General features: G+C 47.6%; 3 protein-coding genes and 1 non-coding gene across 9 annotated transcripts; 2 read left to right on the top strand and 2 right to left on the bottom strand.

The window, feature by feature from the left end:
• Positions 1-35,560: 35,560 nt before the first annotated feature.
• cript (cysteine-rich PDZ-binding protein) lies at positions 35,561-43,298 on the bottom strand. The gene is made up of 5 exons (XM_038813120.1): positions 43,202-43,298; positions 42,726-42,791; positions 42,581-42,635; positions 40,225-40,328; positions 35,561-36,979 (listed from the first exon to the last, which is right to left on the bottom strand). Exons 1-5 carry the CDS (start codon positions 43,215-43,217, stop codon positions 36,915-36,917), a joined length of 306 nt encoding a protein of 101 aa, XP_038669048.1. The 5' UTR covers positions 43,218-43,298; the 3' UTR covers positions 35,561-36,914.
• A 2,175-nt stretch (positions 43,299-45,473) lies between these two features.
• Positions 45,474-132,130, top strand: pigf (phosphatidylinositol glycan anchor biosynthesis, class F). 4 transcript variants are annotated; one of them, XM_038813158.1, is made up of 8 exons: positions 45,481-45,972; positions 46,066-46,157; positions 54,522-54,638; positions 79,826-79,941; positions 117,451-117,466; positions 120,479-120,486; positions 124,682-124,691; positions 131,707-132,130. In XM_038813158.1, the coding sequence occupies exons 1-8, from the start codon at positions 45,745-45,747 to the stop codon at positions 131,834-131,836; spliced, it is 717 nt and encodes a 238-aa protein (XP_038669086.1). In that variant the 5' UTR covers positions 45,481-45,744; the 3' UTR covers positions 131,837-132,130. The 4 variants fall into 4 exon arrangements, with proteins under 4 accessions (XP_038669075.1, XP_038669066.1, XP_038669086.1 ...); XM_038813138.1 differs by lacking the exons at positions 117,451-117,466; positions 120,479-120,486; positions 124,682-124,691 and adding an exon at positions 80,038-80,140 and having other exon boundaries at positions 45,480-45,972; positions 79,826-79,934; positions 131,723-132,130; XM_038813130.1 differs by lacking the exons at positions 117,451-117,466; positions 120,479-120,486; positions 124,682-124,691 and having other exon boundaries at positions 45,490-45,972; positions 79,826-79,934; positions 131,723-132,130.
• Positions 100,254-100,418, top strand: LOC119978431. Its single transcript, XR_005463451.1, has one exon. It is a non-coding gene; the product is annotated as a U1 spliceosomal RNA (small nuclear RNA).
• rhoq (ras homolog family member Q) lies at positions 131,160-153,439 on the bottom strand. Of its 3 annotated transcripts, none has more exons than XM_038813171.1 (5): positions 152,789-153,437; positions 152,446-152,504; positions 146,187-146,351; positions 133,596-133,712; positions 131,160-132,462 (listed from the first exon to the last, which is right to left on the bottom strand). In XM_038813171.1, the coding sequence occupies exons 1-5, from the start codon at positions 152,931-152,933 to the stop codon at positions 132,307-132,309; spliced, it is 642 nt and encodes a 213-aa protein (XP_038669099.1). In that variant the 5' UTR covers positions 152,934-153,437; the 3' UTR covers positions 131,160-132,306. The 3 variants fall into 3 exon arrangements, with proteins under 3 accessions (XP_038669099.1, XP_038669105.1, XP_038669115.1); XM_038813177.1 differs by having other exon boundaries at positions 133,617-133,712; positions 152,789-153,435; XM_038813187.1 differs by lacking the exon at positions 133,596-133,712 and having other exon boundaries at positions 152,789-153,439.
• Between the last annotated feature and the right edge of the window lie 134,919 nt (positions 153,440-288,358).

Genomic DNA, 288,358 nt, shown 5'->3' on the forward strand with positions numbered 1-288,358 from the left:
TGAAGTCTCAGATTCTAATTCAGAGTTGGAAGCCTTTTTTTGGATCATCCCACAAAACAGGGGAAATGCCCAATGGAAGTGGAAACTTCCCAAGCAATTTTGATTAAGTCCTGTGTCGGACTTTTAACTAAATAGTGGGGGGGGAGGGGGGGTCAGTTGTATGGACAGTTAGAAAATCAAAGTTAAAGGAGAAGGTAGAAGTGCAGGTTAATGATGAGAACTTTAAACTAGTTAAAGGGGCCAGGGGCTAGGAGAGGTCAGTAAAGTTTCCAGACAACTTAGTAGAACAGAGAGTATAGAAGGTGGCAGGAATCTAACCTCCGGCAGAACAAAAAAGGTGACAAGTATGAGAAGGGAAGTGGTCAATGCAGGACTGAGAGTGTTGTACCTAAATGCATGCAGCATACGGAACAAGGTAAATGAGCTTGTTGCGTACATTGAAATTGGCCTTAACGATGTTGTGAGTATCACGGAGACATGGCTGCAAGGGGACAGGGCTGGGATCTAAACACCTAATGGTATGTGTCGGCTGATGGGCAAAGGGGGTGGGGTTGCATTGTTAGTGAGGAATGAAGTTAAATCGATAGCAAGATGAGGCATGGTAGCACAGTGGTTAGCACTGTTGCTTCACAGCGCCAGGGTCCCAGGTTCGATTCCTGGCTTGGGTCACTGTCTGTGCAGAGTCTACACGTTTTCCCCGTTCCTGTGTGGGTTTCCTCCGGGTGCTCCGGTTTCCTCTCACGAGTCCCGAAAGATTTGCTGTCAGGAAATTTGGACATTCTGAATTCTCCCTCAGTGTACCCGAATAGGCGCAGCATGTGGCGACTAGGGGCTTTTCACAGTAACTTCACTGCAGTTTTAATGTAAGCCTACTTGTGATAATAAAGGTTATTATTATTATTAAGCTGGGAGGCTTTGGGAAGGAACTTTGGATCGCTCAATCAGAGATTTGGTTTGTACACCCAGCCAGGATATTCTCTTCCGCTGATATCACCTCTAAGATCAGGGAACAGAAGGCAAGAAACTGAAGGTCCAAAGCTTTCTCATACCAATCTGCACAATACACTGCAGTGCAAAATGCTTAGTTACCATGTCATTCTCGGTCATAAAATGTACCAGGAGAGTGAAATATTTGCAAGATCAATACAAAGAGAAAGTCGATTTGCACATCTGGATTGGAGTTTGTTCAGTCCCATCCTTTGTGCTGTTGGAATGGTAAAGTCCACAAGGTGTTACGTAACATGATCCAAACAAACTGATGCAGTTACCTCAACTTCACACATATTCTTAATTTTCACAAATATGTCTTTACATTTGTCAAAGCAAGCATTTTATAACTTCTGGAATTTGCCAGTTCACATTTGTAAAAGTCCTGAATTTTGAAAGGGTGAAAACAATTTTGTTAAAAACTTACTTTCCTAAGGGGCTACCAGCTTCCCCCAACGAATGAAGGAGCCTCAGATACCCTCTGATAAACAAGGTTTGTATTATTTTTCAGGTTCTCTGTGGCTCTTCAGCTGAAGTTATGAGGTACAAGTTTAAAAACCTCCACTGTACTCTTAAATAAAATGCAGCAACTAATGTATGTAATTAGCTGAAGAATGATGTTTTAATATGTATTATCAAACTGTCCTCTTTACATTATAGTAATGGCAAACCTCACCGGGTTGCCTTTTTAAATGTTCTTGTTTCTCCACCCCTCCAATTTAAAAAATATATAGGCCCGTACTTCATGCTCTTATCAAACTATTACCAAAATAGCATGTTTCTGCCTGGCCTTTATTGTATGAGATCTGACTGATGAAGAAGGGTTAGAAATTTTCAGTTGTAATTTCCAGCCTTAAAAGCCTGAGACCAGACTACCTAGAGATGTGCAATACACTTCCATGGACTACAGCTTGGGGCAGCAGGGTAGCATGGTGGTTAGCATAAATGCTTCACAGCTCCAGGGTCCCAGGTTCGATTCCCGGCTGGGTCACTGTCTGTGTGGAGTCTGCACGTCCTCCCCCTGTGTGCGTGGGTTTCCTCCGGGTGCTCCGGTTTCCTCCCACAGTCCAAAGATGTGCGGGTTAGGTGGATTGGCCATGCTAAATTGCCCGTAGTGTCCTAATAAAAATGTAAGGTTAAGGGGGGGGGGGGTTGTTGGGTTACGGGTATAGGGTGGATATGTGGGTTTGAGTAGGGTGATCATGGCTCGGCACAACATTGAGGGCCGAAGGGCCTGTTCTGTGCTGTACTGTTCTATGTTCTATGTTCTAATATGTTAAACGAGTTATATTTGGAACGCAATTGGTGCGATTCTCCCATCTGGGGACTAAGTCCCATGGTGGGGGCTGAAATGTGGAGTGTTTCCCGCTGCGGATACCAGAGGGAAAACACGCCATATATTCCGGTCTCAACCTAATTAATTATGCATCCGGGGATTTTGAGCTGTAGTCCATGGAAGTGTGTGCCAGCTGTCATGCAGTCTGTCATTATATCCGGGCACCATATTGAAAAGGCGCCCAACATCATTTACCCACTATTGAAGAAAGAAGATAGACCTTCTGAAAATGGAGATGGACCTGCAGGAACGTTTGAGGCTGGAAGATGGACCTCCTCCAGGACACCAAACCTGGAATTCTGCCCCTTGTCAAATTTATCGGTAACAGTAGGAAATCGGTCATAGTCTCCAACTGTCAAAAGGCAGGTTTAAGGTTGATATCGGAAGGTTCTTCCTACATACTAAGAGAACAACATGTGGAATGGAATTTGCGGTACATTTGTGTTATTCATCAAGTCCCCGCCTTCGCAACCTTGCCCCTCTCTTGAAGTGTTGTGATCCTCAGGTTAAATCACCACCAGTCAGCTCTCCCCCTCAAAGGAGTTGTTATCTGGGACTATGGCGACTTTACCTTACATTACATTTGCCAGTATATACACCAGAGTGCTCTGAAGAGAACAATTAAGCCACCTCTGTGAGTGAGGTGAGGCTGTCACTGGGGTGAAGTGACGTGATTTGTGTTATGGCCGTAGTACAGATGCACACAGAGCATCTAGTTCTTTGACTAGTAAGATTTTTATTAACAAGATGAACATGTGGAAATGTAACTAATGAACTATTATACAAATGGTAACGAGATAAATGAATTCAGTGAATTCTCCTGGAGCTACTTCTAGTGCGGCTACCCTCTTGGACGACTTACTACCAACTGCTGGATATCTCGAGTTACATGGTAGATCTCTATCGACAACAGCTGGTTGGAGGTCATATCAAAAACACTATACATATTAATAGATAACTATTTACAAAACTGTGCACAAGCATATCATCACAATCTGGAGGAGGAAGTTTACTTTATTTTATTTTTGAGTCGGTTTGACATTTAATACTTCATGTAACATTAGGCGGGCTCATCACATTTACTAAATCAAAACTGCTTTACACTGGTCACTAAACTTGTAGTAAATCTACTCCAGTGTATTTAGAGAGGTTCTAGATAGAATAAGTCTCAAACTAGGAGTGGAATCGTCCCAGAAATCGGCAAAGTCCGATATCGGACGGGGAAAGCAGTGGCTTTTTCTGTCGTATCGTGTGGCACTTCATTGAAAAAATGTAGAGGCACGGATTTCACACTGAGTCACCCAGCCTTGACCTCAGGCTTTCAGTAATCTGGGCTGAGATCACTGTGGGTACTTGGTGGAAATAGGTCCCACTCAAAACAGTCACCACTTTACGGAGCTCCCCCAAAGAACCAGGAAAAGTGAATAATTTCTGAGTCTAATGGTTTCACAAGGCTAACTTCAACCTGCTGTTTCTTCACTGTAAAAGCTCAGGAGGCCTGAGAAGGTACATTAAATCATGTTTAAAGACCCACATAAAGTCTGCAACGCGGCTTACCTTGCACCTCAAAGGTCCCAACCGAGACTACCGATCCCGCCAGTCGAAGTTCGGGCCAGCTTTTGTAAGGCAAAAGTGGACAGACCTCCGCCCATTAGCAAGGGAGCTTGTGTTCTATGTGTCCCGTGGGGAGATCAATTTAGGTCCCTGTGGGTCTCGTGAAGGTTGTTACAATCACGCTCACTGAACTTCTTGGAATTCCAGCAGAACCGCAGGACTGCGTATTGTCTAAGTGTTTCTTCTTGATAATTTTGTTTGGCTTAAAAATATATTTAATGGGGCGGCACGGTGGCACAGTGGTTAGCACTGCTGCCTCACGGTGCCGAGGCCTCAGGTGCGATCCCAGCTCTGGGTCACTGTCTGTGTGGAGTTTTCACATTCTCCCCATGTTTGCGTGGGTTTCGCCCCCACAACTCAACGATGTGCAAGGTAGTTGGATTGGCCAAGCTAAATTGCCCCTTAATTGGAAAAAATGAATTCAGTACTGTCAATCTTTTAAAAAGTATATTTAATGGTCATATCCATCCTCCCTAGTACTGTTATTGCTGCTTGAAGTTGAAATCTGCACTGTGCAATTTAACTGCAGAATGGCACCCTGGATTTTCTGTCATTATTATGTGTTTGTGACTAGATGAATGATGCCTGCTAATTCAATCCAGTCAGTTCATTAGCAACGAAGAAAAATTGGTGACAGCTTAATGCATTTCAAACAAATATTGACAATTACTATCCTCCATGACAACCTGTAATTTTCTCGCCAGTAACGCAATTAAACAACAGCTGGATCAATCTGTCATTCCACAGAAAATAAATGTCTTCGCGTCACGATTGAAGACATGTCTATTTATAAGCCGTGACAACATTTCTGGAGCGTGTTTGCACTATATTTGCCCACTATGAATCATTGTTCAAGCTATGGACATAACAAAGAAGGCAGGAAAAAGGGCCACACAGAAGGTAAAACAGGGAAATAAGAATAATGGTCCCAACTGTTTGTATTCCTTAAAATGGAACACCAGTAAAAACTGGGAAATAAGAGTACTGGTTCCAACTGTTTCTTCTGATTGGGCAGGTGGAGAAGAGGAAACCCAAACCACACAATCAAGAAAATTGGGGCATCCTTTGGAAAATAAAAGCTGCAATTTTATTCTGAATTAAATTTTTATTTAGACTAACACAAGTACTTGTAAGACCCAATGTTACAAATCCAATATCAGTCAGTTCTTACCTCACATGGTATTATCAATTTAAACATGAGTGAAAAGTGTAATGTCATATGAGCATCCATTTTCTTTTTTTTTATAAATTTAGATTAGCCAATTATTTTTCCAATTAAGGGGCAATTTAGTGTGACCAATCCACCTACTCTGCACATTTTTGGGTTGTGGGGGCGAAACCCACGCAGACACGGGGAGAATGTGCAAACTCCACACGGACAGTGAACCAGAGCCGGGATCGAACCTGGGACCTCAGCGCCGTGAGGCAGCTGTGCTAACCACTAGGCCACCGTGCTGCCCTGGCATCCATTTTCTTTGGAACAAGAAAAGACCATTTACTTTGTGACACAGGACGAGAAATACTATTAATTCAACAGTGATTAATCGGTTCATACATGACATTGAACCTATTTATCCATGATTGCTTCATCTCTGGATCATTGTTTTGAAAGTAACACTTTGTTTTCAGAAAGCGCGTGTTGCTGGCAAGGCTGTGTTTATTGTCCATCTCCTGTTACCATGGAAAGGTGGTGGTGGCTTTACTTCAGTCCGGCAGTCCTAGTGATGATGGCGCTCTCACAGTGATGTTAGGTAAGGAATACCAGGATTTTGACCCGTCAATGGTAATGGGAAGAGCGATATATGTCCAAGCCGAAGCGAATTAAAGGGCATCTTAGAAGTGACAGTGTTTCTACAAAATAGCTTCTCTTACCGGAAGGGTCAGGAAGATTGCAGTGAAAGGAGGTGCTCTAGAAACAGAAGTGGTGAGTTGCTGCAGTGCATCCTGTACGTTGTAGATACTGCATTGATGATGGGGTGAATCTTGATGGCAGGCATGCCAAATAAGTGACCTAAATGAGTGGATCCATCTAGACAAGTGGTAAAAATTCCATCACACTCCTGACATGGCGATTGTGGTTGATAGAGAGACTTGGAAGGTTTAGGTGAGCCATCCATTGCACCACGCCTCTGGTTTGTTATTGTAGATATATTGATATGGCTCTCCCAGTTAAGCTCACCCATAAAACGTTGATGGTACAGCAATGGCTGTGCCATTGAACTGCAACAGATGACTGACCTGTATCTTGTTGGAGATGGTCAGTAGCTGGCATTTAGGTGGCTTGAAGGCAACGTGTTAGCCTCAGCAGGGTTGTCATCCACATCCTGCTACAGCTTGGCAATAGTTGCTTCATTATTGGAGCTCACATGAGCAAAGATGAACAGCACCACTCCTGACACTAAGATCCACGCCTAGCATAAAGGGGTGTATTAGTGGTGCTGCCGAACTTTAGCAATTATTCTGAGCGGCTAACATAGCCATGATTAAGAAGTGGCTGGTGGGTGGGAGGGGGGTTCCGAATATGGCAGATAGCGGGGATTGAGAGGATGGGGGGCTTGTTTATAGAGAGGAGCTTTCCGAGCAAGAGGGCTCTGGAGGAGAAGTTTGCATTGGCGGGGGCAAACACATTTTTATATCTGCAGGCGCGAGACTTTCTGCATGGACAGGTACCAACCTCCCCACTCCTGCCGCTAAGGGGGATTCAGGACAGGGTAGGTTCTAGAGGATGGATAGGTGAGGGGGGCATTTATAAGGAGCTTATGGGATCAGCGGAGACGCAGACCGAGGAGCTGAAGCGAAAGTGGGAGGAGGAGCTGGGGGGAGAGATAGAGGAGTGCCTTTGAGCAGACGCGTTGAGTAGAGTCAACGTGACTGCAACTTGTGCCAGACTCAGCCTGATTCAATTCAAGATCGTTCACCGGGCTCACATGACCGTGGCCCAGATGAGCAGACTCTTTGGGGTGGAGGACAGGTGCGCAAAATGTGCGGGAGGACCAGCGAACCATGTCTATATGTTCTGGGCATGTCCAAAACTGAGGGGATTTTTGCAGGGGTTTGCTGACGTCATGTCAAGGTATTAAATACAAGGGTGGTATTGAGTCCAGAGGTGGTGATTTTCGGGGTGTTGCAGGATCCGGGAATCCAGGAGAAAGAGGCAGATGTTCTGGGCTTTGCTGCACTGGTAGCCCAGAGGCGGATATTACTAGCATGGAGGGACTCAAAGCCCCTGAAATCGGAGACCTGGCTATCGGACATGGCTGGCTTTCTCTGCCTGGAGAAAATTAAGTTCGCCATGAGAGGGTCACTGATAGGATTTGCCCGGAGGTGGCAATCGTTCATTGACTTCTTTGCAGATAATTAATCGTCAGCAGAAGGGGGGAGGGGGTTAGGTTAGCGTAGATTAGGGGGTTAATTAATGGTGGGACCTGTGGGGGGGGGAGGTGGTATTTGCACTATGTTTATATTTTTATGTACATTGTTTATATTGTTACTGTTACAATGCCAAAATAATACCTCAATAAAATGTTTTTAAAAAAGGGGGTATATTAGGGCTGTGGGATGTAGGGCAAGGTCACTGATGAAGCACTGATGGTTGCAGACACTTCCCTATGAAGATATCTTGATCTGCAATGAATAACATCTAACAACAACAAACATCCTGCTGTGTGACACATATGACTCAAATCACTGAAGAGTTTTCCTTTTCATCCGTTAATCTCAGTTTGGTTCAGTAATCAGTATTATTACTTGAAAGCTACCTGATGTCAGAGGCAGATACCCTCAGATCTCCTCAGCTTTTGCACTTCATGTGTGGATTAAGGCTGTGATTAGATTTTGAAATGAATAGTTTTGCCAGAATTTGATCTGAACATCAATGAGCGGGTAACAGGTTAATAGGTAAAGGTAAAGTCAGCATAGTCCCAGATGATCATAGGCTGCTTTCCCCTTTGATGGGGGAGAGCTAACTGGTGGTGATTCAATCTGAGGATCAACACAATTCAGGGAGGGGCAAGGTTGAGAAGACAAGCCTTAATGAATAACCTCAAATTGCTCAATGGCACGATCAATTTATGGAGAATTGGGTGGAGGTTAATAAGATGATAATTAACTAAGTTTGTTTATCTTGTTTATGTGTGGCAAGGGCGTACATGGACAAACGTGGCTGGAAAGGAATAGCTTAGCTAAGAGAAAGCTGAATCTCTGATTCATAGGTCTTCAGCACTACAACCATAATGGTGTCAGGTATTTCCTAGTGTGACATGGAGTGAACCAAATTAGCTGGACACTGACAAATGTGATGATGGGGACCTCATGAAGAGGAAAAGTAGGATCATCAACTTGGCACTTGGTTGTCAACGTGTCTCTTGTTGGTTTCAGAATGGTTAAAGATGAGGACATTAATCAACTTTCCTCTTCCTGTTAGTTACCTGATTATCTACCAACGTTCTTGATTGGATGGTACAGAACTACAGAATTTTCTTTTGTGCATCGTTTTTGGACTTGGTTTTGATTATAGCTGGGTGCTGTTAGCATTTTGCACAAAGGTCGCAGCTTCACTTCATTCTAAGTTATGGCTGGTGCTGCCCTTCCACAATCGACAAGAGACCAATGTTAGCCCTTTGGCTTGATTGTGATAAAGGAGTTAGGATATGCTGAGCCACAAGGTTACAAAGAACAAAGAAAAGTACAGCACAGGAACAGGCCATTCAGCCCCCCAAGCCTGTGCTGATCATGATGCCCTTATTTTTAAAAAACCTTCTGCCCTTATTCAGTCCCTATCCCTCTATTTCCTCCCTAGTCATGTACCCATCCAGATGTCTCTTAAATGTTCCTAATATGCCTGCTTCCACCACATCCTCTGGCAGCGTGTTCCAGGCACCCACCACTCTTTGTGTGGAAAATCTACTCTGCACATCTCCCTTAAACTTTCCCCCTCTCACCTTGAACCTGTGCCTCCTTCTAATGGACACTAACACCCTTGGAAAACTCCTCAGACTATCCACCCTGCCTATGCCTCTCATAATTGTGTAGACCTCTATCAGGTCTCCCCTCAGCCTCCGTCTTTCCAGTGAAAACAACCCCAGTTTATTCAATCTCTCCTCATGGCCAACACCCTCAAGACCAGGTAACATCTTGGTGAACCTTCTTTGTACTTTCTCCAAAGCTTCCACGTCCTTCTGATAATGTGGTGACCAGAACTGCACGCAATACTCCAAATGCGGCCTAACCAAGATTTTATACAGCTGCAACGTGATTTCCCAACTCCTGTGCTCAGTGCCCTGGCTGATGAAAGCAAGCATGCCACATGCCTTCCTAATGACCTTGGCCACCTGTGTTGCCAATTTTAGGGAACTGTGGGCCTGCACACCCAGATCCCTTTGTTTGTTAATGTTCCTAAGTATTTTGTCATTAGCAGTATAATTCATACCTAGATTTGATCCTCCAAAATGCATCACCTCACATTTGTCCGGATTTAACTCCATCTGCCATTTCTGTGCCCAAGTCTCCAATCTATCTATATCCTGTTGTATCCTCTGACAATCCCCGACACTATCAGCAACTCTGCCAACCATCGTGTCATCCGCAAACTTACTAATCAGACCACATGTATTTTCCTCCAGATCATTTATATATATGTATATGACAAACATAGAACATAGAACATCGAACGATACAGCGCAGTACAGGCCCTTCGGCCCTCGATGTTGCACCGACATGGAAAAAATCTAAAGGCCATCTAACCTACACTATGCCCTTATCATCCATATGCTTATCCAATAAATTTTTAAATGCCCTCAATGTTGGCGTGTTCACTACTGTTGCAGGTAGGGCATTCCACGGCCTCACCACTCTTTGCGTAAAAAACCCACCTCTGACCTCTGTCCTATATCTATTACCCCTCAATTTAAGGCTATGTCCCCTCGTGCTAGCCACCTCCATCCGCGGGAGAAGGCTCTCGCTGTCCACCCTATCTAACCCTCTGATCATTTTGTATGCCTCTATTAAGTCACCTCTTAACCTTCTTCTCTCTAACGAAAACAACCTCAAGTCCATCAGCCTTTCCTCATAAGATTTTCCCTCCATACCAGGCAACATCCTGGTAAATCTCCTCTGCACCCGTTCCAAAGCTTCCACGTCCTTCCTATAATGAGGCGACCAGAACTGTACGCAATACTCCAAATGCGGTCATACTAGAGTTTTGTACAACTGCAACATGACCTCATGGCTCCGGAACTCAATCCCTCTACCAATAAAGGCCAACACACCATAGGCCTTCTTCACCACCCTATCAACCTGGGTGGCAACTTTCAGGGATCTATGTACATGGACACCGAGATCCCTCTGCTCATCCACACTACCAAGAATTTTACCATTAGCCAAATATTCCGCATTTCTGTTATTCTTTCCAAAGTGAATCACCTCACACTTCTCCACATTAAACTCCATTTGCCACCTCTCAGCCCAGCTCTGCAGCTTATCTATGTCCCTCTGTAACCTGCAACATCCTTCCGCACTGTCTACAACTCCACCGACTTTAGTGTCGTCTGCAAATTTACTCACCCATCCTTCTGCGCCCTCCTCTAGGTCATTTATAAAAATGACAAACAGCAACGGCCCCAGAACAGATCCTTGTGGTACGCCACTCGTAACTGAACTCCATTCTGAACATTTCCCATCAACTACCACTCTCTGTCTTCTTTCAACTAGCCAATTTCTGATCCACATCTCTAAATCACCCTCAATCCCCAGCCTCCGTATTTTCTGCAATAGCCGACCGTGGGGAATCTTATCAAACGCTTTACTGAAATCCATATACACCACATCAACTGCTCTACCCTCGTCTACCTGTTCAGTCACCTTCTCAAAGAACTCGATAAGGTTTGTGAGGCATGACCTCCCCTTCACAAAACCATGCTGACTGTCCCTAATCATATTATTCCTATCTAGATGATTATAAATTGTATCTTTTATAATCCTCTCCAAGACAAACAACGGGGGGCAGCACGGTAGCATTGTGGATAGCACAATGGCTTCACAGCTCCAGGGTCCCAGGTTCGATTCCGGCTTGGGTCACTGTCTGTGCGGAGTCTGCACATCCTCCCTGTGTGTGCATGGGTTTCCTCCGGGTGCTCCGGTTTCCTCCCACAGCCCAAAGATGTGCAGGTTAGGTGGATTGGCCATGATAAATTGCCCTTAGTGTCCAAAATTGCCCTTAGTGTTGGGTGGGGTTACTGGGTTATTGGGATAGGGGAAGATGTTGACCTTGGGTAGGGTGCTCTTTCCAAGAGCTGGTGCAGACTTGATGGGCCGAATGACCTCCTTCTGCACTGTAAATTCTATGATTAACTATGATTAACGGAGGTCCCAGCACTGATCCCTGCGGAATACCACTAACAACATGAAATGAAAAATGAAAATCGCTTATTGTCACGAGTAGGCTTCAATGAAGTTACTGTGAAAAGCCCCTAGTCGCCACATTCCGGCGCCTGTCCGGGGAGGCTGGTACGGGAATCGAACCGTGCTGCTGGCCTGCTTGGTCTGCTTTAAAAGCCAGCGATTTAGCCTTGTGAGCTAAACCAGCCCCAACAGATCTCCAATCTGAAAAATACCCGGCAACAGCTACTCTCTGTCTTCTATAACCAAGCCAGTTCTGTATCCATCTAGCCAGCCCACCCCGAAGCCCATTTAATTTTAGTTTTTGTACCAGTCTGCCACGTGAGACCTTGTCAAACGCCTTACTAAACTTCATATAAACCACATCCACAGCCCAATTTTATTTGTCACCGCTTCAAAAACTCAAGTTGGTGAGACATGACTTTCCCCGTACAAACCATGCTGCCTGTCACTAACTAGTCTATTTTCCTCTACATATGCATATATCCTGTCCCTCAGTACTTTTTCCAAAAGCTTCCCTACCACTGATGTCATGCTCACTGGCCTATAATTTGTTGGATTATCCCTACTTCCTTTCGTAAACAAGGGAACAGCATTGGCTATTCTCCAGTCCTCTGGAACTTCACCTGTGGTCAAGGAGGATGTGAAGATATCTGTTAAAGCCCCAGCTATTTCTCACCTTGCCTCCCACAGTAACCTGGGATAGATCCCATCCGGTCCCGGGGACTACGGAAGCTAAAGAAATTTGGCATGTCTGCATAGACTCTCACAAACTTCTAAAGATGTGCAATAGAGAGCATCCTTTCCGGCTGCATCACAGCCTGGTATGGCAACTGCTCGGCCCAAGATCGCAAGAAGCTGCAGACTGTGGTGAACTCAGCCCAACGCATAACACAAGCTTGCCACCCCCACATTGATTCTGTATACACATCTCGCTGCCTTAGGAAGGAAGACAGCATTATCAGAGACCCCTCCCACCCAGGCATTGCCTTCTTCCAGACCCTCCCATCAGGCAGAAGGTACAGAAGTCTGAAGACCCGTGCATCCAGACATAGGAACAGCTTCTTCCCCACAGCTACTAGACTCCTCAACGACTCTCCCTCGGACTGATCTGTTCCCTGTAAGAACACTATTCACGATACCCTATGCTGCTCTTGCTCATGTATTTGCTTTGTTTGGCCCCTTGTTCCGCACTGTAACCAATCATTGTTTTGCCGATGTAACCATTTATCAAAGTACTCTGTTGATTATTCTTGTGTCTACTATGTACGTACTGTATACGTTCCTCGGCTGCAGCAAAATACTTTTCACTGTACTTCGGTACATGTAACAATAAATCAAATCAAATCAAATCAAACTTGTCTACCTTAATGAAATTTAGGATACTCAACACTTCCTTCTTTGACATATTGAGGTTCTCAAGAATGTTCACACACCTATCCCTGACCTCAACATCCATCATGACCTTCTCCCTGGTGAATACCGATACAAAATACTCATTAAGAATTTCACCCACTTCCTGTGGTTCCACGCATAACAGCCCTCCATTGTCCTTGAGTGGGCCTACTCTTTCTCTTGCAATCTCTTGCTCCTAATATATGCATAAAAAGCCTTGGCATTCTCCTTGACCATGTTTGCTAAAGACATTTCATGACCCATTTTAGCCCTCTGAATTCCACGTTTAAGTTCCTTCCTACTGTACTCCTCAAGGACTTCATCAGTTTTTAGATGCTTAGATCTATCCTATGCTTCCTTTTTCCTTTTGATTAAGTTTACAACTTCCCTTGTCATCCATGGATCCCGAATCCTGCCATTTCTATCCTTCATTTTTGCGGGGACATGCCTGTCACTAACTACTTCACGTATTATGGTGGAACACAACCTGTAAACTTGAAGTAATCAAAAACTGCTGCCCATTCACCCATCCACCCTTGTGGTCAGTGGCCTACACTGACTCCCGGTCAAGCAACACCTCAAATATAAATTTCTGATCCTTGCTTTCAAGTTTCCCCATGGCCTTGCTGCTCCCTACCTCTGTATTCACTTTGAGCTCCACAATCTCCTGAGATATCTGTGCTTATCTATTCCTGGCCACCAATTCTTCAGCATTCCTGATTTTATGTGCCCAACCATTGGTGACCGTGGCTTTCACTTTCTGGCCACTAAGACAGTTGGAATTCTCTGTCAAATCTCTACACCTCGCTATCTCTCTTTCCAACGTTAATATTTTTAATACTTAAAAACTGCCTCTTTGACCAAATTCTCTATTACCTTCAGTGGCTTGGTGTCAAACTTTGCTTTTTAATGCTCCTGTGAAGCACTCTGGGAATTTTACGATATTAAAGGCACTATAGAGGCAAAGGTTGTTGTTGTTAATGGCACACATTGATCAAAACTTTCTGTGAAAGTGGTGGCCTAATATGAAGCAGGTTTAATCTGGCCACTTGATCAGTGATGATATTAATAGGCCACTCTGGATGGTGGACATTGAAATCTCCCATCCAGAATACATCCTTTTATCAGTGTTTCCTCCAAGTGTTGTTGAATTCACTAGCTGTGGAGACAATGGTAGGCAGTGAACAGGAGACAGTTTGACCTGAAGCCATGAGAATTAATGAGGTCAGCGGTCAATGTTGCTGAGCGCAGGGGGCAGTACCATTTAACTGTGCTCATACCTCCATTGAGTCTGTTCTATAACTGCAGCAAAGTCAATGGTTGGTAACGGAGGTCTCTGGGCATTTGTTGATAAATGAGACCAAGGGATGGCACAGTGGCACAGTGGTTGTCACTGCTGCCTCACAGCTCCAGGTTCCTTGGTTCAATTCCTGCCTCGGGTGACCGTCTGTGTGGAGTTTTCACTTTCTCCCCGTGCTGCATGGGTTTCCTCCGGGTGCTCCGGTTTCCTCCCACGGTCCAAAGGTTGGGTGGATTGGCCATGCTAAATTGCCCCTTAGTGTCCAAAAGGTTAGGTCAGGTTACTGGGTTTACGGGGATAGGGCGGAGGCATGGGCTTAAATAGGGTGCTCTTTCCAGGGCCTGTGCAGACTCGATGGTCCGAATGGCCTCCTTCCGCACTGTAAATTCTGTGCAAGTCAGACTGTTGAATAGACAGCCATCAGTGAAAAGGACTTTGCAGGGGCAACTATGCTGTGTTTGCTTTAGCTCCACAATGACCCTGCCCCATCTTAGGTCCATCTGCCGCCAACTTTCATTCCATCCACTCATATAGGTGGAAATTAGATTCGAATGACAGAATCATATCATTTGATGAGTAGTTTAGGCCATGTTTAGTGCAGGAATATTGCACACAAGGAATGCCTTCTGGTTCCTGGCAGTTTCATTGCTATTGGTCCTGTGTTGGGCAATTGATTGTATTGACTTACATGCCAAGCTCCCCAGAGAAGCATTCAGAATCTCCAGCAACACTGAGGCTGCTCACAACCCTATCTTACGGGAAGCCTTACAGGTCTCCCGGAAACAGTCTCCATCCCATTCCAGTTGAGCATCCCCACAGATATCACCAAAGAATGTTTTTGTGATGAGCAGAAGTCTCACTATCCTGAAGGTGTTTCCCAAATTCTACTGAAGTCCAACATCTCTGCTTGTGTCTGCAGTGAATACCTCTTCCTGATATAACAGATTCCACAATACCATGTAATCATGAAACAGAAGGGGGCTCATTAGCTCAGTTGGCTAAATAGCTAATGTGTGGCTCAGAGTAATGTCAATAACGTAGGTTCCATTCCCATTTTGACTGAGGGAGACATAGGGAGCAGGATTCTCTGATCCTGAGGCTAAGTGTTGACGCCGTTGTAAACGCCATCACGTTTCTCGACTGCGTCAACATGCCCTCAGGAATGTAGCCACCTAAGATGGACACTGGGCTACAAAATGGAGAACTGCTAAGGCTGCAGGGAGAAAACAGTCTTAGCAAGGACAAGCAGTTTGCAGAAGGATAATTAGCATTCTGCACGTACAGAAACCAGTTTATGGCCAGGTGCAGAATCTCAGCTAAAGGTGTAAATGGCAACAACGCTTTACATAATAATGAGGTGATCCAGATCCAGGCCCACACAATAGAAACATTTAGGTATGAATGGATACTTTGAGTAGACGCCCAGACGAAACGGCACCATAAGTATCCATCACAAAGCACCATAGAGACCGCCCCACCCATCGAGAAGCGACCCTCAGATTGGGGGTTTGGAAAATATCGATTGGGAGAAGACCCAATCGATATACAGCAGGTAGAGACCGCCCCGAAGAGGCACGGACTTTGGGGGGACCTATAAAAGTAGACCCCGCACATGGTCCGGTCTGTTGTTTGGCTCCGGCTCCGCTGTTGTTTTGGCTCCGGCTCTCTGCTGTTTTCATCGCTTTGCTGATACATCGCATCCTGACTCCAGTTCCATCACCAACCGTTGAGCCACCAGCCATCGAACTGTAAGTGTCACCACGACGATCGCTACGTGATCCAGACTTGCTAGACCCTGACGACCTTTAATACCTGAGAGTTGCAGACCAAGAACGGGACGAAGGCCTCGCTCCCTGACCTTGCCTGTTCCTGTTTAGATAAGTATTTTAGTCGTTTAGTTTAGAAGTAACTTAGTCTCTTTAGCGTATGCATGTGTGTTTATTATATTTGTTATAATAAATATCAATCGTTTGAACTTACTAATCGGTGTACAGATTTATTACTTTGAACCTGACCTTGATATACTTGTGAGGTGTCTAGATACGGCACCTGGTGACTCCTGAGCTGAACTACATACACAGAGCTGTAGTAGTGTTAAGCACACGGCCTTTAAACGGAGGCGTGTTAATACACTCCAATAAAACACGTAAAACTCAAGTAAAACGTGCAACAGGAGCAGCGATTCTGACCCTTACAAGGGGCCAGCACGGCACTGGAGCGACCCATGCCACTCCAGCTGCCGATCCCGGCGTTGAAATGGCGTCGCGGGTCTGGGCATGTGCAGTGGGACCGGCCCCAATGTGCACATGCACAGTGGGACAGGCGCGATTGCGCGCATGGGCAGTGGCCTCCTTCTCAACGCCGGCCCCAACGCAACATAGCGTAGGGCTACAGGGGCTGGCGCGGAACAAAAGAGGCCCCCAGCCCAAGAGGCCGGCCCGCCAATCGGTAGGCCCCGATCATGGGCCAGGCCACAGCGGAGGCGCCCCCCTCCCCCTCCCCCCCCACAACCACCCCCCTGCCCCCCCCACCACTAGGCCGCCCCCAGATGGATGCACGCCAAGGTCCCGCCAGGTAAGACCACATGTGGACGGCGCCGGCGGGACTCGGAATTTTTACAGCCATCCCGGGCAGGGAATCGCGGGAGGGGAGGGGGGCTTAGAGCGGCCCCCGACGGGCGCGGCAGCGACCCTGCCAGCGCCAATTCTCCAGAATTGACGGACCGGCGTCGGGGTGACGTTACACGATTCGCGCCTGGCTGGCGATTCTCCGGCCCGGCCTGGGCTGAGAGAATCCCACCAGGATCTGCCTCCTTACCTTACCCTGGAGAGCAGAGGGAAATGGCAAACCACCACTGACAAATAAACTGCCGAGCAAAAATACCTCAGGTTGAAGCAGAAGTGTGAATGAATAAAGCACAAACTGGTCGTAGCAAGAACTGTGCTAAGATGAATACAGCAAATGGACAGACTGCCATCTTGTGGCAATTTGAACACTATTTTCTACAATAACTTTGGGACGCTTAGAGAAAAAATAATGTCGCTGAGGAGTTTTTACCTTGCCCAGTTAGTTGCGTTAGGTGATCCTGGTTAAAATTGTTTTTTTTTTTAATTAATTCACAGAATGTAGGCATCACATGCAAAAATCAGCATTTATTGCCCCTCTCTAACAACTGAATGGCTTGCTAAACTATTTTGAAGGGAACATAGAACATAGAACATTGCAGCACAGTACAGGCCCTTCGGCCCTTGATGTTGCGCCGACCTGTCAAACCACTCTAAAGCCCATCTACACTATTCCCTTATCGTAAAAGTCAACTGCTTTGTTTTAGGTTTGCAGTTTATGGTCACCTTTACAAATGCAAACTTTTTAATCATAGCATTATTTATTTAATTATTTGAATCAAAATTTCATCTGTCATGGTGGGATTTAATCTCCTGTCTCTGGCTCATTATTCTAGGCCTATCTGGATTTTCTCAGTCCAGCAACAGAACTCTACATTACCATATCCTCCTGGAGATGGTCTCATCCCCTACATAGGAAATGGGAAAAAGTGTGCCCGACGATCACTATCCAGTAATTTTCTGTTGTATACATTTGCAGGTATTGGTGGAGGGCAGGATCCGGCTTAAGGTGAATAACCTGACAACACTCAGTATCGGCTTCGCTCATTAAGTGAATAATTGGACCAGGTACATCAGACCCAAGGAAAGATGCTTGTGACTTTAGGAGAGGGGGCAGAAATGCTACCTAACAGCAAATTGTAATAAACAAAATAATAAATCCCTTAACGGAGGTTTATTGTATAAAATATGAATTGCATAATATTGAAAATTAGAATAGCACACCAACCAACAACTATTTTTGCTTTGCTACTTAGTCAGACTCAAATGCAATTCATTGAATGATCAACATAAGGATTGCCCACCAAAGTTTCACCATTTCATCTGGTAAAATTGCAAGTGTTTCTGATGAAATATTACTGTAATGATTGATGAACAGTGCCCATGCAACATTCAATATTTGGATTAATTTTATCTTCAATATGAGAAACAAAGGTGAATGGCAACACTAAGGTAGCACCAAAATTAAAGAGAGAAAGTGCAATCTATCGGGATGCAGTAATTAAGTGATACCAAGTTTTGGGTTTTAAAAGCCTGAAATTTGTTTGAGGCAGACGTGTGAGGTAAGGAACTCCCCTCGGAAGGTACTGGGAAAGAACAAATTAAAATGAAGATTATCCAATAAAACAAGATTGCAGGTTTATTAACACAAAGGTTCCTAAAAACACACGGCTCGACTTCGGAGCAGTGCTCGAGGGGTTACTGCTTTCAGTGAGAAGGGTTTCCCTGGTTGGCATTCAAAGGTATCGGTCACAAAATAACAATAATAATCTTTATTAGTGTCACAAGTAAGCTTACATTTACACTGCAATGAAGTTACTGGGAAAATCCCCGAGTCGCCACACTCCGGCGCCTGTTCAGGTACACTGAGGGAGACTTCAGAATGTCCAATTCACCCAAAAAACACATCTTTTGGGACTTGGGAAGAGAAACCAGAGCGCCTGGGGGAAACACACGCAGAGAACATGCAGACTCTGCACAGACAAGCCGGGAATCGAACCTGGGTCCCTGGTGCTGTGAAGCAACAATGCGAACCACTGTGCTACCGTGAAATGTCATTTGAAACTGCTTGCTGGAGATGTCCAGGGTGGTTGTCCGCAGCGACCCTGAAGAAAAACTTGACCATAATTGTGGAAGTAGATGGCAGGTGCCATGGTAATTGCTCCCCAGCAGATTTCTGGAAAGTACCTGCCCCAACTATGCATACCTCAAAAAATGTTATCCAAATCCATGACTTGTGTTCCATGACTGAACAGTGTGCTTTCACAAATATAAAAATGAAAGTTACATTTGAAACACTTGGACTGAAATCCTACCAGTGCTCCACAGATCCTGATGGTGGACTCTAGCTGTGAAATGCCTGTTCAGTTATTGACACATAAGGACATAAGGGATATTCTAGGAAGTACAGCAGTGCAATTATTTTGAGAAGACATGTAATATTATTTAATGTGAATGGAAATGCTATTCCTGTGGTTTAGTTCAATAAATCTTGGATGATTCCAACGCTAACCTGAAAGGAGGTGGAGGCCTAATAGTTGAAATATAGAGGAATCATGCCAGTGGAACTGCCATCCCTATAACGGAGGTCAGTTGCTGATGTCCTTTAAGTGAACTGCACTGCTCTACAACTACTTTCATGCTGCCGCAAAGTCAGTGGACGTAGCTGACTGGTGTATACTACAGTATGTGCAGCTAGACTTGGTAGAATAGCAGGTACGAACTGTTTGGTTCTAGTGCCAGCTGATCCCATAACAGCTTCAGGCATAAGTGGTCAACACTTGTGGAAGTGTCAATTTCTTGTTAAAACAGCTTGGGTTGCTCCAAATAATAGCTACTGTTTGACACCCACTTTCTTTTTTTTATATAAACGTTTTATTGAGGTATTTATAGTTTGACAACAACAAAATAAACAATGTACAGGAATTTATAAACATAGTGCAAAATCCGTCTTCATCCCTTACAGGTCCCACCTTTACTAACCCCCTACTCTAAACTAAGCTAACACCTCCCCCCCCCTGCCCGCCCCCTCCCCCTTCTGCTGACGGTTAATTTTCCCCAAAGAAGTCGACGAACGGCTGCCACCTCCGTGCGAACCTTAACATTGACCCGCTCAAGGCGAACTTGATTTTCTCCAAACAGAGAAAGCTAGCTATGTCAGTTAGCCTGGTCTCTGTCGTCGGGTGCTTTGAGTCCCTCCAAGCTAATAGTATCCGTCTCCGGGCTACCAGGGAAGCAAAGGCCAGAACGTCTGCCTCTTTCTCTCCCGGATTCCCGGATCTTCCGACACCCTGAAAATCGCCACCACTGGACTCAGCGCCAGCCTTGTTTTCAACACTTTGGACATGACATCCGCAAACCCCTGCCAGAATTCCCTAAGCTTCGGGCATGCCCAGAACATATGGACATGGTTCGCTGACCCTCCCGCACACTTTGCGCATCTATCTTCTACCCCAAAGAACCTGCTCATCTGGGCCACTGTCATGTGAGCCCAGTGAACGACTTCAAATTGTATCAGGCTGAGCCTGGCACATGTTGTGGACGTGTTAGAGATGAAAATATTCACACGAAGGCCTGAGGATGATTAAAGAAGCAGTTTACTATATCAGAATTCTGGGAGAAAGGCCTGAGGCTCTGCAGCCTTCTGGACAGCATTCTTTCTCATTTGATCTGAGACTCACACGGGTTAATATACAGATTCAAGGGTGGAATTAGTTGTATTCTCATTTACATACAATCAATCAACTATATTCGCATCACAATTCATTACATGCAGTCAATCAATTTGCTTAGCATCCCAGTTATCACATATATAATTAAAGTGGGTGTTGTCTTATCCGCCCCTAACTTCATACAGAAGTCATTCAAAACTAACACAAGGATATGTCCTGTCAATAGCTGGGGGCCTTGATCTATTATGGATACATTGCATTCCTTATTCTGTGAAGCTGTTATCAGCAGCTGTTGAGATACGCCCTGTAAGTACCCACGCTTGGTTCTCATGAGGTAGTTTATACAGTTTGTAACTTATTGTTCAGGAAAGTGGCTAATTCGGCCATTTGTGTCTTTAGTATTGCTTTAATAGCTAACAGCCATTTTGTGTCCTTTCTGATATTAACAAGCATTGTGTATACACTATCTATTTCTACAAATTGCCTCTTCTAAACAGGCATCTAAGCCAATGAATACCTTTTGTCTCATCTGAACTATTCAAAAGTAATATAGGAGCACAAATGTAGTTACAGAGCCACCTATAATTTATATCATAGTCCAGTATCGGAAAATGTCTCCCAACATGTCCTCCTTTTGGTCCTGGAAGAAGTTTACTGAATCCCAGCTGACCACAATGATTCGATATGAGGGCAGCAGGGTGCATTTAATGTGGCCTTTGGGGCATGCAACCTCCCAGATGTTCCGTACGTATACCGTGCATATGATTCAAAGATCACCCCTCCCATGAACCCATGTGTCACATTTAATGTCTTGATATCAATCATTCCTGCCTCCCTGACTAACTCTGCTGTCTGTCATTAAATTATGTTATTCATAGCAGTTTTCAAGTAAGCTCATCTAACGGTCCCACACTCTCTGCCACTAACTTTCCGTCTGAAGTAGTTCCTCTGTGTGTGTGTCTGTGTGCTTTTTCTTTCAAAACATGGATTTTTCGTTAATTGGTGGTAAAGCTTAACTGATTGATCGATCTTGAGTCTTCATTCCCTCAGAGTTTCTGCAAGATGTGGGAACATCTCTGGCTCTTTATAATCCTAACTCAAATGATCCTTGCTTGGCCTATAGTGGTGGGCCTCAGGGGTACAAAGGTTATAGCGATAGGAGGTTATGGTGGCGGAGACGCAGTATTTTCCTTTTCCTCTGTAAACTTAAAATGCATGAGGGCAGGTGTAATCTCTAGAGACAACCATGAGTTCTGATTACCCCACATTCATCCAACTCTCCCTGTCCCACCAATGAGGGCAACGTGAGGGAGATGCCATATATTATCCCTGCGTATAGCAGAGGTCTCGATGAGATAGTGCCTGAGGGAGGTGTTAGCCCACACAATTCCAATGTTCTCCAGTTGGTTGTGAGGGAATGGCCCTGAGTCCGGTGTGGTGATAGGGATCATCAGGACCGTCTCTACCGCTGTTATCTCGCCCATTTTGCAGTTGTGGATCACGGAGTATACTCTGGTACCTTGAGAGTACAGTTGTCCAGTGTCCCTTGTCATTTGGCTAGCTTAGCCAGTTGCAGGCACCTCCCCTCTTTAGATCAGATCAAGGTTGTGGCTTAGCTGCCCGTCAGAGCCATCCGTCTTTCTCCGTTTCTTGGTCGATGAGTTTGTTCATTTTTGTTGAATGTCTTAGTGTGTGTACCTAACACTGTTAACCTATTCAATTGTATATCCAGGCCCTCTTCTCCCAAGCTGGCTAGACCTTTCTCTGTTTTCTCTAATATTCTCTTCCTTATTCCTGTACGTTGTTCCACCTTTGCATTTAACCTTTGTATATCTAGTGACTTTACCATAGAGGTTTCTGTGTTAAGTCATGTCACTGCATCATTGATTATGCCTCTTCTAACCCTTTTTAGGTTGTCATGTCCTCAAAATCTAGCGGCACCTGTGTCATTGGCAGCCTGCTTCATAACAACCTTACTTAAAACACAATACATATTTATTTAATATTATAAACAATACCTGAACCCACGAGAAGCACAGACATAATTTGTATCCGCATCTGCTGTCCTTCCCCGAATGTAGCTGCAGCCATGCATTAAAATAAGTTCCATCATTGTTCCAGTCTCTGGCTGCTGGGATGCACACCCCGTCAATAAAATTATATAAAGCACCATAATTCATATAGCTACATTCATCCTGTGCCTGTTGTGAAATATGCTTGTATGCTTGTAATTGTTCTGAGATCGCAAGAGCCATCACGAGTCCCCACAGCTGCTGCTGTTGTTCCAGCCTTTTTTGAACGTTTAATCTAAAAATTTAAAGGAAAAGTGGAAAAGTGTCCTAGTTGGTGTTAGGTGTTGTCCGTATAAAGCTTTTCCTGTATGGCTGTCTCCCTCTTTCTAAGCTGCTGCGCAAGCATTCTGCTGGCCTTCTCACCATGCTCATAAATCACCCCCCTCACCTTCCTCAGCTGCTCCACCGCCTTCCCTGTAGTTAACAAGCCAAATTCCACCTGTAGCCTCCGTCGCTCCTTTAGACGCCCTGCCTCTGGGGTCTCTGCATACCTCCTGTCGACCTGCAATATCTCCTTTATCAGTCGGTCTGTCTCTACTCGGTCTGCCTTCTCCCTGTGGGCCCGTACCGATATCAGCTCCCCTCTAACCACCGCCTTCAATGGCTCCCAGACCACCACCGCCAAAACTTCACACGTGCGTTGACTTCCAGGTAGTTCTGAATACATTTCCTCAGCCGCCCACACACCTCTTCATCAGCTGAAAGTCCCACGTCCAGCCTCCAGTGCGGGCGCTGGTTACTCTCCTTGCTCACCTGTAGGTCAACCCAGTGCGGGGCATGATCTGAGATTGTGATCGCCGAATAACCAGTGCCCACTACCCCTGTCAGTAGAGCCCTGTTCAAAATTTAAAAACTCAATCCGGGAGTACACTTTATGCGAGTGAGTAGAAGAATTCCTTCACTCTCGGCTGCCCAAATCACCATGGGTCTAACCCCCTCATTTGCTCCATGAACCCCTTTAGCTCCTTCGCCATTGCTGGCACCCTGCCCGTCCTTGAGCTCGACCGGTCTAACCCAGGGTCGATAACTGTGTTAAAGTCCCCTCCCATGACTTCCGGTGTGCACCATGGAGTGAGTGGTCACACACACGGCAGCTCCTGCTAAGATCACAGAAAAGAGCTCTTTTTTAAGCAATATGGAGTGGAATTTTTATGAAAAAGTATAGGTGAAATGTTGGAGGAGTTTTTTCACCCAGGAATGATATGTTTCTTGGTTTCCAGTCCCGCAGAAACAGTGTAGGATTTGGCTGGGGCTGCAGCAGAGAGACAAAGCCTATTCAGCATGCAGGCAGGGGAAGGGCTGTGTTAGAGGCTTCAAGCTGACCTGAGGGCCCTTATGAAAGCTGGATTCTAGCAGCAAAGGGAACAACTGGAAAAGATCTCACCAAGGGCTCTTTTAAGGGCCCGCAACGGGTCTGATTTGATTTTTTCCCCAGGTGGGAACGCAGCCTCGGCGCTTGGCAGCCGGTGGATGGGCTGGACTAGAAGTGGAGCGACCAGAAAATGAACTTGGCAGCAGAAGAAGGTGCGAGGCAAAAAGGGCAAGATAGCGGCGGGCGGGGAACCAGCAGCGTGGCAGCAGTGGGCGAGGGAGCAGCAGGAGCTGCTGCTGCGCTCCTTCCAGGAACTAAAAGCTGAGATCCTGGAGCCGTTGAGGGCATCGCTGGACAGGCTCAGGGCGACTCAGATTCGGGAGCTGTAGCAAAAGGCTTCGGAGAACGAGGACAAACTCCTGGGCCTGGCAGTGAAGGTGGAGTCGCACGAGGCGCTTCACAAGAAATGGTTGGCAAGGATGGAGGAGATGGAGAATCGCTCCCACCGGAAGAATCTGCGGATTTTGGGCCTCCCGGAGGGGCTGGAAGGTTCGGATTTGGGGGCCTACGTGGTCCTGATGCTGAACTCGCTGATGGGCGCGGGGTCGTTCCGGGGATCCCTGGAGCTGGAGAGTGCCCATCGGGTGCTGCTGCGGAAGCCCGGGCCGAACGAGCCACCCAGGGCGGTGCTGGTCCGATTTCAACGCTTGGTCGACCGTGAGTGTGTGCTTCGTTGGGCGAAGAGGGAGAGGAGTAGTAAGTGGGAGAATACGGAAATCAGGATCTACCAGGACTGGAGTGCGGAGGTGGCGAAGAGAAGGGCTGGGTTTAACCGGGCGAAGGCAGTGCTCCACAAGAAGGGGGTCAGGTTTGGCCTGTTACAGCCGGCACGCCTGTGGGTCACTTATAAAGACCGCCAACGTGTTGACTTGTCACTTCCGGTTGCGGCTATGCAGAGCTAAGGCGCACGTTCGGCAGCTCCCGCTATTTAGGGACTTTTAGGCCGTTTCGATGGTCTCAAACGGCGCTGTTTTAATGCATCCCGGTGGGGGAAGGTGCCTGGAGGAACTTGCCCCACACTATATGGTGCTCACCCGGAGTGGGACGAAGAAAGAAGCTGCAGCCAGCAGCTCCCCAAAAAGAACGGGGGAAGGAAAACAAAATGGCGGCCGGCGCAACACCCGAGGACTGGTGGAAGTGGGCGCAGGAGCAGCAGGCCTCGCTCCTGCGTTGTTTTGCGGAGCTGAAGGCTGAGCTGCTGGACTCCATGAATGCAACTACGAACAAGCTGCTTGGGACGCAGGCGGCCCAGGAGGTGTCTATTCGGGAGTTGCAGCAGCAGGCCGTTGAAAGGGAGGAGGCCGTGGTCCTCGTGGGGAAAGTGGAGTTGCACGAGGCACTTCATAAAAAGTGGCAGGACCCCTTGGAGGAGCTGGACGTTCGCACGAGGCGAAAGAATCTGAGGATCCTGGGCCTGGCGGAGGGGCTGGAGGGGTCGGATCTCCTGGTGTATGTGACCACGATGCTGAGCTCGTTGATGGGAGCGGGGTCCTTCCATTTGCCCCTGGAGCTTGAGGGAGCCTACAGAGTGATGGCCAGGAGGCCCAAGGCAAATGAGCCCCCGAGGGCGTGCTGGTGCGGTTCCATCGATTCAGTGACCGGGAGTGTGTGCTGCGCTGGGCCAAGAAAGAGAGGAGCAGTAAATGGGAGAATTCGGTAGTGAGGATCTACCAGGACTGGAGTGCGGAGGTGGCTAAGCGGCAGGCCGGGTTCAACTGGACGAAGGCGGTGCTGCATGCCAAGCAGGTCAGATTTGGAATGTTGCAGCCTGCGTGCCTGTGGGTGACATACAAGGACCGGCACCATTACTTCGAGTCCCCGGAGGAGGCGTGGGCCTTTGTACAGGCGGAGAAGCTGGACTTGAACTAGGGCCTGGGAACATACTTTGGCCATCGTTGTTTCCGCTGTTGCTGTTTTGTTTCAACTTTTTCAACTTCGACATGTGTGTTATGTATGCTGGTTTTCTGTTTGCTCTGTTTACGGGTTGCTGCTGGAATGACTAGGAAGGAGCCGGTGGGGGCCGGTGGGGAAGAGGAGAGGCGTTATCGCCATGGGGAACGGGTCGGGCGGGGTGTGCTGGCCTGGGGCGAACATCTGATAAGCTATGTCTAGTCGGCGGGGGAGGGGGGCGGGTTGCCCTCTGATCCGGCTGATTACCTGGAACGTGAGGGGGCTGAACAGGCCGGTTAAGAGAACCAGGGTATTTTCCCATCTGAGGGGGTTGAAGGCGGACGTGGCTATGCTCCAGGAGACCCACCTGAAGGTGGCAGACCAGGTTCGTCTGAGGAAGGGGTGGGTGGGGCAGGTTTATCACTCAGGATTGGACGTGAAGAACCAGGGGGTGGCGATTCTGGTGGGGAAGAGGGTGGCGTTTGAGGCGGCTGAGGTGGTGTCGGACAAGGAGGGCAGATATATCATGGTGAGGGGTAGGCTGCAGGGAGAGAAGGTGGTGCTGGTGAACGTATATGCCCCGAATTGGGATGATGCTGGCTTCATGAGGCGATTGTTGGGCTGCATCCCAGACCTGGAGGCAGGGGGCCTGATCATGGGGGGAGATTTTAACACAGTGCTGGATCCCACACTGGACCGGTCCAGTTCAAGGACGGGTAGGAGACCGGCGGCGGCCAAAGTGCTGAGGGGATACATGGACCAGATGGGAGGGGTGGATCCCTGGAGGTTTGGGAGACCGAGAGCGCGGGAGTATTCCTTTTTCTCTCACGTCCATAGGGTTTATTCCCGGATAGACTTTTTTGTCCTGAGCAGGGGATTGATTCTGAGGGTGCAGGATGCCGAGTACTCGGCCATAGCGATTTCGGACCATGCCCCGCACTGGGTTGATCTAGAGATGGGAGAGGCGCAGGACCAGCGCCCGCTTTGGCGCCTGGATGTGGGGCTGCTGGCTGATGAGGAGGTGTGTAAGAGGGTTCGGAGAAGCATTGAGGGGTATCTGGCTACCAATGATACGGGGGAGGATACGGGGGGGGGGGGTGGGGATGGTCTGGGAGGCTCTGAAAGCAGTGATCCGGGGGGAGCTGATCTCCATCCGGGCCCACAGGGAAAGGAGGGAGAGGAAGGAGAGGGAGAGACTGGTGGGAGAGCTCCTGGATGTGGACAGGAGATATGCGGAGGAACCGGAGGAAGGGTTGCTGGGAGAACGGCGCAGTTTGCAGGCCAAATTTGACTTGTTGACCACCAGAAAGGCAGAGACACAGTGGAGGAGGGCGCAGGGCGCGGTATATGAGTATGGAGAGAAGGCGAGCAGGATGTTGGCGCATCAGCTCCGAAGGCGAGATGCGGCTAGGGAAATTGGTGGAGTGAAGGATGGGGGTGGAAATGTAGTGCAGAAGGAGACAGAAGTAAATGGGGTCTTTAGGGACTTTTATGAGGAACTGTACCGGTAGGAACCTCCGAGGGGGAGAGAGGGGATGGAGAGCTTCATGAACAGGCTATGTTTCCCAAGGGTTCAAGAGGGACTGGTAGAGGGGCTGGGGGTGCCGATAGAGCTGGAGGAGCTAGTCAGGGGGATTGGACAAATGCAGTCAGGTAAGGCCCCGGGGCCGGACGGGTTCCCGGCGGAATTTTACAAAAAGTATGCGGACCTGGTGGGTCCCCTGCTGGTGCGAAACTTCAATGAGGCATGGGAGGGGGGGGGGCTTTGCCCCCGACGATGTCGCGGGCACTGATCTCTTTGATCCTAAAGCGGGATAAGGACCCCTTGCAGTGTGGATCATACAGGCCTATCTCGCTCCTTAATGTAGACGCTAAGTTGCTGGCGAAGATCCTGGCTTCCAGGATAGAGGATTGTGTGCCAGAGGTGATTCACGAAGATCAGACAGGATTTGTCAAGGGGCGGCAGCTCAACACGAATGTGCGGAGACTGCTCAATGTTATCATGATGCTGGCAGTGGAGGGGGAGGCGGAGATAGTGGTGGCGCTGGACGGAGAGAAAGCGTTTGATAGAGTTGAGTGGGGTACCTGTGGGAGGTGCTGGAGAGGTTTGGATTTGGGGAGGGATTCATCAAATGGGTGAGGCTGCTCTACGCGGCTCTGATGGCGAGTGTAGTCACAAATGGAAGGAGATCGGAGTACTTTAGGCTCTATCGTGGGACCAGGCAGGGGTGTTCCCTGTCCCCCCTGCTCTTTGCACTGGCGATTGAACCGCTGGCCATGGCGTTGAGGGAGTCAGGGAGATGGAGGGGTCTGGTGCGGGGTGGGGAGGAGCACCGGGTATCGCTGTACGCGGACGACCTGCTGTTATATGTGGTGGACCCAGAGGGGGAATGCCGGGGGTGATGGAGCTGTTAGCGGAATTTGGGGGCTTTTCGGGCTATAAACTAAATTTAGGAAAGAGCGAGGTATTTGTAGTGCACCCGGGAGATCAAGAGGAGGGAATTGGGAGGCTCCCTTCAGGAGGGCAGTGAAGAGTTTCAGGTACCTGGGGGTGCAGGTGGCCAGGAGTTGGGGGACTCTCCATAAGCTTAACTTCACCAGACTAGTGGAGCAGATGGAGGAGGAATTTAAAAGGTGGGACATGGTGCCGCTGTCGTTGGCGGGCAGAGTGCAATCCGTCAAAATGACGGTTCTCCCGAGGTTCTTGTTCCTCTTCCAGTGCTTGCCCATCTTTATCCCTAGGGCCTTTTTTAAAAGGGTAACCAGCAGCATCATGGGATTTGTCTGGGCGCATGGCACCCCGAGGGTGAAGAGGGTCTTCTTGGAGCGGGGTAGAGATGGGGGGGGGCTGGCATTGCCCAATCTCTCGGGGTACTACTGGGCGGCCAACGTGTCGATGGTGCGCAAGTGGGTGATGGAGGGGGAGGGGGCAGCATGGAAACGGATGGAGAGAGCGTCCTGTGGGGATACAAGCCTGGGGGCCCTGGTAACGGCGCCGTGGCCGCTCCCTCCCATGAGGTATACCACGAGTCCGGTGGTGGCGGCTACCCTCAAGATTTGGGGGCAGTGGAGGCGACATAGGGGAGAAGTGGGGGGCTCGATGGAGGCTCCGTTAAGGGGGAACCATAGGTTCGTCCCGGGGAACATGGATGGGGGATTTCAGGGATGGTACAGAGCGGGCATTAGACAGCTGAGGGACCTGTTTATCGACGGGAGGTTTGCGAGCCTGGGGGAGTTGGAGGAGAAATTTGGGCTCCCCCAGGAAACATGTTTAGGTATCTGCAGGTAAAGGCATTTGCTAGACGGCAGGTGGAGGGATTCCCTGCGCTCCCCGCGAGGTGGGTGAGTGACAGGGTGCTTTCGGGGGTCTGGGTTGTGGAGGGGAAGATATTCGATATCTAAAAGCTTATGCAGGAGGTGGAAGAGGCGTCAGTAGAGGAGCTGAAAACTAAGTGGGAGGGGGAAACTGGGGGAACAGATCGACAACGGGACATGGGCTGATGCCCTGGAGAGGGTTAATTCTTCCTCCTCGTGTGCGCGGCTTAGCCTCATTCAATTCAAGGTGCTGCATAGGGCCCACATGACTGGGACGAGGATGAGTAGGTCCTTTGGGGGTGAAGATAGGTGTGTCAGGTGCTCGGGGAGTCCAGCGAACCATGCCCATATGTTCTGGGCATGCCCGGCACTGGAGGAGTTCTGGAAGGGGGTGGCGAGGACGGTGTCGAGGGTGGTGGGATCCAGGGTCAAGCCAGGATGGGGACTCGCGATCTTTGGGGTTGGGGTAGAGCCGGGAGTGCAGGAGGCGAAAGAGGCCGGTGTGCTGGCCTTTGCGTCCCTAGTAGCCCGGCGAAGGATTTTGCTACAATGGAAGGATGCGAGGCCCCCAAGCGTGGAGACCTGGATCAATGACATGGCGGGTTTTATTAAGCTAGAGAAGGTCAAATTCGCCCTGAGAGGATCGGTGCAAGGGTTCTTTAAGCGGTGGCAACCTTTCCTCGACTTTCTGGCTCAATGATAGGGTACTGGGACAGTAGCAGCAGCAACCCGGGGGGGTGGGGGGACGATGACTATGTTTGTTTATTTTATTTAAATTTGATTTATTTAATTTTAATTTATGGTTAAGTTCTCTTGTTGGGGTGGGGGGGGGGGGGGGGGGGGGGTGGGATACATGTGTTGTTACGGTTTGGGGGGAGTTGCGGGTGTTATGGGGCAGTTTGTTGCATATTATTACTTGTTGTTATATTTTTATACCTTCTGTAAAAAATTCCAATAAAAATTATTTAAAAAAAAAATAAAGACCGCCAACTTTATTTTGACTCCCCGGGGGAGGCCTGGACTTCTGTCCAGGCAGAGAAGCTGGACTTGAACGGAGGACTGGGGGCTGGGGAACATTTAACGCAGCCCGGAGGCTTTGTCCTTGATATCCTTTCGCTCTTTTGGTTCTATTGGACGATGTTTTTTTTTGCTGTCTTGCCTTTTCTTTTCTGCTTTTCGGGACTGTTATCTGTTTACTTGGGTGTTTTATCATATCATGTTGGGATTTTTATTATTTCACTGGTTACGGGTTTGGGTGGGGTTCGCGGCCCTGTTGGGTCATGTGCCTGTCTTCCCGCGTTTTGGGTCGGGGGCGGGGCTTGGGATAGGGGGCGCGGGCCTCTCTCCCGCGCTGGAGAAGCAGGGAGCGGGGTCGGCATTGGGGGAATGGTTGGGGGACACTGGGGAGGGTAATTGGGGTGGCGGGAGCAGCCAGGGTCAGCAGGAGTCGGCTGACTTACGGAAGTACAATGACCGGAGTTACGCAGCTAGGGGGGCCCTAGCTTGGGGGGGAGGGGGGTGGGGAGGGTTGGGCGGGGGGGGGGATACCGGGTTGCTGCTGGAATGGCCAAGAAGGAGCTGGAGCGGGTAGAGGGGGTTGGGATGGGGGTCTGTCGTTGTGGGGAACGGGCTGAGTGGGGGGCGCGGGCACATGGCGGACTACGGAAGGGTGATGGCTAGTCGACGGGGGAGGGGGGCAGGTGACCCTCCGATCCGGCTGATCACCTGGAATGTGAGGGGACTGAATGGGCCGGTCAAATGGTCCCGCGTGTTCGCGCACCTGAGGGGGCTGAAGGCGGACATGGCCATACTTCAGGAGACGCACCTGAAGGTGGAGGATCAGGTCAGATTGAGGAAGGGGTGGGTGGACCAAGTGTTTCATTCGGGGCTGGATGCAAAAAACCGGGGGGTGGCGATCCTGGTGGGGAAGAGGGTGTCGTTTGAGGCGTCGAGTGTGGTGGCAGACAGCGGCGGGAGGTAAGTGATGGTGAGCGGCAAGCTGCAAGGGAAGCGGGTGGTGCTGGTCAATGTATACGCCCCAAATTGGGATGATGCGGGTTTCATGCGGCGCATGTTGGGCCGGATTCCAGATTTGGAGGTGGGGGGCCTGATAATGGGGGGGGGATTTCAACACGGTGCTGGATCCGCCACTGGATCGATCCAGTTCCAGGACGGGTAGGAGGCCTGTGGCGGCTAAGGTGCTGAGGGGGTTTTTGGACCAGATGGGAGGGGTGGATCCTTGGAGGTTCGCGAGGCCGAGGGCCAGGGAATTTTCATACTTCTCCCATGTGCAGAAGGCCTACTCCCCAATCGACTTCTTTGTTTTGAGTAGGGCACTGATTGCGGGGGTAGTAGACGCTGAGTACTCAGCGATAGCCATTTCTGACCATGCCCCGCATTGGGTGGACCTCGAGCTGGGGGAGGAGAGGGACCAGCGCCCGTTGTGGCGCTTGGAGGTGGGGCTGCTGGCGGACGAGGATGTGAGGGGGCGGGTTCGAGGATGCATCGAGAGGTACCTAGAGGCCAACGATAATGGGGAGGTCCGAGTGGGGACGGTCTGGGAGGCGCTGAAGGCGGTGGTTCGGGGGGAGTTGATCTCCATTCGGGTCCACAGGGAGAGAGGGGAGCAGAGAGAAAGGGAGAGATTGGTGGGGGAGATGGTGAGGGTGGACAGGAGGTACGCGGAGGCCCCGGAGGAGGGATTGCTGAGGGAGCGGCGCAGCCTTCGTGCTGAATTAGACTTGTTGACCACCAGAAAGGCGGAGGCTCAATGGAGAAAGGCTCAGGGTGCGGTGTGCGAGTATGGGGAGAAGGCAAGTAGGACGCTGGCACACCAGCTCCGTAAGCGGGATGCGGCTTGGGAGATTGGTGGAGTTAAGGACCGGGGAGGAAATGTGGTGTGGAGGGGGGTAGACATTAATGGGGTCTTCAGGGACTTTTATGAGAGACTATATCGGTCCGAACCTCCGACGGAGAGGGGGGGGAATGGGGCGCTTTTTGGACCGGATGAGATTCCCGAGGGTGGAGGAGGGACGGGTGGAGGGTCTGGGGGCGCCAGTTGAGCTTGAGGAGCTGGTTAAAGGGATAGGGAGCATGCAGTCGGGGAAGGCGTGGGGACCGGATGGGTTCCCGGTTGAATTTTACAAGGCGTATGCAGACCTGCTGGGCCCCCTGTTGGTTAGGACCTTCAACGAGGCGAGGGAGGGGGGGGCTTTGCCTCTGACGATGTCTCGGGCACTGATCCCCTTGATCCTTAAGCGAGACAAGGATCCCCTGCAGTGTGGGTCATACAGGCCGATCTCACTCCTGAAAGTGGACGCCAAGTTGTTGGCAAAGATTTTAGCCATGAGGTTAGACGATTGTGTGCCACAGGTTATCCACGAGGATCAAACGGGGTTTGTGAAGGGGAGGCAGCTGAACACTAATATACGGAGACTCTTGAACGTTATTATGATGCCGGCGGTGGAAGGGAAGGCAGAGATAGTGGTGGCGCTAGATGCGGAGAAGGCCTTTGATAGGGTAGAGTGGGGGTACTTGTGGGAGGTGCTGGAAAGGTTCGGGTTTGGGGAGGGGTTCATCAGTTGGGTGAGGCTGTTGTATGAGGCCCCGATGGCGAGTGTGGCCACGAATAAGGAGGTCGGAGTATTTTCAACTATACCGAGGGACGAGGCATGGGTGTCCCCTGTCCCCCCTACTTTTAGCGCTGGCAATTGAACCCCTGGCTATGGCGCTGAGGGAGCCAGGGGATTGGAGGGGGCTGGTCCGGGGTGGGGAGGGGCACCGAGTGTCGCTCTATGCGGATGACCTATTGTTGTATGTGGCGGACCCGGTGGGGGGAAAGCCGGTGGTGATGGGGATTCTCCGGGAATTTAGGGATTTCTCAGGGTATAAGCTTAACTTTGGAAAAAGCGAGCTGTTTGTGGTACACCCGGGGGACCAGGAGGGGGGGATTGGGAGGCTCCCACTGAAAAGGGCGGAGAGGAGCTTCAGGTACTTGGGGGTTCAGGTGACCAGGAGCTGGGGGGCCTTGCATAAGCTAAACCTCACAAGGCTGGTGGAGCAAATGGAGGAGGAGTTTGAGAGGTGGGACATGCTGCCGCTGTCTTTGGCGGGTAGGGTGCAGTCACTCAAGATGGCGGTGCTCCCGAGGTTTCTGTTCCTGTTCCAGTGCCTCCCCATCCTTATCCCGAAGGCCTTTTTCAGGCAGGTTAACAGGAGCATTACGGGGTTCGTGTGGGCACACGGGACTCCAAGGGTGAGACGGGTGTTCTTGGAGCGGGGCAGTGATAGGGGGGGCTGGCGCTGCCCAACCTCTGTGGGTATTATTGGGCTGCCAACGCACGATGGTGCATAAGTGGGTAATGGACGGGGTGGGGGCGGCATGGAAGAGGCTGGAGATGGCATCCTGTGTGGGTACGAGCCTGGAAGCGCTGGCAACGGCGCCACTGCCGCTCCCTCCAACGAGGTATACCACGAGCCCGGTAGTGGCAGCTACCCTCAAGATTTGGGGGCAATGGAGGCGGCACAGGGGGGAGGTGGGGGCCTCGATGGGGTCCCCGATACGGGGGAACCACCGGATTGTTCCGGGGAGAATTGATGGCGGGTTCCTGAGTTGGCACAGAGCAGGTGTCAGGAGGCTGGGGGACCTGTTCATAGACGGGAAGTTTGTGAGCCTGGGTGAGCTGGAAGGGAAATTCAGCTCCCCCCGGGAACACCTTTCGGTACATGCAAGTAAAGGCGTTTGTCAGGCGGCAGGTGGCGGGGTTCCCCCTGCTGCCGCCGCGTGGGGTCCAGGACAGGATGCTCTCGGGGGTATGGGTTGGAGAGGGGAGGATCTCGGAAGTGCACCAGGTGATGCAGGAGGTAGACGAGGCCTCGGTGGAGGAGCTGAAAGCTAAATGGGAGGAGGAGCTGGGTGAGGAGATTGAGGAGGGGACATGGGCAGATGCCCTAGGAAGGGTGAACTCCTCCCCTTCGTGTGCGAGGCTTAGCCTCATACAGTTTAAGGTACTGCATAGGGCTCATATGACCGGGACAAGGATGAGCCGGATTTTTGGGACAGTGGACAGGTGTATTAGGTGCTCAGAGAGCCCAGCAAACCATGTCCACATGTTCTGGGCATGCCCAGCGCTGAGGGAATTTTGGAAGGGTGTGGCAAGGACGGTATCGAGGGTGGTAGGATCCAGGGTCAATCCAGGCTGGGGACTCGCAATATTTGGGGTTGCAGTGGAGCCGGGAGTGCAGGAGGCGAAAGAGGCTGGTGTTCTGGCCTTTGCGTCCCTTGTAGCCCGGCGGAGGATTCTTCTTCAGTGGAAGCATGGAGGCCTAGGTCAACGATATTGCAGGGTTTATTAAATTGGAGAGGGTGAAATTTGCCCTAAGGGGGTCAGTGCAGGGGTTTTTCAGATGGCAGAACGGTAAAAACAAAAGGTCAGTACAGAAGGCATTACAAATAACATCCGAAAAACAATAACCTTTTTTAACATGAGCACTGCAGCAAAGTTCAAAGACCTCAGTCCGCCACCAGTCCTTTCCTTCTAGTGAAGTCCATCACTTCCTCGGGCAACTCAAAATCAAAATGTTGTTCCTCATACGTGACCCAAAGACGGACCGGATACAGCAGTCCAAACGTAATCTTTTTCTGAAAAAGGGTCGACTTTATCTGATTGAACACCACTCCTCTCCTGGCTACATCCGCACTCAGATCCTGATAGATCCGCTGGATACTGTTCTCCCATTTACTACTCTGTGTCTGCCTGGCCCACCGTAAAATACGCTCCAAGTACCTGTGGAATCTCACCACCATTGCTCTCGGGGAGGGGGGGCTCCACCACTCGCAGCTTCCTCACGAGCGCTCTGTGAGCCCCGTGTACCTCCAAGGATCGGGAGAACGCCCCATCCCCCAGTAATTTCTCGAACATGCCCACTATGTATGCCCCAGTGCCCGCTCCTTCAGACTCCTCCAGGAGACCGACGATTCACAGGTTCTGCCAGTGGAATCTATTCTCTAAGTCCTTCACCTTCTCCAGGAGCCTTTTCTGCTGGTCTCTCAGCATCCCCACCTCCAACTCCACCACTGTTTGATGTTCCTCCTGCTCAGCCAGCACCTTTTCTACTTTCTGGATTGCCCGGTCTTGGGCGTCCAATCTAAGTTCCAGCCGCGCAATTGATTCTTTAAATCGGGTCCAAGCATTCCTATTTCTGCTTGGCGAAGCCCTCCTGAATAAACTGCATCAGCTGTTCCGTCGACTGAAGGGTCGACAAGCCTGGGCCCCGGTTGTCTGCCATGCTTTCTCCCGCTGCAGCTTCAGCCCAAGCCTTCGCTGTTCACCTATTTCTTCCTTTGCGAGCACTTCGGTCAGCCTCTCCATGCACTTCGGTAGGAATCCACTCCACAATTGCCTCCACCATCAATTTGCCGAATCAAGTCCGACAAAAAAAAAATCGGGGGAAAAGGTCCAAAGGTCCAACACGAGCGGGAGCCACCAAATGTTCGACCTACTCCTTCATAGATGCCACCGGAAGTTTGACACCCAGTTTCAATAACTGATTTAACATTGGACAAGGCTTCCACCTGAAGCAGAGAATATCCAGTTCTGGATGGCAAAGCCTTTATTAATATGAATTACACATCCTCAATTAAGCCCTTATGTGTTCTGTGCAACAACAAATCTGAAAACATGATGACCCATGTTACCAATCTCTGTCCAAACCTGCCCTTTTTCTTTGAAAAAAGCAGAATATTTCCCACAAATTCAAAATTTGATCCTTGAACAATTGAAACAAACATCCCTTCTTACTGGAGGCCATGAAGGAGGAGATCCATAAGAGGTCTTAAAGCTGTCAGCACAAAGTGTGATCTGAAAGAAAACAGCAATTTAGCAGCACAGAACTATGGTTGAGAATGTGCTGAGAGGCAGAAAGGACAGAAACTTGGGGAATTCCTGAGTTCAAAAACAAAAAGAGTTAATAGAATGAGGCAAGATAAAAGGAATGGGGTGGGGGAGAGAAAATAGGAATGAGCGTAATTCTCAGAAGCCAGGTGATGGCAACTTATTTAAAAGTGGATAGTGCAAGACACTAGGTTTTAAAGATGTTCAAAATAATGGCAGATGGTTAGTGTTTCCAAGCAGGGATGAAGAGGTACAGAACATAGGGAACATGGTCATCAGATCAACAGGGAACATGGTCATCAGAACAACCACCAAATGTTTAAACCACGCTGGTACCAGGACTTTAAAGGCAATAATTGAATTAACAACTGTTAATAGACGAGAGCTTCTTCAAATGAAAGAATAACTTTTATCTCACACAAAAAAAGTTGAAGATTACAAAATTACTTATGAATTCAGTAATTGAGTAAAATGTTAACTTCAATAAAAGAAAAAAAAACATGAATTACATAAGTCTTGATAAATATTCTCACTTCCCAATCCAGAGCAAAGTGAAGCTAAGATAGTAAATCAGCAAGGGACAGTTCGGTAAAGATGTTTCCCAAAGTTTAGTTTGTAAAGCCAGATAGATATAATAGTGACAATAAAAGCGGTCTACTTCAATGTTTCAGAGCGCTTGCTGCCACACGAATATTTTCGTTTACTGCAAATGGGCAATGGAAAGAACTAATGTGTCATCGTGTACTCTAGACTTCATTGCTGATCACATCTTGCCAGTTTCTGGCTTGGGTTATTTGTCACCTGTCAAGCCACACATTAGGTGACAGCACATCACTTTCAAAAAGCATTTTAAAATATACATGTTAATAGATGTTAACTTCGGAAATAAATTTATTTGCTTGTCTCCTTGACAGTTTTCTGCTTTAGAAATACGCAGGTCCATTATCTCATACAGGGTTGCAAGATGTAGTCATTAATGTGCTCATGCACATATCGGTCAGATGCTTCAATGACAAGCAATGAGCCCATAAGCATATCTTTGAAATGAAGTTATACAGATGTCTGCTTGTAGTTTTTAGTATCCAAGATTTTTTTGCCACACATTGCACAGATGCCTGTAACAAAAGAAAAATCTGTTTAATGTTCAAACATTTGGAATTCAGTTGACCAAGATCTTAAAAAACAAATCAAAACGTTAAATTCTGCAGATATCAAAAATCAATCAAGCAGAGCCTGTGGGAAGAAGAGACATTTTGGGATAGACCCTCGAGTACCAGAAAATTGTACAGATAAACAGGATTTATGTGAACAGAGGTTGAGGGTAGAAACAAAAATCCCACATACCGAAATGATAACATAGGAACAGGATTGGGCTATTTAGCTATTTAGCCATGGGGTTAATTAGACAATTAGATCGTAGCTGATCTGCATCTCCACTCCATTTACCTACCCTTCTCCATAACACTCAATGGCGTTAACCAACAAAAATTCAGCAATCTCAAGTAGATTTTATTTTCAAAGCAGCTGCTATCAGACTATCTGGGGAAATGCTTAGGAAATCAGAAGCACAAAAGGACTTGGGAGTTCTTGTTCACGATTCTCTTAAGGTTATCGTGCAGGTTCAGTTGGCAGTTAGGAACGCAAATGCAATATTAGCACTCATGTCGAGTGGGCTAGAATACAAGACCAGGGATGTACTTCTGAGGCTGTACAAGGCTCTGGTCAGACCCCATTTGGAATATTGTGAGCAGTTTTGGGCCTCATATCGAAGGAAAGATGTGCTGGCTTTGGAAAGGGTGCAAAGGAGGTTCACAAGAATGATCCCTGGAATGAAGAGCTTGTCTTATGAGGAACGGTTGAGGACTCTGGGTCTGTACCCGTTGGAGTTTAGAAGGATGAAGAGGGACCTTATTGAAACTTACAGGATACTGCGAGGCCTGGATAGAGTGGACATGGTGAGGATGTTTCCACTTGTAGGAAAAACTAGAACCAGAGGAGACAATCTCAGGCTAAAGGGACGATCCTTTAAAACAGAGATGAGGAGGAATATCTTCAGCCAGAAGGTGATGGATCTGTGGAACTCTTTGCCGCAGAAGGCTGTGGAAGCCAAATACTAAGTGTCTTTAAGACATAGATAGATAGGGTCTTGATTAATAAGGGGATCAGGGATTATGGGGAGAAGACAGGAGAATGGGGATGAGAAAAATATCAGCCATGATTGAATGGCGGAGCAGACTCGATGGGCCAAGTGGCCTAATTCTGCTTCTATGTCTTATGGTCCTGCCTAGTACCTCCTGGTGCCAATTACCTATTGGGATTTCAGTATTTTCTGTTTGTGTTTCAAATCTGCAACCTTTGTACTTTATATAGCCATTTAACAGACTGGTGTAAATGGAGAAAAAAAAACATGATTTCTGAATTTTCCTTTAAGTAGGAATGCAAAAAAATTAATTTGCTGAAAAACACACTAAAACGTCTGTTATCCGACATGGGAAAAGGAGGTGCTGGTTGGACCAACAGACCACAAGACATAGGAGATGGATGATCTGGTCTGATAATTCTCAACTCCACTTTCCCACCTTATCCCCAATACCGGACTCCCTTCCTATTAAAATTCTGTCTCAGACATATTTAATGACCCATCCTCTGCAGTAAAGAATTCCACAGACCCATTACGCTCAGAAGAAATTCCATCTGTCTTAAATGGTCCAACCATTACAATGAGATTATGCCCTCTGGTCTTATACTCTCCCACAAGGGGAAACAAGCCAAGACCCCCCCCCCCCCCCCCCCCTCCTCCCCACCTATATGTCTCAAAGTGGCCACCTCTCATTCTTCTAAACTATTAATGAGTATTGGCCCAACCTACCTTCCATACCCAGGATCCATCTCGTGGACCTTCTTTGACTGACGACAATGCCAATGTATTTTTTAAATCATTTGTTCATGGGATGTGGGCATCGCTGGCTAGGCCAGCATTTATTGCTCATCCCGGAAAGCATTTAAGAGTCAACCATATTGCTGTGGGTGTGGAGTCACATGTAGAACACACCAGGTAAGGACGACAGATTTCCTTCCCTAAAGGGCATTAGTGAAACAACTGGTTTTTACAACAATTGACAATGGTTTCATGGTCACCTTTAGACTTTTAATTCTAGATTTTTATTGAGTTCAAATTTCACCATCTGCCATGGCTGGATTCAAACCCGGGTCCCCGGAGCATGACTCTGGGTCTCTGGTTTACTAGTCGAGTGATAATACCACTGGGGCTGGTTTAGCTCAGTGGGCTAGACAGCTGGTTTGTTATGCAGAACAAGGCCATCAGCGCGGGTTCAATTTGCGTACCAGCTGAGAATTCTGAATTCTCCCTGTGTACCCGAACAGGCGCTGGAATGTGGTGACTAGGGGCTTTTCACAGTAACTTCATTGCAGTGTTAATGTAAGCCTACTTGTGACAATAAAGATAATTTATTTATGACACTGCCTATCCTTAATCTATCTTTCACTAGACAGGGGTCCAAATTCGCCGTATTCAAAGTGTGGTCTAACTGGTGCCTTGCATAGATTTAGCAAGAATTCCCTATTTTTATATTCCATTCCCCTTGAATTAATCGGTTAATCAAAAATGCAAGTTGAATTCTGTGTTTTCATCCAATCAGAAACCTTGTGATCTTGTCCAATCAGCGAGTGGCTGGGTGATCTCATGGTGATATGGATGTTGTGATCTCACGAGAGGTATTGCAGGTGTTGGCAGGCTTAAAAGTGGACATGTCCCCAGGTTTGAATGAGTTGTGTTGCAAGTTACAGTGGGAGGCAAGAGAGGAAATTCCAGGGGCTCTAACCCAAATGTTTAATTCCTCCCTGGCCACAGGGGAAATGCCCGAGGTTTGGAGGACAGCTAATACGGTTCCACTTTTCAAGAAGGGTGGTAGAGATAAACTAGGGATTTGCAGACCAGGAAGCTCAGAGCAACAGCGGGATCTCGAGGTGCTTGTCCACAGATCCCTGAAGGCAGCAGGACAGGTTAACAGGCTGGTAAGGAATATGGGGCACTAGCTGTTATCAGTCATGGCATAGTTAAGAGCAGGGAAGTTCTGTTGGAGTTGTACAAAACTTTGGTTTTGCACTGGAGAGGGTGCAGAGATTAACTGAAAGTCCCATTCAGATGGATTCCAATTCACATTTAGACTGACTCGGATTCATTTTCAGATTAATTCAGACCCGATTCCCATTCAGAAATTCCCAGATTGATTGAAAGGCCCATTCAGATTCAGATTAATTATGAACATTATTAACTTAGAGTTTAATTTTGAGTTTTCCTTTTAGGTGAAATCAATAAAACAAAATAACCAACACATACCTTTTTTGTATGCACATCCTTGACAATAGTTAGAACCAGATTGGTGAACCGCACTTTTACAGATACGACAAACTGAAAATCTGCTCTTTCCATAAGGATCAAACCTAGGGGAAAAAGTAATTCTTGTCAAATTATCATTGAACGATTTCTGAACTCAAGACTTTAGAAAAGGCAGGTTTCGGTATTTTATCTGATCAAGCTACAGTGATCCACTTTGAAGCGTTTCCTTAAGAGGCACTATACAAGTGCAAGTTGTCTCAAACTTCACACAAAACATACAAGTGTGCGACTAATGTAAGCCAGCCATATTTTTACACAAGTGTGCTACACAGTCAATTTCCCCAAATCATCATCTTGCATTTAAGCAGCACTTCAACATAGGCAAATGCCCCAAGATGTTTCAGAGAAGCATAATCCATCTAAATTTAACATTGAGCCACATAAGGAAACTTTAGGGTAGTTGACAGATAGTCAGAGAAGTAGGTTTTAAAGAATGTCTTAAAGGAGTAGAGATGTGGAGAGGGTTAATAATAATCTTTATTAGTGTCACAGGTAGGCTTACATTAACACTGCAATGAAGTTACTGCGAAAATCCCCTAGTTACTATGGTGCCTGTTTGGGTACACGGAGGGAGAATTAGGTCCAATTCATCTAACAAGCATGTATTTCGGGACATGTGGGAGGAAACCGACGCAGACATGGGGAGAACATGCAGACTCCGCACAGACAGTGACCCAACCGGTCCTTGGTGCTGTGAAGCAACAGTGCTAACCACTGTGCTACTGTGCCATTAGGGAAAGAATTCCAGAGCTTGGAGCCTTGGCAACTGAAAGCATAATCACCAATGGTGGAGCAATTCCCATACCAGCCTCCCCGAACAGGCGCCGGAATGTGGCAACTAGGGGCTTTTCACAGTAACTTGATTGAAGCCTACTCGTGACAATAAGCGATTTTCATTTCATTTCAATTGAAATCGGAGGAGATGTGCAGGAGATCCGAATTAATAGGAGCCCAGATATCGCACAGGGCTGTGAAGTTGGATGGATGGATTTGAAAATAACAATGTAAATCAAGTTATTGTTGTATGCCTGCTAGTGTAGGGAAGAGGGCCGCATTATTGGAGTTTTGCAGGGCTGGATTAAGAATACTGCAGTAAATGGTGTTGGGGCAGAGACAGACACTGCTAGAAGTATAAAGAGGCAAAGTATGGTCGAGTAGCCCGGGAAGGAGGAGATGAAATTGCTGGCAGGTGCACAAATTTGCAGCAGAGAAAATAGCTTTTTTTCCTATTAATGGTGAATTTAAAAGAGAAAAAATGCAGTTAATCTAGGACATTGAATAAGCAGGTTAGCAATGGATGCACAACGGCAAGAGGTAGTCAAGACAGATTGTGGTGATATAGAAATGGGCACCATTGGTGTACACGTTGAAAACTATGCCATATCTATGGATGTAGATTTTAAAATATGTTCACATAACTTTATTAATCACAGGAGGTAAACAAAATGATTTAGCATTGTAGACAAATTCTTCAGGTCCCTTTTCTTAGAGATGTAATTCATCACTAAATAATATACAAACTGACAAATTTAAAACCCTTTTAGCAAGGCAATTATATAATTATGATATTATGAAAATATGTTTCTTTAAAACATAATTCAAAACCAGTGTATCTTATTTAAACATAGTACCAATCTATAAAATAAGGGTTTCAGGTTCAATTCTTAGTTCAGGTTGTTCACAAGAACTGGTTAAATCAGCAATTGGATCACTGCTGTTAATTTACAGTTCAGCCTCCAAATATTTATCCTTTCTACTGAAAATAAATGTATTTCTACACAATGAGAATTGAGTTACTAGGTTGCTATGCACAACAGTAGTCAAAAACTCAAAATGCCCAACTGGGGCAGCACGTTAGCATAGTTGCTTCACAGCTCCATGGTACTAGGTTCAATTCCCGGCTTGGGTCACTGTGTGTGGAGTTTGCACTTTCTCCCCGTGTTTGCGTGAGTTTCCTCCGGGTGCTCTGGTTTCCTCCCACAGTCCAAAGATATGTGGGTTAGGTGGATTGGCCATGATAAATTGCTCTTAGTGTCCAAAACGGTTGGGTGGGGTAACCGGGTTACAGGGATAGGGTGGAGCTGTGTGCTTAAGTGGGGTGCCCTTTCCAAGGGCCGGTGTAGACTCGATGGGCCAAATGGCCGCCTTCTCCACTGTAAGTTCTATGATTTATGCATTAAAAATTACAACTTAAGCAGTATCACTGAAGTGCCGCAAGCACCTGCAAGAAACCAGTGTTCATCTTCAACCTTCAGAAGCAACATTATCTTTAAAAAAAATGTAGATTTATACCAACCTTGCTTTTTTGGAAGTCAACGCTTTGTTTTCATTGATCTTGCGGCCACCGCTTTCTGTATGAATAACATGGCAAATTAAATTAAAACAGCATGTGAATATTAAAAAGTACTTCAATCCATGCAGCAATTGAATAGGGTTAGTACCCATTGTATTCCTTGATCCATCTTTCCAAGTATCTGGAGTAATAACTCTTCCCAGCTTCTTTTCACCTGCATGAACAGATGCATACAATACCATCAATAATGGGGAAACATTCAGAATTTGATTTATATTTATTGACTGGGAAACGCAACTACAAAAGCCCCACCAGCACCCTGCACTTATTTGAATACAAAATTCATAGCTACTCCTTCGCCACTGTTTTGACAAGAGGGGGCACGGGCATCAACCTTTCACAGGAGAGGGGTTCAGAGGAACCGAGGGTGGGGTTTCTGTTGTGGTGGTGTGACAGCAGATTTGGAAAAGGAATACCTCAGGAAAGGGGCAACGTTAATGGTGGGGGACCAGGGAAGGACACCTGGGTGATCAGCAATTGGTGGGGATACAGTCGATGGGAGGACAGCACCGCCCTATAGCCATCCCCACCCCACACGCTCCGTCCCCCGGGCCAAGGACTCACATTTCTCACACACCATCGTCGCCACCTCTCCTATCCCTCACATCCGGCAACAAACTATCTCATTTCCGCTCCGGAAGCTGACCCCTCATTGGCTGAGAACACAAGCATTCAGAGGAAGTTGTCCCCCGGGTCTTAGTGCCGTACCGTTTATAGCTGCTATTACTGCTTTCATCAACCTGGCATAAATGCACATCCACCCACAGGATGATGAAAAACTCTTAGTCTTACATATTTTACAGGCCTGTCACTGCGGTGGAACATCATTGCAAACTTTCAAAAGTTCTTGAAGGGATTTTTCTGTTATGTTAGGAACACAAAGGTAGTTTTAAAGGATTTACATTTCTTTTGGTGCCTCTCAACTCAACATCCTTCATATTTGTCCCTGGAATTGTTACCAATTCGTCTACAAAAAATGTTACAGCAGGAAAGGCTACTGCTGACGATTATTAATAATATATGTTTTAAAGTCGTTCTGGTACTGGCTGCGTTAATCAAATGTTTAGCTAACAGTATTGATCCATCTTGATTCTCCCTTCCCCGGGCTACAGGACAGAGTCACCCCACATTCACCTTCATTACACAAGAACAGGAAAAACCTGCCCCCAAAGCAGCAGAAACACTAACCCTGACACTGGCTGACTGGCAACACCATCCACTTAATCAGAGCTAAAGCCACCGCCACCTGCTGGCTGATGAGGAGAGGGTGAAATAAGGGATAGTTTTAAGTGCCTTTAATGATTCAGTGCCTGGAAGGGTAAAACCTCTCGTTAGATTAATGCTGGACAAAGGTGTTTGTATGTGTGGGGGTTGAATTCAATTCCAACTGTGATTCTATTGTAAGTAGAGAGGGCTATGGTGTGAAAAGTAAATAAACCAGCAGTGGTTGCTTAGCAACTGGAGCCTTGTCAGGGAGAGAAGCTTGTAAGTTTTACTTTAGTTGAATTTGATTACAGCTGGAGATAGGTAGTGAGAGAGAAAGCAGCTCTCACAGCTCTGCTGTAAGTAGTTATTTTTAGGAGGCTATAAAAGGGAACACCTCTCTCAGCCTTGCTAGAAGGAAAACCATACTATAGAGTAATGGTAAAGAAAACAGATGCCGGAAACCTAAAGTCCAGCTAGTTAAGGAAACTCGAGAAATGAAGAGAAGTTTCTAAGAAGTCTGGCGTTAACGGAACAGAGGAAACTGGGAACCAGAACAGATTACTGTTCAGTAAAGTCACAGAGTTAAAACGGCATTGCAGCATGAAATGCCAGAAAGCTGTCTGCAGTAGTGTTAATGTTTGTCAGGAATTACTACAGTCTGGGAGACATTATTTTAAATAATTGTGGAAACTGATGGTTGGATCTCGGAATTTGTATAAAAGCCTTTAAGATAAGAAATCTGGAAGGAAAGATATAAAACCTGAAAGCGAAATCTTGATGGAAGCAACGGAGGAAAGCATAATTTAAAAGATTTGACTTTTGAAAGCAGAATTTGAAATTACTCACGTGGAACCTGGAGCTCAGTAAGACAAGGTGACTCAAGGTATAAGAATCGTCTGGGGGGATTTTGAGGGAGAATCTACATTCACTTGGGTTCAGAGAGGAGTGTGTCTTACCACAATCATCTTGTGTGCTTAAAGAGACTTTTTGTGTTAATGAGGCCATTGTAGTTTAAGACGTACTTTGTAATCCATGTTAACATCTAAAATCTGTGAGTAATTGTTAAGCTGTGGAGGAGTAAAGAAGTATTGTCATATAACCCAATTTTTCTTCTTAATAAATGTGTTCTATTTTCTTGTTGTTAAAGTTAATTAGTGCTCATGTGACTCTTTTTCTCCACATTTTATAAAAATAAGTAAAAGTTACAGTTTTTTGAGCCAGAGATCCATTCCCGTCTAGGTATAACATCAACTGGGAACGCAATGTAACAGTTGCATGTCTGGACATTCTGTAAAAACCAGTAGCAGTTTTTTTTTGAAAGAATGGAAATATTCTTTGGCACAGATATGTTAACTCCCCCAGGTTCACCGAGACGTATCCCCCCCCCCCCCCCCCAAGGTACACCTGACAGTATTTCCCCCGCCCCCAACACAATTGCTCCCAGATACACCTGCCCCATGGTGAGCAGATTCCCAGTTTAGTCGGGACAGTCAAACTGTTCTGACGATTTGCTGAAATGTCCCAGTTTCCAGCCTGTCCCTCTTTGCATGAAGCAGAGCAGAGATTCCACTCGGCATTCCCCTCCTCTCCTGGTCAGGCAGCAGCCTGGCTCTGATTGGCTGGATGGTGTTGCCAATCAGCCGGTGACGGGGTGAGTGTTTCCGCCGCTCTGCCGGTCTATCTGCTTCTTGTGTAGTGAAGGTGAGTGTGGATTGAGGCTGGCCTGGAACCCGGGAGGAAGGGAGAATCCAGATGGATCAACACTGTCAACTCAACATTTGATTAAAGCTGACAGCTTCAGAAACCGCTTTTCAAAAAAATAGTATTAATAATCGTTATCAGCAACCTTTCCTGCTGTAACATTTTTTGCAGACGAGTCGGTAACAAGTCCAGGGGCAAATATGAAGGATGTTGAGTTAAGAGGCATGTTCTCTGCGCATATTATTCTCATCCTGTCTATCGTGGCTTCTACCTTGGTCCCCCCTTTATTTTTAGAGGACTTTTCTGTAATGGGAACCCACCTGCTCTGGTTGTGTATTTGCTCTGGCACTGTTGCTGCTATTACCATCGTTTTGTATTCATTGCTGCCAACGAACACTACCTCTGGCAAAATGAACTCCAGTACCAAGGTAAGATCCTGATGGATATTTCATATATTTTGCACACTGTGCATTTTGAGCTGGTGTTACATAATCTGCATTTGCTGCATAACTTTTTTTTAGGTCACTAAGATCTTCAGATCCTGTTTGTTGTTCTTCACTTCCTGCCTAATATTTCATGGCATTATCGTTTTATATGGAGCACCACTATTAGTGTAAGTATACAATTAAGTGCAGTTCACTCAAGACTTTTATTCTAGCTTTAATAATAATAATCTTTATTAGTGTCACAAGCAGGCCTACATTAACACATCATGAAATTACTGTGAAAGTCATGGAGGAAACAGGTAGCTCCTTTTGTTCAAGGTGAGTGAATGGAAACTGGTGTAGGACCCCACATTGTATACACAAGAAGTTTATAAGCAGGCACCTTGGACAACTAAAAGTAACCTACTCAAAATTGTTACCAAGGACTTCTTTTCAAACACGAGTTCATGGCCAAAGGAATATACTTAGAGGGTATGTTAAACCTACCCATGCTTAGAAAATTGTCTGCAGTTCTAGATGCCACATGACAAAAATAATATTGAAGCGCAGGAGAAGGTGGAAATGATTACTTATACAAATAATACCAGAAATGAGAGATTATATCAATCGGGAAAGAAACTGAATTAGGCTTGGACTCTTTTCATGAGAAAAGAGAAGTCTCCCAATGCGGTCTTCTCTACATTGGAGAGAATAAATGCAGACTGGGTGACACCTCTGGTGTGTCCGTAAGCACAACCCAGGCCTTTCTGTCGCTTGCCATTTGAACTCACCATCCTGCTCTCCCGTCTACATGTCCATCCTTGGCCTGCTGCAATGTTCCAGTGAAGCCCAATGCAAACTGGAGGATCAGCACCTCATCTTCCGATTAGGCACGCTACAGCCTTCCGGACTTAACATTGAGTTCAACAACTTCAGACTGTGATCTCTCTTTATTTCTATCAATTTATTTTAATTTCTTCCATTGATCTGTTTTTCCCTCACCATTGTTCCCCCTCCATCCCCACACCATTTGGGCCATCTCTTCCTCGTTGCCTTTTGACACACTGTTCAACTTTGTTCTGCCAGTCACACATTCTAACCTCTTTTTGCGCCACTATCAGCACCCTTCTTAGCCTTAATCACCCCCATTTACATTCCTTTTGTCTTCTGTCCTCGACATCTTTGCCAATCTCCAACTATCGCTGGCCACCTATCCAGCCCCACTGCCCCAGCCCCCCCCAACTACAGTATAAATCTTTTTTTTAAATAAATTTAGAGTACCCAATTATTTTTTCCAATTAAGGGGCAATTTAGAGTGGCCAATCTACCTATCCTGCACATCTTTTGGGTTGTGGGGGTGAAACCCACGCAGACACGGGGAGAATGTGCAAACTCCTCACGGACAGTGACCCAGAGCCGGGATTCGAACCCGGGTCCTCAGCACCGTAGGCAGCAATGCTAACCACTGTGCCACCGTGCTGCCCTCCTACAGTATAAATCTGACCTCATTTCCAATTCTCTCTAGCTTTGACAAAGAGTCATCAAGACTTGAAACATTAGCTCCCTTCTCTCTCCACAGATGCTGTCAGATCTGCTGAGGTGGTCCAGTATTTTCTGTTTTTGTTTCAGATTCCTGCATCCGCAGTAATTTGCTTTTATCTTCGTGTTAGAATATGGAACTTGCTACCATGTGGATTAGTTGAAATGGATAGCTTGGATGCTTTTAAGGGAAAGCTAGACAAGAGTATGCAGGAGAACAAAATAGAAGGGTATGCTGATAGGTTTAGCTAAAGTAGGGCGGGCAAAGGTTTGTGTGACGTGTAAAGCAATGACATAGACCAGTGGGCTAAAAGACCTGTTTCTGTGCTGTAAATCCTATGTCAAAGGAAGAATATGTATCTCTTAGTTATATACTTAATAACTGTAGATGCAGGAGAAACCACGGGGGTGATTTTCGCAATGCGTTGCGCCCGGCGCCGATTCCATTGTGCTGGGTGCTTCGCGGGAGAGCCCCTAAATGGGCCTCATGCCGGGGGCTGAACTAATCGCAAGTCACAAGACTCGCTACGCCTGCCGTGATCTGGATCACGCCCTCGCTGGTCGTGATGCAGATAATATTTAAATGAGCTATGAGGCTTCATACTCCTGGCTTCCGGGCAGCTGCTGGACTGGCCAGGGAGGAGCTGAAGTATGCAGAGGGGGTCGAGTCGGGAGTTTGCCGCCGTGGGAAATGGGCCGAGTGGGAGGCGCGGGCACGTGGCGGACTGAGGAAGGGTAATGGCTAGTCGACGGGGGAGGGGGGCAGGTAGCCCCCTGATCCGGCTGATAACCTGGAATGTGAGGGGACTGAATGGGCCGGTCAAACGGGCCCGGGTGTTTGCGCACCTGAAGGGGCTGAAGGCGGATGTGGCCATTCTTCAGGAGACGCACCTGAAGGTGGCGGATTAGGTTAGATTGAGGAAGGGATGGGTAGGCCAAGTGTTTCATTCGGGGCTGGATGCAAAAAATCGGGGGGGGTGGCGATCCTGGTGGGGAAGAGGGTGTCGTTTGAGGCGTCGAATGTGGTGGCAGACAGCGGCGGGAGGTGAGTGATGGTGAGCGGCAAGCTGCAGGGGGAGCGGGTGGTGCTGGTCAATGTATATGCCCCGAATTGGGACGATGCGGGTTTCATGTGGTGCATGTTGGGCCGGATCCCAGATTTGGAGGCGGGGGGCCTGATAATGGGTAGGGGGGGGGGGGGATTTCAACATGGTGCTGGATCCGCCACTGGATCGATCCAGATCCAGGACGGGTCGGAGGCCAGCGGCGGCTAAAGTGTTGAGGGGGTTTATGGACCAGATGGGAGGGGTGGAGCCCTGGAGGTTTGCGAGGCCGAGGGCCAGGGAATTTTCATACTTCTCCCATGTGCATAAGGCCTATTCCCGGATTGATTTTTTCATTATGAGTAGGGCGCTGATTGCGAGGGTGGAAGATGCTGAGTATTCGGCGATAGCCATTTCTGACCATGCCCCGCACTGGGTGGACCTTGAGCTAGGGGAGGAGAGAGACCAGCGTCCACTTTGGTGCTTGGAGGTGGGGCTGCTGGCGGACGAGGAGGTGGGTGGGCGGGTTCGAGGATGTATCGAGAGGTACCTGGAGGCCAATGACAATGCAGAGGTTCGAGTGGGGACGGTCTGGGAGGCGCTGAAGGCGGTGGTTAGGGGGGAGTTGATCTCCATTCGAGCCCACAGGGAGAGGAGAGAGCAGAGAGAGGGAGAGACTGGTGGGGGAGATGGTGAGGGTGGACAGGAGATACGCGGAGGCTCTGGAGGAGGGATTGCTGAGGGAGCGGCGTAGTCTCCAGGCTGAGTTTGACTTGTTAACCACCAGAAAGGCGGATGCTCAGTGGAGGAAGGCACAGGGAGCGGTGTATGAATATGGAGGGAAGGCGAGCAGGATGCTGGCGCACCAGCTCCATAAGCGGGATGCGGCCAGGGAGATTGGTGGAGTTAAGGATAGGGGAGGAAATGTGGTGCATACAGGCCGATCTCAGTCTTAAATGTAGACGCCAGGCTGTTAGCAAAGATTTTAGCCACGTGGATAGAGGACTGTGTGCCGCAGGTTATCCACGAGGATCAAACGGGGTTCGTGAAAGGGAGGCAGCTGAATACTAACATACGGAGGCTCTTGAATGTTATATTGATGCCGGCGGTAGAAGGGGAGGCGGACATATTGGTGGCGTTGGATGCGGAGGAGGCCTTTGATAGGGTTGAGTGGGGGTACTTGTGGGAGGTGCTGGAAAGGTTCGGGTTTGGGGAGGGGTTTGTCATGTGGGTGAGGTTGTTATATGAGGCCCCGATGGCGAACGTGGCCACGAATAGGAGGAGGTCGGAGTATTTTCGGTTATACCGAGGGATGAGGCAGGGGTGTCCCTTGTCCCCCCTGCTTTTTGCGCTGGCAATTGAACCCCTGGCCATGCCGCTGAGGGAGTCGAGGAACTGGAGGGGGCTGGTGCGGGGTGGGGAGGAGCATCGAGTGTCTCTCTATGCGAATGACCTATTGTTGTATGTGGCGGATCCGGTGGGGGGAATGCCGGAGGTGATGAGGATTCTTCGGGAATTTGGGGATTTCTCGGAGTACAAGCTCAACTTGGGGAAGAGCGAGCTGTTAGTTGTACACCCGGGGGACCAGGAGGGAGGATTGGTAGGCTCCCACTAAAAAGGGCGGAGAGGAGCTTCAGGTACTTGAGGGTCTAGGTGGCCAGGAGCTGGGGGGCCTTGCATAAGCTTAACCTCACAAGGCTGGTGGAGCAAATGGAGGAGGAGTTTAAGAGATGGGACATGTTGCCGCTGTCTCTGGTGGGTAGGGTGCAATCAGTCAAGGTGACGGTGCTCCCGAGATTTCTGTTCCTGTTCCTGTTCCAGTGCCTCCCCATCCTTATCTCGAAGGCCTTTTTCAGGCGGGTTAACAGGAGCATTACGGGGTTTGTGTGGGCGCACGGGACCCCGAGGGTGAGAAGGGTGTTCTTGGAGCGGGGCAGGGATATGGGGGAGGGGGCTGACGCTGCCCAACCTCTGTGGGTACTATTGGGCTGCTAACGCAGCGATGGTGCGTAAGTGGGTAATGGATGTGGATGGGGCAGCATGGAAGAGGATGGAGATGGCGTCCTGTGTGGGCACGAGCCTGGAGGCGCTCGTAACGGCGCCGCTGCCGCCCCCTCCAACGAGGTATACCACGAGCCCGGTGGTGGCGGCTACCCTCAAAATTTGGGGGCAATGGAGACGGCACAGGGGGGAGGTGGGGGCCTCGATGGGGTCCCCGATACGGGGGAACCACCGGTTTGTCCCGGGGAGAATTGATGGCGGGTTCCTGAGTTGGCCAGGAGTTAGGAGGTTGAGGGACCTGTTTGTAGATGGGAAGTTTGCGAGCCTGGGTGAGCTGGAAGGGAAGTTCGGGCTCCCCCCGGGGAACACCTTTAGGTACATGCAGGTAAGGGCGTTTGTCAGGCGGCAGGTGGCGGAGTTCCCTCTGCTGCCGCCACATGGGGTCCAGGACAGGGTGCTCTCGGGGGTGTGGGTTGGAGAGGGGAGGATCTCGGCGACGTACCAAGTGATGCAGGAGGTAGACGAGGCCTCGGTGGAGGAGCTGAAGGGTAAATGGGAGGAGGAGCTAGGTGAGGAGATTGAGGAGGGGACGTGGGCAGACGTGGGCCCTAGGAAGGGTGAACTCCTCTTCTTCATGTGCGAAGCTTAGCCTCATACAGTTCAAGGTGCTGCATAGGGCTCACATGACCGGGACAAGGATGAGCCGGTTTTTTGGGAGCGAGGACAGGTGTATTAGGTGCTCAGGGAGCCCAGCAAACCATGCCCATATGTTCTGGGCATACCCAGCGCTGGGGGAATTTTGGAAGGGCGTAGCAAGGACGGTGTCGAGGGTGGTAGGATCCAGGGTCAAACCGGACTGGGGGCTCGCAATATTTGGGGTTGTAGAGGAGCCGGGAGTGCAGGAGGCGAAAGAGGCCAGCATTCTGGCCTTTGCGTCCCTAGTAACCCGGCGGAGGATTCTTCTTCAGTGGATGGATGCGAGGCCCCCAAGCGTGGAGGCCTGGATCAACGGTATGGCGGGGTTTATTAAATTGGAGAGGGTGAAATTTGCCCTGAAGGGGTCAGTGCAGGGGTTCTTCAGGAGGTGGCAACCATTCCTAGATTTCCTGGCAGAACGGTAGAAAAAGGCCGGCACCAGCAGCAACCCGGGGGGGGGGGGGGGGTCTCATTGTTCTGGGCTGAAGGGACGTGTATATTTGTTCTTTGCTAATGACGGGTGTTAATTTATTTCTTCTTGTTTGTATACACCGGGGGGGGGGGGGGGGGGGGGGGTTGTTCTTTCTGTTCTTAGTATTTTCTGTTGTTGATATTTTGTGAAAATTTGAATAAAAATTATTTTTAAAAAAAATAAATAAATGCCAGGAGTTGCTGGCAGGATCACTTACTGCCAAATTGGCATATTAGAGTGAGACTGCTCGTATTACTTTGATGTGCATTCCCGAGATCAACCTAAGGCATGTGATCTAACTCCCTCTCCTTGGAGACCTTGGGCGAGTAACGTTCAGTGCTGGTCCCCACAAACGAGGACCAGGTGGAACAGCACTCGTGGAGTCTCCCAGGGGATTTGAGGTCCCCAGTTGCTTGCCTCTGCGCAGGGTGGCACCCTATCACTGCTGGTGCCACCTTAGCACCCTGGCACTGCCAGCCTAACGCCCTGGCAGTGTCACCTGGGTACCGGCCTGGCACTGCAAAGGTGCCTATATGGCCCTGCCAGGGTGAGTGCAGGGGTGCCAAGGACCCCCTTATCAGTGAGTTGGGGCTTGGGGTGAGTTTGGGGATCATGTTGGGTGGTCAAGTGGCTAGCACTGGTAGCATAAGTGGCTAGCACTGTGGCTTCACAGTGCCAGGGTCCCAGGTTCGATTCCCCGTTGGGTCACTGTCTGTGCGGAGTCTGCACGTTCTCCCCGTGACTGCGTGGGTTTCGTCCGGGTGCTCCGGTTTCCTCCCACAGTCCAAAGACATGTAGGTTAGGTGGATTGGCCATGCTAAATTACCCTTAGTGACCAAAAACGTTGGGTTGGTTTATTGGGTTACGGGGATAAGAGTGGAAGTGAGGGCTTAAGTGGGTCGGTGCAGACCCGATGGGCCGAATGGCCTCCTTCTGCACTGTATGTTCTATGTAAGATGGCGTCCCGATCTTTCCCAGCGCTGAGGATTTCCGGCGAGCAGAGCTCCTAAGTGCGGCCTCAGCCGTACATTCCCCTCTGAGCCCCCCGAATGGCCGTTCAATAGCGTGGTGTTTTTCGGCGCTCTGAGAACTGGGAAACAGCCGGCTAATCGTGTGCGCTATGGGACTTTGTTTCCGCTCAGTAGATCGTGCCTGTGGTCTACCAAACGGCGAATCGTGCCCCCAGAAACAAATCTGCAGCTAATTTTAAGTAAGTTTGGGCCATTCCTCTAAGACGATCAAGTTATTCATGATGTATCATTATTTAACCTTATCTTGTTCCAATGTGTTTAAGAAATTGGACTGTACATTGTCAAAAAACAATTAGATTCCATCTGGTCTCAACCGTCTCTGACATCACACCACATTTTACCTGTAACGCCTTTTTGTAGATTTGTGCACCAAAATATATCCATCACCATTTTGAAATTTCGAACATCCAGTCAGGCTATCCCAAATAATCACCAACTGCCGTGTGAAGAGATTACACCTAACTGGTTATTCACCTGTGGTCTAAGCTTTAAGTGTATATCCCCTTGTTCCAGAACTGTGCTAATATTGAACATCACTCCTTGATCCAGTTTACCTATTCAGTTTAATATCTTAAATACATCAATAAGGCTACCCGTTTACTTCCTTTTTCTGACAGAAACATCATCAGTGCTGAGAACCACTTCTCAAAGCGTCCTATTTAACAAAAGTTTAATTGCCTTCATTTATAATGCTCCAAGGACTGAGTATAAATCTCCCAGGTCCCCACCTGTATTTCTTGCGGGTAGTTCCCATTATTTTTGTACTGCCAAGTTATTTCCCTTCCACATCTTCATAACTTGAATTTCTATTCATTTAACAACATTTAGACCCAAGGTCCCAATCAATCCTTATCCTTCTGCAAATGGTCCAATTGTTTCTTCTTGTATTCAACCCTTTTTCAATTGACTTTCTATTAGCAGACTTGCAGGCCTTTGCATGGCCACCCTTTCCACAAAATTATTTTTATGCATTTAAAGGTAACAAGGCCCCAGAGCCATATGAGACCACTCGAGTTCTTTTATGTTAATGCTCCCTCAAAAACTACCTTTTGCCACATCTGACTCAAGGCATTAGTTACTTACTTCTGTCCTATTTGGTGCTTTTCTATTGAAAAAAGATAATGTCGTGCTGTGTCAAAAGGTTTTGCTGAAATGTTATGTTCAATCATGGCATGGTAGCACAGTGGTTAGCACTGCTGCTCCCAACGGCAGGGACCTGGGTTCAATTCCGGCCTCGGGTGACTTGTCTGTGTGGAGTTTGCACGTTCTCCCCGTGTCTGCGTGGGTTTTCTCTGGGTGCTCTGGTTTCCTCCCACAAGTCCTGAAAGACGTTCTGTTATGTGAATTGGACGTTCTGAATTCTCCTTCAGTGTACCCAAACAGGCGACTCAAAAGATTTTCACAGTAACTTCATTGCAGTGTTAATGTAAGCCTACTTGTGACTCTAATAAAGATTATGATTATTGTAATTTTTGTGGTCCAGCAGAAAAGGCTGCTTCCATAAGCAAGTCCCCAATCACTATGTGGCCTCATGCCCAAAGTATCTGATAATGCTGCATGCCTGAAGTACTCCACTTTCAACCATGATAAGCTACAGCAGTTCTTCCCTGTTTTAGTGAGTGGATTCAATGGGAAAGATCCGGCCACAAACCTTAAATCACTGGTCTTAGGCAGACTTTGCTGGCCCCCATTTTGTGTCTGCAATGAATAATGTATCCACTTAACTATTTTATGAAGCGACCAATTGTAAATTAGTTCTGTGCTTTACAGGTCCTTCAGGGAGACATTTTTGTTTGCAGTTCTATTATCTACCTTCACAACACTCCGTTGTCTATGCATGCTGGGACCTAATGTACAGGCTTGGATACGTGTCTTCAGTAAAAATGGGTAAGCAACGAAGAGAGTGCGGACTTTGTGCTGGAGAGCCAAGCCAAACTGAAAATGCTATTTCTGATGGTAACCTAATCTGATTGTTCTTTTCTTTGCAATCCTTGCAATCTAATCTGAATAATGTAAATCTGTGTTGTGGTTGTGCTGTATCTTGGTTTTTGCACATTACTGTGATTTACACAGTAATAGTGGACAATTTTGCGATTCAGCTCAGTATTACTATTACAGCATTTCTGTAATCTTCCTTACCGATTGAAGGCAGGTTTTATTTATGTTTGGACCTTGGTAATGAGTGTTAACAGGCTCTCCAACCACAGGGATTATTGCAGTAGATTTATACTGATGTCCATTTCCAGAGTGCGCTGCTCACTCAGCCATGGTTGCAGATAGCGCCCTGAAGATGAGGCCTTAAGTAACTTTGTCCTCACCCTTCCCTTTAAGTCAATTTTCTGCCTCTCCTGCTATCCTGGCTGAGGTCAGCAAAGCAAATGGTATCTGAAAATCTGCTGGTCAGTGTGTCAGTGTGGCCCAGCTAATCGATTGAATGAGTTGTTCAAGTAGCCAGCAAATAACTTTTCTCGTGATGATGAATTATCTCTTTAAATTAATTCATTGTTTCAAATCAGTGTAACCACAGATTTGTGGAGCCTACAAACAGAAAGGTATACTGTATTTCATTGATGTACTGAATGTGCAATTCTCTCAGCCATTTAAATCTCTTTCCAGAGAAATACACCATTCTGCTCGGGGTGTGGAGTAAGGTTACCTGCGTAGTTTAAAAAATATATATTTTTATTAAGGCATTTATGTATCTACATAGATAGATGGATTAAACACACCCAAAACCAAAAGGAGAACAAACAGGAAATCTTATAATAGATAAATAACACCCCACTGCCCTCCTTGTTGTTCCCCTCCACCCACCCAGCCTTTCCCATTTTTAGCCCCTGTACCCTGTAACAACAGGATCCAATCCACAAACCCCTGCCCAAACCTGAACCGTTTGAGTACTTCCCACAGATATTCCCATTCTACCCAATCAAAGACCTCCGCGTCCATAGTGACCGCCACCTCTACATTTTGTCCCTCTGAGGGCATCATTATCACCTTCAGTAAGTTCGCAGACAGACGCCTCGCCTTTACAAACCCTGTCTGATCTTCCCCTGTCACTCCCAGCACACAGTCCTCAATCCGCAAGGCCAAGACCTTTACCAACAGCTTGGCATCCACATTTAACATCGATATCGGCCGGTAGGACCCACACTGCTCTGCGTCCTTGTTCTTCTTCAAAACTAAAGAAAACAAAGCCTGCGATAGCGTAGGGGTAAGCTCCCCCTTTCTCCCTCACCTTATTGTATACACTTACCAGCAGGGGCCCCAGAACCCCTTTATACAATTCTACTGGGAGCCCATCTGGGCCCGGGGCCTTCCCTGCCTGCATTGCCCCCATATCCTTCATCACCTCCGCTAGACCAATGGGTGCCCCTGGACCTTATACCAGATCCTCCTCCACCTTGGAGAACTCCAACCTGTCCAGATATCTCCACATTCCCTCTTCCCCGGCCGGGGTCTCCGATTCATACAACCTCTTACAGAATTCGTCAAAAACTCAGGTCCAACACCACCCTTCCCCTCCCATTCTTAACCTTTCCGATCTCCCTCGTCGCCTCCTGCTTCCTGAGTTGGTGAGCCAGCATCCTACTCACCTTTTCCCCATATTCATACACTGCCCCCCCTGGCCTTGCATGACTGCCCTACTGCCTTCCCGTTGACACCAACCCCAACTCCATCTGGAGTTTCTGCCGCTCCTTCAACAACCCAGCCTCTGGGGCCTCCGAGTACCTCCTATCCACCCGCAGAATCTCATCTGCCAACCGAACCATCTCTGTCCACTCTGTCGTATCACTCTGTACCCGGTTCGATATAAACTCCCCCTGACCTTTGCCTTTAGCGCCTCCCATAGCGTGGCAGCCTAAACCTCACCCGTGCCATTCAGCTCCATGTACCCCCCGAATAGCGGCCCTCACCCGCTCACACACCTCCTCTTCAGCTAGCAACCCCACGTTTAATCTCACCTGCGGGCGCGGGGCAACCCCCAGTCCACTTACAAGTCTATCAAAAGTGGCACATGGTCCGACACCACAATCCAATTGCCGAGTACCCTGAGTCAATCACCCCCGCCAGCAGGGTCCTATCCACCACAAACTAATTGATCCTCCAAGTACACCCTACACACATGGGAGAAGTACGAAAATTCCTTCGGCCTCGGCAAACCTCCGCAGGTCTACACCACCCCTCCCCCATGCACTCCATTAACCCTTTCAGCTCCATCGCCACCGCCAACACCCTCTCCGACCACGGACTTAACCTGACCAATCTCTGCTCCATTACCGTATTAAAGTGTCTCACTCCCCCAGCCCCAGCCTCAGCCCCGTTGGTGTTTACCCCCCTAAACAGAACGACAATCCCATCCGCCTCTAACATTCTATCCACTTGCTCACCCCCCACTGTGCTCCTGTCTACTAGCTCGCCCAGCTAGCCAGGCAGCCCCCGCCATAGCGACAAACTTCCACACCCCCCCCCCACCGTTCACACACTTCCATTGGGCCATCGACAGTAACAATAAGAAAAAGAGAAAAGGCTCACTCACACTCCACGCACCTCCAGCGTCCCACCAATGAACCCCACAAGAAAGAAATACGACCCCTGAGAGAAAACCATCACCCAAAACGAAACAAAACAATAAAGCAAAAAAGGCAGAGAAAACCAATATCTGCTCACACCTCTTCCAAAGTTCAATGGCCTCAACTCTCCTGCCAGTTCATTGTCCCTCAAAAACGCCATTGCCTCCTCTGGTGTTCCAAAATAATACTCGCAGCCGTTGTGGGTCACCCTGAGGCGGGCTAGGTACAGCATCCCGAACTTCAACCCCCTTCTTAAAGAGGGCATCCTTGACACGATTGAATTCAGCTCTCCTCTTGAGCAGTTCCACACCCAGGTCCTGGTATACCCAGAGCTCATTCCCCTCCCGAGTACATCTCCTAACGGGCAGCAGGGTAGCATGGTGGTTAGCATAAATGCTTCACAGCTCCAGGGTCCCAGGTTCGATTCCCGGCTGGATCACTGTCTGTGTGGAGTCTGCACATCCTCCCCCTGTGTGCGTGGGTTTCCTCCGGGTGCTCCGTTTCCTCCCACAGTCCAAAGATGTGCGGGTTAGGTGGATTGGCCATGCTAAATTGCCCGTAGTGTCCTAATAAAAGTAAGGTTAAGGGGGGGTTGTTGGGTTATGGGTATAGGGTGGATACGTGGGTTTGAGTAGGGTGATCATGGCTCGGCACAACATTGAGGGCCGAAGGGCCTGTTCTGTGCTGTACTGTTCTACTGTTCCTCGTCTGCCTGGCCCACCTCAAGATCTTCTCTTTATCCAGAAACTGGTGTAACCTCAGCACCGTCGGCCTCGCCGGCTCATTCACCTGCGGCTTCCTCATCAGCGCTCTATGCACCCGATCGACCTCCCCCATTAGCTGCTCCAGCATTTCAGCTACACAAGAGCCTTCAATGCCCTCTGGCATCCCAACAATTCTCAAATTTTGCCTTCGGGAGCGGTTCTCCAAATCTTCCTCTTTCTCCTTGAGCCGCTTCTGGGTTCCCCTCAACATCCCAATTTCGGCCGCCAATGAGGTAAGCTGCTCTTTGTGCTCCCCCCACTGCCTCCTCCACCTTCTGGAGCGCCTGGCTCTGGGTCTCCAGCCTCGGCTCCACCCAGTCGATCCCCGCTTTCAGCGAGTCTACCACCTTCTCCAGGTCCTCCTGAGCCTCCGTCCTCTGCTGACTGATCTTTTCTTTCAGAAAGGCCACCAACTGCTCCATTGACTATTGGGCTGATGGGGCCGACCCCATGCTCTCCGCCATCTTTCCCTGTGTCACACAAAGAGTTTCTTGCTCTTGCAGCTCCTTTCTTCAAAACCAACTTCTGGTTCACAAATCCATCCACCGACCTCACCAGTGGAGTATAACTTTCCTCCACCACCTCTCTGCCTTTTTCCTCCAAAACATTCGCCCGGCAACCGGGGAAAAGGACTGAAAAAAAATGCCTTGAGCGGGAGCTGCCAAATGTGAGACCACTCACTTCATGGCCGCCACCGGAAGCCTTCCTACCTGCGTAGTTCTTAACCATAAATTTGTCTCTTGCAACATTTGAAAAATCTTTACTGTTTACAGAGCCCTGAAGTGAAAATGTTAATGTTAATTGCACAAGTCGGGGCGGCACAGTAGCACAGTGGTTAGCACTGTTGCTTCACTGCGCCAGGGATCTGGGGTCGATTCCCGGCTTGGGTCACTATCTGTGCGGAGTCTGCACGTTATTCTTGTGGCTGCATGGGTTTCCTCCGGGTGCTCCGGTTTCCTCCCACAGCCCAAATATGTGCAGGTTAGGTGGATTGACCATGCTAAATTGCCCTTAGTGTCCAAAAAGATAGGGTGGGGTTACTGGGATAGGGTGGAGCTGTGGGCTTAAATAGGGTGCTCCTTCCAAGGGCCGGTGCAGTCTCTATTGGCCGAATGGCCTCCTTCTGCACTGTAAATTCTATGATTTTAAGTCAAAACACAGAAGCATTGATATTGGCTGATCGCGAGGTACATGGTTGCAACAGAGTGTTCAGGTACCGATGGTACCATAAGCCGCTATAACAAAGTTAAAATGAGTTTCAATGTCATAATCCCTAAATTGTCCCTTGTTCCTCCTAGATTATATCAAGCCATGTTTAGCGTGCGATTTAACCACCATGTTTCCCCCCCCAACCCTCTTCCTGGGCGTTCCGGTTAAATAGCGGGAAAGGCCAAAAATCGGTGCAAATCCGTTTGCCATCTAACCAGCCTGCACCCAATGGCGATCTCCGGAGCACACCCAAATATGGCGAGCATATCATGAACCCTCATTTGCTTTAACTTCCATCTCATTCATGAGATTGAACCTTTATGAAACCAGTTCATTCCAGAGCTTGAGCGGTGACTCGGACAGCATTTCCCAAGCTACAGCCCACAAGTGCATCCATGAGGCCCTGTATGTTTGGAGAGCAGACTAGCAACTTTGAGGTGGACTAGGCCCCCCCAAGATGCCCGGGCAGCAGGATTCTCTGCCATCGCTGGGATGCCCCAAGTCCAGGGGATAATGGATGGCACACATATTGCCCTGCATGCACCAGGGCATCAGGGAGTGCCCTTCATTAACAGGAAGGGGTTCCACTTACTGAATGTTGAACTTGTGTGCGACCATCATCTCCGGATCATGTATGTGTGTGCATGCTTCCCAGGAAGGGTGCAATACAGCTACATCTTGGCGCCTCAGAGGACCACTGTCAGGATGACGGATAGACTCTTGGGGATGACGGGTACCCACTGAGATCCTGGCTGATGACGACAGTGCTGAGGTTGGAGACCCAATATGTCGAGGTCCATGTTGGCATTGAGCGATGCATCAGACTGCTCAAAATGTGGTTCTGATGCCTGGACTGCTCTGGGTGGTACACACTGCAGTACACCCCCCAGAGGGTCTCCCATTTTGTGGTGGTCAGCTGTGCCCTCCACAGCCTGGCATAGCAGCGGGGTGACATGCTGGAGGAGGAGGCGGCGGCGGCCTTGTCTGAGAAGGAGGAGGACCAGGAGGAGATGGAGGACAAACCTGGGAGGAGCTGCAGGTGGTGCCGGAAGACGGAGGACAGATGGCAGCAAGTGTCCGGCACTGCCAGAGGACCAGGGAGGCCCTCATCCACCTGATTTTCATAGATTTCTCTCCCCCCCCCCCCCCGCCATTCCGACTGTCCGATTCCCACCCCTCCTACACCCACCCTGCCAGGGTCTGCGTAACATCACCCCAGGGTGATGGGCCTGTGTTGCCACTGTCAGCAGCAGGTCAATATACAAGACAGGAGAGGGATGGTGACTCACTTTGCAATTAACTCTGGTGTTCTTCAGTTTATGCCAAAGTCTGAATCCTGTCTTTCTGCCGACAGTGTGCTTGCCATCCTTTGAAAGGGGTCTGCATTGGGGGCGTTTGATTTTGGACCACTGTCCTGGAGGGGTGAGGGGAGTGGAGGACAATAGGAGGCAAGGATGTCCTTGACAGACATCCTCTGGGGGGGTCTGGAGCCAGAGGGCCCCGGCTGACTTACCGGTGTCACAGGCATCGCCATGCCACCCTGTTGTGCCCGCTGCCCTTGAGATGCACCGGTGTCAGGAGGGGAGAATTGAAAAGAACTGGAGACTGCAGTCTTGGTGGCAGGCCCCAACTGGCCTCCAGTGCTTCATCCTCACTGACGATGCCCGTAGGGCTCTGAGGGTCTCCATGGGACAGAGGGTCAGCTGGAGTGAGCTCCAGAGGCCTCTGGATCATCTGGCTCTGCCAGTCCTGACAGCTCCCCATTCCATGGTGTCGACACTCTCGAGTGATGCCCCTCAGTGACTGGGCCATGCTCTGCAATGCCTCGGCAATGTCCACCTGTGCCTGGGACGTGTCACTCAGCAACTGGGAGAGGACGTCAATGCCCTCAGCCATGGTCGTAATGAATGGGCTATGCCTCGTGCACCACCACGCAAGACACTGACCTCTTGCGCAAAGCTTACCACTGCAGCCGCCACCCGAGCAGTGTTGGCCTCGGTGCCATGCATTGTCGGCATCATTTTCTGTGCCCGTAGCCTTTGCCAACGTGATCTGGGATAACCTTGTCCAGAGGCCCAGCATCTATCCGGGACTTAGCTGAGTCCTGGGATCCAGCAGATCTCCAACTGCTGACTCCCTTGGATGTTCCTGCCTCCATCTGATGTGCATCAGTAACTGTGAGATGCCAGATTGTGCCCCAGAAGCCTGTCCACTAATGTCGCCGACCGAGGTGTGTGTCACTGTGCAGGTGGAAGGTGGGGGGTGATAGTTATGATGCCTCGATCATGGTCTCCTCAGTGTTCTCCTCTGAGGTAGGCTCTCGGGGGGGGGGGGGGGGGGGGGGGCGCACAGGGCTGTTCATGCCTGCTCTCTCCTCGGACAACCCCACGACCCTTACAGCCCGTTCCTCACAGCGGGTGAGGACTCTAATCTCAGGAACTTCACCCCCTCTTCCCCAACACCCCCCCCCCCCCCATCTTTGTACTTTCCTGCTTATTATGGACTATCTTATAGAACATAGAACAGCACAGAACAGGCCCTTCGGCCCTCGATGTTTTTGTGGGAACAAAGAGAAGGCACTCTCACCCACACGTTTGATGGGTCAAGGCACGGTTGATGGGTCAGGGCGGTCCATAGCAGGTGACATGTGTGGGCACCACAGCTGGACATGATGTTGTGCTGGTGGGTGCCAGGGGGCTCTGAGGAACAAGCATAAAGATCGTATGTGGGGAGGGTGCAAGGTGTCAGCCAGTGATTGGTGTGGGTGTTTGGGACTTTGTGAGGTAGCAGGCAGAACTGATGCCAGGAGAGGGGTGATAACTTACCCTTGCAACTCATTGAAGATTGTTTGTCTTCTTCCTACTTTGGACGCCGGGCCTCCTGGTCATACTGCCCAAACTGAAGTCCTCTGCCACTGCCTCTCAGGTGGCATTGGTGGTCCTGCTGTTGATCCTCCAATCTCCGCGGGGGAATAGGATGTCCCATCTCCCATCAATGGTGTTGAGAAGCCTAGCCAGGTCGGCATCCCCAAAGCGAGGAGCAGGTCTGCGCGCTGCAATGCTTCTGTGTTGACTGGGAGTAAGTGGTGAGGGAGTGTTAGCAGCGAGACGCTGAGGTGTGAGTCTGGTGAATAAGACAGCAAGACCGCCAGTAATGGCGAGAAGCTCATTAAATATGGGCCGCAATCTCGCCAACGTGACCGTCGAGAAGCACCCTCCCAATCGTGCCCTCGCTGCTGGGGAGGGGGGGGTGTTGTCAGTGATGGGGTTGGAGGGGGACATCACCTCGGCAATCTATGGGAGGATTTTGAAGGAGGATAAATCGGCTTTGGAGGGGATGGAGGCCAAGTGGGAGGAGAAGCTGGGGATGGCGCTAGAGGAGGGGTTGTGGTGTGAGGTGCTGCAGAGGGTAAATGCCTAAAGGTGGTGCACAGAGTGTACCTGACGAGGTCGAGGATGTGCTGGCTGTTTGAGGAGGTGTTCGATATTTGTGAGCTGTGTGGGAGGGGTTCAGCCAAACACTTACACATGTTCTGGCCCTGCCCAAAAATTGGACAAATTTTGGAGGTGGGACTTCCACACGATGTCAGCGATCTTGCATGTGGATTTAGAGCCCAGGCCCCTTGGGACTATATTCAGGGTGTCAGACTTTCCAGAGATGCAGATGGGAACAGGGGTGGATGTATTAGTTTTCATAAGCAGATTTAGTTTCTTGAGCACTAAGACTGACATTTTATTTGTAGCTATGCTTGGTAGGTCCAAGCCATGTTAATCCAGTGAACACCAATCCCAGTAAACACCATGCCAAAACATAAGTCAAAACCAAATGTATCTCCGAACATATTGAACATGTTTTACTTAGCTTGAATTATGGTTCTAGATTTGTATACAAATAAAATGCTGTGTTAAAGCAAGAAGGCTTGAGTAAAACTCCAGAAAGGCAGAGTATCTGATTTGAAATTGGGGGCCATTCAAAAGAGATCAACTCCTTTTAGAAACTGCCTCATCTTCTGCTGGCATCTAATGAGCACTTTAGATAAAACAGTCTTGCATTTCGTTCCTTGTTCACAGTCATTTGATCAGACGTTGCAAATAGAATAGATGAGTCATGGAGCCGGGGTGTCTTCACTGGGGCAAAAGATCCCGGATAAATTTCCTTCTATATGCTAGTTAATTGGCTTTGAAGGCGTTGCTGTCAACTGCTCATAACCAAAGGTGCAATATATTAAAATCGTTCCATGGTGAACGAGGAGTTAAAATTTTGAGGACTTTGACCTCTTAAGAACTTGAGGGAGAGTGGATCGGTAGTTAAAATATCGGAACTTGACATTGTGACTGCAACCTGGCTGCGCTGCATCCATTTCCGGGTTTAACCGAGCTGTGTATGAATTGGGGCTTTAATTAGTGCAGGCAGGTAAGTACTTATTGCTGCAATTTACGTCCTTCTGAGTTGTTAATGGAGTCTCTTTTACATTTAATTTTATTGGTGTTATATGTAACCTGTCCAGCACAGGTTTCTTGGGGCTTGGGGAACTGAGCATTGAAACTGGGGTGCTTTTGAGCAGCAGTTAAGCAAATATTTAATATTGCGATTATCCCCACTGAATAAAAGCTCACCTGGATGCCTGTATTCCCCCTGGTAAATGTTTGGCAAGAGTTTTTTTTTGTGCGGATACAACTTTTTAAAAAAAAAAAAGTTTTGGAAACTTTCAAACTGACAAGGTCACGGTGGGAAGCTCATTGAATGCATTTGACAGCACATCAGAAGAGACAAATAGTAACCATCCACAGCAACAGTAATGTGCTGTGGTGCGATCAACACATGTATAACGAAGTGCACGGGAATGGGGTGGAGATTGGAGGATGTACTACCCACACTCAGTTTACAGGCAGCCACTCAGCCTCCCTGACATCTTCCACAGGCTGAGAGGGTGGAGGTATCTTCGATAGTTGGAGCCGCGTTTGATGACCCTCATGAGCCCCAGGTCCCAAAGGGTCTTGGTAAAAGCATCACAGCAGTTAAGGTAGGATCTGAGCAGTCTGCTTCCACCTTCTGGAAGCAGGAAAGCTGTTGTTCCCTGTAGAAAGGTTGGAAAGCCTGAGTTAAAGAAGCTGCAACTCCCTAAGGCTGTGCACAGGGATGTTTAGACAATATGTTACGTTGCATTTTCTTTACTTAAAACAAGGGCCATGTTGTTGCGAACTTTGCAGCCAGTGGCGCAGTGATGCCATTTGATGCCAATCTTAGTTCTGGCACCAAATACAGGGGACAGAATTCTCCGACCCCCCGCAGGGTCCGGGAATCGTCTGGGGCCTTCGTAAATCCCGCCCCTGCCGTGGCTGGAATTCTCCGCCACCCGGGAATCGGCGGGGGTGGGAATCACGCCCCGCCGGTCGGCGTGCCCCCCGCGGCGATTCTCCGGCCCGCAATGGGCCGAAGTCCTGCCGCTGTCAGGCCTCTCCCGCCGACGTGGTTTAAACCACCTCTGTGCCGGCGGGAGCAGGTGGCGGGAGCGGGTCCTGGGGGGGGGGGGCAATCGGACCCCGGGGGGGGGGTGCCCCCACGGTGGCCTGGCCCGCGATTGGGGCCCACCGATCGGCGGGCGGGCCTGTGCTGTGGGGGCACTCATTTTCTTCCCCGCCGCCACGGCCTCCACCATGGCGGAGGCGGAAGAGACCCCCTCCACCGCGCATGCGCTAGTGGTGACATCAGCGGCCGCTGACGCTCTGCCGCATGTGCGGACTCACGCCGGCCGGCGAAGGCCTTTCGGCCAGCCCCGACACCAGTCGGCGTGGCGCCAAAGGCCGTTGGCGCCAGTCGGCAGAGCGGGAGCCACTCCGGTGCGGGCCTAGCCCCTAAAGGTGAGGAGAATTCCGCACCTTTGGGGAGGCCCGACGCCAGAGTGGTTGACGCCACTCCGCTACGCCGGGACCCCCCGCCCCGCCGGGTAGGGGAGAATACCGCCCAAGGTATCTCCAACAGGCGAAGCAGCCAGTCATGTTAAGGAATTCTCACAGACAGCAAACCAATTACTAACATTCATATTTCAGACAATTAAATCAAGATTGGGACACACACAAGGGATTAAGGCAGAAACTGAAATGTCAAACAAACCTTAACAAAATGGAATTTTTATTATGGAATGGAGAGATTTGACATTCCGCAAATGTAAAACTTGTTTTTCAGGACCAGAGGGGTTGCTCAATAGTAATTATGTCTTAGTGCATTTTCTATAGCATGTGTTTACAGTGCAGTATTTAGTGTGATTACTAAATGACTGCTCCTCAAAAAAATACTTTATTGACTTTAAAACACTGACATATCAAGTGGTCATGATCAGTGCAATATCAATGTTTAAAATCCAATAACATCTCTTTCAACAAAGTGCCACGTTAAGGGTTTTCACAGCAATAATAATAGCACAGAAAGATTAAGCTTATGTCAGTTCAATGATTTATAATGGACTTTGATCTATGAGGATTACAACAACATACCCTGTGAAGAATTGAGGGAGTGGAAATCACTGACCTCAGCTTCGAGATATCGGTGTTTAGCTGCACACATGCAGCGAGAGGTTTCATGGGTAACCATGACAAACACTGACAGTTTTACCGTGATTGATTAGCACCACTGCCAGAGTGCTGAGTACCCCACTTCTGCAGGCCACTCTCCACAATTTGTATTGTGATGCTGTGAAAAGTGCTGGGTTGGACTTGTTTGGACTTCACACTATTGGTCACCTTAAGGTGCAATAGAGAGGAGCCAAGGTTAAATCAGATTTCAAGTATTTGAACACGTTTCAAGCAGTGTATAACATGGCCTGAATGCAATGAGGTACAAGTAGTCACTTGGGAATTCAGTCTAAAGCAGGAAAAGAGTGCTGGATTTTTTTTTCCAGCCATTAGAAGCTGCTGGATTTGCAAGGATTTAATCAGATGACCAAGTAGGTAATTGTTTGGTGAGGTTTTACGATTTATTCCTCTAAATACAGGCAGTAATTAAATCAGGACTGAACGATAGAATATTATATTAAAATTTCTAGCTTAAACAGCTAAACTACTTGGTATAACTACAAACAGTTGAGTGATATTTCTAAACGTGAAACGTCATCAGTTAAGGTGAACACAATAAGAATGGCAGGGCAGATGAGGGGTTGCAGCTGTAGCAGGTGGGTATTGGTGAATACTAATATGATCCACGTCTGCTGCAAGTGTCTGCAGCTCAAGGAACTTTGGCTGGGAGTTGTTGAGCTGGAGTCTGAGCTTCAAACATTACAATGGTTTAGGCAGGGAGGAACATACATGGACACAGTATCACCCCTCAGGCTAGGTACTTTGGATTTAGCCTGTGGTCAGAGACTGGAAGGTGTGACTGGAGAGGGGGTGGGTGGGAGGTGGCGGCGGTGGGGCAGGTGAAGGAGGTTCACGTGAGGTGAGATTTGGAAAGATAATGGACAAGTCAATAGTACAGGGAACCAATACGTGTCAAAAAAAGGCAAAGTACTGTTGAATAGCACTGTGATTCCCAGCACTGCAGCTGCCAAGAAATGCACCCAAAACCAGACATAAACTTTTACCCGCTGGATCGCGCCCACAGAAATGTTAAGTGAGTGGGAAAAATTGGCACAAAGTATAATGTGGGAAAGTGTGAGGTTGTCCACTGTGGCACGAAGAATCAAAAAACAGAATATTACTTACATGGAGACAAACTTCAGAATACTGCAATACAGAGGGACCTGGGTGTCCTTGTACCATAAGTTAGCATGCCATTGCAACAAGTAATCAGAAAGGAAAATGCAATGTTGGCCTTTATTGCAAGGGGAATAGAGTATAAAAGTAGCAAAGTCTTGCTACAGCTAGACAGGGTATTGGTGAGACCGCACCGGAGTGCTGTTTCAGAGAGGGATTCATACCACACGGAGTAGACAAGCCATTCCTGGGGCCACAGGATTATGCAGAAGAAACTGATGAATGGTAGAGTTTATTTTATTAATTGCATTTTCATAATAAGCACCTCAAGAAGAGCTTTGAAATTCTTGGGGAATTTGCAACATCTTGAAGTAAATATGACCGTGATGATGGTGTACTGAGCCCTGGGCACCAATCACCATACACTATAAAATGGCTTCAGTTACCCGGTAATTGTCCAGTCTAACTGATCGTTTTGGTCGCGTGTTGCATTATAACTATACCTGCCGGGATGTAACAGTAACAATGGACAATGGCTAAAGGTGGCATGGGAGGTATGATTTAGGGGGACAGGGGATTGCCTCCAAAAGAAAACAGGGGACCCCAAAAGAGGTTTGTCCTTGCTGCCCACCCCCTCCCCCACTTGCCTGACACCAGCCACATGGTGCATTTTAAGACCCGAGCGGACTGCAAAATACCACCCATCATATCAATGATGAGAAGCGAAGCAATGAAAGTTACTACAATTTACAAGTGGATTTTCATCATGCACTGGAATGAAATAAAAGTATTGTCAGCTCTCTTGTGTAGAAACAACTTACCACTCGTGCTATCACTGCAAACATTACATGCCACTGCTTGAACAAAACACTGTATTAATGTCAGGTAGCGCATTTGCTTTATATGTATTTGCACACTTTGGGCTTGATCCAAAGGCCACACTGCACCCTAAAGCAGTTTGCCGAAGGGCAGAGTGACCGATGAAAGTCGGGAGACAACGCTCCCAGGATCTACCCGGCTCGCATGCGAGACATTGCGATATGAATCCTGCCCATTGTGGATGGGATCACTTTTTGGATAATCTTCACGTTAGAGGGATACAGCTAGCCCTCACTCTAATGTGCAAATTGCCGAGGTACCTGAGGCTTTGGGATTCAACCCCTCCGCCTCGGAGACCTTGGGCGAGCGCTGTTCAGCACTGGTCCCCACAAATGGGGACCATACGGAACGGCACCCATGGGATCGGAGGGCCCCAGCTGCATGTCTTTTGGGCAGGGTAGTGCCCTGGTGCTGCTGGTGCCACCTTGGCAGTGCCAGCCTAGCACCATGGCAATGTGGATGCCAGCCTGATACTGCCAAGATGCCCAGACGGCAGTGCCAGCTGGCATGGGCACTGCCTGAGTGCCAAGCTGGCATTCTTTGCATCCATGTGCGATCGGGCTGGGGTTGCCGGCGTGGATGTTTGGGGGGGGGGGGGGGGGGGGGGGGGGTGGATGGGGCTGGCGATCGCAGCTCTCGCTACAGTGGCGAGTTCCGGTGAGCTGAGCTCCTCAGTTTCCAAAACAATGCTACACATTCCCCGTTCAGGCCTCTTATTCAACACGACTCGCGTTGAATAGCCATGTGTTTCTCGGCTCTTCGAGCGCCGGGAAACATGCGGCCAAATGCACTCGCTTGGGGACTTTGTTCCCTTTTGGGAGAATTGTGCCCTTTGTGTAGAAGGCTTGAGCCTGAAAGGGGTTAAAATATTAAGCCCTGTTTGGTCAGGGCATGCAGGTAGATGGGTAAATTTAGAACGGTTATGCATAAGCAGTTTGCAGAGCTTTGTTTTAGAGGATTATGCCATAACAGTCTTAGTTTATACTATCTTAAGGGTGGGAATTCTTATGAATGGCTGAGTTAGATTTCTCTTCGAGGTCATTTTACTGACATTACCTGAATACAAGTGCAGGAATCTTTACAGGTTTACTGTTGTTCAATAGTTAATAGCATTTGAACCACCAGGGGGTGTACAGACACACAAACAATAATTTGAGAGGTTTATATATTCAACTATAATGTTTGGTTTGGGCTCCTGTAAATTACACAAAGTGGCTTCCAATTCAAGGCAAGTGCTAACAAACATGTGTTGTGCTAGTATGCAAAGGAATATACTTTTACTTCAAAAGTAACATCTCTTACACTCAGTGGGAGTAAATATATTGAAACACTTGCTCCTTAGATTAGAATTACTGTGCACTTGAGTGTCTGTTTGGCAAACCCCTGGGCAGTTGAATAGGAGTGATTGGAAAGGGACACGATGTGCTGGAATTCTTTTTCCATAAACCGTCCCACTGTAGGATCAGCTATCGGCCACTTTTTAAATAGGAAAGCCAGCCTTGAAATTTTTGTTGTAGCTGTACCTCTTGCCCTTTGTCTCATTGAAGAAATTCCTGCACGAATCCAGTAAGTTAAAGCTTTCTTTGCATTTCAGGGTCTACTAAGCAAACAAAGTGCTTGGCTGGAGTATAAAGGAATTGGAATTCTGTTTGCATGTGTGATCCTTCATCCGGTTTTTTTTTTCTTGCTTCCTTTGCTCAAGGCAACAACTGTCTAGTACTCCAAAGTAACTGAATCTTTACTTGGGAGTACAGCCAAGATGTGCAATTGAGCTGCCCCATTTACACTGCAGCCACACTGCAGGACAGCTGCCATGATAATGACATGCATATGTACGGAGGAAAAACTCCCAACTTCCTGGCGGGTAGAAATTATCGGTGCAAAGGGGAGGCCAGTACCATTTGTTAACAAAATATAAACCTTTCTAGCAAAAAAAATGTATCTGGCTGCATTTGAAATGTGAATTTTGGTGAGAGTTACAGTGAAGTGAAATTTGAATTTGCTAAATTCTGCTCCGGCAGTTTAAGATCCTTTTTAAATTGCATACAAGTAAATGGAGTGAAATTAGTCTTTGCAAGTAGCCCAAATTAGCGGCATTTTCACCACACCTTTCCACTGTGGTTCGCAGAACGATAGTGCAAACTCTTTTCTTGGAGATCCGTTTCCTACTCTGACTGTCACTTCTATTTAGTTTTAATTTCAAAATATTAGCAAAATCTTCCAAATATAAACTGCGCTGGTGAGAAATCTGCTAGTGCAGATCAGTTTCACTCCCTATTTCTCTTTGTACTTACGCAGAATTTTATCGAGGAAGGCGGACAAATTAAATCCGAGCAGATTTTCCAGTGCTGACCTTTGTGTTTGATGAATTGCAGGACGAGCATAGAGTATCATTTTTTTTTTTTAACAAACAATTTATTGAGGTAGTTTTTTGGCATTGTGAACAGTTAAACATCAACAGAAAGAGAGCAAAAAAAGACAAAAATGTGCAAACATCCACGTACATTCAATACTTCAATCGTAACATACTGCACAAGCCCGCTCCTCTCCCATCGGCACTACCCGCCAATTTATCCCTCCTACTCTAACCTCCCCCCCCCCCCCCCTTGCTGACGCTCACTCTCCCGCAAAGAAGTCAATAAATGGTTGCCACCTTCAGGCGAACCCCTGTACAGATCCCCTCAAGGCGAACCTAATCTTTTCCATACCCAGAAAATTCGACATGTCCGAAAGCCACAACTCGGTCTTCGGGGACGTTGAGTCCCTCCATGCCAATAGTATTCGTCGCCGGGCTATCAGGAAAGCGAAGGCCAAAACATCGGCCTCTTTCTCACCCTGGACTCCCGGGTCTTCCGAAACCCCAAAAATTGCCACCCCTGGACCCATCACCACCCTTGTTTTTAGCACCCGGACATGATCCCCACAAATCCCTCCCAGTATCCCCTCAGCATCGGGCATGTCCAAAACATGTGTACGTGGTTCGCTGGTCCTCCTGCGCACCTAGCGCATTTGTCCTCTACCCCAAAGAATTTGCTCATCCGAGCCACCGTCATGTGGGCCCGGTGAACGACCTTAAATTGAATCAGGCTGAGCCTGGCACATGTTGTGGTCGAATTTACCCTACTCAGAGCTTCTGCCCACTGCCCGTCCTCCATTTCCCCGCCTAGCTCCTCCTCCCATTTGAGTTTCAGTTCCTCCGTCTGGGACCCTTCCCCTTTCATGAGCACCTTAAAAATATCAGAGACTCTACCCTCCCCTCCTTCCCCCCCTAGAGACTATTCTGTCTTGGATCCCCATTGGCGGGAGGCGTGGGAAGGATGGGACCTGTCTACGGACAAAGTCCCGCAACTGTAGGTACCTGAAATAATTTCCCCTCACCAGACCAAATTTCTCCTCCAGGCTCCTCAAACTCACAAAGCTCCCTTCCAGGAACATATCGCCCACCCTCCCCACCCCCGCCCGCCGCCATGCTCGAAACCCTCCATCCATACTCCCGGGAAAAAAATGATGGCTGTCGCAGATTGGCGCCCAGACAGACGGCCCCATTTCCCCTACATGCCTCCTCCATTGGCCCCATATCCGCAGGGTCGCCGGGCTGGTGGAGTACCTGGCCGGCGGCAGCGGCAGAGGAGCCGTGACCAGGGCTGCCAAGCTGGAGCCCCTGCACGAAGCTGGAGCCCCGCCTCCACCCGCTCCCAGATAGACCCCGTACCCACCATCCACTTCCTTATCATAGCGATATTAGCCACCCAGTAATAGTTAATCAGACTCGGCAAAGCCAGCCCTCCCTCGCTGTCGCTCCTCTCAAGCATCGCCTTCTTCACCCGCGGGGATTCTCCCGTCCAGACAAAGCTCATGATCATCTTGTTAACCCTTTTGAAGAAGGACTGTGGGACAAAGATCAGGAGGCACTAAAAAATGAACAGGAATCTAGGGAGGATTGTCATCTTTACAGTCTGCACCCTCCCTGCCAGCGACAGCGGGAGTGCATCCCATCTCCGAAACTCTCCCTTCATTTGCTCCACCACCCTGGCCAAATTTAACTTGTGCAGCCTGCCCCAGTCTCGCGCCACCTGGATCCCCAAGTACCGGAAATTTTCCTCAACCAGCCTAAATGGTAGCCCTCTCAATCTGTTCTCCTGGCCCCTTGCCTGTACCACAAACATTTCACTCTTGGCCATATTTAGTTTGTATCCTGAGAACTGGCCGAACTTCCTCAATGTTTCCAGTATACTTCCCATCCCAGCCAGTGGGTCCGACACGTACAGGAGCAGGTGGTCCGCATAAAGAGAGACCCTATGTTCCACCCCGCCCCTAACCATCCCCTTCCATTCCTCTGCGGCTCTCAGCGTAATCGCCAGCGGCTCTATGACCAGCGCAAACAGCAGCGGGGAGAGCGGGCAGCCCTGTCTGGTCCCAAGGTACAGCCTAAAGTACTCCGACACTTCTCTGTTAGTCCTGACGCTGGCCTTTGGGGCCTGATATAACTTGATCCAGTTCACCAGTCCCTCCCTGAACCCAAACCGTCCGAGCACCTCCCATAGATAGCCCCACTCCACCCGGTCAAAGGCCTTCTCGGCATCCATCGCCACCACTACCTCCACCTCCCTGCCCGTCGGGGGCATCATTATCACATTAAGTAATCTTCTCAAGTTGGCCGACAGCTGCCTACCTTTCACGAACCCAGTTTGGTCATTCCCAGTCACCTCCAGTACGCAGTCCTCAATTCTAATCGCCAGTACCTTTGCCAGGAGCTTGGCATCTACATTAATCAGGGAGATTGGCCTGTAGGACCCACACGTCTCCGGGTCTTTACCCCGCTTCAATATCAGTGATATAGTGGCTTGCGACATAGTCGGCGACAGGGTCCCTCTGTCCCTTGCCTCATTGAAAACCCTTGCCAAGACCGGGCCCACTAACTTGGAGAACTTCCTATAAAACTCTACTGGGTATCCATCCGGCCCCGGGGCTTTCCCCGACTGCATGGCCTTTAGGCCCCCCAATACCTCCTCCACTCTAATCGGAGCCCCCAGCTCATCCACTCGCCCCCCCCCCCCCCCCCCCCCCCCCCCCACCTACTGTTGGGAATGTTAACCCTTCCAGAAACCTTTTCATCTCCTCCGGTTCTTCCAGAGGCTCCGAAGTGTACAGCTTGCTATAGAAGTCCCGGAATACCTTTATTCAATCCTGCCGGGTCCTCCACTCTGCACCCCTCCCCATCCATCACTCTACTTATTTCCCTGGCCGCCTCCCTCTTCCTGAGTTGCTGCGCTAACAGTCTGCTAGCCTTTTCCCCATGCTCGTACACCACGCCCCTCGCCTTCCTAAGCTGTTCCACGGCCCTACACGTGGATAGCGCCCCCAGTTCCGCCTTTAGTCTCTCCCTGAGTAAAACCTCCCCCGGGGACTCCGCGTGCTCTTCATCTATCCGACCCATTTCCCTAACCAATCTGTCCATCTCTGCCCTGTCCGCCTTGGCTCTGTGGGCCCCAATTGAGATCAACTCTCCCCGCACGACTGCCTTTAGCGCCTCCCACAGGGTCACCGCTGAGACCTCCCCCGTATCATTCACCTGCAAGTAATTTTGCATACACCTCCGTAGCCTCTCACAGATCTCCTCCTCTGACAGCAGTCCCACGTCTAGCCTCCATTGCGGGCGTTGGTGATTCGCCCCTCCGACCTGCAGGTCTACCCAGTGCGGGATAGTGATTGCCAAGTATTCCGTGTTCTTTACCTCCCCTGTACAGTCCCTGCTTAGAACAAAGAAGTCTATCCTAGAATATACTTTATGGATGTGCGAGTAAAACGAGTAGCCCCTTCTCGTCGGCTGTCTGGCTCCACAGGGGTCCACTGCCCCCATTTGCTCCATAAACCCTTTCAGCTCCCTTGCCATTGCTGGGGGTCTACCCGTTTTGGGACACGACCGATCCAGCGCCGGATCAAGGACCATGTTAAAGTCCCCCCCATTATTAGCCTACGAGAGTCCAGGTCCGGGATCTTCCCCAGCACTCATTTAATAAAATTCACGTCATCCCAGTTCGGGGCATATATATTCACCAGCACCACTCTTCTGCCCTCCATTCTTCCCCTTACCATCAGGTATCTGCCCCCCCTGTCTGCGGCTATGCCCTCCGCCTCAAATTGCACCCGCTTGTTGATCATGATTGCCACCCCCCTAGACTTCGAGTCTAAGTCCGAGTGGAAGACCTGGCTAATCCAGCCCTTCCTTAGCCTGGTCTGGTCAGACACTTTCAGATGTGTCTCCTGCAACATAATTACGTCCGCCCTCAGAGCCCGCAAGTGCGCGAAGACCCGCGCACTCTTAACCGGCCCATTCAGTCCCCTGACATTCCAGGTGATCAGCCTGGTTGGGGAGCACAACCCCCCCCCCCCCCCCCCCCCCCCCCCCCCCCCACCCCCACCCCCGCCCCCCCGGTCAGCCATAGCCTTTCTCGGGCCGACCCCCGGCCCGCACGTCGTGCCATTCCTGGCCCGCCTCTTGGCTGCCTCCACCCTCAACCTCCTTCCCACTGCCTACTTCAAATCCCTCTCACGTTAGCAGAACAACCCTGATGGAACCATCCATTCAGCGAACACGTGTAGTTGGATCTGAACAGAGGCTTTAATACACTTACAATAGAGCCAGCCTATTCGTCGTTGAATTTCAGGTGAAATGGCAGGCTGGCTCTAAGGCACTGATCTTTATACATCGGTCCCAGGGGGAGGAGTCGTGGGCTGAGCCAAGGGAGGAGCCCAGTACAAACTCTCGCGTACTCCCAGAGCAACTCCCCCGCGTGGTCGGATATTGCAACTGTACTTACAATGGGTAGATAACGAACATATATACATGAAGTGATATTGGCAACTATATATAGTGTGAATCACATTCACCACAAACCCCCGATAACCCCACCCCTGCCATCCACTGGCTGTATTCTCCCCCCCCCCCACCACCTGACTCCCTTGACTAGCCAATCTGCAAGCCCGGTCACTCATCACTCCGGCGCCCCCTGTCTCATTCCCATTGTTTCCCCATCCTCATCCCTACTCCCCGGCTCCCCATCCCCCTCTCCAACCCACTGGAGCAAACTCACTAGCACAGGAAGGCATGGACATCAACAAAACAAAAACCCCCCAACCCACGTCCTTAACCCCCCTTGCTGACCGGCCACCCTTAGTTACCATACCAGATCCAGTGCCCTCAGTGAGCCCCACAAAAAATTAAAATCCGCACGAAAAGGAAAAACAGAAAAATGAGGAAGAAAAGAAAAACAAAAGAAAAAACCAGTAACCAAAAACAAAGGGAAGAGTCCCAAATGTCCCACTTGGCACCTTTAACCCAGCAGACCATTGAACAGCGGTCCAGGCACATTCGGTGTCCCTTCAGACGATAGTTCTCGGGTCCTAATTCGTGCCCGTGGGACCTCTTTTCGGGACCAGCCTCTGTTCCGTCGCAAAGTCCATCGCTTCTTCAGGCTCGGAGAAGTAGTGGTGTTGACCCTGATGCGTGACCCAAATACGGGCCGGGAACAGCAGACTAAACTTCACGTGCTTCTTGAACAGCACCTCCTTGACTTGTTTAAAGGCTGCTCGCCGCCGATCCACCTCCTGGCTTAGGTCCTGGTAAATACAGAGAACACTGTTGTTCCACATGCTGCTCCTGGCGCTCTTCGCCCACCGCAGCACCCGCTCCTTGTCCACAACCCCCCCCCCCCCCCCCCCCCCCGGCCTCACCTGCACTCTGTATGCCCCCTCCAGCTCCGGCGGTCACGGAAAGGCTTCAGTCCCCATCAGCTGCATCAACAGGTCTGCCACAAACGCTGCGGCATCAGCTCCCTCAGCCCCCTCCGGGAGGCCGACGATCCTCAGATTGTTCCTGCGGCTCTATTCTCCAACTCCACCACGCTGTCCAGCAATCTTCTTTGCTGCTCCTTCAGCCTGTCAACGTCTAACGCCGCAATCGTCTGCGCATCCGCCTGCTCCTCCACCGTCTCTCCCAGCTCCTTAACTTTTACATCTTGAGCATCCAGCCTCTGATTCAGCTGATCCACTGCCTTCTGAAGTGGGTCCAAGTTGTCCCGCTTCAGCGACTCAAAACTGTTTTTCATCTCCTGGAGCATGTTATCCAGCACCTGCTGGATTGCTGAGTACGGGGTCCGTGTGTCTGCCATCTTAGGTTCCAGGTCAGCTTCCTCTGCTCCTTGCTTCTGTCCCTTTCTCTCTCTCTTCCTCTGCTTCCTGGCCTTCCGCAGTTCCATAGATTGCAGCCCGCTCTCCAACACTTTCGCGGCCGCCTTTTTGCCGCTCCGTGGTCCCGCTATCGCGGGGAATCAGCCCCTAAAGCCCCGCCGGAGTGAGAGCCCACCGAATGTGCGGCTCACTCGAACATCGCCGCCACCGGAAGTCGAGCATAGAGTATCATTAACAAAACTGAGAAGTAATTATTTTCATATATTGCCAATCAAGAAAAAATAGGTAAATTTAGTTGGAAAGTCGAGGCCCATAGCTTGAAAGCACATGAGACATACACTGACAGTAATGACATGATGGTGCTAAGCTTTTTTTTAAATTGAAGACTGTAGAATGAAAGAAAGGGACAACCTCTGTGCCTGCTGACCCCACTTACCTTCTTTGAAATCTGCCTCTTTCATTAGGTTTTTGGTCACTTGTGTTAATATCTCCTTATGTGACAAATATTTGTGACAGCGCTTATAAAAGTGCCTTGGGATATTTTGGCACATTAAAGGCATTACATAACCATAATTAGTTGTACAATTGTGAGTCACAGTGACCTGCAAGATGCTTATTTAATGTGGGGCATTGGTTTGATGTATTTAAAAATGTTTTTTTTGACTGAGTCCTGTCGTAGATGCAAGTGTATAAGTGAGAGAGAAATAAAGGTCATCATGACGCAGAACGTGAAGATGTATGGTATCATAAGGTTTCATGAACCGTAAGATATTGTGCAATCTTATAACCAATTAGTTTTGGCAATAGGCTGATGCCGTGTTAATGTATTGATTTTTCACACTGCTGTGCGTATTTGACTATGATACACTCAGGGTAATCCTGCTCCCGAAATAAAATCCACCACCATTTGGCTTCAAGTTGCAGCTGACTGAGAGATGACCTGCTTTCACATCTCGTCACATGACATGATATGGGCACTCTCCATTTGCTAGTTGTGTTTAATAACACGGGGATGGAACCACTACAACTATGCTTTCACAGTACTACTTAGTTTGTTTCCAAAAATAAACTTGTTACTGGAAGTTTAAAATGAAGACAGTAGTTGTTAAAATTCACAACTTGTTCGGAGAGTCCAGTGAGTGAAATTAATTTGTATTTGGTGTCCACATTAAAAGAACTGTCAAAAGGAATGCTTCAACTCTGAAGTAGTCTTGGGCATTTCACAGGGATCCCAGACTGTCTTTCTTTGTTGGTTTATGATAACTGACCGTAACCTTTTGAGCTCCAGGTCGGTGTACATGGGGGTGGACCCTGCAAGGCCCGACTGCCAACCCATTCCCCCCCCCCCCCTCACCAAAGTTGACCGGGCCCGACGTCTGACATCTCCTCCCAAACCCCCACCTCAGGGGAAATAGCTTACTTATCTGCAACTGAGCTGCTCTCAATGGTAGGCCCCAGGATGTGCTGCACTGCACAGATCTTGCCTAGTGACAATCTGACTCAATTGCCACTCCATCAGGAGTCACAGCCCAACGCTTGGTCAACATAGAGAACAGCCTGATTTTATATAGGACAGTTAACATTGTTATGGACATGAGGGGGTTAATTTAAACAGTACTAATTTCTCCATCGCCACCCGTCCATAAACTGGTGTTTTTGATTTGCTTCCCTATTTATAAGCGGTATTTCCCAACCCCTCAGTTTTTGAGTGATCCATTTTCTATTAATAATCCCACAGCAAACCCAAAGTCGATGAACTGAAAGGGTTAGTTTGTTAGAACATATTCAAAATGCGGGATGAGTGTCGCAACGTTGCCTCCTTTGCATTTGTATAGTAAGAGGAATAAAGAAAATAAAGATTCACAGCCCTGAAACCATAGATAAAATAAATATGATTTCACATGGGTTCAGAGTGCAGAATCAAAGTCCAATGAAGTATTTCTTCACAGAGGTCAACAGGCTCAAATCCGATACTGTATACTTCACTTTTCTGGTGGGGTTGACTTTTTACATGATGCGATAGACTAGCAGAGATGAATCAGTCTTGGAGGTAACGTTACAGAAGTTCCAGCAGAAAGTGTAGATGGGGCCAGGGGCTTAACCTCAGCAGAACTCCTTTTCTGTGTGGCTGCTTTTAGGATGGCAAACAGCAGATTGACATTGCCGTTTGAAAGGCAATATTACTGGTTCCACAAACTGGAGGTCCATGACACATGATTCCCACCCCTTCAGTGATATTGACAAAGGATGTGTATCCCTCATCTGGATCCCTAAGATAGTTAAATGTCTCAACCATTGAAAGGAAGGTTGCGTGGCCATTTGTCCTAGCAGACGAGTAGACCCCAGTTAGGCAGGCTTGGTTATGAAATACAGATGGCCTTTATATAGCTCTGTTTGAATTTGGCCTGTACCAGTCTACAAGGTAGGGGTCTTAGTGCCTCTTTAGGGGTACCGAGGCACAAGTTTCTTTGATATTGTAGACAGTCATGGATTAAACCATTCTTAAAAAGTCTTTGTCCATTTTAAAATATTTTAGTAATAGCTTTGAGGATATCTATTTATATAAAAATACATAGTGTGGAAAGTCTTTGTCCTCTCACAACATAATAAAACTTACCAAGGCTTTAAGTGTGGTCAAACAAAATTAGGAACTTTGGCATTGAGCCACATAAGGATGTATTTGGACAATTAATAAAAGTTTAGTCAGAGGTAGATTTTAAGAGTGTCTCAGAAGAGGGTAGAGAGTCAGAGAGGTTTAGGGAGGGAATTCCATTGAAAGCATGGCCTCCAATGATGGAATGAGTAAAATAGTTGGGTGCACAAGCAACCAGAATTAGAAAGGAGCAGCGATCTGGGAGGGTTGTAGGGCTCGAGGACGTAACATAAATGCGTGTAGGGGGCAGGGGCAAGGCCAGAGAGGTTTTTGAAAACGAGGATGAGAATTTTAAAATTGAGGCATAACCAGGAGCTAATGTAGGCCAGTAAGCAAAGGTGCCTTGTGTGAAATGCATGTTGAATCACAGGCAGACCTATGCAAAGTGCTGTCTAACGGGTCTCCAGCTCTTTCAAAATCTAGCTGCCGTGCACTAATCAGTGCAGCATTGCTGTGTTTTTGCGACTAGACTAACAACCGAGTGGTCATGAGTTCAGACTCCCCGTGGCAAGTTGTGAAAGCAAATTCAATAAAGGGAACTAACCACTCCAACCCATTATACATGTGAATCCAGTCATACATACGTGATTAACTTAGAAGTCACTTAGCAAGTCCCTCTGTCAAAAGAAAGTCCATCACCGGGACAATCAGTGTTGGACAATTAATGTAGCTACCCAAGTTGCATTGAGATGCCAGGTATGGGGGCATTCTAAGAAACGTCAGTATATCTGGCAAGGAACAACCATGTATTCTACATAATGTCATAACTCATACTTGCCCACATTGCAGTACAATTGCTCAGGAACAAATCTTCCCCAAGGGCAAGAATTAAAGATAGCTTGGGATGCTGCTGACTGGACAAAGGCCAATGGCTATCAGTTTCCCTTAGAAAGGGAGCTAACACAAAACTGTCACAGACAGGGTGAAACAACAGCATAACTCTATCGTACTCTCACTCCCTTTCACATGCTGCTTTTATTTCTCTCTTCCCCCTCTCCCTCCCTCCCCAAACTAGTTTAGCCTTGCATGCTCAACACCACATTTCTGCAGCCCAATCTTTCAACAGCATTACAGTCGGAATTGACCTTGTAACTAATCTACCCATTCCATTGTACAGGGCTATGTCTATCTGGGATACCAGTCTTCAGATCACCACAATGTGCAGTTTATTTGGAGCTTGGCTTGGTGCAATTCCTATTCCGTTGGACTGGGACAGGCCTTGGCAGGTATGCAGTTGTTCATACGAATCCTGAAAAATGTATGTTGTCCTGAAAGATCTACTGTTCCATGCGATGTATTGTTCTTTTATCAATATGTCATAATGGGAAGGGGAACGAGTTTGAAAAGAACCAGGAATTCACAAGTATCTGTATCAGAAATGGAAGGAAGAATGCCATTAACTGGACGTATGTTTCCAATTCTTAAAATAAAGGTAGGTAATGTTAAAATTCCACATGCTTGGAGCCAGTGTATTACATTATGATGTAAGGGCCTTTTGAGAATCGTATTTGAAAGTAGAAGTATTCATCTAGAAGGATGAGGAATGTTCTGGCATGTTTAATGCATGGATAAATTACACTGGACTAGGTAACGAACAAGATGCAAAGCCCTCAGATCACTGATACACAGGTTTGCAAATTGGGGTCCTTGACTCCCAAGAATTCCATGGAGTCATCATATTTCTGTATTTGACCGACCACATGCATGAGCGGCAGATGGCCTGTTACTTAACCACTTAGTAACTGGGTCAACATTTGTACAGTTCTTTGACCTATTTATAACAGCACCAAATTGTATCTGCTTAGTGCATTTTGTCATATTAGGATGTCCAAACGCACTTCACAGCAGCAATATTGAACATATTTTGACATTGAGCCATGTAAGGAGATATCAGAACAGTGGCCAGCTTGGACAAAGTGGTAGGTTTTGGGCAGCATGGCGGTGCAGTGGTTAGCACTGCTGCCTCACAGCGCTGAGGACCCAGGTTCCATCCCAGTCCCAGGTCACTGTCCGTGTGGAGTTTACACATTCTCTGTGTTTGCGTGGGTCGCACCCCCCACAACCCAAAGATGTGCATGGTAGGTAGGTGAATTGGCCACACTAAAATGCCCCTTAATTGGAAAAAAAAAGAATTGGGTACTTTAAATTTAAAAAAAACGTAGGTTTTAAAGAGTTTCTTACGGGAGGAAAGTGAGGTGAAGATGTTTAAGGAGGTAATTTCTGGGCCTAGGCAACTGAAAACATGGGTGCCAATGGTGGAGTGATATTTATTGTATTTGATTGTGGAATGAGAGTGTCACCCAACCCTAATTGCCTTTGAGAAGATGGTGATTGAGCCCCATTCCTGAAATGCTGTCAACCACCTGGTAAAGGTACTCAGTGCTGTTAGGGAGAGAGTTCCAGGATTTTGATCCAGCGGCAGTGAAGGAATGATGATAGAATTCCAAGTCCGGGTGATGTGTGGCTTGAAGGGCAACTTGGCAGGTGATGGTAGTCCCACGTATCTACTGCCTTTCTCCTTCTAGGTGGGAAGAGATAGCAGGTTTGGAAGGTGCAGTCGAAGGAGCTTGGATGAGTTGTTGCAGTGCACCTTGCATGTGGTACACACTGGTGTCCACTGTGTGTCAATGGTGCAGGTACTGAATGTTTTAAGGTGGTGGGTGGGGTGCCAATTGGGCTGGGTTATCCTGGATGATGTTGAGCTTCTTGAGTGTTGTTGGAGCTGCAGTCATCCAGGCAACTGGAGAGCATTCCGTTACACTCCTGACTTCTGCCTTTATAGGCTTTGGAGATGCAAAAGGTGGGTTACTTACCACAGAATTATCAGCCTCTGGCCTGGTCTTGAAACTCAACTGCCTTATCCAGCTGAGATTCTGGTCAGCGAATACTCCAAGAATATTTAATATGGGAGATTCAGTGATAATACCATCAAAGGAAAATGGTTAGATTCTCTCATGTTGGAGATGGTCGTTTCCTCGCATCATTTAGCCGTCCAAACCTGAATGTTGTCCAGCATGCGGTCACAAATTGTTTCCGTATCTGAAGAGTTCCACAGGTGCACAGTAGTGTTCACAATCATCAGCATCCCCACTTCTGGCCTTGTGATAGAGCAGAGGTTTGAGGATTGCACGGCTCGAGGAGGATGCCGAGATAGGGAGAGGCACGGAGGGTTTTGTAAGTTTCGTGAGGGCCATGAAGAATCCAGCACGAGTTTGTAGAGTCAAAATTACATATATACAACAGCAGCAGTACTCCACCACTGCTCTCTCCTCTCTAGCTGGTTCCACACTGGCCAGCTCTGTTTATGCAGGTGAATCTGCTAATGATTTCTCCACCCCCTTCATTGGGGGAAGCTCATACTCACTAAGGATTGTTGAATTGGCAATAGTCCCCAGCCAATAGTAATCAGGCAGGTTATAACAGTAAGTAAGAATGAGCATTCTTAAATCTAAGCATTGTCAGAAAGGGAGCTAGTGTAGGCCTGCAAGCCCACAGGGAGGATAGGTCAATAATACTTACAGCAAGTTAAGATATGGCAGCAGAGGTTTTGACAAACTCTACAAGAGCAGAAGAATTGGATGCAGGAATAAGCCATTCAGCCCCTCGAGCCTGATCCTCCATTCGATAAGATCATGGCTGATCTGTTTGTGGCTTTAACTCCACTTTCCTGTTCGCCCTCCATAACCCTTGACTCCCTTGTCAATTAAAAATGTATCCAACTCAGCCTTGAATATACCAAATGATCCATCCTCCATTGCTTTCTGGATAAGAAAATTCCAAAGACCTGTTGAGAGGGAAAAATATCTCCTTGTCTCAGTTTTAAGTAGAAGCCCCCCCTAATTTTAAACTGTGTTCTTGAGGCCCACCCTGCCTGCAGCATCTTCCAGTCTGGCTGAAGGTGACCCTAAGTGGCATGGCCATTGACTTCGGTGGATTCTGGTGGCCAATGGCGAACTGCATTCGGCAATGGAGGTGGGAGGACTATGTGTTGCTGCCCAACATGGGGAAACCTCCTCTCAGCATCCATACTGCCAAGTCCCATCAGGATTTTTTATATTGCGATAAGATCATCTCTGATTCTTCTAAAGATAGGCCCAACCTGTCCAACATTTCCTCATAAGATAGCCCCTTCATCTGAGGAATAAGTCAAGTGAACTTTCTCAGAACTGCCACTGTAATTGTATCCTTTCTTATGAACGAGTCCATATCTGCACTCAGTACTTCAGTTGTGCCTCATCTAAGGCCCTCTGCAGCTGCAGAAACACTTGCTACTTTTAGACTCAATTCCCCTTACAATAAATGCAACATTCCATTTGCTTTCTTAATCACTTGCTGCATCTGCATACCAACCTTTTGTGATTCAAGTACCAGGATACCCCAATCCCTCTGTACCACAGAATTATGCAGTCTATCTAATCAAATAATATGCTTTGTTATTTTTCCTGACAAAGTGGACAAGTAAAATAATAATAATCGCTTATTGTCACAAGTGGGCTTCAATGAAGTTACTGTGAAAAGCCCCTAGTCACCTCATTCCGGCGCCTGTTCGGGGAGGCCAGTTTCCTTAAATGTCTGACACTTTCGCTACTATTAGCCTATTTTTCAGTCACTTTAGCCAACACTGTGCTCGTACCTTTATAATTGCCTTTTTAAAAATTTTAAGTCATTCGCCTTCGATCCACGCTTCTCAGCATCAAACTGAATGTGAAATTCTAATAGAACATAGAACATAGAACAGTACAGCACAGAACAGGCCCTTCGGCCCTCGATGTTGTGCCGAGCAATGATCACCCTACCTAATCCACCTAACCCGCACATCTTTGGACTGTGGGAGGAAACCGGAGCACCCGGAGGAAACCCACGCACACACAGGGAGGACGTGCAGACTCCACACAGACAGTGACCCAGCCGGGAATCGAACCTGGGACCCTGGAGCTGTGAAGCATTGATGCTAACCACCATGCTACCGTGAGGCTATCATGCTATGATTGTTGTTGCCTGAAGGCTCCTTTACTCGGAGGCCATTAATTAATCCTGTCTCCCTGCACACTGCCAGCTCTAGAATAGCCTGCGGTCTGGTTGGCACTAGAATATACTGCTCTCACAAATTGTCCCGAATGCACTCTATGAATTTCTTTTCCAGGTTACCTTGGGCAATCTGATTTCACAGAATTGTTACAGCACAGAAGGAGGCCATTTGGCCCGTTGCCTGTACCAGCTGTACACATGAGCAATTCGCCTGGTACCATTCTTACACCTTCTCCTCGGAACCCTATAACTTATACCTTGTCGGAAGGCATTCCAAATCTCTTTTGAATGACTCGATTGAACTAGCCTGCAGCAACCCCTCAGGCAGCAAATTCCAGATCTTAACCACTTGCTCAGATTTTTCCTCATGGTTTGTTGTTTCGTCAATTACTTTAAATCTGTGTCTCCTCATTCTCAATCTCAACAATAGGGATGGTTTCTGTCCAGACCCCTCATGATTTTGAACGCCACGATCAAATCTGCTCTGCGTCTTCTCTTTTCCAAAGAGAAGTCACAATTTCTTTAATTTTCTTGAACCAGTACTAATCGTTGTCCCTTGATTGATTGATTGATTGATAACATGGAAAAGAAGCACATTGCGTTCTGGTTGAAAACGATAGCTTCTCACAGGATAATAAATTTTAAATGTTTGACTAATAAAACCTAATAGAAATCAAATGGTTTTCATTTTGACATGTTTATGATTCAGGTGAATTCAGGAGTCAGTATCCTGCCACCTACAAACAGAAATATGAATGTGGTGTGTTTGGGGTGAACAATAAATCTGTTTATCATCGATATTTACACTGGGGAAAAAAGGGACCAATTTTCCTGGATGCTTTCTGCCACAGGCTCTATGTGTCTGAAATGCACGATAGTTGTTCAGGTATCTGCACCTCTACATTTTCTACTCTGCACCATGTGAATGGACCAACCATACTTGGGGCATTGCCCAATCAATATGAAGATTGTAATCGCCCATGATTATTGCGGCACCTTTCTTGGATTATTTTTTCCTGTATACTGTGTCCCACAGCATAGCTATTATTAGGGAGCCTTCTTACCTTTGATATTTCTTTTTTTGCAGAAATTGATTGTATATCATCTGAACTAATGTCATCTTTTACTACTGTACTTGTGTCATCCTCAATTAACAGAGATTACCCGTTCCCTATCTTCCCATCTTTCCGAAATGTCAAATTTGAATACATCAGTTCCATCTTTGGTCACCTTACAACCATGACTCTGAAATGCTATAATATCTTGCTTATTTGTTTCTATTTTTGCTTTCAATAAATTTTTTTTGTTACGAATGTTGCACGCATTCAGATCCAGAGCCTTTAATCCTGTCTTTACCATCCTTGAAAACTCTGACCTTTCCCGCTCGTACACTGTTAAGTTTGTAGATTCTGTCCCTTTCTGTCACATTCTGGCTAACATTACCCATATCACTATCCTGCTCTGTTACCTTTTCCTTTCTCTTTATTGTACCACACCTCCCCTCACGTGATCCCTTGCCCTCTCTATTTAGCTTAAGCCCTCTACTGCCTGAGTTATATAACTATCCTGAACACTTCTCCCAGCATGGTTCCTGTGAAGACCGTTCCAATGGTGCAGGTGGCATTTTCCCCAGTGGTACCAATGTCTCATTAATCAAAACCCATTTTTCCCATGCCAATTTATGAGCCACACATTCATCGCTCTAATTTTGTTAATCTTTTTGTTCATATCTCAGGCAGTAACCTACCTTTGTGATTCTGCTTTTTAGTTTAGCCCCTGCTCATAATCCCTAATATTTCCTCATCCTATCTATTGTCAGTGGAATGTGCAAGATGGGGGGGGGGGCATGTCTGGAGAGCACTTGAATAGTTGAGCCCGGAGGTGGCAATGGCTTGGGAGAGGGTTTCAGCAGCAGACGAGCTAAGGCTGGAGTAGAGATGGGCGATGTTTACAGAGGTGGAAGTAGACAGGCTTGGTAATGAAGTGGATATGAGGTTTCGGGTCAAATGGACCACCAAGGGTGCAAATTGGCTGAGCCTCAGACTGTGCTAGGCAGAGGAATAGAGCCAACGGTTAGGGAATAGACTTGATGACTGGGATGGCAGACAATCACTAATGGGACTACCTAATATTTAATTGAAGGAAATCTCGATTCATTCAGTGTTGAAATGTCTGACAAGCAGCATGGTAAACCAAAGGCATTGGAGGAACCGAGAGAGCTGGTGGTGAGGTTAAAGCTGGGTTTAGTCAGCAAATATTGGAACCTGAAGTGTTTTCAAGTAATCTCAGTGATGACGACTTGTAGCTGAGAAGGATGAGCCAAGCTTAGATGTTTAGAGAACTCCAGAGGTAATAGTGTGGGAACAGGAAGAGAAAGCATTACAGGTGAGTCTCTGGCTCTGGCAACATCAACTTGTATTTAATAAAATATCCAAAGCAATTTGCAAGATTATTACAAAACAAATTTGATACTGAACTACATTAGGAGATACTAGGATAGATAATCGGAAGCTGGTTCGAAAAGGTGGATTATCAGGACCATCTCAAAGAAGGAAATAGAGGTTTAGGGAAAGGAATTCCAGAGTTTGGGGTCTTGGCAGCTGAAGATATGGCCACTAATGGCGTATCTATTAAAATTGGGGATTCTCAAGAGGCCAGAGTTTGAGAAGTACAGATAGCTCCAAGGGTTGTGGGACTGGAGGAGAGTACAGAGATAGAAGGGGTGAGGCAGTGGATCAATTTGAAAACCAAGATGAGTATGTTGAATTTGAGGAATTACTTAACAAAGAGCCAATGTAGGTCGGCGAGAGCGGGGGTGATGAATGAATGGGACCTTGTGCAAGTTAGAGCATAGGTGTCGGAGGTTTACATGACTGCAAGTTTACAGAGAGCAACATGTGGGAGGCTGGCCAGAAATGCATTGAAATAGCTGAGCCACGAGTTAACGAAGGCATAGATGAAGATTCCGGCAACAGATCAACTGAGGCAGCGGTAGAGATGGACATTGTTACAATGGTGACTGTCCCTTGCAGCTGTCTAGCAGAGGAGAGGAGTTGGGGGAAGGATGGTCTGGTCAGTCATTGTAAAAAGCTGCAGACAGGATGAGGAGGGATAGTTTACTCTGGCCAGATTCATCGATGTTGTGCTTGTGGCTTTGGGTACATCTATCAGCCCTGTGGAAGAGGCAGAAATTTGATTGTAGGGATTCACACTTGGAAAAAGGGAAAGAAGCATCATAGGATTGCTGCAGGAGAAAGTCATTTAGCATGCCATGTCTGTGCCTGCTCTCTCGAAGAGCAGGTCCCATCGTGCCACTCCCAAGCCTTTTCCTCATAGCCCTGCAAATCCTTCCTATTCCGATCCAATACTGTTCTGAAAGCCACAGTTGAATTTGCCTCTACCTTGTTCTCAGGCAATGCATCCCAAATCCTAAATACTTGATGTGTCTTTTTAAAAAGTGTTTCCTCATATTACCATTGCTTCTTTTTGCCATTTACCTTAAATCTGTCCTGCGGTTCTCAATCCTTCCATCAACGGGAAACATTTCTCCGTATCTACTCTGTCCAGAACCCTTATGATTTTAAATAATCTCATCAAATCTCCTCTCGACCGTATCTTCTCCAAGGAGAACAGCTCCAGCTTCTGCGATCTAGCTACATAACTGATGTACTCATTCTTGGAACCATTTTCATTAAACTGATCACTTTCTCTAATACCTTCACATCCTTGCTAAAGTGCGGTGGCTAGAACTGGGTGTAATACTCCATTTAAGACCAAACTAGTGTTTTATGTAGATCGGTGAGAATTTTTCCATTAGTTTTGTCAGAAAGTGAGTATTTTGCTTCAGATGAGGAATGTAACTATGAGAACCCCAGCATTGGTGTTCACTGCAGTTCGATATTGGGTAAAGTTGGGTAAAACTCCTTTTATCATCCCACAACTTTTCTGAACTTCATATACTTGTCACTCCCAAGCTCATTTTGCTGAAGGTGTAAGGATCCAAGAGAGAAAAACAGTTGCGTCTGACTTGAGTACAAGCCCATATGCTAAATCTTTCTTTTAGCTAAGTTATCAACTTTTGTACTTTCCCCACATCACCCCCTCCACGCCACTTGCTATATTTAAATATAATTAATTCCAGACAGTGCAACAAGATACGGTATTTTGCCAGGCGATCCATTAATTGCACTGACAGAATTGAGTTGAGACGTCAGCCAGTGATTAGGTTCTTCCAATTATCAGTGCTCCTTTTTGCTCCTCCTCCTCACAGAAATGAAGCGTGAACGTACCTTATTGCAGATCACTGAAGATTTGATAAAAGAAGGCAACTTCTTGTAGTTGTGGCCCCTGGGATGAAGGGGTTATCCTATGACAAGAGGCTAAATAAATTGCCCATTTATTCTCTGGAGTTTAAAAACATGAGAGGCGTTCTCAATGAATCCCTCAGATTTCTGAAGGAGCTTGTTGGGGTGGACCCTGAGGGATTGTTTCCACTAGTCAGGACGCTGAAACCACAAGAGCATGGGGCGCGATCCAACAGCCACGCTGCACCCTAAAAGCAACGCGCTGCAGTGCAACATGGTCAGTAAATGCCGAGAGACCCCGCCATGCCTTTTAAGAACTAACGCAATCTCACGAGACTTCGTGATGTGATCCCGCCCATTGTGGATGGGATCATCTTTAGGCAAATCTACATATTAGAGTGAGACAGTTAGTCTGTCACTAATGTGCAGTTCCCCGAGGTAAACAGTGTGTTGGGACCGATCTCCTTTGCGCTGGACACCTCGGGCGAGCGTCATTCAGTACTGGTCCCCAGAAATGAAATCAGATGGAACTGCACTTGTGGGGGTTTCCCAGGGGATTAGAGGCCCCTAGCTGCTTGCTGCCTGGGCAGGGTGGCTGCTGGTGCAAGCCTGGCACTGCCAAGGTGACACTCCCAGCTGGTGGGGGCACTGGCAGGGTGCCAGGCTGGCAGTGCCAAGTTGCCAAACTGGCATTTTCTGCACGGTGGTGATCAGGCCCTGGGGTCTCCTGTGCGTGTAAGGTGGGGTGCAAGGGAGGGGCAGAGGACCCCCTTACAGGTGAGTTGGACTTTTGGGGGAGGGGGGTTCGGGGGTCACGTCCGAGGGTCGAGAGATCGGGTCTCCATTTAAAAATGGAGTCCCATTCTCTCCCTGCACGGAGGGGTTTTACCGAGCGGGGCTCCTCAGTGAAGGAAACTGAACTAAGAGTAACCTTGGCCGCCTGTTCCCCGCTGAGGCCCCATACCTAACTTGAGTTGCGTTAGATAGCATTGTGTTTCTCGGCGCTGCAAGCACGGGGTAACCCGCGGCTAAACGCGCTCGCTATGGGGCATAGATCCTGTTTGGTTCGATCGCACCTCAGGTCTCGGAAAAAGGGGCTGACTGTTTAGGACTGGGATGAGGAGAAAGTACTTCACTCAAAGGGTTCTACATCTTTGGAATTCTTTGGGGGGGATTCTCCAAAATGGAGGCAGAGCGTCCGCGCCATCGTGAATGCTGTCACATTTCACGACGGTGCGAAACGGGCGCGGGCACTACCGATTCTGGCCCCGACAGGGGGCCAGCACAGCGCTGGAGTGAATCATGCCGCTCGAGCCGCCCTTCCCAGCGCCAGATGGGCGCCGCACCAATCCATACATGCGCAGTGGTGCCGTGCCAACCTGCGCATGTGCAGGGGACTTCCTCAACGCGCCGACCCCGACGCAACATGCCTGGGGGCTCGGGGGCCGGCCGCGTACCAAAATAGGGCCGGGGCTGGAGAGGCCGATCTGCCGAACGGTGGGCCCCAATCGTGGGCCAGACCTCATCGGCGGCCCCTCCCGGTGAAGGAGCCCCCCCCCCCCCCGATCCTGGGCAGAGTTCCCGCCGGCTGTCAGCAGGTATGGACGGCGCTGGTGGGACTCTGCCGTTTCCGCTCGGCTGCTCAGCCCATCAAGGCTGGAGACAGCGGCCTGTGACCGGTGCCGCGCCGGTGCAAATGGCGGCCATTCTCCGCTCCTCGGAGAATCGCATGCCGGCGTCGGAGCGGCGTGGCGCGGTTGTGGCGATTCTCTGGATCGGCACGGGGCTCGGCGAATCCCGCCCTTTATGTCAGGAGTGTTGTGGATGCTCCATCGTTGAATACTGTAAAGGCTTAGATAGCGAGAGTTTTGTGTGTCGGGGAAGTAAGGGATATGGGGAAATGCAGTTGAATCCTAAATCAGTCATGATCATATTGATTGAGGGCGAGGTCATGTCGGGCCCAGGGAGAGTTTGGTGCCATGGTGAGTATGTCGGAGTGAGTGTGAATCTGCCTTACACCCAATCTCTGGTTTCTCTCACATTCTCGCCACTTCAAACCAACACATACACACACACATATACACACACACATACACACACACACACACACTCTCACACTTTCCCATCACATACACTGATCCTCTTTCCCTCTGGTCATTTTTATTATGTAAGGGTCCTTCCTCTTGGTTCCCTTATTTCCTCTTTCTTTATTTTTGCCTTTGATCCATGGATGCTCAATGGACATGTATCTTTAAGTCAAACAGCAGAGAGAAGGAGGAATTACAGAAGTTAGAATATAGTATATGGTGCTGCTAGCTTTGAACAGCAAGGCCCAGATCTTTTGGCACCCGAGAGATGGGGTGGGACTCAGTTCGATTGATTGGCTGGCCAGAAGGTCACGTTCTGCCCGGTAACAGGTGGTGATTGGATCCTGTCTGAGTGGGATGATTTTCAGAGATCTAAAGAAAGCCAAGTTTGAATCTGGACACTCAGGGGGAAGGACTCTCTCTCTCTCTCTCTCTCTCTCCAGAAAGATTGTGAGTTGCTGTATTTCTGAAATTGCAGAGACCTGCACGAACCTACAGTGAAAACCATTACAGACTGTAAAGTAGAAATCCCGACCGGAAAGCCTGAGTTGAAGGGCAGTGTGCTGGAAACAACCATCTGAAACAACAACTCTTATCTTTTACTATTCTTTTGTTTTACTCCCCTCTGTGTTTGTCATTCGTGTGTGTGCAAAGGGTGGGTGCAAGTTAAAGTGAGGGATTAGAAATTAGATAATAGTGAACCAATTGTATTTTCTGCATATTTCATTCTAATTCTTGTTATAAATAAAAAGTAATTATTTAAATTTAGAAACCTGGTGACTGTAATTATTGGGCAGCCAAGGGATTGGATTTCATTGAATTTGGTCATTGTTACATGTCCAGAGGTACAGTGAAAAGTATTATTCTGCGTACAGTCCAGATAGATCATAATACATGGAAAAAAATACATCAGGCATACATAAATACAAATTGTAAATATATAGACAAGACATCGGGTGAAGCATATGGTGTGTAGTACCACTCAGTAGAGAAGATGTGTGAAGAGATCAGATCAGTCCATAAGAGGATCAGTTAGGAGTCTGGTAACAGCGGGGAAGAAGCTATTTTTGAACTTGTTAGTGCGTGTTCTCAGACTTTTGTATCTCCTGCCCGATGGAAGAAGTTGGAAGAGTAAATGAGACGGGTGGAAGAGGTATTTGATTATGCTGCCTGCTTTCCCAAGGCAGCGAGAGGTGTAGACAGAGTTAATGGATGGGAGGCGGGTTCGCATAATGGACTGGGCTTTGTTCATGGCTCTCTGTAGTTTCTTGCGGTCCTGGGCCGAGCGGTTGTCATACCAGGCTATGATGCAGCCTGATAGGATGCTATCTATGGTTCAGCTGTAAAAGCTGGCAAGAGTCAATGTGGACTGCCGAATTTCCTTAGTTTCCTGAGAAAGTATAGGTGCTGTTGTGCTTTCTTGGTCGTACCGTCGACATAGGTGGACAGGACAGCTTATTAGTGATGTCAACACCTAGGAATTTGAAACTGTCAACCATCTTCACCTCTGCATCATTGATGCAGACTGCAGACGGGTGTGTACGATACGTTGCTTCCTGAAGTCAACGACCAGCTCTTTAATTTTGCTGACATTGGGGGAGAGATTGTTGTCCTTCCACCACTCCACTAGGTTCTCTATCTCCATCCTCCCTCCCTCTGACTCATCATTGTTCGAGATCCGACCCACTGCAGTCGTGTCATCAGCAAAGTTGTAGTTGGAGGTGGAGCCACATTTTGCCAGACAGTCGTGTGTGTATAGAGAGCATAGCAGAAGGCTAAATATGCAGCCTTGCGGGACCCCAGTATTGAGAACTATCATGGAGGAGGTGTTGTTGTTTATCCTTGCTGATTGTGTCTATGGGTCAGAAGTTGAGGATCCAGTTGCAGTGGGAGGAGTCAAGTCTTAGGTTTTGGAGTTTTGGTATGAGCTTGACTGGGGTTATGGTATTAAGGGCAGAACTATAGTCAATGAATAGGAGTCTGATGTAGGGGTGCTTACTGGTTTTGTACAGGCCTAAGTAGCTGGCTTTTAAAGCAGACCATGGCAGGCCAGCAGCGCGGGTTCAATCCCTGTACCAGCCTCCCCGAACAGGCGGCAGAATGTGGCAACTAGGGGCTTTTCACAGTAACTTCATTTGTGACAATAAGAGATTTTCATTTCATTTCATTTTAATTTTTATCGAGATGCTTCAGGGATGAGTGCAGGGCCAGGGAGATGGTGACAGCTGTGAACTGGTTGTGGCGAATGCGAATTGCAGTGGATCTAGGCATTCTGGGAGTATGGAGTTGATGCGTCTCATGACAAACCTCTCGAAGCACCTCATAATAATGGGCCAAAGGCTTTGGGTATTTTTCTAAGAGTTATTGGTTAATTCAGTTGTGTTGTGATTCCAGGTGTTATGGGCCAGGGTTTAGAAAACTCCAAAGTATATCATGGAGTTCACCTGACCTACAACTGTTTATTTATTTTGGTTCCAATGAGCATAAGGGCCTGCCTCTCCGGTGTTATTCAACAGAGGCCTTAAGCACTTTTAATCAAAAACAAAGTTTATTCTACGAATTTAGTTAACATTTTTATAAACACACGCAGTAATCATTTTTGTCAACTACTAATATAAATACTCCACACAGCTACAGTACTCTATGTATGACCCTTAATAAATTTCCCCCTTTAGCTGTTACAATTTAATAACAAACCAGAAAACTCTTTTCAAAGGTGTGGCCCAGCACACAGCACTCAAGTCCAGGAATCCATCTTCGGATGTACACCGGCGGGTACATTTCTTGGAGCGTTAGAGGTAGACATTGCATATAACAGCCAGGGCACAAGAGTGAGTAAAAGGGCATGGGCCTTGTCATTTAAGACCCCTTCGTTGTTCTCAAGTAATGGATAAGATTTATGAGGTTCGCCAAGTCTAGCCACGTCGTATGTCAGGTCACCTAATATGGATACTCAATGACCCTTCTCCCCAGGGTTCTAAAATTTAAGGGGAGGAGGTGTGTTATTGAGTGTTATTATTATGTATCTTATTTAAATCCATTGCGATGTCAATAAGTGCTGTGATATCATTAGTTGCTGCTGTTACCTGTGTATAATCGTTTTTAATGGTTGTCGGTTCCAATTCTATTCTGTTACTGTCATTTCAATGTTTAGCTTTTTTGAGTCCATGAGTATTTAAAACTTCATTATTGTTATCTGTTAAAGAAGATTAACTTTATTTATTAACAATGCGTTTTGACTACCTTTTTGTGAACCGCAGGCAACAAATGCTGTCCTTGCCAAATCCTTGCCAGCGATGCCCATATCCTGTGAAAAGAATAAAAAAGTAACTGGACTTGTTTTCACATTCATCTTGTTCAATTCCCCTCAAGTTTTTTAAAAATAACAATAATAATAATCGCTTATTGTCACAAGTAGGCTTCATTGAAGTTACTGTGAAAAGCCCCTAGTCGCCACATTCCGGTGCCTGTTCAGGGAGGATGCATGACAAGTTGAATTATTTGTTTTTATAAAAAAATGTGAGAAAACCTGCCCATTCCAGCTTTGAATGCTACCAAAAACGTTACCTGGCCCAAGCTTTCTGTCTCTGGTGTCTCTTTGCCTCCTTCGTCATTTCTGGATCTACAATCTTTCAACCAGACCGCTTCTCTTCTGCATCCACCTGCGCTCTTCACCCATGTGTGAATGGTTCTGTGCTATCTCAGTATCAGCATTAACCTCTGATCCTAGCTTGAAACAGTGAGAAGTCTTTTCACACCAGGTTAAAGTCCAACAGGTTTGTTTCGAATCACTAGCTTTCGGAGGGCAACACCGTCATCATGTGAATGAAGTGGTCGGTTCCACAAATACATACAAAGGCAAATTCAATGAAGCAAGATGATACTTTGAATGCGAGTATTACCTGCAAAGACTTGCATTCAAAGTATCATCTTACATCATTGAATTTGTCCACAAATTCATATGATGGGTGCTGCAAGGGGACTTGCGGGGGGGGAAGGGATCTGAAGAGGGGGAACCTCCTGGAACCCCAAATAGGGGGGGGGGGTTCACTTGATGGGGGGTAGTGCCCATGTGTGTGGGGGTGACATTGGGGTGTGGGGGTGACATTGCCCATGGGTAAGGGGCATGGGGGACTCACAAGCTCACTTAGGCACCTTTTCAAAATGCCGGCCTGATCTCTTGAGTTCAGGTCCCCAGTGCGAAAAAAATTCTACATGTGGGCTAAACCGGTGAGAAACTCCCCAGGACCCAAAAAAGTGACTCGGTATCATTGACTAGCGGTGGGGAACACGCCGGCAAAGCTGGCGGGAGACTCCCTGAAAACCCCACGACAAATTAACTTCGAAATGTTTTGGGAGAATCGCGCCCTTTATCTTTATCTACTCTGGTCGGAATTCTCCTGTCATTGGAATTCGATTTTCCTGCTGGCAGCGCACTCCTTTAAATCAGATAGCCCCGTTACCATTTAATTCTAGTGAAACAGGCCCAATTTGTGCAATCTCTCCTCTTAACTTGACCCCTGTAATCCAGGTATCCTTTTTGTAAGCCTATGTTGCACTCCCTCCAAGGCCAATATATCCTTCCTGAGGTGAGGCCCAGAACAGCTCACCGTACTGTAAGTGGAGTCTAACCAGGGTTTTGTAAAGCTGCAGCATAACTTGGGTGACTTTATAGTCCAATCCTCCAGATATAAAGACTAGCATTCCAATAACCTCTTTCATTATTCTCCACATTTGTTCCTGACATTTTAAAAATTGATGCACCTGAACCCCCAAGTCTCTTTGTACATCCACTGTTCTTAACCTCCTCCCATTTAGAAAGTATCCTGCTCTATCCTTTTTTGGTTCAAAATGGATAACCTCACACTTGCTTACATTACATTTTGCCCATTCACCTAGTCTGTCATTATCTCCTTTCAATTTTATGCTGTCATCTAGACTGTCTACAATGCCGCCTAGCTTTGTATCATCAGCAAATTTGAATACAATATGCCATAATCCAAATCATTAATGATGGGGATGCAGAGGCGATTCACCAGGATGGTGCCTGGGGTGGAACATTTAAGTTATGAAGAGAGATTGGATGGCCTTGGGTTGTTTTCACTGGAGCAGAGGAGACTGAGGAGGCAACCTGATCGAGGTGCACAAGGTTATGAGGGGCAATGGCAGGGTAGATAGGGAGCAGCTGTTCCCCTAAGTTGAAGGGTCAGTTACATAGGTACACAAGTTCAAGGTCAGGGGCAAGAGATTTAGGAAGGATTTGAGGAACAAATATTTTACCCAGAGGGTGGTGACGGTCTGGAATGCACTGCCTGGGAGGATGGCAGAGGCGGGATGCCTCGCATCCTTTAAAAAGTACCTGGATGAGCACTTGGCACGTCATAACTTTCAAGGTTATGGGCCAATTGCTGGCAGGTCAGGTGTTTTCCATGCGTCGGTGCAGACTCGATGGGCTGAAGGGCTTCTTCTGTGCTCTATTATTCTATGATGAATAATGTGAATAATTGAGGCCCCAACACAGAAACCTATGGTACATCAGGAGTCACACCCTGCCAATTAGAGTACTTACCCATTATCGCCATTCTCTGTTGCCTGGCACTCAACCAAATTCCTAACCATGTCAATAATTTACCCTCAACTCCATGGGCTTCCACCTTCATTAACAGTCTCTTATGTGGGACTTTATCAGATGCCTTTTGGAAGTCTATATAAATAATATCCATTGACATTCCCCTGTCCCCACTGCCTTAGTCACCTCTTCAAAAAATTCAATGAGATTTGTCAGGCTTGATCTTCCCTTCACGAATCCACGCTGGCTCTCCCTGATCAACCAAAATTCTTTCAAGGTGTTCAGTTACCCGATACCTGATTATGGACTCCAGCAATTTCCCTATCACAGGCATTGGGCTAACAGTCTGTCCCCTTTCACCTTTCGTAAGAAGTGGAATGACATACAATTTTCCAATCCAGAGGGACTAAACCTGAATACAGGGAACTCGGAAAGATTATTGTGACGGCATTTACAATGTGCTCCCCTACTTCCTTTAACACCCTCGGATGGAAACTGTCAGGTCCTGTCACATTAATTTCCAAGTTACTGATGCTGTACTTGCGTTTATTATATTGTCATGTGAGTGTCCCTTTAAGAAAGATTTTTGTCTTATCAAATGGCACCAGTGATGTCATTGTGTGGGTGGAGCTCGGCTGTGGCTGTGTGAGTTTTACTTTCGCCTTCACATTTGACTGATGTGGACTCAGACAGGAGAAAAAAGTGTTTTGGCCTCTCTCTCTCTAGTTTCATTTTAAATATCTGTTCCAGTAAAAATCACCTTGGTGGTGGCTTTTAAGATGTAGTTTGCTTTCCAGAAGGGTTTAAACCTGCTGGTGAGACGGGGTCCGAATCTCAGGGAAAGCCAGTCTATTCAAGTGAGAATGCGGAGTGCTGGGCCATGCCCTTGAAAAGGAGTTTTGGTTTATGGGATTCTGTTTTTGAATTGGAGCAGTTAAGGGGGATTCATTAAGTATTATACATAGATTACTGTAGCAGTTGGGGGTCTTTATGTTTGTAATTAATTTTTAAAATTCTTGCTGTGTGTTCTTAGAATAAAGCTTATTTTGATTAAAGTGTCTAGGAAGATTGTTGAATCGCATCTCCAGTGAAGGCTCTTGTGCTCATTCTAGACAAATTCAACATAAAACTATAAGTCAGGTGAACTCCATAACTCACTTTGGAGATTTTAAACCCTAGCCCATACAAAATTGTGTGCTCGTCTGGGATAAAAGTCCATCTTTCATGATTGGGTTGGCTTAGTGAACTTAGACAGTGAGGGGTGAACTTACTTGTGTTTGCATTTCAGGTGTATTCAAGTTTAAATAGGGAGTGTGTTGTGGGCAATGGCTATTTCAGAGGCTCATAAGATTTTGGGGGTGGAGAAGGTCACGAGTAGTACCTTAAAAACTGAGACTAAAAAAGGCTTTTAGGTTTGGCAAAAACATTGCAGTTGACATTGCTTAACAACATACGAAAAGAAGAGGTAATTGTGGCGGTAGCTGAGCACTTAAAATTGCCTGAGACACAGTGTGAATCATTGGAAATGGCAAGAATTCAATTACAGATCAAACAGCTTGAACATGAATAAAAGTTAAAGCAGCTTGAACATGAAAAAGAATTAAAGCAGCTTGAATTCAAAATGAGGACAAAAGAAAGAATAGTACGAGGAGAACAAAAAGTGAGAGAAAGGGAGGTACAGATCAGGGGAAAAGAGAGAGAAGAAAAAGAGAGTGACTTTAATCTTCAGAAACTTGCCATGAGACGTGAATGTCAGTTAAAATAATTGGAGGTAAAGAGAAACGTACAGTCTGACGATAGTGAGAAAGAGCAAGAACGTCATAGTCGAATGCTTGGTGGGAATCTATTTAAATATGTCCAAGCATTGCCAAGGTTTGATGGAAAGGATGTTGAAGCCTTTTTAATTTCATTTGAGAAGGTGGTTAAACAAATGAAATGGCCACAGGACATGTGGGTATTACTGGTTCAAACAAAGTTAGTAGGTAGAACTAGTGAAGTGTTGGCATCACTATCAGAGGAGGTATCTGGGTGTATGAGGAGGTGAAAATATCCATCTTGGGTGCATATGAACTACCGCCTGAAGCCTACAGACAGGTTTAGAAATTTAAGGAAAGAACCTGGTCAAGCATACATAGAGTTTGAAAGGATCAGAGTAATTTTGATAGGTGGATAAAGGCTTTGAAAATAGACCAAATGTATGAAGCTCTTAGAGAAATTTTGGAGGAGTTTAAAAAGTCAATTCTTGATGTAGTGAGAACTCATGTGGAAAACCAGAGGGTTAAAACTGCAAGATTAGAGGGCAGCACGGTGGCACAGTGGTTAGCATTGCTGCCTCACGGCGCTGAGGTCCCAGGTTCGATCCCAGCTCTGGGTCACTGTCTGTGTGGAGTTTGCACATTCTCCCCGTGTTTGCATGGGTTTCGCCCCCACAACCCAAAACGATGTGCAGGGTAGGTGGATCGGCCACGCTAAATTGGCCCTTAATTGGAAACAAAACAACTGGGAGATGAGCAGCAGAAATGGCGGGTGATTATGAATTGGTTCATGAATCAAAGTTTGGTTTCTGACATCAGTTTCAGCCTGTGAAGGATTGAAACTGGGGAAAAGAGAAATACTCAAGTGGTAAAAGTAAAGGTGATCTGATGGGAGATAATATGGATAGTGTACCTCAGATTTAAAAAGAAATCCAGGAGGGTGGAAGAGAAATTAAAAGTTTCAGATGTCTTTACTGTAAGAAACAAGGCCATGTAAAGTCAGTGTTGGTGGTTGAAGAAAAGCACTGGGAAGGCTGATGTGGTAAAACAGGATAAGCCAGTGGGGTTTGTTAAAGTGGTACAAGAAGGCCCAATTGAAGCGAAGGAGGTGCGAAAGAATGTACAGCCTGATCAACAGGTGATTGATAAGAAGCTGCCAGGTCTCTTTAAAGAATTTACTCGTGTGGTTAAAGTTTACTCAAGTATATCAGGCGAAGTAGGTAAAGAAGTCTGAAATTTCTAATTTTTGAAAAAATTTGACTTTTTAAAAAATTCGGAGTACTCAATTCATTTTTTCCAATTAAGGGGCAATTTAGGGTGGCCAATACACCTACCCTGCACATCTTTGGGTTGTGGGGGTGAAACATGCAAACACGGTGAGAATGTGCAAACTCCACACGGACAGTGACCCAGAGCCGGGATCGAACCTCGGCATCATGAGGGAGCAGTGCTATCCACTGCGCCACTGTGCGGCCCAAGAAGTCAGAATTTTAAGAGATATGGGAGCTAGTCAATCTTTGATGGTAAGAGATGAGGAGTTATGTATTTTCGGAGGAATATTGCCATAAAAGGTGGTAAGATGTGGAATTCAGGTCGAGAAATCAAAAAATGAAGATAAAGTTGAAGTGCAATTATCAGAAATGATTTTTGATCAGATGGTTGGAAAAGAACAGGTGGAGGATGAGGCGGATATTTTTAGTTAGGAAAGTTGGCAGAGTAACAACAAAAAGATATAGAAATAAAACCGGTGTATCAGAAAGCATGCACGGAAGAGGAATCTGAGTGTATACCAGAATGTTATTACCGTAAAAATGATGTCTTCATGAGAAAATGGAGACCTTTATATCTGAAGGCAGATGAAAAGTGGGAAGAATTTCATCAAGTGGTATTGCCAGTAGGGTATAGAAAAGAGGTGCGCGAGTAGCACATGCGGTACCAGTAGGAGGTCATTTGAGAGTAAAGAAAACTCGAGCTAAAACACAAAAACATTTTTATTGGCCTGTACTACATAAAGATGCAGTTAAATTTTATCAATCATGTCACACATGTCAAATGATAGGAGAACCTCAAGCGATAATATAACCAGCGCCCGTAATACCTATTCCAGCATTTGAGGAACCTTTTACAAGGATTTTAAATGATTGCGTAGGACCGCTTCCTAAAACAAAAAGTGGGAATCAATATCACGGGAGCACAGTTGCTTCACAGCTCCAGGGGGCCAGGTTTGATTCTGGCTGGGGCCACTGTCTGTGCGGAGTCTATACGTTCTCCCCGTATCTGTGTGGGTTTCTTCCAGGTGCTCTGGTTTCCTCCCAAGTCCAAAGATGTGCAGGTTAGGTGGATTGGCCATGATAAATTGTCCTTAGTGTCCAAAAAGGTTAGGTGGGGTTACTGGGTTATGGGAATGGGGTGGAAGTGTGGGCTTAAGTGGGGTGCTCTTTCCAAGGGCCAGTATAGACTTGATGTGCCGATGGCCTCCTTCTGCACTGTAAATTCTATGATTCTATGAACTTTTGACTATTATGGATATGTCTACTAGGTTTCCAGAGGCCATTTCAGTACGTAATATTACAGCTAAAAAGATTGTTACTTAAATTTTTTATTATATATGGACTAACCACAGAAATACAATCTGATCAAGGTTCAAATTTTACCTCAAAGTTATTCAAGAAGGTTAAAGATAGCTCAGGAGTAAAACAATGTAAATCAACTGTGTACCATCCAGAATCGCAGGGAGCGTTAGAACGGTGGCATCAGACGTTAAAGACAATGGTGAAGGCTTATTGTCAAGATTATCCAGAGGATACTTACCTTGCAGGGGTGAAACCATGATGAGGAAGGTGGTTCGCCCAGGAAGAGGCTAGCCCATTGCACTTCGGGTGTGCTGACGCCTGCGATGTCCCCAAATGCGGGATACTTGACTGCAAAATTTGTGGTAGTGGGGGACTACTGTTCGCACTCTCCCCTGATTTAAAAAAAAAGATTATCCAGAGGATTGGGATAAAGACTCTTATCCTATCCCACGGTTGGAGGATTGCATTGAGAAGGTGGAACAATCAGCTTTTATCCCCAAACTGGATTTACTTAAATGTTACTGGAGGTACCTTTATCCATAAGGACGAAGGAGATTTCAGATTTTGTGACTCCAAATGGTATATACCAATTCAAAGTTATGCCATTTGGCATGAAAAATGCCTCAGCCACATTTCAACGATTAACTAACAAAAGTCATTTCAGGATTACCCAATTGTGCGGTGTACATAGACAATCTGGTGATTTTTAGTCAGACGTGGAAAGAATATTTGAAGCATCCGATGGAGTTATTAGATCTACTTCAGGAGGCGGGTTTGGTGGTAAACCTAGCCAAAAGTGAGTTTGGAAAAGCCCAAGTCATGTTCCTTGGCCATACAATTGGACATGGACAAATTGTCCCACGGGATGTGAAAACAAAAGTTATTGGGAGTTTCCAATACCCTCAACACAAAGGGAAATAATGAGATTTCTTGGCATGAGTGGTTTTTGCCGTAAATTTGTGCCGAAGTTTAGCAGTGTGGTTGCTCCACGGACGGACGTGTTGAAGAAGTGTAGCAAATTTCAATGGACGGCGGAGTGTCAACAGGCATCTAACGGCCTGAAGGCTGTGTGAACCACTACCCTGTGTTGGCCATCGCAAATTACACAAAACCATTCAAGGTGGCTGTTGATGTAAGTGATGTCGGCGGAGGTGCTGTGCTCCTACAAGAAGACGACGAAGGAATAGAGCAGCCTGTTAGGCATTTTTCAAAAAAATTAATGATCACCAGAGGAAGTATTCAACAATTGAAAAGGAGACTTTGAGCTTGGTGCTGGCTTCGCAACATTTTAACATTTTATGTTCCCAGCAATTCATCCGATCATAATTCTTTGTTTTGGGAGAAATTCAAGAATAAAAATGCCAGACTGTTTCGATGGAGTTTATTATTACAGCCATTTAATTTAAAACTTATACATGTGGCAGGACGAGAAAACGCAATAGCCGATGCTTTGTCATGAATGTAATGAAGAGAACCAGGTTCAATGGTGGAAGACGAAAAACTAAAATCGACTATTATTGTAAACGTTTGCCTGTTTTGGTGTTTTAAAATTTATGTATGTTTATTGCCAAGTGTTAAGAATGGACAAGTGAAAAATGAAACCATCTTTGAAGTTTTTTTTTCCTGGGGGGAGGCGTCATGTGAGTGTCTATTTAAGAAAGGTTTTTGTCTTATCACATGGCTTCAGTGATGTCATTGTGTGGGTGGAGCTGGGCTGTGGCTGTGTGAGAGTTTTACTTTCGCTTTCACATTTGACTGCTGTGAACTCAGACAGGAGAAAGAAGTGTTTTGGCCTCTCTCTCTAGTTTCATTTTAAATATCTGTTCCAGTAAAAATCACCTTGGTGGTGGCTTTTAAGATGTAGTTTGCTTTCCAGAAGGGTTTAAACCTGCTGGTGAGACAGGGTCCGAATCTCAGGGAAAGCCAATCTATTCAAGTGAGAATGCAGAGTGCTGGGCCATGCCCTTGAAAAGGAGTTTTGGTTTCTGGGATTTTGATTTTGAATTGGAACAGTTAAGAGTGAATTCATTAAGTGTTATACATAGATTACAGTTGCTGTGGTGGGTCTTTATGTTTGTAATTGATAAATTATTGCTGTGTGTTTATATAAAATAATAATTGCTGCCATGAGCGGCATGGTAGCACAGTGGTTAGTACCGTTGCTTCACAGCGCCAGGGTCCCAGATTCGATTCCCGGCTTGAGTCACTGTCTGTACAGAGTCTGCACGTTCTCCCCGTGTCTTTGTGGGTTTCCTCTTGGTGCTCCGGTTTCCTCCCACATGTCTCCAAAGACGTGCTGTTAGGTGAATTGGACATTCTGAATTCCCCCTCAGTGTACCCGAACGTGCGCCGGAATGTGGCAACTCGGGGATTTTCACAGTAACTTCGTTGCTGTGTTAATGTAAGCCTACTTGTGACACCAATAAAGATTATTATTATTATTAAATTTTAACTAAGTTCTTGGAATAAAGCTTATTTTGATTAAAGTGTCTGGGAAGACTGTTGAATTACACCTCAATTGAAGGCTCTTGTGCTCATCCTAGCCAAATTCAACAAATAGTTATAGGTCAGGTGAACTCCATAAAAGACTTTGGGGATTTTAAAAGCCTGGCCCATAACAATATTAAGTCCCTGTCTTCTGGGTGGAATGATGGCACAGTGGACAGCACTGCTGCCTACGGCGCTGAGCACTGGGATCGATCCCGGCTTTGGGTCACTGTCTGCGTGGAGTTTGCATGTTCTTTCTGTGTCTGCGTGGGTTTCACCCCACAACCCAGGTAGGGTGGATTGGCCACACTAAATTTCCTGTTAATTGGAAAAAAATAATTGGGTACTCTAAATTTATTTTTTTTAATGTCCCCGTCTTCTAGCGACTATTATTTTTTTCAGACTTCCGAGTTATCCTCCTTTTCAACTGTAAATACTGAGGCAAAGTAATTCTGCAACATGTCTGCCGTTCCCCCATAATCAACAACACTAAGATGGTGCGAGTGTTGACCATTTTGGGTGCAATAGCTGATCAAAAATGCTGTGTTGCAGATTTCATGCCACGCTGTTCTCTCTGATGATCTTGGCATTATCACATTGCTGTTTCGTGGTCGCTTGCTGTGTGCAAATTGACGGCTGCATTTCCCACATTGCGACAATGACTACTCTTCAGTCTCTGGAACACTTTGAGATGCCACGTGGTCTTAAAGTGCTCTGTAAATGCAAATATTTTTGTTCATGTTTATTAAATGTTAATATTTGTTTTCCAAGAATAACCAGATTGTTGTTCTGTAAAATACACTGGGTAGTGAAGCAGTTCCAATGAAAAGTCAGTTAAATTTGCGTACCGAGTTGCTTGGTTTGCAGCTGAGTGTTACAGATGATTTGCAGTATATGCTGTGGAGCACATAAAATTTGTCATTTGCTTTTTCCTGCCTTAAAGAATACTTGTCTCCAATTTTATACTCTTCGGAAAGGCAGTGACTCGTGTTTGGGCACACAAGTACTGGCAGCCATCTGTCTTACTCGAGTAGCTAGTCTTCATGTTAACACTGAGAAAGGCTACTTGATCATGGGCTTTACACAACAGAGTCTGATCCTGCCTTTGAATGCTATGGTTACACTTTGCAGCATGGGTTACTGGTTAGGCATCTGGAGGAGGGGTTCCAGGAGTCACTTAAAATCTCGACTGAAAATTAAAGAAACTGGCTGGGAAGGAGAAGTGGTAAAATGTCAGCACAAAAAGCTGAGCAGATGGTAACCGAACTTCAAGGGGGCCAAGAGTTAACAGTTTAAAACCACAAGAAATGCCACAGTGAACTAGCTAACAGAAGTACTTGGGCAATAAATCCAGACAAAAAAATGCTGTCAAGCAGTCTTGACCCGCAATGGACCAGATTCAAAGAATGCATCTGTAACGAATAATTAAACAACAGCCCCACCCCTAGCACAATCCTCTTAACAAACAAAATAGAGGAAGAACAATAAAGTCCTTAATGTTATTTGCATAGCAAATATAACCCACTCTGCAATAAAACCAAGAGATGCTGGAAATACTCAGCAGTATTCTGCCTGTAGAGACAGAATTAGAGGGCGCGATTCTCCAAAATGGAGACTTAAGTGTTCGCGCCGTCATGAACACCGTTGCGTTTCACGATGGCGCGAAACGGGCATGTGGACGACCAATTCTGTCCCGCTCCAGCCTCCCTTCCTGGCGCCAAATGGGCCGCGCCAACCCGCACATGCGCAGGGGACATCTTCAGCGCGCCGCCCCCTACGCAATGGCGTGGGGGTTCAGGGGCCAGCCGCGCAAAGTAGGCCCAGGGGTTGAGAGGCCAGCCTGCCAATTGGTGGGGCCACGATCGTGGGCCAGACCCCATCAGAGGCCGCCCCCCCAACCCTTCGCGCAGAGGTGCCACCGGCAGTGACCAGGTGTGAACGGCACCAGCGGGCATCTGCTTTTTCCGCTCGGTCCATTCGGCCCGGATAATCTACGGCCCCGCTGCGTACAGCGGCCGGCGATGCGTCAAACACACCGGCGCAAATGGTGCTGATTCTCCGCAGCTCGGAGAATCGCGCGCCGACGTTGGGGCGGCGTGGCTCGGTTGCGGCGATTCTCTGGCCCGGCGCGGGGCTCGGAGAATCGCTCCCAGAGGATGGGGTTTTCCAGTCCTGCTGCAATGAGCCATTCAAATTTCTCTTAACTTCGGCAGGGCTGGAAGATCCCACCTTGCGGGAGGGGCTTGAAAACCTCACCCGGAGTTACATTTCATCTTCGTGATCTTCCTTCAGAATTCAACCTGTACTTGTATTCACCTCTTCCCCAACTCATCAAATATTCAGAACCTAAATGCAATCACCTTTCTCACTGAACCAAAATTCCACCAAAGAAAGATGATGGAGCCCAAAGAGAAAATGCTGGAAAACCTTAGCAGGTCTGGCAGCATCTGTAGGGAGAGAATAGAGCTAGGACGGGATTCTCCGTCTCCCCACTGGTTCGGAGAATCGCTGGGGATCGGCGTGAATCCCACCCCCGCCGTACTCCGAATTCTCCGACCCCCCAAAAATCACCCCGGCGTGAATCGCACCGCCCGCTTCTGAGAATGGCGGAGACCGGCACGACTCAATGGGCGCCGGGGCCGCTCGAATGGGGTGAAGTCCCACCCGTTTAACAAGGGTCCCGCTGGCGTAAATCAAGGTTGGTCCGTACCGGCGAGACACAGCTACGTGGGCGGCCTCCGGGGTTCTCGGGAGGGGGGGGGGCAGCATGGGGCGATCTGGCCTCGGGGGGTGCCCCCGCGATCGAGGCCCACCAATCCGCGGGCGGGCCTGTGCTGTGGGGCACTCTCTTCCTCCACGTCAGCCTTGTACCGATCCGCGATGGCCAACGCGGAGATGAAACTCCCCATGCGCATGCACGGGACTGACGCCAGCAGACGCTGGCGCTCCCGCGCATGCATCAACTTGTGCCGGCCGGTGGAGACCCTTTGGCGCCAGTTGACGTGGCGCCAAGCCTCCTCCCGCCGGCTGGCACGGCGCAAACCACTCCGGCGCCATCCTGGACCCCGAAGGTGCGGAGTAATCCGCACCTTTGGGGCGGCTCGACGCCGGAGTGGTTCCCGCCAAGGTGTCTGCCGGTTTTTCCCACCCCGAGGATTTGCGCAGAACCCGTCCCTAACGTTTCGAGTCCAGATGACTCTTTGTCAAAGATGATAGAGCCATCCCTCTCCTTCGCACCCCATCCGCTGAGCATTAAACTCTTTAACAGGATCTAAGTGGAGTTGGATTCTTCCCCCATGGTGACTGATTACAATTGATCTCTCCCAGCACTGCAGCTTTCCTCACAGAGCAAAAGGAGTCCAAACATATTCTCACGTCAAAGTGGACTCTTTCGCCCTTTTCCCCCTTACCTCAGAGCGAGATGGGACCATTACTTGTCCAGGTGCGGCAAGACTGCAGCAGCCTCCAGACTTGGGCTGCGATATGTCAAAAACATGGATGCCTCACAAGTGCCAGGCAGTGACCATCTCCAGCAATAAAAAGCCTAACCATCTCCTCTGACATTCCATTATGTCGCTGACACCAAATGTCCCACCGCCCAACAGCTTTGGGATCACCAGTGACCAGAAAGTGAACTGGAAAAATCATAAGTCTGCCTAGAGGAAGACCAGGGTAGGGATGCTATGGAAAGTGGCTCATCTCTTGACTCCCCAGAGTCCTTCCACTTCACCTTTGTTCTTTTGAAGGCAGTGATGGCCCAATCTCTCCTCATACAGAATTCGCTTCTGGGCGAATACTAAAAGTACGTTAAGAGACGATTGGAATATTGACCGATAACTCTAGGGGTGCTAGAGTACAAAAGGATGTATGACCTCGTTTTGAGGGTTGTGTTCTGCTCCTTGGGAAGGATATATTGCCCTTGGAGAGGTGCAGCAGAAATTCACCACCATTATATTTGAACTAATAGGGTTAAATTATAACTACAAGTCAAATTTTCTGCTTGTATTCACTTGAACACAGAAGATTTAAGCGGTGATCAAATTAAGACATTTAAAATAATTAAGGGAATTGATAGGGGCAGATGGAGAGGAGCTATTCCCTCTGGTGTGAAAGTTCAGGAAAAGGCATAACTCAAAAAATGAAAGCTCAGCTGTTCGGGGGTGATGTCGGGAAGCACTTGAGAAAAAAGGTAGTGCACATCTGGAACTTTTTTGTTTTCCGTTTTCACCCCAGCAAAGAATATCTGTTCGAGACTCGATCAGTTGAAAATTTCAGAACTTTGAGATAAATTTTTTTTTAAGCTAAGGATATTGAGACTTATGCAACCAAGGCAGGTAGATGGAATTAAGATGCAGATTAGCCATGATCTATTAAAATGTCAAAGCAGGTGTGAGGTAGCAAATGGATTACTCCTGTTCCTTTATATAAAGATCAAATGTTCAATCAGTCATGCTCAGTGTTGGATCCATCTTAAAATCCTGAGGGTGCACTGAATAAAGCAAATTAATCTGTAATTTCAAGGCTTTTAGAACGACCGATGTGTTGCCATATCAAAGTCATTCCATTTGGTGAATCTTTTGTGGATTGGTTCTCTGAATATTTAGATTCGTCATTGCTGTTTTATTCTTGTGGATGCGAATCTCGATCTCATTTAGGTAGTGTTCCCTGCAGGTTTTTGCAGTTTCTGAACTGTGGTTGTAAAATTCTTATTGAGCTTTTGAGATTTCATGAGTAGATTTCAGTTATTGTAGCTTGTTCTCTGCTTCGGGTCTGGTCTGTTCCTGGCTTCTAATGTCTGTGAGGATCAAGTGCACATTTGGAATGTTTGTGTGTACTTCCTCTGTACATAAGGATTATGGATCTCACCGTTCAGTGTTGTGATTCCTGCTAACCATGGGCGGAATTCTCTGATCCTGAGGCTAAGTGTTGATGCTGTCATAAACGCCGGAGCGTTTTACGACGGCGTCATCTGGCCCCTAGGATCAGCGATTCTGCGCTGCACAGGGGGCCAGCACGACACTGGATAGCTTCCCTCTGCTCCAGCTGCCAATCCGGGCATCAGCACGGGCGCCACAGGTCTGCGCATGCGCACCATGGCCGGCGGCGAGTTCGGGCATGTGCGTGGGTTGCCTTCTCCGCACCGGAACCTGACGCAATATGCCGGAGAGCTACAGGGACCCAGTGCGGAGGAACATAGGCCCCCACCGGGAATAAGCCTGCCCGCTGATCGGTAGGCCCCAATCGCAGGCCACGCCACTGTGGAGGTTCCCCCCGGGGTCGGATCCCCCCCTCAGCAGGCTGCCTCCCGCAGCATGAACGCTGAGGTCCCGCCGGGTAGGACCACACGAGAACGACGTTGGAGGGACTCGGCCTAACTCAAGCGGGCATCCGGCCCATCGCGCAGGGAGAATTGTCGGGGGTGGGGGGGGGGGGGGGGGGGGCTGCTCCGGCTGGCACCGATTTTCCGGTCACCGGTGAATCGGTAAACCGGCGTTGGAGCGGCATCGGAGAATCCCGTCCCCTGTATGAAGGCATTTCTCTTGTGTTTTTAATTTTGACGGTCATGTGACCTTACTTCTGGAGGGTCTTTGTTTATTCTGTTGCACACTGATTGTTAAATGGGAGTAGAAAGCCTGACCATTTAATGATGGCAAGTCCACATGCGCAGCTTACAGAGGGCAGGTAATATAAGCAGGGCAGCAAGGAACAATGAACAGTTTTATAGTAAGTGATCAAACAGGACTGAATCATGCTGAAGATTCTTCCCTGCGTTAGAGAAACTACAAAACTGGTGATTATTTTTAGAAGATGCTAACATTTTCAGACCTTGACCTTAAAAGAAAAGTAGGTCTAAGAATGTACACCACAATTCCTCTAATTTTCTCATTGTAGAATAAGCTGGATGGCTTTGGGCTTGCCACGTGTAACCTCGCTTCCTCTGCCAGCAGCATTTTAAACAGTTTTTAAGTTATTAAACAAGGACACAGTATTTAATCAGTTTATGGCAAGTTGGAGCAGAGGATTTCTGGGGGACTGCAAGTTTTCCACTGGCACGATCCTTAGTGACAGCAGTGTTTAATCACCAGTGGGGTGAATATTGCTTCTGCCTAACAGAACTGGTGCAGGCGACCTATGTGATTGTTGGATGTGGAGGTGGCATGTCAAATGTTAGAATCCCGGATGGGAAGCCAAATATTTTTATTTTGTAAAACTGTTGAGAAAAAGCTACTGCACCACAGGCGTGATAACACTGACCATGTTAAAACAAACTACTTTAAACACAGAATTAACCACATTAGAAACAAATAAATAGCTTCACAGTTAATAGTTACAACAGACTATCTTGCTTCCCAAACCTAAATCCGCCTGTATATATTCCAATTAAGCAAACCATATATATATTGAATCCCACTCCTGAATAAAGTTAACAAACCAGGGTTTTTACTTGCTTATCTTGTCGGAGAGTCTTTGGAACGAGAACCCTATTTAGGACCAAACTGAAACCCTTCTGCTCAGCTTAGAGTCCTGGAAGCAACTGCCTTTTCCAGACAGACCTGGCCCCTCCCATTAGCTACACTCAAAGCACACAGCATTCTTTTGTCGCTTGTTACAAGATGTGTCTTGATTTGCTTAGCCAGGGTCAAACTGTTACAAAAGTACATTAACTAGCTATCTGAAAACAGGTTAAAAGCCTTTTAGTATCGATTAGCAAAACACTTCCCCTGCAAAAACCATGGATTATCTCACTTTTAATCATGGCTCTAGCAATCAAACTGTCTATATGCATTCTAACATAAGCTTTAATAACATTACTGCAAAAAAAAAAACAAAATACAAACCATGGCAATTTCCTACATTCATCACATTAGCGAGCAATGGGGGAAGGGAATGCTTTTTTTTCTTAATTTTAGAGGTGAGGAAGTCCAGTCCTTTTTTTGTCATGGCCTGGTCAGCAGGATGAGTTTAAAATGTACCTGGCACCATGTTCGCTCTCCTGACACTGTGGGTGAGTTACTTCAAAAATAATCTTGTCTGAGAACCTGTTGCTTCAGGCTGCTAGCTGTGCCACTGTGTCACATGATCTTTAATCCTGTTTCAGGAAAACCTCAAGTGTCTTGATGGCTCTGAATTCCTTTCTTCATAAATTGAATTGGGCATGTTTTTGTTACTAACCTCCAGTGACTTTGCCAGCTGTAACAATTCCAGTCTTTTAGTGTTTTTAAAAAATATTTTAAACTAATCTTAACATTCTTATGATGCAGATGAAGATTTGATCGTAATGCTGTTTTGTCCTTTTTAGATCACTTTCCCTGTGTACGTGCACTTTAATGTTTGGCCCCTGAGTGTTAAAGCTGCCCATTGCTGCTGGCCACTGTAAACGTTGATTGCAAAGAGGAGACCAAAATAGATTTTTATTTGTGGAACCAGATTCTTTGTCTCATCTTGTACATTTTGGCTTTTAGCTTTGCATGGTTTTGTTAATGGCATCTTCTTGTGATACAACCCTTGTCACAAGAACTCCTTAGGTTAGATCCTAAATGAAACGTCTTTCGATTTGCATTATCGAAGGAAAGAACTTGCATTTATGTAGTGCCTTTGGGACATCCTGAAAGGAGACACAGTGAATGAGGATGTTATGAAACGGAGATGCTGCTGTAATGAAGGCCGCTGCGGCAGCAAGCTCCCACACACAGCAATTAAATAAATAACCAAATAATTGTTTTAATTATGGTGGTTGAAGGATAAATGTTGGCCAGGATACTTGGGGGAAAATAATACTCCCTTGTTCTTCCTTCAAATAGGACTGTAGAATTTGTTTGATCCATCTCAAAAGGCAGAGGGGGCTTCGCATTAATGTCCCAATAAAAGGACAGCACCGCTGATAGCGCTGTGCTCTTTCACTGTCCACCTACAACATATTCTCAAGTGTCTAGAGTGGAGCTTGAATCCACAACTTGCTAACTGAAACTTTCTGATGCAGTCAAGGCCAACACAACAATGCTGTTAAATTACAAGAGGTCATTGATAATGCAAACACTTTTTGGTAAATGTGTTTTTCGGTATCCTGTAAATTACTGGTCATTTCACCTGTCTCTCCCCCCCCCCCCCCCCCCCGGCTGTCCTTTGCATCAACAATACTCTGCCCGTGCCATCCGGTCAGCTATTTTCTAATAACCTGGCTTGGTAAACACTGCTATTGTTTCATTTAATAGTAGCACAATTTTTCTTAGGAAGCAGTTTAGAAGCCATAATTGAACCATATGACAGATTGTGCTCCTTGATGGTAATACACAGTACTGTAATTGTCTGCCAAACCAAAACCACACTTTTAGTTTATTGGAGGGAAAGAAAGAGTGGGTTAGTGTACAATGGCATTTCCATTTTCTACACATACAGTGTCTGATTTAAGTGGCAGGGTACAAAACAAAACTTAATGGGGAATTTTAGATTAAGTAACTCCACTGTAGACATCTGCAATTATGCTTTAACGTTTTTTTAGTGAATGCTTTCAGTGTTTTCCTTCCCCCTCCCAAAAATGTGATGTGGCATATTTTCAAAGCTGCAGTGAAAAATGAGAAGAACAGCGAAACACTGTGCATCTGTCTGAAATTAAATGATGTAGCAGATGGATGGTTTCAAAGAGAGGTGTGGAAACCTATATTGTGGCATTAACGTGAGGGGGAGAATGGAAAGAAAAAGATTGTAATTTATGCATTAGCAAACTTTTTCTCATGAAATAATTTGCAAAATTGCAGAAGTCTGACTTCTGGGGCCGAAAGCTGCTCGCAGAGAAGCAGGAAGTTTAAATCTGACCAATTTGAGTATTGAGTATTTCTTAAATATGCACATTATACCAGAGAGGAACTGAGCAGCTATCCATCTTTGGTGTATATTTTTGTCAATTGGGTAACACTCTTTAAATATGCTGCACCAGATATTACTCATGGGACATTTGATATGGGTGAAAAGTTTCCATAAACTGATCGATGTTAAAATCACTTTATTCATTTGCTCCTTGTGTTATCTTGTCCTGCATTAGCAATACATTAGATTGATTTTTTTTTTAAAGTGACCCATTCTATTGAGCAAAAGAAACAAGTAAACCATATGGCCCTTCGAGCCTGCTCCACCATTCAATTCAATCGTGGCTGATCAGCAGCCTTAATTCCACTTTTCCGCCTGCTCGCCATATCCCTGGATTTCCCGAGAGACCAAAAATCTGTCCAACAAGCCTTAAATATATTCAAGGTGGAGTATCCACAACCCTTCGACATAGATAATTCCAAAGATTCAACAGACTATTGGGTGAGAAAATTCCTGTCCATCTCAGTCCTAAATCATCAACCCCATATCCTGGGACTGTGCTCCTGTGTTCTAGATATATGAGCTGGGTGTTACAAGCCTCTTGGTATCTACCCTGTCATGCCCTTTCAAAAACTCTCTCAACTCCAGAAAGTAAAGGCCCAATTTACTCTGCCTCGCCGCATCGGACAACTTTCTCATCCCAGTCTGAAAGATCGCATTTTCTAAACTAACAGAAAGAGTAAACTTCTTACAAGAAACTGGCTCGTATGGTTTTTAGTTGTGGTTCTAGTATTGAATTTTGATCCAGAAACGATCTCCTGCTAACCTGATCTTGTTTGTACCATTTGCAAGGTGCTTGTAAAATATCTAAATGCATCAAAATGGATCAGGATGCCAGCACCTGGATTTCAGGCAAGCTTTGGGATGTTGGGAGAGTTATTTTTTTAAAATAAATTTGGAGTACCCAATTCATTTTTTTCAATTAAGGGGCAGTTTAGTGTGGCCAATCCACCTACCCTGCACAGCTTTGGGTTGTGGGGGCGAAACCCATGCAAACACGGGGAGAATGTGCAAACTCCACACAGACAGTGACCCGGGGCCGGGATCGAACCTGTGCTCTCAGTGCCGTGAGGCTTGCAGTGCTACCCACTGTGCCACCGTGCTGCCCATTTGGGAGAGTTATTGGATATCTATTAGAAGCACAACATACCCAGTGAAGAATAGCATTATACCAGCACGGTTATTTTGGAGAGAAGCAGGTGCTAATTTTATCTTGGCCCCAGTTTCAGTTAAACTGATTGGTACTTTCACACTTCCTCATTGTAAGCAAGTCAACCAAGCATCAATTCTTAAAGTGCCTTCAGGTTTAGTTAAATGGTGCTTTAAAAATTGCTTTTCTAAATTCTTGCAACTTCAGTTTTTGTTTGTTTGGAAGAACATGGGTTTTCTTGATCCATCAGTGTATCCAACTGAGTGTATTTGGACACCAGAAACGTAAAGGCATAAAGGCCCCAAGACCAAGATCCCATTGTTATGTGTGTATAAAGCTAGTTAATTCTTACGGTGAGAAGATACCAATCCCTATGTGTTGCCAGTTAAGGTTCTAAAGGAAAATCTGAATAAAATTGACACATTACTCTGCCCTCCAAAAGATGATAAAATCCAGCAAGTTGAAGTGGGTCCCCATAAACATTATGATCTATTATGTACAACAATTACACGGTAAATTCACTCATGCTCTGTATACTACAGTGAGAAACACCAGAGCTGTTGTCAAATCAAATCCAAATTTTCTCCCCAATTTCCCTTTTCTTGCTAACTCTGTTACCATGTCATCATGATTGATGGCCTGTGAAGTAAATAATCACATATTGTGGGGGATATTTCCAGTGATAAATGTCATTGCTGCTGAGTTGCGTTCCCAGCTAATTAGCAATGGGAACATTATGTAAATGAATGTAAGACTGTTTGTTTATATTTGTGTACAATACATGGTGGGTGGGCAATGAAAGAAGAGAGATTTGGGTGTGATTAACCTCTTTCAGAAAGCATCCAGTCGTCCAGATGCTGTCGTCAACAAGATAAATCATGTATGCGCATGAGGGCAATTTAAGGAATCACAAATTGTTCTAGCCATGTTTTTCATTGGTATAACCTCACTTGAATAGTATATGTAGTGTTGGGTACTGTATTATCAAAAATAAATATTAATGTTTTGGAGAAATTTTGGAGTTTACAGTTCACACCTCGCTTCATGGGATGTTTGGCAGAGAAAAATTAAAAAGGGGTGTGATCCTGATCTTTGAAATGATACACAAACAATTCAAATAAAACAAAGCTATTCGATTTTGACAAAAAACTGGGTGGCGTACACAAAGCCTGCAAAACTACATAGAACGATACAGCGCAGTACAGGCCCTTCGGCCCTCAATGTTGCACCGACATGGAAAAAACTAAAGGCCATCTAACCTACACTATGCCCTTATCATCCATATGCTTATCCAATAAACTTTTAAATGCCCTCAATGTTGGCGAGTTCACTACTGTTGCAGGTAGGGCATTCCACGGCCTCACCACTCTTTGCGTAAAAAACCCACCTCTGACCTCTGTCCTATATCTATTACCCCTCAATTTAAGGCTATGTCCCCTCGTGCTAGCCACCTCCATCCGCGGGAGAAGGCTCTCGCTGTCCACCCTATCTAACCCTCTGATCATTTTGTATGCCTCTATTAGGTCACCTCTTAACCTTCTTCTCTCTAAGGAAAACAACCTCAAGTCCATCAGCCTTTCCTCATAAGATTTTCCCTCCATACCAGGCAACATCCTGGTAAATCTCCTCTGCACCCGTTCCAAAGCTTCCACGTCCTTCCTATAATGAGGCGACCAGAACTGTACGCAATACTCCAAATGCGGCCGTACTAGAGTTTTGTACAACTGCAACATGACCTCATGGCTCCGGAACTCAATCCCTCTACCAATAAAGGCCATCACACCATAGGCCTTCTTCACAACCCTATCAACCTGGGTGGCATGAAGAAAGTTAAATAAGTTCACACTGCTGCCTCACTGCACCGAGGACCCAGGTTCGATCCCGGCCCCGGGTCACTGTCCGTATGGAGTTTGCACATTCTCGCCATATGTGGATGGGTCTCATCCCCATAACCCAAAAAGTTGTGCAGGGTTGGTGAATTGGCCACGCTAAATTGCCCCTTGACTGGAGGAAAAAAAAATTGGGTATTCTAAATTTAAAATTCAAAAAATTAAATAAAGAAGTTAAATAATTGAACGTTTCCCCATCTTTTTCTCTCTCATCCACTGCCATCACCAGAAAGGAAATAAGTGGACAGGTGGATATTTGTCAAAATGAAATAGATTAAAAAATAACACTTGTGGGGTTAAAACAATTTTCAAAATTCTTATTACTCAGCAAAAGGTCACACAAAGGTTGGAGTGCATACGGGTATATTCCTGAAGAGAAGAAACTATTTTGGTTAAGTCCTGTGTTGAATTAAGAGCAGATTTGGCAAATATTTTCAATTTTGTTGAAGCGTTTTTGTTTTAAGGCAACACTTGGACAAGATGAAACCGAGGCCACAAAAATCAACAGGGGGGCTTATTTTGTTTTGAAAGTGAAGAAATATAAACATAACCTGCAACTTTTATGAGCAGAACAATAGATACAGATGCAGGGTACAGCTCCCCACAAATGTGCGTCAATCTATTCCCTAACACCTCTCTTAAACGGGAATAGATTTTCCCATTTCCGAAACTAGCTGTCTTCATAGCCATGCACCTATCAGGGGCTGAGTTGAGACGGTTCAAATAAATTTCACTTGGGATCTTCCTAATTCAGTGGCAGCCATATTCAATCTAACCAGTGCTTTTTCTAGCATGCTGATTTTTCTCCCCCCCCCCCCCCCCCCCCCCCTCCAGGTGCTGTCTTGCTGTTAAGTCTAGGTCCAGGAAATGCTGCCTTCCTGTACTGTATCCATATTGGTCCAAAATTACAAGAAGCTATTCAAGCATGACGTCTACCATAACCTAGCCTTGTCTGATCTTCACCCTTTTGTGCTTTCACTTTCCAGCAGGGTGACAGGATAGTGATCAGGAACAGGAACCATCTCTCTCTCTCTCTCCTTCCGATCTTGTGACTGAGACCTTTGACTCGAGACTGCATGAGTTGTTTTAGCCACTAGGCAAGCGAGGCACCTGAAGATAGAAATTGGACATAACTGTCACAAAGCCGGTGACAGTGGTGACCTGAGGGGAAAAAATTTTTACACAGTGAGTGGTTAGGATCTGCAATGCACTGCCTTTGGAGTGTGGCACGCAAAAGGGTTTTGGATAAGCACCTGAAGAGAGAAAAAAATCGAGGGCTTATGAGGAAAGAACATGATAAGGGTGGCACAATGGCACAGTGGTGAGCATTGCTGCCTCACAGCGCCAGGTTCAATACCGCCGTCGGATGACTGTGTGGAGTTTCACTTTCACCCTGTGTCTGTGTGGATTTCCTCCGGGTGCTCTGGTTTCCTCCCACAGTCCAGAAATGTGCGGGTTAGGTGGATTGGCCATGCTAAATTGCCCGTAGTGTCCAAAGGTTAGTTGGGGTTATGGGTTACAGGGATCGGGTGGGGGAGTGGGCCCAGTTAGGCTGCACTTTCAGAGGGTGGGTGGTGACTTGATGAACCGAATGGCCTCCTTCTGCACATAGGGATTCTATGAGAGCGTGACTAGCTGAGTTTGCTCCAGCGGAGAACTGACACAGGCATGATGGACTTACTGGCCTCCATCCTGCTGTAACCATCATTTCTAAACCTTAAATAATCCTGTTCATAACAGGTGCCGAAATAGTCAGTAAATTTAACCCTTTGAGCATAGTTGCTAATTTTGTTCTTTTGAATCATTGAAAGTCAGCTAGGCTAGGAAGGGATTAGTTTGACCCAGTAGCTCAGCGACACAACCACATCCCTCTGATTAACCTTCTGGTCCAGTCCTTCACACTGATTTTCTTGCCACTGCCAAGTTTTATATTGTTGGAACGCCTAACTCGGTTAAACAACTAAAGGGAAAACAGAAGGGTAAATTAAAGTAGTCAAGATTCTGTATTCTGATTTTATTTAAGTTAGAAACTTATTTAGTAACTTTTGAAAGGGTGAGGAATGGCAAAGTGACCAGGAATGTTTTCTATAACTTTTTAGTTTTGGAATTTACAGTGCCTATTTCAAAGTATCATTTGCAGTAAAACTTCTGCTATGTAAGTAGTATTACTGCAATAGGGGATTTTACAGGGCTGCTTTGAATTTAGTCGTTTTCTGCAACCCAAGAACCACAGGATTCCCTGCAGCTGTGGGTAGTCTAAGGCTTTGGCTTGATTTTTTAAAAAATATATGATCTAGCAATTTGACTGTGTCTCCTTTCTCCTCTGGTAATGAACAGGCCCAGGGTAAGTTACAACAAGGCTGACTTCCGGTGGCCAGTATGGAGTGAGTGGTCTCACATTTCGTGGCTCCTGCTTGAGGTAGAATTGATCCTTGGTACCTGATCACGAGGGTATTTGCTGGTACAAAGTACAGGAACTGACAGAGCTAAGGATGCTCCTTCGGATGTGCATGTCTCAGCCCTGTCAAACAAGGAGTGTAACTGTAAAAGGGCGGAAGTGAGACCGGGAGCTTTCGCAAAGTGCAATAGAAGGAAAGATGGCGGCGAGCTCTGTGGCGTCCTTGTCCACTCTGTGCTCCACGTAACAGTTGGTGGAGGCAGGAGGCCTAAGAAGATCTTGGGCTCTTGTAGAAACAGTGTTTGGGAGGGGGGGGGGGGGGGGGGGAGGTGAGGGAGTGTTGGCACTTTTCGGCAGGGTTGAATGCTGTATCATGTTCTGTATTTTGTGGGTTATTGGGGTTGTGAGCATAAATGGGAGACGGGAGGAGCAGGTACGAGGGATTTTGGGGGGAGGCAGTTGCCTCGAGTGGAGGTCACCATGCTAGCGGATAGTTAAAGAGAGTGAAGTGGGGGATAGACCTGTTTGGGGGGGGGGGGGGAGAGAGAGGGAGGGGGTAGTGTTATGGGGGATGGTTTTCGTTCTCTTTTTCTCTGTTAGGGATGGGGGGGGGGTGGGCATTGCTGACGTGGACGGAGTTGGTGTGGCGCATCTGCTTAAGGAGTGACGGCAGAGGACATGTGGGGAGGCCCTCGGGGATGCGGGATGTGGACCTGGAGGAGCTGGTTAAAGCAGAGATATGGCTGACCAGAGGGGAAGGGGGTGCAGGGATCCCCCAACCCGGTTGATTTCATGGAATGTTCGGAGATTAAACAGGCCGGTTAAGAGGTTATGCTTCTTCACGCATTCAAAGAATTTGAAGGCAGGCGTGGTTTTGCAAGAGACTCATTGGATCAGACGAGGAAGAGATTGGGGGGGGGGGGGGGGGGGGGGGGGGGAGAGAATGGTGTTTCATTCGGAGCTGGATTTGAAGACGAGGGAGGTGGCAGTGCTGGTTAATAAGAGGGTGTCCTTTATGGTGGGGAGCACAGTGGCGGACCCTGGGAGTAGATTTGTGATGGTGACCGGGAAGTTGGAGGGGGCCCATGGTGCTGGTGAACATTTATGCCCAAAATTAAAACAATGTGGAGTTTGAGGCGGGTCCTGAAGATCCCGGACATGGACACGCACCTGCTGATCATTGGGGGTGGGGGTTTAAGATGGTGTTGGAGTCGAGGCTGGATTGGTCATGCCCCAGATCTATGAGATGTTGGAAATGGTGAAGGAGTAGTTGGAATTTATGGGGCGAATGGGGGCGGCGGACTTGGCGGTTTGTGAGACCGGGGGCGAAGGAATTTTTGTTCTCAGGGGGTACTTGCGGATTGATTTTTTTGTCCTGGACAAGGCACTGTTGGCGGGGAAGGATGGTCTGACCACGCACCACACTGGGTGGATTTGCGGGTGGAGGCTCCCAAAGGCAGCAGTGGAGGTTATGTGGGGTTATTGGCCGATAAGGAGGTCTGTGAGAAGATAGGGGTAGCTATCCGGAACTATGTGGAGCATAAGACAGGGGAGTTCTCAGCGGTTACGTTGTGGGAGGCAGTGGTGAGAGGGAAGTGTATTTTGATTGGGGTACACGGGGTGAGAGTGGAACGGGCAGGGAGGCTCAAGCTGGCAGAAGCCATTTTGTTGGTGGACCAGAGATATTCAGTGGAGCCTGAGCACTGCTGAAGGAGAGGCAGAAGCCCCAAATGGAGTTTTAGCTAGTATTGATGGGGAAGGCGGTGGGACAACCACGTAGGGCCAGTGAGGCAGTGTGCGAATATGGGGAGAAGGCGAGCAGGATGCCCGCGCATCAGCTGAGGAGGCAGGCGGCGAGGAAGATTGGGCGGATAAGGGACGAGGATAAGGACGGAGCCAGAGGAGGTAAATGGGGTGTTTGAGACTTTTTGTCGGAAAGTGTGCCATTCAGAGCATCTGGCGGGGGATGGGAGCATGAGGCGGTTTCTGGATGGGCAAGAATTCCCAAGAGTGGATGAGGCGAGGATACATGAACTGGGTGTCCCAATTGGACTGGGGGAGGTGATGCATTGTGTGGGGGGCGATGCAGTCTGGTAAGGCCCCAGGCCAGAACGGGTTCCCAGCGGAGTTTTCTAAGAGGTTTGAGTTGGACCCGAGGCCCCTGTTAATGGAGATGTACAATGAGTCAGTGGGTAGGGGTGAGCTTCCTCCCATGCTGTGTCAGGCATCTATCTCGCTCATTTTAAAAAGGCAACGACCCGAAGCAGTGTGAGTCGTACCGCCTGATATCGTTGTTAAATGTGGATGGGAAGATATTGGCGAAGGTGCTGGTGGTGTGGACAGATAGGGAAGGGCCTCCTGGGATTCGTAATGGGGCAGCGGTTATCAGCCAATGTTCGGAGGCTATCAAATGTGACAGTGATGCCCTCAACAGCTGGGAGGTATAGGTGGTTGTGTCTATGGACACGGAGAAAGCATCTGACCTTGTGGAGTGGCCGTATATATTCGAGGTGCTGGGATGGTTCAGGTTTGGGCAGGGGTTCATCGACTGGGTGAGATTATTGTATAGGGCTCATAAGGCAAGTGTGCGGACCATTAGTGTCAATTTGGAGTATTTTGGGTTGCACCAGGGGATGAACCAGGGTGCCCTCTCTCCCCTTTGCTCTTTGCCCAAGTGATTGAACCATTGGCAATGGCACTTAGGGCTTCGAGGGGGTGACTGGGCATTCAGGGGATGGTGGAGCATCGAGTATCTTTATACGCTGGTGACCTCTTGTCATATGTTGCGAATCTGGTTGAAAGTTCCAACAGGATTATGGGTATCTTGGGGGTGCTCAGTCTCTTTTTGGGGTATAAAGAGACATTGGGAATAAAGAGACCTAAAGGGAAATCATGGTTGATCAATGCCCGGGGACAGGGAGGTAGTTTAAGGAGGTTGCTGCTTCAGTTGGTAAAGGTAAGCTTTCATTATCTTGGGATACAAGTGGCACAGAGCTGGGCCCTGCTGCAAACATTCAATCTGGCAAAGCTGGTGGGGGGAATGAAGGAGGACGATGGGAGGTGGGATGTGTTGCATTTGTTATTGGCTGGAAGGAACGAGATGGTAAAGATGACGGTGCTCCCGAAGTTTTTGTTCGGGTTTCAGAATCTCCCAATTTTCGTGCCCAAGTCTCTTTTTAGTAGGGTGAATAAGATGATACTGGGGTTCGTGTGGGCAGGTAAGGTTCCCCGGGCCAGGAGGGTGTTTCTGGAAAGGGAGTGGGGGGGGAGGGGTGGAATCTGCAGAATTATTTGTGGGCGGCATACATAGCTTTGTTTGGACATGGGCAATGGAGGAGGGGTCGGTATGGGGACAGATGGCGAAAGCTTTGTGTAAAGAGGCCAGTCTGATGGCGCTATCGTTGGCACCTCTTCCGTTCTAGCCGGCCAAGTACTCCACGAGCCGGATGGTGGTATCAGCGTTGAGGGTGTGGAATCAATGTCGCCATCACTGTAGGATGGAAGGCATGTCCCTGTTGGCACCAATTTGTGGCAACTGCAGGTTTATTCCGACGGTACTGGATGCGGGGTTCCGGGGGTGGGGGCAGTTGGGGGATAGACTATTTTCAGGACCCATTTGTGGATGGTAAGTTCAGAGGAGCTTGGGGAGGTGAACTCATTGCCCAGGGGAATGGGTTCCTGTAACTACAGGTGAGGGCCTGAGAAAGGAGCTGGGATTGTTCCCACAGCTGCTACCTCCAGTGCAACCGGACAAGCTGCTGTCCAAGGAGGTGAGGGGTGAGGGCTCTTATGACGGGGTCTAGGATGATAGGTGTGAGCAGTGTGCAGGGAGTCCGGTGACCATGTCCATATGTTTTGGGCATTTCAGAAGTTGGAGGGATTTTGGAAAGAGTTTGCAACGTAATGTCGAAGATTTTGGGAGTGGAAGTGGCGCCGACCCCATGCGTGGCGATATTTGGGGTGTCAGAGGATCCGGGAGTGCGGGTGAGGAGAGAGGCTTATGTCTCCCTGATAGCCCGGAGACGGATCTTGCTTTGCTGGTGGGAGCAGCTATTAGTGAGGCATGGGTGAGCGACTTGGCAGAGTTCCTTCAACTAGGAAAAATCAAGTTTTCCAAAAGAGGGGCGGAGGAGGGGTTCTCCACAAAGTGGGAGGCTGTTCATCGGCTTCTTTCAGGGACATTAACACATCGCGGTTGGGGGAATAGGTTAATGGTGCATGCTTTACAGTTGCTGTTGTTGTTTGCTCGTTTCTGTTCTGTATAAGTTTGAAAATACCTCCAATAAAATACTTTTCAAAATAAGAAGTTACAATACGGCCTACATAACCGCGAGGTTTGAGCATCTTGAATGTGAAAGTGGCAATGTGGCGGAAATCAGATCATTCTTCTCCGCCCGCCCCCTCAGTGTCCTACCCAATACTCTTGCGGCTAGTGGGAGGAGGAGGTGGGAGCCGGACTTTACTGCAGGGCTTTGAGGAGAATGCCCAGCGTCACCACCTTGGGCAACTAGAATGCGGCACATATGTGCCCTTGTCACTCGCCCATTCAGGAAGAATTTTTTTTTAACACTCTCTGAATTAAAATATTAGCAAGTTAGATGGCTGGTCAATATTTATAAAATATAACATGCACGGAAAAGGGTTTTGTCAGTGAAATGTCAGCCTCCAATATTTGGGAGAATTGGGTGGGAATTGATGAAAATTAACCGAATTGTTCAAATACCCGGGAGTTAACAAATTAGAAGTTGGGATAAGGATATTTTTTAATTCAAACTTGTGCAGTTAAAGACCATTAAAGTAGACACTATGGATGGAATTTTCCAAAACATGAGTTTTGTTTTCAGCAAGAAAAACAAGGCAAGCATCCGGAGGTGCGATCCAGAACACAATTTTCAGGCACTAAGTTGATCGCCACATATTTGAGACACAAAGCATCTCATTTAGGCCCCCCGGGGTTATCTGAGCACTTCAATGAAGGGGGAGCTGCATTTAAGCGGCCCCACAGCACTTGCTCTGATTCAAGCCAGGTGGATGGCAGCTGGGAAACCAGCACCTCAATTTAGGGAGGAGGCCCTCACTCATGCTGGATGCCATGGAGGAGAGGCAGGCTACAAAATGCCCTCAGGTTGGCAGGAGGCCCTCCAGCAAGGTGACAAATGCTGCCTGGGAGAAGGTGGCAGCACTGGTCAATGCCAGCAGCCTGACCAACAGGATGGGAGTGCAGTGCAGAATAAAGATGAACGACCTATTCCGATCAGTCTGGGTAAGTTCCTGTCTCCTCTCTCCACCCCACCCTTCCGTCACGTCTCCAAAATGTCAACTCCATCACACATGCCACCGTCACGCAGGACCTCCGAACCTGACCTCCCACCAGTATCCTCAAATCACACCCCAGCCTGAAGCGAGCATGAAGTAGAGGTACAAATATGCAGACAGATTATAGAAAAATTTAGGGGCAATAGGGTGGTTGTGATGGGAGATTTTAACTTCCCCAATATTGAATGGGACTCGTGTAGTGTTGGAGGCGTAGATGGAGCAGAGTTTGTAAGGAGCATCCAGGAGAGTTTTTTAGAGCAGTATGTAAATAATCCAACTCGGGAAGGGGCCATACTGGACCTGGTATTGGGGAATGATCCTGGCCAGGTGGTTGAAGTGATTACTTTGGGAATAGCGATCACAATTCCGTAAGTTTTAGAATACTGATGGACAAAGACAAGAGTGGTCCTAAAGGAAGAGTGCTAAATTGGGGAAAGGCCGAGTATAACACAATTCAGCAGGAGCTAGGGAATGTGGACTGGGAACAACTGTTTATGGGTAAATCCACATTTGAAATGTGGGAGTCTTTTTAAGGAAAGGTCCTTAGAGTGCAGGACAGACATGTCCCTGTGAAAATGAGGGATAGAAATGGCAAGATTAGGGAACCATGCATGACGGGTGGAATTGTGAGACTAGCTAAGATGAAAAAGGAAGCATACATAAGATCGAGGCGACTCAAAACTGATGAAGCTTTTGAGGAATATCGGGAAAGTAGGACGAATCTCAAACGCGCAATAAAGAGGGCTAAAAGGGGTCATGAAATATCTTTGGCTAACAGGGTTAAGGAAAATCCCAAAGCCTTTTATTCGTATATAAGGAGCAAGAGGGTAACTAGAGAAAGGATTTGGCCCACTCAAAGACAAAAGAGGGAATTTATGCGTGGAGTCGGAGGAAATGGTGAGATTCTTAATGAGTACTTTGCATCTGTATTCACCAAGGAGAGGGACATGATGGATGTTGAGGCCAGGGATGGATGTTTAAATACTCTAGGTCAAGTTGTCATAAGGAAGGGGAACGTTTTGGGTATTCTAAAAGGCATTAAGGTGGACAAGTCCCCAGGACCGGATGGGATCTATCCCAGGTTACTGAGGGAAGTGAGGGACGAAATAGCTGGGGCCTTAAAAGATACCTTTGCAGCATCCTTGAGCACGGGTGAGGTCCCAGAGGACTGGAGAATTGCTAATGTTGTCCCCTTGTTTAAGAAGGGTAGCAGGGATAATCCAGGGAATTATAGACCTGTGAGCTTGACGTCAGTGGCAGGCAAACTGTTGGAGAAGATACTGAGGGATAGGATCTATTCACATTTGGAGGAAAATAGACTTATCAGTGATAGGCAGCATGGTTTTGTGCAAGGAAGGTCATGTCCTACAAACCTAATAGAATTCTTTGAGGAAGTGACAAAGTTAATTGATGAGGGAAGGGCTGTAGATGTCATATACATGGACTTCAGTAAGGCGTTTGATAAAGTTTCCCATGGCAGGTTGATGGAAAAAGTGAAGTCGTATGGAGTTCAGGGTGTACTAGCGAGGAGGACTGTCAGAGAATACAGCAAAATATAGATAGATTGGAGAGTTGGGCAGAGAAATGGCAGATGGAGTTCAATCCAGGCAAATGTGAGGTGATGCATTTTGGAAATCTAATTCAAGACGGACTATATGGTCAGTGAAAGAGTCCTGGGGAAAATTGATGTACAGAGAGATCTGGGAGTTCAGGTCCATTGTATACTGAAGGTGGCAACGCAAGTTGATAGAGTGGTCAAGAAGGCATACAGCATGCTTGCCTTCATTGGATGGGGTATTGAGTACAAGAGTCAGCAGGTCATGTTACAGTTGTATAGGACTTTGGTTCGGCCACATTTGGAATACTGCGTGCAGTTCTGGTCGCCACATTACCAGACGGATGCTTTAGAGAGGATGCAGAGGAGGTTCACCAGGATGTTGCCTGGTATGGAGGGTGCTAGCTATGACGAAAGGTTGAGTAGATTAGGATTGTTTTTGTTGGAAAGACGGAAGTTGAGGGGGGACCTGATTGAGGTCTACAAAATCATGAGAGGTATGGACAGGGTCGATAGCAACAAGCTTTTTCCAAGATTAGGGGTGTCAATTACAAGGGGTCACGATTTCAAGGTGAGAGTGGGAAAGTTTAAGGGAGATGTGCGTGGAAAGTCTTTTACGCAGAGGGTGATGGGTGCCTGGAACGCTTTGCCAGCGGAGGTGGTAGAGGCGGGCACGATAGCATCATTTAAGATGCATCTAGACAGATATATGAACGGGTGGGGAACAGAGGGAAGTAGACCTTGGAAAATAGGTGACAGGTTTAGATAAAGGATCTGGATCGGCGCAGGCTGGGAGGGCCGAAGAGCCTGTTCCCGTGCTGTAATTTTCTTTGTTCTTTGTTCAGCCCGGCACTCCTCATCAGAAGCCATCGCTGATTAGGTGCAGTGCCCACACATGCCAGATGCCATCGTCCTCTGACCTGCCAGGCGTCCAACTCACATCATCCCCACTTGTGTTCCTGCAAGCGAGGTTTGCCAACAACCACCGTGAGCAAGAGAAAAGGGGCAGTGGGATGCCCAAGCTAATAATAATAATCACTCATTGTCACAAGTAGGCTTCAATGAAGTTACTGTGAAAACCCCCTAGTCACCACATTGTGGCGCCTGTTCGGGGAGGCCGGTACAGGAATTGAACCCGCGCTGCTGGCATTGTTCTGCATTACAAGTCAGCTATTTAGCCCACTGTGCTAAACCCACCCCTAAGGATCCTGACTGTACGAGGAGAGATCCATGGTGCTTGCAGAGTAGCAGGCCTGTGCTGAGAGCAGGGTGGACCTGTGAGAGAAAAATGAGGTGCCCTTGCACCTTCATCCAGATGACCAGTCCCAAGTGTGTTCTGTGTAGCCTAAACCCTTGACTAGGTCAAGTACTACAACCATGTCCCTTGCCTTGTAGGAATATCAACAGGAGAGCTTGGACCATGCTTTTTATAAATGACTTGGATGAGTAAGTGGAAGGGTGGGTTGGTAAGTTTGCCGATGACACAAAAGTTTGTGGAGTTGTCGATAGTGTCGACGGCTGTTACAGGTTACAACAGGACATTGACAGGATGCAGAGCTGGGCTGAGAAGTGGCAGATGGAGTTCAACCTAGATAAATGTGAACTGATTCATTTTGGAAGGTCAAATTTGAATGCTGAATACAGGTATAAAGGCAGGGGGTGGGATTCTCTGATCCTGAGACAAGTGTTGATGGCATCGGAAACGCCATCACGTTTCTCGACGGCGTCAACACGCCTCAGGATCAGCAATTCTGGTCCCTACAGGGGGCCAGCACGGCACTGGAGCAGTTCACGCCGCTCCAGCTGCTGATCCAGATGTTAACAGGGCGCCGCGCCAACCACGCTCTGCGGAGAAAGGCGTACCGGCGGCACGGTGTGATTCCCGCTGGTCACGGTGTTTCTCCGGCCCGGCCCCAGGCTGAGAGAATCGCGCCCAGGATTCTTGGAAGTGTGGAGGAGCAGAGGGATCTTGGGGGCCATGTACACAGATCCCTCAAAGTTGCCACTCAGGTTGATAGGGTTGTCAGAAGGCCTGTGGAGTGTTGGCTTTCATTTACAGGGGGATTGAGTTTAAGAGCTACGATGTTTTTCCTGCAGCTTTATAAAACCCTGGTTAGACCACACTTGGAATATTGTGTCCAGTTCTGGTCTCCTCATTATAGAAAGGAAATGGATGCTTTGGAGAGGTGCAGTGGGGATTTACCAGGATGCTGCCTGGACTGGAGGGCATGTCTTATGAAGAAAGGTTGAGGGAGCTAGGGCCTTTCTCACTGGAGCGAAGAAGGACGAGACATGACTTGATAGAGGTTTACCAGGTGATGAGAGGCATGGATAGAGTGGTTATCCAAAGACTTTTCCCCAGGGCGGAAATGGCTGTCATGAGGGGATATAATGTTAAAGGGATTGGAGGAAGTTATAGGGGAGATGTCAGAGGCAGGTTCTTTACACAGAGAGTGGTGGATGTGTGGAATGCACTGCCAGCAGAGGTGGCGGAGTCAGATTAATTAGGGACATTTAAGCGACTCTTGGACAGGCACATGGACAGCAGTAAATTGAAGGGATGTAGGTTAGGTTGAATTTGGATTAGGATAAATGATCAGCACAACATCGTGGGCCGAAGGGCCTGTGCTGTATTGTTCTATGTACCAGCTGTTTCCCATCGCCTGCCCTCAACACCACCTCGAAGGAGATCTCAGAGGAGGACGTGGAAGAAGTACTGTAGCTGTCACCCACACCAGCCACCATTACAGACACACACACCTTTGTTGTCAAACTTAGCAGGCAGGCTGCTGGATCACTATCTGGTGAGCACCACATACCTGATGCACTTCAGCTGGAGGCAGGAGTTTGCCACGGATTGGAACAGTTGGAGGTGTGCTGGATCCCAGGACTCAGCTGTGTTCCAGCTGGGTGCTATACTTCTGGACATGTTCATCCCTCGGCTGCTGGAGATGGCCCCTCACCTGCTGGAGATGCTAAGCCAGAGCCAGGAATACCAGGAGTGGTTGTCAGCGACAGTCCTGTGTCTACAAAGATGAATGGAGGATACTCTATCGAAGGAGATGTTGCCGGTGATGCGTGGCACCCAGGCCAACACTGCAACGGTGGCATGCACAGTGAGCTGGACAACTGGCAGGTCAGACGTTGATGACACCTTCCCGTACCAGCCTCCCCGAACAGGCACCGGAATGTGACGACTAGGGGCTTTTCACAGTAACTTCATTTGAAGCCTACTTGTGACAGTAAGCGATTTTCATTTCATTTTCATTTTCATGTGTGGGCACTGCATCGAAACAGGGATGGGTACTGTGTTCTGATGAGGAGTGCCAAGGGGGGGTATGACAATACTGGTGGGAGGTCAGGTGCTGGGGCCCTGCGAGGTGGCGGCATGTGTGATTAAGGTGTGACCAAGAGGTCCAAGCCATGGTAGGAGAACTCTGAAGCATGGCACAGTCCCTGAGGACAATGGCTGAGGGCTTCAACTACGTGGTGCTGACAATGGCAGGTTTCCTGGACTGACAACGCCAGATGATATTGTGGCCTCTGGCGCTCACTCTAGTTGTCCCTCCATCCCATGGAGTGACCCAAGGGCACACAAGTACCCGGAGGTAGGAGAATCAGCTGGAGCACATCATGGGGCCTTCTATCCTGGCTGGGAGTGACCAGCCAGTCTAAATCCAACCCCCCCCCCCCCCCCTTCCTGAGACCAGCGGAACTGAGGCACAGCAGGCAGAACAAGATGATGTGGCAACACCAGTACCACCCGGAAGTAGACCGGGCTCCTCTGGGACTCGACCCTTCAGAGGACACGCGCCAGGGCATCTCAGGAAACCGGGCATGGAAGGCAGAAGGCTGCTTCCACCTCTGATATGCATCATGCAAACATACCTAGAAGTAGTGGGAGGGTTCGCAAGTGTGAGGAATTGTAGAGGCACAGTGTGGGCACGGGTGAAGTTAGGCACTAATAGTTGGTGGACATTGTCACATTTTGATATATCACTAAATTAAATATTATTGTTATCACCACTTTAACACCTCAGAATCTTTAACCCACCTTCCACTGCCATAGCGTTTCCCTCCATTGGGACACAGCTGATCTCAGTGAGCCTCCATGTCCGCCTGACAGTTCAGCCCTCTCAGAGCGAACGCGTCTTTTGCAGTGATAGGACTCGGGCATGCTTCAGTGAACTCTAGACCCTCGCACTTAATCCCCCTCTAGAGCAAAGAGACAAAGGAATTTAGTGCAGAACCTCACTCAGACCTGAGCCGGCGAGTCCATGTGCTGGCAGGGGACAGACAATAGTCAGATATAAGCAATAGCAGAGGCCATCACAGATAATTCCTCACTGCGAGTCGTCATCACCCTCCTGCATTGACCGGGCAAACGGCACACAAGAACTCCCCAATCCCAGCACCCTGATGATCCATAACTTGGCCAACTTCATCTCTTGGTTGCAGAGGGCTCACGACGTCTTGGGGCGCGTGGGTCACACTGTCAAACAGCGAATTAGTCTTCCTCCTTGAAGTGGGAGGTAATAAGGGCATCATCGCCCCCCCCGCCCCCCCCATCATGCGCACCCATCCTTAGCAGGCTCTTCGTCGAAGCCCCCTTGTACGCCCGAGGACACAAGCTGCTCCTCAGCGTCATCCACAGGAAGCTCCTGACCGGGCTGCAAAGCCAGGTTTTGGAGGGCCCAGCAGACCAAGACAATGCGGGAGACCCTCTGGAGGCTGTATTGTAGGGCCACGCCGTACCTGTCAAGACAGCAGAACAGCATCTTCAACAGTCTGATGCACTGCTCAATGATAGCTTGGGTAGTGCTGCGAACCTCAATGTACCTGGTCTCCTCAGCACCTGTGGCCTCCGCCCTGGCATCATCAGCAACTACCTGAGGGGATGTACCTTGTCCCCAAGGAGCCATTCCTGTAACGTAGGTGTCCTTCAAAGATTCCAGGGATCTGCGACTGACTGAGGATATAGCTGTCATAGACGCTCCCTGGAAAACAGGCACACACGTGCTTGAAAGGCATCTGGTGATCGCAGAACAGCTGGACAGTTGATGTCACTGGGCATGGGGATCGACATAGGTGCAGTCTATCGCCCCCTGTACCTATAGCAGAGCAGCTATGTGCCCAAGCCCCGTAACCTTCTCATCCAGCCAGGCCTGCTCCAGGTCAAAGTGGATGTAGTCCAGAGCACGTGAATACAGTGAATCCGTCACCTCACAGTTGCATTTATGGGCAGTTGCTTGCGAAATCCGTACAGGTCCTCGTTGAGCCCTGGAAGGATCCCGTGGCAAAGACAATGAGGGCTGCCGTGACTTTGACAGCCACGGGTTGCGGGTGTCGTCCGCCTTCACTTGGTGCCAAGTCCGCAAGGACAAGGCACAGGTGCCTCACCGTATCCTTTGTAAGGCAGAGTCTTTGACGGCACATGTTGTCAGACAGCTCGAGGAAGGACACGTGTTCAGTAGACCCACGATGGTCTGCCACGCCTTCGTGCTCCCTGCACCTTGGGTGCGGCCTCCGGCCCCTGATCCTGCTCTGAGGCCCCTAGGTCATGTTCTGCAGGACCTTCCCTTGGAGCCATCGCATGTTGCAGCCTGTGCTCCTCTAATGCACTGGTTAGTAAGATAGCCAGCTCCACAGGCTCCATCCCAATATCGCTCGGAATCCTGCAAGGGATGACAGATAGAGTCAATCTGACCATCATTATCTCCCCTGGCCCGTTAGCCTTCCAGTCCCAGAGCTTCTCCAGCAGCAATCGCACACTCACAATTCAGGTGCCCTCCCATCTCCAAAACATGACTGGCTCTGGTCTATGCCCTCGCCCACTTAGACTTGCTTGTAGCCTTCCATCTGGATTTCCCCTCTCTGAAGCTCACTACGTTTGGGTTTCTTACAGGAGGGATATGTGCTTCCTCATCCTGACTCGCCAAGGTCAGCTGGACAGTTAAGTCTGGTTTGGGGGTGCTGATGGATCCTGACTGGCAGACTTTGGGCCCTGGCAGAAAAGCGACCCCATTGCCTCTTGATCCTATGCCATCAAGCTTTGAGCCCTGAACCCGGAGGATTCATCCCATTCCTTGACTTTGATGTATTTTGGGGAGTTGACATAACTAAGAGCTAACTCTTAATGGCCAATTATTATCACAAGCATGAGTCTCGGGAATGTCAGAGGGTTCAGTTGCTTTCTCCTTAGGGAGAGGCAGAGCTAATAGGCATCCTTCCTAGTCAGGCAGTATAATTCAGAGTGCTCATTGCTGCCGTGCCTCGACACTTAAACCCTTCATCCTCCTGGACAGCCAATCCATAAAGCAAAGCCCCCACCTTGCCCAGTAGGTACCATGTTGCTTTCGCGGAACCCCTTAGGCCTGGTTCCATGCCTCTCATCACATCCCACCCTATGTGCCCTTCAGCCACCCAGCCCCAGACTCCCATGCCACAGACTGCTGACTCGCCCAACACAAAATTCATACTCGCCCAACTTTGAAAGCATAATAACACAGCACTGAAAGCAGGCTCCAGGACCACCGACACCAACCACGAACCCCAACCCGCCCCACGAGTGGATAAGAACCGTATGCCCCCAACAGCTGCCCTCCTCTTTCTCTCTCACCCCACCTTTCACCTGATTCACCCCACGATTCACCTGAGGAAGGAGCAGTGCTCCGAAAGCTAGTGTTTGAAACAAACCTGTTGGACTTTAACCTGGTGTTGTAAGACTTCTTACTGTGCTCACCCCAATCCAACGCCGGCATCTCCACATCACCCCACCTTTTCACAGTGCTTCCTCCGGTGTGTGTGGAGACAGTGGCGCCCAACTCGTTCCTCCTCCTCGGAGGCCGTGGTGCCTTGTTCCCATTTTTAAAGAGCAATAGTAATTCACACCGGTGTGACGCCTCGCCTCGTGGGTGAGAAGATTCGATGAGGACTGAAAATACAACATTAAGCCGGCTACGTAGATGATAATGAATTCAAATTCTTGCTAATCTGGTTCGCACCTTTCCTGGGCATGAACCTGATCATGCGGTCGGGAAGGACCCGGGAAGATTGTATTCCACAATCTCACCAGCGCAAGTCCCAATTTTTTGGCCTCTCTCAATATTTAGCGGCCATGACTGGATTTGCGCTTGCAGCTAATGAGCCAGCCAAATCCCGCCCACTGAGCCAAAATTTCAGCAGCTTTGACTAAAAAAAAAAATCAGTCTTTCAAAATAAGAACTGTATACATCATCCTGAAACCAAACACTTGTGTATTTTTAAAAAATTATGTTTGAGATAAAGACCAATCAGTTGGAACAGGGTACAAACTAACTTTAACCTGCTGGATTTTACATAAGCTTGCTGATGCTCCACCTGCTTTACTGTAGCTGATAATGTTGTTAAATTCTATACTTTGCTCCCTGCAACACTTGCAAAATACCACAGACGTTCCTTCATGGCCTGAGCAGGGTAAAAGACTCTACGCCACGATACACTGAAATAATAAAATTTATTTTGGTATCAAACAACATTACAAAGTTGAATCCTCGGTATTCAGCTTCTGAACACTCAAAGGGGAGGCTGTGGGGGAAGGAATCAAACTTTATTTTAGATGTAACTTGCAACTCTGAGGAATTTCGCCGTGTTTCACATTTCTGTACAAGAGGATGTTTCCTATATATTTATTTTAACTTCAAGAAAGACCTTGATTAATACAAGTGTGGTATATAAGTTAGTGTTTAACATTCTTTAAATAACACTTGCCAAAGTAGGTGAAACCTACAGAAAACTTGTCATGTTTAAGAAACAGTGCATGTATAAATGGCTGTAATGGTGACAATGAAACTACAAAAGGTTATTTTAACTGTTCCCCATTTGCACAAAAGTACAGCAAGAAGGAACAAATCTGGCGAGGTGCTGTATAGATTTGACTTTTAAGCTTTTGATTAGAGCCAGGTTAGGCCAAACAAAAAAACTAATTTTGGTTGCTTTAAAATCTGTGCTTAAGAGGTTCTTCATGTGCAACCCATCATTATAGTTGTTACTTTTCACAGGTGTGGCCAATTTCCTGTACACTTGGAGCAACGCTTGGATTCACTATCAGTCTTGTCATCGGACCATTATGGATATATTGGCACAAGAAACATCTCACATACAAATGCAGATGATTTCAGCAGTTGTTGGGAATGCTGTCATATGTTTGGTTAAACCAACTCCATTCTGAACTGTGCAGAACCACATGTGGGTATTTGGCATTTCTCCAAGGCTATATTTTGCAGAATAAAAATGTTTACTGTTCGCGAACTGTTGTGTTCCAGAATAGAGGTTTTTTTTGCCGCATGCCTCAAATGATTTGCTTCCTAAATAAAAACGAGGAAAACAATTGTAGCTTTTGCAAGTGAAACAACCCCTGAGAATCTTAACATTGTACTTTCCAGGGAAATAAATTCCTCCATATGACACCAATTTGCTATTTCTTTTTCCAGTACAAAACTTGTGTGGTTGATGATGAATCTAGATTGCTTTCATCTTTAGCTGCAATGCACACTCATTATATGTAATACAAGCACTATTTTATAGTTGCTGGAGGGTTTTTTCACAGTGGACTGGATCAGCTTTTTTTCCTGTATCCTCACTCTCATGTGATCATACAGCAGTTTATACATCTTGATCCAAGTCTTTTTTTCAAAACATTTTTCTTTGGAGTTAGAATAGCTATTATGGCTTCATCAAAGACAGTCTTCAGTCCTTTCTGTGTTAAAGCTGAGCACTCCACATAGCAATATGCTCCAATCTGTCAAGATGGACAAAAGGGGCAGAGTTATGTTTTGTAAAATCTGTTACGATCGCAGAACAAAATGTGCAGAAATAAAGTCTAAAGTTACTTCATTTGTGAAATTAGAAAAGAAAATACCTAAATGTAAAACCTGGTTCTGTATAATTTAATCAAAACCACTGCATTTTCCCTATCTGCATTTTCGAAAGGTACTGATTTATTCTCCAGTAACTTTTCCCAAGAGGCTATTCTCGGTGAACGCAGAACATTAATTCTTGAACTGTGGATTATGAAGTTTGGCTAGATTGGCAAAGCAAGCAGCCAAAAACTTAACTCCGCAGAGAATTTGCAAGCCAGTTATTTTGATTTTGTGGCAAATACCCCAACAGCTAATCCTGGCTATAGCCAATGCTTTGTGCTAGTCGATAAGCCATTCAGTAAAAGGCTAACGCAGTCATGCCCTCCTTCAGTTGAGTTAGAATCTATATTGGTAAGAAAACCCCAAGAGGAAAGCAAACTGAGCCTAGGAAAGTGGGAGAAGATGAGGAAAAGCAAAAGTGTCAACCGTTCCCCCGTGACTTAAGCCCATAGCTATTGGGTCAAATGAGCACATAATGAAGATTAAAACTGGAAGTGATTCTTGCTTCACTCTGTAGCCAAGGCCAAACCTTGAATTTTCCCTGAAACTTGGTCCATTTGGTTCTGTTACAATTGTACTTGCTCCTTCAGTTACTTGGGCACCTGTTGCTCAGTGGTCTGGATGACTTATTTGCATTAATAAACAGCAGTTTTACATTTGTGAGGCAGACATGGTAGTATAAATAGCCACTGTAATGATAACTAAGCAATGAGGGGAGCTTTTTTCTCGGCCCCCACACCCTCATTAATAAGCCATCCGCCAGGCTTTGAACCTTCTTGTGGTTTTGATGAAAATTGGAGGGTTCATTTTAATCAAATAAAATTCAAATATTGCACAGAGATACAATTATGGTAAAGGCTCGTCCAACATCAAGAAGTAAAACTGCTCTGTATGGAGGGAAAAGCCAGGGCTCTAGACCCAGATAACAATTTGATCTTTCAGAACTGAGCAAGTTTAGGTGTGCTCCACTGATAAGCTTTTACAGTCCAGAAAGAAACGCGCTGTTTAATACCAGATAAGTTAAACACTGTACCCCCTTTGCCAACTTCTCCCCTTGCTCTGTAGTCACAGGCTTTTCCTTCAAGGTATTTAGTCTAGTTAAAGTTCTTGGGTCATCACGAAGGTCAATCTGAAAAACAATCCATACAGAATATGAATTTCGGACAAATTTGAAAGCTTTGCTCCCCCCCCCCCCCCCCCCGCCTCAGATATTTCAAATAACAGAGCTTTTTCCGAGAAACAATATTCTGAAGCTCTCTCTGAAGTGTGCTTGGTGCAATGGTTTCTAATGCTCGGCTTCAATCATGACCCTTGGATGTGAATCCAACATTATCAGAGTTGCATTAAAGTCAATTTTAGTAGCCAGAACACAGAATTAGAAGTACAGGATAATTCTTACTGGGAGCAGCCCATTTAGGTGGCACTGGCATTTTAGCTTAACAAGATTACAGGAGTTCATAGTTTTCATAGAATTTATAGTGCAAAAGGAGGCCATTCGGCCCATCGAGGCTGCACCATCTCCTGGAAAGAACACCCCACCCAAGCCCACACCTCTACCCTATCCCTGACACCCAGAAACCCCACCCAACCTTTCTGTATGCAAAGGGCAATTTAGCACGGCAAATCCACCTAACCTGCACATCTTTGGGCTGTGGGTGGAAACCAGAGCACCCGGAGGAAACCCACGCAGACACGGTGAGAACGTGCAGACTCCGCACAGACAGTGACCCAAGCCGGGAATCGAACCTGGGATCCTAGAGGTATGAAGCAACTGTGCTAATCACTGTGCTACCATGTAGACCAGAGTACCTATCTTCCTGAATTCTTCTCTTTCCCCATCTCACGATTGCGATGAGTTGAAAAAAAGAAAATGATATTGAATTTTAGCTTTGTAGTATTACAATTATTGGTATGCAGCATGATAAAAGTTATTCTATCAGGGGAAAACATTCAGTTCCTGGACACAAATATTTCCCCGTGTGCAACAAAACTAATGGGATGGCATTTGTTCAAAAGTACTATAATCCAGTATATTCATTTTATGGCACATTATCCCACAATGCATTTCTCTACAGTCTATTCAGACATGTTTAGATTAAAGGCTGAACTTTCCATTCCCGCCTCCAGTCAACGGACTTGCCTCTCCAAATTTTCCATTGCCTGTTGCAGGCGGGAATGGAAAATACTGACCATAGAATGGTTGCAGCACAGTAGCAGGCCGTTTGGCCTGTCATATCTGTTCTGGCCCCTTCCTGCTCCCCACAGCCCTTCAAATCTTTCCTTTCACGTACTGATCCAGTTACCTTTTGAAAGTCTCAATTGACCCTGCTCCCACCACACTAGCGCAGTGCACTTCAGATCCTAACCAATCGCTGCACGAATGTTTTTCCTCGTGTCACTGTTGTTTCTTTGAGCAATTACCTTAAATGTGTGCCTTCTGGTTCTCGCTCCTTCCACTGATTGGAACGGTTTTTCAATACCTCTATTAAATCGCCTCTCAACCTCCTGAGGACAACAGTCCTAACTTCTCCAATCTTTCTACAAAACTGAAGTTTCTCGTCCCTGTGACCATTCTCGTGAATCTTTTTTGCATCCTCTCTAATGCATTTACACCCTTCTTAAAGTGTACTGCCTAAAACGGGACAGATTACTATAGTTGAGGTCAAATCAGTGTTTCGTATAGATTTAACTTTCTTTTGTACTTACGCAGTTATTGATAAAACCCAGATGCTTTATTAAACAACTTCTCAACATACCCTGCCACCTTCAATAATTTATGCGCATATCTACCCTCTGATCCTGCATTCCCATTTGAATTGTACCCTTTATATTGTCTTTCTCCGTTCTTCCGACCAAAATAAATTACTTCACACTACTCTGCATTCAGTTTCATTTGTCAGTTGTCCACCCACTCCATGAACCTTTCGAAGTTATACATTTTCCTCCTCATGGTCCACAATACTTCCAAATTTTGTATCATCTGCAAATTTTTAAATTGTGCCCTGTACACCAAGGTCTAGGTCATAAATATATATCAGGAAGGGCATGGGGAACATCATTATAAACCTTTCACTATAAACCATTCAACACTGCTCTTTGTTTCCTGTCACTCAGTCAGTTTGTCTCCAAGTTGCTGCTGTCCTTTTATTCCATGAGCTCTAACTTTGCTCACAAGTCTGTTGTGTGGCACTTATTAAATGCCTTTTGGAAGTCCATGTATATCATGTCACCAGTATTGCCTTCCATCAATCTTCTCTCTTCCTCATCAAAAAACTCAAACAAGTTAGTTGAACACGATTTACCCTTAACAAATCCATGTTGGCTTTCCTTAATTAACCGGCATTTTGCCAAGTGGCTATTAATTTTGCCCTAAATAATCACTTCTAAAAGGTTCCCATCATCAAGGTTAAACTTATTGCCCTATAATTGTTCAGCCTATCTTTGCACCCTTTTAGTAACAAGGATGTAACATTTGAAATTCTCCAGTCCTTTGGTTCCACCCTGTGTTTAAGGTAGACTGAAAACTCCCAGCAATATCCCCTCTCACTTCCTTCAGAATCCTTGGGTGTATCTCATCAAGTTCTGCTGCCTTATCAAATACAGACAGCCTATCCAATATCACTTCCATGTCAATTTCAAACCCTTCCAGTGACTGAACTACCTCCTCTTTCACCATGGCCAGGGTAGCAGCATCCTCCTTAGAAAAGACAAATTGCAAAGTAATTTAATACCTCAGTCCCCTGCTTAAATCCCCTTATTGCTCCCTTATCAGCCCCATTCCTCCTCTTGCCACCGTTTTACTATTTGTATGCTGGCAGAAGACCTTTGTATCCACTTTTATGTTAATTGCTAGTCATTGCTCAGACTCTTTCTTCGCTTTTATTTGTTCTTTCAATTCACCTCTGAATCTTTCTATGAATAGAACTCTGGATCACGGTAGTGCTGCTTTCTGGTCTCTGTCTGAAAGTGGGTGTTATAAGCACAAGATTATCCAGACACTTTTTAGCCTCACAGGTCAGGGACCCCAGTTCAATTCCAATGTCAAGTGACTATGTGGAGTGTCCTCCGGTTTCCTCCCACTGTTCAAAGATGAGCAGGTTGAGTGGATTAGTCATGCTAAGTTGCCCCTTAGGATGGGGGTGGGGTTGCAGGAATGACAGGGGGGGGGGAGAGAGAAAGTGGGTCTAGGTAGGGTGGTCTTTCGAAGAGTCGGTGCAGACTCGATAGGCCGAATGGCCTCCTTCTGCACTGTAGGGGTTCCATGAGATTCTGTAAATGTCCACTCTGCATTTCAAGCATCATGGTTGAAGTGTTGCATTAGACAATCCAACAATTAAGAGTCAATTGAGTAACATCTGTTAATCATAATCATGAGCAAAAAAAGGACAGAAACAATTTCTGATAACGCAGTTGCATCATGTTGGTTTCATTCACACGAATGGAAGATGGTGGCACGGGTTAGCACTAATGCCTCGCAGTGCCAGGGTCCTGGGTTCAATTCCAGCCTTGGACGACTGTATGGAGTTTGTACTTTCTCCCCGTGACCACGTTGGTTCTCTGGTTTCCTCCCACAGACCAAAGATGTGCAGGTTAGGTAGGGTTATGGGAACAGGGCGGGGCAGTGGGCCGAGGTGGTGTGCTCTTTCAGAGGGTCGGTGCAGACTCAATGGGCTGAATGGCCTCCTTTTGCACTGTAGGAATTCTATGGTTTGGTTTTACAGTCACATTACTGGGATTCTGTAGACCCGCCCTACAATTATGGGATGTAGGCATGCATCGCTGGCTGGGCCTGCATTCATTGCCCTTCCCTAACCACCATCCATTTCAAAGGGCATTTGAGAGTCAACCGCATTGTTGTGTGGGCCAGACCAGGAAAGGATGGCAGATTTCCTTTCCTGAAGGACATTAATGAAGGATGTTACATTTGTTTCCCCTTCAGCATAACTCAGGGGAGTTTCATCTATTCTAAGTGGAGGCATGCTTGGCTGTGAGTCAAAAGATTGCGAGTACAGCATCCACTTTAGAAATTGGGAACCAGATTTCATACTCTGGTCCCTACAGCCACATCACTATCGCTGGTTTAGCACAGTGGGTTAAACAGCTGGCTTGTGATGCAGAACAAGACTAGCAACGCGGGTTCAATTGTCATGTGAGAGTACCTTTAAGAAATGGGTGCTTAAGAAATGTCCCTTTAAGAACTAGGTGCTTTATAAGTGATGTCAGTGTGGGTGGAGCTGGGCTGTCTGTCAGCTTTTTACTTTCATTTTAGGCTGTTTGCTGCAGGGTGTGTTTTAGTTTCGTTTTCGGTGTTGGAGCTGAAGCCAGACAAAGCAGGTGTACTGCTGTTCTCTCTGCCATCAAAAGACGCTCTTGATCATTTGGTGTATTCAGAATTATAAATGTTCTCAGTAGTGAATGTAAACCTAATGTGCTTCTGTTAAAAGGTGTTTCTTTTGTCTTTATGTTATTTGTGAAGTTATTAAGGATTACTTAGTGTTTTATTCTTTGCGAGTCGTATTTGAATGAATGGTTGCTAAGATGTTCACTATGTTTTAAAAAGGTTAACTTGAGTTCATAGAATAAACATTGTTTTGCTTTAAAAAATACTTTTCCATTTCTGCTGTACCACACCTGTAGAGTGGGCCGTGTGCTCCCCATACCACAATCTATTAAAAGTTGTGGGTCAGGTGAACTCCATGATACACTTTGGGGTTCTCTAAACGTTGGCTCATAACACAATTCCCGTACCGGCCTCTGCGAACAGGCGCCGGAATGTGGCGACTAGGGGCTTTTAACAGTAACTTCATTGAAGCTTACTTGTGACAATAAGCGATTATTATTAATGAACCTGGTGGGTTTTATACGACAATTGAGAAATGACTTTTAATTCCAGTTTTTTTTTTATTGAATTCAAATTTCACCATGTGCCATGGTGGGTGGGATTTGAACCCAGGTCTTGCTTGGAGTCTCTGGGTTACTAGTCCAGTGACAATAACACTACACCACTGCCTCCCCTGTTTGAGAAACAATAGCTCATTCAAATAGTTCCAAAATAGTTTTGAATGAAACAATAAATGCAAATTTGAGAGAGACGATGTAACCTGCTTTCCCAAATGACACAAGCATGTTCCTATTTATGATGCAAATTAGCTGATTGAAATAAACAATCTGATTCTTGTGGCGATAGTGATGTGGCTGTAGGGACCAGAGTATGAAATATGGTTCCCAATTTCTAAAGTGCATGCTGTACTCGCAATCCTTTGACTCACAACCAAGCATGCCTCCACTTAGAATAGATGAAACTCCCCTGAGTTATGCTGAAGGGGAAACAAATGAAATGCCACATGTAATCTATTAATGCAGTATTTGCCAAAACACAATCAGCACGAAGCATAGCAAAAATTAAAATTCACAATATGAACTCGGAAAAATTGCTTGGTATTTCCCTCCAAACTTCAGTAATAATGTCACAATCATTTATTGTCATGTGAAAATGGTCAAGGACAGAGGGCACGAAGACATCTGGTTCCCCCATGCAAAGACAGACTTCATTGGAAAAAAACCACATCAGACTGAAGATAAAAACATGAGTGCTCGACGCTCTGAAGATGCTAACAAGTGATTTCAAGGTTATAATCTAATCTCATGTTTCAGCAGCATTCTAAACCAAGCATGCAAATGACATGAACCCTTCGGTCAGATGTCTGCCTTGTGATCACTTCCAACTATCCATTACTCTACATTCTAATAGAGATTAAGATCATTTTTAAGAGGCTCAAGTGAGCTATTCAACATAATCTGAAAAATCAAGGGAATAGTTTTTAAACTCCTAAGTATTTTTAAAGTCCTCGTATTTTTGGAAACCGGACACGTGAACAATACCCAGAAAGTCTACAGCCCGTATCTGATGAAAGGAAGGCATTTATGAAACTGGATTAAAATGTTGAGGACTTTACTATATGTAGAGGAGGTTGGTTTGCAGATATAAGCAAAGCACACATGGTTCCAGAATGTTCATCTGGAGAAAGCAGATCTTAAAAAAATTTAAGTTGCTGATACGAAAAGTTCATATCAGAGTTTGGAACTGCCGTAAATGTTCTTGATTTTTCCCCCCAAAACCAAATAGGAGCATTAAAACAAGGCAATAGATAATGCCCAAACATTTAGTGACATGGAATATTAATGACCTCTCATTGACTGTATGGTAATTTCTCAGTTGAGTTTTCAGAACAGACATTCAGCGACTCAAATCAGAGTACATTAATCAGCAAAGCAGATCATAGTGAATGGACGCTACTGAAGCATGCAACAAATTTGCATCAGTAAAGAAAAATTAGAGCTCATTTGAATTTTAAAGTTATGTACCAGCAACGGAAAATTAACCTCTTTATGCATGAACACGTACAATACGCAATTACATTCCAATCTGAAACTGGTTACATTTTATTACATCCTTAAATATATTCCAGTCTTTTAAATAGCAGGATGTTTTCTAATTTGTTGATATTTGAACTTTTGAAGTATTGATTGACAGCTCCCACAGTCAGGCGACGCCAGCTAAGCAATTTTATTCCATTACCATGATCAAGGTTCACCATCTTGCTCTCCTGTCACCATGCTTTATGTTTCATCACATTATTGATCGGCTCATGTTACTGGTTCCCAGATATTTCTTGGGGTTCAATCCACATGGCAAGACGGAGGAGCTGGTGTTGTAAAATTTTCAACGGCAGGATAATAGAATTTAACATGAACTGCTATCAGAATTTTTAGATTTTAAAATGTAATGTGTGCATAAATCCACACATATATTTCCTTTAACTCACCCTCTAATCATGTAAATGTCACAGTGCGATTTTGCATGTTAAAATTCAGTGAACAAATATTTCTCCCAGTAAGATCATACATAGTGCACAGATTGTAACAGAACACCTATTCGTATCGCACCTATTACGATCCCAGATCAGATCCAGACCCAACAGTGGCTAGGATACTGGACTAAGGCCCTAGTATTTTAGTTTATCTTGTAAGACGTGCAGAAAGAACACTTCACTCAGGAGAGATTGCACAAAGAAAATGGGGATTTGGTATTTTTAAAACTAAAACTTTATATTAACGCAATATTGTTAACATCATACTCGAAAATAGCTTACAATTACCCATTAAACGGGGCAGCAGTGCTGCCTCATAGCTCCGAGGACACAGGTTCGATTCCGGCCCTGGGTCACTGTCCGTGTGAAGTTTGCACATTCTCCTTGTGTTTGCGTGGGTCTCACCCCCACAACCCAAAGATGTGCAGGGCAGGTGGATTGGCCATGCTAAATTGCCCCTTAATTGGAAAAAAAAGAATTGGGTACTCAAATTTATTTAAAAAACAATTACCCCAAAGATGTGCAGGGTAGATGGATTGGCCACGCTAAATTGCCCCTTAATTGGGAAAAAAAGAATTGGGTACTCAAATTTATTTTAAAAAACAATTACCCCTTGAACAATACTATGCAATACAGTAAATACAGTACCCTTAATTACTATTTCTATTCCCAATTAAACAACAAGAAAGGAAAAACATACAGCTCCCAATCTATCCTACAAATTACATGCTTTCCCGAACAGATTTGGCTCCTGTTAAAACCTCTGCAGACTCTGGCTGAATATGTACAAAAAAGCTGTTTCAACTGGCTTGTTTTAGCTTCTTCCTTGTCCTTATATAAGTCTGCATGGCTTTAAATACTATTGATCTTTTTTGTTTACTATCCAACGCTGAGAGCAAAAGACTTTACTTGTAGCCTAAAATCTTAGCCAGACCAAAACTCAAAAACTTTCTCAAAATGTCTGAATACCTTAGCTCCACCCAGCTCCTCAAGCTGAAAACAAATTAATTCCCGAGGCTGAAAACACATCAACTCCCCCGAGTCAAACAACCATACATTAACCCAAGCTTTTACGACGGTCAATTTCACCTCTGGCTCCTAAAAGCTTTCTGGTGTTGCAAGATTATTTTAAAAACATGACAACTGCAGTCAGACACACTCCAGCCCACGCTTTTAACCCTTAAACTTCCAAATGTTTATAATTCAATATATCTAAAATTCCACATTCTTCACTCACCTTATGAGGCCACAGAACTGATGCGGCTGTCATAGATAACAACCAATCAGTGCTACAACATGTTGGAAACATAAGATGACAATTTTCTTTAGAATGGAGGAGACTGCAGCTCACTCAAAAAGCTAGGAAGAATTTTAAAAGTATATATTGGGGTGCTTAACATTGAAAATTGCCTTAACCCTTAAGCATCCTTTGGAATTAAACATTTTAAGTCAGTTTTCCCATAAGAGCATGTATCTTATTCTTTTGGAAAATGATGAGAACAAGCAATAAACAAGAAACAATCATTAATTTGTTCTTGGGGGCACAGAAATGCTCTTTGAAAAGTGAATTCATGTGGATGTATAGGCAAAATGAGTTGCCTTTGAGTGTCCAAAGTCCAATTGGTCAAAATCTCAAATGTGTATGCACAAACTGTATTAAGAGGTAGTTAACTATAATGCATAGGTCTAATTGACTAGGTAACGGTTCCCAGTGTATTGTACTCTCAGAATCAGTTTAAACAATTATGGGTTTGTGCCGGGGGGAATGGATAGTGTACACAGGAGGCGAAGGGAAGTAGGGCTGGTCAAGGTGAGGAATCTGTATTTGGAGGAAGGGTTCGCCAGTCTGGAGGAGCTAAGGGAGAGGGTAGAGCTGCCGAGAGGGAGTGAGTTCATGTATCTGCAAGTTAGGGACTTTGCGCGAAAGGTCTGGAGGGGGTTCCCTCGGTTGCTGGGATACACCCTGCTGGAGCGACTGCTGCTTCGGATGTGGAAGGGGAGGGAAGAATTGGGGATATATACAAGTGGCTGGGGGAGCAGGGAGGTGAGCGGATGGTGAAGATCAAACAAAATGAGAAGCGGAGGTCAATTGGGGAGTATGGAGTGAGGCACTGCAAAGGGTAAATGGGACCTCTTGTGCAAGGATGAGTCTGATACAGTTTAAGGTGGTGCACAGGGTGCATATGACTCAGGTGAGAATGAGTGGGTTCTTTCAGAGGGTAGCAGATGAGTGTGAGAGGTGTGGGTGGGGACCAGCGAATCATGCGCACATGCTTTCGGGTTGCGAAAAGTTGGAAAGGTTCTGTGCGGGAGTGTTTGCGGACTTAGCCAAGTTTGTGGAGGAGGGAGTGGACCCGGACCCTTTGATTGTGATATTTGGGGTTTCAGAGAAGCCGGCGCTCATGGAGAGGAGGAAGGCTGATGTCGGGGCCGTCACCTCTCTGATTGCACAGCGACGAATTTTCCCGGAGTGGCAGTCAGCGCCACCATCAGGGGTAGCGGCATGGTTGGGTGAACTGTATGACTTCCTGCGGTTAGGGAAGATAAAGTATGAGTTAAGGGGCTCAGCGGGGGAGTTTGAGAAAAGGTGGGGGATGTTTGTGACCGTGTTTGAGGAGCTGTTCGTCGCAGCGGGATGTGGAGGGTGAAAAAGGGGAAAATTCTGTCCAGATTGTAAAGTTGATTGTTGGGAAGTATGTTTCCCGGGGCGTTTATTTGCTGCAACCTGCTTTGATACATGTTTATAATAAAATACATTTTTTTTTAAAGAATCAGTTTAAACATCAAAACACTACTTTATAGAAAGTTTTATTAATTAATGTATTCAACTCTTCCACTCCCACCCAATAATTTCTCACACATCCCCAAACAAGGGAAAAATCTCAAAAGTAAATGAATCAGAGAATTCTAAAGTGGAAGTAGGAGAGTTGGAATGATAAAACGTGTGAGGAAAAATGAAACAGGATTGTCTTTCTACAAAAAAAAATGTCTTAGGCCCTTCTATGAACATGTGTGATGGATTGAATTTTAATTGTCATTAGTAGATTAACACAGAAATTACCCAAGCAGAAAATGTATCAATGAAACTCCCACAGGCCTTCATTACTAAGACGTGTTAATGTTTATTTTTGATTTGGCCAAATTAGAGACAATATTTTGACATGAAAATATTCACTAGCACCTTCTATGTGAAAAAGATTCCTGTCACCGTGATAAATAGACATCTGTGTTTCTCAACTTGTGGATTGAATCTGCTATTTTCTGACTCAACACAAACACTTCACTTTCCTGTAAATAATTATCACCACCAAGTACTGCAGGTTGTAGTGTTGGGCTGGATTATATGCTAGCTGCACCCCACACAAATTTTGTAAGTAAGCACACAGCGGAGATCAATAGCCCTGTGTCACACAGGATCGGTGCCCAGTGCCGGACGCCCGGGAGGGAGAGGAAGCGTCGATGCTCCCAAAACCCTGGTAAGTCTGCGATCTTGCCAGAGCTGGTTTGGAAGGCCCCGACGTTTGGGGAAGAGAGGGAGGGGGGCGGTTGTGGGAGCATGTAGGGCAAGTCAAAAACGGATGGACAAAGGAGGCAAAATTGTGAGGGGATGAAAAGAGCTTCCGATTAGCACAGGCAGCCAAAAATGAGGCACTACTCCCTTCCATTCACCAGAGGCCTGCAGAGTTACACCTGCCAGGCTACACACTGGGCACAGGCCTCACCCGCCACCCATTAAATCAGATCAGCGGTGGGTGAGGCCCTTAATTGGACGTAATTGCCCATTTAAGGGACTAAATTCCCAGCTGTCACGTGGGCATGGCCCACTAATTTACAGGTCCACCCATCTGTTTTCCCCTAGCAGGTGGCTCATAAAATTCAGCCCATAATTTCTGAATAAAAATGCACTCCACTCTGGCACTTGAAAGTCTCGTTTATTTTGGCATTATGTGATTCACAACATTATTGACAAGTTGTAAAAGTTTGGGAAGGCCTCCAGGAAGGTGTTTTCTCCTTGTGCAACACACAGAGGATTTAAAGTTTAACCACAGTTTTCCATCACAGATACGCATTTGTGACTGACCCCAAGGGACAGGCTTGTGCAAGTGGAAAGGCATATCTACGTGGCCCATGAGGGTAATCCTTCTCCTCAGGCATCCAGGTGCAAGGCAGGATAGACTGCCAAGCTTGCTAGAGGAAGAGTGTGCAGTGAACAAAAGTAGTGGAACAAATGGACATGGTCCCATTCTACATATGGATCGTGGAGGTGGGGCACCAGCAACAACGTGCTGCCAGTGCCAGGAATTAAACAGCCAACGAAAACAAAAGAGGAGAAGAACGAGATACTATCCTGGGCTATGGGTCTACTATCTCAGGAAATCCTATCTCAACATGACCAAGACCCAGTACAGTCAAAGGACATGAGTCTCAAGAGAAATGATTGGAAATATTTGCCATGGGGAACAAGATCTGGTGTCACACTCAACCGATCCCCACACCCTGCTAGTTACACTGAAGGTTACTGTGGCCCTCAATTTCTACATAGCTAGTTCTTTCCAGGGATCTGCTGCAGACCTACATGGCACTTACCAATCAGCTGCCCATTGGTCCATCTCCACCATCACAGATTGCTTGGGTAGAGGATCTTATCAATTTTGCAACAAACGTGGCTTTGCAAATGGAGAGGGTCTTTGCTGACATAACTGACTTCCCACAAGTTCAGAGAGTGGTGGACTGCACGTATGCAGTTATAAGGTGACTAATTTAGCAGCAGAAAATCTTTGTGAACAGGAAATGTTTCCACTTAATCAACATCCAGGTGGTGTGACCACAACAAGGCCTTCCTGCACATATGTTCATGTTTTCAAGGCAACTGCCGTGATTCCTTCATCTTAAAGCATACACAGCTGCCTCAGCTGTTCCAGTACACACCATAGGACCATGGTTGGCTTCCGGGGGTGAAGGGTACCCCTTAAGGATGTGGCTACAGACTCCCATGAGTTAACTCCAGCAAATAAATATCTACACCTAAGATAGCGGCACTGTGCAAGATTCATCTATCAGTTTACGGATTTGTTATATTAATCAACATTGGGTCTTAGTCCCTTAATTTAAAGATAATCTGGAGCATTTATTAAGTGAATTACTAGTATTTTGCACTCAATTCTTCACCAAACTCTTGATTTTGGAAAAATAAAAATGATATGAAGATCACATCAAGTTTAGGTCTTTTTTTTACCTGCAGTAATAATGCTCAAGAGTTCCAGTGTACGAGCTGAACTTGACTTATTTCTACTCTTCCATCCTCTCCCCCAAAATCTCTTTGATCTGACAAAGTTGAATTTTATTTTCCAGGCTGTAGGCCAACTGTAACAAATGCTGTTTTGTGTTTAACTAATGCAAAGTTGCAGCAGGGCAACTCAACAAGGTAAGCTAGTAACGTGGGAAACACAAGCTAAAGTAACCGCCCTTCCAACTACATCTTAACAAACCTTATCCCCTCTTGTGCCAAGTGATTTCAAGTTATCCCAGTCAGCAAACCAGAAACATCTGTTTGGGAAGTCAGAGCTGTTAAGAAAAGGCAATACAATATTGGTGTAACAAACTCAGGGTCTAGGTTGTAAAGATAGAAAACAACCACTGATCTGAGTATAGCAATGTTTTCTATTATTTACTATTTTTAAACTGCAGACACATTGGCAGGACAATTCATTTAAGTTGAAAAATAGACGTACCTGTGTTCCAACTAATAGGAATGGAACATTTGGTGCATATTCTTTAAGTTCAGGCACCCACTCTTCCCTTACGTTCTGAAATGAGGCTGGATTCACAACCGAGAAGCAGATCAGGAAGACATCAGTCATCGGATAAGACAAAGGTCTCAGACGGTCATAATCTTCCTGAGGAAGCCAAGTAAATGTTAAAGAACATCTGAAATATAAACAGGGAGTGCTGGAAATATAGAGCATTTACATATACTTTTAAAACAAAACGTTGGGTTAATGTTTCAGGTACTGCTCCTTCCTAAGAAGGGTCAACATTCAATAGCCCATTCTTCCCCTTTATGATACGCACTGACCTGTGTGCTAAGTGTTTCTAACACTTTCCACTCTCATTATATTCTATCTTGTCTGAAAATAAGAGATTTGGGACATCTTGCAAGATAAGTAAGACAATTACAAACATTGTGAATTCATTCTTCTGGTCAGATCATTTTAGTCAGATCCAATTTTCATAGTGAGAAATGCAGATACGTACACAGAAACTGGTATGAAATATGTGAGTAAGATACCAGTCAAATACATAAAAGAATCGAATTTGCACTAGTACAGACTCACTTCTGTTTCAAAAGCTATCTTTTAGGCCTTACAATATATTAGTTGTTTCTTACACAGGTGAACAGGCACAAACTACCTATTTTGACTGAACAAAAGTTTTAGTGGCACTAGAGTTTGTTTCTGCGCTCTGACAGATGGACACAATACTGGATTGCTGTTTTTAACTGGGACTTTGAGTTGAGTTCCATCACTGAAAGAAAAATCCAACGGCAAGAAGACCCTTACAAAAAAATCATTTCATGCATTGACAATATTCGAAGAATCCAACCTGCTCCGCTGAATGAAGTTACATAACTCCAAGTAGAGAGGGGGGGAAAAATCAAGAGCAGATAGAAAGCCAATACAGATGCACACCCTGTGCCATCAGGGAAGCCAGTGAACTATCTCTAGTTTCATTTTCTGGAGCCAAGAATAGAATTTTTTGGAGTTGTACAAAACAGCCCCTCTTCCCCCACTAGAAATTGCTGGGGTTTTGTGTGTGCTGACTTCAAAACCTCATTTTTAGCATTATTATGCCTTTTTCGTATGGGATTGAGGCTGCTACAATTTAAGTTCACTAAACCATTTTTCACCTGGTGGTTACTGAATTATAACAAAATCAAACTGCCCTTGTGCTGCATAATATAGATCACTGAAGACAGTACAAATATTATGTAATTAGTTTAAAAAAATTAATTTGGCTGGACAAAACCAAAGACCATTGCGATATTTTCTACAGACCTTAAAGGTGTTTTCTCAGTCTGCCCAAACACAACTGTTTAGATATAAAGTGATATTAAAAATATGTACAATAAATACACCTTAACTATCTACAATTCTGTTTAACTGTTAATACACTGCACTAATGCTCTTTAAAATACTTTGTACACGGTCCATTCCCCTTGACAGCCTTAGATATAAAGCTGCAGTAATTCACTTGTATAATTTGCCATTTTCATTTTACGATTACTCAAGTTCTTCCACAAACTGATATTGTCAAAACTACCACTTAATCAAGCTTTGTTCCAGCCAATCAAGAGTTAGCTTAATATCAATTATTTGGACTGGAGAAATGATTGGGCTGAGGAATGGTTTATGTCAAGGGAAAAACCATGGATGTGACATGACAGTTTCTGTTCTTGCATCTAACCAGTGCTGAAGGGGAAAGGGAGGAGGGGGAGAAAGACAAATCAAGTATAAATTTTCCTTAAAGGGCATCTGTTCAATTCATTTACACTACACAATGGTATCCAAGAGCGGAAGCTGCTCGAGCAAAGTGAAGCCCAACTCATAACTTCAAAGTTTTGACAAGCAATTGAAACCATTACAACTGGAATGCACTAAAACATATTTAAATATGTAACATAGATGTCATGTAATTCAAAACATCCAGAACTGCAGTTAATGTTGGGTATTTGCATGGAATTGCTATCAAGGTTTCATACAAAGTTAGGAAAAGTAAAAAAGGTACAGTTAATTAGCATGAAGGCAACATTCAGGATTAAAAGCTTTCTGAGTACAAGCTGTGCAATTCAAAGAAAGATATTTAAAACCCCTCTCAGAGACTTAACTTGGGAACGTGCTGAGAAATAAAACTTTATATTTATTGGGATAAGGCTGCTCTGAAACATAATACAGAAACATTAAGACGTATACAAACATTGTTGAATGCAGTGATTATCAGTTCAATAATCTTTTTTTAGCTTTATGGGGGGAAAACTACGGCAAAATCTATGAATTTAAAATTGTTAGGTTACCAATTGTAAAGTAATTGACCATCTGTTGCTTTCATGCTCGTACTCTTAATCACGGCAGGGTGAGTCAATCAAAACCATCTGCCTGACACAAAAATAGATGGGGAGTATGTGGTTGCATTCCAACAAATATCAAAATGTCAATACATTGATAGCTAGGGGAAAACTTAAGTGATGCAGTGTTCTAAAAGTATTTTACGGAAGAAAATAAGGGTGAACAGGAAGGTCTTTACTTAAACATTTTACTTCTTGGGTTTGAGATCAATAATCTTATTTTTGAAGTTAGTAGGAACAGAAAGTACTCTCGACAGAGTAGAATATTCAATTACAGCTTCTTTGGGAATAGAAACAGGAAGGCACACAGTCATTTCAATTGTTGAGATAGTAACACCAGGGTATGGCTACTAATATATAAAATTATAAAGCACTGTGACAGCTCCCCCCCCCCCCCCCCCCCCCCTCACCCCACACACAACTATATTAGCCAGTCCTATACTATCTGAGACCATGCTTTCTGCAGATGTTAATAGGTCATAATCCAGTTTCAGCAGGAAATGTTCTTTTGAATGAATTCCGGCTGCAACATTTCCAATTTTCTCTATTAGAACTTAGAAAGTTTTTTTTTAAACATCCTGGGTACAATTTCCACTGGTTTACTTGAAATCACATTGGTACAATTAACTTGGATGGATTCAACCAGAGCAGTGCAAAAGATCAGAGAGTTTTAAACACGATTCACTTTCAAAACACTTAGGTTTGTGTGTGTCCCCCACCCTGGCCCCCATCCCAAGTTTTATGCTGATTCAAGATTCAGCTCACCAAATTTGTTGCTTAGGGAAGGCACTTCAAATTGGGCTCCCATTCTTAAGCAAATAGACACGTTTTATAAGTTTTCTGAAAACAACAATATTAATTTACTTAAAAACTCACTTATATACATAAAAACATTAGTTGATGCCAGATAGTTATTGTTTAAAAAAATTCACTGACAATTCTTTTTGAAATCAGCTTTTTGACAATTGGAGGACTGGACACTCTTATCAAAAATGTTCATTTTTTAATAATAAGCCCATTGCAGCTGTCACCTTGGTTCCCACCATCTCGGGTGACCAGATTTTCAAAAGTCAAAACCAGAGCTCCCTCACAACACAAACAAATTTCCCTTTACAGCTCCTCAGATGCAGCAACTTCTCAGTTTACTTAATTTCAAAGTCGATTCCCCTGGGGAAATCACGGTCCCACGGATGTAAACAACTTGAACGAGCACCTCCCGCCTTCCTGTCATCCACTTTCTGCCCAACTCACCCAGTGGTGCTTTCTACACATTCTCCAGAAGCGTAATGTCACATTGCAGGGCAAAGCGACAGACAAATTGTGCTGACTACAGGGCAAAGCAGCAGATTAAGGAGCCTATCCAAACCTAAGTAGAGCTATTCAATTCGCACATGTTCTACTCCTGGAGAGTAAATGGAAACGTTGAAACCATTTTGAGGAAATTGTCGGGACACTGGGAGCTGAATGAAAATCTGGGACTGCCCTGTCAAAATCAGGGCATCTGGTCACCCTATTACAGTCACATTTCTGGCTTGGCTGATCCAATATGATCAGATTGTTTTGATGATTTTCCCCCGTCCCTTAAAAATGTATTATTTTAAAACGCAGGTTGTTTCATTTATGTAAATGAGTTCAATAGAAAATGTGCCTATTTGCCTAAGAATGGGAGCCCAATTTGAAATATCTTCCCTAGCCAGCAAATTACCAAACAGTTTAAAATTCAGAAAAGTTAATCAATTAGATTAAAGGTGGACCCAGTAATTTCTTCTGTAATGATGTTGAGGGAAAAGAAAGTAATAAACAGGACTCTAACAAACAACCTTTAGCTTCTGAGCAGCACACAGCAACTAGCTGTCATAACTAACATTCGTCCACACATCAGCCATAGAGTAGCATTAGTAAAGATCACCTCACAAATTTAAGTGATACACCCTCAAATGAAGTTTGTAACTTTTTTCTAAAAAAAGGTTCCTCATTAATCAGGTACTGCTGATCACCCAAGTAAGTTCTTAACTAAGCATAACATGAAGTGCCTTCAATGTTGACCTTTCCAGCTAAGTAAAATGCAACATTTTAATCTGAACCATCCATGTTTATTCGAATTATCTAGAGTTGTGCCCATTAACAATGGATATAATCAGAAGTTTAAAAGCTACCGCTGATTTCTTGAGCAGTTTAACAACTGAACTTAGCATCGCTTTCTGAGAATTTAATTCCATATCTGTCTGATTGGAATGTTACGATAGCTGATTACCAGATAGCCATTTTTTTTCCCTGTAACACCTTTTATAAGGTAACGTTTATGCAGACTTCTCTGGATTCAAGATGGCTAAATTTTCTTTTGAGTACATTTTTAAAAGCACAAAATTATATTAGTAATTGGGTGATTTTAAAATTAAGTGCAAAAAATGGCAGGATTATCTATATGCAAACAAAATGGGAAAAATTAACAGTACAGTCAAAATGTGCCTGTTCTTCAGCTGAAATTGAACAAAACTAGGGAAAATATCACACATTTGGTTTAACAATATGTATTCTTTAATTATATAAATGTTCACATGGTCAACATTTGACTGAATATTTACATTCCCAGCAATCTATCAGTGTAGCTTTACTCACTTTTAACCCTAGTATGCAATTTTGCATAAATTCTCAAACACAACAGTTTAAATGTTTTCACATAAACTGTACTTTCCTACCCAATCCATTAATATAAATTCAATAGAGGACAAGTTTAACAATACCTATCCTGAAGACAATGTGGCTCACACAAAATAAAATAAATCAAGGTTTCTTTGCTCATATAAACAAGATGCATACAAACCATAAAACATATTTATCAAACCCCAATAGTTTTCTGATTTAGAATGTACTGTTTTCACCACTATCCAACTTTCTTGGCCCATCTTTGACAAACCAGCTTATGCTGCTCCATTTGAAAAGATAGTTACCGTGATTGTTGAAGGGTCTTTTCCCCTCACCTTACAGCTGAAAAAGTACTTGAGCTGCAAATTGCTGAAAGTGCAAATCATTCATGGGGCATTGGTGCATGAATGGAATCCATAGTCTATCTTCTTAACCAATGAAATTTAAGGATAGAGAAAGAAACTGAGCGAAGGATGGAGAATAGGGTAAATTAAATTTGAATTAGAAAGAGAAAGAGGGAGAGCTAGATTAGATTAGGAGCGATTAAAAAAAGACAAAGGAAAAGGGAAAGAAATAAATTAAACAACTAAAAAAAAAACTCTACAAACAATTTGCTAGCTGCAGGGGTGAGCCTCCACAGTTTCAACGATTTCCTTTCTAGGCCTTTAAATTAATTGCAGAAACATCCATCTTGTTCATAAGTGTTCTTATAAAGTAAAAGACCAACCATAACTTTCTGTGCTGAATTCAATTTATATTAATGCCACAAATCCATCAGTTTCTTGAGACTGTTGAGGAGGTGGATGATGACTTTCAGTTTTGCTTGGCAAACTGCGACTCTCAACCCACGGCCTATCTCTTCCTCCCCCCAAATTGCTAGGGGATAGGCGAATGGAGATTAAAAGGCACTGGAAACAGCAAGCACCATGGACTTGCCATTATTTTCCCAGCAACCTTTGGGTCACTGACCATAACATCACAGCTTACATAAAACCCATCCCCAGGGAATTCAGCTCGGAAGAAAGTAAAAAGGCATTTTCACCCAGAGTAAAGACACAAATCATGCCTCACATTCTGTGATGAGACAGCTATTACAGAGACTACTAAACTTCCCCACACTAAAACACATACCCTCCACCACAGCATGCATTAAAAAAAACTTAAAACATGTTCCCCTTTTCTTGAAAGATATTTACCAGAAAAAAACTTCAAAGTCAACTCACCTGTCCTGCAGTATCATAAAGTCCAAGGAGATACTGTTTACCTCCCACGGTGACAGTAACTGTCCAAACAAGAAAATAAATATATATTTTACTAGTCACATGGAAACGCTACAGTAACTGGCAGAATAATATAGCAAATGGTTTTAATTAATAGCGGATGGGACATGCAGCCAAAAGGCAGACGTCTAATTGAGAAAGACTCGAGCCAGACAGTGAAACTTCACGGAAACTTTCCCAAGAGTTCGCGTTCAGCTTTATGAGCTGGGATGAATTTGAAGACAACAAAAATAAAACTTCCCCAAATTAAAAACTATATACAAATAATATGTTTTTTTTTAATTACCCGCATAATGGTCGAACACAGTTGGCACATATTCCTCTGGAAAAGCATCGTTCGCGTAGCTCATCAGCAAACAAGTTTTGCCTACCGCTCCGTCTCCGATCACCACACACTTTAACATACTTCTCGGACCCGTTCCATTGGCCATGGTGCGGGCAGCTTCATTGCCTCGGAATCACCTTTCTGCCAGGATGTGCCAAAGGTGCCATTTTCCACATGTTCAACCCGTCCTGTGCTTCTCAAACAACTGCATTCCACCCTCCACCCCCCACCCAAACTAGCAAACAAAACAAAAAGATGCGGCTTTAAAAACAAATTTTTAAAAACAAGAAAACTGGCAACGACTTTCCCCTCCGACGAATCTGGATGTGTCAAGAGGACAAGCTCTCTGACAACATGCACAAATAGGGAGCTTATTTGCTGCCCGCGCTCAGTTCTGCTGAGTTTGACACATCTGGATTTCCTTCCACAATGCAGCAACCGATCTGAATGTCAGTATTTAAAACTCCATGGCCCGGTTACTTTTTTTTTTCCACCCCCTTTCCGTGCCCCTGGTTCCACTCTGTGTTGTCTTCTCTGCCCCTGCCTTGCCGTCCACTGGCCACACTCCAGCTGCATTGTACAGCAGCCGAACTTAGCCTGGGCAAGGAGGTGGGTGGGGACGCCGGCTGATGGACAGCGCGCTCCGCCACTCGGCAGCGAGAGTCGGCTGCCCCGAGCCAATGCGGAGAGCGCCAGGGCGAGTGCTTCCCATAGCACAAATCCAGAGCATCATTGTATCACTGCTGCAGATATCATGTGACAATAAAGTGACCTCATCTATTCCGAGCAGCGCTGAGATTTAAAACAGAGTAACAGCGACACTGGTAAAAAGCCAGAATACAATTTGCAAGCATAACCTTCCTTTTTTTTTAAGCCAGTCAGATATAACTGCTTTCACCATCATTGCCTACTCGATTGTTGCAAACTAACTGATCACAGATTCTTTTTCGGAGGGAGATGCCAGCGTTTTTTAAAAAACCTGTTTTCCAGTGGGTTTTTGTGTGTGTAGTTCAGCCTACATTACTCGTCATTCAGCTGGGAAACCTTTGCCACCCAAATGTCACCCCCAATTTGGAAGTCACGTGAAGACATGAGAGAAGTCTGGGGGAACCACCCTCCTTCCAATTTTCCCATTCGGGCCTCTGCTTTGTCATCGTTCAGCCCGGTTGAAGCACGTCGTCTGATTTTGGCGCTCACTCTTGCATCCCAGCTTAACTCAAGATCAAAGAGCAGGAAGCTTTCATCGGCTTGCACTTGGCCAGCAGGAGATAGCCCACCATCTACCGATATTCCTTAAATGAATTCAGAGGCAACTTGAATCCATTTGTTGGTCATCGTTTGAATGAGGAACCTCCTGGCATCACCAGAATTTCTATTCAGCAGTTTGAATGTGCGTTACCCTATTTGTGTTATAGAATCCCCACAGTGCAGAAGGAGGCCATTCGGCCCATCGAGTCCCCACCAACCCGCCGAAAGAGCACTCCATCCAGGCTCATGCCCCACCCTATGTCCGTAACCCCGCCTAAACATTTCGACTTGGACAATCCACCTAAACCTGCACATCTTTGGACTGAGACGAAACCGGAGCACCCAGAGGAAACCCACACAGAAACGGGGAGAACGTGCAGAATCCCCAGTCACCCAAGGCCGGAATCGAACACCAGTCCCTGGCGCTGTGAGGCAGCAATACAAACCACTGTTCCACTGTGCAAAATGTCCTCCAACTTAATGTCAACAAAAGCCAAAATATTTGTCTTCCACTCACACAAATATGAACTTTCACCTCAAATCCATCTGACTTTCTATCTGTCAATTCATTTTAAGATTGAAGGTCTTGCACAATGTTTGAACACCAAACAAGTTATCTTTCCCAAACCTGATCTATCCTGAAACCTGCTTATTTTCACCACTACCTCATTGTCTGTCTCTGCCCCTACCTTTCCCACTCTTTGTACATTGCTGCTGGAATTCTCCAGCGTGTTCCTTGCAAACCCCACTAGTCATATAGAATTACATAGAAGGTACAGCACAAGAACAGGATATTCAGTCGAAATGGTATGTTTGCTCTACATGAGCCTCCTCCCACTCTACTTTATCTTACCCTATCTGCATATCTTCCTATTCCTTTCTCCCTCAAGAACTTATCAAGCCTCCCTTAAAGGCATCTAAGTTATTCGCCTCAACTACTCCATGTAGCAAATTCCACATTCTAACCACTCTCTTCACTATCTATAAACTACAGGCTGAGCCACAACTGTGGTCAGGTTCATATCTTTATCACATATGTTCTTGCCACCCACCAGCAGCTTCCAACCTCCCAGAGAATCAACATTAGTGAGTGCTATAAAGACTGAAATTGTTGTACAAAAGTTGAAGTTACACCCATCTTTGCAAAACTTGCCAGAAATGTCTGCTTTCTAATGGGTTGTCTAATAACAGCATTCTGTACAACCACCGTGGGCTAGTTCACATGCAGAGAACACAACTGTTTGAACTCTTTGATTCTAGTGGGCAGCACAGTAGCACGGTGGGTAGCACTGTTGCTTCACAGCTCCAGGGTCCCAGGTTCGATTCCTGGCTTGGGTCACTGTCTCTGTGGAGTCTGCACGTTCTTCCCGTGAATGCATGAGTTTCCTCCAGGTGCTCCGGTTTCCTCCCACAGGTCCCGAAAGGCGTGCTGTTAGGTGAAGTGGACATTCTGAATTCTCCATCCATGTACCTGAACAGGTGCCAGAATGTTGTGACTAGGGGCTTTTCACAGTAACGTCATTGCAGTAAGCCTACTTGTGACAATAAATATAATTATTATATTATTATTATAGGGTTTCAGCAAACATTAAGGACCCAGGAATTGGGACTGGGGCTGGTACTCAAGCTTTCTGTCACCAGAGATCTTCAAATCAGTAGCCATTGTCAGTGAATCTTACTATTTATATAAGTTGTTACACTGCACAGGGGTCAGGGGGAAGGGAGGTCACAAATAGAAAGTTGAAAATTGGATACCTCAACACGTAACATTTTGAAAGTCACCACTTGAATTATAAACCCATTGGAAAGAATTAGGACTATGTTTTAATGATGAAACACAAATATCTTTGTGATGTATATCAGGAACTGGTTGCTCTGTGGCAGACAAGCAATTGCTGTAGCTAGGGGAAAGGAAATGGAGGCAGGATCATAAATAGCAAGGCAATGCCAGTAAAGAAGAAATTAAATCAAACCATAAAAATAAAAGATCTGAGCTTTATAAGAAGTATTTTTTCAGTTGCTTTGCTGTTAGGATGTGAACAATGCTCGCAAAGAGATATTTTGCTGTCCATCCCTGCAATGGTGATTGTGTGTCTTCTCCTCAAATTGCTTTAATTCGTCTGGTAATGGTGCTCAGAAAATAATGTTAGCTCAAGAATTCTAGGATTCTGATCCAATGATAATTAAGGAACACTAGTAATTTGCCAAGTCAGAGAGGTACCTGACTTGCAAGAAAGCTAAAGCTGGTGGTGTTCTCATGAGGTCTTTATCCTTTTCAGCAGCAGAGTTTACAGGGCTGGAGGCGACTACCAAAGTAGGCTTGGTGAATTGCTGAAGTGCATTCTATAGATAGGGCTTTCAACAGCCAGAATATGTTGATAGTGATAGGGTTAGAAATTAAGTTCAGCGGCAGGGCATTGATCAAGTGAACTTCTTTTATCATGTACTGTGTCAGGCATCTTAGGGTGTTGCGCAGCAGCACCTTTCAGGAGAGTGGTGAATATTGCATGGCATCCCTGATTCGCTCTTTGCAGACTATCCAGTTTTTGCCCCATTCCAGTAGCTGCTGTGTTGATATGGCTGGCACAGTTGAACCTTTTTTTAAAAATTTGTTTTTATTAAAGTTTTTTTCAAACAGAATTTTTACATAACTAATAACAGAAAAATAAACGAAAATTGTTTAACAAAACAAAAAGAAAATATACATTAAATAGACAGTTCCCCCACCTGAGCACCCCCCCCCCCCCCCCCCCCCCCCCCCGATGTACCACCTTAAACTGAATTAAGCTGTGCCTGGCACATGATGAGGAGGAATTTACCCTGCCCAGAGCATCAGCCCACAGGCCCGCATCTACCTCCTCACCCAGCTCTTCCTCCCACTTGCACTTCAGTTCCTCCACTGGGGCTTCCTCCGTCTCCTGCAGTTCTTGGTAGATGTCCGACACCTTCCCCTCTCCTACCCAGATGCCAGACACCACCCTGTCCTGAATCCTACGAGGGGGCAGCAACGGAAATGTCCCCACCTGTTTTTTGAGAAAGTCACAGACTTGGAGGTATCTGAAGGTGTTTTCCGTGGGGCAGGCTGAATTTCACCTCCAGCGCCTTCAAGCTAGGGAAAGTCCCATCTATAAACAGGTCCCCCATCCTTCTAATGCCTGCCCTATGCCAGCCTTGAAACCCCCCGTCTTTCTTGCCCGGAGCACATTTATGATTGTTTCATATCGGGGTCCAAACTGAGGCCTCCTCCTCCTTCCTTCCTGTGCCTTCTCCACTGACTCCAGACCCTCAGTGCCACCGTCACCACCGGGCTTGTGGTGTATCGTGCCGGCATAAACTCATGCATAAACTCTACTCGCTAAACTACAACTACTACTAATAGCCTATACTTAGCTTCGAGTGGCCCACTCAGTCAGAGGAACAATGGCCGTTGTCCGGTTCTGATACTGCTGGCTTCGAACTGGTATAGAATAGTAGCTAGGAGTGCCTATCTCGTAGCGTGCGTTGACCTTAGACTTACTTGGCTGGTGCTTGGCGGGCCTCTCGTCGCTGAGAGCCAAATGCCAAGGTGAAGATGGAGAAAGTAAGAGTTCTCAAGAGAGCGAACTGACCTTGGGGACTCTGTTTTATACCCCAAGGGGTTTTGCGCCCTTCGGGACGGACCCTGGACTTGGTCCCAATTAATTGAACCATGTCCCAATCGTTTGTATTGATTTTCTCCAATAACGGGGTCGTCCCCTGATCATTGGGCGGGCTCTAGGTAACCGTTGGCCTGCCTTTGTTTTAGCTTCCACTGGCAACGGGAAGTCTGTCCTGGTACTGATTGTTTCAATGTTTCTTTTTGTCCCCAGAGATAGCTCATTACTATGCTAATGGCTTGTAGTTTCAGTTCTGTCTGGGTTCTGCAAGCTATCTAACACTTACCACAGGTACTCCCATTCCACCCTGTCAAAGGCTTTCTCTGCATCCATTGCAGCCACTACTTCTGCATCCCCTCCTTCTGAGGGCATCATAATAATATTCAGGAGCCTTCTCACATTTGTGTTCAATTGCCTGCCCTTGACGAAACCCATCTGGTCCTCCTCAATCACTCCCGGGATGCAATCCTCTATTCTGGTAGCCAAAATTTTTGCCAGCAGTTTGGCATCCACATTCAGGAGCGATATCGGCCTGTAGGACCCACACTGAAGCGGATCCTTCTCCCTCTTCAGGATGAGCGAGATCGAAGCCTGCAACATCATCGGGGGGAGGGTTTCTCTCTCCTTTGCCTCATTAAAGGTTCTTAGCAGGAGTGGGCTCAGTAGCTCCGAGAATTTCTTATAAAATTCTGCAGGGAAGCCGTCCGGCTCCGGGGCATTGCCCAACTGCATACTTTCTAGGCCCTTAACTATCTCCTCCAACTCAATCGGGGCCCCCAATCTCTCCACTAGATCTTCGTCCACCCTTGGGAACCTCAATTGATCCATAAATTGCTTCATCCCTTCCCCACCCCTCGGGGGTTCTGACTCATACAGTTTACAATAAAACTCCTTGAAGACTTCATTGATCTTCTCTGGGCCCAAGACCGTATTACCTTCCTTATCCCTTACTCCCCTGTTCTCCCTGGCCGGCTCTCTCCTGTGAAGTTGGTGCACCAGCATCCTACTTGCTTTCTCCCCATACTCGTAGACTGCCCCCTTCACCTTCCTCAGCTGTGCCTCCGCCTTCCTAGTGGTCAGCAAGTCGAACTCCGCCTGCAATCTCCGGCGCTCCTTTAGCAGCCCCTCCTCGGGGGTCTCTGCGTACTTCCTGTCTACTCTAAGTATCTCTCCCACCAGCCTCTCCCTCTCCACCCTCTCCCTCTCTCGCTCTTCTCTCTGTGGGACCTAATAGAAATTAACTGCACAGTTGAACCTTTGATCGCTGCTGATTTGATTTGGGAGGACTTGGCAACGATGGTTTGTTGAAGGTCAGGGGAAGTGGTTTTGTCACCTGTAGTTCAGTGGTACTATTATCACCTCTTGCTCAGAATGTTAATGGGTTCATGTCCATAGTAATTTCTGATATCTTAACAAAGTACTGAGGGTGTGCTGTCTTTCAAATGATCATAAACATAGGCCTACATAAAGGATCCCACAACATTATTCCAAGAAGAACGAGGGAGTTGACCTTGTGTCCAGCCATTTAAAGCAGGTCATTAATTTTATTGATGTATGTGAGAGTTTACTGTGTGTTTATTGGCTGCAGCATTTTGTACATTAAAAAAATGAATAGACTTCAAAAGTACTTAATTGACTATAAAGTGTTTTGTTATATTCTGAGGTCATGAAAAGTTCGATATTAATTATGTTTTTCTTGTTGGAGAAGATACTTATGAGAAGGCTCAGCCCCAGGCTGGATGTCATCCAGATTTGTAGGCAGGCATTGCTAAGTAGAAATAAGTACTACAGAGTGAGATAACTGAAAAGAAAAAGGGATCAACCAAAAATTATCTGTAGGTCTAAAGTCTGCCACGGGAAAAAGCTCCCCCATATTTTGTATTGGACAAAAGGTAACAATACCCTTGCCTCCTTGGGGCATAGCTAAGAACAACAACTAAGTATGTGGAAGGTCATAGGGTTGTGCCATACTATTCCATTGCTCCGTGTCCTCGAAATTCAACATAAAGCGCTATCAAGTCACAATGCTATTTTTATATTTAGGGGATGAGAGGCAGGTACTGATGAGAAGTGGTTTAAAAGATTTACTGAGAGATTTTTAGGTGGGATTCCAGCTGTACAGATTGGGACAAACAGGCAGGGATTAATTGCTTTTCAATATTCCATCTTTAATGGCGGCACGGTGGAGCAGTGGTTAGCACTGCTGCCTGACGGCACCGAGGTACCCAGGTTCAATCCCAACCCCGGGTCACTGTCTGTGTGGAGTTTGCACATTCTCCCTGTGTCTGCGTGGGGTTCACCCCCACAAAGGAAAAGATGTGCACTATAGGTGAATTGGCCACGCTAAATTGCCCCTCAATTGGAAAAAACAATGGGGTACTCTAAATTTATTTTACTTTTTAATTTAAAAAAACATCCCGTCCTTAAATTTAAAAAGGTGTGATAAAGTTTTCTCAATTCACAAAATAAATGTGTTTCCTAAATAAAATCCTTTGCCCAAGCAGAATAGTTTTTCTGTTTGCAAAAAAAAAGCCAAATATGGGAAGATTAGATGAATGGTACATTGAATTTGATTCTAATGTAATACCTCTCAAATCGCAGTCTAAATCTAGCTCGGTCAATTTAGATGAAAGTCAAGGTATTACAACACCTGATCAAAGAACCTTAATTACAGACTGATCACTGTGGGAAAGATAAAAATTTTACTTTGGTGGAGTAGAGATAAAGCTCAACATGCACATGTTGTATTTGTTTATCTTGGGAGGTAATGGACTGCACCCAGGGTGTATGTCACTTCTGGATTTCACATTGGCTGTTGTGGCTGTGGAGACAGATTTGTGAGGGGTAGTCCTTCCACAGCTGGCACAGATGAATAGCGTTTGCCAGAGGTCGACTTATGCTTTTTTCTTCCAGGGAATTCTCTTTTCTATCATCTGGGCATTTATTTGTCCTCCGTGTTTTTCACGCCCTTGTTGAGTGCTTGTCAGGTGAAGTTAACGTACGATTAAGATAATTAATGTGATTCAACTCAGCACTATATCCTTCACCTCGATAAGCTCAAAATAAACAAAGAACAAGGAAATAAAGTTAAAGTATTAAATGTGGTCAAAGTTTCTGTCATAAACCTCAAGGATCTTATGGGGTGGGAACAATTAAAATCCACGTGAACCTTCCAGAATACGAGCTCCCCCTTTACGGGGCAGGGGACCACCAAACAATGTATAGTTGTGTGGTACATAAAGCCAGCCAGTTTGGCACTGACAAGGCAGACTAGTAGGGATCTACATTGTGAGCATAGTTATTGTAAAGTAAGTTTCTTTGACCTACTCGGTGTGGACTCCTTTGTGGCCTTATAAAACTGGTGACAAGGGTTAAACTGGATAGTTATTGATGCTGCTACACCATTGGGTAAGCCACTTCCCAGTCCCTGTTGGATAAAGGTTGGAATTTCCTCTTCATTATGCCTCTGTTCAGACGGTTAGATGTCTTTGACGCCAGCTTGGAAAACTGGAAACAGTATGCGGAGCAAATGCACTACTTTTTCAGGGAAAATAATATCACGGAGAATGATTGCCAGATAGTCATCTTGCTGACCGCTTGTGGTGCACATATGTTCAGAGTGACACGAAGCCTTACTTGCCCAAAGGCACCCGATACACTCAGGCGCTGGTTTAGCACACTGGGCAAAATCGCTGGCTTTGGCCATCAACGAGTATTTGTCGGACTTCCGGTTGCGGCTATGACCAGCTAAGTCGCACATTTGGCAGCTCCTGCGACAAAGGTGTTTAAGGGCCGATTGGAGGGCCCCGACGGTACTGTAAAGACGAATCCCGGTGGGGGAAGGCTCCCTGAGGAGAGTGAGACCAACTTTATGGTCGGTACTCGGAGAGGGGCGACAAAAAAAGCGGCAGCAGCTCCCCAAAAAAAGCGGGGGAAGAGGACCAAAATGGCGGCCGGTGGTGCACTAGAAGATTGGAGAAAATGGGCGGAGGAGCAGCAGGCCGCTCTCCTCCGGTGTTTTACGGAGCTGAAAGTGGAACTCTTAGAGTCCATGAACGCGACGACCACAAGGCTGATGGGGGCCCAGGCGACCCAAGAGGCGTCGATAAGAGAGCTGCAGCAGGAGATGGCGGTGAGGGAGGAGGAAGCCACGGTCCTCGTGGGAAAGGTGGAGGTGCACGAGGCACTCCACCTGAAATGGCAGAGCCGCTTTGAGGAGCTGGACACGCGAATGAGGCGGAAGAACTTGAGGATCCTGGGCCTAGCAGAAGGCCTGGAGGGGCCTGATCTCCCGAAATATGTAGCGGAGATGTTGAGCTCCCTGATGGGAGAGGGGGCCGGTCCATCGCCCCTGGAGCTGGAAGAAGCATATCGGGTCATGGCTAGGCGGCCTAGGGCAAACGAGCCCCCGAGGGCGGTGCTGGTGCGGTTCCAGCGTCTCTGCGATCGGGAGAAAGTGCTGAGGTGGGCCAAGAGGGAGAAAAGCAGCAAATGGGAGAATTCGACGGTGCGGATATATCAGGACTGGAGTGCGGAGGTGGCAAAGCGGCGGGCCCGGTTTAACCGAACGAAGGCGGTGCTGCACGCAAAAAGGATCAAGTTTGGAATGCTGCAGCCAGCGCGCTTGTGGGTCACCTACAAGGACCAGCACCATTACTTTGAGACCCCAGAGGAGGCATGGACTTTTGTTCGGGAGGAAAAGCTGGACCTGAACTAGAACTTGGGAACGCCGGCGGTCGAGGCCGCCCGAGTACCCTTGTCTGATCAAGTGGCCCATGTCTTTCTTAGGCCAGGTCGGATCTTGGTTAAAGTTGATGGATCGTTTGGTTTCTTTGAAACTTGTGTTATGGGGGGTTTCTTTGTTCCTTTTTGTGTGTCTCTTCCCGTTGCCAACTTCCCTTAATTATTGTTGTTGTAGGGGGGGCTTTTTTACTGTTTTTTGATCTGTTCTTTAAGGGTTATGGTTACTGTTGGTTAAGCACGTTATTATTGGGTAGTTATTTAGTTATTTAGTTATGCAGGCATAGTTATGTATTTATGTATTTATTTGCGATTTGTTATTTATATTGTTATATTGTTAAGTTGGGGAGGCGGGACGGGGGGGAGCAAGGGGGTTATGCGTGTTTTCTTTTTCTCTTTTTTCTTCCTCTCGTTTTAAGGGGGCTTTGTTATCGGTGTGGATGGGGACGGGGGTGGAATGGAAGATGGCGGGGTAGGGTGTGGCCGGGCTAAAGCGCGGGCTCTCCCCTGTTTCCCGCGCGCGGGACGGAGGAAGGGGGAGGAGAGAAGAGTGGGGTGTGGCCAGCAATGGCGGCTTTTCCCGCGCTGAAGCGGAGTCAGAGAGGGATGGCAAGGGGGGGGGGGGGAGGCCCCTCCCCCCCCACATCGGGAGGAGTCGGAGTGTGGCAGGGGCAGCCGGGTCAGCGAAAACCAGCTGACTCTCGGGAGTACGATGGTGGATACACTGCGGCTAGGAGGGGTCCTAGCCAGGGGGGGGGGGGGGGGGGGGGGGGGGGGGGGGGAAGGGGGGTTAGGGGGGGATACCGGGTTGCTGCTGGAAAGGCTGAGGACGGGAAGGGAAGAACGGGAGGAGAGAGGGGGGGGGCCATCGCCATGGGGATCGGGTCAGAAGGGGAGGGTCGACCCGGGGCGAACAGGGGACAGAACATGGCTAATAGACAGGGGAAGGGGACGGGTCGCTCCGCGACCCGGTTGATTACTTGGAATGTGAGGGGGCTGAACGGACCGGTCAAGAGATCAAGGGTTTTTTCACACCTAAAGGGACTGCAGGCGGATGTGGCAATGTTGCAGGAGACTCACTTGAGAGTAGTAGACCAGGTGCGCCTGAGAAGGGGGTGGGTGGGGCAGGTGTTCCACTCAGGCTTGGACGCAAAGAACCGGGGGGTGGCGATTTTGGTGGGAAAGAGGGTGTCGTTCGTGGCGGCGCAGGTGGTAGCAGATAAGGAGGGTAGGTACGTGATGGTGAAGGGTAGGCTGCAGGGAGAGAATGTGGTGCTGGTAAATGTATATGCCCCGAATTGGGATGACGCGGGTTTTATGAGGCGCCTGTTGGGCCTCATTCCGGGTCTGGAGGCAGGAGGCCTGATCATGGGGGGGGACTTCAACACAGTGCTCGACCCTGGGCTGGACAGATCGAGTTCCAGGACGAATAGGAGGCCGGCAGCGGCGGAGGTGCTAAGGGGGTTCATGGAGCAGATGGGGGGGGTAGACCCTTGGAGATTTGGCAGGCCAAGGGCGAGGGAGTATTCTTTTTTCTCCCACGTCCACAGGGTGTACTCCAGAATAGACTTTTTTGTACTGAGCAGGGGGCTGATTTCGAGAGTGCAGGACACGGAGTACTCGGCCATTGCGATTTCGGACCATGCACCACACTGGGTAGAGGTAGAACTGGGGGAAGCACGGGACCAGCGCCCGCTGTGGCGCCTGGATGTGGGGCTGCTGGCGGACGATGAGGTGTGCGGAAGGGTCCGGAAGGGCATTGAGAGATATCTGGGCACGAACGACACGGGCGAGGTGAAGGTGGGGGTAGTATGGGAGGCCCTGAAAGCAGTGATCAGAGGAGAGCTGATCTCCATAAGGGCACACAGAGAAAGGAAGGAGAGGCAGGAGAGGGAGAGACTGGTGGGGGAACTTATAGAAGTGGACAGGAGATATGCGGAGACACCAGAGGAGGGGGTGTTGAGGGAGCGGCGCAGTTTACAGGCCCAGTTTGACCTACTGACCACTAGGAAGGCGGAGACGCAATGGAGAAGGGCACAGGGTGCGGTCTATGAGTACGGGGAAAAGGCGAGCAGGATGCTAGCACACCAGCTGCGCAAGCGAGATGCAGCCAGAGAGATTGGGGGAGTGAGAGAGAAGGGAGGGAACGTAGTGCAGAAGGGGCAAGAGGTGAACGGGGTCTTCAGGGATTTCTACAGGGAATTGTACCGGTCTGAGCCGCCCAGGAGGAGGGGGGGAATGGAGAACTTCCTCGATAGATTGAGGTTCCCAAAGGTCCAGGAGGAACGGGTGGAGGGGCTGGGGGCGCCGATAGAGCTGCAGGAACTAGTTAAAGGGATAGGCCAGATGCAGGCGGGGAAGGCGCCGGGGCCGGATGGGTTCCCGGTGGAATTTTATAAGAAGTATGTGGACTTGGTGGGTCCAGTGCTGGTGCGAGCCTTCAATGAGGCGCGAGAGGGGGGGGCTCTGCCCCCGACAATGTCACAGGCCCTGATCTCCTTGATCCTGAAGCGGGACAAAGACCCTGTACAGTGCGGGTCCTATAGGCCTATCTCCCTCTTGAATGTAGATGCCAAACTGTTGGCAAAGGTCCTGGCAACCAGAATAGAGGATTGTGTGCCAGGGGTAATCCATGAGGACCAGACGGGTTTCGTAAAGGGACGACAACTTAATACAAATGTCCGGAGGCTGTTGAATGTAATTATGATGCCAGCAGTGGAGGGGGAGGCTGAGATAGTGGTAGCACTGGATGCGGAGAAGGCATTCGATAGGGTGGAGTGGGAATACCTGTGGGAGACGCTGGAACGGTTTGGGTTTGGGGAGGGATTTATCAAGTGGGTGAAGCTGCTGTATTCGGCCCCGATGGCGAGTGTGGTTACAAACGGGAGGAGGTCGGAGTATTTTCGGCTCCATCGAGGTACCAGGCAGGGATGCCCCCTATCCCCCTTACTATTTGCATTAGCGATCGAGCCGTTGGCGATGGCACTGAGGGGTTCAGGGGGTTGGAGAGGACTGACAAGGGGAGGGGAGGAGCATCGGGTATCACTCTATGCGGATGATTTGTTGTTGTATGTGGCGGATCCGGAAGGGGGAATGCCGGAGGTAATGGAAATACTAGCGGAGTTTGGGGACTTTTCGGGATATAAATTAAATGTGGGTAAAAGTGAGGTCTTTGTGCTACACCCGGGAGATCAGGGGGAGGGAATTGGGCGGCTCCCCTTTAGGAGAGCAGTAAAGAGCTTCAGGTACTTGGGGGTGCAGGTGGCAAGGAACTGGGGGACCCTCCACAAGCTGAACTTTTCAAGGCTGGTGGAGCAGATGGAGGAGGAGTTCAAGAGGTGGGACATGGTACCGCTGTCGCTAGCAGGGAGGGTGCAGTCAGTCAAAATGACGGTCCTCCCGAGGTTCTTGTTTCTGTTCCAGTGCTTGCCCATCTTCCTCCCCAGGGCCTTCTTCAAGAAGGTAACTAGCAGCATTATGGGCTATGTGTGGGCGCATGGCACCCCTAGAGTGAGAAGGATTTTCTTGGAACGGAGTAGGGACAGTGGAGGATTAGCGCTACCCAATCTTTCCGGATACTACTGGGCGGCGAACGCATCGATGGTGCGCAAGTGGGTGATGGAGGGGGAGGGGGCAGCTTGGAAACGTATGGAGAGGGCGTCCTGCGGCAATACAAGCCTGGGGGCGCTAGTAACGGCACCATGGCCGCTCCCCCCCACAAGGTATACCACGAGTCCGGTAGTGGCGGCCACCCTTAAAATCTGGGGGCAGTGGAGGCGACACAGGGGGGAAGTGGGGGGTCTGATGGCGGCGCCACTGAGAGGGAACCACAGATTTGTCCCGGGGAACACTGGCGGGGGATTCCAGAGCTGGCACAGGGCGGGCATCAGGCAACTGAGGGACATGTTCATAGAGGGGAGGTTTGCGAGCCTGGGAGAGCTGGAGGAGAAATTTGAGCTCCCCCCGGGGAACACGTTTAGATACCTGCAGGTGAAGGCATTTGCCAGACGACAGATGGAAGGATTCCCCTTGCTTCCCGATGGAGGGGCGAGTGATAGGGTGCTGTCAGGGGCCTGGGTCGGAGAAGGGAAGGTCTCGGGCATCTACAAAATAATGCAGGAGGTGGAGGAGGTACCGATAGAGGAGCTGAAAGACAAGTGGGAAGCGGAGCTGGGAGAGCAGATAGAAGATGGGACATGGGCGGATGCCCTAGAGAGGGTCAATTCGTCGTCGTCGTGCGCAAGGTTGGGCCTCATCCAATTTAAGGTGCTGCACAGAGCCCATATGATGGGGGCTAGGATGAGTCGGTTCTTCGGGGGGGAGGACAGGTGTGTTAGGTGTTCGGGAAGCCCTGCGAACCATGTACATATGTTCTGGATGTGTCCGGCACTGGAAGAGTTCTGGGAGGGGGTGGCGGGGACGGTATCGAGAGTGGTGGGAACCAGGGTCAAACCAGGGTGGGGGCTAGCGATTTTTGGGGTTGGGGTGGAGCCAGGAGTACAGGAGGCAAGGGAGGCCGGAATATTGGCCTTTGCGTCCTTGGTAGCTCGGAGAAGGATCTTGATTCAGTGGAGGGACACAAGGCCACCAAGCGTTAACACCTGGTTAAACGACATGGCAAGCTTCATCCAATTGGAAAGAATCAAATTCGCCCTGAGAGGGTCGGTACAGGGGTTCTTCCGGCGGTGGCAGCCCTTCCTTGACTTTCTGGATCAGAGATAGGAACCGGAGGCCGAAACAGCAGCAACCCGGGGAGAAAAGGGGGGGGGGGGGGAAGGGAGGGGGGGAGGGGGATAGCAACGAAGGGAGCACGTCACGGGGGGTCGCGGGCAAGGACTGCCCGAGGCCATCGGCAGAAAGGGAAAAAACGGTTTGGTTGCTAGACTGATAGCGCGGAGGGGGGGGGGGGGGGGGGGGGGAGGGAGGGGTGGGGGGTGCGCGCGGGGGAGGGCGGGGGGAGGTTTTTCCAGGGGGACTTGTGGTGTTATAATTTAAAATGTAATAGGGGTAAATGTCTGTATCGAAAATTTTCAATAAAAATTATTTAAAAAAAAAACGAGTATTTGTCAAGATTGCGGAGGATTAGCGAATTCTGCGAATACGGCACTTCCCTGCAAGAAATGCTGTGAGATTGTTTAGTTTGCGGCAGTTATAATGCAGCCGCCCAAGATAAACCATTGGCCGAACCTTCCCTGAATCTAGCAGGCCAAACAAATTTCACTGTCTTGGGACTCAGTTTTGAAATTTCTCTTGTTGAAACTCAACTTCAATTAATTTTCCGCGGAGTCTCATTGAGCTTATCTCCACATTTGACATGTATTTCTCCCTTTTGTTTATTCCACTTCTCTCTTTCAGGTTTGCTCATAAAGTATTGAGAAATATGCATTGTTTCATATTTGCGTTGATTTTGTGGCTCCTTCCAACATTCCATTTTTCTTTGCATTTTGTTTTTCCTTTGCCTCTCTCCCTCTTTCATTTTGTATGGGCTGCAATGTGGACCCTATGTGTCAAGACTCTCTGCTCATCTACTTCCGGTGGTAACCATGGAGTGAGCGGTCACACATTTGGTGGCTCTCGCTCGTGGTGGACCTTTTGGACCCTTTCCCTGGCCAACGGCAGAGCTGAGTGATGGTATAAGGTGCAGGAGAGGTGGAAGAAGAGAGTATCCCACCGGTTTATGGATTCGTGGACCAGAAAAAGGAGGAACAATTGTCAAAAGCTGGTGTGGAGCCTGCGACTCAGGGGAAGATGGTGAGGGCCAGGGCCTGACCTGCTGGCCCAGTGGTCGACAGAACAGCTGGTGACCTTTACACACAAGAAGTTTGCCCATCAGAGGAAGGAGAACTTGGAGGACCTGGCCAGGGTGGTGGATCCTATAAAGGCGGGTGTCGACTGCATGGAAATGAGGTTGGAGGCCCAGGGCCAGGCAATGCGGAAGGTGGAAGAGGCGGTGGGAGAGCATGAGGGGCAGCTCACTACGATGGCCGCAAAGATGCTGATGAGGCTGCAGGATAAAGTGGAGGATCTGGAGAATAGGTCGCACAGGCAGAGTTTGAGGATCGTGGGCCTCCCTCGTAGTGAGGGAGCGGACGCTGGTGCATATGTGGCATGAATGTTCGAGAAACTGCCGGGTGAAGGAGCATTTGCTTGGCCCTTGGAGGTGGACGGGGTGCACAGGGCGCTTATGAGGAAGCCGCAGAGAAACAAGCTGCCGAGGGCGATTGTGGTGCGAATGCATTGGTTCCTGGATAAGGAACAAATTATGAGGTGAGCCAGGCAGACTGTACATGGGAAGGCAGCGAGCTGTGTGTCTACCAGGACCAGGGAGCGGAGCTGGTCAAAAGGAGGGCAAGCTTCAACAGGTTAAGTCGGCCCTCTTTAAGAAGGGAGTGAAGTTCGGCATGTTGTACCAAGCATGTCTGTGGATAACATACGAGGGCCAGGAACTCAACTTTGGATCGCCAGAGGAGGCAATGGAATTTATCAGAGACAATGGACTGGCAGGAGAATGAGGACATTGAACTCTGGAGGGAGTGTTAATATTTTGTATTTGGTTTTCTTCTGGGTTGTATGAACCACTTTTGCACTATGTTTGGGGCCGTTGCTCTGTTCTGTTTGGGGTTTGTTTTGATCTTGATGGGGGATGGTGGGTTGCTTTTTCTTTGTGTTTGTTGGGGATTATGACGTTTGCACAGAGAGGATGGTCAAGCGGCGGGGAGGGGAATCAGTGGAGGTAGGATGCTTGGTGCCATGGGCGGGGGCTACCAGGCTAGCTAGGCGGAGTAGCCCACTGAAGCGCAGTGGGGGGCAGGCAGGTGGTAAGTGTGTTGATGGGGGTTGGGACAGTTATTTTGTTATGGGGTGGGGGGAGAGAGAGGGAAGGGGAGTAGAAGTCTGCTGTCAGGGGAGGGACTGACGAAAGGCAACAGGGTGAGGGTCGATGATGGTGGGTGCCTGAGGGTGGGCCTGAAGAGGTGGGGACGCAGGCTGGGGGCTGACCTAGGAAGGGCTATGGTTGATCGGCAGGTGGGGGGGGCTGACCATGTTGATCACATGGAATGTGAGAGGGTTGAATGGGCCAGTCAAGAGGGTCCGAGTGTTTGCGCATCTGAAAAGCTTAAAGGCGGACGTGGCAATGATACAGGAGACACACCTGAGGGTGGTGGATCAGACAAGGCTGAGGAAGGGGTGAGTAGGACAGGTATTCCATTTGGGGCTAGATTCCAAGACAAGGGGAGTGGCGATTCTGATTATTAAGTGGGTGCCATTTGAAGTGGGAAGTATAGTGGCGGACTCGGGGTGCAGATACGTTATGGTGAGCGGGATGTTGGATGGGATGCCAGTGGTGCTGGTGAACATTTATGCACCGAACTGGGACGATATAGAGTTTATGAGGCGGCTATTGGGGAAGATCCCTGATCTGGACTCGAATGCGGTTATGGATCCAAGGCTGGATCGATCAAGTTCGAGGACAGGGAGGGTGTCAACGGCTGCGAAGGAACTAAAGGGGTTTTTGGAACAGATGGGAGGGGCGGATCCATGGAGGTTTGGGTGGTCGAGAATGAAGGAGTTTTTTTTTTCCCCATGTACACAAAGTGTACTTCCAGATTGACTTTCTCACCATGGATATGACTTTGCTGGTGGGGTTGGTTGATGTTGAGTACTCAGCGATAGTATGGTTGGATCATGCCCCACACTGGGTGGTTTTACGGGTGAGCAAGGAGGGGGGCTCAGCGCCCGCACTGGAGATTAGATGTCGGACTATTAGTGAAGGCGGAGATGTGTGTGCGGGTGAAGGCGGCCATTTGCAGATATGTGGAGATAAAGGATACGGGGGAGGTTTCGGCAGCTACAGTATGGGAGGCGCTGAAGGCAGTGGTGAGAGGGGAGTTTATCTCGATACGGGCACGCAGGGAGAAGGTTGAGTGGGTGGAGATGGATAGACTAATTGAGGAGACTGTCCAGGTAGACAGGAGGTAACCGGAGACCGGGTTGTTGAAGGAGCAGCAGAAGTTGCAGATGGAGTTTGGGCTGCTATCTACAGGGATGGCAGTGGGGCAGTTGAGAAAGGTGAGAGGAGCGGTGTATCAATATGGGGAGAAGGCTAGTAGGATGTTAGCACACCAGCTGAGGAAACGGGAGGCGGCTAGGGTGATAGGGAAAGTGAAGGATAGAGGGGGAACATGATCTTGGACCCAGTGGGAATGAACGTTGTGTTTAGGGAATTTTATAGTTGGCTGTATGAGTTGGAACCGCCAGCCAAATGGGGGTGGAGGGGATGAGGCGGTTTCTGGAGGGACTGAAGTTTCTGAGGGTGGAAGAAGAGCTGGTGGAGGGCCTGGGGGCCCCAATTGGGCTGTTTGAAGTGGTGGAGAGGCTGGAGGCTATGCAGTCGGGCATGGCCCCATGGCCGGACAGGTACCCGATGGAATTTTATAAGAGGTTTTCAGGAGTGCTGGGGCCCTTGCTGGTAAGGGCATTTAATGAGGCTAGGGAGCGAGTATTCCCCCAAACAATGTCACAGGCCTCGATCTCTCTTATTCTGAAGCGGGATAAGGACCCAGAACAAAACGGATTATACAAGTCAATCTCCCTTCTAAAGGTAGACACCAAGCTGCTGGCCAAGATCTTGGCCTCGAGAGTAGAGGATTGTGTACCGGGGTGATAGGGGAGGGCCACCACGGGGTTTGTGAAAGGGAAGCAGCTAATGGCCAACGCCAGAAGGCTGCTAAACCTGATTATGATGCCCTCTGAGGGAAGGGAGGTAGAGGTGGTGGTCGCCATGGATGTGGAGAAGGCCTTTAATCGGGTGGACAGGGAGTACCTATGGGAGGTCTTGGGGTAGTTTGGGTTTGGGCAGGGTTTTGTGGACTGGGTCCGGTTCCTGTACCAGGCACTGTTGGCGAGCGTGTGGACAAACCCAGTGAGCTCTGATTATTTTAGACTGCACCGGGGGACGAGGCAGGGACGTCCACTCTCCCCGCTGTTGTTTGCCTTGGCTGGAGCCACCGCTGATGACGCTGAGAGCGTCAAAGAACTGGCAGGGGTTAGTATGGAGGGGAGGGGGTGGAGCACAGGGTCTCGTTATATGCGGATGAACTACTTTTGTATATTTCTGACCCGCTGGGGGGATTGACGAGATTATGGGGATCTGAGGGGAATTTGGTTTTTGGGGTACAAATTAAATATGGGCAAAAGTGATGTATCTGTGATTCAGGCCTGGGGCCAGGAGAGGAGATTGGGAGTGGGGGGGGTGGGCTGGCCACGACTGAATTTTAGGAACTCCTATTGGGTGGCGAACATAGCAATGATCAGGAAGTGGATAGTGGGGGGTGGGTGGGTATGGGAGCGGGTGGAGGCGGCCTCGTGTAGAAGGACAAGTTTAGGGGCACTGGTAAGGCACCTCTGCCATGCTCACCGGCTCGGTACTCCACAAGCCCGGTGATGGTTGCGGCTTTGAGGGTGTGGGGACAGTGGCATAAGCACATGGGAGTGGAGGATGTGTCGGTATGGGCTCCAATTTGTGGAAATCACCGGTTTGTGCTGGGGGTGCTAGATGGTTTCAGAGGTGGCAGCGAGCCAGGATTGAGCGGATAGTGTACCTGTTTGTTGATGATAGCTTTCCATGCTTGGAGGACTTGGAGGAGGAGTTTGAGCTGCCAGGTGGGAATGGGTTCTGCTATCTGCAGGTGAGGGACTTCCAACGGAGGCAGGTTTCGACCTTTCCGCTCCTACTGTCCCAGGGGATACAGGACAAGGTAGTGTCAAGGGAGTGAGGGAGGGGAAGGTCTCGGAAATCTATAAAGAGCTCATGGAATGGGAGGATACCCCTACAGAGGAGGTAAAGCGAAAATGGGAGGAAGAGTTGGGCAAGGAATTAGAGGTGGGACTGTGGAAGGATGCCTTGAGTAGGGTTTTTTATAAAAATTTAGAGTACCAATTATTTTTTCCAATTAAGGGGCAATTTAGAGTGGCCAATCCACATATCCTGCACTTCTTTTGGGTTGTGGGGGCGAAACCCATGCAAACACGGGGAGAATGTGCAAACTCCACACGGACAGTGACCCCGGGCCGGGATTCGAACCCGGGTCCTCAGCGCCGCAGGCAACAATGCTAACCACTGTGCCACCGTGCTGCCCGCCTTGAGTAGGGTTAACGCGTCCTTGTCATGTGCCAGGCTCAGCCTGATACAATTCAAGGTGGTCCACAGGGCACATATGACTGTGGCCCGTATGAGCAAGTGAAGGGGTGGAGGGTAGGTGCGGGCGGTGTCCGGGAGGGCCCACAAATCATGTCCACATATTTTGGGCATGTCCGAAGCTTAGGGGATTCTGGCAAGGATTTGCTGATGTCATGTCCATGGTACTGAAGGATCGGGTGGTTCCGAATCCAGAGGTGCTGATTTTTGGCGTGTCGGTAGACCAGGAGTCCAGGGGGCGAGAGAGGCTGATGTTTTGGCCTTTGGCTCCCTGGTAGCCCGGACATGGATCTTATTGGCATGGAGGGACTCGGAACCCCCAAAATTGGGGGTGTGGGTTAGTGACATGGCCGGGTTTCTCAGGCTTGAGAAGATCAAGTTCGCCCTGAGAGGGTCGACGTGAGGGTTTGCCCAGAGGTGGCAGCCGTTTATCGACTTCTTTGGGGAAAATTAAGCTGTCAGCAGATACAAAACAAAAGGGGGGGGGGGGTTGGGGAGGAAGGGAGGTTAGGGAGGGGGATGGTTGAGGCGGGATGAGTAAGTGGGGGAGGAGGACTGGGGAACTGTGTATGTAAGCCATGTTGGCTGGGTGTGGTTGTTGGTTGGGTGGGTGTTACTTACTTTGTTGCTTTTTCTCTTGAAATTGTTGTAAAAAAATTTTAAGTGCCTTAATAAAATGTGTTTTTAAAAAGAAGAATCTCTGCTCATCGGCACAATATTGCAATTACGTATGAACACTTCCGAGGTGATTTTAAAGATAATAATATGTCTTCCTAAGACCTGGAGGAACAACAGGCTTTTGTCAATTGCTTTCATTTTTCTATGGGAGTGCATTGTTACGCAGAATTTCTGTTGAGAGATCAGCATGCTGATATAGACAAAAACTAGAACATATCTTAAGTAATGTCAATTTACTATAGCCACCAAATGTAAATGCTTCCTGATCGATGAGCAAATAAATAAAGACTGGTCCACACCATAAACATAAGACAATCATTAGTAGACCCGATCAGGAATTCAGGAGAAACATCTTTACCTTGAGAATGGTTAGAATATGAAACTACTCACCACAATGAAGACTTCGACACTGAAGTTGTCAGTCGTGGCTTATTTAGTAGAGCATTGTGGTAAACCACTGTTACACCTGTATTAGGTGATGTAAGGTAGGACCTGTACTACAGGTTCGCCGGTAGCCCCTGCCTGCTGGCTCCGCCCAGTAGGAGGAGCGTGTCCTCTATTCAGCAGCCATTTCGCCAGCTGCTGTGGGAGGCCAAACATCTTACTGCAATAAAGCCACAGTTCTATCCAACTGTAGTCTTTGTACAATTCATCGTGCATCAATTTATTGCAGTAAGATTTTCTAAAAGATGGGCCTCCGAATCAAGCCAGATCGCCTGCAGCTGGATCCGCAATCAAGTGACGCCAAAAAGGACTTTAATCACAAGCTAGCTTGCTTCGAGGCCTATATCAACTCAGCGACCACCCCTCCGACGGAGGCTCAGCAGATACAGATCCTGTACCCAAGGTTGAGCTCCAACGTGTTTCCGCTGATCCAGGACGCCCCGAATTTCACAGACGCCATGGCGCTCCTTAAAGAAAACTGCGCACAGAAAAAGAATAACTCTTCACCAGGCACATACTCGCCACTCGCTCTCAACACCCTGGTGAGTCCATAGAAGACTTCCGGCCGGCCCTAATCCCACTTGTCCGGGACAGTGACTGTCAGGCCGTTACGGCCACCGAACATTCCAACCTTCTTATGCGCGGTGCGTTTGTAACGGGGTTTGGGTCGGACCTCATACGCCAAAGACTGCTAGAAGGGGCCACGCTCGACGTAGCTGAGACTAAAATGCTAGCACTCTCCATGAAGGTCGCCTCACGTAATGCTCAGGCCTACCTCTCCGGCCACGCGGCCCACCCCTCCTATCCCTCGTGGACCCCACAGACGGCCGCCCCAGCTGGGGCTTCAACCTGCCAGTACGCCTGCGCCACACGCCAACCCGCGCACCCCGGGGGTCCCCGATGTTACGTCTGCTGCCAGCAGAAGCACCCCCGCCAACTCTGCCTGGCCCACACTGCCATTTGCAAGGCTTGCGGCAAAAAGGGGCACTTCGCCGCGGTGTGCCAGGCCCGCGCAGTCGCCGCTATCGCCCCCTCCCCCCTGACCTACACACAATGGGCGTCGCCATCTTCGTCCCAGACCACGCGCAGCCAGTGGGCGCCGCCATCTTCACCTCCCCGGACTACATGCAGCCAGTGGGCGCCGCCATCTTCAACTCCCGGGGCCACATGTGGCCAGTGGGCGCCGCCATCTTCACCTCCCCGGACTACATGCAGCCAGTGGGCGCCGCCATCTTCACCTCCCGGGGCCACATGTGGCCAGTGAGCGCCGCCATCTTCCCACCCTCAGTCCACGTCCAGCCCCCGCAACGTGCGGCCCATGGGCCCGCCATCTTGTCCTTCTCCCGCAAAGTGTGGCCCATTGGTGCCGCCATTTTGTCCCCACGGGGCATGGGCGCCGACAGCATTCCACGACCTGGGCCCCCCACGCTCTCCATCCTCTGAGGCCAGTGATTACCGACCGCAACTCACCTCAGTGACGATTAACCAGTCTCTTCCGCACAACCTGGCCACTGTTTTGACCAGTGTGAGAATCAATGGTCACGTGACCTCTTGCCTGCTGGACTCCGGGAGCACTGAAAGCTTCATCCACCCGGATACGGTAAGGCGCTGCTCCTTCGCAGTCCACCCCGCCAATCAAAGAATCTGTCTGGCCTCCGGATCCCATTCCATCACGATCCGGTGGTTCTGCACGGTCACTCACGGTCCAGGGCATAGAATTCAGCGGCTTCCGCTTCTACGTCCTTCCTAATCTCTGCACTGCACTACGACTAGGCCTGGACTTCCAGTGCAATCTCCAGAGCCTTACCCTCAAATTTGTCGGGTCCCTACCACCCCTTACTGTGTGCGGCCTCGCGACCCTAAAGGTCGACCCACCCTCCCTCTTTGCCAATCTAACTCCGGATTGCAAATCCGTTGCCACCAGGAGCAGACGGGACAGCACCTAGGACAAGACCTTCATCAGGTCCAAGGTCCAGCGGCTGCTTCGGGAAGGCATTATCGAGGCCAGCAACAGCCCCTGGAGAGCCCAAGTGGTAGTCGTTAAAACTGGGGAGAAACACAGAATGGTCGTGGACTACAGCCAGACCATCAATCGGTACACGCAACTCGACGCATACCCCCTCCCACCCATCTCTGATATGGCCAATCAGATTGCGCAGTACTGGGTCTTTTCAACGATAGACCTCAAATCCGCCTACCCACTAGCTCCCCATTCGTAAATCGGACCGTCCGTACACTGCTTTCGAGGCGGACGTTCGTCTCTATCACTTACTCAGAGTTCCCTTCGGCGTCACTAACGGGGTCTCGGTCTTCCAAAGGGAGATGGACCGAATGGTCGACCGGTACGGTTTGCGGGCCACCTTCCCGTACCTAGACAACGTCACCATCTGTGGTCACGATCAGCAGGACCACGACGCCAACCTTGCCAAATTCCTTCACACCGCCACTCTCCTCTACCTGACCTACAACAAGCAGAAGTGCGTGTTCAGCACAGCCCGCTTAGCCATCCTAAGCTATGTGGTTCAGAACGGAGCTCTGGGGCCCGATCCCGACCACATGCGCCCCCTCATGGAGCTTCCCCTCCCCCACTGCCCCAAGGCCCTCAAACGCTGCCTGGTGTTCTTCTCCTACTACGCCCAGTGGGTCCCACGTTATGCGGACAAGGCCCGCCCACTCATTCAGTCCATCCACTTTCCCCTTACGGCCGAGGCACAACAGGCCTTCGCCCATATCAGAGCTGATATAGCCAAGGCCGGGATGCACGCAGTAGATGAGACACTGTCCTTCCAAGTAGAAAGTGACGCATCAGACTTCTCCCTAGCCGCCACCCTCAATCAGGCAGGCAGACCCGTGGCATTCTTTTCCCGCACCCTTCATGCCTCAGAAATTCGGTACTCGTCCGTCGAAAAAGAGGCCCAAGCCATCATTGAAGCTGTGCGGCATTGGAGGCATTACCTGGCCAGCAGGAGATTCACTCTCCTCACTGACCAACGGTCGGTAGCCTTCATGTTTAACAACACGCAGCGGGGCAAGATCAAAAACAATAAAATCTTGCGGTGGAGAATCGAGTTCTCCACCTATAATTACGAGATTTTGTATCGCCCCGGCAAACTCAACGAGCACCCAGATGCCCTATCCCGAGGTACATGTGCCAGCGCACAAGTAAACCGACTACGGGCCCTGCACGACAGCCTTTGTCACCCGGGAGTCACACGATTGTACCATCTTGTCAAGGCTCGCAATCTGCCCTACTCCGTCGAGGAAGTACGGACAGTCACCAGGGACTGCCAGGTCTGCGCGGAGTGCAAGCCGCACTTCTACCGGCTGGACAGTGTGCGCCTGGTGAAGGCCTCCCGCCCCTTTGAGTGCCTCAGTGTGGATTTCAAAGGGCCCCTCCCCTCCACCGACCGAAACACGTAGATTCTCAGTGTGGTCGATGAGTACTCCAGATTCCCCTTTGCCATCCCATGCCCCGATATGACGTCTGTCACCGTCATCAAAGCCCTAAACACAATCTTCGCTCTGTTCGGTTTCCCCACCTAAATCTACAGTGACAGGGGATCCTCATTCATGAGTGATGAGCTGCATCAGTTCCTGCTCAGCAGGGGTATCGCCTCCAGCAGGACGACCAGCTATAATCCCCGGGGAAATGGGCAGGTAGAGAGGGAGAACGGGACGGTATGGAGGGCCGTCCAACTGGCCCTACGGTCCAGGAACCTCCCAGCCTCTCGCTGGCAGGAGGTCCTCCATGATGCACTACACTCCATCCGGTCAGTACTGTACTCCGCTGTGAATGATACATCCCATGAACGTCTTTTTGCCTTCCCCAGGAAGTCCACATCCAGGGTGTCGCTCCCCACTTGGCTCGCAGATCCAGGACCGGTCCTGCTCCGTAGGCACGTCCGACTCCACAAGGCGGACCCGTTGGTGGATAGGGTGCACTTGCTCCATGCCAACCCCCAGTATGCCTATGTGGCGTACCCCGATGACCGCCAAGATACTGTCTCCCTCAGGGACCTGGCACCAGCAGTTTCCACTCATACACACTTCTCCGGCCCGGCGCCACCCTCCCCTCCCCCAGCGCTCCCAACATTAACCCCACCAGGACCATCCCTCCTTCCCCTGCCCACACCAGAGGATGAAGAGGATTTCGGCACACTCCTGGAATCATCGAACATCAGGCCAGCATCGACATCGCCAGCATCAAAATCGCTGCTACGTCGCTCCCAGCGGAACGTCAAGGCACCAGACCGGTTGAATCTCTAACTGGCACCGGACTTTCAAAGGACATTTTCTTTTTCTTTTCCCTGATAAAACACTGTACATAATTCACTACTGTATATAGTTCTCCACCAACCCGCCCAACTCTTTTTTAACAGGGGTTGAATGTGGTAAACCACTGTTACACCTGTATTAGGTGATGTAAGGTAGGACCTGTACTACAGGTTCACCGGTAGCCCCTGCCTGCTGGCTCCGCCCAGTAGGAGGAGCGTGTCCTCTATTCAGCAGCCAATTCGCCAGCTGCTGTGGGAGGTCACAAATCTTACTGCAACAAAGCCACAGTTGTATCCAACCTTAGTCTTGTACAATTGATCGTGCATCAAGCATTTGACTCTGAGTCACTCAGGTTCTGAGTTAAAATCCCACTCAAAGACTTGAGCACAAATATCAAGGCTAGTACCCAGTGAGGCAGCATTGTGCAGTCCTTCAGATGATGCAGGAAGCTGAGGCTCCACCTGTCTGTTTTGGTGGATGTAAAAGATCCCATGGCACTATTTCAATGAAGAGACAGCAAAGGTTGTCCTGGCCAATGGAGTTCTACAGCACACTAAAAGGCCGTTTGGTTCATTGTGCAATCTAGCACCTATCTATTCTGATCCTATTTTCCACCACTTGGTCCATAGCCTTGTATGTTATGGTGTTTCAAGTCTAAATGCTTTTTAAATGTTGTTAGGATTCCCGCCTCATCCCCCCATTCAGGAAGTGAGTTCCAGATTCCCACCACCTTCTGAGTGAAAATGTTTTTCCTCAAATCTCCTTTAAATCTCCTGCCCCTTGCCTTAAACATCTCACCCCCCCACCCTCCCCTGATTATTGACCCCTCTACTAAAAGGAAAGGTTCCTTCCTATCTACCCTATCTATGTCCCTCACAATTTTCTGCACCACGATTGTGTCCTTTCTCCGCTCTAAGGAGAACAACCCCAGCCCAGGCAGCCTCTCTCTAATCCAGGTGACATCCTGGTGAATCGTCTCTACAGCTTCTCTAGTTCAATCACATCCTTCAAGAGCGGACTATATGGTGAATGGAAGAGTCCTGGGGAAAATTGATGTCCAGAGAGATCTGGGAGTTCAGGTCCATTGTACCCTGAAGGTGGCAACGCAGGTCGATAGAGTGGTCAAGAAGGCATACAGCATGCTTGCCTTCATCGGGCGGGGTATTGAGTACAAGAGTCGGCTGGTCATGTTACAGTTGTATAGGACTTTGGGTAGGCCACATTTGGAGTACTGCGTGCAGTTCTGGTCGCCACATTACCAGAAGGATGTGGATGCTTTAGAGAGGGTGCAGAGGAGGTTCACCAGGATGTTGCCTGGTATGGAGGGTGCTAGCTATGAAGAAAAGTTGAGTAGATTAGGATTGTTTTCATTGGAAAGACGGAGGTTGAGGGGGGACCTGATTGAGGTCTACAAAATTATGAGAGGTATCGACAGGGTGGAAAGCAACAAGCTTTTTCCAAGAGTGGGGGTGTCAATTACAAAGAGTCACGATTTCAAGGTGAGAGGGGGAAAGTTTAAGGGAGACGTGCGTGGAAAGTTTTTTACATAGAGGGAGGTGGGTGCCTGGAACGCTTTGCCAGCAGAGGTGATAGAGGCGGGCACGATAGCATAATTTAAGATGCATCTGGACAGATATATGAACGGGCGGGGAACAGAGGGAAGTAGATCCTTGGAAAATAGGCGACAGGTTTAGATAAAGGATCTGGATCGGCGCAGGCTGGGAGGGCCGAAGGGCCTGTTCCTGTGCTGTAATTTTCTTTGTTTTGATAGTGTGGTGACCAGAACTGCACACTGTACTCCAGCTGTGGCCCAACAAGCATGTGATAACTCGAAATATACACTGGAGGCTTCCAGCAGTTAACAAAGGATTTTTTGATGAAAGGCAAACGCAGATAGGTAACATGCACAGAACTCAATATAACTTGTCTGGTCACTTCAGTTCCAGGGTCTGCATTGCCAAGGGTCCTGCTCCCACGGCCTCACGCAATTTCTTTTCCTGGGCTATGCGCGATCTCGCGTGATTGACCCCAAGCCGGTCACATGGTCAAATCCCCCGCCCCTAAAGGGACCGTGCCATCTCAGAGCATTTTATACAGCTTCATCATAACCTCCCTGCTCTCATATTCTATTCCTTGGGTAATAAACACAAGTATCCCATTTGCCTTCTTAACCACCTGATCTACCTATCCTGCTGCCTTCAGTGGTCTATGGACATGTACCCGTACCAGCCTCCCCGAACAGGCGCCGGAATGTGGCGACTAGGGGCTTTTCACAGTAACTTCATTGAAGCCTACTTGTGACAATAAGCGATTATTATTATAAATTACCCCACGGTCCCTCTGATCCTCTGTACTATCTAGCATCTTACCGTTCACTGTGTATTCCCATGACTTGTTAGCCCTCCCAAAATACATCACCTCACACTTTTCAAGGTTAAATTCCATTTGCCACTGTTCTGTCCATCTGATCAGCCCGTCTACATCACTCTGTAATCTTCCCGTACCACCAATTTCTTCGTCATCTGTAAATTTACTGATCATGCCTCCCACATTCATGTCTAGATCATTAATGTACACTACAAACAGCAAGGGACCCAGAACCAATCCCTGTAACACACCACTGGACACAGCCTTCCAGTCACAAAAACAACTAGCAACTATTACCCCCTGGCTCCTGCAACTAAGCCAATTTTATATCCAATTTGCCAAATTGCCCTGAATCCCATGAGCTCTTAACTTCTTGATCAGTCTCCCATGAAGGACCTTCTCAAAAGCCTTACTGAAGTCAATGTAGATTACATCAACTACACTACCCTCATCTATACACCTAATCACCACTACAAATTCAATCGAATTTGCTAGACATGATCGTCCGCTGACAAAGCCACGCTGTTATAATTGATTAATCCTTACCTTTCCAAGTGGAGATTAATTCTGTTGAACAGAATTTTTCCCAATGATTTTCTTGCCACTGATGTTAGATTCACTGACCTGTAATTGCCTGTTTTTATGAATAATGGCATCTCTCCTGTGGACGTAGAGGACTTGAAAATTAGCGTCACAGTCCCTGCAATCTCCTCCCTTGTGTCCCACAGCAGCCTAGGCTACATCTCATCTGGGCCTGGGTACTTATACAATTTTAAGCCTGCTAAAAGTGCTAACAGCTCTTCCCTCTCAATACTGATCTGTTCAATGATATCACAGCCCCACTCCCTGCTTTCTATACCTACATCATCCTTCTCAGCAATGAACACATTTGCAAAATGCTAATTTAATTCCTCACCTCCATCTTTCGGCTCCACGCACAGATTGGCACTTTGGTCCTTAATGGGCTTTACTCTTACCCTGGTTACCCTCTTGCCCTTAATATACCTATAAAACACTTCGAGATTTCAAATTCCTAGGTGTGCACATCACCATAAATCTTTCCTGGTCCACCCATGTTGAAACTACCATCAACAAAGCACGACAGCACCTATACTTTCTCAGGAAACTAAGGAAATTTGGCATGTCCACATTGATACTTACCAATGTTTACAGGTGCACCATAGAAAGCATCCTATCTGGCTGCATTACAGCCTGGTATGGCAATTGCTCAGCCGAAGACTGCTGGAAACATCAGAGAGTTGTGGACACCGCCCAGTCACACAAACCCGCCTCCCATCCATTGACTGTCTACACCTCCCGCTGCCTGGGGAAAGCGGGCAGCATAATCAAAGACCCTTCCCACCCGGCTTACTCACTCTTCCAATTTCTTCCATCGGGCAGGAGATACAGAAGTCTGAGAACACGCAGATTCAGAAACAGCTTCTTCCCCACTGTCGCCAGACTCCTAAATAACCCTCTTATGGACTGATCTGATTAATACTGCACTCCTGTATGCTTCACCCAATGCCTGTGTCTATGTATTTACATTGTGTACCTTGTGTCGCCCTATTACATATTTTCTTTTCACTAAATGAGTGCATGCAGAAAAATATTTTTCACTGCACCTCGGTACACGTGACAATAAAGAAATCCAATCCAATCCAATCCAGTCTAGTCAGATTCTATCTTATATTAAAAACATCCTTCCCGCAATTCAGAAACTTTATTTTCAGTCATCCTTGTCCTATCCCAGAACTACCTTAAATCTTAATGAATCATGGTCACTATCACTGAAATGCTCCCCTGCTGACACTTCTACCACATGCCTGGCTTCATTCCCTCTCTTGTAAGACTTCCTACGTGCTGATTCAAAAGGCTCACCTGAATGCACTACAAGAATTCCGTCCCCCCTGAACTTTTCACACTTTGCCTATTCCAATGAATATAGGGGAAGTTGAATACTATTATAACCCTATTCATTTTACACTTCTGTGAGATTTACCTACATATCTGCTCTTCTACCTCTCCCTGACTATTTGGGGGCCTGTAGTACACTCCCAGCAATGTGATTGCCCCCTTTTTGTTTTTAAGTTCCACACATCTCCACATCAGCATTTATATGGCTAGTACAGTTCAGTTTCTGGTCAATTCCATTGAATTTCAAGGGACGAGAGTTGGATTCTGTCTTGATGGAGAAGGCCATTGCCTGGCACTTGTGTGGTGCGAATGTTACTTGGCAGGTGTCAGTCCAAGCTTGGTTATTGTCCAGCTCTTGCTACATTTGGACATGGAATGCTTCATTGTCTGTGCATGTTCCAGTCCGCTCCGATCCAATTTCATAAAGGGAACTGAAATAGATATTTTTCTGTCCCTCCCCTCAATCTGCATAGACAATGGGCCAGTGCCTCCTTTAGGTATGTATACTGTGCAATCTCCAGATGCTGTAACTATTGTAGCAGGGAGCACAAGCCCAATAGGGAATGAGTATATGCAGTCTGCACACCGCATTCAACCTTTTCATGACCTTGGGAATTTCAAAATTGTGTATATTGTGTTGGAGTCCAAGAATTTTGGCAGAAATAGAGAGGTGCACATGAGCTTATAGTGGCATCTGGCAGGGAATGCCATTAAATGGAAGGATTGCCGGATCGGTGTCTGATGGGGAATTGCTGGTTGCTGCCTAATATCATGAGTTGGCGGTGGACGGAGGTTTGGAAGCCATTTTAACATTTTACACTACCTTTGCATATTGTAGCCTCTGCTCTGAAGTACCTGGGCCTCGATGGTATTGACATCGAAGACTGAGTGTGTTGCTCAGGCCTCTCCATGAGAACCAGTTTGGAAGGCAGTGTTTAGAAAATTCACAGGTCCTGTCCTTGTACACCTGCATGGAGAAAAGGGGCACGAAACCAGCAGTCCCATGACTCCGGCATGGGACACAAAACAGACCCATGTGACCATGTTTTGGCAAAGAGAAGATTCATAGTTGAAAAAGGGGTTACCAAAGGCTGGATCCAGGAACAGTGAAAAGCAAATACGAATTTGCTGCTGCCGTTTCTGTTTCTTTGAAATATTTGAATGACCAGAATCAACCAAATATTGTACAAGGTTGTTGCTTACAGTTTAGATGAAAATGATTCTGGTAGATCCTTGCAACCAAGATCAATTAGAACAGAGCTGAGAAAGTTCTCGAGAAGTGTGCCATTTTGTTGACGATTGTTCCCCTGGAACCATCTCTTCAGCCACACATCATTTGCTCTATCCTCCTATTCCTATTCCTATACTCGCTAGCACATGACACTGGCAGTAATCCAGAGATTACAACCTTTGAGGTCCCACTTTTCAATCTGCTACCTAGCTCCCTAAATTGTTGTTGCAGGGCCTCATCCCTCTTTCTACTATGGTGCCAATATGAACCACGACCTCTGACTGTTCACCCTCCCTCTTCAGAATACCCCCCAGCTGTACAGTGACATCCTTGACCATGGCAGCAGGGAGGCAACACACCATCCTGGAGTCATGTCTGCGGATGCAGAAATACCTGTCTGCTCTCCTCATGATTGAGTCTCTGATCACTACTGCTCTTCTACTCTTACTGCTTCCCCTGTGTGCAGCTAGATTACCCACAGTGCTATCAATTTTGCCCTGGCTGCACTCCCCAGAGGAACTGTCACTCTCACCATTTTCTAACACAGGAAAATGGTTCTTGAGTGAGGTGCATTCTGGGGCTTTCCTGACTACTTGCCTGCCACCCTTCTAATTTGTGGTCACCCATTTCCTCTCTGCCTGCACTTCCTTAAGTTCCGGGTGACCACCTCATGCTATCCATGAACTTCTGAGCCTTGCGGATGCACCATTATGCATCCAGCCAAAGCTCAAGCTCCAAAATCCGGTTCTCAGGCTGGTCAAACCAGTGGCATTTGCTGCACATATGGTTATCCAGACTTCAAGGAGTGTCTGAGACTCCCTACATGCTGCAGGTCATGAAAAACATAGGGCTGAGCTCCCCATTCATACTTTTAGTTAAAACCTTATATTCATGCCAAGTAGAAAATTATTTAAGTTTTTTTTAAAAGTTAGAACTCTTATCTTTTATTGATGTAGCTTTAAAGTGGAGAAAACAATTTACCCACTACCTATCAATCAGTTCTCCCCTTTGTAGCCCCTGCTCCTGCAGCAGAGCGAGGCAACTTTCAGAAGATGAAGAGGTTCGAAAGCAAAAAAGCAAAAGAACCTCTTTCCCCCTCTGCCTCGAATTCCCACTTTGCTCCAAATTCCCAAATATACTCACTCTGACTGTGTCCCACTCAGGTAATGTCCCTCCCAACTGCACGTGCGCCCACTTAATATCTACCGCTCAACCGACAGAATAAAAATAAGACTATTTACATATGATCACTGTTTGTGGGAGTTTGCTGAGCTCAAATGAGTTGTCCTACGTTGCAAAAGTGACTATGTTCTAAAATGTTCTACCTTAATAATTGTTAAGTACTTTGAGATTTTAAAAAAATTATCCGTTCATGGGATGTGGGCATCGTGTTGCTGGCAGGGCCAGCATTTATTGCCCATCCCTGAGGGCATTAAGAGTCAACACGTTGCTGTGGATCTGGTACACATGTAGGCCAGACCAGGTAAGGACATTAGATTTCCTTCCCTAAAGGATACTAGTAAACATTAGTACTGCATTTCTACAACAATTGACAATGGTTTCATGGTCATCATTAGATTTATTTATTTTTTTATAAATGTTTTTATTCTCCATCTTCACATTTTCCTTCAGAATTTACACCCCACCCACACACAGTAAACGGTAGCAAATACAAAATCAATCCCCTTAACAATAACAACAATCCCATCCTCCCACCACCCCAAACAATGGCCCACCTGGCAATATATGCATCCAATAAAACAAACCCTCCCAGGGTGGAAACAAAAAACAAAGGAGAAAAAGAAAAAAGGAGTCCCGGACCGCCCATGGTCACCATAGAGTCCACCCCCCAACTTTCAACCCCGGCTAGACCACTCGGACCCTGTTCTGCTAGGCTCCGATGGCCGCAGCCCCTCCCCCACCTCACTTTTTCTAAAAAAAGTCAAAGATTTTCTCCACCTTCCCCAAGGACAGGGAAGCAGAAGACAGTGTCATAGTGAATGTAATAAAGTCTGCAACATTTCACTAGGGACCTTCCAAGTCATAGATACTTGTTTTTACTGCTAACTCGGGTTAACTGCTTCCTGTCTAGACCACATTAATGTGATGAAAGTTAAAATGTGCACAGAAAGTCAAAAGAGGATTGTTTTTTAAGATCGCCAAATTAACACAAACAAGTTCATTCAGTACGTCGACCAGCAAATACACTATTACGATGCATGGGAGATTTCGCATTGGTAGAAGACCCAATGTTTGGATTTATTTTGATCAACACAAAAGATTCATAACCCACCCCAACTGAAATAAACACAGCTGAACTAACTGCATCGCAACAAAACCTACATCAATATTATGAGAGTTCCTCAGTGTTTCTCTATCCCCCGCCATAACAGCTTCGGCGGGAACAACACATAAATGGGGTTGGTGGTGAAAGGGGTTTAATTGAGAAGTAAATTATCAAGGATATTTTACTGCACGCTCCAGTTTTATCGACAGAACTGAGTAGAATTGTGGAAATTGTTCCATGCTAACAATGTGCCACCAATCGTAACACTGCGTTTACATCAGAATTAACATAAAATCCAGCTTTAATTGGTGGCATCAAGCATCTCTCTGTTGCTTCCAATCTAACCCTCCCCTGGATGTGCATTCATAGTTTGCTGGCTCCAGTTTAATAGAGGAAATTAAAGCAACATAGATATAGTTAAAACGACGCCTGATCCCGGGATGCGAGGACCCGCATTAGTAACAATCTTGAAGGTGAGACCAGAGGAACAAATCCCATGCACCTGTGGTAATAACCACTGTAGATATGCATACTTGCAGTAGGGGGATGTATGGCTGTACCTGTAATACAGGTCCCTCCTGTAAGCCACTGCCGGCTAGCTCCGCTCACAGGGAACTTGTGTATAAATATGCGTGTGAGTCACTCAGACCCTAGTCTACAGTTGCAGCCGGAGGAATAGCATCACACAGCAATAAAGCCTCGATTGTACATGTCTCTCGTCTTTGAGTGCAATTGTTAGCGCCACAGCACCCAAGTCACATGCACCGAGTGAGAAGTGTGAGTTCCTCCAAAACTCAAAGGACGCCATCACACCAGCACTTTCCGTTTGCTTACTTCTTTAGTTTAACAATAAAACAAATACGTCCGTGTGTTTTATGAAATCAGAATACAGTTTGTCACATCCTGGGGGCGCACCATTCCGTTGTTGGTGCATGTTTGTAACCTTCGCAAGGATAGGCAACCTGCGGGTGTGGACAGGTGGGCTGGTTTCATACATCCCTGGGTTTGGCTAAGATTTGATTCACGGGGCACTTCAATGGTTTTGTCCACAGATATTGAGCGCTGAGAAGGGATGAAAAAAAAACTGCGGATGCCGGAGATCAGAATTAAGAACAAAATGTGCTGGGAAAACACAGCTTGGTCTGGTAGCATCTATGAGGAGTAAATGTTCTCTCTTCATAGATGCTGCCAGGCTGGCCGGGTTTATCCAGCACGGATCCTGCTTTTTTCTATAACCAGGAATAAGGAATTATTTGTTTGCGGTCCCAGTGGGATCTCAGGATGTGGCCTGAATCATGTGGGCTACAAAGGAAAGGTCTCCAGACTGCCTGGGGCACCAAGTTCCAGACCAGAATCATGCATTATCCACCCCTATTGGCATATGTCCCACAGATGTTTTACCAACATATTTGTTGGGGGAATGATTGTGTTTTGCCAAACCAGAGAGACACAGCTTCTCCGTGGTAGTTGTATTGAAGAGTAAGAAACGGGCTGACTCTCCAGTAGGAAGGTCCAGCAGACCTGGAAATTATGAGCCGGTTATGCTTTCAGTGCTTTCATAGATTGCCTTTCAGAATGATTGAATATGAGATTGTGATAAGAATATGTGCAGTAACGGCTTGAGTCACTGTCTGTGCCGAGTCTGCATGTACTCCCCGTGTTGTGGGTTTCCTCCGGGTGCTCCGGCTTCCTCCCACAAGTCCCGAAAGACCTGCTGTTAGGTGAATTGGACATTCTGAATTCTCCCTCTGTGTACCTGAACAGATGCCCAAATGTGTCGACAAGGGGCTTTTCACAGTAACTTAATTGCAGTGTTAATGTAAGTCTACTTGTGACAATAATAAAGATTATTATTATATTATGTATACTACTGGCCACTGTCTTTCCCACAGCTACCTCCCCAGCGAAGAATGGAATATGTGGAGCATCTGGGGTGCAGTATACTCAAATGTATTACTTTGAGTTGGCCAGCACCTTAGTCTGCTTCATTCTTTCTTTGTTCACTGGTGATCTCGGCCTCACTTCAAGCTTACTGTGTTGACCTTTGACTGGAAAGCAAATATGATGTGGAGAATGAAAGCTTCAACAGAAAGCAGCTGCCATCAATGTAGCACAACAGGTGTGAGTTCAAAGTTTTTTTATATTTCTATAAAATTACCGGGTAGGTTGTACATACTTGTGAAATTATATCGGCGATGATTTTATGAATCCTAACTCAATAAAACTAGGCTATTCTATCTAGTCAAGTAAAACTGCTCTTTATCACAAATTGTCTTCCTGTCTTTATTAATATCGCTATCAATGTGACTTCACAGATTATACCTGTGGTTCAAACACAGGCCTTGTCAGGAAAACCCTGCAGGATTACAATATATGTTTTTATTGAAATAGGATTCCAGAAATGGAAGGGAAGCAGACAGTGGCACGTTTTTCCAAGTGAGAAGCTAAAGGACAAGGACACTCTGGGGTAAACCAATTACTTTTTATTTTTCTGAATGATGCCTTTTCCTGGTCAATAATACTGCCTTCGTCTGAAGGCACTGTGTCAGGCTGAATTAGACAGGTGCCACTAAGTCACATTCTTCACACTTGCGTCTAGACTGTGGGTTTTGAATACAGGCAATGACAAAAGCTGAACCTCACCCTGTCGCAACAAAAAGGTCAGGATTTTCCTTCGGTTTACCTCTCACTTTGGGGCTGGCTAAAAGTGTCATATTTATCCCCCAATCCCAATTTCCCTGGACTCTGCCCCCAAATTATGACTGCCATTATATAATTATTGACCTGAGTTTTTCAAGGAGGTCACAAAGGTGATTGATGCAGGTAGGGCAGTGGATGTTGTCTATTTGGACTTCAGCAAGGCCTTTGACAAGGTCCCTCATGGCAGACTGGTACAAAAGGTGAAGTCACATGGGATCAGAGGTGAGCTGGCAAGATGGATATAGAACTGGCTAGGTCATAGAAGGCAGAGAGTAACAATGGAAAGATGCTTTTCTAATTGGAGGGCTGTAACTAGTGGTGTTCCACAGGGTTCAGTGCTGGGACCTTTGCTGTTCGTAGTATATATAAATGACTTGGGTCGAGGGTGGCAGGATCCAGGGTCAAGCCAGGCTGAGGACTCGCGATTTTTGGGGTTGCGGTGGAGCCGGGTGTGCAGGAGGCGAGAGAGGCCGGTGATTTGGCCTTTGCGTCCCTAGTAGCCCGGCGGAGGATCTTGCTACAGTGGAAGGATGCGAGACCCCCAAGCGCGGAGACCTGGATCAATGACATGGCGGGTTTTATTAAGCTGGAGAAGGTCAAATTCGCCCTGAGAGGATCGGTACAAGGGTTCTTTAGGCGGTGGCAGCCTTTCCTCGACTTTCTGGCTCAGCGATAGGGAACTATGTCAGCAGCAGCAGCAACCTGGGGGGGGAGGGGGGGAGGGGGGGGGGGGGTGTTGACTATGTTTATTTAATCTAATTTATTTTCAAGTTTTCTTGTTGTTTACTGGGTTTGGGGGGGTGGGGGGCTCGATATATGCGTTGCTACGGTCTTGGGGGTGTTATGCTTATTATGTTGCTTTATTGTTGTTTATTACTGTTTGTTGTTATATATTTTGTAAAAAATTTTCAATAAAAATTATTTTAAAAAAAAATAAATGACTTGGAGGAAAATGTAACCGGTTTGATTAGTAAGTTTGCGGATGACACAAAGGTTGGTGGAATTGCAGATAGTGATGAGGACTATCAGAGTATCCAGCAGGATTTAGATTGTTTGGAGACTTGGGCGGAGAGATGGCAGATGGAGTTTAATCCGGGTGATGCGCGATGAATAACTACTGAAACGAGGAAGTAGTCCGAATTGAAGGCTTTTATCAGCAAGATGTTTCCCCAGCAGCTCGAGTACAGAAAGAAGGCCGGCTGCTGGGAAACACGGGTTCTTATACCCCGCCTCCCTGGGCGGAGCTACCTTACGTTCCGACCAATGAAATGCAAACACTTGGGCCAATGAGCAGCGAGCCTTCTCCACCAATGGTAGCTCACACTCCCAGGTGCCATAGTACCTCTAGTCATACTACCACATTCACCCCTTGTTGAGAAAGAACCGGGGGGTGGGGAGGGGGGAGGGACTGCTCGGGTGTCCAGCCATGACTGGTAGTCCGGTGCGGGTGGGATAATTTACTGGTAGTATGACTAGTGATATGGGACTATACCTCTCTCGAACGGCGGCTGCCCACTGGCCCTTAACTATGTACAGAGTCGGGGCAGCACGGTGGCACAGTGGTTAGCGTTGCTGCCTCACGGTGCCGAGGTCCCAGGTTCGAATCCCGGCCCTGGGTCACTGTCCGTGAGGAGTTTGCACATTCTCCCCGTGTCTGCATTGGTTTCACCCCCACAACCCAAAGATGTGTAGGATAGGTGGATTGGCTACGCTAAATTGCCCCATAATTGGAAAAAATAATTGGGTACTCTAAATTTATTTTTAAAACTATGTACAGAGTCAGGAATTGTGTTATCAACATGGCGCACTGGCCCATAACTATTTACAGAGACAGAAAAAAATACATTAAGAGTTCACATCGACTCGATCAGACGATCAGGGGCCTTGGACGTCCTCTGCGACTGATGGGGCTTCGGCGGAGATGTTGATGGCGATGCGGGCGTCCATGATTCTGGGAGCGATAATCCGGTCCTTGTGGAGCTTTCAACACCCCTAGACAGCGCTGGTGAGGGCCGGGCCGGGGGGGGGGGGGGCGTCTCGTCCTCCAGGCGGCGCAGGTGAAGGGGCTGGCGGGCCGGGGGGGGGGGCGCCTGCAGGGTGCCGCCATAGCCTGTGGGGGGGGGGGGGGGGGGGGGTGGGGGGGGGGGCGGGGGGGTGCTGGTGATGAGGGTGATGGCGGGGATCCGGTGGGCGCCAGGTCCCGTAGAGAGACCGTGCCTTGTCGGCCGTCGGGGTACTCCACATACGCATATTGCGGGTTAGTGTGGAGCAGCTGGTCCCTCTCGACCAACGGATCCGATTTGTGCGCCCGCACATGCTTCCGGAGCAGGATGGGTCCGGGGACTGCCAGCCAGGTCGGGAGCGGGGTCCCGGAGGAAGACTTCCTGGGGAAGACAAGAAGGCGTTCGTGAGGAGTTTGATTTGTAGAAGTGCAGATTAAAGACTGGATGGAGTGGAGGGCATCTGGGAGGACCTCCTGCCAGTGAGAGACGGGGAGATTTCTGGACCGTAGGGCCAGTAGAACGGTTTTCCAGACCGTACCGTTCTCCCTCTCGACCGGTCTGTCACCCCAGGGGTTATAACTGGTCGTCCTGCTTGAGGCAATGCCATTGCTGAGCAGGAATTGACGCAGTTCATCACTCATGAAGGAGGACCCCCCTATCACTGTGCATGTAGGTGGGGAATCCGAACAGGGAGAAAATGCTATGGAGGGCTTTTATGATGTGGTCATGTCGGGGCAGGGGATGGCGAACGGGAAACGGGAGTACTCGTCAATCACGTTGAGGAAGTACGTGTTGCGGTTGGTAGAGGGGACGGGACCTTTGAAGTCCATGCTGAGGCGTTCAAAGGGACGGGAAGTCTTTATCAGATGCGCTTTTTCAGGGCGGTAGAAGTGCGGCTTGCACTCCGTGTAGATGTGGCAGTTCCTCGTGACTGTCCTGACCTCCTCGATGGAGTTGGGCAGGTTGAGGGTCTTCACGAAATGAAAGAAGCGGGTGACCGCCGGGTGGCAGAGGTCCTCGTGGAGGGCTCAGAGGTGGTCCACTTGTGCGTTGGCGCAGGTGCCGCGGGACAGGACATCGGGAGGCTCATTTAGCTTCCCAGGACGATACAAGATATCATAGTTGTAGGTAGATAACTTGATCCTCCACCGCAAGATCTTGTCGTTTTTTATCTTGCCCCTCTGTGCATTGTCAAACATGAAGGTCATCGACCGTTGGTCTGTGAGGAGGGTAAACCTCCTGCCGGCCAGGTAATGCCTCCAATGTCGCACAGCTTCTACTATGGCCTGTGCTTCCTTCTCGACCGAGGAGTGGCGGATTTTGGAAGCATAGAGGGTGCACGAGAAGAAGGCCACAGGTCTGCCCGCTTGGTTGAGGGTGGCTGCCAGAGGTATGTCAGACGCGTCGCTCTCGACCTGGAAGGGGAGGGACTCGTCGATGGCGCGCATCGTGGCCTTTGCGATATCCGCTTTGATGCGGCTGAAGGCCTGGCAGGCTTCCGTCGACAGGGGAAAAGTTGTAGTTTGTATGAGGGGACAGGCTTTGTCGGCGTAGTTGGGGACCCACTGAGCGTAATAAGAGAAAAACCCGAGGCAGCGCTTCAGGGCCTTGGAGCAGTGAGGGAGGGGGAGCTCCATCAGGGGGCGCATGCGTTCCGGGTTGGGGCCTATCACTCCATTTCACACTACGTAGCCGTGGATGGCTAGGCGGTCGGTGCTAAACATGCATTTATCCTTGTTATACGTTAGGTTCAAGAGTTTTGCGGTCTGGAGGAATTTGCGGAGGTTGGTTTCGTGGTCTGCTGGTTGTGGCCGCAGATGGTGACATTATCGAGATACGGGAAGGTTGCCCATAAACCGTATCGGTCGACCATTCGGTCCATCTCTCGTTGGAAGACCGAGACCCCGTTTGTGACACCGAAGGGAACCCTTAAGAAGTGGTAGAGCCGCCCGTCCGCCTCGAACGCAGTGTACTTGCGATCGCTCGCGCGGATGGGGAGCTGATGGTAGTCCGACTTCAGGTCTACCGTGGAGAAGACCTTGTCCTGTGCGATCCTGTTGAGCAGGTCGGATATACAGGGGTGAGGGTACGCGTCCAGCTGCGTAAACCTGTTGATGGTCTGACTGTAGTCTATGACCATCCTATTCTTCTCCCCGGTCTTTACCACCAGAACTTGTGCTCACCAGGGGCTGTTACTAGCCTCGATGACCCCTTCCTTCAGAAGCCGGTGGACCTCGGACCTGATGAAGACCCGGTCCTGGGCTCTGTACCGTCTGCTCCTGGTGGCGACAGGTTTGCAATCCGGGGTGAGGTTTGCAAACAAGAACGGGTGATCGACCTTGAGGGTCGCGAGGCTGCAGACAGTGAGGGGAGGTATAGGGCCGCCGAAATTAAATGTTAGGCTCTGAAGGTTACACTGGAAGTCTAACCCCAGGAGTGCGGCCCGCAGAGGTGGGGAGGACGTAGAGCCTGTAATTTTTAAACTCCCTCCCCTGGACCGTGAGGTCCGCTATACAATACCCAGTGATCTCAACCGAATGGGAGCCAGAGGCCAGGGTGATTTTTTGCTTTACGGGATAGACAGGAAGAGCGCAGCGTCTTACCAAGGCAGGGTGTATGAAACCCTCCGTACTCCCGGAGTCCAGTAGGCAGGCCGTTTCGTGCCCGTTGAGCAGGACCCTCATTGTTGCCGTAGAGAGGGTGCGGGGTCGAGACTGGTCCAGAGTGACTGAAGCGAGTCGTGGCCGAAGATCGGAGTCGTCATCGGGTGTTGCGTAGTCACCCGCGCCGGGGTCCTCGGAGCCGATCCAAGATGGCGGCGCCCACTAGTCGCACATGGCGGGCAAACGCCTTGGCCTGGCCAACGGACAGAAAATGGCCCTTCTTACCGCAGCCCTTGCATGTTGCCGATTGGGCTGGGCAATGCTGTCAAGGGTGTTTTGCCTGTCCACAAAAATAGCAACGGGGCCCAGCGGGGTTTCCAGGGCATCTTGCAGCGCAGGCCTGAGGCGATTTGGAGTCCATAGGGGAAGGGGAAGCTGAATTCCACGCTGCCCAGGGGGCCTCCGCGCGGTCGGGGGCGTATGACCGGGCGTTTCTGTTCGCAACATCTAGAGAATTCGCGAGGGCCCGTGCCTCCGTGAGGCTCAACGTTTCCTTCTCTAACAGTCTCTGGCGGATTTGTGGGGACTGCATACCCGCAACAAAGGCCTCTCGGATTAAAAGTTCGGTGTGTTCATTAGCAGAAACTTGCGGGCAGCCACAGTTCCTCCCCAGTACAAGGAGCGCCCGGTAAAAATCGTCTAACGACTCACCAGGGATCTGCTGCCTCGTAGCCAGTAAGTGCCGAGCGTAGACTTGAATTACCGGCCGGATGAAGTGTCCTTTAAGCAGTTCCATGGCAGAGTCGTAGTCGGTCGTGTCCTCGATGAGTGTGTAGATGGCGGTACCGACGCCGAGTGGAGGATGTGTAGCTTCTGCTCCCTCGTCGGTACGTTTTCCGCCATGCTGAGGTAGCTATTAAAACAAGCTAGCCAGTGCTTGAATGTAGCTGCTGCGTTAGCTGCGTGGGAGCTGAGTCGTAGACACTCCGGCTTGATGCGGAGCTCCACCCTTTAAAATCTTGTTGATTAAATTGATGCGCGATCAATAACTACTGAAACGAGGAAGTAGTCCATATTGAAGGCTTTAATCAACAAGATGTTTTCCCAGCAGCTCGAGTACAGAAAGAAGGTTGGCTGCTGGGAAACACTGGTTCTTATACCCCACCTCCCTGGGCGGAGCTACCTTACGTTCCGACCAATGAAATGCAAACACTTGGGCCAATGAGCAGCGAGCCTTCTCCACCAATGGTAGCTCACACTCCCAGGTACCGTAGTACCTCTAGTCATACCGGGAAAATGCGAGGGAATATACAGAGAATGGTAGAACCCTCAAGAGTATTGACAATCAGAGAGATCTACGTGTACAGGTCGACAGGTCACCGAAAAGGGCAACACAGGTGGAGAAGGTAGTCAAGAAGGCATAGGGCATGCTTGCCTTCATTGGCCGGGGCATTGAGTATAAAAATTAGCAAGTCATGTTGCAGCTGTATGGAACATTAGTTAGGCCACACGTGGACTATAGTGTTCAATTCTGGTCGCCATACTACCAGAGTAATATGGAGGCTTCAGAGAGGTTGCAGAAGAGATTTACCAGGATGTTGCCTGGAATTGAGGGCATTAGCTATGAGGAGAGGTTAAATAAACTTGGTTTGTTCTCACTGGAACGATAGAGGTTGAGGGGCGGCCTGATAGAGGTCTACAAAATTATGAGTGGCATAGACAGAGTGGATAGTCAGAGATGTTTTCCCAGGGTAGAGGGGTCAATTACTAGGGGGCGTAGGTTTAAGGTGCCTGGGGCAAGGTTTAGAGGATATGTACGAGGTAGGTTTTTTACACAGAGGGTAGTGGGTGCCTGGAACTCGCTGCCGGAGGAGGTGGTGGAAGCAGGAATGATAGTAACGTTTAAGGAGCATCTTGACAAACACATGAATAAGATGGGAATAGAGGGATACGGACCCCGGAAGTGTAGAAGATTTTAGTTAAGACGGGCAGCTTGGTCGGTGGAGCTTGGAGTGCCGAAGGGTCTGTTCCTGTGCTGTACTTTTCTTTGTTCTTTTGTTCTTTGGAGGAATCATGCTGGACGGGAGTGGAAAATCTGGAGTGAGGCCAAAAGCCGGATTTCCACCGATGCACAATCAAGTTGGAATTTTCCTCTCGGGACTCGCTGGCAGCCCAATGACGAGAAGACTTTTCCCTTGATCCATTTTGGGAACTTGATTTGCATGAATTAGCATAGAATGAATACTCATAAAAATCACAAGCCAGCAGAACACATTCTTGCCCATAATGACGTGCCAGGCCAATGGGAAATTGCCTGGATCATGGCTGGATTTAAGAGGTGAGCACCTGCCAACCCTCACTTCACTCGTCACTATGAGGTGAGAGTAGTTTTCAAAGCCTGTACCTGGGACCCATGATGTGGAGATGCCGGCATTGGACTGGGGTGAGCACAGTCAGAAGTCTTACAACACCAGGTTAAAGTCCAACAGGTTTATTTCAAACACGAGCTTTCAGAGCACTGCTCCTTCGTCAGGTGAATGGAGAGGTATGTTCCAGAAACATTTATATAGACAAAGTCAGAGATGCCAGACAATGCTTGGAATGCCAGCATTTGCAGGTAATCAAATCATTACCAGCAAATGCTGGCATTCCAAGCATTGTCTGGCATCTCTGATTTTGTCCATATAAATGTTTCTGGAACATACCTCTCCATTCACCTGACGAAGGAGCAGTACTCTGAAAGCTCGTGTTTGAAACAATTCTGTTGGACTTTAGCCTGGTGTTGTAAGACTTCTTACTGTACCTGGGACAACTGTTCCGAGTGGTTACTGACACCAAAGTAACTGTGTAAGGGAGTCTGGGGGATCTCAGGCAGGGAATTTCATAGTGTGTGCTGTGGGGTCAGGCAGGGCCGTTTATAGTTGGTGCTGTGGGTGCCAGGCAGGGACATTAACAGTGGGTGCTGTGGGTCTCAGGCAGGTCCCTTCACAGTGGGTGCTGTGGGTCTCGGGCAGGGCCCTTCACAGTGGGTGCTGTGGGTTTCGGGAAGGTCCCTTCACAGTGGGTGCTGTGGGTGTCAGACAGGTCCCTTCACAGTGGGTTCTGTGGGTCTCAGGCAGGTCCCTTCACAGTGGGTGCTGTGGGTCTCGGGCAGAGCCTTTCACAGTGGGTGCTGTGGGTGCCAGGCAGGGCCGTTCACAGTGGGTGCTGTGGGTCTCGGGCAGAGCCTTTCACAGTGGGTGCTGTGGGTGCCAGGCAGGGCCGTTCACAGTGGGTGCTGTGGGTCTCGGGCAGGGCCATTCACAGTGGGTGCTGTGGGTCTCGGGCACGGCTGTTCACAGTGGGTGCTGTGGGTCTCAGGCAGGTCCCTTCACAGTGGGTGCTGTGGGTGTCAGACAGGTCCGTTCGCAGTGGGTGCTGTGGGTCTCGGGCAGGTCCCTTCACAGTGGGTGCTGTGGGTCTCGGGCAGGGCCCTTCACAGTGGGTGCTGTGGGTGTCAGACAGGTCCCTTTCACAGTGGGTGCTGTGGGTCTCGGGCAGGGCCGTTCACAGTGGGTGCTGTGGGTCTCAGGCAGGTCCCTTCACAGTGGGTGCTGTGGGTGTCATACAGGGCCGTTCATAGTGGGTGCTGTGGGTGTCAGACAGGGCCGTTCTCAGTGGGTGCTGTGGGTCTCAGGCAAGTCCCTTCACAGTGGGTGCTGTGGGTCTCGGGCACGGCTGTTCATAGTGGGTGATGTGGGTCTCGGGCAGGGCCGTTCACAGTGGGTGCTGTGGGTCTCGGGCAGGGCCCTTCACAGTGGGTGCTGTGGGTCTCAGGCAGGGCCCTTCACAGTGGGTGCTGTGGGTCTCAGGCAGGGCCATTCACAGTGGGTGCTGTGGGTCTCAGGCAGGGCCATTCACAGTGGGTGCTGTGGGTCTCAGACAGGTCCCTTCACAGTGGGTGCTGTGGGTGTCAGACAGGGCTGTTCACAGTGGGTGCTGTGGGTGTCAGACAGGTCCCTTCACAGTGGGTGCTGTGGGTGTCAGACAGGGCTATTCACAGTGGGTGCTGTGGGTCTCAGGCAGGTCCCTTCACAGTGGGTGCTGTGGGTCTCAGGCAGGTCTCTTCACAGCGGGTGCTGTGGGTGTCAGACAGGGCTATTCACAGTTGGTGCTGTGGGTCTCAGGCAGGGCCGTTCACAGTGGGTGCTGTGGGTGTCAGACAGCTCCCTTCACAGTGGGTGCTGTGGGTGTCAGACAGGGCTATTCACAGTGGGTGCTGTGGGTCTCAGGCAGGTCCCTTCACATTGGGTGCTGTGGGTGCCAGGCAGGGCCGTTCACAGTGGGTGCTGTGGGTCTCGGGCAGGGCCGTTCACAGTGGGTGCTGTGGGTCTCGGGCAGGGCCCTTCACAGTGGGTGCTGTGGGTGCCAGGCAGGGCCGTTCACAGTGGGTGCTGTGGGTCTCAGGCAGGGCCCTTCACAGTGGGTGCTGTGGGTGTCAGACAGGTCCGTTCACAGTGGGTGCTGTGGGTCTCAGGCAGGGCCCTTCACAGTGGGTGCTGTGGGTCTCAGGCAGGTCCCTTCACAGTGGGTGCTGTGGGTCTCGGGCAGGTCCCTTCACAGTGGGTGCTGTGGGTCTCGGGCAGGGCCGTTCACAGTGGGTGCTGTGGGTCTCGGGCAGGGCCGTTCACAGTGGGTGCTGTGGGTGTCAGACAGGTCCCTTCACATTGGGTGCTGTGGGTGCCAGGCAGGGCCGTTCACAGTGGGTGCTGTGGGTTTCGGGAAGGTCCCTTCACAATGGGTGCTGTGGGTCTCGGGCATGGCCCTTCACAGTTGGTGCTGTGGGTGCCAGGCAGAGCCGTTCACAGTGGGTGCTGTGGGTCTCGGGCAGGGCCGTTCACAGTGGGTGCTGTGGGTCTCAGGCAGGTCCGTTCTCAGTGGGTGCTGTGGGTCTCGGGCAGGGCCGTTCACAGTGGGTGCTGTGGGTCTCGGGCAGGTCCCTTCACAGTTGGTGCTGTGGGTCTCAGGCAGGGCCGTTCACAGTGGGTGCTGTGGGTCTCGGGCAGGGCCCTTCACAGTGGGTGCTGTGGGTGTCAGACACGTCCCTTCACAGTGGGTGCTGTGGGTCTCAGGCAGGTCCCTTCACAGTGGGTGCTGTGGGTCTCGGGCAGGGCCGTTCACAGTGGGTGCTGTGGGTTTCGGGAAGGTCCCTTCACAGTGGGTGCTGTGGGTTTCGGGAAGGTCCCTTCACAGTGGGTGCTGTGGGTCTCAGGCAGGGCCGTTCACAGTGGGTGCTGTGGGTCTCAGGCAGGTTTCTTCACAGTGGGTGCTGTGGGTGTCAGGCAGGGCCGTTCACAGTGGGTGCTGTGGGTCTCGGGCACGGCTGTTCACAGTGGGTGCTGTGGGTGTCAGACAGGCCCCTTCACAGTGGGTGCTGTGGGTCTCAGGCAGGTCCCTTCACAGTGGGTGCTGTGGGTCTGAGGCAGGGCTGTTGACAGAAAAATGCATACCTTTACTGAGGGTCAGCTTTGCCTGTCTCTGCTGAAGTCTCTTCCATCCTCTGTGGGATTGATATGTCAAGTTCATTTGATTTGATTTATTGTCACATATTCTGAAGTACAGTGAAAAGTATTTTTCTGCGGCCGGGGAACGTACACAGTACGTAAATAGTAGACAAAAGAATAATCAACAGAGAACATTGACAGATGGTACATCGACAAACAGTGATTGGTTACAGTGCAGAACAAGGGGCCAAACAAAGCAAATACATGAGCAAGAGCAGCATAGGGCATTGTGAATAGTGTTCTTACAGGGAACAGATCAGTCCAAGGGGGAGTCGTTGAGAAGTCTTGTAGCTGTGGTGAAGAAGCTGTTCCTATGTCTGGATGTGCTGTCTTCAGACTTCTGTACCTTCTGCCTGATGGAAGGGTCTGGAAGACGGCAATGCCTGGGTGGGAGGGGTCTCTGATAAACAAATTTGTTGGACTTTAACTTGGTGTTGTAAGACTTCTTACTGTGCTCACCCCAGTCCAACGCTGGCATCTCCACATAAGAGAATAAACAAGAGGCCTTGGAATCATTTAGAATTAAATGGTGTGATTAAGAGAGTGTACAATTTTCTTCTGAATACATGAACTAGCATGTGCTAAATCCTTCCAAAATGTGGAAGATAATAGGTTGTTAAATAATAAGAAATAACACCCTCAGATTGCACAGCAACGAGGCAAGCGATATTTGTTAAAAAATAAAACATACTTTTATGGTTCGGTGAACAGTTCTCCATGTCTTCCTCGATGGTGCTAACATTGAAAATTTGAGGGAGGATTGTGCGCTGTGAGGAAGACTTCAAGAGGATATGGACAGGCTGGTGGAATAGGTGAGCACGTGGCAGATGAAATTTGATGCTAGGAAGTATGAAATGAGACCAATTTTGTAGGAATGGCAAGGGGAGGCAATATAAAATAAAGAGAACAATTGTAGTGGGAAGGGTGCGGGGGGGAGATTGGGGTGGTGGGGAGGAGGAACAAAAATCATTGAAGATAGCACAGTACACTGAGAAACTGATGTGAAGGCTTTCAAGGGTGTGCAGTAAAGGTTTACAAGAGTGGTTTGTGGGATGTCGGCCTTCAACTCTGCAGATAGACTGAAGAAGGTGGGGTTTTCTCCTTGGAGGAGGTTTGATTGAGGTCAAAATCATGGGGGATTTAGACAGCAGATATAGGAGAAACTGTACTCGGTATTCAGAAAGGATAATCATGTTGGAACAGGAGGTGGAGTTGCTTTATTGGTAAAAGATGGCATCAAGGGTGTATTAAGAAATGATTTTATTTTATTTATCTATTTATTTATTTATTTATACTAAATTTTTATTTTGTTTTATTTATTTACGGGATGTGGGCGTCATTGGTTAGGTCAGCGTTTATTGCCCATCCCTAGTCACCCTTGCGAAGGTGGTGATGAGTTGCCTTCTTGAACCGCTGCAGTCCTTCAGGTGTAGGTACACCCACAGTGCTGTTAGGGAGGGAGTTCCAGGGTTTTGTCCCTGTGACAGCGAAGGAACGGTGATATATTTCCAAGTTAGGGTGGTGAGTGACTTGGAGGGGAATCTCCAGGTTGTGGGATTCCCAGGTATCTGCTGCTCTTGTCCTTCTGGATGGTAGTGGTCGTGGGTTTGGAAGGTGCTACCTAAGGAACCTTGGTAAGTTACTGCAATGCATCTTGTAGATGGTACAAAAAGCTGCCACTCTTCATCGGCGATAGGGTTTGAATGTTTGTGGAAGGAGGAGCAATCAAGCGGGCTGCTTTGTCCTGGATAGTGTCGAGCTTCTTGAGTGTTGTTGGAGCTGCACTCATCCAGGCAAGTGGAGAGCATTTCATAACACTCCTGACTTGTGCCTTGTAAATGGTTGACAGGTTGTGGGGGGTCAGTAGGTGAGTTACTCACCGTAGGATTCCTAGTCTTTGACCTGCCCTGGTAGCAGCAATATTAATGTGGCTAGTCCAGTTCAGTTTCTGATCAATGCTCACCCCCAGGATGTTGATTGTGGGGGATTCAGCGATGGTAATGACATTGAATGTCAAGGGGTGGTGGTTAGAACCTCTCTTGTAGTAGATGGTCATTGCCTGGCACTTGTGTGGCGTGAATGTAACTTGCCACTTGTCAGCCCAAGCCTGGATATTATCCAGGTCTTACTGCATTTGGACACGGACTGCTTCATTATCTGAGGAGTCGTGAATGGTGCTGAACATTGTGCAGTCATCCGCAAACACCCCATTTCTTTTTTTTTTTAATTTAGAGTACCCAATTCATTTTTTTCCAATTAAGGGGCAATTTATCGAGTCCAATCCACCTACCCAGCACATCTTTGGGTAGTGGGAGCGAAACCCACGCAAACACGGGGAGAATGTGCAAACTCCACACGGACAGTGACCCAGAGCCGGGATTGAACCTGGGACCTCGGAGCCGTGAGGCAGCAGGGCTAACCCGCTGTGCAACTGTGCTGCCCCAACATCCACATTTCTAACCTTATGATGGAAGGTAAGTCATTGATGAAGCAGCTGAAGATGGTTGGGCCTAGGACACTACCCTGAGGAACTCCTGCAGTGATGTCCTGGAGCTGAGATGATTGACCTCCAACCACCACAACCATCTTCCTTTGTGCCAGGTATTATTCCAACCAGCAGAGAGTTTCCCCCCTGATTTCCATTGACTCTAGTTTAGTTAGGGCTCCTTGATGCCATACTCGGTCAAATGCTGCCTTGATGTCAAGGGCAGTTAATCTCACCTAACCTCTGGCATTCAGCTCTTTTGTCCATGTTTGAGCCAAGGCTGTAATGAGGTCAGGAGCTGAGTGACCCTGGTGGACCCATTATATTGGCACTAAGGGCCAAAATGTTGAAATAATCAAGGTGGAAAAATAAACAAGGGAAAAAATTCCTTGGTAGGAGTAATTATAATCTTTATCATTGTCACAAGGAGGCATACATTAACACTGCAATGAAGTTACTGTGAAAAGCCCTGAGTCGCCACAGTCAGGCGCCTGTTCGGGTACACAGATGGAGAATTCAGAATGTTCAATTCACCTAACAAGCACGTAATTTACAGGCCCCCGAGCAATACTTCCAAAGTGGAGCATAGTATAAACCAAGAAATAATGAGGGCTTGTGAGAAGGGCACAACAGTATTCATGGGTGATTTTAATATGCATATTGACTGGATTAATCAAATTGCCAAGGGTAGCATCGCGGGAGATTTCATAGAGTGCATGAGGGATTGTTTCTTAGAGCAATATGTAATGGAGCCAACCAGGGAACAGGCTTATTTAGATTCAGCATTATGTCACGAAGAAGGTTTGATAAAGGTCACAGCATGCTAGAATTTCAAATTCAGATTGAACGAGAGAAGACAGATTGCCATTCTAGAGCTCCAGATGTAATTATACAGGCCTGAGGAAAGAGTTGGCCCAAGTAGACTGGGCAACTCTCTGCTGCTCTGAAAGTAGGACAGTTGAGGAACAATGGCGGATGTTGAGGGAGGTAATAAATACCACTCAATTAAAGTATATTCCTGAGAGGAAGCAGAATTGTAAAAGGGAGAAAAATGTTCCATGGCTAAATAAGAAAGTCAAGGAAGGCATAAAGGCAAGGAAGAGGGCATACAATACTGCAAAAGCTAGTGGTAAGCTGGAAGATTGGGAGAACTTTAAGGTTCAGCAAAAGGCTACTAAATATAAAATAAAAAGAGCTAAGGTGAACTAGCAGAAAACATAAACACCGATACCAAAAGATTCTATAAGTATATAAAGAGGAAGCAGATAGCTAAAGTAAATTTTGGCCCTTTAGAGGACAATACTGGTGAGGTAATAATGGCGAACACAGAGGTGGCAGAGGCACTGAACCAATATTTTGCCTCTGTCTTCATAAAAACTTTCCAAAAACTACAGTTAATGCAGAGGAACTTGGTGCAATAACCATCACTAGGCAGACGGTATTAAATAAAGTGATAGGATTAAGGACAGATAACTCTCCGGGACCTGATGGCTTGCACCCTAGGGTATTGAGGGAGATGGCAGTGGCAATAGTGAATGCATTGATTATGATATTTCAAAATTCCCTGGATTCTGGAAGGGTCTTGGTGGATTGGAAACACGCAAATGTGACGGTCCAATTCAAAAATTGAGAGTGGCAAAACGTAGGAAACTATAAACTAGTTAGCTTAACTCTGTGTTGGGGAATGTGGTGATATACCTGTGAATAATATTGCATGTACTCAGCAGTGTGACTTCCCACCAACAGGTGGCGACAGACATCAGTCATCAGCCAATCGGCAGAAGGTTATAAGGCCTAAACCAGGACAGTTGCACATAAGGGTAGTTCCAGGAGAGTCTAATGTAACTCAGGGATAACTTGGTCTTTATAGCATTCTGATTGTTACCTTACCATGTGTAAAGCAATAAGTCATCATTCTAGTTAAGTCACCAGCAGTTCTGCATAATCTTTGCAGAGACAAGATCACGGAACACAACAAGGAACTTGCTGGAATCAGTCATTAAGGAGAAGATGAGAGATGACTGAACATTTGGAAAGACAAAGCTCAATCCACCATTGTCAGCATGGGTTTATGAAGAGTAAGTCATGATGGACAAACTTGTTTGAGTTCTTTGAGGACGTAGCCAGCAAGGTGGATAATGGGGAACCTGTGGATGTGATATATCTAGACTTCCAGAAGGCGTTTGATAAAGTGCCGCATAAAAGACTGATCCAGAAGGTGAGATCGCAGGGGATTGGGGTAGAGTACTAGATTGGATTGAGGATTGGTTGACTGACAGAAAACAGAGGGTTGGGATAGATGTGTCCTTCTCTGCCTGGCGCACTGTAACTAGCGGAGTGTCGCAGTGGTCAGTCCGCTGACTTCAACTGTTTACAATTTATATAAATGATCTGCAAGCAGGAACAGCATGTAACATAGCAAAATTTGCAGATGATACTAAAATAGGTGGGAAAGCAGGCAGTAAAGAGGAGAGAATAATTTTACAGACGGATATAGATAGGCTAAAAGATTGGGCCAAAATTTGGCAGATGGAGTTTAATGTGAGGTTTTCCATTTTGGCCGAAAAAATAGAAAGGCGAATTCTTATATAAATAAAAATCAGATTCAAGATATGCCTGGCTAGAGGAATCTGGGTGTATTTGTTCATGAATCATAGAAAGTCAGTATGCAGGTACAACATGTATCAATCTGATTGAATGGCAGAGCAGGGTTGAAGGGTGAATTGCCTACTTTTGCTCCTAATTCCTATGTTCCTATTAGTGGAATGTTCAAGAATCAAAGGACACTGATTTAAGGTGGATTAGCAAAAGAACCAAAGGCAACAGGAGGAAATCCATTTCAATACAGTGAGTGGTTCAGATCTTGAATGCAGTATCTGAGAGCATGATAGAGGCAGATACAATCATGGCTTTCAAAATGGAATGGGATAAGCACCTGAAGAGAAAACATTTTCAGGGCTAAGGGGTGGGGGAATGGACTAAACTGCACTTGCAGAAATCCAACACAAACTCAATGGGCCAATGGCCTCCTTCTGTGCTATAATGATCTGACGATCCTAATACTATTAAACTTCATTAATAAGGACAACAGTGTAATCATCTTTAATTTATTGTTGAAGAGAGAGATGTTGCCGAAACTTTTCATCTTGCACTCATCAGAAAAAATGCAGGAATGCCAAATTTCATATGATCACATAAACTTATACCACAAGAGGAATGGCGTGCTGATTGGTTGACAAATCGACTCTGATTGGCTGAGGTGTTAGCATCTTAAATATCCCTCTTAAGAATGGTGATAATTGACCTCCATGCAATACAGCAATCAAGCAGAATTTCAAGGATTCACAAATCACCAAAAAGAGGAACTAACATATGTAATCATTTCTACGTGGGTTGTAGAAATAAAATTCTGGCAGCAGTCTACTATGCCAAACTGCACTTTCAGCAATATCCTTCCCTCTTTGAGGGCTGCAGTAGCACCATTGTACTTTGTCAAAAATAATACGGGATAGAATTTCTGAACCTTCTGTAAACATTAGTAATTGAAGACATATTGAAATCAGACCATAACATGTAGCATCCACGGTAAATGTAAGGTGATGTCATCGGTTTATAAGATATAAAGTGTTGAATTACTAAAAATAATAAAATAAAACTTCTGAGAATTCAAACTTCAAGAACACTGGTAGACAGGAAACCCTGGTAATATTTATATTTCTACGGTGTGTTTTACTGATTTACAAAGTTAGTTTAATGACTTGGTGGGAATATGCATTATGCCACTTGCTTCACTTCGGATCTCACTATAGATTATCATCTTGTTAAAAACTAATGCCTGGCTGTTTTGTCTTTGTCTATTCTGGGTTTTGTCAAGGAAGTTCCCGTGTATCACTTCTTCTTTTGGGGAGACGAGAAGATAAAATACGAGTAATTTCCCCAATGGTTCTTGCCGAATCCCTGGAATAAATTCAGTAGCAGAAATTACGCAAACAGTTTTATGCTGTTTCTGCTGAATTTTCACTGATCCTTTGCTGAAGTTGTGCTGGAAGATGGAGGGATCTTTACAGGAATTCTACTTAAATATACGTTTTGGTTTCTTTTTTCAATGAATTCAATCCTTCCCTTCATCCTCTCATAAAATATTGACTCCTTGCTCCATAGATACAGGACTGCTAAGGCCAAACATAGCATGCTACTACAGGCCAAACTGAAATCATGTAACTCTTCACAGGCTGAGGGCCAAATCCCAGTTCAGTCTGGCCCAGCCTCGGTTGGGGTTTCTCCCATATACAGAGTGAGTTTCTGATGGGATACCACTGCAACACCTGAATAGACAACAAGGAGCCATCATGAGCAGAAGCTGGCATTAAGGATCTCACTGAGGGCCTTTGCTGAGTCTTGAGCCTTCAGTTTGTAGGTAAGTGCCTACCTACCGAAGGCAAGTGTTACTCTACAAGGGTTCCAAATTCCATTTTCCACTCCTTCCTGCCTTTTCCAAGATAAACCCAGCAAGCAGTTGTAAAAGGGGCAGTACAAACATACGTACATCTGAAATAGGAGCTGAAGTAGGCCATTAGGCCCTCAAGCCTGCTCTGCCATTCAATATGATCTTGGCTGATTTGTTTATGTTTCGAATTCCACATTCCCACCTACCCCTGATAACCTTTGATTACCTTGTCGAACAAGAATCTATCTCTGCCTTAAACATATCCAATGACTACCCCCACCGCCTTCTGAGACAGAGTTCCAAAGCCACATTAACCTTAGAAATAACTTCTCCTCTCTGTCCTGAAAGGGCGACTCCCAATTTTAAAACAGTGCCCCCTAGTTCTGAAATCACCCACAAGAGGAAATATCCTTTCCATGGTGTTGGAACCAACAATTCTACGGACATGTGCTTGTAGGATTAGAATAGCGGTTTTAATATACTCACAACAGAGCCAGCCGGTTAGCCATTGAACTTTCGGTGAACTGGCTGGCTGACCATGTGGCACTGATCTTTATACAGCAGCTCCAGGGGAGGAGTCCTGGGCGGAACCAAGGGAGAAGCCCAGTACAATTCTCGAGCATTCCCAGAGCTACTCCCCCTGGTGGTCAGGTAGTGCAACTGCACTTACAATACAGGCACATGTATATACAGATTATAATCCGGTGTGAATCACATTCACCACACATGGCCAAGACCATTCCGGATTTAATATACTTCAATCAAGTTGCCCCTCACTCTTCTAAACTCCAGTGGAAACAGCCCTGAGGGAATTTCTTCAGATGCTTGAATCCTGTGTCAGCCATCAATTAGCCTGATTCTCTGGCTACAGCCCTGTCTGACCTTGGGCATAATCGAGGAGGGAGAATTTTCCCACACTTTCTAGTTTTGATCACTTCTCATTGTTAATTTATTAGAAAAACTATGACCACAATTTTGTGAGACTCTCTGCTGTTAATGCAGCTTCAGTGGGAGGCAGAGGCCAGGTTTGGAATGGTGGTACTTTGACTGCACACCAGGTGCACAGTGAGTCCCATTTCCCAGTAAATAAAAGTGGCAGCCAAGAGGAGAGTACCTGCTGTTGACCACTACCATCCTTTCGTAATATGCAAATTTATGTATGAAGTTTTGTGTCAAATTTTACTGAGCATTTACATCATTCATGTCATAAAGTAATATTATAGCTGCTCTCACTTTCAAAGGGAAGCTCCTTAAAGTTAGGTGTCTATGGCAGGAATTGATCCTGAAACTTTGGGTTTTTCTCCAACAAGCATTGATGGTTATTTACATTTTCCTTTTTGCTTTTTCTGTTGCTGAGGGAGAGAGGGGAATTATTTTTATGTAAAATATGAAGGTGACGAACAATATAGTTGGTTGCTGCCGCAGATTGATTGCAGCAAATAAAATACTGAAGATGGGAATCCTATGGGCTTTTGCCTAGCAATACATAATTTTAAATGACGAAGAAAATGTTGCTCAAGGACACCAAGGGCAGATGCACTGAAAAATGAATTATTGGGCAGAATGTTAAAGTGACAGTCCTTCGCCAAGTAGCAGGACCTGTGGCCGGTCAGGGATCCATTGGGATGTGCAACAGGCTTTTCCATAGCCCTTTAACTGAGCAACAGCATTGCATCCCACTTCTCGGTTTCCTGACTGTTGCTAAGTGTGCTTTCTACTTAATTGCTCCGTTTTATAACCTTTGCTCTAGAGTCGCCAGGTATCTTTCTGATACCACCACGAGGTTCAAGTTCAAGTGCTGATCAATAACTCAATACACCAGTTAGTAAGTTTCAAATCAAAACACATTTATTATACATAGTCTATCACTACTCATGCATAAAACTCTACTTACTAGACTATCTCTAACACTAAAAGGCCTATACTTAGCTTTGGAAATGGCCCACCAGGTCAGGGGAACAAATGGCCTTTCGTTTGATTCTGAGGCTGCAGGCTTCAAAGCTGGTATGGACTAGTAGCTAGGAGCACCTATCTCGTAGCGTGCATTGACTGGAGACTTACTTGGTTGGTGCAGCTGCTAGGCAGGTCACGGTCAAGGGTTGTTTCGAGCTGCTGAGAGACCCTGTCAAGAAGATCGAACTGAACTTGGGGACTCTATTTTATAGTCCCCAGTGGTTTCGCGCCCTTTTGTGCGGACCCCGTACCTGCTTCCAATTGATTGGACTAAGTTCCGATCGCTTGGATCGATTTCTCCAATAGTGGAGCTGCTCCCTGATCACTGGGCGGTTCCTATGTGTCTATTGACCTTCCTTTGTCTTGGCTCCTGCTGGCGCCGAGGAGTCTGGTTTGGTCTTGATTACTTCAATGTACCTAATTGTTCCTGGGGATTGCTCATTAATATGTAGATGGCTTGCTGGTTTCAGTTCGGTCTGGGTTTCTGCAAGTCGTAATACACAGGAAACCTTTTACCTGCTTGTTTCCCTGTATCTGGCTGCATTTCCCTGCATTCTTAGTGGGCTTCCATTTTGGAATCGGAAAGTGGCCAACCCAGGTGGCTACATGGCCAATCAGGACTCGCTGTATCTGTCAAAGGACAGATTTCTAATTAAAGGCCTCCTGGTATGGGTCAGAAATCATGAACTGGACATAGATTCATCTAGCTACTGCAACCTCAGAAATGGAGAGGGGACCTGGGAGGGCTGCTCCCCAGGTCTCGCCCCCTTATCTGGAGGTCCTGCTATGAGGAACAATTGGATAGACTGGAGTTGTTTTCTAGAGAATGGAGGAGACTGAGAGGAAATTAAATGGAGGTGTATAAAGTTATGAAGGCCTAGTCATAGTTGATAAGAAGGACCTATTCATGTTATCAGATAGGTAAGTGACCAAGGCACATAGATTTAAAGCAATTGATGGAGGAAGTAAGAGGGGACTTGAGGAAAATATATTTTCATCCAAAACATGCTGGGGATTTGGATCTCACAGCATGAAAGAGCAGAACAGTCAGAAACCCTCATTGAATCTGAAAATACTTATAATCTACAGGGCTGTGGACCAAGAGCTGGCTAGTAAGCTTTGGCTGGATTTTGCACGGCAAAACTCAACAGGCTGAATAACCGCCTTCTGTGACATAACTTTTCCATGTAAATGTTCCAGTTGGGCAGAAGTGTGGCAGGTTTATTCGTCACATCAAAGAATGGATATTATACATTTGGGAACACAAAGGCCTTTCTACAGTGTGAATTACATCTGAGAGGATAACTAGCACTCGCCTGCTAACTGACATTCCTTAAAATCCTTTCAGAAGGCAGATTGAATGAAACACATATAACATAATTCTGAAATTAAATTGCCTCAGTTGTCCTTTCTCCTGGTGTGACATACTGAATGCCCCTGCAAAATGACCAATGATCTACATGAGAGGAAATAGTTATCTCCGGGCAGCGTGAAGATGACTTTCATAGACATAGAACATAGAATTTACAGTGCAGGAGGAGGCCATTCGGCCCATCGAGTCCATCAAGCCCACACCTCCACCCTATCCCCATAACCCTGTAACCCCACCCAACATTAAGGGAAATTTTGGACACGAAGGGGCAATTTATCATGGCCAATCCACCTAATCTGCACATCTTTGGACTGTGGGAGGAAACCGGAGCACCCGGAGGAAACGCACACACACATGGGGAAAACATGCAGACTCTGCACAGACTGTGACCCAAGCCGGGAATCGAACCTGGGTCCCTGGAACTGTGAAGAAATCGTGCTAACCATTATGCTACCGTGCTGCCCGCTGTTGGGCTGCTCCCTCTGTTAATCAAATCTGGTAACAAAATATCCCTCTAAGTTGGAGCCCAGGGTCTTAATAGGCCTCACCATGGGTGAAACTAATTTTGGCTTCTCATCTCTCCATATTTCCTACTCATGGACACATGCTGCACTACATTTCCACACCAACACATTCTCTTACAGGATATTCGGTGGAGGCTGAAATGTGTCTCGAAGGCCTTTTGCTCATCAGTCATCTCCCTTCTGAGGGTAGCTTGATTAGAAGCAAGGTTCTGCCACTGGGGAAAGTCCAGGCATTCCTCTGTAACACGCATCAATCCATGGCAAAACACTCGGGATTGTGTCATTCGGTAACAGATCTCTGTTTCTCAGTTATCAACTCCTTGTTTGTGATGGGTACTTCATCTGGCTCTGCCTTCTCAAACTGAATGGGGGGAAATTTTCATTTCCCATTATACAAGTCCTGAAAGATGTACTTGTTAGGTGAATTGGACATTCTGAATTCTCCCTCTGTGTACCCGAACAGGCGCGGAATGTTGTGACTAGGGGCTTTTCACAATAACTTCATTGCAGTGTTAATGTAAGGCTACTTGTAACAATAATAAAGATTATTATTATCCCATTGGCTAACTTTCCTTTCCAGTGACTTCAGCATCTTGGAATATGTGCTGATGCTGCCACTCAGTTCATGCTGCATGACACATTGTGATGTACTAAGATGCCCCACCACCAGAGGCCACTGCATCATCTTGGGGAGAAATGAAAGACTTGCATTTATATCACTCTTTTCACTTTTTGAAGAGGAGTCACTGTTGTAATGTAATTTGCACACTGCAAACTGCAAACTCCCACAAACACTAACGCAACAATGACTGGATAACCTGTCTCTTGCGATGTTGATTGAAGGATAAATATTGGCCAGGGTAATGGGGATAGCTCCACCACTCTTCTTCAAAATAGCGCTACTGGATATTTCACCCAAGTATGCAGCTGGGGGCTTTTTTTAACGTTTCATCCAAGATGGGAAATTCCTACACTGCCACGTTCCCTCAGTACCACACTGGAGTATCAGTCTGGATTTTTGTACTCAAGCTCTGGGTTGATTGATTGATTTTGATCGATTGATTGATTTATTGTCACATGTACTGAAGTACAGTGAAAAGTATTTTTCTGCAGCCAAGGGAACGTACACAGTACATGCACAGCAGACAAAAAGAATAATCGACAAGTACATCGACAAATAGTACATCGACAAATAGTGATTGGTTACAGTGCGGAACAAGGGCCAAACAAAGCAAATGCATGAGCAAGAGGGGGACTTGAACCCAGATTACTCAGAGGTAAGTGTGCTATCGACTGACCCACAGCCGACACACACAATGGCCGGGATTTTCCGGCTGTTCATGCTGGAGGGATCTTCTGGGAAACACACGGCAGGGGCAGTCCTTACATAACCTTTAATAGAGAAATACAGCACAGAACAGGCCCTTCGGCCCACGATGTTGCGCCGAACTTTTGTCCTAGGTTAATCATAGAATTTTGGACAATTTTTCATGGCCAATCCACCCAACCTGCACATCTTTGGACTGTGGGAGGAAACCGGAGTACCCGGAGGAAACCCACGCAGTCACGGGGAGGATGTGCAGACTCCACACAGACAGTGACCCAAGTCGAAATCGAACTTGGGACCCTGGAGCTGTGAAGCAATTGTGCTATCCACAATGCTACCGTGCTGCCCTTAAGAAGTTAACCTACACTCCATTATTCTACCCTAATCCAAGTACCTATCCAATAGCGCTTGAAGGTCCCTAACTTTTCTGACTCAACTACTACCACAGGCAGTGCATTCCATGCCCCCACTACTCTCTGGGTAAAGAACCTACCTCTGACATCCCCTCTATATCTTCCACCATTTATCTTAAATTTATGTCCCCTTGTAATGGTGTGTTCCACCCGGGGAAAAAGTCTCTGTCTATTCCCCTGATCATCTTATAAACCTCTATCAAGTCGCCCTTCATCCTTCTCCGTTCTAATGAGAAAAGGCCTAGCACCCTCAACCTTTCCTCGTATGACCTACTCTCCATTCCAGGCAACATTCTGGTAAATCTCCTTTGCACCTTTTCCAAAGCTTCCACATCCTTCCTAAAATGAGGTGACCAGAACTGCACACAGTACTCCAAATGTGGCCTGACCAAGGTTTTGTACAGCTGTATCATCACCTCACGGCTCTTAAATTCAATCCCTTTGCTAATGAACGCTAGCACACCTTAGGCCTTCTTCACAGCACTATCCACTTGAGTGGCAACTTTCAAAGAACTATGAACATAGACCCCAAGATCTCTCTGCTCCTCCACATTGCCAAGAACCCTACCATTAACCCTGTATTCCGCATTCAGATTTGTCCTTCCAAAATGGACAACCTCACACTTGTCAGGGTTAAACTCCATCTGCCACTTCTCAGCCCAGCTCTGCATTCTATCTATGTCTCTTTGAAGCCGACAACAGCCCTCCTCACTATCCACAACTCCACCAATCTTCGTATCATCTGCAAATTTATTGACCCACCCTTCAACTCCCTCATCCAAGTCTTAATGAAAATCACAAACAGCAGAGGACCCAGAACTGATCCCTGCGGTACGCCACTGATAACTGGGCTCCAGGCTGAATATTTGCCATCCACCACCACTCTCTGTCTTCTATCGGTTAGCCAGTTTGTTATCCAACTGGCCAAATTTCCCACTATCCCATGCCTCCTTACTCTCTACATAAGCCTACCATGGGGAACCTTATCAAATGCCTTACTAAAATCCATGTACACTACATCCACTGCTTTACCTTCATCCACATGCTTGGTCACCTCCTCAAAGAATTCAATAAGACTTGTAAGGCAAGACCTACCCCTCACAAATCCGTGCTGACTATCCCTAATCAAGCAATGCCTTTCCAGATGCTCAGAAATCCTATCCCTCAGTACCCTTTCCATTACTTTGCCTACCACCGAAGTAAGACTAACTGGCCTGTAATTCCCAGGGTTATCCCTATTCCCTTTTTTGAACAGGGGCACGACATTCACCACTCTCCAATCCTCTGGTACCACCCCTGTTGACAGCGAAGACGAAAAGATAATTGCCAATGGCTCTGCAATTTCATTTCTTGCTTCCCATAGAATCCTTGGATATATCCCGTCAGGCCCGGGGGACTTGTCTATCCTCAAGTTTTTCAAAACGCGCAACGCATCTTCCTTCCTGACAAGTATCTCCTCAAGCTTATCAGTCTGCTTCACAGCTGTCCGCTCCAACAATATGGCACCTCTCAGTTTGTAAATACTGAAGAAAAATACTTGTTCAAGACCTCTCCTATCTCTTCAGACTCAATACACAATCTCCCGCTACTGTCCTTAATCGGACCTACCCTCGCTCTAGTCATTCTCATATTTCTCACATATGTGTTAAAGGCCTTGGGGTTTTCCTTGATCCTACCCGCCAAAGATTTTTCATGCCCTCTCTTAGCTCTCCTAATCCCTTTCTTCAGTTCCCTCCTGGCTATCTTGTATCCCTCCAGCGCCCTGTCTGAACCTTGTTTCTTCAGCCTTACATAAGTCTCCTTCTTCCTCTTAACAAGACATTCAACCTCTCTTGTCAACCATGGTTCCCTCACTCGACCATCTCTTCCCTGCCTGACAGGGACATACATATCAAAGACACGCAGTACCTGTTCCTTGAACAAGTTCCACATTTCACTTGTGTCCTTCCCTGACAGCCTATGTTCCCAACTTCTGCACTTCAATTCTTGTCTGACAGCATTGTATTTACCCTTCCCCCAATTATAAACCTTGCCCTGTTGCTCGCACCTATCCCTCTCCATTACTAAAGTGAAAGTCACAGAATTGTGGTCACTACCTCCAAAATGCTCCCCCACTAACAAATCTATCACCTGCCCTGGTTCATTACCAAGTACTAAATCCAATATGGCCTCCCCTCTGGTCGGACAATCTACATACTGTGTTAGAAAAGCTTCCTGGACACACTGCACAAACACTACCCCATCCAAACTATTTGATCTAAAGAGTTTCCACTCAATGTTTGGGAAGTTGAAGTCGCCCATGACTACTACCCTGTGACTTCTGCACCTTTCCAAAATCTGTTTCCCAATCTGTTCCTCCACATCTCTGCTGCTATTGGGGGGCCTATAGAAAACTCCCAACAAGGTGACTGCTCCTTTCCTATTTCTAACTTCAACCCATATTACCTCAGTAGGCAGATCCCCCTCGAACTGCCTTTCTGCAGCTGTTATACTATCTCTAATTAACAATGCCACCCCCCCCCCCCACCTCTTTTACCATCCTCCCTAATCTTGTTGAAACATCTATAACCAGGGACCTCCAACAACCATTTCTGCCCCTCTTCTATCCAAGTTTCCGTGATGGCCACCACATCGTAGTCCCAAGTACAGATCCATGCCTTAAGTTCACCCTGCTTATTCCTGATGCTTCTTGCATTAAAGTATACACACTTCAACCCATCTCCTTGCCTGCAAGTACTCTGCTTTGTCATTGTTACCTTCCCCACTGCATCACTACGTGCTTTGGCGTCCTGATTATCGTCTACCTTAGTTGCTGGACTACAAATCCGGTTCCCATTCCCCTGCCAAATTAGTTTAAACCCTCCCGAAGAGTACTAGAAAACCTCCCCCCCAGGATATTGGTGCCCCTCTGATTCAGATGCAACCCGTCCTGCTTGTACAGGTCCCACCTTCCCCAGAATGCGCTCCAATTATCCAAATACCTGAAGCCCTCCCTCCTACACCATTCCTGCAGCCACGTGTTCAACTCTCCCTATTCCTAGCCTCGCTATCACGTGGCACCGGCAACAAACCAGAGATGACAACTCTGTCTGTCCTGGCCTTTAACTTCCAGCCTAACTCCCTAAACTTGTTTATTACCTCCACACCCTTTTTTCCTACCTACATCGTTGGTACCAATGTGCACCACGACTTCTGGCTGCTCACCCTCCCCCTTCAGGATCCTGAAGACACGATCAGAGACATCCCTGGCCCTGGCACCCGGGAGGCAACATACCTTTTGGGAGTCTCGCCCGCGACCACAGAATCTCCTTTCTATTCCCCTAACCATTGAATCTCCTATTACTATTGCTTTTCTATGCTCCCCCCTTCCCTTCTGATCCCCAGAGCCAGACTCAGTGCCAGAGACCTGGCCGCTGGGGCCTTCCCCCGGTAGGTCATCCCCCCCAACAGCATCCAAAACGGTATACTTGTTTTGAAGGGGAACGGCCACGAGGGATCCCTGCACTGTCTGCCTGTTAGTTTTCTTTCCCTTGACTGTAACCCAGCTACTCTTGTCCAGTATCTTTGGTGTGGCTACCTCCCTGTAACTCTTCTCTATGACCCCCTCTGCCTCCCGGATAATCCGAAGTTCATCCAGCTCCAGCTCGAGTACCTTAACACGGTCTCTGAGGAGCTGGAGTTGGGTGCACTTCCCGCAGGTATAGTCAACGGGGACACCAGTGGTATCCCTCACCACCCACATCCTACAGGAGGAGCATGCAACTGCCCTAGCCTCCATCCCCTCTTACTTTACAGAATTAGTTGTAAATTAATATTATAGCATTCAACAGATAAAAGGTTGTCAAAGAACACTGGGCAGGGTTTTCCTGCAGCTGAGTGGATTGGAATGTCTGGGTGCAACCAGTAAAGGAAAATCGGGCAGGGCTGATTGGACATTGCGATGGAGCCACTCTATTTCCTTGGCCACAATTTAAATGGATAGGAAATTGCACGTGCCTCTTTTTGATGTGCAAACTGACAGCCAAATGATCTGCTGTACCCTGGCAATCCAAACACCCAGGAACCAGAAAACACAATTATATCCCAATGTTTCATCCAAATATAGAAACTATTTTTTATTGAGACTGAGTCCGAAAAAGGGAATAAGAGGGGCAAAGAGAGCGTATGAGAGGAGATTAGTGGCAAATATAAAAGGGAAACCAGTGTATTTTCTAAACATGTCATTAGTAAAAAGGTAATGAAAGGAAAGGTGGGGCTGATTAAAGATCAAAAAGGAGATGTCTTATCATGGAAAAGATACTAAGTAAGTACTTTGCATTAGAGAAGTGGATGCTACAAATGTAGCAGTAAAGGGAAAGGTAACAGCGATGTTGCACAGAACAAAAATAAAGTAGAGGTGCTTAAAAGTTCGGCAGTAAGTAAAGTTGAAAAATCACCTCATCCAGATTGGAACTATCCTAGGTAACTGAGGGAAGTAGGGCGGAAATTGCAATGTCCTGGCTACAATTTCCCAATCCTCCTTGGCTATGGATGTAGTGACAGAGGACTGGAAGATAACAAATGCCATACCCCAACTGGAGAGGGTTACATTCAGACTTAGTGGTCAGGCAGCCTAAGGTTGGTAATGGGGAAAGATTCAGAGACAATGGCCGGGATTCTCCGACCCCGTGCTGGGTGGAGAATCGCCAGGGCAGGGCGTGATAATCGCACCATGCCGCCCCGATGCCAGCTCACTGCCGATTTTCGGGCCCCCGCGGGATCGCCGCCGCGCCAGTCGGTGGCCGTTGAAAGTGCTCCCCCGGCGATTCTCCGAGCCTCAATGGGCCGAGTGCCCACCGGGTTCGGCCGAGTCCCACAGACGTGGGTTCTGTATGGTCCCAACCGTGAGACCTCGAAGTTCTGTCTGTGGGGGCCGTCCTGTTGGGGGGGAGGTGGGGGACCCGGGGAGGGCCTCCACGGTGGACATTGGAGAATCCCGGCCAAAAATCTGGGGAAAAAATTAATTGGTACTTGTAAAACTCTGAGTAACAAATGAAAGTCAACATGGATTTGTTAAATGTAAATCGCGTTTGACTAACTTTAAAAAAAAATTTAGAATACCCAATTATTTTTGTTCAATTAAAGGGCAATTTATTTATTTTTTTAAAATATTTTTGTTGGCATTTTCAGTTTTATATACATTGCATTTCGCATTTGGCATTGTAAAGTATGTAAGATTTTTTTTTTGGTGCCGATTTACAATTTGTCACCGTCCGTTTTGGTGCGCCATCCGGCCAATCCACCTACCCTGCACATTTATGTGTTGTGGGGGTAAAACCCATGCAGACACGGTGAGAATGTGCAAACTCCACACAGACAGTGACCCGGGGCTGGGATCGAACTCGGGTCCTCAGCACCATAGGCAGCAGTGCAACCACTGCACCACCTGTGTTTGACTAACTTGATTGAATTTTTTGATGAAGTAATGGAGGGAATCGATGCGGATAGGGTAGGTGATGGTGCATGTATGGATTTTCAAAAGACGATTGAAGTACCAGATAATAGACTTGTTGGCAAAATTAAATCCCATTGGATTAAAGGGACGGTGACAGTGTGCACACCAAATTGGCGAAGGGACACAAAGCAGAGAGTAGCGGTGAACAGTTTTTTTATCAGACTGGAGGGAAGTATACAATAATGTTTGCTGGGGGTTGCTTTAGGACCACTACTTTTTCTGATGCTCGATGTATACGGACCTGGGTATATAGGGGATTATGCTAAAGTTTTCAGATGACACAAATCTCAGAAATCTGGTTAACAAGAGTAATAGACTTCAGAGGGTCAGGCAGACTGGTGAAATGAACAGACACATGACAGATGCTCAACAGATCATTAAGTACATGAAAAGAAAAGGAAATAAAAGAAAATACATAATAGGGCAACACAAGGTACACAATGTAACTAGATAACACCGGCGTCGGGTGAAACATACAGGGGTGTAGTTTTAATGAGGTCAGTCCTGTGGTAGTCGGTATTAGGGGTATTACGGTACCCAGGTTGATGCTGTGAGACCATTGGTGTGGGAGGTACCTAAGGCAGCAAGATCATTGGTGAAGCCTGCCTGCTGGATCCCCAGTAAGGCGGAGTAAGGCCTGTGTCTCCCCAGCTGCTGCATTCTGTACCTGCGCTGCTGGGGGAAACATCTCGTCCAATAAAGCCTTCAATTGTCATCCAATCTCGCTTCTGGAGTCATTGATCGAGCATCAATTTATTGGACTAGATTTTAAAGAATGGAGTTCCGAATCAAGCCGGAGTGTTTGCAACTCAGCCCCCACTCGGCAAACTCAGCGGCAACCTTCAAACACTGGCTGGCATGCTTCAACGGGTACCTCAGGACGGCCACAACTACACCCACGGAGGACCAGAAGATGCAAGTTCTCCACTCGAGGGTGAGCCCAGAGACCTACACCCTCATCGAGGATGCGGACGATTGAAAGGACACTATATTCGCCCAGTAAACTAGATCTACGCCCGACATCTGCTAGCGACGAGGCGACAAATACCCGGGGAATCGCTGGAGGAATTCTGCCGTGCGCTCCTGGTGTTCGGTAGGAACTGTGACTGCCCGCAAGTTTCAGCCAGCGACCACACAGAACTTTTAATCCGGGACGTATTCATTGCAGGTATGCTGTCCTCCCAAATCTGTCAGTGGCTGCTAGAGAAAGTGACACTAGGCCTCAAGGAGGCACGGGCCTTTGCTAGCTCCCTGGATGTGGCCTCCCGAAACGCCCACGCGTACATCCCTGACCGTGCGGCAGCCCATTGGGCAGCGTGGAAACCCCCCCGCGGCCGACCCCGATGCATCCACCAACCCCGGGGGGCCCCGCTGTTATTTTTGCGGGCAAGCCAAGCACCCCCAGCAGCGCTGCCCGGCCCGCCCCTCCACCTGCAAAGGGTACGGCAAAAAGGGCCATTTCGTGGCGGTATGCCAGACCCGGGCGGTCGCCATGGTCTCCGGGGGTGAACCGGGACCGCCATGACAACTCCCTCCATGAGCCACATGCGGCCAACGGGCGCCGCCATCTTCCTTTTCCCGAGCCACGTGCGGGCCCCGGGCACTGCCATCTTGTTCCCCAGGGACCACGTGCAACGGATTAGCGCCGCCATCTTGCAGACCCCCAGCTATGTGTGACCAGTGGGCGCTGCCATCCTGGCTGGAGTCTCAGGACCCCGATTCGGATGACCACACACTGCCCGAGGAAAAGCTCCAACTTTTACCACGACTCGCCTCGGTGACCCTGGACCAGTCTCGGCCCCGAATGCTCTCGACCGCGACGGCGACCGTGCTCATCGACGGGCGCAAAACATCCTGCCTGATCGACTCCGGGAGCACAGAGAGATTCATACACCCCAACACAGTAAGGCGCTGTTCTCTTCCCATCCACCCAGAATCTCCCCGGCCTCCGGGTCTCACTCTGTAGAGATCAAAGGGTTCTTCACAGCAAACCTCACGGTCCAGGGAAGGGAATTAAAAAATTTCCAGCTCTACGTCCTTCCTCACCTCTGCGCTGCCATGCTCCTAGGGTTAGACTTCCAATGTAACCTCCAGAGTTTAACTTTTAAATTCAGCGGCCCTATTCTGCAGCCTCGCGACCCTCAAGGTCGATCCGCCTTTCCTTTTTGCAAACCTCCCCGGATTGCAAACACATCGCCATCAGGAGCAGACGGTACAGTGCCCAGGACCGGACCTTCATTAGGTCAGAAGTCCAGCGGTTACTGAAGGAAGGTATTATCGAGGCTAGCAACAGTCCCTGGAGAGCTCAAGTGGTGGTTGTAAAGACCGGGGGAAGCATAGGATGGTCATCGATTACAATCAGACCATCAACAGGTATACGCAGCTTGACGTGTACCCTCTCCCCTGCATATCTGAAATGGTCAATCAGATTGCACAATACAAGGTCTTTTCCACGGTGGATCTCAAATCTGCCTACCACCAGCTCCCCATCCGCCCTAGCAACCGCAAATACACTGCATTCAAAGCAGATGGGCGGCTCTACCACTTCCTAAGGGTTCCCTTCGGTGTCACAAATGGAGTCTCGGTCTTCCAACGGGAGATGGACTGAATGATTGACCGGTACGGTTTGCGGGCCACGTTTCCGTACCTCGGTAACGTCCCCATCTGCGGCCACGACCAGCAGGACCACGACACCAACCTCAGGAAATTCCTCCATACCGCAAAAATCCTTAACCTAACTTACAACAAGGACAAAAGCGTGTTCAGCACCGACCGTCGAGCCATCCTCGGCTACGTAGTGCATGATGGAGTTATAGGCCCAGATCCCGAACGCATGCACCCTCTCATGGAGTTTCCCCTCCCACACTGCTCCAAGGCCCTGAAACGCTGCCTGGGATTTTTTGCATATTATGCCCAGGGGTCCCCAACTATGCGGACAAGGTCAGACCACTAATTTAATCCACGGTCTTTCCCCTGTCGGCAGAGGCCCGCCGGGCCTTCAGCCGCATCAAAGCGGACATCGCAAAGGCCACGATGCACGCAATCGATGAATCCCTTCCCTTCCAAGTTGTGAGCGACGCATCCGACGTAGCTCTGGCGGCCAGCCTCAACCAAGCGGGCAGACCCGTGGTCTTCTCACGCACCCTCCACGCTTCAGAAATCCACCATTCCTCCGTTGAAAAGGAGGCCCAGGCCATAGTAGAAGTTGTGCAGTACTGGAGGCATTACCTGGCCAGCAGGAGATTCACTCTCCTCACTGACCAACAGTCGGTTGCTTTCATGTTCGATAATGCACAGCGGGGCAAGATAAAGAATGATAAGTTCTTACGGTGGAGGATCGAGCTCTCCACCTACAACTATGAGATCTTGTATCGTCCCGAGAAGCTAAACGAGCCTCATGATGCCCTATCCCGCGGCATATGTGCCAACGCACAAGTGGACCGACTCCGCACCCTCCACGAGGACCTCTGCCACCCGGGGGTCACTCGATTCTTCCATTTCATCAAGATCCGTAACCTGCCCTACTCGATCGAGGATTGCCAAATCTGCCAATCGATTGCCAAATCTGCGCGGAGTGCAAGCCGCACTTCTACAGGCCAGAGAAAGCGTACCTGATAAAGGCTTCCCGTCCCTTTGAACGCCTCAGCATGGACTTCAAAGGGCCCCTCCCATCCACCGACCGCAACACGTATTTCCTGAACGTGATTGACGAGTACCCCCGGTTCCCATTCGCTATCCCCTGCCCCGTCATGACCGCAGCCACTGTCATAAAAGCCCTCCACAATATCTTTACACTGTTCGGTTTCCCCACCTACATACACACTCCTTTATGAGCGACAAACTGCGTCAATTCCTGCTCAGCAAGGGCATTGCCTCGAGCAGGATGACCAGTTACAACCCCCGGGGAAACGGACAGGTAGAGAGGGAGAACAGAACCGTCTGGAAGATCGTCCTACTGGCCCTATGGTCCAAGTATCTCCCAGTTGATCTTATGGACTTGATGCTCGATCAATGACTCCAGAAGCAAGATTCGATGACAATTGAAGGCTTTATTGGACTAGATGTTTCCCTCAGCAGCGCAGGTACAGAAGTACCTTAAAGTACCCCGACGGCCGGCAGGATACGGTCTCCCTACAGGACCTGGCACCCATTGGATCTCCACCCCCCCTCCCCCCCACTAACCCCACCCTCCCTCCCACCGACGCATCCCACAGCCTTCCCAGGTGGATCGGTCCTCCCACTGGTCCCATCTAGGGGTGGTGAAGCTACCGAAGAAGCTGAAGCCATGCTCCCGGAGCCACGGATGCCCGAGCCGGCGCCTGCATCACCGTCGAAACTGTGACGTTCGGAGAGGACGACCAGGGCCCCCGATCGACTAATTGCTTCATTTTGACACATGAATGTAAATAAATACTGTAAATAGTTGCGACATGTAATGAGGCAAAACACTGTACTAATGTATACCAGGTACCCCCATAACTTCAACCTCTACCACTGTATAACGCAGTCCACCACCCCTGCCGGACTCAGGGGGGTGAATGTGGTAGGCGGTATTAGGGGTATTACGGTACCCAGGTTGATGCTGTAAGACCATTGGTGTTGGAGGTACCTGAGACAGCAAGATCATTGGTGAAGCCTGCCTGCTGGTTCCGCCCAGTAAGGCGGAGTATAAGAGCCGTGTGTCTCCCTAGCTGCTGCATTCTGTACCTGCGCTGCTGGGGGAAACATCTAGTCCAATAAAGCCTTCAATTGTCATCGAATCTCGCTTCTGGAGTAATTGATCGAGCATCAAGTCCATAAGATCAACTCACATTGATGGGTGAGGAGTTGCAGAGGGTGGTGGAGGCCAACAAGTGTTTGCAAACCAAAGTGGAGGACTTGGAAAACAGATCTACGCGGAAAAATCAGATGATCGTGGGTTTGCCCGAAGGGGTTTTGCCAAGATGTTGGTGGATCTGTTGGGAGAGGGGGAAGACCCCTCTCGGTACAAACTGGATCAGGCTCATAGGGCGTGGAGGCCTATACCAAAGGCAAATGAACCGCCAAGAGCATTGACTATTTGTTTCCGTAGGTACCACTGAAGGAGAAGGTCCTGTGTTGGGCAAAGCAGAAGCGGGAGGTGCAGTGGGCTGGAGCTGGTATACATATATACCAGGACTTTACTGTGGAGCTGGCAAGGAGGCGGGCGGCCTTTGGTCAAGTGAAGACGGCACTGTATAACAGCAGGGTGCGGTTCGGCGTTGTGTACCCAGCTAAATTGAGGGTGACCTACAAATCCAAAGACTTTTATTTTGAGACGGTGGAAGTGGCGGAGGCGTTTGTGAAGGCAGAAGAACTGGGGCACAAGTGAGAAATGGGACTGAAGATTGGTCTTGAACTGAGGGTAGGGGGTTTGGAGGAGTGTATGTAGCTCTATTTTTCACTGCATGGTGTTTATGTGCTAAATGAGTCTATTTGGACAAGGTAAGACTGGGGATTATATTTTGCAATGAAGGTTCTTTGGGGTTTGTGTGTTGAAGGGGATTTCTTTGTTTTCCTGGGACCGGGTAGGGGGGAGGGGATTGGAGGGCAGTGAGCCGTAGGCAGGGTCCCCCACACTGGCTAGTTTAAGCTGGCCAGTGAACGGGAGTGTGGTGGGGGGAAGGGGCTGTGGCCATTAGAGCCTGGTAGAACAGGTTTTGATGAGCCTAGGAGTTGTGTAAGGTTGGCGGAGGGGACCGATACTGGGTGAGGTACTTTCAAGAGGAAATGGAGGGAAGATTCTGGGAGGAGGAGTGGGGAGGTTCTACAATTCATGGGTGTCAATCATTGTACACTTTCGGGGATTGGAAGGCCTTGAATATTAGCGAGGGGGGGGATTGGGGGCGGAGGACTATATATATATTAAAGGTGACTATGGCTGATTCCTGATTCCTTTTATTAATTTGATGTTTATGTTGACATGCGGGCTGTTGTTTGGGGGTTGGTGGGAGGATGAGATCGTTGTTGTTGACATTGTATTCGTTACCGCTATAGTTTGTTGGTGGGTGTAAATTTTGAAGAAAATGTGAAAAAGGAGAATACAAATATTTTTTAAAACCAAAATCATTATAACTAAACACTATTCTCTTCATGTAGCCTATTTATACATTTATCTATAGAGAGAAACATTCTCCTTCTATCCTTATCAGACATCACACTCCCCCGTGAAATTACAGTCCTTATAGTAAATGTTCCATGGTTGCTCTCAGCTTTCAATGAATTTCCATATCCCTATTTCATTGAATAGTAACTTCAAGTGGCTATCTACAGGGGTCTTCCTTGGTTTTCTGTTGTTTTTTAAATCCACAAGTAGTTAAGCTTGCTCCAATGATTCTTCTTCCCCCAGCCATGCCGGCTTTATTATTCCAAGCTTGGTTTCAAGTACACGGAGAAAGATCTGGATAAATGCCACAATCAATCTGGCTAACACTGATAAAAACACACTAATTAAAGAATTTTCCAAAAATCAATAGCCCACCCCAGTTGGACTTGATCCAATCCTTGGAGCTGTCACTTCTATATTATCCAGTAAAATTTACTTTAAGCAAAATGATAACTTGTGATCACCTCATGATTTAACCCCCATCCACTGTTTATCAGGATCTTGTGTCCATGCTAAAGTTGCTTTTATGACATTCCCATCCTACATATCACAGTCAGTTCCTGTCCACCTCATTGTTCATCCAGGGACAGGATGCCAAAGCTGGTTTCCTCTATACTCCATGGACTGTTTGAGATGTTGGGGACACCGATAACAACTGTTTACTGAGTTGACTGTGTAATTTGCTGACCTCAATCCCGTTTGTCTCAAAAACATGGGCAAATTAGCTATCTTAAATCCCATCATGCATTGTGGTCACTGCTTGTAGCAAAAGTTTAAAATGCTTATTACTTCTATGTCCTAAAAATACAGGTTTAATGGTTGATAATGCTTACTGGGTATACTTTCTATGATTAATCTCAATCCTTAATAAACTAACTTATGTAGAACTATTTTAGTGTTGTCCTAGCTATTCAGTTTTAAGAGGCATCAGTGCCAGCATGTAAGGGCCTTTATAGCAAGGCACTTAGAAAAATTCAAGGTGAGGTAGTAAGGCAGAGTCAATGTGGTTATATGAAAGGGAAATCATGGGCGGAATTCTCCGACCCCCCGCAGGGTTGGGGAATCGCCCGGGGCCGGCAGAAAATCCCGCCCCCGCCGTGGCCGGATTTCTCTGCCACCCGGGAATCAGCGGGAGCGGGAATCACACCCCGCCGATCAGCGTGCCCCCCGCGGCGATTCTCCGGCCCGCAATGGGCCGAACTCCCGCCGCTGACAGGCCAATCCCGCTGACGTGGTTTAAACCACCTCTGTGCCAGTGGGATTGGCGACGCGAGCGGGCCCCCGGGGTCCTGGGGGGGCGTGGGGTGATCAGACCTCAGGGGGTGCCCCCATGGTGGCCTGGCCCGTGATCGGGGCCCACCGATCGGCCGGCGGGCCAGTGCCATGGGGGCACTCTTTTTCTTCCGCCGCCGCCATGGCCTCCACCACGGCGGTAGGCTGTGGTCACAGATGGCGGGTCTATCCACGCACAGCCAGTGCCATGTTGTGTGCGCGACCGCTGCAGGTCATCAGCTGTGAGAATGGCCGGGTCCCGGCCATTCTCCGGCCATTCTTGGCAAGGGAGGCGGCGAAAACTGGCCATCGAAACTCATGCTAAACTCAGGGACTGCTGCCATTGTCTCCAAATGTAAGTACCTTGCATCCTCTTTGCACTGAAACATCTGACCCTTCCTTTTATCTCTTAGCAATTAAAACACACAGGCTTGCTGTCAGGCAGACTGCAGATCAGGTCACATGACCCCTTTTATTTAGCTAGCTCTCCAAAGATTTAATACAGCTGCAACAGGCTGATTGGCTTCCTGTACTGGATCTTTCTATGATTGGCAATTGAAGCATTTTGATTGCAATGAGAAACACAAAATACCTAGAGCTCGATGTGACAAAATGTGTTTGATCTGCTTTTGACGAAGTTGCACAGAATTTAATCTCAACGTTGAAAGCCTGGTGCGAGGTTTTGCCTTAATTCTCAATGTTTCTGATGTACTGTGAATTGCCTTCACTGGAAACTGGTCAATGGTTCTTTTGGGGATTGTTTGGTAATGATCTTATATTGTCTGTTGGTAAGCAATCAACAGAAGCATGCGCACAAGTGTTTCTGAAGCATTCTATTTCATTAATGAGGCTGGATATTTTGGCCAGTGAGATTTGCTCTGAGAGCTTGATTGCAAAGGTTGTACCAAAAGAAAGATTGGCGTTTATATTGCACCTTTCACAATCTCAGCACATCCAAGGCATTTTACAGTCAATGAAGTACTTCTGCAGTGTACTCACTGTTGCAATGTAGGAAACACAACAGCTAATTTGTGCATAGCAAGCTCCCACAATTCGAAAATGACCAGATAATCTGTTTTTGTGGTGTTGATTGAGAGATCAATATTCGCCAGGGCACCTGGAATAATGCCCCCACTGGTCTTCAACATAGTGCCATGCGATCCTTTACATCCGCCGAGAGGGTTTAATATCTCATCCGAAAGGCAGCACTTCCTCTATACTGCACGGTCATCCTTGATCTTATACTCTAATGCTGGAATGGGATTTGAACCCACAGCTTTACGACACAGGGCCAGGAGTCCGATTACTGAACTACGACTGACACAATTTCCCCCTCTTTCACAAAATATGTGTACAGGTTGCACCACATTGAACACGGGGCCCAGTGAATTGCATTGTGATGGCAGCCTACAGAGGAACCCTGTCACTGTAGCTTCTATATCTCACAAGCTTTAAAAACAATGTGACTGGAAGGACTTGGCTTTAATGACATTGATCATTTTATCATTAAAGAATAACCTGCAAAGTTTTCTGCTCCCCGGGCTTCCTCATATGACACATTGCATCCAGACAGCTTTGGAGCCTTAATGCAGACAGCAGTCGCCTGCCTTTGCCTCTGAAATGGCTGATGACTCATTTGTGCATAACCACACATTTTCCCAGCCTAGGTTTTCTGAGTAAAAGATGCTATCCATCACTACGAAGGCTTCCTCTTCTGACATCTGTTACCTCAAATCAACAAATCCTCATAAACTGTGTTGTTCAACGTGCATAGCTAAACCACAGAATCTGGAAAGAGTCATGAGATTGACACAGGGAAATACTTTTGATCTGATGCTCCGATCATTCACTGTCACATGCACATTAGCCAACAACATCATTAACTCTTTGGGAATATTGGGCTAGATTTTATGTTCCTGATGGGGATGGAATCCCTGTGCTGCCGGAGAAACCCAGAAGTGCAATGTCAATAACACTGCCTCTGTATTACCATATTGTTTCCATAGGTTTTAAGACCAATTAACATGAGTGGGCGTGATGACAACCTACAGGAATTGATTTCAAACAGGTGATGTTATGGGATTCTGGAATTGGGAGTCAAACTTGGACTGACAAATGGAGTGAGCACGTTCAAAGTCTGAGTCGCATTTTAATGATACCTCCCTGGATGTCATTTAAAGATCCCCTTGGAACGCACATTTTTCCTACTGATTGTAGGAAGAATCCTGCAATGAAACCAAGATGTTGTGGCTGGAGATAGAGCAGGTGGTCAGCAGCAAGTGTTTAGGGCGGGATCTTGCTGAGGCGTCAGGGATCTTGCTTGCTGGCAGGGGAGCTCGGTGAGAGACCCATGATGCCTCTTTCCTGGAAGGCACAAGTCAATAAGGCAGTGCTGAAGCCAATGGCAGAGGCTTATTGAGAGATACTGGTCAATCAGATCTTATGCACTGCAGTGCTTCAGGGGAGGGCATAGCTGCTGCAGGAAGAAGAACAACAACCACCAGAGTCTCAGGATCACTGAGTGACCCTGGCCACAGTAAGTAGTGTGGAAGGGTAGGGTCCACAGGGTGATGGTCATGGGGAGAGAGGTGCATGGGGGAGTTAGCTACAAGGGCAGGAAGGTGGTTCTAAGAGGGATCCCCTTTCCAATGCTCATCTCCTGATCAGGCACTGAGTGCCTTTGATTAAGACCATAAGACCACGGTAGGATGCCCAAATTTCTGAAGCACATAGGAACGTGGGGATCACTGTTGTCCAGTAAATTATTACCCTAGTCTTGGGTTTGAGATCCTGGTCCTCAAATCTACATTTCTTCAGTTAGCCGAAGGCTGAGCCAACACATTTTCCAGGATCCTGCCACTGTTCTGAATCAATGGGAGGTGGTGTTCTGGGGACTGATGGGAAGAAGACCTTAGTTTTCCGGGTGTTTGGTGAAAAGTCCATTTCCTCATATGCTCCAGAGAAGGAGTTTACCATGGCCCAGAGCTGAGTTTCTGAGTGAGCACACACACAAATGACATCTGTATACGGAAGCCCTGTCTGTGTTTGAGGCTGGAAATGAAATGAAAATGAAAATCGCTTATTGTCACGAGTAGGCTTCAATGAAGTTACTGTGAAAAGCCCCTAGTCGCCACATTCCGGCGCCTGTCCGGGGAGGCTGGTACGGGAATCGAACCGTGCTGCTAGCCTGCTTGGTCTGCTTTAAAAGCCAGCGATTTAGCTGGAGTGGTTGTGGTTTTGGAATGAAGGTGCTGTAGGTTGTTAGTGGGAAGCTGGAGGGGCTACTGGTGGTACTTGTGAATGTGTACACGCAAAATTGGGATGATGTGGAGTTCATAAAGAGGAAGTTGGGGAAGATCCCGGACGTAGTCATTGACCCAGGGCTAGACCGGTCGAGCTCAAGGACAGGCAGGGTTCCAGCAATGGCAAAGGAGCTAAAGGGGTTTATGGAGCAAATCTAGGGGGTGGCCCCATGGAGAGTTGGGCGGCTGAGAGTGAAGCAGTTCTCCTTCTCCTCATATGTGCATAAAGTGTACTCGAGGATTGACGTTTTTATCCTGAACAGGGCTTTACTGACGGGGTAGTTGTGGTGAATGTGATTCACACCGGATTATAATCTGTATATACATGTGTCTGTATTGTAAGTGCAGTTGCACTACCTGTCCTCCAGGGGGAGTAGCTCTGGGAATGCTCGAGTTGTACCGGGCTTCTCCCTTGGCTCTGCCCAGGACTCCTCCCCCGGAAGCTGCTGTGTAAAGATCATTGCCACATGGTCAGCCGGCCAGTTCACCGAAAGTTCAATGGCTAATAGGCTGGCTCGGTTGTGAGTATATTAAAACCGCTATTCTAATCCTACAAGAACGTGTCCGTAGAATTGTTGGTTCCAACAGTAGTAGACACTGGGTATTCAGCGATCACGATCTCGGACCATGCCCCTCACTGGGGTGACCTACAAGGAGGGGAGCCAGCGCCCGCACTGGAGGCTGGATCTTGGACTTTTAGTGGATGAGGAGGTGTGTGGGTGGTTGAGGAAATGTATCCAGAACTACCTGGAAATTAATGACACAGGGGTAGTCTCGGCTGCAATGATCTGGGAGGCACTGAAGGCAGTGGTTAGAAGGGAGCCGATCTCGATAGTGGCCCCGAGGGAGAAGGCAGGCAGAGCATAAACAGACCGATTGATAAGGGAAATATTACAGGTCAAAGGGAGGTATGCGGAGGCCCCAGAGGCAGGGCTTCTAATGGAACGACGGAGGCTACAGGCAGAGTTTGGCTTTTTAACTACAGGGAAGGCGGTGAAGCAGCTGAGGAAGACGAGGGGGGTGATTTATGAATATGGAGAGAAGGCCAGCAGAATGCTTGCACAGCAGCTCAGAAAGAGGAAGGTAGCCAGCGAGATTGGGAAAGTCAGAGAAGGGGATGGGAACCTGGTCGCAGATTCAACTGGGGTTAATAAGGCGTTTAAGGAGTTTTACAGTAGGTTGTATGAGACGGAACCCCCAGCTGGGCCGGAAGGGATGAGGCAATTCTTAGGGGGGCTGAAGTTTCGGAAGGTGGACAAGGGGCTGGTAGATGGGCTGGGGACCCCGATTGGGTTGGAGGAAATAGCAGATGGGCTGAAGGCCATGCAGTCGGGTAAAGCCCCGGGGCCAGACGGGTACCCAGTGGAGTTTCATAAAATGTTCTCAGGTATACTGGGGTCGCTGTTGATGAGGACATTTAATGAGGCAAGGGAGAGAGGAGGGCTTCCCCCGACGATGTCACGGGCCACTATCTCATTGATCCTGAAGCGGGAGAAGGACCTGGAGTTACGCAGGTCGTACAGACTGATCTCCCTACTAAATATAGACGCCAAACTGTTGGCCAAAATCTTGTCCTCTAGGATTGAAGACTGCGTTCCGGACGTGATTGGGGAGGACCACATGGGATTTGTTAAGGGTAGGCAGTTACTGGCCAACGTAAGAAAGTTGCTGAATGTGATCATGATGCCCCCAGAGGGTAGGGATGTAGAGGAAATGGTCGCAATGGATACAGAGAAGGCTTTTGATCGGGTGGATGGAATTATCTGTGGGAGGTACTGGGATGGTTTGGATTTGGATGGGGCTTTATCGAGCGTAGCGGGGCGAGCGTACGGATGAACAGCTTAACATTGGACTATTTTAGGCTGCACCGGGGGACGAGGCAGAGATGCCCCCTCTCCCCACTGCTGTTTGCGCTTGCCATAGAGTCGCTGGTAATTGCGTTGAGAGCCTCAAGGAGCTGGAAGGGGCTGTTCTGGAGGTGGAACACAGAGTCTCACTATATGAAGACAACCTGCTCCTATATATTTCGGACCAACTAGAAGAATGGAAAAATGATGAGGATTCTGGGGGAATTTGGCCGGTTTTCGGGTTATAAATTCAACATGGAGAAAAGTGAGATGTTTGCGATCCAGGCAAGGGCACAGGCGAGGCAATTGGGGGAGCTGCCATTTAGAGTGGAAGGGGGAAGCTTTCGGTACCTAGGCATCCAGGTGGCGCGGGAATGGGAACGGCTGCACAAGTTAAATCTGGCCCGACTAATAGACCAAATGAAGGAAGATTTCCGAAGGTGGGACGTTCTCCCATTGTCACTGGCTGGGAGGGTGCAGACAGTGAAAATGACGGTCCTCCCGAGAGTTCTGTTTGTGTTTCAGTGTCTCCCCATCTTTATTCCACGGTCCTTCTTTAAACGGGTCAATAAGGTGGTCACTGGCTTTGTATGGGCAGGTAAGACCCCGCGAGTAACAAAGGGGATGCTTGAGCGGTGCTGGGGGGGAGAGGGCCGGCTGGCGCTGCCGAACTTTAGTAATTATTATTGGGCAGCGAATATAGCCATGATTGGGAAGTGGATGGTTGAGGTGGGTGGGGGGGGGTTGATGTGGGGTCGATGTGGGAGTGAGTAGAGGCGGCACCTTGTAAGGGAACTAGTTTGGGGACATTGGTGACGGTGCCTCTGCCGTTCCCGCTGGCACGCTACTCCACCAGCCCCGTGGTGGTAGCGGCACTGAGAGTCTGGGGGCAATGGAGGAGACATGTGGGAGCGGATAGAGCATCGGTTTGGTCTCCAATTTGCAATAATCACTGGTTTGCCCTGGGAAGGTTAGATGGAGGGTTCCGGAGATGGCAGAGAGCAGGTATTGAGAGGATGGGGAGATATATTTATAGAAGGGAGATTTTCCAGCCTCAGGGAGTTGGAGGAGAAATTTGAATTGACGGGAGGGAATGAGTTTCGGTACCTACAGGTACGGGACTTCCTACGCAGGCAGGTCTCAACCTTCCCGCTCCTACCACCAAGGGGGATACAGGACAGGGTAGTTTCCAGAATGTGGGTGGAGAAGGGAGGGTTTCGGACATTTACAAGGAACTCATGGGGTCAGAGGAGACGCAGACTGGGGAGCTGAAACACAAATGGGAAGAGGAATTAGGAGGAGAGATAGAGGATGGTCTGTGGGCAGACGCGTTGAGTTGAGTCAACACGTCCACAACATGTGCCAGGCTCAGCCTGATACAATTCAAGGTCGTTCACCGGGCTCACATGACAGTGGGCCGGATGAGCAGGTTCTTTGGGGTAGAAGATAGGGGCGCAAGGTGTGCGGGAAGACCAGCGAACTATGTCCACATGTTCTGGACATGTCCGAAGCTTAAGGGATTTTGGCAGGGGTTTGCGGATGTCATGTCCACGGTGTTAAAAACAAGGATGGCGCTGAGTCCAGAGGTGGCGATTTTCAGGGTGTCGGAAGACTCGGGAATCCAGGAGGAGAAAGAGGCAGACGTCTGGCCTTTGCGTCCTGGTACCCCGGGGACGGATACTATTACCTTGGAGGGACTCAAAGCCCCCGAAGTCGGAGACCTGGCTATCGCACATGGCTAGCTTTCTCAGTTTGGAGAAAATCAAGTTCGCCTTGAGAGGGTCAAGGTTAGGGTTCGCCCGGAGGCAGCAGCCGTTTGTCGACTTTTTTGGGGAAAATTAACCGTCAGCAGAAGGGGGGGGGGGGGGGGGGGGTTGGGGTTTAGTTTAGTTTAGAGTAGGGTGTTAGTAAAGGTGGGACCTGTGAGGGAGGATTTTGCACTATGTTTATATTTGTATGGACATTGTTTCTTCTGTTGTTATGAAACCATAAATACCTCAATAAAATGTTTAAAAAAGAAGGTACTGTAGGCTGAACCATTTCCCATCTCTTCTGTAGATGATCTCCACTCCTGTGGGTAATTTGCTAGAGATGAAATGCAGTATTACAACAAGGAAGATGAAGAGGTTTGGTACAATGACACAATCACTTTTGATCCAGTCTTTACTGAGAGAAGGTCTGTGGTAGTTCCATTGGCGAGTATCACAGCTGAGACGTCACCCTGGAGTAAGCGGAGGATAGCGACAAATTTCTGAGGACAGCCAAATTTGAGGAGGTTACTCCATAACCCTTCATGATTGACGGATTCAAAGGCTTTTGTGAGGTCAGAAGAAGCTATGTTCAGCTGCCAGTGCTGTACTTTTATTGGATTTGCTGTTGTAAGGATGCTCCTGTAACCCCTGTTTGTCCCTTGTTTATTCCCTTTATTCTGTTTTGTTTTGGCTTTTATAATTTTTATCCCTGGAAAATTAATGGGACCTCTATCTTTAGGATGGGCTTCACCTTCCATTTAAAAAGAATCAGGCACTCCAGCAGGATGTGCTGTTTGGTCTGGCATCAGTAATGACACCCACCTCTTGATGGACTTTGCTGGTGGCCATTGAGCTATTTCAGATTACCAGGTAATCTATGCTGTCTGGTGCAGACCATTCTGGATTATTCCTTCCTCTGGGGGCCTGTTTTTTTGAGGTTTTAGTTTTGTTTCGAACAGAAGCTAGAGGGCCACAGCTCTGACTCTGGATTCTTTCTGAAGGCCAAGAGTAAAGATATTTCTCTCTGCAAAGTTAGTTTTAGCTGCGAAGAAAATCAAGTCCAGGGCCAGCTGCAGGCAGGATCATTGTTTAAAAACTTTTTGAAATCTCATGTGGAGAACTTTGCTGTTATCTCAGAAAGGCTGTTCGACATTCTGGTGGAGTTGAACACAAGTAAGAATTACACAGGCCTGAGGCTGTTTTTGGAGCGAAGGCCCCGGTTAATCCAAAGGTAAACCATCCTAAAGGTAGGGGCCTCACGGTAGCATGGTGGTTAGCATCAATGCTTCACAGCTCCAGGGTCCCAGGTTCGATTCCCGGCTGGGTCACTGTCTGTGTGGAGTCTGCACGTCCTCCCTGTGTGTGCGTGGGTTTCCTCCGGGTGCTCCGGTTTCCTCCCACAGTCCAAAGATGTGCGGGTTAGGTGGATTGGCCATGCTAAATTGCCCGTAGTGTAAGGTTAATGGGGGGATTGTTGGGTTACGGGTTACGTGGGTTTAAGTAGGGTGATCATTGCTCGGCACAACATCGAGGGCCGAAGGGCCTGTTCTGTGCTGTACTGTTCTATGTTCTATGTTCTATGTTCTATGTTAATAAAAGTTAAAGTGACTCCCCAGAGGGAATCCTGCAGCCTGGGAGTTCTGACTATATGTTTACTGCCAGTAAACATATACTAGTATATGTTTCAATTCCTCTGCGTCCTGGAAGGACAGCCTATTTCTGCAATGACTTCAACATTCGAAGCAAGGACACTTATCTTCCATTCCATATTTTAATTACTATTATTTTTACCCCTCCCCCTACATTTGTGTGTGTCTGTCTTGTGTGTGTTTGGGTAGAGGGTGGGAGTCGTAAATTAGCTGGCTGTTAGTCCATTCTAAGTGTTGCATATCTTATCTCTATTTTTGTTATAAGTAAACAGTCGTGTCTCACTTACAAATCTGGCAACTTGTAAGTCATTGGAACGTCAAGGGCCAAAGATCTCAGAAACTTTATACGAATTATTGATTAATTCACTTGTGTTGGGACTCCAGGGTCTGTGAGGCTGGAATTGAATGCACACTAACCCAGGTTGTCATAACACCATGTAGTAAAGAACATGAGGGGCAGCAGGGTAGCATGGTGGTTAGCATAAATGCTTCACAGCTCCAGGGTCCCAGGTTCGATTCCCGGCTGGGTCACTGTCTGTGTGGAGTCTGCACGTCCTCCCCCTGTGTGCGTGGGTTTCCTCCGGGTGCTCCGGTTTCGTCCCACAGTCCAAAGATGTGCGGGTTAGGTGGATTGGCCATGCTAAATTGCCCGTAGTGTGCTAATAAAAGTAAGGTTAAGGGGGGGGTTGTTGGGTTACGGGTATAGGGTGGATACGTGGGTTTGAGTGGGGTGATCATGGCTCGGCACAACATTGAGGGCCGAAGGGCCTGTTCTGTGCTGTACTGTTCTGTGTTCTGTATGACTGTGGTGCCTCTCAGTGGATGAAATCTTCACTGTGACTCTGGAAGCAGCCCTTTGGTCACTGGATAGATGAGGGCCGTTGCAATGACCTTCTCTGTGGCAGACAGAAGGGAGCTTCCTCTGTCGTTTCTGCAGTTGAACTCATCTCCCTTCTTGAATATAGTCATATCATAGCATCCCTGAGTCGTCTCCCCCCCCCCCCCCCCTCCCACCCCCCCTGCGCATACACTCCTCTTTCCAGGTGAGGGATATGAGGCTATGCAGCCATTTCACTAGTGTATCTCTGCTGTATTTCAGAATTTCACCGGGGAGTCCATCTGCTCCAGAGTCTTTGTTGTTTGTCAGCTGTCAAATGGCTTTTTCAATTTTGCTCTTGGCTGGGGTGACGGCAAGTCTGAGCCGGGTGGGTATTGGGAAATGGCATTGAGGGCATTCAAGTCATTTGTGAATTTCTTTAAAATTTTCTCTCCAGTGAACACAGTCTGACCCCCTGTCCTTGATGAGTTGCCTTCCATGCTTGGCTCTCAATGGGGTAGGTCCTTGATTGCGTGTGCCAAATATCATCTTGACAGCTCTGAAGAAGCTGCACATGTTATTGACATCAACGAGTTATTGGATCTCCTGTTTTCTTTCTACCCACCATTCTTTATTTATGCCATGTTAATAATCCAATTCTCCTGAAATTTTCCAATCATCACACATGTGGTGTAGATACACCTTCATTGCTGTTAGGGAGACAGTTCCAGGATTTTGACCCAGCAACAACACAATGTATTTCCAAGTCAGCACGATGACTGGCTTAGAGGGGAACTCCAAGGGGTGGTGTTCAATGCCATTGCCTCAGGCATGGACCTTGCTACCTTTCTTACTCTATTTCCAGTGACTTGAACTTTAGCCTCACCTCTCCCCAACACCCCTCCCCTGCAACCATTCCCAAACCACACATGTTTGCAGGTTAAAATTTATTGTGCTTATTGAATCTATCAAGTGCTGAGGTAGTTTTTTTTATTCTTTAATGGGACGCGTGTTTCCGAACGCTAATTTCTCTTGAACTGAATGGTTTGCCAGGCTATTTCAGAGGGCAGTTAAGAGACAATCACATTGCTGTGGGCCTGGAGTCACATGTAGGCCAGAACAGGTGTAAGGGTGGCAGATTTCCTTCCCTAAATGTGCACTAGTGAACCAGTTGGATTTTTTGACAACCAATGATAGTTTCCTGGTCACCATTACTCAGACTAGCTTTCTTTTCCAGATTTAATAATAGTAATCGCTTGTCACAAGTAGGCTTCAATGAAGTTACTGTGAAAAGCCCCTAGTCGTCGCATTCCGCCGCCTGTTCGGGGAGGCCGGTATGGGAATTGAACCCGCGCTGCTCGCATTGTTCTGCGTTACAAGCCAGCTGTTTAGCCCACTGTGCTAAACCATTAATTTCATTGATCAGTTCTAACTTCCACCAGCTGCCCTGGTGGGATTTGCATACTTGTCCTCAAAGCACTTGCCTGCAGTTCTGGATGACTAATAAAGCAAGTGTGCCAGCTGGAGAAAATAAAGTTTTTATATCCTTGAGCTTCATGCCCCTCCAAGCTGCACTCTATGTGTTTGTCTTTCAATGAATCATTCTCTTTTATTAACAGTTTATGATGAATAATTGTTCATGAATATTTGATTATGTTTATAAATTTGCTTAAGACAAGCTCATTAATCGTTGTGTGAATGCGTATTTCTGCCCAAGACGCACAATTAAGAATTTTGAATCGAAGTTTGCATTGGTAAGATTGAAGGTCAAAGCTTTTTAGTCTTTCTAAGAAACAGATCAGAGAGTTATTATCTGCAGCTATCCAGTATTTCTGATAGCTTATCTTGTATATAATTTTTCAGTTGTCATTTACACCCAAAATGTCATGCAGACACTGTTTCTTTCAGTTTTCGTTCACACCAATGGGTGATACGAACATACAACGGCTGGTTATAGCATATTTTTCTTTCTATATTTAATTTATATTGTAGAACCACTACAATAGTAATGAGTCTCTAAATTTATCTTTTCACTGCAAGGTTCATTAGGAACAGCAACGACTACATGAGAAATCTTCCAAAATTTATGCCTGTTGTTGCAACAAAACCTCCTATTCATTATCGTGTGCATGAACAATTTTAATTTGCTTTGATGTTTCACTAAGATAAAGGAGTGAGGATGCATAAACCTTTGTAGACACCAAATCTGCTGGATAATTGTAATGCAAAATGGAAGTTTGTGAGAGATCTAACGATGCAAGTGCAATGATCCCTGTACTGTTTTGACAGCACCTGTCACTGTCCTGGGACCTGTATGTCAAACTCTTGTTTTTACTGTTTGCACTTCACAATGCAGGCCTCCAAAGAGTTGCACACTTAGTTGTCCATTGATCTGCACATTAAGGATGGCTTTTGATGCGGAAGTGAAGGTAATCAAAGTGTGGAGCTTCCATGTCCCTGCACTCTTCCCAAACAATCAATATATTTATTATAGCAGGCAGTCTGGAATAGTCAGCATACAAAGTGGCAAAGATTGGTGGGATACTAGAGGACTGGGAAATCTTTAGGGGGCAACAGAAAGCTACTAAAAAAGCTATAAAGAAGAGTAAGATAAAGTATGAGAGTAAACTTGCTCATAATATAAAAACAGACAGTAAAAGATTATACAAATATATAAAACAAAAAAGAGTGGCTAAGGTAAATATTGGTCCTTTAGAGGATGAGAAGGGAGTTTTAATAATGGGAGATGAGGAAATGGCTGAGGAACTGAACAGGTTTTTTGGGTCGGTCTTCACAGTGGAAGACACAAATAACATGCCAGTGACTGATAGAAATGAGGCTATGACAGGTGAGGACCTTGAGAGGATTGTTATCACTAAGGAGGTAGTGATGGGCAAGCTATTGGGCTAAAGGTAGACAAGTCTCCTGGCCCTGATGGAATGCATCCCAGAGTGCTAAAATAGATGGCTAGGGAAATTGCAGATGCACTAGTGATGATTTACCAAAATTCACTAGACTCTGGGGTGGTCCCGGTGGATTGGAAATTAGCAAACCTGACACCACTGTTTAAAAAAGGAGGTAGGCAGAGAGCAGAAAATTATAGGCCGGTGAGCTTAACTTCGGTAGTAGGGAAGATGCTGCAATCTATCATCAAAGAAGAAATAGCGAGGCATCTGGATAGAAATTGTCCCATTGGGCAGACACAGCATGGGTTCATAAGGGGCAGGTCGTTCCTAACTAATTTAGTGGAATTTTTTGAGGACATTACCAGTGTAGTAGATAATGGGGAGCCAATGGATGTGGTATATCTGGATTTCCAGAAAGCCTTTGACAAGGTGCCACACAAAAGGTTGCTGCATTAGATAAAGATGCATGGCATTAAGGGTAAAGTAGTAGCATGGATAGAGGATTGGTTAATTAATAGAAAGCAAAGAGTGGGGATTAATGGGTGTTTCTCTGGTTGGCAATCAGTAGCTAGTGGTGTCCCTCAGGGATCCGTGTTGGGCCCACAATTGTTCACAATTTACATAGATGATTTGGAGTTGGGGACCACGGGCAATGTGTCCAAGTTTGCAGATGACACTAAGATGAGTGGTAAAGCGAAAAGTGCAGAGGATACTGGAAGTCTGCAGAGGGATTTGTATAGAACATAGAACATAGAACAGTACAGCACAGAACAGGCCCTTCGGCCCTCGATGTTGTGCCGAGCAATGATCACCCTACTCAAACCCACGTATCCACCCTATACCCGTAACCCAACAACCCCCCCCTTAACCTTACTTTTAAGGACACTACGGGCAATTTAGCATGGCCAATCCACCTAACCCGCACATCTTTGGACTGTGGGAGGAAACCGGAGCGCGCGGAGGAAACCCACGCACACACGGGGAGGATGTGCAGACTCCGCACAGACAGTGACCCAGCCGGGAACCGAACCTGGGACCCTGGAGCTGTGAAGCATTTATGCTAACCACCATGCTACCGTGCTGCCCCTTAGGTTAAGTGAATGGGCTAGGGTCTGGCAGATGGAATACAATGTTGACAAATGTAAGGTTATCCATTTTTGTAGGAATAACAGCAAACGGGATTATTATTTAAACAATAAAATATTAAAGCATGCTGCGGTGCAGAGAGACCTGGGTGTGCTAGTGCATGAGTCACAGAAAGTTAGTTTACAGGTGCAACAGGTGATTAAGAAGGCAAATGGAATTTTGTCCTTCATTGCTAGAGGGATGGAGTTTAAGACTAGGGAGGTTATGTTGCAATTGTATAAGGTGTTAGTGAGGCCACACCTGGAGTATTGCGTTCAGTTTTGGTCTCCTTACTTGAGAAAGGACATACTGGCACTGGAGGGTGTGCAGAGGAGATTCACTAGGTTAATCCCAGAGCTGAAAGGGTTGGATTATGAGGAGAGGTTGAGTAGACTGGGACTGTACTCGTGGAATTTAGAAGGATGAGGGGGGATCTTATAGAAACATTTAAAATTATGGACTTCCGGCGGCAGCAATGCGGAGCTAAGCCGCACATTCGGCAGCTTCCGCTGAGAACGGACTTTGGGGCTCTTTTCAGGGCCCCCAACGGAGCTGTGTCGGCAAATCCCAACGTGGGAAGAGGACAGGAGTCGACCCCTACGGTCCTATGGTCCGGACCAGGAGTGGGTAAGGAGAAGAACGGAGAAAGCACCCCTGAAAAAGCGGGGGAAATAAGACAAAATGGCGGCCGGCGGAGACCCGGGGACTGGAGACAGTGGGCTCAGGAGCAGCAGGTGACTCTGCTGCGCTGCTTCCAGGAGCTTAAGTTGGAGCTGCTGGAGTAGTTGAAGGTAACCACCAGGGAGCTGATGGAGACCCAGACAGCCCACGGGGCTGCGATCCGGGAGCTGCAGCAGCAGGCCTCCGAAAGGGAGGATGAGGCCGTGGCCATCGCGGGGAAGGTGGAGATGCACGAGGCGCTCCATAAAAGATGGCAGAAGCGGTTCGAGGAGCTGGGCAACCGGTCGAGGAGGAAGAATTTGCGGATCCTGGGCCTCATGGAGGGGCTGGAGGGGTCGGACCTGGCGGCCTATGTGGTGGTTATGTTAAATCGCTGATGGGGGCTGGGTCTTTCCAGGGGCCCCTGGAGTTAGAGGGGGCCCACAGAATTCTGGCTAGGAGGCCCAAGCCGAACGAGCCGCCGCGGGCGGTGTTGGTGCGGTTTCATTGGTTCGTGGACCGTGAGTGGGTGGTCCGGTGGGCCAAGAAGGAGCGGAGCAGCAAGTGGGAGAACACAGAGGTGCGGATCTTCCAAGACTGGAGTGCGGAGGTGGCGAGGCGGAGGGTCGGGTTTAACTGGACGAAGGCGGTGCTCCACAGACGGAGTGTGAAGTTCGGCATGTTGCAGCCGGCGCGTCTGTGCGTCACCTATAAGGATCGGCACCATTATTTTGAGTCCCCGGAGGAGACGTGGGCCTTTGTGCAGGCCGAGAAATTGGACTCAAACTGAGGGTCTAAGATGGGGGATGCTGTATAATACTGTATTTGTATTTGCTTGGTTTATTGTCTTTTCTGTATGGGTTTTTCTGTAGGGGTCTGGTGGACGGGTTCGGGCAGGGGGGTAAACGGAGAGTTCGGGGAGCTGGTGGGGGGGGACCGACAATGGGAGTTGCCCTAGAGGATGCGGGGCCGGGCAGGGCAAATGCGCGGGCTTTCTGCGGGTTTCCCGCGCTGGGAGGTGGTGGGGGCAGAGTCGGGGCTGAGAAGCGCGGGCCGTTGCTGGCTGTTTTCTTTTCCCGCGCAAGAACCGGGGGGGGGGGGGAGGAGACTGGCAGAGCGGGGGACGCTGGCCGGTGGTGGGCAAGGGATGGGGTATGGCTTATCGGCAGGGGAGGGGGGCGGGGAGCCCTCTGATCCGGCTGATAACCTGAAATGTGAGGGGGCTGAATGGGCCGGTCAAACGGGCCCGGGTGTTTGCGCACCTGAAGGGGCTGAAGGCGGATGTGGCCATGCTCCAGGAGACACACCTGAGAGTGGTGGACCAGGTTTGGTTGAGGAAGGGATGGGTGGGCCAAGTATTTCACTCAGGGCTGGATGAGAAGAGTAGGGGGGTGGCGATCGTGGTGGGGAAGAAGGTGTCGTTTGAGGCGTTAAATGTGGTGGCTGACAGTGGCAGGAGATATGTGATGGTGAGTGGTAAGCTGCAGGGGGAGCGGGTGGTGTTGGTGAATGTTTACGCCCCAAATTGGGACGATGCGGGGTTTATGCTGCGTATGTTGGGCCGCATTCCGGACCTGGAGATTGGGGGCCTGATCATGGGGGGGGGACTTCAACTGGATCCCCCATTGGATCGATCCAAGTCCCGGACAGGTAGGAGGCCAGCGGCGGCTAAAGTGTTGAGGGGATTTATGGACCAGATGGGGGGGTGGATCCCTGGAGGTTTGCAAGGCCAAGGGCCAGGGAATACTCGTTTTTCTCCCACGTACATAAGGCCTACTCGAGGATTGATTTTTTTGTCCTGAGCAGGGGGTTGGTTTTGAGGGTGGAGGATGTGGAATACTCCGCCATTGCCATTTCGGATCATGCCCCGCACTGGGTGGACCTTGGGCTGGGGGAAGAGAGGGACCAACGTCCGCTCTGGCGCTTGGAGGTGGGGCTGCTGGCAGACAAGGAGGTGGCCGAGAGGGTTCGGGGGTGTATCGAGAGGTAGCTTGAGGCCAAAGACAACGGGGAGGTCCGAGTGAAGACGGTCTGGGAGGCATTGAAGGCGGTGACGAGGGGGGAATTGATCTCCATCTGAATCCATAGGGAGAGGGGGAAGCAGAGGGAGAGGGAGAGGCTGATAGGGGAGTTGGTGAGGGTGGATAGGAGATATGCGGAGGCTCCAGAGGAGGGATTGCTGGGGGAGAGGTGTAGCCTTCAGGCCAGATTCGACCTATTGACTACCAGAAAGGTGGAAGCTCAGTGGAGGAAAGCACAGGGGGCGGTGTATGAATACGGGGAGAAGGCGAGCAGGATGCTGGCACACCAGCTCCGAAAGCGGGACGCGGCCAGGGAGATTGGGGGAGTGACGGATAAGGCTGGGAAGGTGGTGCGCAGGGGAGTAGATGTTAATGGGGTCTTCAGGGACTTCTATGGGGAACCGTACCGGTCGGAACCTCCGGTGGAGGGGGGTGGAATGGGGCACTTCTTGGACAAGCTGCGATTCCTGAGGGTGGAGGAGGAGCAGGTGGAGAGACCGGGGGCGCCGATCGAGCTGGAGGAGGTGGTCAAAGGGATAGGGAGCAGGCAGTTGGGGAAGGCGCCGGGGCCGGATGGGTTTCCGGCGGAATTTTATAAAAGGTATGTGGATCTGTTGGGCCCCCTATTGGTCCGGACCTTTAACGAGGCAAGGGAGGGGGGGGGGGGGGGGGGCTTTGCCCCCAACTATGTCACGGGCACTGATTTCCTTGATCCTGAAGCGGGACAAGTACCCTCTGCAGTGCGGGTCAAAAAGGCCGATTTCGCTGCTAAACGCCGACACTAAGCTGCTGGCAAAGATCCTGGCGACTAGAATAGAGGATTGCGTGCCCGGGGTCATTCATGAGGACCAGACGGGGTTTGTGAAGGGAAGGCAATTGAATACGAACGTGCGAAGGCTCCTCAATGTCATTATGATGCCGGCCGTGGAAGGGGAGGCGGAGATTGTGGTGGCATTGGATGCGGAGAAGACCTTTGATAGGGTTGAGTGGGAGTATCTGTGGGAGATGTTGGAGAGGTTTGGGTTTGGGGAGGGGTTTATCCGGTGGGTGAGGCTGCTCTACGAGGCCCTGATGGCAAGTGTAGCCACAAATAGGAGGAGGTCAGAGTACTTTCGGCTGTACCGGGGGACCAGACAGGGGTGCCCCCTGTCCCCCTTGCTTTTCGCGTTGGTGGTTGAGCCCCTGGCCATGGTGTTAAGGGAGTCAGGGAACTGGAGGGGCCTGGTGCGGGGTGGGGAGGAGCATTGAGTGTCGCTTTATGCGGACGACCTGTTGCTGTATGTGGCGGACCCGGTGGGGGGGATGCCGGAGGTGATGAGGATTCTTAGTGAATTCGGGGGTTTCTCGGGGTATAAGTTGAACCTGGGCAAGAGTGAGTTGTTTGTGGTGCATCCGGGGGATCAAGAGGAGGGGATTGGTAGGCTTCCACTGAAGCAGCCAGGGAAGAGCTTCAGGTACCAAGATGTCCAGGTGGCTGGGAGTTGGGGGGCCCTGCACAAGCTCAACCTCACAAGGTTGGTGGAGCAGATGGAGGAGGAGTTTAAGAGGTGGTATATGTTACCGCTGTCACTGGCGGGGAGGGTGCAGTCCGTGAAGATGACGGTGCTCCCGAGGTTTTTGTTCCTGTTCCAGTGCCTCCCCATCCTTATCCTGAAGGCCTTTTTTAGGAGGGTCAACATGAGCATCACGAGATTTGTGTGGGCGCATGGGACTCCGAGGGTGAGAAGGGTGTTCCTGGAACGGGGCAGGGATAGGGGGGGGGGGGTAGGGGGGGGCTGGCGTTGCCCAACCTCTGTGGGTACTATTGGGCTGCCAACGCAGCGATGGTGCGTAAGTGGGTAATGGACGAGGAAGGGGCAGCATGGAAGAGGATGGAGGCGGCGTCATGTGTGGGCACGAGCCTGGAGGCGCTGGTAACGGCGCCATTGCCGCTCCCTCCAACGAGGTATACCACGAGCCCGGTGGTGGCGACTACCTTCAAAATTTGGGGGCAATGGAGACGGCGTAGGGGAGAGGTGGGGGGCTCGATGGAGGCCCCGATATGGGGGAACCATCGGTTTGTCCCAGGGAACATTGATGGCGGATTTCTGGGCTGGCACAGGGCAGGGGTTAGGAGGTTGAGGGACCTGTTTGTGGAGGGGAGGTCCGCGAGCTTGGGGGAGTTAGAGGGGAAGTTTGGGCTCCCCCGGGGAACATGTTTAGGTACATGCAGGTGAAGGTGTTTGCCAGGCAGCAGGTGGAGGGTTTCCCCTTGCTGCCCCCACGGGGGGTGCGGGATAGGGTGCTCTCGGGGGTGTTGCCTGGAGGAGGGAGGACTTCGGACATATACCGGGTGATGCAGGAGGTAGATGAGGCCTCGGTGGAGGAACTGAAGGGGAAATGGGAAGAGAAGCTGGGTGAGGAGATTGAGGAGGGGACATGGGCAGATGCCCTGGAGAGAGTGAATTCCTCCTCTTCCTGTGCGAGGCTTAACCTCATACAGTTCAAGGTGCTGCATAGGGCCCACATGACCGGGACGAGGATGAGTAGGTTTTTCGGGGGCGAAGACAGGTGTGCTAGGTGCTCGGGGGGCCCAGCGAACCACGCCCATATGTTCGGGGAGTGCCCAGCGCTGGGGGAGTTTTGGAAGGGGGTAGCAGGGACGGTGTCGAGGGTGGTGGGATCCAGGGTCAAGCCAGGCTGGGGACTAGCAATTTTTGGGGTTGCAGTGGAGCCGGGAGTGCAGGAGGTGAAAGAGGCCGGTGTCCTGGCCTTTGCATCCATGGTATCCCGGCGGAGGATCTTGCTCCAGTGGAAGGATGCGAGGCCCCCAAGTGTGGAGGCCTGGATCAATGATATGGCGGGGTTCATTAAATTGGAGAAGGTGAAATTTGCCCTGAGGGGATCAGTACAAGGGTTCTTTAGGCGGTGGCAGCCTTTCCTGGACTTCCTGGCGGAACGGTAGGGAAATAGGCTGGCAGCAGTAGCAAACCGGGGGGGGGGGGGGGGTAGGTTTGGATCGGTGGGAGGGAGAACTGTGTACATGGGTTTGTGGGATATGGCGGGTGTTGTCTCTTTCCCTTTTGTTGTTTGGGTGTTCTTTTGTTTTTGTTTTCTTTTGTTTGTAGTTGTTTTTGAAGTTGGGTGGGTATTGTTCTTGGGGTGTTACCACGCTTGTTTTGTTAATAGAGTTGAGATGTTTATATTTTGTAAAAATTTCAATAAAGATTATTTAAAAAAAGAAACATTTTAAATGATGAAGGGAATAATAGAGGGCAGCAGGGTAGCATGGTGGTTAGCATAAATGCTTCACAGCTCCAGGGTCCCAGGTTCAATTCCCGGCTGGGTCACTGTCTGTGTGGAGTCTGCACGTCCTCCCCCTGTGTGTGTGGGTTTCCTCCGGGTCCTCCGGTTTCCTCCCACAGTCCAAAGATGTGCGGGTTAGGTGGATTGGCCATGCTAAATTGCCCGTAGTGTCCTAATAAAAGTAAGGTTAAGGGGGGGGTTGTTGGGTTACGGGTATAGGGTGGATACGTGGGTTTGAGTAGGGTGATCATGGCTCGGCACAACATTGAGGGCCGAAGGGCCTGTTCTGTGCTGTACTGTTCTATGTTCTATGTTCTAGATGTGGGCAGGTTGTTTCCACTGGCGGGTGAAAGCAGAACTAGGGGGCATTGCCTCAAAATAAGGGGAAGTAGATTTAGGACTGAATTTAGGAAGAGCTTCTTCACCCAAAGGGTTGTGAATCTATGGAATTCCTTGCCCAGTGAAGCAGTTGAGGCACCTTCATTAAATGTTTTTAAGGTAAAGATAGATAGTTTTTTGAAGAATAAAGGGATTAAAGGTTATGGTGTTCGGGCCAGAAAGTGGAGCTGAGTCCACAAAAGATCAGCCATGATCTCATTGAATGGCGGAGCAGGCTCGAGGGGCCAGATGGCCTACTCCTGCTCCTAGTTCTTATGTTCTTGTGTGCACATGTGGGCAAGGAACTGACAAATCCTGTACTGAGGAGGGCCACTGAGCCTGCAGAAAAGCAGGCATTAGTTGGACAACTTTCACTTAGTACAAAATTTTCCTTGCATGCAGAGTCACACATAAAAGCCTTTAACCATGGGTTGGATTCTTCGCCCCGCCGTGCCACATTTCTGCCCCGACCCGCCTGCAGGATTCTCCGTTACACCAGCTGGTCAATGGGGTGTTCCATTGTGGGGAAACTCCCGTGCGCCGGCAAATTGAAGAATCCCGCCCAAGATCTTCAAACGACTCCAAGTCCTTCATAAGGGAAAATAATTTAAATATATCAAAACCCAAATGTGCCAGAAATCAAGTTCCCCTGATAGCTTAGTCAAAACCAGAGCAGCAACCAAACTTCAGGGGTATTTTTGCCAGAGCCACAAAACTAGGCTCACTGTTCCCTGGCCTCTTTCTCCCTCTCTCTGGGTGGCCATTGTGAATGACGTCTGCTACCTTGCTGAGCTAAAAATGTAACAGTTGATAAAATGAGAAAACGTTACCAGAAATATTTATGATATTTCTTTGTTCAAATAAGTTTGAAAATTTCAAAAAAAGACAGAACTTCTTCAGCAACATGTGATGCATGCCATTCCAATAGCCAGTCAATTGGACTGATATAACTCAACTGATGACTGAAGGCATTAGGATCAGATGGTGTTATTGTCTCATAGCCGTTGGTAGCTGTTGACCAAGACCTAAGCCCAGATTTCTGGGCAGACTAATCATATCCATAAAGACTTTATAATAAAACATCTCAAAAACATAATGGATAATTTTAGGGGTAAATTATTGTGAAGTATGTAGTCTTAAATATTAAAAAACTTTAAAAATAAGGCATTAAATTCAATAGACGTGATATTCAACTTAATTAGGGACAAACAGTGGTGGGAGCAAATGGGTCACCCAGCACACATTTTTATCCTCCTTTTTGTTGACTTTAGTGGCAAAGAAAATTGGGTGACATGTATAACAGATTGTCTATCTGATATCATCCATTTTACACCCCCACCAATGTTGATTGCACCCACAGAGTATTCTTTTGACCTCTGGGGAAGAATGCGACCGTGGAGGTAATAATCGGAATATGACCAGGCACGCCAATTTGCACACTTTTAGGTTCATATTGGGGGTTTTCTCAGCTAAAGGGGAGAGGTGCGTCATGCATGTGCCTGGTCTCCAGCTGATGTTAGAGAAAAAAATAGAATGATGTTCTGGTAGGATGGTATCAACTGCCAAAATTCTCATTAGTCTTGTCTTTGGTGTACCTGTACGGAACAAGTGTAATATAATCTACACCACTGAAAATGGACCCCATTAAACTGTGAAAGGCCCTGGTTTCTGTATAGTAGTCAGTGACAATTGAATCATATTCAGTAAGGAAACAATCTGAGGAAAGACTGTGCTTGTGCTCCATGCATTCCTCTTTGGCCAGACCTGTCTGTACCTGTATCTGTAGCTGATGAAAGCTGCTAAAGCGAGTGGACAGTGCAGCTATGTTAACCTTGACATAGGTGGCTGTGCACTTCAAGCAAATGACCTGAACGCAGGAATTCTGATGGAGTAATTTGCAAAACTATAGAAATACTGAATGAGGATTGTTATGGCTGAAGAGCAGGATCATTTGTTTACGGGACATTTATTTTGGGATCATAATTCCCCGACACAGGGAAAAAAAGCCAATTTCAATACTGTTTTGAGCAATTTCATTGGATTTACTTCTTTTTACTTTAATTGGTATGTTTGTCTGAGTTGTAAGGTAGGATTGGCTGTTTCTAAAACAGAAGTGTTTTCTCATTGGCGATTGTCCAGCTGGCTGTCATGATTTTAGCTGATTTTCTGCTATATTGCATTGAGCTAAGCAAAGATGAACAATGGAAATATGTGTCAGAGTGTATATTGTGTGGACTATTTTAATACTAGATCTCGGAAGGCATGGCTCATAGTGAGTCAGAGATAACATCTGGGCCATTGATTTAGCAATAAATAAAGAAAACGATGCAAAAACTCAGCAGGTCTGACAGCACCTGTGGAGAGAGAATCAGAGTTAACGTTTTGAGTCCAATATGTTTCCACTTTGGAACCAAAAAATCATCAAATTGGACTTGAAATGCTAACGCTGTTTCTCTCCCTCAGATGCTGCCATACCTGCTGAGTTTCTCCAGAGTGTTCGGTTTTAATTTCATTTTTCCAGCATCCGCAGTATTTTGCTTCCATTGATTTAGAATCTCTGAATAAGTTAAATTCCATTTTTATTAAATGTAATTCTGGAAGGTTGACTGGTCCTTTGGGTGCATCAAAGAAACAAAAATGTACATGTCGCCACAGTCCAAGGCTGCTCTCCCCTTTGAGAGCTGACTGGTGCTGATTTAACCGAGGGGTCACCACACCTTAGGTGAGGGGCACAGTTTGAGAAAGCGGGGCCTTCATGAATAATCTCAGCCAGTATGGGAATTGATTCCGTGCAGTTGGTGTTGCTCTGCCAGCCATCCAGACAACTGAACTAACCATTACTCCTTGAGTGCCCAAAAACTCTTTTTTAAAATAAATTTAGAGTACCCAATTGATTTTTTTCAATTCAGGGGCAATTTAGTGAGGCCAATCCACCTAACCTGCACATCTTTAGGTTGTGGGGGCGAAACCCACACAAACACGGGGAGAATGTGCAAACTCCACACGGACAGTGACCCAGAGCCGGGATCGAACCTGGGACTGGGAGGCACTGTGAGGCAGCAGTGCAAACCACTGTGTCACCGTGCTGCCCTGAGTGCCCAAAAACTCTTGAACTGAGTCTTGAATATACTCATTTATTGAGCATCCATTGCCCTCTGGGTCTAAAGAGTTTTAAAGATTCACAACTTTCCTATGTGAAGACATTTCTCATCTCAGTCCTAAAGGACAGCCTCATATCATGAGACTAAAACTTAGTTCCACAGGGGTAACAATAACTGACTTGGGATTTTTCTTCTGCAGGACTTGCCACAGGAGATTCGGTGGCCCAGCCAAAAGTCCACTGACTTTTGGTGGGGCTGGACAATCCTGATGGAGGGTGGGGCAGGAAAATCCCATCTGATGTCTCAGCATTAACCCGGTCAAGCCGTCAAAGCAGTTTATACATTTCAATTAGATCACTTCTCGTCATTGTAAACCTCAGAGAACATAGGACTATTCTACTCAATCTCTCCTCATAGGGAAGTCCTCTAATTCTAAGAATCCAGCGAGCAAACCTTCTAATCCCTCCTAAAACAGGTATTTATTTCCTTGGTAACAAGACCAAAGCTGTACATAGTACTCCAGGCGTGGTCTTACTAAAGCCCTAACTACTTGTATCAAAACTCTGATACCATTAGCCTTCCTAATTGTTTGCTGTACCAAGATGCTGACTTTCTGCAATTGGTGTATAAGTTTACCTGAAGTCCTCCGAACCCTAACACTTACTGGTCTCTCTCACCTTTTAAAAAAAATGTAGAGAACCCAATTCATTTTTTCCAATGGATCGATAGGGTTTTCGATCACCCTCATCGATCTCAGCCAATTAGGTGGCGGATACCTCGATAGCTGGGCAGGTCCCAGCTATCATTGTCCCAGACACATAGGCCTTTCTAAATAATGGGGGGGGGGGGGGGGGGTTGTGCCGGTTAGTCTGCTACTGTTGTAACTCCTTGATTTAAACTCTACTGTCCTGGGGGAAATGGTGATCCCATTTGGATCCCAATGGATACAAGTTTCAGCCAAGTCTGGTTTCTTTGCGCAATACACAGAGGCTGTGCACCAGTCTGTGTCCCAAATTGACCACAATTCCCATGGTCCTTTGCAGGTGGCCTTTTTACATGGCTACACATCCAGCTTTGCACTGTGACACTCCACTAGTTACACCCTACTATCTGAAAAATAACCCATTTATTCCTACTCTGTTCTCTGTGTGATAACCAATCCACAATTCATGCTAATATATTAACCACAATCCCTAATCTTATGCAACAACTTCTAGTATGGCATCTTGTTTCTTTTTATTTTATTGAATGCTTTCTGAATAATTTGAGGCAATTTCCTTTAAAACTTCACTAATTTGAGTTCAGTTGGGGGAAAAAAACTGCGGGGTGAGTTTTAACCCTTTTGAGGATTCTGGGTGGGGTGAGAGCAAAACACACCTTCTGTCTGAAGTTTCACGCTTGGCAAATGGGTAACCCGGGGGAAACACCTGCACCTCACTTAACTCTCACTGATCCACTTCCTAGCTGAAAGGGATGGGAAGAGTGTGCGGAATGGCTGCTTGGCCACCTGCAGGTCAGGTGGCAGGGTTTTTCGGGGATAATCCGGCGGTTTTGGACAGCATCTGGAGCTGAGAATAACTGTGCAAATGAATGTCTGAACAAAATGTGAGTGCACTGCCACTGCGCAGCGGTTCCATCGCACCAGTATCAGCCTCAGCTCCATCCCTCGATATAAATTTAGTTCAGCAGCCCACACACCTCACTGGAGGGACCTTTTTGTTTTTGGCAATGTCTTAAGAACATTTCCACAAACAGCCAGCGTTTGACAGAACTTTTGCTTCCCATACCGAAAGCAGGTACTTGTTTCCACAAATACAGCCTTGCACACTCCGAATGGCACGCGCACGCCGGCACGTCCACCCGTCCACACTCGCACAAAGGCTCACTTAGGCTTGCGGTTGAGAACACATTATAAGACTGTTAATTATTAAAGCAGGCGTGCGGCGGGAAAGTCTGCACTCCCTCACGTACTCGCATGAATTCAAGCCACCAAAAAAAAAACCCCGCCTCGCTCCGAAACCGCACGTAGGCTCTCCCGCCTTGCCCCTGCCTTCACTGCGAGGACGAATATTGAGAAGCCAGCAAAGGTACACAGGTTGGGGTAAATCAGCTCCCGCTGATGGACAGCGACAATGGAAACAAGGGCAACATTCCGGCGGGGACGGAACCTGTCTGCGCGAGGAGGGGAAAGAGCGGGAGAAACAGAGGACAACGGGCGAGAGGATGGGCGGCAGTCACTCAGGTGGCTCCTGCCAATGTTGCAGGTAGGACTTTTAATGGTCGAACACATTATTTCCCTGATTATTAACCTGGATTTGAGTGCGTTTTATTTTGTTTACTTTTAAAATCACACGTCTGTGGCTAGACTGATAGATGCATTGGAATTTTAATTCATGTTGAAGAGAATGTTGCAAATTACTGCGACCCGATTAAAAAACAAACAAACATGAATGTGGAAAACCTGAAAAAAAAGACTGGTGGATAGTAGATCAGCGGGCATGGGGGAAACGGGAAGACTTTAACCAATATTCCTGTTTCTGAAGCGCAGTTGGACGATTTTGAAAATGAAAAGCACACCTTGCATAATTTTAAAAACACTTCATTCCACGGTTATTTTGTCAATCGTATTTTATTTAGCTTATGTTTACACCAGACAAAATGTACATCTGTGGTCCAGATTACATTTTGAGGACACTTATGGTGGCTTTATAAAAAACTTTAAAAAAAAAAGTTTTTTAAAAAAACTACCAAATAGCTTGTAGTTTGAAATATAGTTGCTGGCAGAAAAATATTTACCCTCCGGACTGAAATCTCCTCCCTCGTTCTCAGCACTTGCCGTTTGGTGACCACCCTCTCTACTTTAGCAACCCATCTGCTTGAACTTCACTTTCCACGTTGATTGTTCTTGCACATGTATGTCAATCACTTCAAACTTAAACTCACACTTAAGAGCTTGAGATCTCTCATTTTTCCATCACAGAACTTTCTCCATGTTTTCCCCAAGTGTCACGTTAGCTATCTCAAACTGCTCAATTATCATCGTCTGCCCTTCAGAAGACAGCCATGTCACTTGACGTCCTTTCAAGTCATGTGCCACCCTCCCAATGCTCTGTTCCCTTGACTGCAATAATATTAAAATCTCCATTGATCTAATCCATAAATGTCTACAAACCATTTCCAACACACTCGTTTCCACTTAATCATGGACGATTTCCCATCTCCACTATTTCTCCAGCAGCAGATATCTCCGGAACCTTAAGCAATGTGTCGCATGGTTTTTACACAATTACGAGTATCATCAGACTGGTCGTCCACTGCCGGAGTGGTAGCACTTACTGAACCCGTACTGCCGGGGTGGGGACGGGCTTTCACATCAAATTCTACCACAGCACCTGGAGAATATAAATCCAAGTTAATTGAATACATCTGGGAAAAAGAGCAATATTCAGGAATGGTGGAAGCAACAGTCAGTGATGGTGACCATAAAACTACCACATTGTCATAAACACTCATCTGGTTTACTGACACCCTTTAGAGATGGCATTCTGTCATCTTTACCCTGTCCGGTCCATATGTGACTCCAGACAAACATCAATATGGTTGACTCTTAATTGTCCTCTGAAACTATCTAGTAAGCCACTCAGTCATATAGGGATGGACAATAAATGCCAACCTTGCCAGTTATTCCCACCTCCATTGAATGCCCTAAGAAAATACTGCAATATCCTAGAGAACGGGTACAACCTCAAACTCACCTTCTGCAACACCATAGACCTTTCTCTATTTCACAAATACTTTATTTTCAGACACTAATTGCCATCTTAACCACCTGCCTACTTCACTACCTCAAATTCCAATTTTTCCTCATGCCTCTTTCCCTATCTCTGGCTACCACTTGTTCTCTCAATGCCCTCTCATCTCAGCTCCCAATTTCCATCTTTATCTCTATGGTTGCTGAGATCTTTAACCTGTTGTTATCCTATGGCACTACATCCACATCCTTCAAAACAGCTATAACTACTTTTCTCTTGGGGAAAAGAAATCCTCTCACCTTTCATTTCCTTCAACAAATATTCTATTTAAGTTCTGGAATTTGTTGCCTTGCAAATGCTATCCTAACAATCCTGATTCAAGACCTTCCAACCTGCTTTCTGTCTTATTCATAGTACTAAAACTACACTGATTAAAGTTACAAGCACCATCCTTTATGACTGTGTTCAAGGTTTGTTATCCCTCCTTATTATTTTTGTTTTTCTGCTTTCTTTCACATCATTCGGCACTTTATCCTCCTCTGTCATCTATTTCTGTGGCAATACTGTCTCCTATCTAGAGTTCCATCAATTGAAGTTTCAAAAGGATCCCTCCATGTCCCTTTCTGTGGTATGTCACGACCCCATCATTGGTAAACTCCTCCATTTCTTATATGCAACTTCTTGTCCATACATCTCCGCAGACAGGAATTGAATCTGCCAGTGTATGACAACACCAAGTTTTACCGTTCTGACTCTAGTATTGATTCCAGGTCAGCATTATACTCTCCAACTGCCTGCCTGACATTATGAACTAATTTTCTTTCAGCTTAATTTCAGTAAAGCATTTTTATCTATCAGTACTATATATCTCGTGCCTCAACTCTGCCAACTCCCATAGCTTCCAGCTATAGATAGGTCTGGAGTGGCAAAACTTTGTTTCTGGCTTGATCCTAAGTTGAAATTCCTTCTGTGTATTCAAGTTCGAATGCTTTCCTTCACCTTTGATACATTTCTTACCTCTACTTCTTGCTTTCTCATCCCACTGATAGCGTAGCCCAATCTCTCCATGTTACAATTTAGTTAAATGTTGTTGCCCTCCTCGTCCCCTGTTCAATGTTGTGGACTTTCATTAAACCTTTTCTTACCAAGGTCAACTGAGCCAGATTAATTTATGTAAAGATCCTCATCCTTGTTTTCAAACCCCTCTCTGTCACACCTTTTAAGTGTTTTTCTAAGGGTGTCCATCACTGCTGCATCATCTACTCTTCCAACACCAGATTTTGTCTTGTTCCATGGATATCCTTCCCAATATCCTTTTACCATGTCATCCATTCACATTCCTATCTTTTTTTGGAGCTCCCTAATAACTGCTCTTCAGTTGTGGCTTTCATCTGTTCTCATTTTCTTGCTTTTTCCTATCTCCTCCTGCTTAGTATCCACTCTTTTCCCCTCTGTACTGCCGAGCATTCTGAGACAATTCCTCTTTGAACAAAGCTACAGATATATAAATTGTTTAAATTGTGCTGAATCTGCTGCTTTAGATGTAATGCAATTAAAACAAAATGATTTCAAGTGCCAGCTTTAAGCACAAAGTAAGAAAGGTTTTAAATATGCACATGAAAAATTAGGCCATACTGGTAAGTTTAATTGTTTAGGGAGCTGTGTCGTGCCCCCCACCGCCCTTATAGTTTAATCTCGTCTGTCAGGTTCTGAATCCGGCTTATAAATTTATGGTTACTCCCCGTTGCTGGTAAAACCATTCTGTTGATAAATCCCAAAAAGTTTCACTGTTAAAAGGGAGAAACTGATGGTTAAAAAATGGCCCAAGGATCTAAGCTGCTCCTTTTCATTATTCCATAATTGAAGTACCTTTACAGAGAATTTGATGGTCGGAGCACTTATTAACGTTTCATTATGAGGAAAAGACAGATGCCAGTGGTTGAGCCTGAACAGTTTACCAAGACAATATTTCCCAGGGATTGTGATGGTTTTGGCTATTGCCTAGATTCTGTTGTTGCAATTGCAGCAATATTAGCATCAGGAACTTAAAGTCAGAAATTGTACCAATTCTCTCCAGGTCTTCAAACAGCACAGAAAGATAGGTTTTGTTTTCAGTCAGATTTTCTGAATTTATTTATACTTACAATGGCAAATGAATGCTGGGTTATATGCTCCTTTAGTTACTATTTTCAACTTTAACCCTCACCCTAAACTGGATTTAAAAAAAATATATAATAGAATTTGCCTACCATCAATTTTTTTGTAGACAAGATTGCATTAGGGTTTTAGGACGGGGTTTTCCTGCAGGCTGCAGGATTTCGACTTCGGGACCAAATGTAGGTCCTAAACATCTATTTGCTGGGAGAGACAATGGCCAAGCAATCATTCTGGAGGCAGCCTCCTAATTGGCCACTTCTGCACTTACCTGTTGAGGATGGCAGATGGGTTCTCAATGTTGCCGGCCCAATCACAGCGTCAGCAGCTCTAGAGCCTTGGCGGCCCCACGAGTAGAATTGGGTGCAGCTGAGGCAGGTAGGAGTCATGAAGCATGCCTCAGAATGGAGACACCTTGGTAGCGAAAATTTGAATCAGATCTTCAGAGAGTACCCCCCCTCTTCCCCCCCCCCCCCTCCCCTCCACCCCCCAACATACTACAGGGAGGCTGTTTCTATGGATCTAGTGGTCTCTGATTCAGCAAGAGAGGCCACCTCACCACCAAATAAATCACAGTGGTAGTGCAAAATCACCCTTTTTTGGGGTGTTATGTATTAAATGGCAGCTAACTCTCCTGATGCGCCTTCCCACTATTTTTCCACCTCACCACCCTCCATGGCCAACACCAGGTGGGGAAAATACTAATATTAAGGTTCCTGCTGCAGAGGAAGCTTCACATCAATGGCCAATGATTTGACATTTTGAGAATAGGTTAAACCTTTATGTCTGGAAAAACCCTTATGATGTGTGTTTCTTTTAGGTTACTTTAAATTTATGTTTTATTGAAGTACTCTCATTGGTTTTTATGCTGGTTGTACTTAACTCTTTACAAATGTTACGTTAAACCATTTATCTGGTAAGTGGGAAAAGCTCTTAAGAACAACATGGAAAACCCTAAAGCAGATATTTCTGAAGGATTCCGCAGTTATATTTCTGAAGGATTCCGCAGTTATTTACTGAAGACTACAATACTTGACTTGGATAAAAGCAATTAGAGGGAACCCAGACTTTGAACTTTCTAAACACATTAAGGACAGAGCTCCATGATAGAGTACAGTTTTTGTATTCTCTTTTCCCATTGAGAAAGTTTTGAAAAAAATCACCTTAAAAGTTATTCACCTATGATGTGACAAAGTATTTCTTTCTTCCACTCTTTTCCACCCATCTCGTGATCATAGATACCGCAGCATGTCCCAACAGAAAAACAGAGACAAAACGTCTTTTGGATATGAAGTTTTCAATTTTTAATTATCTGTTCTTTGAATCAATGAATGGGTTATCCTGGTTGGGAGGTTTCAGTATATAATAGCGTGTTTTAATTTATTTATGGTGTTAGGTTATATTTACTGTTTTAGAAATTAAGGTTGCATACGATTGTGCCTTTCTTTGCCTTATGCAGTCCAGAGATATACCTCTGATACGGGAGTTATTTTCTATAATTAATTTTAATTGCCACTAATTAATGAGTTGGAATTTATTTAAGTTTCTTTTGATCTATATGTATGATTGTACTTTTACAGTAGTTTTGGATAAATATAGTTTTTCCCTGTGGATTTTATATACAATAAATAGTCATTTACAACTTAGAGCACCACTGATATCCAAAATTGTTTTTCTTACTCAGATGTTAAGCTAGAGGGTACAAACTCTGACCCCAGATAAGATTTTAAAGATTTTGAAAGGATTAATCCATTAAATTGGAAAGTAGCGATGGTGATGCCAAATTTAGATTTTAAGGACATGAGGATGGAACTTAAAAGTGAATATTGCAGATTTATTTTTATTTATTCGTTGAAGGGATATGGGCGCCACAAGCATTTGTTGCCCATCCCTTGCTGCCTTTGAAATAAGTGCCTTGCCAGTCCATTCCAGAGGGCAGTTAAGAGACAACTAGACCAGACAAGGATAAAAGCAAATTACTGCGGATGCTGGATTCTGAAATAAAAACAGAAAATACTGGACACTCTCACCAGGCCTGACAGCATCTGTGGAGAGAGAAGGGAGCTAACGTTTCGAGTCTGGATGATTCTGTCACAGCCAGGCCATCTAGACAAGGATGATAGATTATTTCTAAAGGACATTAGTGTCAATCAATGGTAGTTTGATTGTCCCTGTTACGGAGTCTAGATTTCTATTTCAGTTTTATCAACTCAATTTAACTTTCACCAGATCCTTAGTGGGATTTGAACCCACATCTTCGGGGTTCAACTGGACCTCAACTGTCACTAGCTCAGTGACATTGCCACTACACTATCACCTCCCCAGCAAGTAAGGTTAAAGTGTGTTCAAACGTGGGTTCATTTTGAGCTTTGTAGAGTTTTGTTGAAGGGAAATTTAGCACGGAAGAGATAATTTAGCTTCAATACAAAGTTTAAAAATATATTTTACCTCCTTTTTCTTATGTAGCTGCTGGGGGTCTTCATGCTTGAGCCCAGAAATGAGTGTCAGCAAGCTATTCAATCACTTCTAACATCAGAGTTGCACTTAATATTGTCGCTGGTTGGAGTTATAAAATGCTTGTAATCCAGCAGGTATCCTGGACTGTGATCAGGAGAAGCATGCCTAAATCTTTCCTGACCTCCATAACTCAATGGCATTGAGACTAATTGTAATATCACATCAAAAGCCAGGTGAAAGCTCATGGTGGCTGAACTTGAAACAGTAGTTCAGAAAAACCACTGCTCTGACTGAAATCATTGCTGTTTATTATCAATTAAGCAGTCTGGGTCTGCTAGATCTGGTATTTTTATCCTTCATGCATCTCCCAATCCTTGTTCTTTTTCAATGTCTTTAATTATGAGTCTAAAAAAAAATTACTATCAGACCTCCTCCTTCCTTTCTCACTCGGTTGTCTTTCTCAATCTTTTATAAAACACTTGAGACAATACTATTACTGTTACCCTCAAATGTGGTTGTATGTGTAAATCATAACCAACAACAAACATCCAGGTATCAGAGATGCTTTGTTGTTCCTTATTTTATTTATCTGCCTTCATGAACATCCTTCACCATTACCAATCAGCTGAATTCAGCAGTAAGTAGCGGAAACATCAGGTAGCATTTTGTGGAATTGCTGGGAAACCTACCGCTGTGGATGAAATTGGGGGATGAATGTGCCCTGGTGGTCAGTGGGACCTGGGGCAGCATCTTCTTGGCATCAGCCAATTAAGTGGCCATCAAAGGGGCGGCTGTCCATATTAAGGATGTCTGCCCACTCCTAAAATCTTCCAGCCATTCAAAGAACGGCAGCCTCAGAAGCACTATTGGGAGCAGTGGCCATTGCTGGAGCTGCACTGTTACGGACACCTGGCAGCTCTCAACAGTGGCTAAGAGACTGGACCAGGATCATAATTTTTTTACGTTTTAAGCCAGTGCAGAAAGATCGATTCATTCCAGGAGTGATAATATAAGTAATAGGATGTGGTTATTTTATGAAATAAACTTTATTAAAACAAACAAGCAAAGAATACTTAAACTTTTAAACTTCAACCCTAACAATAACAGATTAGAACACTAGTTCCCATTAAACAATGATGTAACAAAACACGCCGCTCTAATGCCACTTTCACAGGCAGACAAAGGCAATACTAGCATTTATGAAGCAATTTTTGTCTGGTAGGGTCATTCATTCATTTTCAAAAGCCTGCCTCTGAGGCAACTTTTATGACCTTCTCAGTCGATTTCCAAAGCCTTCTTCCTGTACCTTTTCAAAACAAGATTTTCTCGCTCTTCCTCTAAGTTCCGCCCAGCCCCTCACACAAAAGAACAGAGCCATGCTACCGATATGCAACTCACCTCCCATTGAGGGACAAAGAGGCAATCAGACTATGGAATGGGCTAATAGCTGGTCAGACATGAATGTCCTGAAGGACAATGGATCTTCAGCGACATCCTTGCCAAACTGGGTCATCCTGTGTATTCCCACTAATGTGTTTAAGTCTGTCTGGGCAATGTAACATGGCCAGCTGTGGGCATATCCCTCAGACTCTGTGTTAGCAGGTTTCTTCCCCTCAGTCTGTTTAACCCCTAAAATGCCTTCCACATGGGGGGGTGGGGGGGGGGGGGCGGGCGGGGGTCTTACTTCTGGACCCAATTGCCTAGCATCTCCCTTATGTGACAGCACCGGCAGGTGAAGGCTACATTGGTGGCTGTTCACCCTCAAGGTTAGATAAGTGGGATCCAGAGATGCAAGGACCACTCAAGCATGAAGGGGAGGGGCAGCATATTTGCAACAGGTCTCCCATTTAACCAGGTTCCAATCTGTGGGCTTAAGGGTGCCCTCCAGAATTGCTGGGCAGTCACAGGGTTCATCAATCAGCCATCCCATGCGGAATTAATCCCCCATCACTACCACTGGTACAATGAAGGTGGAAGCAGGAAGAGTTCCTTAACTAGCCATTTAAGTGGCTCAGTTGGGCTCTGGGCAGGTGATCCATCTGTCATCTCTCCCACCCCTGGCAAAGTGCATGGCAATGCGACATAGAGGAGCACACTATCCACTAAATTCCCACTCCATTTTGCCTCCTTCCTGCCTCCCTGACTATCCTAAAAGGGCTGGTGAAATTCAACCCTACAAGTCTAAATGGACAAGCTAACCTTCAGCAAAAGTTGATATCTTTGTTTCCAAAATGAAAAATAAAATGAATTATAGAATGGCTATCTCACAATCCAAATGTAGCTACTCCAACAAGCTCTCTCCCTTATTGAATTTTTTTAATCATAAATAACCCATAAAGATACAGAAGTGTGTGTTTTATCAAAAATCAACTGTTTCCACTCATCTTGGCCTGTCAGATTTTAATGCTGCTCACTTGCTTACCAGGACTCTTCTTGTTTAATGAAGTTGTTTATATTGTGTTATGAGCCATCAGAATCCTTCTTTTATCAGTTAATCCCTTGTAGTACGGGCATGTGTTCCAGTGCTCATCAATAATTCTTTCTCATTAAAACATTTCCAGCTAATTGCTACCACTGTTTTGATCCACTGATATTTATAGTGAGAAGCAGAATACATTAAACCTTAATTGTATTTCTGGAAAATTTTTTCCTGAGATACTTTCCGAAGTTTACTCACAGTTTCAACAGTCAGCTCGCACCAGGTTTTTGATACGGGTAAAAGCAAATTACCACAGATGCTGGAATCTGAAACAGAAAACCTCACCAGGTCTGACGGCATCCGTGGAGAGTACAAAGCGAACGTTTCCAGTGTGGATCACTCTTTGTCAGAGCTAGAAAGAACTGGAAATAGGATGAGATTTATATTGTACTGGCGGGCGGGAGGTGGGGGGGAGTGGTGGAGGAGCAGTAAGGGCTGGATAAAGGGCCAGCGATAGGTGGAGGTTAGGGAGAGATTGACAAAGATCTGGTGGACAAAAAGACAAAGGGAAAGTAGATGGTAGAGATCATGGTTAAGAAGGGTGCTGACATAGGTGTGGTGGGGGGGGGGGGGGGGGGGGGGGGAGCACGAATCACATCCACATGTTCTGGGCATGCCCGAGTTTGAGGGGGTTCTGGCAAGGATTCTCAGACGTGATATCCGAGGTTCTGGGGGTAGATGTGGTCCCGAGTCCAGAGGTGTCGATGTTCGGGGCATCGGAATACCCAGGAGTCCAGGGGATTAGAGAGGCCGATTTTTCGGCCTTTGCCTCCCTGATAGCCCGGAGCCGGATCTTGCTCGGGTGGCGGGACTCGGAGCCGCTGGAAGCTGAGGTGTGATCTGGCGGCATTCCTGAAGCTGGAAAGATTACCTTTGCCTTGATGGGGTCGGTGGATGGTTCAGTTGGAAGAGGAAGCCGTTTATTGATTTCTTTAAAGGAGTTTGAGAGGTCAGCAAGGGAGGTGGTTAAGGAGGTTTAAATGGGGATGGTGGGATGTGAGGAGGGGGCGGCATCAGGGGAGCATGGGTGGAGTGAGTGTTGGTTGTTTATTGAGTTGTTCTTCTGATTCTGTTAATATAAAAATGCAATAAAAATATTTTTTTTAAAAAGAAGGGTCCTGGCAGTGGCATATTAAGAGATCAAAATGTGTTAATGGTAGAACAAAGGTAAGTAGTGTGTCAAAGAACAACCTGGAACAGGGAACAAATGGCCCTAATGGGTTGGGATGGACGAAGGGAAGACGGTAGTAAGGGAAAGAGGATGGAAAAATGAATCAAAGGAAGAAATGAAAATAAATGGATAGAAATAAAAATGGGTTGAAGGTGGAGGAGAGAGGTCCCAGTCTGAAGTTGCTGAACTCAATATTAAGTCCGGAAGGCTGTAACGTGCCTAATCGGAAGATGAGGTGCTGTTCCTTCAGTTTATATTGGGCTTCACTGGAATATTTCAGCAGGCCAAGGACAGAGGTGCCAACATGAGAGCAGGACAGCGAGTTGAAATGGCAAGTGACAGGAAGGTCTGGATCCTGCTTGCAGACGGACCAAAGGTATCCTGCAGAGCTATCACCCAGTCTGCGTTTAGTCTCTCCAATGTAGAGTAGACCGCATTGAGGGCAGTAAATGCAATGACCAGATTTAAGGAGGTTCACATGAAGTGCTGCTTCACTTGAAAAAAGTGTTTGGATGGAAGCAGTCAGGAGGTAAAGGGGTTACATGGGATGGGTGTGAAGTGTTGGGGGTGATAGAGGAGTGGATCAGGGTATCCCAGAGGAATGGTTCCTTGGAATGCTGACAGGGGGAGTGAGGAGCAGATGTGTTTGGTGGTGGCATCTTGCTGGAGTTGGTGGGATTGGCAAAGGATGATCCTTTGGATGCGCAGGCTGGTAGAGTGAAAAGTGAGGACAAGGGGGACTCTATCTTGGTTCTGAAAGGGAGATGGCTTGGACTTGGTTGAGAACCCTGTCAACCACAATGGGTGGGAAACCACGAATAAGGACGAAGGAAGATGTGAGCAGCATTGTTTTGGAATCTTAGAATTTACAGTGCAGAAGCAGGCCATTCAGCCTATTGTGTCTGCACCTGCCGACTTCCGGTGGCACCATGGAGTGAGTGGTCGCATATTTGGCAACTCCCGTGAGAGCAGAAGAGTGTGACCCGTAGTTTATAAAGCTGCGGTCCTGAAGTGCTCGGCAAAAAGCGAACCAGTTGGTTGAGGCGAGCAAGAAGCAAACACTGCACACAGAGATGGCGGATGTGCAGAGTCTGGCCCTGCTGGCTCAGTGGTCGATGGACCAGTTGGTGAGCTTTCTGAATGAGAAGTTCACCCAACAGCGGAAGGAAAGTGCGGAGGACCTGGCTGGGGTGGTGGACTCGATCAAGGCGGTGGTTGACCGCTTGGATTCGAGACTGGAGACCCAGAGACAGGCGATCCAAAGCTGGAGGAGCAGGCGGAGGAGCAGGAGGAATAGTCCACCTCGATGGCAGCAGAGATTGTGCTGATGCGTGATCAGCAGAAGCGACTGATGGAGAAAGTGGAGGACCTGGAGAACCGTTTTCGGAGGCAGAACATCTGGATTGTGGGTCTGCCAGAGGGAATCGAAGGATCAGATGCGGATGCATACGTTGGGAAGATGTTGGAGAAGCTGCTTGGGGAAGGTGCGTTCAACTGGCCTTTTGGAGGTGGATCAGGCCCACAGGACACTGATGCGCAAACCCCAGAGGGGCGAGCCGCCGAGGGCGATGATGGTGAGATTGCATCGGTCCCTGGACAAGGAACGCATCATGAGTTAGGCCAAGCAGGCTAGACGATGCACTTGGGACGATGTGGAGAATCGGGTGTACCAAGACCTGGGAGCAGAGCTTGCGAAGAGGAGGGTGAGCTTTAATAAGGTCAAGTCGGTCCTGTACAAGAAGCTCGTAAAGTTCGGACTACTGTACCTGGCCCGTCTATGGGTGACCTATGGGGGGCGGGAGTTGTACTTTAGCTCGGCGGAGAAGGCAGCGGATTTTATGAAGGAGAATGGACTGGCAGGAGAAGGATGACCTTGAACTTTGATTGAGGAGAACTGCGATATTGTGAAAATCATTGGGTTTATGTTGTTTGGATCTCTTTCCTTTTTACCCTGTATTTCCAAACATGAGGGGTGGTTTGGGAGGCAGTGAAGGTGGTTATTAGGGGGGAATTTATCTCAATCCGGACCCATAAGGAGAAGGTTGAGTGGGGGCAGTTCGACAGACTGGTCGGCAGAATTTTACAGGTGGACAGAAGGTCTCCGGATTACAGGCTTTTGAAGGAGTGTCAGAGACTGCAGCTGGAGTTTGGGCTCCTGTCCACAGGTAAGGTGGAGGGACAACAGCAGAGGGTAAAGGGGGCAGTGTATGAATATGGCGAAAAAGCCAGCAGGATGTTGGCTCACCAGCTGAGGAAACAGAAGGCGGTGAGAGAGATTGGAAAAGTGAGGGGTACAGGGGGGAAGGTGGTTCTGAATCTGGCGGGGGTGAACGATGTGTTTTGAGATTTTTATAGTAAATTGTATAAATTGTATCATATATCAGGCACTGATGGCGAATGTAAGGACAAACTGGGTTCAATCAGAATATTTTAGCCTGTGCCAAGGGACGAGACAGGGGTGTCCACTCTCCCCACTACTGTTTGCCCTGGCCATAGAGCCTTTGGCAACGGTGCTGAGAGCATCGAACATTTGGCGGGGGATAGTGAGGGGGGGGGGGGGGGGGGGGGGATGGAACATAGGGTTTCACTCTGTGTGGCCAATTTGCTCCTTTATGTAACAAACCCGTTGGGGGGGAATTGCAGGAATTATGGAGGAATTTGGTCGGTTCTCAGATTATAAACTGAATATGAGCAAGAGTAAGGTTTTTGCGATCCAGGCAAGGGGGCAGGAGAGGAGACTGAGGGAGATGCCATTCAAAGTGGTGGGAGGGAATCTTAGGTACCTGGGGATTCAAGTGGCAAGGGACTGGGGTCAGCTTCCTAAACTAAATTTGGGCAGGTTGATTGGCCAAATGATAGGGGGCTTCCGTAGGTATTTTAGTGTATTCCAATCTTCATCTCCAAGGCATTTTTTAGGAAAATGAACGCAGCGATCTCGGGTTTTATATGGACTGGGAAAGCCCCGAGGGTGAAGAAGGTCCTTCTTGATCGGGGGTGCGGGGACGGGGGCTTGACCCTTCTGAACTTTATTACTACTGGGCAACTAACATATCAATGGGTAGTGGGGGAGAGGTCGATGTGGGAGCGATGGAAGCGGCATTTTGTAAGGGCACGGGTCTGAAGGCTTTGTTAATGGCACCTCTGCCATTCTCGCCGGCTCCGTACTCCACAAGCCCAGTGGTAAAGGCAGCCCTGAGAGTGTGGGGGCAATGGAGGCAGCACATGAGACTGGAGGGGGCGTCGTTGTGGTCACCAATCTGTGACAATCACCGGTTTGCTCCAGGGGGGCGGGAAGAGGGCTTCAGGAGGTGGCAGCAGGCAGGGATAGAGAAATTTGGACATCTCTTCATTGATGAACAAAGAACAAAGAAAATTACAGCACAGGAACAGGCCCTTCAGCCCTCCAAGCCTGTGCCGACCATGCTGCCCATCTAAATTAAAATATTCTACACTTCCGGGGTCCGTATACCTCTATTCCCATCCTATTCATATATTTGTCAAGATGCCCCTTAAACGTCACTATCGTCCCTGCTTCCACCACCTCCTCCGGCAGCGAGTTCCAGGCACCCACTACCCTCTGTGTAAAAAAAACTTGCCTCGTACATCTCCTCTAAACCTTGCCGCTCGCACCTTAAAACTATATCCCCTAGTAATTGACCCCTCTACCCAGTAAAAAGTCTCTGATGAGCTGTCCTGAGCCTGGAGAAGCTGAAGGAGGAGTTTGAGTTGCCGGGTGGGAACGGGTTCCGTTATCTGCAGGTACGGGATTTTGTTTGGAGGCAGGTCCTGAGCTTCCCTCGCCTCCCACTAAGAGGACTACAGGATAAGGCGATGTCTAAAACAGGGGGAGGGGAGGGTCTCAGAAATATACAAGGTACTGATGGAGTGGGAGGGGGTCCCAATTGGGGAGGTGAAGAGGAAGTGGGAGGAAGAGCTGGGAGGAGAGCTGGAAGTCAGGTTATGGGAGAAGGTCCTGAGGAGAGTCAATGCATCCTCGTCGTGTACCAGGCTTAGCCTGATCCAGTTCAAGGTGGTCCACAGGGCTCATATGACTGTGGCCCGGATGAGTAGGTTTATTGAGGAGGTGGAGGACAGGTGTGGGGGAAGTCCTGCAAACTATGTACATATGTTTTGGGTGTGTCCGAGGCTGAGGGGATTTTGGCAGGGATTTTTAGATGTCATGTCAGAGGTCCTGGAAGGGAGGGTGACTCCGAGTCCAGAGGTGGCAATATTTGGAGTGTCGGAAGATGTCGGAGCCCAGCTGGGGAGAGGCCGATGCTTTGGCCTTTGACTCCCTGGTGGCCCGGAGATGGATTTTGCGGGGATGGAGGGACTTGGAGGCTCCAAAGTCAGGGGTTTGGGTCAGTGACATGGCAGGTTTCTTAGGCGAGAGAAAATTAAGTTCGCCTTCAGGGGTTCAATACAGGGGTTTGCTGGGAGGTGGCAGCCGTTCATCAACTTCTTCAAGGAGAATTGAGGGGGTGGGGGGCAGGGGTGCGTAAGGGGGAGGCATGGAATTGGCGAATAAGGGCAGAGGATCTAGGCCGGGATTCTTCACAATTCCAGCCAAGTGTTCACTCCGGCGTTAACACTGAAGTGTTTCACACCCACGTCAATGGGCCTCTTGGCCCAGCAATTTGGTGGGCCACAGGGGGCCAGCACGGCGCCGGAGTGCTGCGCGCTGCTCCGGCACCGATACGCGGCCCTGCACTGCCGGCGCGGATCCGCGCATATGTGTGGATGCTGTTTTCACGCTGGCGCATGCGTGTGGTGGCGGTGCCACACAACGTGGCGTAGCGACACAGCGGGCCCGCGCGGAAAGAGATAGGCTTCCTCCAGAGCGGGTGCGCCTGCCGCTCGGTAGCCCCCGATCGCAGGCCTGGCCGTCATGCAGGCCCCCCCTGGAGTCTGATCCCCCCGCTCCCCCCACCAGGACGGCCATCGCGGCCGCGGTCCGAGCTCTCGAAGGGTGGTACCAGGTTGGAACCACGCCGGCGGAACTCGGCCAGTCGACAGCGGAAAATAGCTGCCTAGGCCATTGGAAACGGCCCCCGAATGGCGCCGTGTCTACCGCGTGCGTGCTAATGGTGCTGATTCTCTGGATGTCGGAGAATCACGTCCTGCCGTTGGAATGACGTGGCGGGAATTTCCCGCATCACCGGCGATTCTCCGACCTGGCGGTGATAGAGGGGTGGAAATTGGAAGCAAAAGTGATACATATTTCCAGGTCCAGACAAGGGCATGATGCGGCACTAAAACAGTCATCTACGAACCGAGAAAAGAGTTGTGGGAGGGGGACGGACTATGTCTGGAACAAGGAATGTTCCACATACTCCATAAAGAGACAGACAGCTGGGTCCCATGTAGTTACTCATAGCCATGCCACTCGTTTGGAGGAAGTGAGCCAAGTTAAAGGAGAAATTATTCAGTGAGAAGACAAGTTCAGCCAGATGGAGGATTGGGATTGATCAGGCCTCTGTTTGAGGAATAAGCGGAGACCCTCAAGGCCATCCCAGTGGGGAATGGAGGTATAGAGGTTTCATAGAATTTACAGTGCAGAAGGAGGCAATTCGGCCCATCGAGTCTGCACTGGCTCTTGCAAAGAGCACCCTACCTAAGCCCACACCCCCACCCTATCCTCATAACCTAGTAATCCCACCCAACACTAAGGGCAATTTTGGACACTAAGGGCAATTTAGCGTGGCCAATCCAACTAACCTGCACATCTTTGGACTGTGGGAGGAAACCGGAGCGCCCGGAGGAAACCCACGCACACATGGGGAGAACGTGCATACTCCGCACAGACAGTAACCCAAGACGCGAATCGAACCTAGGACCCAGGAGCTGTGAAGCAATTGTGCTAACCACTATGCTACCGTGCTGCCCCGCATTCATGGTAAAGGGGAGGTGGTTAGGGCCGGGGAACTGGAAGTTGTTGATGTGATGTAGGGCATCAGAGGAATCGCAGATGTAGATGGGAAGGGACTGGATAAGAGTAGCATGGAGTCAATTTAGGAAGAAATGAGATCAATGTGGCAGGAACAGGCTGACACAATGAGCCTATGGGGACAGTCCTGTTTGTGGATTTTGGGGAGGGGGTAGAAGCGAACTGTCTGGGTTTGGGTGACTCTGAGGTTGGAAGCTGTGCAGGGAAGAATCTTCAGAGGAGATGAGGTCAGTGACAGTCCTGGAAACAATGGCTTGATGCTCGGTGGTGGGGTCATGGTCCGGGGGAGGTGGGAGGAAGTGTCTGAGAGTTGGAGCTCTGTATGGGTGTGAGTATGGACTGTCATGTGAGAGTACCCTTTAAGAAATGAGTTTTTAAGAAATGTATCTTTAAGAAATGGAGCTGACCATGTTACTGGGGTGATTGTCAGAGTGTGGGTGGAGTTGAGCTCTACTTCTGCTTTTTAGTTTCAGTTTGAGAAAGAGCTTGGGTGTGTCTGTGTTTTTCAGTGAGCTGAATCTGAAGTTTAAAAAAAAAAGCTGCTGTTGATCTCTGCCATCCAAAGACTATCTATGGATCATTTGGTGAATTCAGAATTATAAAAGGTCTCAGTATTGAATGTAAACCCTAATATGCTCCTGTCTGAAGGTTTGTTAAGTCTTTTGGATGTTAGAAGGACAGCATACAGGTTACTTAGTGTTGTATTCTTTGAGAGGTGTATTTGATTTACTGGTTGCTCAGATATTCACTGTTTGTTTTAAAAAGGTTAACTTGAGTTCATAGAATAAACATTGTTTTGTTTTAAAAAACCACTGGTCCATTTTCTGCTACACCCATACAACAATCTATTAAAAGTTGTGGGTCAGGTGAACTCCATGATACACTTTGGGGTTCTCTAAACCCTGGCCCATAACAGGACAAGAGGGTGAACAGTTACAACATAGTTGTTTTTTCCTTTCGCAATAACATTGGTAAAATTGCCAACTAGAAATAAAGGTAACTTAAGTTATGTTTTCATTTCATCTTTGCCACCCCACCTTCATGTGTCTCTCTGCTCTGATGTGTCACAATTGTTCATGTCATCACTTTTTCCATGGTTCTGCTGCATTCTATCCTGTCTGTCGTTTTTCATCTTTCAATATGTAACTTTCCCTCTCACAGCATCATTAATCCCTCTCTCTTATCTCCTATGTCCTCCACCTGACCTCTCCTCACTTCTCTAAGTCTTTGCAGACTTTCTGGTTCAGACAGTCACATCTTTGCCCTCCATCCACCGGCACCTCCCCCTTCTTGATAGCCACTTCCTTATCTGTTGAAGATGAGGAATGTTATAAGTGTAAGTTGCAGTTCGTGCTTCCCAGCATGTACTTGCATGCACTCACAAACAAGAAAATTGACATGGTCTAAATTTAAGCTTTGGGATGTACGTCAATACCACACAAGGGATAGTACAAACTAGAACTTTGTGGGTTACCCAAAAACCCATCCAATGAATCACGTGTGTTTAATTAACCCACACTTGAGGTTCATGACTTGCAGGTCTGTCATTTGGTTGGTTTTGGTAAACCACAGTGCCCATTTGTGCAGTTTCTGATACCATAAGAGCGTGAAAAAAAGAATGATATGTACCCTACATTTTCTGATTTGCTCCAACCACATGACTGTAGATTAGTCTTTGCCAAATACGCACACAGCAGAGCTCATTTCAGCACTGAAATATGTGGATGGATTTTGGATGCGTTAAAATCTTGCCCGCCAAGTCCTGACTCATGAAATTAAGTTTTTAATAATTTCACTTTCCCCCGTCGTAATCTCTCCCTGCTTTTCTGATGGGTTGCTGCTTCCCGGTGATATAGTTGGCTTCCTCCCGACTTTTTAAGATTAGATACAAATGGAAAAAGATATTTCAATTGGATCCTGAAATAGCTTAACATCACCACTAAAAATATACAGTTCTGTCTTGAATGATTCCAGAGTTTTGGCTTCTGCTACCCTACCCATTAGTCCGTTTCAGGTGGTAACTACTCTTTATGCTTATAAGAAAGTCCTAATACTGAGACCTTCCCAAATTAATGCTCCTAATTTGAATACTAGTATCCCAATTGTACAAAAATTAATTTGTGCCTTGAGAAGAAAGGGTGGTTGGAAATAGATTAGTATGGGGACTTCCGGTGGTGGCCATGGAGTGAGTGGTCGCACATTTGTCAGCTCCCGCTCGAGGTGGCTTTTTTGGACCTTTTCCTCACTTGTTGAGTGGATGTTTTGGTGAAAAAAGGTGTAGGGGTGACTGAAGAAAGTAAAACTCCACTGGCCAGGCTGGTGGATGGATCCACGGACCAGAAATGGGTTGAGAAGAAGGGAGCTGTTGGAGCAAGAGAACCTTCAAGTGCCACAGGTCAATATGGCAGAGTATAAAGGGTCAGCCCTGCTTGCCCCATGGCCAACGGAGCAGCTGGTGGACTTCTTAATCGAGACGTTCAGCCAGCAGAGGAGGGAAGCTCAGGAGGACCTGGCTAAGGCAGTGGAACCATTAAAAGCGGGAATTGACCAGATGGAACAGAGTCCCAGGGCCAGGCCATTTGGAAGGTGGAGGAGATGGTGTGGAAGCACGAGGAGCAGCTTGGCTCATTGGCAGCTGAGATCGGAATGATGCGGGAGACCCAGAAGCGGTTAAAGGAGAAGGTGGAGAACCTGGAGAATCGCTCCGGTAGAGAAAATCTAAGAATCATGGGGATGCCTGAAGGCATTGAGGGAGTGGACACTGGCTCGTATGTAGTGAAGATGCTGGAGAAGCTGGTGGGGGAGGCGGCCTTTGACTGGCTCCTGGAAGCCGACCGTGTGCACAAGGCACTGATGAGGAAGCCGCAGGCGAAGGAGAAGATATTGAGGTGGGCGGGCGGGCAGGGTGCCCCGCCAACCAGGTTGGTCATATGAAATGAAAAATGAAAATGAAAATCGCTTATTGTCACGAGTAGGCTTCAATGAACTTACTGTGAAAAGCCCCTAGTCGCCACATTCCGGCGCCTGTCCAGGGAGGCTGGTACGGGAATCGAACCGTGCTCCTGGCCTGCCTTGGTCTGCTTTAAAAGCCAGCGATTTTGCCGAGTGAGCTAAACCAGCCATGAAACGTGAGAGGGCTGAATGGGCCAGTCAAACGGTCGCATGTGTTGTACGGCGCGACCGCTGCAGGTCGTCAGCTGTGCAAAGCCTGGGGTCCTGCCATTCTCCACCGTAGTCAGCATGAGGGGGGGAGGGGGGGAGTTTCGTTCCGCACCGGTGCTAGTCCCTCACAAGTACGGGAATCGGCGAGAGTTTCACGCCGATTTTTCGGTCGTAAAAGACCACATATGCTCCGCTGGTGCCAGCACTTAAGCCACTAGAACGGAGAATTCAGCCCCATGGCTCTCAGATGAAATTAGCATAAAGTGGTTATGTGGAAATATGTGGAAGAAACAGTAGAAAGATAGGAGGACTCAGGACTAGAGTGAAAACAAGAGCTATTTCGCAGTTAGTATGCTATTTTTGCAGCAGTTATGAATTCAAAGCTTAGTCCTTTTAGTAAAATCTATGGAGTTATCTGAGTTGAGAATTTGGAGGACTAATAGATAACATTGAGAAGTGATGGACTCCACTCTTATTTCATTTGGCTCCTAGATGTCAGCTTTTATACAGAAGTAGGGGTGCAACACACAAGCAAAATACAAAAATAGAATACAAGGGAATCTGGGCGTGTGGTTATGAATGGGGGACGAGCTGCGGAGGGTGGTGGAGGCTAACAAAGGGCTTCGAGCAAAGCTCGGAGATTTGGAGAACCGCTCGAGGCGGCACAATTTGAGGATTGTGGGCTTGTCCGAAGGGGTAGAGGGTCCGAGGCCAATGGACTACTTCGCCAAGATGTTGGTGGAATTGATGGGGGAGGGTGAGGAGCCCTCCCGGTGTGAACTGGACCGAGGTGATCGGTCGTTAAGGCCGAAGCCAAAATTAAATGAGCCTTCGAGCCAATGTTGAATGTCCTTTTTGGCGCTGTCTGATTGCAGATCCAGCTGCAGGCTATCCGGCTTGATGCGGAGGTCCATCTTCTGAAAACTTAGTATAATAAATTGATACACGATCAATTACACAAAGATGGGAGTTGGATGCAATCGAGGCTTTATTACACTAAGATGTGTGGCCTCCTACAGCAGCTGGTGAAATGGATGCTGTACAGGGAGCACACCTATTTATACTCCGCCTATTGGGTGGAGCCAGCAGGTACAGGGTCATACCACAAAACACCTACACCGACATCCTCTACATACAATATATACATATATATACAAGTCCTGGTGTGACTACCACACCAGAACTTGACGGTGGAGTTGGCAAAGAAGCGAGCGGCGTTCGGCCGAGTAAAGATGGCACTGTCCAACAGTGGGGTGTGAGTCGTGTGGTGAGGGTGACATACAACACCAAAGATTTTTAATTTTAGACGGTGGAGGCGGCTGAGGCGTTCGGGAAGGCAGAAGGATTTGGACAGAAGTGAGGAGTGAAACTGAAGAGGGGTTGTGGACTGTGATTGGGGAGCTGGAGAATGTATAAATGTTATAACTTTCTGTTTATTGACCTGTATCGTAACTTACTTGACTTCACATTGTTATTGAGTTTAAGTTTTTATTGGTTTGATTGGCATTCTTTGTTGCAACAGTTATGGGTTGGAGTGTTTTTTTCTGGGACTGGGTGGGAGCGGAGGGGAGAATGCCTTGGGGGGGGGGGGGGGGGCACACTAGCTAACTAAAGTTGGCTAGTGAACGGACGTGAGGTGGGGGAGGGGCTGCGGACATTGGAGCCTGGTGAATAGGTTTCGCTGGGCCTAAGAGGTGTGAAAGAGGGGGAAGGGATCAATACTGGGTGAGGTTTTTTCGAGAGGAAGTACAGGGGGATTCTGGGAAGGGGGAGTGAGTTCGATGTTAACAATGGATAGGGGCGGGTCAGGCTCTTGGGGCAGGGCCCGGTGGTATGATGATGGCGCATAAGAAGGGGGGGAGGGGCGCTGAGAGACCCTGTAACCATCTGGGATGGTTACTTCCAGAATACAAAATGGATGATCGCAATGACTGTAGGGAAATATGGACAATGTTAAGAAAGCAAGCAGGCACAGAGCCTGTATGCATATTGGAGAAGGCAGCTCCCAGACAAGACTGAAACTATAGGTCAATTAACATATTGATGGCCCATCTCCGGGAACAAAGGAAAGACACTCAAGCAACCGGTACAGCTCCAGACATCCCGGCGCCAGTTCCTCAAACCGAAAGCGTAAACAAAGCAAGGCCAACGGCCACCTAGGACACGCCCAGTCATCAAGGCACCCACCCCTTGATTGGTCAAGATCAATACGAATGATCAGGATATGGCCCAATTAATTGGGGCCAAGTTCAAGGCCCGCCCAAAAGCGTGTGAAGCCCCTTCGGGTATAAGAAGAAACCCCCGAGACAGAATCGCTCTCTTGGACTCGGCTCTCATAACGGAGAGACCCGTCCACCAGCTGCACCAGAAGCAAGCAAGTCCAAGGTCAACGCTCGCCATCAGACGGACGACCTTAGCTGTTCTCCTGTACCTCTTCGAACCCAACAACCTCAGATCCGAACAACAGCCATTGTTCCTCTGACTGAGTGGGCACCTGAAGTTAAGTATAGGCGTTAGCGTTCGAGATAGTTTAGTATTTTGTAGTAGTATTTTGTAGTATTTTGTGCATGAGTAGATATTACTGTGTGTGTAAATGAATAGTATTGACTTTGAACTAACCAACTGGTATATTGGCTCTTTGATCAGTATTCAGGTTTGAACCTTGTGGCGGTATCGAAAGATGCCTGGCGACTCTAGAGCAAACATAATCAGGATTAAGGAAGGCGACCATATTGATTGCCATATTTCTAACCGGATAAATATAGCAACAACCCACGGTTAGGGTAGCCATGAGGAACGTGAGGGGGTTAGGAGGTCCAGTCAAGAGGTCAAGGGTGCTTCGGCATCTTAAAAGCTTAATGTAGCAATGCTGCAGGAGACACACGTGAAGGTGAAGGACCAGGTGAGACTTAAAAAGGGGCTGGTTTAGAACACTGGGACTGGTTTAGCACAGTGGACTAAACAGCCGACTTGTAATGCAGAACAATGTCAGCAGCGCGGGTTCAATTCTCGTGCCAGCCTCCCTGAACAGGTGCCGGAATGTGGCGACTAGGGGCTTTTCATTGACGCCTACTTGTGACAATAAGTGATTATTATTATTATTATTATTATTAAAAGGGCTGGGGTAGCTAGGTGTTTCAGTCTGGATTCGGCAGAAGGGCTCGAGGGGTAGCGGTAATGGGCAGCAAATGATATGATTCCAGATGGAGAAGGTGGTTGCAGATCGGGGGTAAGGATGTGATTGTGATGGGGGTGCTGGAGAGGTGGTTAGTGGCACTGCTAAGTGTGTATGGTGCCAATTGGGATGATGTAGGATTCGTGAAGAAGGTGTTTGGGGCCATCCCCGACTTGGACTCACACGAACTGGTAGTGGGAGGGACTGGAACTTGGTGTAGGGGCCAAGATTGGACAGGTCATGGCCGCGCTCGCTGGTCCCATGAGGGGGGGCAGTGAAGGCGTTGGCTGGGCTAATGGTGGAAATGGGAGGGGTAGACCCTTGGAGGTTTCTGCACCCGAGGGAGCGGGAGTACTCGTTTTTCTCTGTGGTCCGTAAGATATACTCGCGGATCGACTTCTTTGTGGTGGGGAAGGCGCTGCTGGCTGGGGTTAAAGGGTCAGAGTACTCGGCAATTGCAATATCAGATCATGCTCCGCATTGGGTGGATACGGTACTGGAGAAGGGGGTGATGCAGAGACCAGGGTGGAAGTTACATGTGGGACTGTTGGGAGACCGAGGGTTCTGTGATAAAATTGAGAAAGTAATTAAGGAATATGTAGGTTTTAACTGCACGGCAGAGGTGTCGAAGGCGGTTGTCTGGGAGGCTCTAAAGGCAGTGGTGATGGGTGAGGTAATCTCATTCAAGTCTGAGGTGGACGAAGAGGAGAGGTTGGATGGAGCATCAAAGGGTAATAAGATGGAATGTTGGAGGTAGATAGGAGTTATGCAGAAGATGGGGATCCAGCAAAGTTGGGAAAAGAAAGAAGGAGAAAAAGGAGCGATGCCAGGCAAACGAGGTTACATCAGTCATAACAATACCTACCATTGCTCACACACATGAATCTACAAGCAATGGTGCATTTACCTGAGCTTATTTGTGGAGTCCTGTTCTTGCAAACCATGATTCACTGTGGAGTTATTCATTCATAAAACCAAGTTCAAATTTGACCTGCAGCTTACTCTTCCTTGGCCCTGTCCTACCCAGTGGCTCTTCATTGGCACTGTCCTACCCAATGGCATTCCCTTGTCAGGATAACTTCTATAAAGCCCAGCAAAAGCCGTCAGAATTTAGCAGTATATTGCAACCCACAGACATTTTGTTCTCTCATGACAAGCACCATATGCTTATAACTCTTGCCCAGAAAATGCAGCAATTGACGTTCCTTCTTGGGCTATTAGAACTCTGTGCCACTCATCGATGAAACATTTAAAGTCACCCATTGTAACAAAAAACCCTTGTCCATCTCCACCAAAAAACCTGCGTTGCAAATGAAGCAGTGAGGATCCCATTCTTGTCACCCAATGTTATATTATCCAGTGTCAGTACTAAGAACGCATTTTTGAATATTCTTGAGCAACCAAATTTTATTACTCTGAAGTGATCCGTGTGTATTTAGCGTTCACATTGTGCTTTAGAACCCCAACTTCACATTTTTTAGATCGTCTGGTTCGGTTGACCTGCTGGCACCATTATGGTTAGTGGTTGGTCAAGGTGCAACCATGTTGATATCCTGAGAGAGGACATCTTGTATTGCTCCCATCACCAATACAACTGCCACGTCCATGGGGCTGGGCCTCAGCGCTCCCACTGACCTGTGGAAAAGCGACTCCAGAAGATAAGTCATTCCTCCCAAAGCCCCGAACAATTCAATCCACTAATCTCACCAGAACCCTGAATTTGTATGCCAACCATTTGAGCTTCCAACAAAACCGTCAAGCATACAGATATAGAGAAACGCAATGCTAGAATCCGCAACAAAAACAGAAAATACTGGACAATTGCAGCAGCTCATCCAGACTCGAAACATTGACTCCCTTCTCTCCACAGATGCTGTCAGACCTGTTGAGATTATCCAGTATTTTCTCTTTTTGATACAGATATAGATTCCAGTCCTAAGGGCACAGCTTGAGCATCCTTTCAGGTAACCATGGGCTGGATTCTCCGGAGCCCCACACTGAAATCGCGGCTGGCGCGGGGTGAAGAATCCACTTTCACACCGTAATTGGGCCTGGCGCCAGCCCGGCGATTCTCCGGGGCCCGAAAATCGGCTTCATCACGGAGAACGCCGCGTGGCCGGGGGCCCATTGCCAGAGGCCCGCCCAGCAAACCTCAGCTACCGACCGGCTGAGTTCCCGACGGCAGGGAAATAACCACCTTTTGCCGGTCAGGACGCTGGCGTGGCGGCTGCGGACTTAGTCCGCGGTCGCCCTGGTCGGGAGTGGGTGGATCGGAGGCCAGGGAGGGGCCTTCTAGGCGGCCGGGGATTAGATCTGCGGGGTTAGATGCTCGGGCGGATGGCCAATTGGGGGGGTCTCCTTTTTATGTGTGGTTCCGCGGTCCGAGTCCACCATGGAGCTTGGCGCGGCCACTGGAGGCTGCCAACGTGTGCATGCGCGGACTCCGAACTGGAGGTGTTGTTATCGTACTATAGTACTATTGAAGCCCGGCATTTAAAATTCCCCAGGCCTTGTGCTGAGAACAACATGGCAGTTGGAATTAGGAGAGGTGTTTAATGCAACCATCAACCTTCCATTTTAATTTGTAATTTCTCATTGGCCCTTGTATTCCGGTGTACCAATTAATATTAGTGAGCTGGAGTTGTTTTTTGAAATGTATTTTATTCCAAACATGTAAAAATCATCAACATATAAAAAACAAAAATGCACTCTACAAACACACATTCCACAGTATGTACAATTTCCCCCCTTTTTATTCCCTTTTCTCCCCCTCGCCCGCCCCTGCGACGAATAATTCCTCAAACATTGGCATGAACAACCCCCACCGTGTAGTGAGTTGGAGTTATAGAATGAATCTATGGATAGGAAACAACCAGATGAAAAAAAATTCTCATGACTGTATAGATAACCCAGAGGGGTTTATATAAATAGAGAGGACAAAAGTTGACTCATGTTGAACAGTGACTTAGACTGAAGAACCTCTGTATAATTCGTTGAATGCTTATTTGTATTCTGGAAGTCATGTGGGATGTGCCGTAGTGGTTAGCCACAGTGGTTAGCACTTCTACCTCACAGCACCAGGGACTCGGGTTCGATTTCAACCTTGGGTGACTGCCTATGAGGCGTTTGAACTTTCTTCCCATGTCTGCGTGGGTTTCCTCCGGGTGCTCTGGTTTCCTCCTCACAGTCCAAAAATGTGCAGGCTAGGAGGATTGGCCATGCTAAATTGCCCCTTCATGTTCTATAATGTGTAGGTTACGTGGGGTCACAAGGGTAGGGCGGGGGAGTGGGCCTAGATGGTGTACTCTTTTGGCAGGTCAGTGCAGACATGATGGGCCAAATGGCCTCCTTCTGCACTCTAGGGATTCTATAAACTTAATTTTGATTTTTGTGCTTTGATATATAGTAACTGTATTTCTTACTTTAGAAGAGTCACATTGTAATTGCCCTAATTGCTTTGCCATATTTGCAGGGAATATTGATTTAATTTTAACTGCATATTTCTTAGAATGTATTACATAGGATATACGGTACAGATACAAGCAATTCAGCCCAACCAGTTCAAGCCTCCTCCCATCTTCCCTTATCGGAATCTCCCCACTCACATACTTGCCGAGTTTCTCTCTAAATATAGGGGCAGCACGGTAGCATGGTGGTTAGCATAAATGCTTCACAGCTCCAGGGTCCCAGGTTCGATTCCCGGCTGGGTCACTGTCTGTGCGGAGTCTGCACGTCCTCCCCGTGTGTGCGTGGGTTTCCTCCGGGTGCTCCGGTTTCCTCCCACAGTCCAAAGATGTGCGGGTTAGGTGGATTGGCCATGCTAAATTGCCCGTAGTGTCCTAAAAAGTAAGGTTAAGGGGTGGGGGGTTGTTGGGTTACGGGTATAGGGTGGATACGTGGGTTTGAGTAGGGTGATCATGGCTCGGCACAACATCGAGGGCCGAAGGGCCTGTTCTGTGCTGTACTGTTCTATGTTCTATGTTCTATTGTTCACTTTAACCGCTCCTAGTGGTCGTGAGTTCCACATTCTTACCCCTCTTTGCATGAAGAAGCTTCTTCTGACTTCCTTATTGGATTTCTTGGGAACTATTTTATATTGATGGCCAATGATTTTGAATTTACGCTTGTAATTAAGCAATGATATTGTAATGAGCTATTGAACTCATAGCATAAATAACATTTAATAATGACTCAGGCAAAAAGCTCTTCTCATTTCTATACAAAATAACTGAGTAGGTTGGTTTGTCAAGCGAAAACCATCAATAATTGATATAATCAATTTAGTAACACAAAACCATGTTGAACATGATGGGCTGAATGGCCTCTTTCTGTGATGTAACTTTTCTATGTATCCAACCACTGCACTCTTATTCTATATGATTTGAATGGGTCGCTGGAATTTGGCACTTTGGAAGTCAGCCCTAAGGTTGTGTTAATTATGAATCTTTAAATTAGTGATTGGCTACAGGATAGGAGATTCATAATTCCACGGCTATGCTGTCTATTGCTCGGAGTGACTTGTGCTGTGCCACTGAGTATTTACATCCACATGTATAGAAATGTATTCGCTGGATTTTTGTGGAAGAAACGGTGAGATCAAGTTGGAAAATGTCCTGACTCGGCAGACATGTTTGTTACTTTTTAAAAGTTCCCTGCCCCTCATTTTTGTGCTCCACAGAGGTGGAAGCAGGATGGCGTTAGGCAGACCCGAGGTGGCAATGGAGACAGACACATGTCGCAACCTGCAGGTTGGAGCCCCCACACCATTTACTGAGACATCAGCCCATAGCGACACATAGTGATGAATGTCAGGCACTCAAACACTCGCCCCTCCCCACATGCCCCCTTCGTGCCTACATTGCCACGTTTTCAGCCTCCACTATGGGCCGACCTCAGGAGCCAAGGTTTTGAAATGAACATGAAAAAAAATTAAACTTCCAATAATGTAGAGAGCTGTCAATCAGGCACATTTTATACTGAAAAAAAAATCTATCATTCAAAAAAAATTCAAATAAGTTAGAACCTCTCAAACATCTATTTACTAACCACATCAAATACAGATCCTTTAACAACCCCTTACAACTGTCAATCAAACTGTTCACATATCGCAACCCCTGCCCTTCCCACCCCAAAATAAGGGGCTTTGGACCTTTTGAAACTCAGCCAAGTAATATAATGACTAGAGTTATCAAAACAAACCATTACAGTTCCAGACAATGAAACCTATTGAAACTGAAAAACAGATGGCTATGTTTTTGTTCTAAATTACACCAGATGACTTGTTCATCAATGCACTCCAGAAGCAGGAGTTTGTTTTCTTCCTAGGGAAAAATTGTAGACCTTTTTTTTTCAAACTTAAAGGGCTGTGAACATTTAAATCAGCTCAGGTCATGACACTAAAAGGCTTTGCAAGCATTCAATAGGAAAACTATTCCAATACATCTCAACACTTACACAACACTGCTCAATGTAATGTTCCACTTACTTTTACAGGACAGAGCCCTATAATCAATCATTACAGCAAAAACAAATCTGACTGGTAATGTAGCATCTATCTGTTGAAACTGAAATAACAAATGGTTTTCTTGTAATTCAAAGTAATGAAAGAATTCCAAGAGAGATAATTGTTTTTTCTCTTTGGTTCTCCATTCGGGGTGGGTTCGAGACTCCTCTCAGGTGCCGTCCGCCATTTATTCTTACAGAAGGACTGTGGATCCAATGAAAAGTGCTGGAAATGGGTATGGGGGCCGGAATTTTGGAATCAGGCCCAGCCGCCATTGTTAAAGGGCTCCCAAGTCAGCCCAACATGTTCCAAATCTGGGCCTACAGCTATATAAAATACCCATTTACAAATCTCAACGTGAATATGTTTGTATTCAATACCAAATTACAACCAGACATGAAAAGCATTTTTTGTAAAACCTTTAAGAGCACAAGCTACATGATTTACAGAGGACAATGAATCACTGCATTCTTGTCCTAGTCAGTTGTGAACCTGTTTGTGAATAGTGAAAACTGCTCCCTAGCCTACCTTTTAAGCATAGTTTTCATCAACTAAAGCAGTGTTAGGGATACCATCATCAGCATATGTACCTCAGCAGAGTAGGAGAACGAGTTAGCAGGTCCAGTTCTCTTTCCTGTCAATGGCAACCCTCAGGATGTTGACAGTGGAGGTTTCAATGATTGCAATGCCATTGCATGTCAAGTTGGAGATGGTCATTGACGAGTACTTGTGTGGTGCAAATGTTGTTGCCTTTTATCAGAACTGTCCTGTGTATTGTCCAAGTCGTATTCCATACGGACACAGACTGCTTCAGTATTTGAGGAGTTGCGAATGGCTGGGCAATCGTCATCGAACATCTCCAGTCCAATGTCAGCTCGATGAAAAGTCATCGAGCTGGAACGTTAACCCTGTATCTCTCCACATATGCTGCTTAGCCTGTGAAGTATTTCCAGTCTTTTCTATTTATGTTATACAAATGGTGGTGTGGGAGATGGTGAGGGTGGTGTGGGAAATCATCAATGAAGGAACAGATTTTCAAAATTGCCAGGCAAGAAATTAAAAAAAGACCCAACCAAGCTCAGAAGAAATTCACTTGAAGCAACCAAGCACTGAAATGGAAAATGGCTCTCTGGTGTAAGGGTTTGTGGGCCAGTTAACAAAACCTTATGAGCCAGCAGACCATAACTTGATAACACCTGGTTAGAACACTAATCCTTCAGGTCATGGGTCAAATCCAGGTTGGAATAGGAAAATGGAAATCTCTTTATTACTGCTGTGGTTTATGCATTATGTGCACAGTATAACGTTCTGACACTTCCTTGTAGTGTGAGTGGTTGCTAAAATGCTTGCGTGTTTAAAAAAAAAATATCTTAATTATTTTTAAGTGGCAAAATACAATGTACACTGTAATCTTCTAGGCGGCGAATTCCCATAAAAATAAGTTAGGTAGAAGTAGCCTTTTATCATGCTTCCACAAAATCCTGGCTGAAATGACCTACTTTTAGGTTCTGGTGCGGTAAGCTGCTTGAAATGCGGGTTTCTTTGTGGTTAGTATATTGAGAAATCTTTATCTGTTTGTAAATTATAAACAAATTGTGGTATTGCTTCTTCCTGCCCTTCATTTTAGTTGCAAGCACATCTGTTGTATTATGCTGCTTCGGATAACACAGGCTGCTACTTGATGCAGTCTTAACTAAAGGATGCCGCAGACTCTGAAATGAGTTCAATGTGTTTATTGAACTATTAACACAGTTCTCAAATGAGTTTGACTCTCTGCTAATCTAACTGTAGTAACTCAGTCTAACTGTATCAGCCTGCTCTAAGCCACGTGCTGGGGTGTGGTGCTGCTGATCAACCCTGTCTAACTCTCTAGATGTCTGTCTATGGAAAGAGGCAGGGTGTGAGTGCCTCATCCCTTTTATAGTGCTTATGTCATGCCCCCTTGTGGTGATGCCACTTCTGAGTGTCCTGACTGCCCATTGGTTGTGTCCTATTCTGAGTGTTCATTGGATGCATGTTTGCATATCATGACACTATCCAGTATGACATTGGTTGATTGTTCCATTATTTGCTGTAATGTAAAGCATGAACCAGGATTTTACGGCCACCCCCCCAAGGCTCTGGGGTGGCATTGGGAGGGGGTTGGGGGGGGGGGGGGTGTGCTGGGATGTGGGGGGAGGGGTGGTAGGTTAAACTGCACGGATGGGATTCCCTCCCCAGGATCTTGCCCATCCCGACATGGTCACGCTTTTATGCCAGGCTGGGCAGAGCCTCGGATAGGAAGCCCATCCTTGACCCAATTTTCCCAGGCAGCCTCTATTTTTAGACTGCTGGGCGGATGTTAGATCAGGAAGGGAAACCCAAAATTGAACTAAGTTTGGTCTCAGGTGGGAAGTAGAGTTGGAGGGAGGATGCTTCTATCTGAAACCCCCTCTGACTGAGGCTCTCTCCCCTTCGTATCCGGTGACCTCCAGACTTCCCTCCCCGCTCCAGTCCAACATATCCTCTGACACCCTGATTGCCTCCCTCGCGACCGCCAGGCATTCCCTACACCTCCCCGCTTCCCCTTTTCACCCCTGCCACTTACCTTTACTCCAGTTCATGGCTCTTAGTTACAGGTAGCTAGCTGCAGTGCCTCCTCTAGCCAGTGCAGCGGTGTTGCTGGACTGACTGGAGAGCTGCTGACCAATCTGATTGACTGGCAGCTCTCCAAGCTGCAACTTCCTCCTGGTGACAGGCCAAAGTTCCGCCTTCTGCCGATCAATGCTGGTTAGAGTGAACTAGCAACGGGCCTGCTGAAGTCTATGGGGATGTGTTCCCCACCAACTCTTCGGTCAGGCCCCGCCAATCCTGAAAATTCTGGAAATTATCATTTGAACATAATGCAAAAATACAATCTGCTCTTCTCCAAAATGTCCCTTTAAAAATGTTTAGGTTATTGTTTTGAGTGCTGTCGTTATAAGTTTTGTTTTAAAGTGAGCTGCACATTGTCATGTTAATGCAGTTGGCATCAGTAATTTGGTCAAATTTATTGGCCAATATTAATTTCCCTTGAGAGGGTAAGGTGGTGAGCTGCTTTCTTGAATCTCTGTCATCCACATGGTGTAATTCCACCCACTGCAGTTAGGGAGTTCTAGGATTTTGACTCAGTGACAGTGAAGGAAAGGCGATATATTTCCAAGCCAGGATGGTGAGCGGCTTGGTTGGGAACTTCCAGGTAGTTATGGTCCCTTTTGTCTGCTGCTCTTATCCTTCTGGATAGTAGTGGTAGTTGATTTGGAAGGTTTAGTTTTGATGCCAAATGCTGACTTTCATAGAATCCCTATAGCGCAGAAGTCCATTTGGCCCATCGAGTCTGCACTGACTCTCTGAAAGAGCACCCTATCCAGGACAACTCCTCTGCCCTATCACCGTAACTCACCTAACCTGAACATCCCGAAGACACGAAGGAGCAATTTAGCATGTCTAATCCAATAGCCTGCACATCTTTGGACTGTGGAAGGAAACCAGAGCATCCAGAGGAAATGCACGCAGACGTGGGGAGAACATGCAAACTCCCCACGGAAGGTAACCCAAGCCTGCACTTGAACCTTAGTCCCTGATGCTGTGAGGCAGCAGTGCTAACCACAGTGCCACCGTGCCATCTGCACGGTTTTAACATAATTTGGCCGACAGTTGCATCAAATCGTGCGTTGAAGATATTTCCACAGGCCTGACATCTCAACATAAAACAAGTTTAAATTAGTTGCACTGAGCACATTTCATTTTAATATAACTTTATCTCATTTGGAAGCAGGATCTGAGCTCCTCATTATCTCCATTCATGCCTTCATAAATCACCTTCTTTTCTATTCCTGAATTATCTAGCCAACTCTGCCTTCTGTAGATATATTTTTGCTGCCGGCCTATTTCCCTACCGTTCCGCCAGGAAGTCCAGGAAAGGCTGCCACCGCCTAAAGAACCCCTGTACTGATCCCCTCAGGGCAAATTTCACCTTCTCCAATTTGATGAACCCCGCCATATCATTGATCCAGGCCTCCACGCTTGGGGGCCTCGCATCCTTCCACTGAAGAAGAATCCTCCGCCGGGCTACTAGGGACGCAAAGGCCAGAACACCAGCCTCTTTCGCCTCCTGCACTCCCGGCTCCACTGCAACCCCAAAAATTGCGAGTCCCCAGCCTGGCTTGACCCTGGATCCCACCACCCTCGACGCCGTCCTTGCTACCCCCTTCCAAAACTCGCCCAGCGCTGGGCACGCCCAAAACATATGGGCGTGGTTCGCAGGACCCCCCCGAGCACCCAGCACACTTGTCTTCGCCCCCAAAAACCTACTCATCCTCGTCCCAGTCATGTGGGCCCTATGCAGCACCTTGAACTGTATGAGGCTAAGCCTCGCACAGGAAGAGGAGGAATTCACTCTCTCCAGGGCATCCGCCCACGTCCCCTCCTCAATCTCCTCACCCAGCTCCTCTTCCCATTTACCCTTCAGTTCCTCCACCGAGGCCTCTTCTACCTCCTGCATCACCCGGTATTTGTCCAAAATACTCCCTCCTCCAACCCACACCCCCGAGAGCACCCTGTCCCGCACCCCACGTGGGGGCAGCAACTCCACCTGCCGCCTGGCAAACGCCCTCACCTGCATATACCTAAACATGTTCCCCGGGGGAGCCCAAACTTCCCCTCTAACTCCCCCAAGCTCGCGAACCTCCCCTCCACAAACAGGTCCCTCAACCTCCTAACCCCTACCCTATGCCAGCCTAGAAATCCGCCATCAATGCTCCCTGGGACAAACCGATGGTTCCCCCGTAACGGGTCCTCCATCGAGCCCCCCACTTCTCCCCTATGCCGTCTCCATTGCCCCCAAATTTTGAGGGTAGCCGCCACCACCGGGCCCGTGGTATACCTCGTTGGAGGGAGCAGCAACGGCGCCGTTACCAGCGCCTCCAGGCTCATGCCCACACATGACGCCACCTCCATCCTCTTCCATGCTGCCCCTTCCTTGTCCATCACCCACTTATGCACCATCGCTGCGTTGGCTGCCCAATAGCACCCACAGAGGTTGGGCAACGCCAGCCCCCCCCCTATCCCTGCCCTGTTCCAGGAACACTCTTCTCACCCTCGGAGTCTCATGCGCCCACACAAATCCCGTGATACTCCTGTTGACCCTCCTAAAAAAGGCCTTCGGGATAAGGATGGGGAGGCACTGGAACAGGAACAAAAACCTCGCCATCTTAACGGACTGCACACTCCCCGCCAGCGGTAACATATCCCACCTCTTGAACTCCTCCTCCATCTGCTCCACCAACCTTGTGAGGTTGAGCTTGTGCAGGGCCCCCCAACTCCCAGCCACCTGGACACCTAGGTACCTGAAGCTCTTCCCTGCCTGCTTCAGTGGGAGCCTACCAATCCCCTCCTCCTGATCCCCCGGATGCACCACAAACAACTCACTCTTGCCCAGGTTCAACTTATACCCAGAGAAACACCCGAATTCACTAAGAATCCTCATCACCTCCGGCATCCCCCCACCGGGTCCGCCACATACAGCAACAGGCCGTCTGCATAAAGCGACACTCGATGCTCCTCCCCACCCCGCACCAGGCCCCTCCAGTTCCCTGACTCCCTCAACGCCATGGCCAGGGGCTCAATCGCCAACGCGAAGAGCAAGGGGGACAGGGGGCACCCCTGTCTCGTCCCCCGGTACAGCCAAAAGTACTCCGACCTCCTCCTATTTGTGGCTACACTCGCCATCGGGGCCTCGTAGAGCAGCCTCACCCAACGGATAAACCCCTCCCCAAACCCAAACCTCTCCAACACCTCCCACAGATACTCCCACTCAACCCTATCAAAGGCCTTCTCCGCATCCAATGCCACCACTGTCTCCGCCTCCCCTTCCACAGCCGGCATCATAATAACGTTGAGGAGCCTTCACACGTTCGTATTCAACTGCCTTCCCTTCACAAACCCCGTCTGGTCCTCATGAATGACCCCGGACACGCAATCCTCTATTCTTGTGGCTAGGATCTTTGCCAGCAGCTTAGCGTCGGCATTTAGCAGCGCAACCGGCCTATATGACCCGCACTGCAGAGGGTCCTTGTCCCGCTTCAGGATCAAGGAAATCAGCGCCCGTGACATAGTTGGGGGCAAAGCCCCCCCTCCCTTGCCTCGTTAAAGGTCTGGACCTTCTGTACATATATGTTGCACCACAATGTTGGTCATGATCTAACCTCAGTTAAAAGACAATAGGGAGTAAAAGAATAACAACTGAAGCTGATCTGATGGTAATGATACTTCTTTTGAACATTTACAGATCTGGTGTGCATGCATTTTAAATATTTGTTTGCTATCTTTAACTATCAAACTTGTGCTTTTAGTATGGAAGAGGGAATATCTAAAACATGTTTTCTCCCCTCCTTCAGTGAACAAAACTTGTACAGCTGTATGATTATAAGGCTACTGGCACACTTTGGGTGGCAGGGTAGCACAGTGGTTAGCACTGTTGCTTCACAGCACTAGGAACTCGGATTCGATTCCCAGCTATGGTCGCTGTCTGTGTGGAGTCTGCACATTCTCCCCATATCTGCGCGGGTTTCCTCTGAGTGCTTCGGGTTCCTCCCACAAGTCCCAAAAGACGTGCTGTTAGGTAATCTGGACATTCTGAATTCTCCCTCTGTGTACCCGAACAGGTGCTAGAATGTGGCGACTAGGGGCTTTTCACAGTAACCTCATTGCAGGGTTAATGTAAGCCTACTTGTGACAACAATAAAGATTATTATATATATTTTTTTGCACCTTTCTCCATTTGGAGGCCATTGTGGGTGATTGGAGCCAAGCCCATTCCTATTCTCGTCATCTTGTATATTTCCTCGCAGAAGTCACAAATTGGCTTTTTAGACGTGGGCTGCAATGTACTAATATGAAGATAGAGTATTTAAAGTAGGAAATCATCCTTACAAGGCAGAGTTTACACGGACTCAGCATGATTTACATTTTCAAAATCATGGACTGGATTCTCTGTTCTGGAAACATAAGTGCTCCCGCCAGTGGAGACTCACTCCAGGTCTCTGTTGGAGCCCATGTGTCTTCCTTCTTTCTTATCATGCTAGTTTAAGCACGGAGGAGAGCGCGCCGGATTCCGTCAGAATTTCAGTTTCGGGCAGCCATTTTGAGCGGGCAGCCCGATACCAAGGTCTGGCGGCAGCCCCTCCCCCCAAAATGCAAATCCTGCACCCCCCCTACGCTGACAATTAGGAGCATCCTCCTCCACCGTACACATGCGTGACCTGACTCCCCTCATGAACCCGCAGTCTCACCATCATATTAGAGAACCCCATCAGACCCCCCCCTCCTTCAGAAATTCCCCATCAGAGGACCCCCAACAGAGACTCCCATTGGAGACCCCTTCCTGAAAGCTGAAGATCAATCCAGGCAGTAGAGTGAAAATTCACTGCATTTCCAATTACCCTTCCCTTACATCTGCTGTCTCAGACAAACGTGTTTAAAGCTGCAGCTGTTACAAGTGTCAGAGGCTTCCTCAAGCCAAGTACAGTTCAAAGGGCTTCAAATCCCTTGACAGCCGTTGATTCAATTTTACATAGCAACACATTGCATTAGCCAGAATTTGAACATTGAATTACTGAAGAGAAAGCTGTTTGGCAACTTGTTGATCTATCTTTCCCTTCATGCTTGAAAGATCATAGATCACAGAATTTACAGTGCAGAAGGAGTTCATTCAGCCCATTGAGTCTGTACTGGCCCTTAGAAAAACCACACTACTTAAGCCCACGCCTCCACCGATCCCCATAACCCCTCCTAATCTTTTGAACACTAAGGAGCAATTTAGCGGGGGACTTCCGGTTGCGGCTATGACCAGCTAAGTCGCACATTTGGCAGCTCATGCGACAAAGGTGTTTAAGGGCCGATTGGAGGGCCCCGACGGTACTGTAAAGACGAATCCCGGTGGGGGAAGGCTCCCTGAGGAGAGTGAGACCAACTTTATGGTCGGTACTCGGAGTGGGGCGACAAAAAAAGCGGCAGCAGCTCCCCGAAAAAAGCGGGGGAAGAGGACCAAAATGGCGGCCGGTGGCGCACTAGAAGATTGGAGAAAATGGGCGGAGGAGCAGCAGGCCGCTCTCCTCCGGTGTTTTACGGAGCTGAAAGTGGAACTCTTAGAGTCTATGAACGCGACGACCACAAGGCTGATGGGGGCCCAGGCGACCCAAGAGGCGTCGATAAGAGAGCTGCAGCAGGAGATGACTGCAAGGGAGGAGGAGGCCACGGTCCTCGTGGGAAAGGTGGAGGTGCACGAGGCACTCCACCTGAAATGGCAGAGCCGCTTTGAGGAGCTGGACACTCGAATGAGGCGGAAGAACTTGAGGATCCTGGGCCTAGCAGAAGGCCTGGAGGGGCCTGATCTCCCGAAATATGTAGCGGAGATGCTGAGCTCCCTGATGGGAGAGGGGGCCGGTCCATCGCCTCTGGAGCTGGAAGAAGCATATCGGGTCATGGCTAGGCGGCCTAGGGCGAACGAGCCCCGAGGGCGGTGCTGGTACGATTCCAGCGTTTCTGTGATCGGGAGAAAGTGCTGAGGTGGGCCAAGAGGGAGAAAAGCAGCAAATGGGAGAATTCGACGGTGCGGATATATCAGGACTGGAGTGCGGAGGTGGCAAAGCGGCGGGCCCGGTTTAACCGGACGAAGGCGGTGCTGCACGCAAAGAGGATCAAGTTCGGAATGCTGCAGCCAGCGCGCTTGTGGGTCACCTACAAGGACCAGCACCATTACTTTGAGACCCCAGAGGAGGCATGGACTTTTGTTCGGGAGGAAAAGCTGGACCTGAACTAGAACTTGGGAACGCCGGCGGTCGAGGCAGCCCGAGTACCCTTGACTGATCAAGTGGCCCATGTCTTTCTTAGGCCAGGTCGGAACTTGGTTAAAGTTGATGGATCGTTTGGTTTCTTTGAAACTTGTGTTATGGGGGGTTTCTTTGTTCCTTTTTGTGTGTCTCTTCCCGTTGCCAACTTCCCTTAATTATTGTTGTTGTAGGGGGGGCTTTTTTACTGTTTTTTGATCTGTTCTTTAAGGGTTATGGTTACTGTTCTGTTCGATGGAGGGTGATGGTTAAATACGTTATTATTGGGTAGTTATTTAGTTATGCAGGCATAGTTATGTATTTATGTATTTATTTGAGATTTGTTATTTATATTGTTATATTGTTAAGTTGGGGAGGCGGGACGGGGGGGGTGCAAGTTGGTTATGCGGGTTTTCTTTTTCTCTTTTTTCTTCCTCTCGTTTTAAGGGGGCTTTTTTATGGGCTTGGATGGGGACGGGGGTGGCATTGAAGATGGCGGGGTAGGGTGTGGCCGGGCGAAAGCGCGGGCTTTCCCCTGTTTCCCGCGCGCGGGACGGAGGAAGGGGGAGGAGAGAAGAGTGGGGTGTGGCCAGCAATGGCGGCTTTTCCCGCGCTGAAGCGGGGTCAGAGAGGGATGGCAAGGGGGGGGGAGGCCCCTCCCCCCCCACATCGGGAGGAGTCGGAGTGTGGCAGGGGCAGCCGGGTCAGCGAAAATCAGCTGACTCTCGGGAGTACGATGGTGGATACACCGCGGCTAGGAGGGGTCCTAGCCAGGGGGGGGGGGGGGGGGGGGGGGTGAAGGGGGGTTAGGGGGGGATACCGGGTTGCTGCTGGAAAGGCCGAGGACGGGAAGGGAAGAACGGGAGGAGAGAGGGGGGGGGGCCATCGCCATGGGGAACGGGTCAGAAGGGGAGGGTCGACCCGGGGCGAACAGGGGACAGGACATGGCTAATAGACAGGGGAAAGGGACAGGTCGCTCCGCGACCCGGTTGATTACTTGGAACGTGAGGGGGCTGAATGGGCCGGTCAAGAGAGCAAGGGTTTTTTCACACCTAAAGGGACTGCAGGCGGATGTGGCAATGTTGCAGGAGACTCACTTGAGAGTAGTAGACCAGGTACGCCTGAGAAGGGGGTGGGTGGGACAGGTGTTCCACTCAGGCTTGGACGCAAAGAACCGGGGGGTGGCGATTTTGGTGGGAAAGGGTGTCGTTCGTGGCGGCGCAGGTGGTAGCAGATAAGGAGGGTAGGTACGTGATGGTGAAGGGCAGGCTGCAGGGAGAGAATGTGGTGCTGGTGAATGTGTATGCCCCGAATTGGGATGACGCGGGTTTTATGAGGCGCCTGTTGGGCCTCATTCCGGGACTGGAGGCAGGGGGCCTGATCATGGGGGGGGACTTCAATACAGTGCTCGACCCTGGGCTGGACAGATCGAGTTCCAGGACGAATAGGAGGCCGGCAGCGGCAGAGGTGCTAAGGGGGTTCATGGAGCAGATGGGGGGGGTAGACCCTTGGAGATTTGGCAGGCCAAGGGCGAGGGAGTATTCTTTTTTCTCCCACGTCCACAGGGTGTACTCCAGAATAGACTTTTTTGTACTGAGCAGGGGGCTGATTTCGAGAGTGCAGGACACGGAGTACTCGGCCATTGCGATTTCGGACCATGCACCACACTGGGTAGAGGTAGAACTGGGGGAAGCACGGGACCAGCGCCCGTTGTGGCGCCTGGATGTGGGGCTGCTGGCGGACGACGAGGTGTGCGGAAGGGTCCGGAAGGGCATTGAGAGATATCTGGGCACGAACGACACGGGCGAGGTGAAGGTGGGGGTAGTCTGGGAGGCCCTGAAAGCAGTGATCAGAGGAGAGCTGATCTCCATAAGGGCACACAGAGAAAGGAGGGAGAGGCAGGAGAGGGAGAGACTGGTGGGGGAACTTATAGAAGTGGACAGGAGATATGCGGAGACACCAGAGGAGGGGCTGTTGAGGGAGCGGCGCAGTTTACAGGCCCAGTTTGACCTACTGACCACTAGGAAGGCGGAGACGCAATGGAGAAGGGCACAGGGCGCGGTCTATGAGTACGGGGAAAAGGCGAGCAGGATGCTAGCACACCAGCTGCGCAAGCGAGATGCAGCCAGAGAGATTGGGGGAGTGAGAGAGAAGGGAGGGAACGTAGTGCAGAAGGGGCAAGAGGTGAACGGGGTCTTCAGGGATTTCTACAGGGAATTGTACCGGTCTGAGCCGCCCAGGAGGAGGGGGGGAATGGAGAACTTCCTCGATAGATTGAGGTTCCCAAAGGTCCAGGAGGAACGGGTGGAGGGGCTGGGGGCGCCGATAGAGCTGCAGGAGCTAGTTAAAGGGATAGGCCAGATGCAGGCGGGGAAGGCGCCGGGGCCGGATGGGTTCCCGGTGGAATTTTATAAGAAGTATGTGGACTTGGTGGGTCCAGTGCTGGTGCGAGCCTTCAATGAGGCGCGAGAGGGGGGGGTTCTGCCCCCGACAATGTCACAGGCCCTGATCTCCTTGATCCTGAAGCGGGACAAAGACCCTGTACAGTGCGGGTCCTACAGGCCTATCTCCCTCTTGAATGTAGATGCCAAACTGTTGGCAAAGGTCCTGGCAACCAGAATAGAGGATTGTGTGCCAGGGGTAATCCATGAGGACCAGACGGGGTTCGTAAAGGGACGACAACTTAACACAAATGTCCGGAGACTGTTGAATGTGATTATGATGCCAGCAGTGGAGGGGGAGGCTGAGATAGTGGTAGCACTG

Source organism: Scyliorhinus canicula, chromosome 1 (genome assembly GCF_902713615.1).
Source record: "Scyliorhinus canicula chromosome 1, sScyCan1.1, whole genome shotgun sequence".
In the NCBI taxonomy this organism is placed as follows: domain Eukaryota; kingdom Metazoa; phylum Chordata; class Chondrichthyes; order Carcharhiniformes; family Scyliorhinidae; genus Scyliorhinus; species Scyliorhinus canicula.

Bases quoted from the DNA above. Each gene is read 5' to 3' on its own strand.
- cript (XM_038813120.1), bottom strand. The intron at 42,636-42,725 runs GTACTAACCCTA...TTATTCATACAG, and splicing joins TGGATCAAGGAATACAATGG to AAAGCGGTGGCCGCAAGATC. The intron at 36,980-40,224 runs GTATGTGTTGGT...CTTTTGTTACAG, and splicing joins AGGATGTGCATACAAAAAAG to GCATCTGTGCAATGTGTGGC.
- pigf (XM_038813158.1), top strand. From the start codon at position 45,745: ATGAAGGATGTTGAGTTAAGAGGCATGTTCTCTGCGCATATTATTCTC. The intron at 45,973-46,065 runs GTAAGATCCTGA...ACTTTTTTTTAG, and splicing joins AAATGAACTCCAGTACCAAG to GTCACTAAGATCTTCAGATC. The intron at 54,639-79,825 runs GTAAGCAACGAA...TCCATTGTACAG, and splicing joins CGTGTCTTCAGTAAAAATGG to GGCTATGTCTATCTGGGATA.
- rhoq (XM_038813171.1), bottom strand. From the start codon at position 152,933: ATGGCCAATGGAACGGGTCCGAGAAGTATGTTAAAGTGTGTGGTGATC. The intron at 152,505-152,788 runs GTAATTAAAAAA...TTGTTTGGACAG, and splicing joins TGTGTTCGACCATTATGCGG to TTACTGTCACCGTGGGAGGT. The intron at 146,352-152,445 runs GTGAGTTGACTT...TGGCTTCCTCAG, and splicing joins TTTATGATACTGCAGGACAG to GAAGATTATGACCGTCTGAG.